The following is a 240,918-nucleotide window of genomic DNA, read 5'->3' as shown; positions in this document are numbered from 1 at the left end:
TGTCAAGCATTCAAACTATGCTTCAGAGAATGCAACTCTGATGAGCTGGTCATGATATTCGAATGCAAAATGTACACTTGTCAAAAAGACTATTTTATGGAGAACTTGTATGGGGCAAGCGATCACATGGTGGTCAGAAGACTCATGTGATACAAGGACACTCTCAAGGTCTCTCTCAAGAACTTGGGATTTGACTGTGTAACATGGGAGACAATGGCACAAGACCATTCAACATGACGTGCCCACATCAGAAAGGGTGCTGTACTCTTTGAGCAAAGCAGAATTGAAACAGCACAAAGGAAGCACAGGATGCACAAATGTGGGATATCTACCCCAAATATTCACACGGATTATCTGTGCCCAACCTGTGGTAGAGAATTCTGAGCTCATATTGGTCTGATCAGCCACAGTTGGACACACTGAAATTTCACTTTCTCATGATGCCATTTTGGTCCTCTTTGAAGACGAAGGACAATAACCAACCAAGAAATGAGAAATGGAATGCTCAGAAAATAAATTCCATTTCATCTTTAAACCTAGGGGAAATTCTTTTTTAAAATTCTGTTAAAAGCACCCCAATGTTACTTTTCTGGAAACTTAAATTAAAAGGAAGTTATATTCTGGGTATAACTTCCTTTGTAAAATGAGGTTAAATTAAATAATCCTAGAGTTAGAATGAATGAATGAATCAATGAATGAATCAATGAATGAATGAATGAAAAAGTATTTATTGCACGCCTACTATGTCAGGTACTGTCATCCATACTGACAATCCAAATCCAAAGGAAAGACAGTCCTTGATCTCAAAGAGCTTTCATTGCAACAAGGAAAGCCAGCAACACAGACAAAAGTAGTGTGACCAAGGAAGAATGGAGTTTTTGTCTGGAAGGGTTGAATAAATCCCAGGGGAGAATTCATTGCCATGTTCTTTTCAAAAGTAATGGTCATATGGAGTTGGTGTTGTTGTAGAATAATCTTTCAGTCATGCCTGACTCTTTATGACCCTATCTGAGACTTCTCAAAGATACTGGAATGGTTTGCCATTTCCTTCTCCAGTTCATTTTATAGAGGAAGAAACTGAGATTAAACAGGGTTAAGTGACTTGCCCAAGGTCATAGAGCTAGTAAATGTCTGAGGCTGGATTTGAATTCAGGTCTTCCTCTCTCCAAGACCTGCACTCTATCCACTGTATGAATGTAGTTGTCCTTAAATAGTTTGCCATTTCTTCCATTTTCTCTGGCTCTCCCTTATGCATGAAATACTCTCCTCTCTCTGCTCCACCTCTAGATCTCTTTAGCTTTCTTTTAAGTCCAACTAAAATCACTTCTTTTACTGGAAACCTTACTCAGTCCATCTTAATAGCTAGCACCTTCCTTCTGTTAATTAATCCCTACTTAACCTACATATAGCTTGCTTTATGTATGTTTGTTTGTATGTTTTCTTCTCCATTAGATTATAAACTCCTTGAGGACAGGGGACAGTCTTTTTGCTTTTTTTTTTTTGTATCCCTAGTGCTTAGCACCATGTCTGACACATAGTAGGCACTTAATAAATGTTTATGATTGATGGAATGAATAATTAGGAATGTTACTCTGAGTTTTTATTGAATGGTAGACTCTTCTTATGAAGATTGTCTTCATATTTTCTATCACAAAAACAGAAAACTTCATACTCAGGTTTTTTTTGTTATGACATATGTTGAATATCTTTCCTCTATAATATCTTGTAGCCTAGTTAAGGTCATATAGGTTTGATGTAGGCTTTTGACTTTTCTCCCACTCTCAGTGCCAGAATCTGCTGCTTCAGTAGCATACCAGAAACAAGATGGTGAAGGTCGGAGTCAACGGATTTGGCCTTATTGGGCGCCTGGTGACCAGGGGTGCATTCCCCTCAGGTTAAGTAGACATTGTGGCCATCAATGACCCCTTCATTTACCTTAACTACATGGTTTATACATTTCAATATGACTCCACCCATGGCAAGTTCAAGGGCACAGTCAAGGCTGAGAATGGGAAGCTGGTGATCAATGGAAAAGCCATTACCATCTTCCAGGAGAGGGATCCCACCAATATCAAATGGGGAGATGCTGGAGCCGAGTATGTTGTAGAGTCCACTGGAGTCTTTTCCACCATGGAAAAGTCTGGGGCTCACTTGAAGGGTGGAGCCAAGAGGGTCATCATCTGTGCCCCTTCTGCTGATGCCCCAATGGTCGTGATGAGAGTGAACCATGAGAAATATGATAATTCCCTTAAGATTGTCAGTAATGCTTCCTGCACTACCAATTGCTTGACTCCCTTGACCAAGGTCATTCATGATAACTTTGGCATTGTGGAAGGACTCATGACTACAGTCCATGCCATTACTGCTACCCACTAGACAGTAGATGACCCCTCTGATAAGCTGTGGAGTGATGGGCATGGTGCTGCCCAAAACATCATCCCTGCTTCCACTGGTGCTGCTAAGGCTGTAGGCAAGATCATACCTGAGCCGAATGGGAAGCTCACAGGCATGGCCTTCCATGTTCTTACTCCCAACGTATCTGTTGTGGATCTGACTTGCCACTTGGAGAAACCTGCCAAATATGAAGATATCAAGAAAGTGGTGAAGCAGGCATCAGAGGGACCCTTGAAGGGCATCTTGGGCTATGCAGAGGACCAGGTTGTATTCTGTGAGTAACAGCAATACCCACTCTTCCACCTTTGATGCTGGCACTGGTATTGCCCTCAATGACCACTCTGTCAAGCTCATTTCTTGGTATGACCATGAGTATGGTTACAGCACTGTGTAGTGGACCTCATGTTCTATATGACCTCCAAGGAGTAAAGTGGAAGGCCATGATTCTTCATCCCCAGTAAAAAAAGGAGTTCCATCACTGGGGAGCCTACATTCCTAATTTATGTTCCTGTACTGGGGATATCATGTCCCATTCATATCCTTGTCCCAATACACCCTATAGTAGGGGGGAGAAGCCTAGAATCCTGTATTGTGTACCATCAATAAAGTCAATACATTCAGTGCAAAAAAAAAAGTTTGATGTACAAGTTGGATATAATGGATAGAGAGCCAGTTAAGTAGTTAGAATGATCTGAGTTCAGATTCAGCCTCTGACACATATACTGCCTTTATGATCCTGGGCAAGTCAGTCAATATTTTAGTCCCCTTGTTAAGTTTGCTCTCTCAGACCATCTGCATTTGGAGACCTGCATTCATAGTGGGAATTTCTATATTAGGAATCCTCTGAACAGATCCAAATTCCTCCTCTCACCCTCCAAATAAAAAAGTTTTATTTATGCTTTATTAATTTCTAATTTAGATCAGTCTAACATTGTAGATATTATTCTTATCACCCAGAAAAATATTTTTTAAAAAAAATAGCATTTGAATGTACTTAATAATTACATATATTACAACAATTGAGTCTTTTCCTAAAATACAGAGTTATTTCACAAACAATTGCTAAATTCCAGTGACCAATCTTATGAACTCCCTTAGAGTTATTAAGTCAAGGACTTGTGGTGAGCTACAAGGGTGGAAGGAGCCCCCTTTGTGCCTGACATCATGGTACATGTGTTAGTGTTTATGAAGGAGGAGGTCCTCTTCCTTCTTTGATACAACCAGTTGTGTTTGCTGAGCAGGGCTTGAGTGTGTTCAGTTTAAGAAAGACTGGAAGTGATAGAATTTCAGGAGCAATGAAGTTCATGATGGACTGAATAACGTCAATGATTTTCAGATCTTTGTCCTTTGATGATTCTCTGTTTTCTCAAACAGAACAAAACATTATCCTAGCCTTATTGCCGCACTGAAGAAGGGAAGAGGGAGGGCAAATACAAGAGGGGAGCAATGAGGGGCACATTATGTTGGTGGTCACAGGAAAGAGAGCAGCAGAGCAGGGAGTGACAGCCATAGAAGAGGAAAGGAAGATTCAAGTCAACAGTACTTCTCACACTTCTGAAAACTCTTTGGGTTAACGACTTGACCATCTTTATCAGCATCGTCTATGATTTTCCCTTCTGAGAGACATACATTGTCATGATCGATCTTGAGTCAAAACATGATTCAGAATCTTACTAGTTGTAAGGAAGGGTCATCTTACAGGGTATTGAAAGAGACAGTAAATATGTCTGTGGTCTTCGTTGAAGTGTGGTGAAAAGGAGACAAGCTACAGGATTTCAGGCAAGCAAATCCTCTCCCCTCCTCCCCCCCTTTTTCTGTTAAGGAGGAGTATGAATACCAGAAACAACAGACCAATGAGACTGGAGTCATTGAAAGATAAAATTCTAGAATGGATTGCCAAACAATCTCCTTACGAGCAACAAGTGGAGATGATCATTATAAACGGTCCTGGGATCTTTAAGAATGTTGTGCTTTATAGGCTTGTGAGTGTATCAAAAATTAGGTATGCATGTATGTGTTTGTATACACACGCAGGCACACACACACAAAACCAAAGTTCAACGACATGAAGAAAAGGCTCACAGGACAAGGCCCATATATTCCTACCAGATGATCTTGCCAAAAATGGTGGTAGGGCTGGGGAGGTGGGGGCTGAGAGGGGCCATTGTGAGGTCTTGCACACGCACACTGTCCTTTTGTCCGCTAGTAGCGTTGAGAGCTTATAAAAGCCGGGTCCACAAGAGCATTACTGCCTTCGTGGAGACGGCTTTGACCGCGAGTGTTGGGAGCAGCGAGTTGGCTGTCAAACTTCGCACGTGTCCCAAGAACTTGGTCAACTTTTTTTGGAGGACTTAGTAGGATGATTGCTGTTGCGTTTTTGGCGCGCCCTTTGCAGTTACTGAAAGATAAAATGTTTCCTGAGACCCGTAAACCCAAGAAGAAACGTCCTGCTGTCGACGTCTTCGGGTCTGACATCGTTGAAGATTTGTTCGCGGAATTTTCCACTGCGCTAATGCACCACACTGTGCTAATGCACTTCATCCAGCTTGAGCCCTGCAGTTACAATGGTCTTTCTGAAAACCTGATGAAAGCAGAGGACACATCCCCCAATTTCCCTATGAAAATCTTCGTGGAAGTGACAACCCGTGACACGAGAGTCCTCACAGGGAGACCTCCTAAGGCTGATGGTCGGCTGGCCTGGGTGAAGCCCAGAGGCTATCTGAATGTTTTTGAGATGTGGGCAAGGCTCAGTCGGGAAAGAGGCCGCTATTGGGGGGGCTTTTATCCTTACCGTAGTGACCACCAGTATTATACTCAGTGGTACTCTGGTTCCAGCGTTCAACAAAACTCCAAACCCCAAGCCCAAGAGCTAAGCAGGTTCTGATTTCTTCTGTCATCATGGTAAAAAAAAGAAAAAAAGTTGCAGGAAATTTGGGAAGGCAGATACAAGATCAGAAGAGAAGTAGTGTTGAAGGGAATTTGGCATGAAAGTTTTGGGAGCCTCTGCGCTCGAGATTTGCAGCTGCCCCCTTCCGAACACCTTGATCGTTTTGCACCAAATGAGCAAGACCTACATGAAGCAGGGACTTCTGAGCAGCCTCAAGAGTCCCTGAGGACCAGGACGTTTCAAAAAACTGTGACAGGCGACGGATCCCTGGAAAAACATCCTCTGGATCTCTGCCTCCTTACCTCCCTTCATCTCTAGTGCCTTCTACTCTCCTACTCTCCCCTCTTCTATTCCCTTTAAAGCTCCCCTTTAAGAGTTGTCAAATTAAAATGTTTATGACTTTTTTCCTGCTTTTTGCTTGTTTTGTATTCCTAGTGCTTAGCACAATGCCTAGAAAATAGGAAAGCCTTGAAAATTACTTTATATATCTATGTGAAGAAGTTGTTTTTTCATTCATGTCTGACTCTCTGTCATCCTATTTGGGGTTATTTTGACAAAGATACTGGAATAGTTTGTCATTTCTTTCCGCAGCTCATTTTACAGAGGAGGAAACTGAGGTTAAACAGGGTTAAGTGACTTGCTCAGAGGCACAGAGTTTGTTAAAAGTGAGGCTGGATTTGAATTCAGATCTTCCTCTCTCTATGCCCTGCACTCTATTGATTGTAAGACGGCAGTTGTCCTTAAATAGGTTGCATTTCTTCCATTTTCTCTGGTCTCCTTTATGCATGAAATACTCTCCTCCCTCTGGTCCACCTACAGATCTCTTTAGCTTTCTTTTAAATCCAATTAAAATCACTTCTTACACTGAACACCTTACACAATTCTCCTGAATGCTAGCACCTCCCTTCTGTTAATTCCTATTTATCCTGCATATACCTTGCTTCATATAGGTATGTTTCTATGTTTTCTCCCCCATTCGATTATAGTATAGCTCTTGAGAAGGACAATCTTTTTGCCTTTTTTTTGGTCATCCCCAGTGCTTAGCACCCCGACACATAGTAGGCACTTAATAAATGTTTACTGATTGACTGAATAACTAAGAATGAGTTTTTATTGAATGATAGACTCTTCTTGTTAAGATTGTCTTCATATTTTATATCACAAAAAAAAGAAAACTTCTTTCATATTCAATTTCTGAGTATCTTTTCTCTATATTATCATGTAGCCTACTTAAGGTCCTATAAGTTGAATGTAGAAGTTGGATATAATGTGTAGAGAGTCAGCTAAGGGGTTGGAATGATCTGAGTTCAGATTCAGCCTCTGACACATATACTGCCTTTGTGATCCTGGGCAAGTCACTCCAAATGTTCATCCCTTTGTGTAGGTTGCTCTGTCAGATCATCTGCATTTGGAGGGTGGTATTGGTAGTGGGAATTTCTACATTGGGAAGCTGCTGAACAGATCCAAATCCTCCCTTTCCTCCCAAAGAGTAAAGATTTTTTTATGCTATATTAATTTTTACTTTGGATCATCCTAACATTATAGATATTATTCCTATCACCCAGTAAAATAATTTTTTTTAAAAAATAGCATTTCAATGCACTTAAAAGTTGGATTTACATATATTAAACCATTTAGTGTTTTCCTAAAATGCATAGAGTTATTTCACAAACAATTGCTAAATTCCAGTGACCAATCTTATGAACTCCCTTAGAGTTATTAAGTCAAGGACTTGTGGTGAGCTACAAGGGTGGAAGGAGCCCCCTTTGTGCCTGACATCATGGTACATGTGTTAGTGTTTATGAAGGAGGAGGTCCTCTTCCTTCTTTGATACCAGTTGTGTTTGCTGAGCAGGGCTTGAGTGTGTTCAGTTTAAGAAAGACTGGAAGTGATAGAATTTTAGGAGCAATGAAGTTCATGATGGACTGAATAACGTCAATGATTTTCAGATCTTTGTACTTTGATGATTCTCTGTTTTCTCAAACAGAACAAAACATTATCCTAGCCTGTATTGCCGCACTGAAGAAGGGAAGAGGGAGGGCAAATACAAGAGGGGAGCAATGAGGGGCACATTATCTTGGTGATCACAGGAAAGAGAGCAGCAGAGCAGGGAGTGACAGCCATAGAAGAGGAAAGGAAGATTCAAGTCAACAGTACTTCTCACACATCCGAAAGCAATCTGGTTAGTGGCTTTGCATCTTCATCAGCATCTTCTATGATATTCCCTTCTGACAGACGTACATTGTCATGATCGATCTTGAGTCAAAACATGATTCAGAAGCTTACTAGTTGTAAGGAAGGGTCATCTTACAGGGTATTGAAAGAGACAGTAAATATGTCTGTGGTCTTCGTTGAAGTGTGGTGAAAAGGAGACAAGCTACAGGATTTCAGGCAAGCAAATCCTCTCTCTCTCCCTCTCCCTCCCTCCCTCCCTCCCTCCCTCCCTCCCTCCCTCCCTCTCTCTCTCTCTCTCTCTCTCTCTCTCTCTCTCTCTCTCTCTCTCTCTCTCTCTCTCTCCCTTTCTCTCTCTGTCTCTCTCAAAAGAGCATGAATACTAGAAATAATAGACCAATCAGACTGGAGTCAATGAAAGATCAAATTCTAGATTGGATGGCCAAACTCCTTCTGAGCAACAAGTGGAAATGATCTTTGTAAATTGTCCTGGGATCATCAAGAATGTCATGCTATATACACTGTGTGTATCTACATTTATGTATGTGTGTATGTATGTATGTGTCTATGTATACACACAGACACACACAGAAAACATAATTTCAAAGACATAAAGAAATGTCTCACATGATAGTACCCATATATTCATACCAGATGCTCATGCCAACAGTGGTGGTAGGGCTTGGGAGGTAGGGCGTGGGAGGGGCCATTGTGAGGCCTTGCATCGCTCACAGTGTCCCTTTGTCCACGTGTAGCGCTAAGCACTTGTGAAAGCCGGGTCCAGGGGGCCATTACTGCCTTCGTGGAGATGGCTTTGACCCTGACTCTTGGGAGCATGGCTGTAAAATCCGACATTTCTCCTAAGAATTTGGTCAAGTTTTTGCCTGGAACTTGACTAAGATCATGGTTGCTACGTTGTTGGCGCAGTTTTTCAAAGTAGTGAAAAATGAACTGCAGCTGAAGAGGGAAGGAGCCGAGACTGGTGAATACAAGACGAACTTTCCTGATGTCCTCAACATCCTCAAGTCTGAGAGCGATCGAGGTTTGTTCGCGGGACCTTCTGCTGGATTCATGCACCAGGCCACCTTCAAACAACCTGAGTGCAGCACTTACAATGTTCTTTGCGTACAACCAATGAAAGAAGATGAGACATCCCTCTATTTCTTCATGAGAAGCCTCGTGGGTATGACAACCCGTGACAAGAGAGCCCTTGTAGGAACACCTCCTGCGGTTGATAGTCAGCTGGACTTGATGAAGAGCAGAGGCTACAAGTATATTTTTGATGTGTTCCCCAGGGTCACTGAGGAAAACTACATCCTCAACTTTTGGCGCAGTTATCACCACTATTGCAAACACCGCCATTATTCTCAAAGGTAAACAGCTTGCTTAGTTATTCCCAAGGTCTAAGCAGTGTCTTATAGACTGTACTTCTGGGACAACATTTTCTGCTATCATAGTGAAAGCGAGGTTGCAGAATATGCGGATCATTAAGGGGAAGACAGTATAAGAACAGAAGCATTGATGAAGGTGATTCCACAAGAAGTTTTTTGGAGCCTCTAGAAAGGGTTCAGCCCATAGTGCCTTCAAGATTTGCCCCCCCCCCTTTGTCTTTTTGCAGCAAATAATGAACTACATATGAACTTCTTCCTCACTGCTAAGCAGCCCCAAGGGTGCCTGAGGACCAGAGGGCATGATTTCCAAGAATGGTGACACGTGAAGGTATCCCTGCCTCCTCAGCACCTCTGCCTCAATCCTCCCAGCTCGGACCCTGCCCTCTCCTGTCCCCTTTAAAGCTCCCCTTTAAGAGTTGTCTTGTCTAATTAAAATGTTTATGACTTTTGTTTTTGCTTCCGGCTTGCTTTGTATTCTTAGTGCTTAGCACAGCGCCTAGAAAATAGGAGAGGCTTAGAAATTGATTTATCCATCTATGTGAAGAAATTGTTTTTGTTCAGTCATGTCTGAGTCTCCTTGACCCTATTTGGGGTTATTTTTGACAAAGATCCTGGAGTAGTTCGTCGTTTCCTTCTCCAGCTCATTTTATGGGTGAGGAAAGTTTGTCAAACCAAGTTTAAGTGACTTTTCCAGAATCACATAGCTAGTAAGTGTTTGAAGTTAGACTTGAACTCAGGTCCTCTTCACTCCAGGAGCTCTATCTACTTACTGCACACCACCTAGGTCTCCCCTAGGTGAGGAAATTTCATTACAAACAAAGCTTCATTACAAAAAAATCCCATTACAAACTAATGTGTATGATGCTTTTTTCTCCAAAACAAGCCTTTGAAATAGGAAGACCAGGTTATTGTTATCTTTACTTTACAGATGGTGACATAGCACAGAGAGGTGGAATGATTTGTCAAAGGTCATAAAGCCTGGTCTTGGATCAGATCTCTTGGCTCCTTGAGGAAGGAAGGGAGGGGGGGAGTATATAAGCTTTGTTCTAATAACTTATATTTGTGATTAAATATCCCACTACATGATATTATATAAACACCAATATAAGACATTCAAAGGAATCACTTTACAAAAGTCCTATGAGATACATCATGCAAGTACTAGCCCTCCCTCACTCAAAACAAAGTCATGTCATTATTTCTCCAATGGCATGGTCTTCTTCGGCAACAAAGGACAAACACACAAGGATCATTATCCCCATTTTATAGATGAAGAAACTGTGGTTCAGAAGATGGAGTTTCCAGATCACATGTATAACACATGAAAGAATCTGGGACTCTGACATATTTTCATTCTATCATGCTATATCTCATGAGTTTTATTTAGTGGACATGTTCCCTGATGAAATAAATAAGTTTAGCTACAAAGTGAAGAGAGACACCAGAAATGATTTGGATTAATCCAGACGTTCAGGTTCACTGGTTTATTCAGAAAAGGTCTGCTGTAAATTTCTGAATTGCCTCAATTCTCTACTTGCTAATTCTACTTCTCTCAAATGCTGGTTACTAGACATTTGCCTATGGTTAGCAAAAATGGTTGCTTTCCATAATGATTCTATTTATGGTTGATTTTCTCACCTTATTTAAAATAATACTTATTTGCAACAAATCCTATAGAAATTACTACATAATCCTTAAGTGTATGTTGTAAATCTAAGACTCCTGGACAAATTTGCAAAACTGCAGTAAATAATCTCATTTTACCCCCATCCACCCTTTACTGGTGTAGCAGTGACAATGTATTTAGAAATGAAAAGTGACAAAGATGAAGAAAAGCTAAGTCTATGAAGAAGGGAGCATCTCCTGGAAGACCCAATCTGCTTTACATACAGCTTTCATTATTTTTAAACTAGCAATGGAAAGAAACCCCATGGTCCCCTTATTACTACTGTAGAATAAATCCAAGCAACGTGCACTAAAAATTCATGAAACTGAATTTAAAAGGTCAAAATATAGTTTCAGTTCCACTCAAGAAGTGCTGCTAAATGAAAAACGAGAACTCCACAGGATTTACCAGCAGGATAGTTCATCCACCTCTAAGAAGGCAACATTTAATTCCATCAAAAGGAAAGTACAAACAAAGCTTAGAGAGATGCAGGATTCCTGGTTCAGTAAGAAGGCAGATGAAATTCAGTTTTATGCTGATAGTAACAATCCAAAGTGCTTTTATGATTCCCTGAAAGCTATTTATGGACCAAAAGCCTATAGTGCATCACAACTACTCAGTGTGGATGGAGCCACACTTATTAGTGATAAGGACATGATCCCAGAGAGATGGGTTGAACTCTTCCATAGCGTTCTCAACAGACCATCATCAATCAACGCTGAGGCCATTGACCATTTACCTCAGGTTGAAGTCAATCCCTCCTTAACTGAACTTCCAACTGAAGAACAGGTTTTGAGGGCCATTAGGTTCCTTTCATGTGGCAAAGCACCTACTGCTGATTCTATTCCAGCTGAGATTTACAAGGCATTTTGCTCACATAAAAGCTGACTAAAATTTTCCAGATTATATGGCAAGAGGAGGTTATCCCCCAGGAGTTCAAGGATGTTTCCACTGCCCAGCTCTATAAAGGGAATACATTATTCTGCAACAATCTCTTGCTTACTCGTTGCTGGCAAAATTCTTGCTAGAGACCTCTTTAGTAGACTGATCCTTCACCCAAAAGATGGTCATATACCTGAGAGTCCGTGTGGCTTCAGAAAGGGTTGAGGAACAGTCAATATGGTCTTTGCTCCCCAACAACTCCAGGAGAAATGCCAGGGCAGTAACAGAGGTTTGTACACAATGTTTGTAGATCTGACCAAGGCCTTTGACACTGTTAGTTGGGAGGGCTTATGGAAAATTATGACAAAATTTGGTTGCCTGGAGAAGTTCATCAATATTGTATGTCAATTTCACGACGGCATGTTTGCCTGGGTTCTGGATAATGGACAATGCTCTCGTGCCTTCCCAGTCACTAATGGAGTGAAACAGGGCTGTGTGCTTGCTCCCATGCTTTTTAGAATGATGTTTTCAGCCATGTTGTCAAATGCTTTCAATGAGGATGAACACGGATGGCATCAAGGTCAACTACCATACTGATGGTAAGTTCTTCAATTTGAAAAGGCTACAAGCCAAGACCAAAGTGGAGGGAGTGGTGGTGCATGACTTTCTGTTTGCAGATGATTGTGCACTCAGCTCAGCCTCTGCAGCTGAGATGTAACAAAGTATGGATCAATTCTCTGCTGCCTGTGCTTATTTTGGCCTAATAATTAACACCAAGAAAACACAGGTGTTCCATCAGCTACCACCACACCATCCATACATAGAACCATCAGTTACAACAAATGGAGGAGTTTTGAATGCTCTGGAAATATTCACATGGACTATCTGGGCCCAATCTGTGATAGAGTATTCCGAGCTCATATTGGTCTGATCAGCCACAGTCAGACACACTGAAACTTGACTTGATTATCATGATGATGTCATTTTGGTCCTCTTCAAAAAGAAGGACAACCACCAGCTGCATGAACCTGGTCAAGTCACTTAAACTCTGTTTCCCTCAGTTTCCTCATCTGTAAAATGGAGAAAATAATAGCACCTCTCTTTCAGATGTGAGGATAAAATGGGATAATGTTGGTAAAGGTTTTTTAAACCTTCAAGCTCTGTTTAACCACGCTGACTTAAGAGTGTGCATTTTCTGGTGAAAGGATATGAACAGGAATTCTCAGAAATTAAAGTTATCTGTAGTCATAAAAAAAAGTTCTACTTGTGATTAATAAAGATGCAAATCAAAGCATCCCCTAGGTACCAAATCACACCTATCAGATTGGCTAACATGACAAAACAGGAAAATGATAAATGCTGAAGAAGATGTGGGAGAGTTGGAACACTAATTCATTGCTAGTGGGGCTGTGAACTGATTCAACCATTCTGGAGAGCAATTTGGAACTATGCCAAAAGGGCTATAAAAATGTGCATGCCCTTTGACTCAGCAATATCGCTTCTAGGACCGTATCCAAAAGAGATCATAAAAATGAGGCAAGGACCTACATGTACAAAAATATAGCAGCTCTTTTTGTGGTGGCCAAGAACTAGAAATTGAGGGGATGCCCATCAACTGGGGAATGGCTAAACAAGCTGCGGTGTATGAATGTAATGAAATACTATTTTGTTATAAGAAATGATGAACAGGAGGACTTCACGGAAGTCTAGAAAGACTTATATGAACTGATGCTGAGTGAAGTGAACAGAACCAGGAAACATGATACACAACAGTCACAGCATGTGAGGACTGTTTTTGATAGACTTAGCCCTTCACAGCAATGCAAGGACCTAAAACATTCTCTGTGGACTCATGATGGAAAATGCCATCCACATCCAGAGAAAGAACTATGGAGTCAGTATGCAAAATGAATCAGATGAGTTTCTCTTTTGTTATATTTTGTTTTGTTTTTGTCATGGTTTCTCCCGTTCATTTTAATGCTTCTATGCAACATGACTAATGTGAAAACATATTTAAAAGGAATGTATGGGTAGAGCCCATATAAATTTGCATGCCATCTTGGGGAGAGAGGGGAGAAGGAGGAGGTGAAAATGTGAAACTTATTGTTGAAAACTGGAAACAGATGCTTTAATAAATTTGAGGGCAGAAGAGCATGCAGTTTCTTAAGTGATGTTGATTTAAGGGGTGGAAGATTAAGATTCTCTCACCCTTTAGTCCCCCATTTGTCCCTCACTTTCCTCTAAAAAATATAAGGAAAACTTTTTTTAGCATTTTCTTTCCATTTAAAACCCTCTCCTTGTAACTTCTAGTATGCACTGGACAATTCTTCAGGAGGATTCAACTGACACATAGGACTTTCAGGGCTAGGTATGATTTTCTTTTCTTTTTTTAAACTTTAATAATAGTTTATTTTCCCCAATTACATGGAAAAACAATTTTTAACATTGATTTGTAAATATTTTAAGTTGATATTTTCATGTAAGTGAGACACTGATTCCAGTAATATGATATTGTATAGTATCAAGAACAGCTGCGAAAACAGCTTGGGGACAAGAGGATTGCACCTGTGATTTCACTGATATAAGACTCCTTCCACCAAAATAAATTGATACCTCCTCTACTATCTAAAGTCTTAGAGAGATATTAGGATACTGGGAGGTTAAAGGACTTGCCCAGAATCACCTAGCCAGAATGTGTCAGTGCCAGGATTCAAATCCAACCCTTCTTGACTCCAAGGCCGACTCTCATATACTCACATCATGAAGCTTCTGAATAAAGGATTGTAAGTTCCTTGAGGTAAGGGACTGTCTTTTGCTTCTTTTTGCATCCCTGGAGCTTAGCACAGTACCCAGAACATAGTATGTGCTTAAGAATTGTTTATCAGGAGGTGGCACCATGATGGCCAAGTAACAGCACAGACTTGCTAGAGCTCTGCCTCCAAGCCCAGCCAAATATCTGTAAAAAATTACTCTGAACAAATTTTGGAGCTGCAGAACCCACAAAATGATGGAGTGAAGCAAATCTCCAGCACAAGACAGCCTGGAAGGTTGATGGGAAACATCTATTGTGCCATGCTGGGAGCAGAGTGCAGTCCAGTGTATGCCACATTGGCACAGACAGGACCTAAGCAGGCCATGATGGGAATGAATCTCTGGCACCTGTGGTGGTTTGCAGACTTCATGACCTCAAAATGCCAAGGACAAATTGGAAGATCAGTGGAAAAAAAAGTGTAGGACTTTTGTGAGAGAGTAGAATCGTCCGGCCCTAGCTCCAGAGTGGCAGAGGGGGCAGGGAGTGAAGGAACCTGCTACAGCCACAGCAGCAGCAAGGGCAATGGCAGCTACTGTTTCTGGAGTTCTAGGACCACAGATTATGGGTGGATCAAGTGACTGACAGTACACCCACCACCCCTACTGAAATCAGAGAACTACCTTTACAAAGAGCTCAAGTCAAGTAAATAGCTGGGGAAATGAGAAAAAACCAGAAAAATATTCAGACTATAGGATCTTACTTTGGTTACAAGGAAAACCAAAATATACAAACAGAAGGAGACAACAAAGTCAAAGCTCCTACATCCAAAGCCTCCAAGAAAAATATGAATTGATTATAGGTCATGGAAGAGCTCAAGAAGGATTTTGAAAATCATGTAAGAGAAATAGAGCAAAAACTGGAAAGAGAAATGAGAGTGATACAAGAAAATCATGAAAAACGAGTCAACTACTTGCTAAAGGAGACTCAAGAAATGCTAAAGAAAATAACACTTTGAAAAATAGACTAGCCCAAATGGCAAGAGGGATCCAAAAAGCCAATGAGGAGAAGAAGGCCTTAAGAAGCAGAATTGACCAGATGGAAAAGGATTTCCAAAAGCTCACTGAAGAAAATAATTCCTTAAAGATTACAATGGAACAGATGGGAGTTAATGACTTTATGAAAAATCAAGGAATTATAAAACAAAACCAAAGGAATGAAAAAATAGCAGACAATGTGAAATAACTCATTGGAAAAACAACTGACCTGGAAAATAGATCCAGGAGAGACAATTTAAAAATTGTGGGACTACCTGAAAGCCATGATCAAAAAAAGAGCCTAGACATGATCTTTCAAGAAATTATCAAGGAAAGTTGTTCTGATATTGTAAAACTAGAGGGCAAAAGAGATATTGAAAGAATCCACTCATAACCTTGTGAAAAAGACCCCAAAAAGAAAATTCCTAGGAATATTGTAGCAAAATTCTGGAGCTCCCAGGTTAAGGAGAAAATATTGCAAGCAGCCAGAAAGAAACAATTCGAGTATTATGGAAATACAATCAGCATAACACAAGATCTAGCAACTTCATCATTAAGGGATCACAGGGCTTGGAACATGATATTCCAGAGGTCAAAGGAACTAGGATTTCCAAGAATCACCTACTCAGCAAAACTGAGTACAATACTTCAAGGCAAAAAAGTGGTCTTTCAGTGAAATAGAGGAATTTCAAGCATTCTTGATGAAAAGACCAGAGCTGAATAGAAAATATGATGTTCAAATATAAGAAGCAAGAGAAGCTTGAAAAGGTAAACAGAAAAGAGAAATCCTAAGATACTTATTAAAGTTGAACTGTTTACATTCCCACATGTACAGATGATATTTGGAACTCATGAGACCTTTCTCAGCATTATCGTAGTTGGAGGGAACATGCACACATATACACACATATATGTATACATATGTATATATATTTGCAGAGAGAGAATCACAGCATGAGTTGAATATGAAGGGATGATATCTAAAAAAAATAAGGGATGAGAAAGGAATGTACTGAGAGAAGGAAGAATTTATCTCATATAAAAGTGGCAAGAAAAAGCTTTTACAATGGAAGGGAAGAGGGGGAGGTGAGAGGGAATGAGTGAACTGTACTCTCATTGGATTTGACTTAAGGAGGGAATAATATATACCCAATTGGGTATGACAATCTATCTTACACTTCAGGAAAGTAGGGGGAAGGGAATAAGAGGAGGGTGATGATAGAAGGGAGGGCAAATGGGAGGGGGGCATAATCATAAGCAAACACTTTTGAGGAGGGACAGGGTCAAAGGAGAGAACAGAATAAACAGGGGTGGAATAGGATGGCTGAAAATAAAGTTAGTCTTCTATAACAAGACTGTTATAGAAGTGTTGCGCACAACTACACATGTATAACCTATATCAAATTCCTTGCCTTCTCAATGAGGATGGGTGAGGAGGGAATGTGGAACTCAAAAGTCTTAAAAACAAATGTTAAAATTTGTTTTTACATGCAACTGGGAAATAAGATATACAGTCAATATGGTATAGAAATTTATCTTGCCCTACAGGAAAATAGAAAGAAAAGGGATAAGAGAAGAGAGGGGTGTGATAGAAGTGAGGGCAGATTGGGGAAGGCATAAGCAAATGCACACTCTCTTGGAACAGAGGGAGAGGAGAGATGGGGAGAAAATTTGTAACTCAAAATCTTGTGGAAGTGAATGTTGAAAACTAAAAATAAATTAATGAATGAATGCAAAAAAGAATGGTTAGTCAACTGATTGATTTTAATAATAATAATTTTAACTGACACATATATATCTTACTTTAAAGTCTGTAAAACACTCTGCATACATTATTTCGCTTGTGCTTCACAAGAATCCTGTGAGGTTTATACTACAGGTATTATTTTTTCAGTTTTTTACAGATGAAGAACTTGTGACTCAAAGAGGTTAAGGGACTTTCCCATGTTCACATTTTCACAAGAGTAATAAGTGAGATTTGAACCTAAACCTTCCTGAGTTGGAGTCCAATATTCTATCCACTGAACTTGCATCACAATTTTTGACAGATTCTCCTACACAATCACAAACTTCACTGGAACGTACAAATCTAGATTTAAAGCTACAAGTGACCTTAGAGTCCCTCTAATACAACTTCATTTTACAACATGATTTGTCTGAACTCCTGGACGTATGGAAGGCAGAATTGGCATGTTGCCTATCCATGAGGGTGATGTTTCTGACTCACTCTATGAGTATTGTTTTGAACTGGTTTTTTCCATCAGGTTGAAGACTTTGCATTGTTTTGTCTAGACAATCTGTCCAGGGAGACAGTTGGAGAAATAACAGCCTGTGGCTAGAAAGCAGAGCAAATATAATTAATGCACAAAAAGATGAAATCTATAACCTTAGTTTTATTCATACTCTGCCTAGCCTAGTGGCCACAAATTTAAAACACACACACACACACACACGCACACACATACACACTCCTTTGAAGAAGTTATTGGAAACAAATTATATTATCAACAAAGTACTCCCTTCAGGTAAACAAAAGAAAAACTAATTTTCTGCACAGACCACTAGGAATTATTGGGTATTTATTCTGAACCTAGAACTTCAGTATTTACAGGGTGAATAAGCACGGTTTTGTAGGGGTGATGACAAGACAAGGAAGTTTAAAAGGGATATGTTTAAAAAGTGTGGGTTTGTAAGGTAAACAACTTTCTCACACCTAATTCATCAGACTTTTACATGGAGGGTTTTGAGGAAACATTAGACCATAAAATTTAGAGTGGGGAGGGACCTTCGAGCCTTATTTTAGAAGTGAGGAAACTGAGGACCAGAGAAGTTGTCACTTGCCCACAGTCACATAAGTCAAAAGTTGAAAGGCCCAGGGACAAATTCTTCTGATTCTAAGGACAATGCTCTTTCTATTAAATTGTACTAGTAACCCAAGTGGAGCGGCTAGGTGGTGCAGTGGATAGAGTGCTGGGCCTGGAGTCAGACAGACTCATTTTACTAAGTTTAAATCTGGCCTCACACTAGCTGTGTGACCTTGGCAAGTCACTTAATTCTGTTTGCCTCAGTTTCTTCATCTGTAGATTGAGCTGGAGAATGGCAAACTACTCCAGCATCTTTGCCAAGAAAACCCCAAACAGGGTCCTGGAGATGACTGGAAAATGACTGAATAACAACAACAAAAAAACACAAAACAAAGGATCTCTCCAGGTCAGTCCAATCTAATATAGTTAATATTTTGCACACAGGATACACTTTAGAAGATGTTGAAGACACAAAGACTAACCAAACAACCTTTCCTGTCACCAAGAATCTTACACTCTGCTGGGGGGATGTGACACATTTTCAGATAATTATATACATGACAATTTCAGGTGGAGGAAAGAGATAACTCTGACAACTGAAGTTAAGGTCAAGGAAAGTTTTTCCAGTGGGTATCTCATGAACTGCTTCTTGAATGAAGGTAGAGATCCCAAGAATGAAAGCCAAGGAGGGAGCATACTCCAGGCTTGTGAGGTGGTAGATGAAATGTCAAGTTTGAGGAAACAGCAAATAGTTGAGTTTTGTTGGGTACAGATTTGGTGGTGGAGTTGGAGGAGAGGAAGGAGGTAAAATAAGCCAGGAAAAGTGGGTTATAGCCTGATGCCCAGTTAAAGAGTTATTATTTTACCTGAGAGGCTGTAAGAAATCTCTAAAGATTCTTGTACAGAGAAAGAATGTGGTCACATGTACGTAGAACTATGCTGAACAATATTTGGAAAAACAAAGGAGTGTAAGGTATGGTCATAGCAATCATATTCAACAAGTTTTTCGTAAGTGCACAAGACTGCATGCTAAGTGCAGGTGATTAAAAGACAAAGATTAAATGGCTGACATCCTCAGAAACTTATATTCTATTAGGAGATTAGAACATGTCCAAAAATACTTGTACTACAAAGAAAATTGAGGAAAGAGAATGCTAACTAAGGTATCAGGGAAGACTTCTCAGAGGAAATATCACTAGAGCTGAGAGCCTTGAAAGAAGGTAAGGAATTAGAAAAGAAGAGGTCAAGAAAGGCTGTATTTCAAGCTTATGAATGGTTTATATGAATTCAGCAAGGTGTGATGTGGAATGTTAAGCTAAGCAATCAGTTCTTAGTCCTCCTTGGTTGGCAGGTAGAGTTCATCGTGGGGAACAGTGTGGAAAAAGGGCAAGGAAGGAGGTGGAAAATTGCAGAAGACATCAAGTGCTAGCCTATGGAGTTGGTATTTTATCCTACAAACCATAAAGAGTCACTGAAGGGTTTTTAGTAAGGAAGTGAAATGGTCAGTTCTATGCCTGAGAGTGATTATTTTGGCAGAGGGTAGGAAGGAAAGAAGAGACTGGAAGACAGAACAACTAGGAGGCCTTTACAGTAATTTGGGTCAGCCATTCTCAAACTTTTTGGTCTTGGATCCCTTCACAATCTTAAAAATTATTTAAGACCCCTAAACTAAAGGGCTTTAGTTTATTCGGGTTATATCTATTAATATTTATTGTAGTTGAAATTAAAATATGGTCAAAGTTAAAAAGTTAAATTTATTACTAAAGCAGTTTTGACTTCAGAGACCCCTTGAAAGGGGCTCAGGAACCTCCCAGATGACCTTGGACCATCTTTTGAAAATTAGGGAAAGGTCTAGGAAAAACTTGATAAGGACTTGACTACAGAACAGCATGGATGCAAGAGATCTTATAGGGGGACACCAGAAACATATTATTCAGTCACTAATCATAGAATTAGAAGGTAACTTAGAGATGACCTCATCCAAATCTCTCCTTCTTACAGTATACCATTAATATGTTCTATACTTAGCTAAATTGGCCTTCAGAATACAGACTTGTTTCGTGGCTCAGGCCATAACCAAACCTTTTTCAGCTTAGTAGAACATTCAGGAGCTATGGATGTTCCATCTTAGTACCCTCAAATCTAATCTGAATAATTTTCTCATGACTTGGAATCCTGAATATAGAATGCAGGGATACTATCACATCCAGACATTGTGAAGACAGCCAATGAAATCAGGCCAGCTCCTCAGTTCTCCTGCCAAAGCACCACAGATTTAGAGCTGCAAGACACCATAAAGTTCATCTAACTTTTTTGGTAAATAGTATTTTATTTTTTCCAGTTCCATGTAAAAATAGTATCCAACATTCCTTTTTATAAGATTTTGTGCTCCAAATTTTTTTCTCAACCTCCCTTCCTCTCCATCCCCCTCCTCAAGATGGCAAGCAATCTGATATAGGTTATACATGTACAATATTTCCACCTTAGTCATGTTGTGAAAGAAGAAACAGAACAAAAGGGAAAAACACACACACAAAAGTGAAAATAGTATGCTTCAATCTGCATCCAGGCCCCATTGTGCTTTATCTGGAGGTGGATGGCATTTTCTATCATGAGTCTTTCGGAATTGTCTTGGATCACTGAATTACCGAGCAGAGCCTAGTCCTTCACAGTTGATCATTGTACAATGTTACTGTTATTTGTTGTGTATAATGTTCTCCTGGTTCTGTTCACCTGACATAGGTTCATATAAGTCATTCCAGGCTTTTCTGAAATCTGCCTGCTCATCATTTCTTATAGCACAATAATATTCCATGGTATTTATATGCTTCACGGACCTTTACAACATGTTCAGTCATTCTCCAATGGATGGGCACTCACTCAATTTCGAATTCTTTGCCGCTACAAAAAGAGCTGCTCTAAATATTTTTGTATATGTAGGTCCTTTACCCTTTCTTAAGGGTCTTCTAATTTTAACCCCACCATTTTACAGTTGAGGAAACACAGGTCCAGAGACATAAGCGATGGATGCCCAAAGAAATGGAAAACCTCCGCAGCCAGGTGAATAAGCAGATAGAGCACTAGGCCTGGATTCAGGAAGACCTCAAAGCCCTATATAAAAGCTTATTATACTATTAATATTATTATTACCTCATTTCAAATCTAACATTCCTTGCATTGCACCACTCTGCCTTCTGTCTGACTCCACGGTTACATTGAGATGTGGTATAAGTAGTAAATGGTCAATGAAGCTGTCCCAGCCCTTGGAACTGCTTATGCTGTTTCAAGCCAGCACACACTTGGTATGTCAGGGCGGAGAAGGGCTGATTGAGCTGGTTTAAAGACAATCTTTCAGCTATAGGTAAAATACAGTCTTCTGTCAACAACATTTGCATTTCCCTAAATAAATATAGAACCACAAATAAACCCTCTGTGACATTATAGTCCAAATACTCCAATGGATCCATGGTCACATTAATTAGGGAATTCCTTCCAATATTGCAGATTGCAACCCCTCCAAATTTGCCCCTCCTGTGTAATTCTTGAACATGTCCTCGTATAAGTTCTCCACAAAGAGTCAGCTCAACATGCCGGAGATCTTCCTCATTTTCCTCTGACACCTTGAGGATTCTCCTATAACATTACAACATTATTACTTCATCTGTTCTTTCTATTACATAATTCTTGGATGACATATTTCCCTCCCATTCTTTTTTTTGAAGTTCCTCATTGGTAATATGTTGCGTCCTGTCCATATCTATCAAGAACTTTTTCATCACACTCTGTGATAACCATTTTAAATTATTCTTATACTGTTAGAGTCTACATTTTGCAACACAAATAGAATGTTGGTATTTTTAAGTACTTAAGTTTTTATGGAAAGCTAAGGGTCTTTAAAGGAGCTATGCCATTTCCTAAAGGCAACCTAACCTACTCTCCTCCTCCTGTCCAATTCTTATTTCAACTCACATCCAATTTATAGTCTGTGCCTTAGCTATTTGTTCTGATGGACAAGTTCAACAGGTTGTCATCCAATTGCATCTTTTAACCTGGGTAATAGATATTCTTTATTTATTTAGTCTTTCCTAAGTAGATGATTGGGCTAAATACCGTTGAGTGCTCACAAATCTCTTCCAGGAGGCTCCACAGTATTGGGGCATGATACAAACAGTGTAATGCCATCTTCAAAAAGGAGCATCTAAAGCACCTCACAATCCACATGGAATCCCTCTTCACCTTGGACTCTCTCCTGGTTTTCTGAACCATTACATTGCTGAAAACTTTTGAAAACATTTTTGTTCAGTTGTTTCAGTCATGTCTGACTCGTTGTGACCCCATTTAGTGTTCTCCTGGCAAAGATACTGGAGTGATTTTCCATTTCCTTCTCCAACTCATTACACAGATGAGGAAACTGAGGCAAACAGGGTTAAGTGACTTGCCTAAGGTCACATGGCTAGAGGCCAGATTTGAGCTTAGGAAAATGAATCTTCCTAAAACCAAGCCTGGCCCTCAGATTCACTGCATCACCCAGCTGTATAATAAACACACATCACCCCTTTTTATGCCTCATCCAATGCCTATGATCAGATGGTCATTTTTGTCATTATAGCTTTCAAAGACTCTGGAATGATTTTAATGTATAGATTTGTTGAAAAAGAGTCTAGAAGTCAATCTTTTGCTCCAAGTATCAAAAGCTTTTTCATAGTCAATAAATAGTAAGCACAAGACAATCTTATATTCTCTAAATTTAGTGACTAACTGTGAAATGACAGACATGGTCACCTGATGAATAGCCTTTATGAGGATCTATTTGTTTCAGAGCAGTACCCTTATTGAGGAAGTCCTTGATTTGTAAAATCATAGAGATTTTATATATATAGGAGAGTAGTTATTGAAATTCTCCTGGTATGAAATCTTTTTTGGTTTTTCATGTTCCCAATTGGGCTGGGCATTAGGTAGGAGCAAGATAAGGCAGATCCTGGCTAATTAAAATAAAATATATGTTTTAAAGAGGAAAAGAAAATCTGGGAACTCTGATAAGCACTATAAATGCCAGTTTCTGATGACTCATGATGAAATATGGCACCCACATCCTGAAAGAGTTGAGTGCAGACTCAGAATGCAGAATGAGACAAATTTTTAAACATGGTCAATGAGAAATTTTGCTTTGCTTAATTATACATGTTTATAACCAGAATTTTATTTTTCTCACTTTCTCAGTAGCAAGGGAGCAGGACAGTGATAGGAAGGAAAGGTTGATATTTGTTTGAAAATAAAATAAAATTTAATTTTAAAATTCTCTTGACTACCTTTTTGAGGTATTAATAAGTTCTGAGATTTCCTCCCCCCATATTTTTGGTATTTTTCTCCTCCTTCAGATACCTTATATTTATCTCTCAAAGCTCTCAACAACTATATCAGGTCCAGAATAGATCTCCTTTATGTATTATTGGTCTAATCCAACCTATTTTCTTATTTTTTCTCTCTTTAGTGTGATTCCTACCTCCCTACAACTGTGTCCAGAACTGTGATTACATGTAGTGACTTCCATTGTCTTTGACAGAGACAAGAGTTTGTTAAAATTTTTATAATTTTTTCCCAGTTTTCTTTCTTTTGTTATCCTTCCATTTTCATCCTTAAATGCCCTTGGGATGACTTTGCTTAGTTGGATGCCTTGGCAAACTTTTTTTAAACTGGCTTTACTCTGCTTTACACTGTTTCTCTCTGCTTTATGGGACAATGCTGCTCATAATCATCTATCATCTTTCTCATAAGATTTTACAAACAAGTTTATATTCTAGCCAGGTGCTGTCTTTGGCAGCCATCTCTCCCTGTTTGGCAAGTGAGTCAGACGTTTGCTGAGTAAAGTGCTTTCTGGGCTCGTTCAGTCTCTTTGTGGCAAATATTTTACACTCGTTGAACTTCTGTAGAAAATCACTATGATCATTTTCAGTGTCATTTCTGCTGTTGTCCTTTTACCATTTTCAATTGTCAGGGTTTTTTTTGTTTAAATAGGTGAGTATTGACTTGTTTCACTGTACACCATCTCTTTCTGCTCAATAATTTCTTCTTCTCATTTTTTACTAGTTCTGATCTTAGCTCTGAGAAGTTGATGGTCTGACTGTACACAGAGAACTCTGGTAGGGATAACTCCTCCATCAATAACAAGTCTTCACTTGTCTGCTTGCTTTTTTTGTGATGTTTTTCTCCCCCCTTCCCCACAAAGTACTCATTATATGAAGGTGTGAGGCTTCTACGTAATCTAGAAGTCTTTTGACTCCTTCATTCCTTGTTCCTGTACCATGTGATATATATAGATATATATAATTATACATATATGTTTGTGTGTGTATACATACAGACATTCACATAAATAATACAAAGAGAGAGACAGAAACAGAGGCACAGGGAAAGTTCTTCCTATCCTTTCTTTCCTCCTTTTTAAAAATAGTTGGGTGATGCAATGGTTAGAACACTGAGCCTGGAGGCAGAAAGACTCGAGTTCAAATCTATCCTCATATACTTATTAGTTGTATGACCCTGGGCAAGTCACTTAACCTCTCTGTGCCTCAGTTTACTCAGCTATAAGATGGAGATGATAGTAGCATCTACCTCCCAGGTTTTTCTGAGGATCAAATAAGTTAGGAGGAGTTTAGCACACTTCCTCCTATGTAGCAGACACTTAATAAATGCTTGCATCCTTCTTTCCTTTTGCATTGAAGTCACCAAACAGCAAGTGTATAATGACTTAATTCAATTTAATTAAGATCCTATCCTGTGCTCCCTTCTCTTCTGTTTCTACATCCTTGGCAACTTCATCAGCTGCCATGGGTTTAATTATCATTTCTACGCAGGTGACTTGTAGAAATGAGTGTGCTGAGTGACTTGTCCACTCACCGATCACTGGACAAGGATCAAACCAATTTATAGACAGTCTATCAGAACTCCCTAACTTCTTTCCTTCCTCTTTGCCACACTTCCTGCAGAAGAAAAAGAGAGCTAAGGCCATTCTGAAGACCAAACATAAAATTATCACCAGCGAGTCAGACTCCTATTGCTGTGCTCTGTGCTCAACAAGGTTGGCCTTCAGAATATAGACTCATTCTGCGTGTGGGGCCATACCCAAAGCCTTTCTGGAATAGCAGAACCTTTCGGAACTTGTGTTTTACTGTCATAACTAATGAGAACCCAGAGTCCCTACCATGCCACCATAAGGCATCAGAGCAGGATTCTTAGAAGGTCGGACGGATTATCTCTTTTAGCGGAAGAGAGAGCCCCTGGTATTCCTGTGGTTCTCTATTTTGGACTAGTTTCTCCTACATTCAGAGATCATTTGCTCCTGATTCAATATAACAGTACAGAGTAGAAACTGTAAAAATGGTCTAAAAGTCCCAGAGTGCCATGACTGACTAAAATTGATGGTAGATTATCGCATTGTCTCTCTGGAAATTAGCCTTCCCCTGAAACTATGCAAATTCCACAGCAGGGAACCAGACTTCACTGGGACTCACATTAAAGCAGCTGCACAAAGTCATTTATAGCTCATCACACAGAAGATTGTACGATGGGGAATCAGCATCTGGGCTCAATGCACTCCAGGCCCAGAGCTAGACTAATGACTAAATGAAACTCGTGGTTTATAGATGGGCTCTGCTGTCTGGTCAGTCTCTGGCTTATCTCAGATAGAGAACACATTCTGTGCCTGCACAACCCTTCCTTAGGCTGGCTTTATAGCTGGTACTATTAAGCCATGGAAAGAAAAAAGAAAAAAAATAGAGAGAAAGGGGAAGATTTTTAAACCACTCTGATAAATCACTCCACAAAGGCAGACTTATTCTCTTACACAATAGTAATGACATGTGTTATTGGCAATAAAAAAATAAAGCTGTTTGAATCTTTAAAAGGAAATCCAGGTAACTTTGTCTCTATAATAGCCAAGTGCTGGGAATCCCAAGGGTAAAGTCTTAAATTTAAGGATATTCTTCCCTAACTGAACAAAGAATTGAAGGGCTGATATGTCTTAAAGAGTTGGTAGAGATCTCAGAGGCAATCTAGTCCAGTCCCCCCATTTTACAGATGAGGAAATTGAGGCACAGAGGTTAAGTGATTTACTCAAGGTCATATACAAGTAGTAAATGGCAGAAAGGGAACTCAAACTCTGGTTCTGTGGCTCCAATTTCAATTCCATTTTCACTACACTGTATTGCCTTCCCAAGATTACTAGGCAATAGAATCTAAGGTGTCAACTTCAACAATGAAAATCAAAGGAGTATAGATGAAAGAAGGCTAATGTCTAAAGATCCTCTAAGTCACTTCATACGGTATCACACAATTTTTTCTACTTTCTGACCTCAGACACAATTTTTTAAAAGTCTTCTTCTTTTCTATAGTTTGGCCAATTGCATATCTTTACCCAAGAGAAAAAAAAATAAAGGACATATAAGTAGCAAGGGGAAGGATCATGAAATCTGCCTGTGAGATTTTTTTCTCTTAAATCTAATTTCCTCTGCAAGTGTGCTGATTTTTAACAAAGAATATCTTAAATGTATAAAATAAGGGAATGATGTGTAGTGGACAGAGAGCCAGTCTTGGAATCAGGAACACTTGAGTTCAAGTCTCATCTCTGAACAAACTGGCTAAATAACCCTGAAAAAAAATCATATCATTTCCATGTGCCAAGCAACTGTGAGATGCCAAGTAAGTACCAATTTATGCAAGTGGATAGCTAGGTGGTCTAGAGGATAGAATGATGGATTCTGGCATAAGGGAGCCATGAATTTGAATTGTGTCTGAAACATTTTTTTTCTTTCTTCCTTCCTTCCTTCCTTCCTTCCTTTCTTTCTTTCTTTATTTAACTTTTAACATTCATTTTCACAAAATTTTGGGTGCCAAATTTTCTCCCCATTTGTCCCCTCACCCCACCCCAAAACACTGAGCATTCTAATTGCCCCTATCACCAATCTGCCCTCTCTTCTATCATCCCTCCCTTCTCTTGTCCCCATCTTCTCTTTTGTCCTGTAGGGCCAGATAACTTTCTATACCCCTTTACCTGTATTTCTTATTTCCTAGTAGCAAGAACAGAACTCGACAGTTGTTCCTACTACTTTGAGTTCCAACTTCTCTTCTTCCCTGCCTCCCCACCTATTCCCTTTGGGAAGGCAAGCAATTCAATATAGGCCATATCTGTGTAGTTTTGCAAATGACTTCCATGATAGTCATGTTGTGTAAGACTAACTATATTTCCCTCCATCCTATCCTGCCCCCCATTGTTTCTGTTCTCTCTTTGGATCCTGTCCCTCCCCAAGAGTGTTGACTTCAAATTGCTCCCTCCTCCCACTGCCCTCCCTTCCATCATCCCCCCCACCCTGCTTATCCCCTTCTCCCCCACTTTCCTGTATTGTAAGATAGGTTTTCATACCAAAATGAGTGTGCATTTTATTCCTTCCTTTAGTCGACTGTGATGACAGTGAGCTTCATGTTTTTATCTCACCTCCCCTCTTTTTCCCTCCACTGAAAAGTCTTGTGCTTGCCTCTTTTATGAGAGATAATTTGCTGCATTCCATTTCTTCCTTTCTCCACCCAATATATTTCTCTCTCAACACTTAATTTCATTTTTTTAAGATATGATCCCATCCTATTCAATTCACTCTGTGCTCTCTGTCTCTGTGTGTGTACGTGTGTCTGTGTGTGAGTGTGTAATCCCACCCACTACCCAGATACTGAAAAGTTTCAAGAGTTACAAATATTGTCTTTCCATGTAGGAATGTAAACAGTTCAACTTTAGTAAGTCCCTTATGACTTCTCTTTGCTGTTTGCCTTTTCATGCTTCTCTTCATTCTTGTGTTTGAAAGTCAAATTTTCTTTTCAGCTCTGGTCTTTTCATCAAGAATGCTTGAAAGTCCTCTATTTCATTGAAAGACCATTTTTTCCCCTGAAGTAGTATACTCAGTTTTGCTGGATAGGTGATTCTTGGTTTTAGTCCTACTTCCTTTGACTTCTGGAATATCATAGTCCACACCCTTCAATCCCTTAATGTAGAAGCTGCTAGATCTTGTGTTATCCTGATTGTATTTCCACAATACTTGAATTGTTTCTTTCTAGCTGCTTGCAATATTTTCTCCTTGACCAGGGAACTCTGGAATTTGGCCACAATGTTCCTAGGAGTTTCTCTTTTTGGATCTCTTTCAGGTGGTGATCAGTGGATTCCTTGGATACTTATTTTGCCCTCTGGTTCTAGAATCTCAGGGCAGTTTTCCTTGATAATTTCATGAAAGATGATGTCTAGGCTCTTTTTTTGATCATGGCTTTCAGGTAGTCCCATAATTTTTAAATTGTCTCTCCTGGATCTATTTTCCAGGTCAGTTGTTTTCCCAATGAGATATTTCACATTATCTTCCATCTTTTCATTCTTTTGGTTTTGTTTTGTGATTTCTTGGTTTCTCATAAAGTCATTAATCTCCATCTGTTCCATTCTAATTTTGAAAGAACTATTTTCTTCAGTGAGCTTTTGGACCTCCTTTTCCATTTGGCTAATTCTGCTTTTGAAAGCATTCTTCTCCTCAGTGGCTTTTTGAACCTCTTTTGCCAATTGAGCTAGTCTATTTTTCAAGGTGTTATTTTCTTTAGCATTTTTTGGGGTCTCCTTTAGCAAGGTGTTGACCTGCTTTTCATGCTTTTCTTGCATCTCTCTCATTTCTCTTCCCAGTTTTTCCTCCACCTCTCTAACTTGATTTTCAAAATCCTTTTTGAGCTCTTCCATGGCCTGAGCTTATTGGATATTTATTTTGGATGTTTGGGATACAGAAGCCTTGACTTTTATGTCTTTCCCTGATGATAAGCATTGTTCTTCCTCATCTGCAAGGATGGGAGGAGATATCTTTTCACCAAGAAAGTAACCTTCTGTGGTCTTATTTTTTTTCCCCTTTCTTTGGGCATTTTCCCAACCAGTTACTTGACTTTTGGATCCTTTGTCAAGAGTAGGGTCTACTCTGGGAATCTGTGAGATCTCAGTTCCTCCAAGGTGGCAAAATCAAGTGTGTACTGGTCTGGATGCAGAGACGGATTTTTGTGCCCAAAATCTTAGCAGATACCTCTCCATAGCCACTTGGCCTCCAGTTCCCAAGTCAGCACTGGGGGCTGATTTTCAGATAAGCTGGATGGGCAGGGCCACCATTCAGTGTGAGACAAAGACCAGTTCTCCCAGGGCCTCTACCCAGGGCTGAGGTAAGACTCAGCTTTTCAATGCCCCCAGGGGTTTTTATGCTCCAACAAGGGAGCTTCCATATGGGCTGCTGTGCAGGCTCTGTGGCTGCTGCCTGCTGCTGGAGCTATGGGAAGGCCCTTCTCCCTTCCTGGCCTGCTGATAAAACCTCGTCACTGACCTTTGGCGTGTGTGGGCCAAGGGATCTGAGGACCCACTACTGCTACTGGAGATTCCACCCCTGAGGTGTCCTCTTCCCAGAGTCTCGTCTGCGCCCCACCGCAGTTGGGCCAAGGCTGGGCTGGGCTCTGTGCTCAGCTCCACGTCCAGCACAACCAACATTTCCGTGGGCCTTTCAGGTCACCGTGGGCTGGAAATCTCCTCCACTCTGTTGTTCTCCATTTCTGCTGCTCCAAAATTTGTTGAGAGTCCCTCTTTACAGGTATTTTATGGGCTGTGGTGGGGAGACCCTATGTAAGTGTGTCTTTCTAGTCTGCCATCTTGGCTCTGCCCCTGTGTCTGAAACATTTACTAGACCCATGACCATGGACATGGCAAATAACTAACCTCTCTGTACCTCACTTTCTCATCTATAAAATGTGGACAAAAAACCCACCTACCTCACAGGGTTATCATGAAGCTCAAATGAGATAAAAGATTTTTGCATTACTTTTTTTAAAACTACATAAATATTTCTATTTTCTACTATTACTTCTAGGGGAAATTTCCTCACAAAGAGTTAGATTTTGTCCCCACACCCTCTAAAAAACAACCACAAACCACAAAAAATACCTTACGTATGTATTTTCCAAAGGGCTTCTGTAATGAATCAACACTATTGCAGTTCCTAGGTCTTGTTTCTGGAGCTGGGGTCATTGGATATATGTGTTCTGAGATTCAGATCTGAGATTTCTTAACCACAACATCCTTCTGTCTCAGAAGACACAAATCTAATGTCCTCAGCCTCAGTCTTCCCTAGTTTGGAATCAGGAAAACCTGTATTCATGACAATCCTAGAACAATGATTAGCTGTGCCATGATGGGAAAATCCCTTAATTTCTTTCAGCCTCTGTTAATGCTATAATATCATAAGTTATATAGAGCAGTTGAATTTCCATCAGAAAATTCCCATTCTGGTGAAATCACAGATCACTGACATCCTTAACAGAGAGAGTTTTCTTTTCTGAAAAAAAATTATGAATTGTGTAACTTATGTAGTATAACTCTGGTGCTGTAATTAGTGATACTAAAAATCTCAGTCAGTATTTCTAAGCCTTATTATTCTAAGATACCCCATCAGGTGTCCTGACACTGTGTTCCTTCCCCTCCCTGGCATCCTTGTCCCTCTACCTGGCATTCAGATCCTTCACTCACTCTAAGGAATTAATGACATCTTGAAGCCACCAATGCCCTTCCCAGAGCTAGTTTTTAAAAGGATTAAAGCTTTAAAGTTAAAGCAATGAATTTGTAATGCTAAAATTTCAATCAATTAGCAAATAGGAGAACATTAGGGTTTTGGAAATATACCTTCCCAAAACCTCTGAACTTACATGCAGAAAAACAGCACAGAATGGAGGAACAGAAGTCAAAAAACCTACGTTTATATCCTCAATCCTTCATCCACACACCACTGTGTGATTGTGAACAAGCTATCTCACCTCTCTGAGTTTATTTCCTTCATACATTAATAATATTGATAATAATAGCTAACATTTAGCACAGGCACTGTGCTAACCTCACTAAGATGGGACAAAAGCTTATTCTTTGTGAGGAAATTTCTTCTACCATTAATAGTAGAAAATGTCATCTGCTAAGGGCTTCATGGTTACTAGTACATTTGATCCTCACAATAACCCTGGGAGGGAAATATTATCATTATGTCCATTTTACAGGTGAGGAAACTGAGACAAATACAGGTTAATTGACTTGTCCATGGTCACAAAACTAGTAAATGTGTGGGGTCACATTTGAACTCAAGTCTTCCTGAGGCCCAGAACTCTGTGCACTATTACCAGCAAGCTGCCCTCATCTGTCAAATGGGAACAATCTTTGTGCTATTTTGTAAGATTATTTTAAGAAAAATTCTTTTTTTTAATGCAAAGGCAATCACACTCACCTGTATGACCCTGGACAAGGCACTTAACCTCTGTCTGCCCCAATTTCCTTATTTATAAAATGAGGATTATAATAGCACGTACCACCCAGGGTTGTTGTGAGGATAAAATGAGTTGATATTTGTAAAGGTCTGTGTAAACTTAAAAGTATGATATAAATTCTAGCTATAGCTTATAAATGTAAGTTATTATGTAGTTATTACATATTCTGTCTATGTAAAAGGCTAAACCTGCAACTATTTCCTGTAGAAATGTCAAGGATGAATCTGCAGTCTTCTTTTTCTTATTACTTGCCTAGTATCTAAAAATACGGCAAAGGAGAATAACATAGCAGAAAGCCAAAGTCTCAAATTCTTGAAGAAAATAGAAATCAGCTGTTATTAAAGACAGCTCTGTTTATTTACATAAGAGCAGAGAAATATAAGCAAACAGAAAGCAGAACCATAGTCAAAAATGATCTCATTTGTGTGTGAGACTCCTGTCAGGAAATGGTTCCATGAATGAATAAGGAAATAGGAAATTCCACTTAGGATTCCACTTAGACCTGATTCCTGCAACTATCTACTTTCTTATATACAAAGATTCATTGTTGTTGTTATTGCCTAAGCAGGAATCCTAGAATGTTAGAAGAGAAAAGGAACCATATTTCAATGTCTTCATTTTACAGAGGAAGAAACTAAGAGAGGACAATGACTGAGCATATAGTAAATAAGACAGCTCCAAGGTGCTGACACAAGGGATCATAGGTTCATGGATTTAGAGCTATGGATCTCAGAAGGATCTCAGAAGCCATCTAGTCCAAACCTTTCATTTTACAATTGAGGAAATGGAGGCCTGAAGAGGTGATGTGTCTAAAGTCACAAAAGATGTAGATGGTGGATCACAATTTGAACCCAGGTTCTCTGACTCCAGATTGAACATTTTTCCTTCTGTATCACACTGCTTGGGAGAGGGAGGTGGGAGAATGAGGAGAACAACACTTCCTCCCTAGGTAGGACTGCCTCCTTTCTCACAACCTTGACTATCCCTGACCATCATCTGACCAAGTCATGAGTTGAAACTGTACATAACCATACATAACCACTACACCCCAGAGTCCTATCACCACAGAGCCCCTCTCCCAGGACCTTTTCCTAACCCTCATGGTAACAGAGACTGGGACTCTCTGGGGAATGGTTTGGCTGCTTCCTGCTTAATTGCACCTGTGGTGGGATGGTCCTCTGAAACACACTTGTCCTTCACAAACTCACATTGATCAGTTGCAGCTCTAAAACTGAGGTTGAATGACTTAAACCAGGTCACACAGTTATGTCTCATTCCTGGCTGAGTGCTCTTCACCCTATCACACCAATTCTTGCCTAAGAAGCCACTTTTCTTTACCTAATTTTTTCTAGAAATTGCCTTCTTTCAGAAGTCTAGCCAGAATTATTGGGAATTTATCTAATAATAGCAACTAGAAGACCATTATAAAGACAAGAAACTTTGAAATACTTAAGAATTCTCATCAACACGATGGTCAACCATAATTCTAGAAGACTCATGATGAAACGTCCTTGACAGTGAGATGATGTATTTAGGGTGGAGAGAGAGACAGAGACAGAGAGAGAGAGACAGAGAGAAAGAGACAGAGAGAAAGAGACAGAGAGAAAGAGAGAGGGAGAGACAGAGACTGAGAGAGACAGAGAGACAGAGACAGAGAGACGAGAGAGAGAGAGAGAGAGAGAGAGAGAGAGAGAGAGAGAGAGAGAGAGAGAGAGAGAGAGAGAAGGGGAGGAAAAGTAATGTGCTTCACTCTGCACTCTGACTCCATCAGGTGTCTATCGAGAGGTGGATAATGTGTTTAACCATGAGTCCTCTGGAATTGTGGTGGGTCATTGTGTTAATCAGAGTTGCCAAGTTTTTCAAAGTCTTTCAGTATCTTTTCAATATCATTGTAATTGTCTAAATTGTTCTCCTTGTTCTGTATACTTCACTCTGCATCAGTTCATACAAGTCTTCCCAAGTTTTTCTGAAGTCATCTGTATCAGTAGGCAGCCCAACATACACAGGGGGGCCTGCTATCCCAGGTTCTTAGATCTGCATTCATAAAAGGAATGCAAGCACTTTAGGCTTATTTAAACATTTATGATGTTTTGTTCATATTTACCTTTATATGTTTCCCTTCACTCCTGTGTTTGAACTTCGATGTTTCTATGCAGCTATGGTCTTTTTATTAAGAATGTTTGGAAGTTCTCTATTTTATTAAAAATCCATATTTTTTCTCCTCTAGGATTATATTCAATCTTTCTGGGTAAGTATTCTTGGTTGGAAGTCTATAGCTCTTGCCTCCTGGGATATTATATTTCATCCCCTTCACTCCTTTTAATTGGCTACTCAGTACGTGACTTCTTCCTGGCTGCTGGCAGTATTTATTTTTCTTTGACCTGGAAGCTCAGAATTTTGGCTAGAATGTCACTGTCAGTTTTCATTTGGGGATTTCTTTCAGTAAATGACCATTAGATTCTTCCTGCTTCCACTTTGCCTGCTACTTCTAAGATTTGTCTTTCATAATTTTTTATAATACACGATGTCATGGTTTTCAGATAGTCTAATGATTCTCAATTTTTTTCTCCTTAATCTGCTTTCCAGACCAGTTGTTTTTGCTATGAAATATCTTGGATTTTATTTTTCTTTCAGGTTTTTAACTTTATTTTCATATTTCTTGTTGTCTTAGAGGGTCATTAGCTTTGGTCCACTCTAATTTTCAGGGAGTTTGCTGTTTGGGCAAGGTTTTACACTTTTTGTGCCAAGCAGTTAATACTCTTTACAACTCTTTCTTTCAATTCTTTTCCATTTTTTTCTCTAGTCCTCTCATTTCATTGACAGAAACATTTTGAAATTATTTTAATTTTTTTTAGCTCTTGCTTCATCTGTTCCAGGAATTCAAGTTGAATTTATGCTCAGTGTTTTCCTTTGAGGTTTTACTTATATATATTTTAGAGTCATTCTTCTGAATTTGTGTCTTAAATGTCTCTGTCCCCATTATAGATTTTATGGTGAGTTTTTAAAAAAATTTGCTCATTCTTCCAGCCTCTTTTCTGACTTTGAACCTGATGCTAGAGTCAGATTCTACACAACTCTGGAGGCAAGGACTGGGCTGATGCTACTGCTGTTTTCTTGGGGATTTAGTTTTCTGTTATTTCATGGTTTTTTTTTCTTTCTTCAGTGGAAGGGATGAGAAATAAAAAATAAAATTTTGCTAATTAAAAAATAAAGTAATTTGTTTTTGATTTAAAAAAAAACAGAATTATTACTAACCTTTTTTTTTTTTTGCAAAAATTCCCTCTCCAATATTTCTAGGTGATTTGGGGAATAATTGATCTTATCTTTAAAGCAATCAGATTATAATCAAGTTGTAAGGATTCCACATTGTAGCATCTTAATAAAGATGAACCTGGATTCAAATCTAGACCCTCTATTAACTACCTGTTTGACCTTTGATAAGTGACTTAGTTTTCTAGCCTTGTGTTCCCTCAATTTTCTCAACTATAAAATGAATGAATTGTATTAGAAGATCTTGAAGGTCCTTTTCATCCCTAAACCCATGATCCTGAGATCCTACTGAGTAGAGAGACAATAAGTGAGAGACTATTTGTGGAATAAATGGCACCAATAAGATATGGGGACTCAGAATAGGGAAACAGAAGCCATGAGATGGTGACATTGGTGATACTTTGATGGTTTCAGAAAAATTAAAATGGCAGGAGGAAAATAAAAAATGCAAAAAGTAAGGCACTTTTAGGAAGTTGCTTGAGTAGAAGTGGCTTAAGGGAATTGATCACCAACCTTCAACAAGCATTTTTAAAATATTGATTATATGTCAGGAGCTGGTGAAACAAAGGTGATATTAAAACTAGTTTCCTCCCTCAAAGAGCTTACATTCTACTGGATGGTGAACCCAGGGAAACACAAAGCCTATTTCAGGGTTATTCTATGAGCAGATTCCAAGGACCACTTTTAAACAAAGAACAAAGCTAGATTTGAGTTCAGAGAGAAAGGATTTTATTTCATGGCAACCAAAGAAACTAGGGTGAGCAGGGCAAAAAGCTTGGATTTCTACTGGAAAAGGAAGGTAAAACATGAACTCAAAAAGAGAATTGGAATAAATATATGTGTACCAGGCAAAGTGAGGTACACAACATCACTGCCATTTACCTAATGTGCACGTGGTTTGTGCCTCCAAGATCCCCTTGCACATGAATTGTAGTGAATTTGATGATGCTGGGTTGGATGTAGGAGGGAAGCAATATCAAGCGAGGTACAGAAGCTGGAGTGGAGGTCCATGATCCTGGGAATGATCACGATTCTGGGGCTCATCATAATTTCTACAAACATAAATAAATAAAATCACCATATTGCCCATGTAGTTACAGCTCAAAGGTACCCAAACAATGACAATCACACTGGAAGCCTCTTGGGGAGGTTTCCCTGTAGTTATCACACCCTATAAATAAGCAGACATTTTTGAGAGTCCAAGGCAGTGCAAGGGAAGGAATCTATCTCTGTCATTAGCTAGATGAATAGCCTGGGTAAATCACTTAACTCCTGCTCATTACTTTCCTCAGTTGTAATATGAGGCATGCCGATCTCTTTCAGATCTAAAAATCCCAGCAATTATTTATGGACTCCCTCACAGGGAGGATTGTGAATCCAGTAACCATGCTGGTTCCTCTGTTCATGATGCTCCCAGTTCTATCTCAGGTCCTTGGGAATGTGGCAGAGTATTTTTCTTCCTCTTTTCCTTCTTTCATTTGCTTTGTTACACTTTAAGAAAGCACAGGTAAGCTAGAGGAATCTCTGTGCAGTTTTCTCCCATGGATTCCCACCTACTACCTCTGTTCCCATGGTTGCCAGATTTGAAGGGGGCTAAAAATGATCCTGACCATTCAAACTCCTTCTCTAATAATTCCTAAATATATCCTCCCCATTGCTTCACTCCCCCCAAGACTTTCCCCTCCAAATCTGGATGAAATGACACCCTTACTAAAGTAGCACCCTTAACACTTCTAATTTCCTTACGCTGGATCCACAGCTAAGGCAGGAAAATGGGTATGGAAAAAAAAAATTTGAGTGTTTTTGTGTGTTAAAAATAATCATCATCATCCCATTTGACCTTTTCACAAATGTGTGTCATTGGGCCAGGATGCATGTCTCAATGTTGTAGGTTTTTAACCCAGGCGTCCATGAACTTGGATGGAAAAAAAATTTAATCTTTATTTTCACTAACCTTTCACTTCTTTTGTAATTCCGTGTATTTCATTTTTTTTTTTTTTTGAATTTAAGCATTATTCTGAGAAGTTGTCCACAGCCTTCACCAGATGGCTAGGTTCCTGACTCAAAAAAAGTGTATGAACATCTCACTGATGAAAAAATGACACATCGATCCATCAACAAATATTTACTGAGTACCTGTGATGTGACTAAACACTGTTATTTTTATCCATTGATAAATGGATAAACACACATTGTTTTCATAAGTGCTTAAAGGTGGCGCTGTTAATGGTGATATATGATCAAGGGTTCCCAAAACAAAAAACTGTTGATGTAGCTAGCAGTCCTGTCCATAACAGTCCTAAAAGTAGCAGCTGTAGTCCTAACATTGTGGTTTGATCATTGGGTTTTTAGGGCTGTCCAATAAATATCTGCACAAAATGAGCCTTCCTCTTTCTCCTGAAGCATGACAAGTTAGCCTGCCCAATATTGATTTGTTTATTTTTTCCCAAGGATTTGACCCTAGGGAAGAGGAGTGTACTAGCATAAAATTGGTCCAGGGTGTCCAATTTGTACAAACAAATTGTGATAAGCATTGCCCTGATGCTAAAAAACAGACCAGCTCCTTCCTAAGATCTCATTGTGAGTGATCTTTGCCATGCCATTTAACTGTCAAGTCTTCTCACATAGGTATGTTGAAGAAAAGAAGGTTTCAGAGATTCTATCAAGGACACAGCCTTCACTGACCTAATGATACAGAATCATTTACCAGTTCTTATGTGTTTCTCTGTGTCAAAGACCTCAGGCAGCTTGAACCTCAGCCTGGCACAAAAGGTTTTTCATGGCACCACACCCAATACGAGGAAAACGACCCAAGTAATCAGACTCCCTCGAGCTACATTGCCCTACTATGAAGAGGATTCACCTGGCTTTCTTGCTTTCCTTCCCTCTTTCTAACACACACACACACACACACACACACACATTATGCAACTGCAAATTGGCCAACACAAACACCAGTCTAAGGGCTGGCTTCTCCTGCTCTTATATGCTGCCTACAGGCAATCTTTTAGGGTTATTGTCAGCAGCTGCAGCCTTCTCACTTCCAAATGAGTGCAGGATACAGAGCATTTCTGATCTGTGGACTTCATTATTGTTATAAAGAACCAGATTCATTTTTCTGAGTCCTCTTACAAAATTTTAAATTAAGAGAGTTCTCCTCTCCACCCTGACTCCTATCCTCATCCTGGGAATCTTTAAAGGACATATTGGTGTTCTAATATCCTATCTTCCCAATTCTAAGACCTTCCTCCACCCCACCTTAGCTACACACAAGGATAGTCTCACTCACAAGTATTCTACTGTTATATTCACAAACTCTGGAATTCCTTCATCTGCCCATTATCCTTTATTATTCCCTCTGTTCCTCTTAATGCCTTCACTATGACTTCTAGTCTCTTCCCTTTAGTAGTTTCCCAAACCATCAGACCCTGCTCTATCTACATTCTTCACTTTTCCCAATCTTCTCCCCCTCACCCCTTGATGAATTAATTCAACTCCACACTATCCTGTATTCTCTAATTCCTTGCCCCCTTGTCATATCATCCATTCCACCTGGTCAGACCCCAGTCCTGGACTCCCACTATCTCAGTCCTTTGTGCTGCTAAATGGAACTAGAGGAAATCACAAAACTGGGCTGACTTGGTCTGCCACAAATTTGTTATTTAAACTCAACTGGGTCCTCACTACAAGACAATCTTTCTACTTCTCCCTAATCAAGTCTATATCCTACACCCCACAGCAGATTTTCCAAACCTTGTCTTCTCTCCTCAAGCTTTTCAGGGTATCCTTTCCCCTCACACTCTCAGCTAAGAACTTTGCATCATACTTAACTGAAAAAAATAAAGCCATTGGCCAAGAACTTGTTTCCTTCTCCCCATCTTACATCTCCCTGAGAATTCCCATATAACCTTTTTCATTCCAGTTTCTGAGGAAGAGGAAGCCCTTCTCCTTTCCAAAGCCTTGTCAAACCTTCTGTGCATATCCTTGATCCCATCCCCTTCTGTCTTCTCCAGCAGATTATCCTTGCTTTCATCTTCTCTCTCTCTCTCTCTCTCTCTCTCTCTCTCTCTCTCTCTCTCTCTCTCTCTCTCTCTCTCTCTCTCATTGAAAATGAAACACACGGGAGTGTGTGTGTGTGTGTCTTTCATTTTCAATATCTCCCCAGCTACTGGTTCTTTTCCCTACCTATTAAACACTCCTGTAACTTTACTATCCTTTAAACAAACAAAAAGACAAAACCCTCACTAGAGAGGAAGGAAAAAAAACAATTTTTAAGAGCCTACTGTGTGTCCAGAACTGCTAAGCACTTTATAATAGTATCTCAACAATTCTGGGAGGCAGATGCAATTGTTATCTCCATTTTACAGTTGAGGAAACTGAGGTAAACAAAAGTTAAGCAACTTGCCTAGAATCACACAACTTAAGTTTCTGCAGCCAGATTGGAATGCAATTCTTTCTATGTGCTATCCACCTGTCTCACTAGAAGCTACCATCCCCACAACTGTCCTTTACTTCTCCTCTTTTCAGCTAAGCTTGAAGAAGCTTTCTGCATTAGGTGCCTGTATCTCTTTGCCTCTCCTTCTTTTTAGTCTAGCTTCCAACCTCATCAATCAGCCCAAACTGCCCTTTCCAAAGCTGCCAACTATCTCTTCACTGCCGAATTCAATGGCCTTTTCTCAATTCTTCTTTCTTTTGACCTCAGCAACATCTCGGATGATCAGTTACCTTCTCCTAAATACTTATTCCTCTCTGGGTTTTCCCAAAATTTTTTTTGTTCTCCTACCTCTAACGCTACCTTGTAGAGAAAGGGAGGGGGACCTTTCCTGATGCCACCAGTTGCTAGTGCCTTCCTTTTTAAGATTACTTTCCATCTACTCTGTATGAATTTTATATATACCTATGGATATAACTGTTTTCTCCTTCTGTTGGAATATAAACTCCTTGAGGCAAGGGATTTTTAAATTTTTCTTTATCTCCCCAATACTTAGCACAGTGACTGATGCATAGAAAACACTTAAATAATTACTGATTGACTGAAATGCCAAGTAAAGTCTGCTGAAAATAAAAATATGTAGTGAAATTACTCAGAATATTTTTTAAAGTTCATGAGATTTAAAAGGACTCTTTTCTCTTCCAGGTTTTTCCATGTTGAATGACTCTTGGGTGCAAAGCCGATTCTGTAATGCAGGCCATACTACTTGGGTTGGCCCTGGCATGCAACTTTCCAAATCTAGTGAGTCATGGATGTGACTCTAAGAAAGAAGAATAAATGTATCAGTGCAAAAGTGCTTAAGAAAAAAGGCAAATCATTACATTGCCCACTTCATGCAAAGAGAAGATGCATAGTTTTAGAGTTAGAGGAGATGCATTGTTTCACATATCCAAAAGTAACTGACTTCTAACTTATTTAGTCTGAAAATGATCCCAGTTTAGGCTCTAAAGAGAATTTGGTTCAAACTCAGGAGCAACACCTACACTCCACTACAAACGATTATATGCCAACTATCTGTACATGGATAGGGTAAAGAGAGAGTTCTAAGATACCCACACCCATTTGCATACACACACATCTGTTCCAAACGAAATTAACATGGGAAAGGGGGAAATTAAAATTTTATGACTTCCAAAATAGAACTAGTGGGTGGGTTTTTGCTATTCAAATCAGTTTTAAAATGTTTTGGGGTTTTTTTTTCTTTGTTGCAGTCTGAATGCTGAAATAAAAGGTGATATATTTGTGATAGACTTCAGTCTGTTATGGTGCTCCGAGGTCATTGAATTCAATCAGCTAACCAATAGGTACAATTTATAGCATGTCCTTTTATCCACACATACACACACACACACACACACACATCACATTTTCAGTAGATAAGAAATCACAACAATTAAGTAATCTACTCTTATAATATTGCTGATCAGGAACATATGACACTTCAAGGAACTTTACAATCAATAACAGAAGTTTGGAACTGAGACTATAGTCATTCTACTTGCTTTATTTATTTTCAAAGGAATATAAAAAGACATAAGAGAAGCTATATGGTAGAATAGTTAGAGAAGGTAGCTTTGGAATCAGGGAAGACATAGGTTCAACCTCCCTTTCCAATATATTCTGGTTGTATGACTATAGGAGAGTGGCTTAACTTTTCCCTAAAACCAGGGTTCAGTCCATTTCTGACATCTACTGGTTCTGAGGCCATGGGAAATTAATTTAACCCCTCAATATCTCCACAAGGTAGAGACACTTTCCACACCAAGAGTTCTGTATTGTATCACCAAGGCAATATTCACAGCACTGGTGGTGACTATGAATATGCCAGTGTAGTTCTCAGTTACAAAGTATCATAGACTGTCCACACACAAGGCAGAAGAAAAACATTTATTCAGACACCAGAAAGATGAATCCCAACACAAGAAAGTCAAATCCACCATAGTAGACAAGAAGTCAATACACATTAGTGCTGTAGGGGACAAAGCCACTCCCAAACCTCCCCCATCTTGATGGGGCCTTTCTGCAAACACTCTGGAGCCTAGCTGTCTGCTTGCCTGTGCCCTCTCTCTCTCAGCCCTAGCTGTTCTCACTTCCTCTCAGTTTCCACCCTTCCTGTTCCACCCTTTCAGCAAGCTCCTGCCAACCGCATGTGACTTAGGCTTTTATGTGATTTAAGCAGATCATAAGGACCTATGGATGGAAAACATCTTCCCATTTAAGTTACCATTACACCTATACTAATTAAATCACATCCGTTCCCCTAACTTTATCTTCCCTACCTCAAAAAAATCTGTCAAAAATCTGTTTCTTTTCCTTTTTGATGCATATGTGTATATGTGTGCTACATTTTATCTGTGTGTATGTGTATGTATATGTATGTGAATTTAAATGTACATAAGTATGTATATATGCATACATGCATGTGTGTGTACATATATATTAGATATATAAGTATATATCTGGTCTATATAGTATATATGAAATTTTAAATGTAAAAAGATAGCATGGCATAGTAGAGAAAACTGGGCTTATAGTCAGGAAAACTTGAGTGAAAGGCCTATCTCAGACACTTAGAAGAATGCCCTCAACTTACCACTTAACCTCTGCCTGCCTTAGGCAATCTTCCTTGGTTGAGGGTGTTCCCCCTAATAATAAAATCATTACTCCTTTGTATATTCTCATACTAAATATATAAACCTTTGCTTAGCAAGAAGCTGGTTTCCTTTTGCTCTGGATGATGCAAAGAATATAGTAAATCTTAGATAACATGCAATTGCTGCTGGTTTTTTTTCCTTTTTGGAAAATGTTTTACTATAGGTAGAACATTCTAAATCCACAAACCAGGGCTTCCAAATTGAAAGTATTAAGACTTTTCTGTGGATAAAATGATTCAAAGGACTAGGAAAATTGCTTTGCCAAACCCTCTTCCATTAGATAAGTAATATCAGCTAATTAACACTCATAATCAGCTAAGCTCCAGAAGTTAACTTGATATTCAAGGATATTCTCATCAGAGCCCCTGGTCCAACAATTCCTGCTGATTCTGTCCCTTTCAGATTTCATAAAGTCTTTGCTTTTCTAATGGCTTACTGCCTCTGGAGAGCACTTGTCTGCTTATTTGGAAGTGTTGGGATTTAATCTAGTTTCACCTACATTATACCACAATGATCTATTAGCCAAATGCAAAGGCCTTTACTCCATCTTCATTAATGTTAATTAACATTTTTGACCCCTAATTTCAATAGTAAGGAGAATTCCTGGTGTGGAAATTATTTTCACTGTAGCATATGGACAACTATTTTTAATTTATAGTTTCAGAGTTGCCTGGGGCAATGAGAAATTGAATGACTCAACCTATGGCCACACAGCTAATATGTGAAAGAGGCACACCTGGGTCTTCCTGACTGTAGAAAACTGAAAACAAATAAATTAATAATAATAGAAGGGAAAAAAAGACATACGTTGCAGAGAAGGTGCTGACTTGCACTGGTAGGAGTTTCCTTGCCTGAGAATTCCCTATAACAGTGAAATCACAGATATGAGGCCCTAATACTATCTACACAGCATTTTAAGGTTTACAAAGTGTTTTGCAAATGTTATTTCATTTGCTCTTCCATCTTTCTATGTCATTTGACACTGTTAATCAACCCTTGCTTCTGTCTTTGACTTCTGTTATGCTCTGTTTTCATCACTTGGAACTTTGGAATCAATTGCATGATTGATTCTGACAAAGGACCACCCAGTATGGTGCACCTAAATCCAAGAAGGTACTATTCTCTATGAGCAAAGCAGAATTACACTAGCTCAAAAGAAACATGAGATGGGCAAATTTAGAGACATCTCCACTCCAAATGTTCAGGTGGACTAATTGTGCCGGACCTGTGGTAGAGCCTTCTGAGCTTATATTGGTCCGATCAGCCACAGTTTGACACACGTGTACCTTGACTCCAACATGGTGATGTGATGAGAATAAAGGACAACAACTAACCAACCAACCAACCAAGCAGTTCTTATCACCCTCTTTCTACTTCTCTGATCATTCTATTTCTCTGTCTTTTTCTAGTACAACTTTTTTCCTTGACTATCTCCTTTGTCTAGATTTCCAGAAAGCCTCGCAAGGGATCCTGACGTTATTCACCTGCCTTTTCTTCTGTATACTATTCTTCAGAAATCCCACTCATTTCTATGAGTTTAGCTAAAACCTCCATTTTGATAATATCCAAATCTCTGTGGCTCCTGACACTTTGTTTGGTCCAACATGTTCAGTTGCCTGTAGGACATTTCCATTTGGATGTTCTGCAGTGTAGTTAAACCTGGTGTGGCCCTGACATTCTATCTTCATAACCACCTGGACTGATACACATCCCAACTTTCCCATTCTTGCCATGGCACTATCATTCTAGTCTCCCAAGCTAGACATCTTTTATTTCTGTTCACTTCCTCTGTGAAATCTATCACTAAGATTCCCACTAGCATAATTCTCATGTTTAGATCTCCAGAAATTCTCCCAATTGGTCTCTTTCTTCCAATCTTTTCCACTTCCTATCTGACTAGTACAATAACATCAGGATAATCCTGATGAATATCCTAATTAAGAATCAGAATATTTTAATTATGTCACTCCCCTGCTCTAAAAACCTACAATGTCTCCCTATTCCCTTTTCTCAAGTTAAATTCCTTTGTCTGATTTTCAAAGGCCTCCATAATCTTCTCCAACCCTCCATTCTCCCAACTTCCTAGCAGTGACCCTCCACTTTAGACAGACTAGTCTTTCTTCTCTTTTAATATGCCATACTTATTCTCACTCCCCAGCCTTTTCTTCCATGCTGTTCTCTCCTGGTAGCAAAGTCGATCAAGTGCTAGGTCTAGGGTCTAGAAGACCTGAGGTCAAATTCAACTTCAGAAACATACTAGCTCTGTGACCATGGACAAATCATTTAACCCTTATTTGCCGCAGTTTCCTCATTGGCAAAATGAGGATAATAATGGCACCTCCTTTCTAGGGTTGTTGTGAGAATCAAAAGAAATGATAATTGAAAAGCTCTTAGCACTTAGTAAGCACTGTATAAGTGGTATTATCATTAATGTCTTTTCTGCTTATGCAGAGCCTATCCAAGCTTCAAAGCCCTAACTGGGCATTACCTTTTCCCTAAATCCCACACTTATCTGCCCCTTCTTTGATTGCCTATTACATTTATAATCATTAACACAGCTTAATACTTTATCATCATCTGTTACTTGCCTGTGAGATTTGCCTTCTCAGATTCTAAACTCCTTGAAGGCATCTGATGAATCTTTTTTCTTTCTCAAAATATGTGATTTATCACCAATTAGGCTAATCGAAAGTCTAGAGTAGATGTAATGGAATATTCTAATGTAATAAAGACCAAATGAGTACTAAGAATAGGACAAAATCTGCAAAGATCTTTATGAACAAATGCAAAGAGAAAAAAATCAGAATCAGAAAACCAAATTGCCAGTATAAAAGAAAAAAAAAAGTAAAAATAGACAAAAAAAAGAATCTGACAGAATGTAATTCCTTGAGGGCAGGTACTGCTTCATTTTTGTCTTGTATTCCCAGACTACTCCAGTGTCTCACTCACAATAGGCACTTAATTAATATTTGCTGATGGATATCTGAATGGATGGATGGATGGATGGATGGATGGATGGATGGATGGATGGATGAAGACTTGGGGTGAATGGTGAGGGAACTTGGGATATTTTATGAGTTGAAATTGATTTCTTTAAATGTATATAGTTATAATGCAATGGAATATAAGTTCCTTGAGAACAGAAGTTGTGTTCATTTTTGTCTTTGTATTTCTAGCCCTTAGCATAGGACCTGGCACACAGTATCTAACTATGCAGATACAGTACAGGACTTGGAATCAGGAAGACCTGATTTTAAATCCTGCCTCAGATAGTTACTATCTGTGTGACCCTGGGGAAGTCATTTAACCCCTCCACACTGCAGTAAAACAGAGATAGCATGAGGGTTGTTATATACATATAATATACAGGGTTGTTATGAGAATTTTGAGTTAACATGTAAATGGATCAACATATGTAAAGTACTTTATAAATGTTAGCTATTATTATTATCATCATTAATAAATGCCTGTGGAATTAAGTTGAGAGGAAGTTTAACTAATGTGTATTAATGTCAATTTTTTTATAATAAATTATTTTAAAAGTTTTATTAGTGATTTTTATTTCTCCATCAGTGATTTTTGAATTTAGCATCCTGCCTCCCCCTTCACCAAGAACTGAACCTTCTCTTAAAACAAAAAAAGAGGCAAATAAAAATATTACTGTGACTTAAGTCTAATAATACACATAATAGTCTATAGGCAAAGTCTTTCAAATCCGCGTGACTATGAGTCAGTCACTTAACCTCTGTTTGCCATGATTTCCTCATTCAGTAAAATGGAGGTATAATAACAATGCCTATTTGCAGGGTTGCTGGTAAGGATCAAATGAGATGGTATTTATGAAGTGTTTAGCCCAGCGCCTGGTATATGTTAGGCACTATATAACTGCTATTGTTATTACTGTTGTAATGGTTTATAAATACTTGTTGACTTCACTTAACCTGAAGTACCGCCCAGTGGTTAGGACCTATTTCAAATACTCCCTCTTTTAAGAAACCTTCTTCCAATCCTCCTAGCTTCAACTGATCTCTCCTCAAAACTCTCACGAAAATTTGTTGGAACCTCTTGTATACACCAATCACGCCATTTTCATGACAGCTTTGTGAATCTCTTTCTTATTTCCACAACTAGTCTCTAAGCTGTCTAAAGTCAGGGAAGGTGTTTCATTTATCTTTGTCTCCCCCCATAACTAGCACCATGCCTTGCACATAGTAGGTGTCAGATCACTGAATCCCAAAAGATCAGAACTAGTAAAAGTTACCTTCTTCAACACTCTCATTTTGTAAGAAAACTAAATAAAGCTCATGGAAGTCAAATAACTTGTCCAAAGTTTTGAAGTTAATTAGTACCAGAATGGAAGGTAAAACCCAGCTCCCTGATTCAGTGCTCATTTCATGATATCACACAAGTATTGAATTGTGTTACTTAAAAATGCAGTGGGTAGAGGTTAGAGACTATGGGGATGTATAACATCAAACTTGCATTAGTTTTACCAAATTGGTTTTTTTTTATCCTTGTTTCATTCTTTCTTATAAAGGCTAGTTCTCTGGGAAAGGAGGGATACAATGCGAAATGGAGTCTGTGTAATAAAAACAAAAGATATAAATAACATTACTTTTTAAAGAGTATGGGGGCATGAAGGTGATATTTTTCTATACATGTTATATGTGTATACATGTTTATACATATATGTATAAATATTTATGTATATATACTTATACATGTATATATGTGTATATATATACATATATATATATTGTCCAAAAATAAAAACATGATTTTTGAAATAAGAAAGCAACTATCAAATTTAATAGTCATGATCTGTTAAGACCTGGCCAAATTATTAAACTAAAATAGGTAAACTGTATATATGAGAGGTCTCAACAAATTTCTAAAGAATGTGATCTGAGACATTTATAGGTGATCGATGCAAACTTACCCATGAATTATTGTTCTGAGCATCCCTCTTAAGTGTGTCCACAGTCTTACTCTGTATTTGCTTTGACATCTAAAATGAATTAACAAAGAGTAATCGTTTCAAATGTTTATTATTAAACAATAGTGCCTAGAACTGGAACCCAAAATAGCAAAAACCAAAATACTTTAAATAAAATGGTCAGAGGACTCCAGATGAAATTGGACAAAGTAGTACACATCTTTGGAGCCTCATTAAACAACACTAAGGAGTCATGGCTAAAAAACAAAAAGGAAAAATTGAAAAATTCTGGGTAAGAGTGTGACTATTTGTAGCTGTAGGAGACAGCCATATGGAGTGGAGAAGTTGAAGGTAATGGACATTGGAGAGAGGGCAGAATTATTCAATTCTCATTTTGCTTCTGTTTTCTCTATCAAGAATAATGTAACTTGGAAAAATGAAAAGGGAAAAAGAGAAAGGGGAAGGAGGAAAAAGAGAGGAGGAGAAAGAAGAAGAGAAAGAAAAGAGACTGATGAAAGAGAAAATAGAGGAAGAAAAGAAAGAAAGTGAAAGAGATTTAAAAAGGAAAAGGAAGGAGAGAAAGAAAGGGAAGAGAGAGGGAGGAATAGGAAAAAGAAAAAGAGAGAGGGAAGGAAGAAAGAAAAAGGGAAGAGAAAGGAGAGGTAGAGAAAGAGGAGAAAATGGGGTAGAAAAAGAGAGAAAGGAGAGAGACAGACAGACAGACAGAAGCAGAAACAGAGAGCATTTTATTAAGCCCTTTTGATGTGCTAGACACTGTGCCAAGTGCTGGGATACATATACAAGAAAGGTATTCCCTGCACTTAGAAAGGAAGAGGGAAGAGTGATTTGGTCTCTAAAATCCCTGGGATAGTGAGTAGAGCCACAGGACAACTGATTGAATTGTCTTTCCCAGGAGTAATAGTATGGATCTGATTTTGGCTATAATAGCTAGAGGTGGAAACGGGTGTAGCATGGATTCAAGATGACTGGAAACCAACAAGTAGTGTGATAATGGAGAACTCCCCCAAGTCAAGAGCAAGCAGAGCTCCAGGCATGAAAGGGAGAGCGCTGTCCCAGATACAAAAAGGGCAGTGGTTAACTGAAAGTTGCAACTCAAGATAAAAAAGTCTGAGATAATTGAGATGATAAGTAGCCAATCTCATTTGCTCGAATGAATTCAAATCATTAGGCAGCTAGCTGGTGTGGCAGAAAGAGCTCTGGACCTGGAATCAGGAAAATCTGAGTTCAAATGCAACCTCGGATGCTAGTTATGTGAACCTGGGCAAGTCATTTAAACTCTGTCTGCCTCAATTTCCTCATCTGTAAAATAGGGATAATAATAGCACCTTCCTCCCAGGGTTGTTTTCTAGATCAAATGAAATAATGCTTGCAAAATGTTTAGCACAGTGTCTGGAATGTAGTGTATGTGCTTAATTGTTTTCAGCCATGTCTGAGTCTGTGACCCCATTTACGGTTTTCTTGGCAAAGATACTGGAGTGGTTTGCCATTTCCTTCTCCAGCTCATTTTATAGTTGAGGAACTGAAGTAAACGTAATGTAAGCGCCTTACCCAGGGTCACCAAGCCAGTAAGTATCTGAGGTTGGATTTGAACTCATGAAGATAAAGCTCTGTGATTCTAACTCCAGTGCTCTAACCACTGCACTACCTAGCTGCCCCAAAACACAGTAAACACTATGTAAATGTTAACTATTATTATCATTATTTGGGAAACATTACATCCTAAGATTGGGGGAAAAAACTACAGTAATGATTGATAAGCCTGAGCTGTTTGGGATGATATTAGAAAGAAAACAGAGAATGAAGAAGGATAAATATCATCCCAATGTTCAAGAAAGGAAAGAGGCTAGAATCTTCAAACTGTAAGCCAATGAGTTTAGTTTACATTCTTGGCAAAATGTAATATGTGTTATTAGAAGAAATAATTAGAGGAGTAATTTGTGAGAATTTAGAAAAAGCAATCATTAAAAGCCCAAATGGCTTCATTAAGAACAGGCCAGAGTAGCCTAACCTTATTTCTGTTTTTGACAGGGCTATCAGCATGGATATTACAGCTGTATTTCAGCACAGAGTTTGACAAAGTTTCTCTCACTCTCCTTGGAGGCATGATGGATACATACGTATCAACCAGATGACAGCCTGGTCAGGTGACTTTGAATGGCTGGAACTGACGAAGTGTCATTAGTGGATTGACAGCGGCTCGGAGAGAGGTCTCTCCGAAATGTTCCAAGGGATTGTCCTTGGTGCTAGTGAAGCTTATCAGATTTGCAGATGACGTAAAGTTGGGAAAGATGACTGACTCATTGGATAACGGAATTAGGATAGAAAGCAATTGTGACAGTTTAGAGCGTGAGCCCTAATCTATAGGGATAACTATAAATAGGGATAACTCTAAAACCCTACTACTTGAGCTGAAAGAAAGCAACTGAAGATATAAAGCATAGATTGAGGGAAGGATGGGTGGAAAACTTGCAGAAAAAGATTTGTGGGATTTAATAATGATAGTGATAACATTAATATAGCAGTTACTTCATGTTCGGTACTGTACCAAGCACTTTATAATTACTATCTCATTTGATCCTCACAACATCCCTAAGAGATAGGTGCCATTATTGTCCCATTTTACAGCTGAGGAAACTGAGGCAAACAGGTTAAGTGACTTGTCCAGGATCATACAACTAGTAAGTGCCTAATGCTGGATTTGAATTCAGGTCTTCATCACTCCTGGACCAGGACTCTATACAAGCAAAGTGTATAACATAACCCGCAAATGATAATGTAACCAGAGATCACACTAAGTGAAACAGTATGACATAATGAATAAAGAGAGGCTTTGGAATCAGAAAGAATTAGTTCAAATACCACCTTTCCCACATACCAGCTAAGGGACCCTAGACAAGTCATTGAAACTTTTAGTGTCCCACCCACTGAAACAACTTGAATGTAAGACTACATTGTGGAGAAAGTGCTTAACTGTATTGCTGGAGGAAGTTCCTCACTGGTAGTTTCCAACACAAGTGAAATCAAGTGTTTCAGCTTTAAAAAAGGGGGGTGGGAAGAACCAGGTCATTGAAACTTTTTTGCCTTCTATTCTGCCTCAGTCACACTGTATCTGGGGTATTTTGTCTAGCTCTGACCACTACATTTTATGAAAGACATTAAAAAGCTGATGAGTACTCAGAAAAGGTTTATTAGCATGGTGATATGACTGGAGGTTCATTGGAAGAACTTGGGATGTTTAGGTTGGAAGAGAGAAAACCTGGAAAACAGTGAGGGTTTAAGTCACATCCAACCCTATTTGGGATTTTCTTGATAGATACTGCAGAAGTGTGCCATTTCCTTCTCAAGTTCCTTTCATGGAGGAAGAAACTAAGGCAAACAGTGTGAAATTACTTGCCCAGAGTCACACGGATAGTAAATCCCAGAGGTCAGATATGAACTCAGGAAGATGAGTCTTCCTGACTCCAGGCCTGGCTCTCTCCATTCAACATGCCACCTAGCTGCCCTGGGGTGCATAATAAGATTTTTAAAATATTATAAGGTTTCTCACGTAGAAGAGTCATTAGACTCTTTGTGCTTGGTTCCAGAGAGAAATTGTAGGAGAAACCAATCTAGAAACATTAACGAAAGCTTATTATATAATAATAATTAACATAATAATATATTATAATATATAATAAGTGCTTATTATATACTAGGCCATATAGTAAGTGCTAGGGATACAAAGAAAGGCAGAAACAGAGCCCCATCTTTGAAGGACTGACATCTAAAGGGAGAGACAATATTCAAACAAGTGCCACCATACAAGCTGTATATAGTATAAATGGAGAGTAATCTCAGAGGGGATTTACTAACACTTGGGGGAATGGGAAAAGTCTCTGTAGAAGGTGGGATCTGAGTTCAGTATGAAGGAGCACAAGGAAGCCAGAAGGTGTTCAAGGAGAGCTGAACATGCATGGGGGACAGACAGTGGAAAAGGCATGGAGCTGAAGAGAAATAGATTTAAGCTCAAATATGGGTTGCCAGGGGAAGCAATGGCTTTCTCTTTTTCTGGGAGTCATTGAAAAGAAGTTCTTAGTGGTTTGGGGATGTCATAGAGAAGATTTCTATTCAAATATGAGTTGGACAAGATGACCTCTGAGATGCCTTCAGACTCTGGGATTCTGAAACCGTCTTTGTTCTCTGTACAACACAGCACTCACTATGAATGTGAGGAATTATGTATTTGATGTTTTTAAGACTGTATCCATGGTACCAGCTGCCTCAAAACTGAGTATGTCAGCGTCAGATTTCTAAATGGGTCATTCTCAAATCTTACTGGCTAAATGGCTGCTTTAGAAAAGAATTATTTTGAAGGCAGCCAGCAGGGACAACAAGTGAGTCCAAAACTTCATAACCATATTTCAGATACAGCTTACAGACAGACAATGCTAATCACACTTCAGAGGCAACATGAACCTGGAAATGTAGCCAGAGGAAAACTGAAGTGTAGTCTTTAGCCAAAAATATACAACCAAGAAGAACCAGCCACCTGCACCAGCCCTAAGGTAGGGAGCCCTAAGATTTACCCTCTCTGCCTCTCAGTCCATAAGAATGGGCATCAGAAAGAGAGATAAGCAACATTTGTTGCTCCCAAAGGGAGCTACCAACTTTTCTATTCACCAACCAACCCTCACTGCTCAACTGCCAACTTCTTACTAGGAAAATATTGCTCACTGTCAAAAGGATGCTGACCTCCCAGCCTCAGATCCCTGCCTCTGATACAGATATCCCAAAGTCTCTAAATAACACACTATGAATAATATTCCACTCAATACTGGAATTCCACTGAACCTAGAGTCAGGAAAACCTGAGTTCAAATCCAGCCTCTGACATTTACTAGCTGGATGACCTTGTGCAAGTTACTTAACTCTCTGTCTGCCTTAGTTTCTCCATCTAGAAAATGAGGACAGTAATAGCGTGTACCTCCCAGGATTGTTAAGAGGATAAAATTAGATTTCTAATGTACGTTTCAAATTTTAAAGTGCTATTATAAAGGCTAGTTGTTATAATTAGTTATTACTTAACTCTGATCCACTGTCTTCTAAGGACCATCTGCCCTGCCATTACTCCCCAAGGTCCTCTAGGCTTTGCTGGCTACCCTTCTACACTCCCTTCCTAAGTTCTACCTGGATTTTCCATCTGCTATCAATTTGAACATAAACTTGAACTCTCCTCTGCTTATTGTCTCTCCTAATTAGATGTGAACTTCTTAAGAGCAGGGACTGTCTTGATTTTATATTTGTATCACCAGCTCTTAGCATGAGGCTTAGTACATAGCAAGCACTTAATAAATGCTTTTCCACTCCATTCTATTTTATAATAGGAATCCCCCAAATGAGGTTGAGATCCTTTTTAAAAATTATATTTATTTTTAGACTGGACTAGTGATTTGATTCTATTGGAAGCTCCCAGCGTGGAAACTCCCTTCATCTTTGTCTGACAGTTCCTCTGTAACTTAAAGACTTAGGAAGTTTCATAGGGGTTATTTGCTCATCATCACACAATTAGTATGTGTCTAAGGCAGAACTTCCTCTCTTGAAGGTTTTCCTGATTCCAAGGCCAACCTTATCTGTACTACACCATAGGGCTTTTCAAGGACAAATGAATAAATGAACAAAAAAATACTTACTAAGGGTCAGACCCTGTTCTAAGCTTCACAAGTAAAGCAGAGAAGATGCTCTTCTAAAAGAGAACCTATTGGGGGGAATGGTGGAGGGGAAAGCATGGAAGGATAGGGAAGTCAGAAAAATGAAGATCATGGATCGATTGACTGACACACCCTCCAGTGTATATAGCACAGTGCCTGGCACATCGCAAACCCTTAATAATTATTTTGGTTATTGATTAATTATTGATTTTCTTGGGCAGCTATATGGCATAATAGATAGAGTGCCTGGCCTGGAGTCAGGAAGATTTATCTTTCTGAATTCAAATCTGGCTTCAGATACTTACTAGCAGTGTGATACTGTGCAAATCACTTAACCCTGTTTGCCTCACTTTCCTCATCTCTAAAATGAGCCGGAGAAGAAAATGGCAAATCGCTCCATTATCTTTTATAAGAAAATCCCAAACAGGATCAGGAAGAGTTGGACATACTGAGAATGACTGAACAACGAATTGATTTGATTAGTTGGGAGGTGATGGTATGGGCCAAAAGTAGCACAGTGCTGACTAGAAGTGGACAAGATAAAGCAAATGTTCACCAATCAGAAGCCCAGGACCCAGCATGGGAGCTTAAGCTCTGGGTCAGAAGTAGAGGGAGAGAGCAGGAGCATGGCAGTTTCCAGGAAATCACTACAGTGGGTGTGTGTGTGTGTGTGTGTGTGTGTGTGTGTGTGTGTGTGTGTGTGTGTGTGTGTGTTTCCCATTTGAAATTTCTGGAGATGGGGATTGGTATAGTCAGTGGAAAAAATAATCAATCAGTCATGAGTCAGAGGACCTGGTTGGATTCTTGCTACCTACTTCCTATAGAACATTTTCCAAATGACTTAACTTTGGTTCAAACCAACAAACATTTATCACTACGTGCCAGCCACTGTACTAGACTCTAGGGATAAAAAAAATGAAACAGGTCCCGCTTTTGATGAGCTTATTTTCTACTGAGAGCTTATTTTTTTCTATTGATAAGCTTATTTTCTAGTGTACCTAGATAAGTAAATACAAAATTGTACCTAGATAAATAAATACAAAATATATGCAAAACACAGTCATTTTAGGGGGTGGGACTATTAAACTCTGGAAAGACCTTTTATAGGAGGTAGAAGAAAAAAGGAGAGTATTCAATATGACTAATGTGAAAATATATTTAATATGAATGTGTATGTGGAGCCTGTATCAGATTGCATGCTGTCTAGGGTAGGGGAGTAGAGAAAGGAGGGGGAGAAAATTTAAAACTCAAAATCTTATGGAAGTGAATGTTGAAAGTTAAAAAGAAATTTTTTTTTCAAAGAAAAAGAGAGCATTTCCATGCATGTATTAAGGTAAAAAATCAAATGGTGATTTATGTATAGTTATAGTGGTTTGGAGCCAATGTGGCTGGTTTTGGAAAGCTGAAATTTTCAGTGTGAACATTTAGACATTACAAATCAAGGCTTGGTTCATGATTTGGTTGATTGTCTAGACTTCAGAGAGTTAGGAGAAAATGTTGATAATGCAGATTAAATTTAAATTTGTCCCTTCAAACATGGTAGGGTTTTGTTGCAATGGTGGCTGTTCTTGAAGAGTATGTGTGTCCTTGAGCATGGGAAACTTCAGGTAGTCCAGTTTGGTTGCAATATAGGGTACTAGAAGGGGAGTAAAGTGTAAGAAGACTGGAAAGGTAGGCTGGAGTCAGATCTAAGGGGCTTTAAATGACAAAAAAAAAAAGAAATTTGTATTTTGTTCTAGAGGCAATAGGGAATTCTGGAAAGTTCTTATTGCAGTAGAGTGAGTAATATCCTCAAACCTGTGCTTTAGCAATTTGAGAGTCATGCAGCAGCTGGATCAGAAAGGGGAGAGGCTGGAGGCAGGAAGCCACTGCAAAGCCCAGGGGAGAGAGGTGATGAGAGCCAGGAAAATGTAATTGTGGGTGTGAGAGGAGAGGAGGATATACTTGCAAAAGGCATTGTGAACATTAAACCAAAAATACTTGATAATTGATTAGATATGAAGAGTCTGTGACAGTGAAGAGTCTAAGACAAGGGTGGGAATTCTTTCCTTTGGCTGCACTCGACGACCTAGAGGAGTACAAGTTCCCCAACCGTAGTCTAGGAGGATTACTATATTGTGGACTTAAAGTCAGTTGAGTTAACCTTTCTGGGTCTCGTTTTCCTCTTCCATAAAATGGGGTATTGGAGTACACGATCCCTGAAGTCTCTTCCAGCTTTGAATCTATGATATTGTTATTCTAATATATATGTTAGCATCAAATGTAGGATATTGTCACTATTTGTCTAAGAAATAAGATAGAGAACTTCTCTGTTCAGAGACTTACCTGCACCAATTTTTTTTTCTTCTATTAGCGGAATTAAATTATATGAAAGAAGGACAATCTCCTTCAGCAAGTAAACTAGCTTTACCACATCTGATGGTGTTAATCAGATTTGCCAATGAATACCTCCTTCAGCTGTATTTGTCACAGGTAAATCAAATGAAATTAGGTAAGCAGAGGAGAATCAATGGCCTAGACTTGCCAATGGTCATTTAAGGCATAGTGGAAAGAGATTTCTGCTACTTACTGGCTATGTTATCTTAGGCAAGTCACCTTATCTCTCGGAGTCTCAGTTTCCCCATGTCTAAAATGGTGACAATAATAATATCAAAGAGAAGCTAGGTGATGCGGTGGGTAGGGTGGCAGAACTGGAGTTCAGAAGATTCATCTTTGTGAGTTCAAATCTGGCCTCAGACTAGATGTGGGACTCTGAACAAGTCACTTAATCCTGTTTGCCTCAGTTTCCTCATTTATAAAAAATGATCTGGAGAAGGAAATGGCAAACCACTACAGTATCTTCACTAAGAAAACCCCGACTAGGATCACAAAGAATGAAACAACTGAATATCCCAAAAATGTCAAATTAGGTAATTCCGAAAAAGTTATAAAATCTAACATACTATATCAATTTCATTATAAGTCAGCATAGTGCAGAAGAAAGGGCAAAACATTTTTCCTCCCTGTGCCTTAGTTTCCTCATCTGTAAAATGGGATAAAAATATGTACACTGACTACCCAACAAGTTAATTGTGAGGACCAGTATTATTAAGTGCTTACTACTACTATACTAAGCTCTAAAGACACAGGTATAAACAAAAAGCCTCAGGGATATTACATTCTAGTGGCGAAAACCAAGAAATAAAAGGGAGCTGCAAAGGAGGGGGAAAGTGGGACATGGTGGCAAAGTTAAGAGAGTGAATGATACCTGGCCTGACTCCTTTCTCAAGACAGAGGTTACAAGAGGAACTCAGCAATGGAAGAGGAAGACCACAGGGTCAGAGGCTAAATTAGAAAGCGATAGGCTGTTAAACTACTTGTTTACCTAGAGAGAAGACCAGATAAAAAGACCACAGAGAGGCTGACAGATGACAGAAGAAAGATTCTGATGCTTTAAAGCTCGATGGCAGTATCTGATACTCTGCTGACTCACAGTTTCCACAGCTGATCCCACACCCTTAATGGCACCAGTGTAGAATGTGTCTCTTGATCCCACTGGAAAATCCTAGGATCCCACCTTATTGCTCAGCCACATAATGAGTTGCATATTGGTCCTTGCCAAGTCCCTGCCAGTGCTCAGAAAATTCCACAGTTTATCCTGAAAGCACCCTTCTTTCTTCATTAATGTCATACTAAATTTACGAATCACATAGGTAAACTTTTTTTTATTAATGAGATTATAGTAAGGAAGGGGGAGGAAGAAGGATAAAAATATCAGAACTCTCCTGCTCTCACCAACTACACTCCAAACCCCACATAGGACAAAGTACTCTCTTCTACCAATAAGGAGAGAGTCCCACATTGATGGGCTTTGGGACTGGGGTTAATTAAATACATAGCAATGCACATACATGCTCCCTAGAGAGCCTGGACTCAGCAACCTTAGGCTCCTGGATGTTTCTTCTGTTATGTGTTTCCTTTCCTGAACATTGGTGACCAAATAGTAATTCTGCCATGAATGTTTCCAACCTAGTAGGTAAGTTTGAGGGGTCAAGAATACCCCACCAGTACTACATTATTTCTTTGAAAAGACCATTTACAAAAGGATGAGCCTAAACCCTGTCCTGAATTACCAGAAGATATAGTCTTTAAAGGAATTATTAAGACCATGCAATGCTAAGGTGAAGGTAAAATGTCTATTCAATAGTCCCACTAAAAGTTTCACATTCTGTATTCTCAAAAGAGGATACAAAAGAAGTTATAGATTACGGTGTCATATTTTAAGTATTTTTAAATGAGTGCTTATGAATAGTTTATGCTGTAAGCATTTCTTTTTGTGGATTAAGTGAATTGCTGTCCTGCACCCTTTTCCACATTGTACAATGAGTATCTTTCTAAGTCACCTTGAGGAAAGCATAGACATTAGCTAAACCTAAAGTGACTTTCCCTAGGACTCCAGGGGGAATGATGTAGAATCAGAGAGCATGAGAAAAAAAAGGACCTGACCCTTGCTATGAGGCCGGCCTCCTCTCAGGATTCAATTCAGTCCACACATGAACCCAGAATCTGAGAAGAAGAGCACCCCAGTCCAACCTAAGCCAGCAGTTTGATTTGTTACCACAAATGCTTGGGTTTGGTTTGGTTTGGTTTTGTTGCTTTATTATGTTTTTGAAATATGTGTCTGTGTACTTGACACTCACTAGCTGTGTGACCTTGGGCAAGTCACTTAACCCCAATTGCCTCATCCTGGGCCATCTCCAGTCATCCAGATGAATATCTGGTACTGGATTCAGATGGCTCTGGAGGAGAAGTGAAGCTGGTGACCTGCACAGCCCTCCCTCACTCAAAACAAAGTTAAGTGCAAGTCATGTCATCATTTTTCTGAGGGCATGGTCTTCTTTGGCAACAAAGGAGGAACACACATACATACATGTGTATATATGTAATATATGTGTGTATATTACATATATATATGATTGTCTGGAATAAATATATAGGAAATAAATTCAAAGTTGATCAATACAAAGCACTTATGGAGGGAGGGCAGTAGCAGCTGGGGGCATCAGTAAAAGCTTTGTGTAGAAGATGGTGCTTGAGCCATGCCTTAGGGGAAGAGAATTCTTTTGAGGTGGGAGTGAAAGGGACGTGCGTTACTGCTATGGGAGATGGACAATACAAAGAGAGGAGAAGAGAAATGAGTGCCATGATTAACGGGTACAACGCCAGTTTGGCTGGATCCTAGAATGTAGGAAGGAGAGTAAGATAAAACGGAGTTGGAATGATAGTTTGGGATCACATTGTGAAGGGGTTCAAAAGCTAAACAGAGATGTTATTTGATTCTAGAGGCAATAGGGAGCTATTATAGTTTATTGAATAAGGGAGTGACAAGATCAGATCTGACCTAAAGGAAAATTACTTTGGTAACTGTGTGGAGGGCAGACTTAAATGAGAAAAGACTTGGGGCAGGGAATTCTGACAAAGAGCAAAAAATCAGTGAAAACGTCCAATACGGTAACTGTAGTCAACGTATTCAACATTCTCTTGTAGTACTCACTGTCTTTCCTACCATGAAAAAAGGAGATATTATCTATTATCTACTGCCTGGAATATTCACTGATTTTTCAGACACTCAAAGTTCACCTTGTTTTATTTTTTTCCCTTCTGTTTATTTTTTAAGCTGAATTTTATTTTTTACAATTACAAATGAAAATTTCAACATTCATTTTTTATAAGATTTTGAGTTCCAAATTTTTCTCCCTCCTTCCCTCCCTTTCTCCCTCTCCAAGACAGAAAACAATCTTATATAGGTTATACATGTGCAATCATGTTAAATGTATTTCCTGTTGGGAGACAAGAAAGCGAACAAAAGAATAAAACCATGAATAAAAAAATTAAAAAAAATGAAAACAGTATGATTCAATCTACATTCAGATCCCATAGTTCTTTCTCTGGATGTGGATAGCATTTTCCCATTATGAGTCTTTTGGAATTGTCTTGGGTCACTGTAGTGCTGAGAAGAGCTAAGTCTATCATAGTTGATCATCACACAATTTCAAGTTGCTTTAAAAAAAAATTTTTGGTTTCATTGTTGTGATTATTGTGTGTATTGTTCTTTTGGTTCTGGTAATTTTGCTATTCATCAGTTTATACAAATCTCCTGTTTCTCTGAATTTCTCATATGCTTCATTACAAAATATTCCACTATATCCATATGCCATAATTTTTCTCCCTATTCCTCAATTGATAGATAGATGCTGCTCTTTTCCACTAATCATACTGAATATTTTGACACGTTATTTGTCTCTTTGTCATCTTAGGCAGTGAAGCGTTATAGTGGATAGGGTGCTGGTCTTTGAGTCAAGAAGTCCCCAACTCACATGCTACCTCAGAGACTTACAAACTGTATGATTCTGGGTCCTCTGCTTAACCTCTTTCAGACTCACTTTCCTTATCTGTAAATTGAGGGATCTGGACTGGAACCTGCTCTAAGGTATCTTCTAAAAATCTGATCTTATTTTTCCTTGGGGTAAAAGCCCAGTAGAGAGATCATTATACCAAAGGGTTTGGGTAGCTCAATCATTTTCCTTGCATATTTCCAAACTGATACCCCAAAAGGCAGAATCAATTCATAATTATAACTATTTATTAGTTTACATGTCTTCCCATTGCCTCTTCTCCATTATTCCTATTTTTTGTCATCTTTGTTAAATAACGTGGTGTGAGGCGAGAACTCAGTTACTTGCCCTGCTTTTGGTCATTTTGACCATGTTTTTGTGTGGGCATTTATGGCTTACAATTCTTTTGAAACTTTTGTTCATATCCTTTGACCTTTTATAGTCAATGAAGAATGTACCTTGGTGTTATATATTTGTATGAATTCTCTATGTAACTTGGATAACAAAACATTTATCCATAGAATTTTGTGTAAATGTTCTCTCTATAGTTTCTTAATCAATCTTTAATTTCATTCATGTAAAAGTTTTTTTATTTAATGTATCAAAAGTATTCATTTTATCTTTAATCATCTCCTCTCTTGGTTAAGAATTCTCCAGCTAAGCAAGGTTTTGAACCATACCTGACCTTGTCCTCTTAGCTTGTTTTTTAAAATGTGACTTTTTATATAATTTAGGTCATGTTACCATTTTTAGTGCATATTCTATATGATATAAGGCTTTAAGTCTAATTCCTGCCAAACCACTTTCCAATTTTCCCAGAAGATTTGTCAAAAAGGGAGAATTTCCCTGAGTAATTTAGTCTCTTGAGACTATCAACACAATTAACTATTTTTGATTGCTCTTCTGCTCTTGCTTATCCAGTCTACTCCACTGATTACTTTTCTGTTTTTGAACTAGTATTACATAGTTCTAAAGGTTCTCTATTCTTCCTTCCTCCTTCTCTATAAATATAGATGTCAATAAAGATATCCATATGTCTATATATATAAATATGTGCATATATACATAAGTATTGCCACATATGCATATGTATGCATAAGTATTGCTATGCAAATATGTATATATACAGAGAAAGACTTCTAGTGAATCTAATACAACTATCCATTCAGTCATACTTTTAAAAAAATTTTATATTCTTGAATTTTTTTCTTTCGGACAAATACTCATTTTATTACATAGTTCAAAAAATATTCTCTCAGTTCATTTGATTGGCATATCACTAAGACTTTAAATTAATTTAGATAGTATCATCATATTGCCACAGCTAATCACAATCACCTACTATGTGTCCAATTATTTAAAGTATGCTATAAGAAATGACAAGCAGGATGCTTTCAAAAAATCTGGAAAGACTTACATGAACTGATGCAAAGTGAAATCAGTAGAACCAGGAAAACATGGTACATAGTAATAGCAATATTGTATGATGATCAGCTGTGAATGGCTTAGCTATTCTCAGCAATACAATAATACAAGACATTTCCAAAGGATTTGTGATGAAAAGTTTTCCTGACTCCAAGGTCAGTACTCTACCCACTATGCCACCTAGCAGCTATATTCTCTTTCGCAACATGGCTAACATGGAAATATGTTTTGCATGACTTCACATGTATAATCTATATCAAAATACTAGCTTTCTCATTGAGTGAGGAGGGAAGAAGAGAATGAGGAAATTGATTCATTGAAGACCCCTACTCTATTCCAATCAGTATCAACCAATTTGATGTATTCAATTTGATATGATTATAAGTTCTATATATTTGGCCCTAAAGCTGTGAGTTGCAGGTGGTAAGATCATGTGTATAATCATGGGAAGCTGGCTGGAGGCCCTTTACCCTTGTTTTTCTTTGTTGGGGTGGCCAACCCTAGTGTGGCGAAGGTGACACAACTACATGGAAAGTCCCACAAAATTATTTTTGTACCTCTGGACCATTCTCTCTTGTCCAACATGAGCAGGTGTCCCTCTTATGACCACTCAGTCAGTGGAGATGCCCTATGCTTTACCCATTTTATGACGACTTAAGTCAGTGTAGATATCCCTTGCTTTGTCTAATTTGTATCTTTGCAGATATATTGTTTCCTTTATTTTAGTCTATATGTCATAGATCAACCAATGGAATTATTCTGTATCTGATATAGCTATTGTTGAACAACCAATCCTATAAAAATAGGGTCCTAGAAGGAGGGGACATCTCATATTGTGAGAAAGATCTGAGTTCCACTACATTAGAGGAGATCATAGACCCTTTAATAAAGTGCTATTGGCTCAGAGCTTTGCCTCAGTCTCTTTTATTGTAGGTTGGATAATTTTTATCCTCACAGGAAGAAATTTGGAACTCAAAATTTATTTTTAAATGAATGTTAAAAATAGCTTTGATATGTAATTGAGGAAAAAATAAAAACATTCTTTTAAAAGATAGATTATCTGTAATTTAACATGTATCTCTACGTTATTGGGAATAGCTATATAATTCATAAGGTATGCAGAACCCTAATTAGAAATTTTGGTGCCCAGGGTCAGATTCATGTAACTTACCCAGGAAAAGAAGCACAGAACACTGAACTGACAAAACTGTTAAGACAAATTCTACTGGAGGAAGTGAAGAAGTTCTTACACACAAGGTCCCATGGAAGGATAGAACCCAGAAAACTCTATTATTGAAGAGATGGAGACCCATAATCTATAGGCAGAAACCACAGGGTACCTTAAAACCATTTAACTGATATTACTGAAGAAGTATAAGCATGACAGTATACTCTAAATTTTGGATCACCAGGACAAAGCCCTGGTTTACCCACCCTAATTATGGCTTTGCTCTCACAAATGAGGGCATATTTTTTCCCCATATTTCCAACATATAGTCATTATCATTAATTTATGTCTCAGATGAAACTATTGGTCATTTTGGCTCTTTATTAACATGCTATGTTAATTTAATTATTTTTCTCTTTCAAATGTCATCATTTATACCAAATCCATTTTAGAAAAGCCCAAGTATATTTATTGTCCAACAAAACCCTAAGAAGACAATGAAAAGATTTTTAAAAGCAATTTGAGGCATTTTTTTTGGAGGCAGAGTTCAACAGTCCTAACACAAAATTGTCTAAAATTAGTAGTCTTGTAAATTTTTATTCATTGTTTAGAACAAAACTAAATCCATTTCCTTCTCTGGTTGAAAGAAAAAAATCTGATGTAATTTGATTAACTATGTTGATGATTCCAAGATCAGGGTACAAAAAAGGGAAGTAAAATGTGGAACAAAGTAAGAAAACAATGGTTTCGGAGGTTAGAAGAATGTAACATATTATTCTTGGTGCAATAAAAGTACAAAATGCAATATTTGAGGAAACATTCATCTATAATTGTATTTTTAAGAGTTATGTCAGCATAAACACCTAGTAACCATAGCAACTCTGACAAATTATGTTGCTTCCACTCTCTATCCAACAAAAAGGCTGAGATTATGTCTAAACTCAGTTTGCCCTCATCACCTCAAAAAGAGCAAGAACCATGAGAAATAAAAGAACAATAAGTATAGGAGATAAAAAAGAAAAGAAATGCTTGAATGGAAAACTAGCAAAGATGTGGAAGAACTAAGCAAGGAAATAAAAACTCCTAACACTACAAAGAAATACTATACTGTAAAATATTATAACTAGTACCAAGAAAAGAGCATTGAATGGCCAAGAGTGGTTACAACCCAAAAAATAAATTGACAAAAAGAAATGAGGAAATTTAGAACTCAATGAGAACTCCAAAGAAGAACCAATGATTTAAGATTGCTTAAAATATTTAATTGTATCTTATTTTTTTACTAATGTCTTTTCAATTTACATCAATTCATTTTTAAATATATCTCCTTCTCCCATCCAGTATGCAATTCCTTATAACAAAGATTTAACATGAAAGAGGAAGAAAAGCAGTTCAACAAAACCAACCAGTTCATCAACTGACAGTACATCTAATATTCCACACCCCTGGTCTGCCAACTCTACCATATAAAGAGGAAAGTACATTGGCCAAAATTGGTCATTGTGATTACAAAACAGACAATAAAGATCTTTTTTCCATTTGTTATAGTCATTGCATATTCCCCCGCAACTCCAGTTCTGTTTATTTCACACTGAATCAATTTATGTGTCTCTCCATGCTTCTCTAAATTCCTTATGATTGGTCATTTCTTATGGCACAGTAAAATGCCATATTCATGTACCACAAGTTGTTTAGTCATTTTCATTGGATGAGGACCTAATTTGTTTGTTCTTCCACTTTTTTTTCTATCAAAAATGAATTATTATGAATATTATGGTGTATAAGGGACCATTGTTTCTGTTTTTTAATCTCCTTAGGACAAGGTCTGACAATGAGACCTCTTGGTTAAAAATATTTTTAAATATGGAGAAAGCAGTGGATATGGAGTCAGAGGTCATGGATTCAAATTTCACCTCTTTCTTCTATCACTTCCACAAAAGTTTTTGTATTTTGGGAAAAGCCACTTTGGGAAAGTCATTTAATTTCTCTAGGCCTCATCTATAAAATCAGGGAGTCAGACTAAATAGCCTCTAAGATTCCTCCTAGGTCTAAATCTGATGATCCCATGGTACAGACATTTTAGTCACTTTAAAAAGCATTTTTCCAAATTACTCTGCAGAATGGTTGGATTAATTCATGTCTCTATATTAATGTACAAATTTTCCTGTAGCCTTTCCAACATCTTTCCTTATCTTTGCTCCATTGTAAAAGCTCTTTCTTGCCTCTTTTATGTGAGATGATTAACTGCATTCTGCCTCTCCCTTTCTCTTTCTCCTAGTATATTCCTCTCAACATTTAATTTTCATTTTTAGATATCATTCCTTCATATTCTGCTCACCTTGTGCTCTCTCTTTTTCTCTCTCTCTTTCTCTCTCTAATATATATATGTGTGTGTGTATGTATATATACACACATACACACACATACATATATACATACATATATATATATATGTGTATATATATATATATGTATATATATATATATATACACACCTATATATTCCCTCCAACTATCCTAATGCTAAGAATGATCTCATGAGTTAAAATATCATTTTTCCATGTAGGAATGAAACAGTTCAACTTTAATAAGTCCTTTATGGTTTTTCTTTCCTGTTTATCTTTTTATACTTATCTTGATTCTTGTATTTGAAAGTCAAATTTTCTATTCATCTCTGGTCTTTTCAACAAGAATGTTCAGAAATTCCCTATTTCATTGAAGTTCCATTTTTTCCCTTGAAGTATTAAACTCAGTGTTGCTGGGTAGGTGATTCTTGGTTTTAATCCTATCTCCTTTGACCTCTGGAATATCATATTCCAAGCCCTCCTATCCCTTAATGTAGAAGCTGCTAAATCTTGTGTTATTCTGATTGTGTTTACACAAAACTTGAATTGTTTCTTTCTGGCTGCTTGCAATATTTTCTCCTTGACATGGAAACTCTGGAATTTGGCTACAATATTCCTAGGAGTTTTCCTTTTGGAGTCTCTTTCAGGAGGTGATCAGTGGATTCTTTCCATTTCTATTTTACCCTCTGATTCTAGAATATCATGGCACTTTTCCTTGATAATTTCTTGAAAAATTATGTCTAGGCTCTTTTTTTTGATCATGAATTTCAGGTAGTCCAATAATTTTAAATGATCTCTCCTGGATCCATTTTGCAAATCAGTTGTTTTTCCAATGAAATACTTCATATTGTCTTCTATATTTTCATTCTTTTGCTTTTGTTTTATAATTTCTTGATTTCTCATAAAGTCATTAGGTTCCATTTGCTCCATTTTAATTTTTTAAGCAATTATTTTCTTCAGTGAGCTTTTGTACCTCTTTTTCCATTTGGCCCATTCTGCTTTTTAAGACATTCTTCTCCTCCTTGGCTTTTTGGACCTCTTTTGCCATTTGGGTTAGTCTAATTGTAAAGCTATTATTTTCTTCGGAATTTTGGGGGGGTTTAACTCATTTTTCATGATTTTCTTTTATCACTCTCTTTTGTCTTCCCAATTTTTCCTCTACTTCTCTTACTTGATTTTCACAATCCTTTTTGAGCTCTTTCATGGCCTGAGACCAATTCATATTTTTCTTGGAAACTTTGGATGCAAGAGTTTTGGCTTTGTTGTCTTCTTCTGGCTGTATATTTTGTTCTTCCTCATCACCAATGACATAAGAAAGTATCTCTTCACTGAGAAAAGCAAGAATCTATAGTCTGTTTCTTTTCCCCCTCATTTGCTCATTTTCCCAGTCAGTCACTTGCCTTTTGAGTTCTTTGTTAAGTGAGGGGCTCCAGAAGCAGCCTCTGTTTCAGCAGTGGCTTTTGCCACCCTGGACCTGGGGCAGAGGCTGGGGCTGGGGTCAGACCACACTCCCCTCTCAGCCAGCTAAGATTCCCTTCCCACAGATCTTTTGAAGCTGTCTGGTGCTTATGGGTTGAGAAGTTTGGAAACTGCAGCTGCTGACAGTGATTTAGTCTCTAAAGCTTGCTCCAGCTCTGTCCATGCTGGCATGGCCCAAGTCAAACTGTGTTCTGCTCCCTCTTGCACTGGAAATTTGCTTCAATCTGTCATTTTGCAGCTGCTGCTGCTCTAGAATTTGTTTAGTCATTTTTACAGTTTTTTGAGGGGGTTGGGTGGAGAGCTCTTGGAGGTCCCTTCACCATCTTGGCTCTACCTAGCCCTGAAATTTTTTTTTTAAAAATTCTTGTCTTAAGAGATAACTCCCCACCCAACCCCTAGCCCTGATACCTGATTTTGGTAGGAGAAGGATAAATTGGCAAATGTAATATAAAAATATCAATGACGTTTTTAGTTTTAAATTTTAAAAAGAAGGAACTGGATATTCAGTTCTTAATAATTACTAGGATGATAATTTTACTTGGTATTGTGATATAGGGCATGTATGGCACAATGGATATATGACACAATGAATAGAGTGCCAGTCCTGAAGTAAAGAGTACCTGGGTTCACATCCAGCCTCAGACATTTACTAGCTGTATGACCCTGAAACAAGTCACTTAACCTTGGCTTTTTCATAATAAAATGAGGGATAATAATAGCACTTACGTTGTTGTGAGGATAAATAAATTACTATTTTAAAGCATTTTGCAAACTTTTAATTACTATATAAATGTTAGCTATTGTTATATCACAATTATTAATTTTTATAAGAAAGAACTGGACATAGTTTCTAATTATCAATTAGATTAGCAATCTTCCTTGGAATTGTGATATCTTAAATGGAGTTTGAGATTAAGAAGTACTAATATACTTGGTTTTCATATCAGAGTTTAAAATATTACAATAGGAGAAGAATACATCTGGTAATGCAGCCTGTATCTAGGAAGGGAAGCACAACACATAAATGGAAATAAAATACCTTTTTTTTAGAGGTTTACTCATTGTGAGCTGTCTTCCACCTACAGACATAACTCTGTCCAAAGCAATTATCATGCTGCATAACAACTTAACAACCAAAACCTATAGGCTTTCTGGATCTGTTTGAACCTAGGGAATAAGAAAGGTTCTCTCTAAGGATGGCCAGCTAAAACATTCTTAAAGCATTTGGAATTGTTCTACTCCATTCAGTTGTGATAATGTTTAATATAAAATTTTGCAATAATCTCTTTGTTCTCTCTGAAGCAAACTCAGAGAATGCCTCTTTCTATGTCAGCAAAAGCCAGCCAAAGCTGACTCTGCACTCCTTGGGAGACCTTTAACCTATGACATATCTTGAATAATGGGACTTTCCTTTGTATCTTATTATCTATAGACACATACTATGTTATGACATATCTTGAATAATGGACACATACTATGTTATGGGATATTAATGGTAAAGAAAAATAGGCATCCTGGGTTTCTATTGAACATTGTTTGCCCTTTCCTGCATCAGTTATCTGTTTGGGACAGGAAGCCTGCCACTTACTAGTGGTGGGATTTCCGAGACATATGTTTACCCAGCTTGGAATCTCAAGACCTGACTGACATTGCTTTGTTAATTGTCCTGTCTTACTGAATTTATGATTTGCTTAATTAAGAGAGTTTCTTTCTCATGCCAAAATGTACTTAAGACAGATAATTTCTGTACTAGGTAGTCAGAGTCACCTCTGACTCCATAGCGCTATGTAACTGTTTTCTTTATGGGGAATTGATCAATTAATTAATTAAATCATAAAATGTATGCATTTAGCCATGTTGCCTTTTCTTAACAAAGTTTTCAGGTCAACAGTTGCAAATGGAAGCCTTTTAGTGGATGAATAATTCTGTTTTAGCCAGAAACCCTAAGGGTCTTCCCCTCCCAGACTGATTTTGGTTTTTTTTGGACTAGGTAAAAGATGTCATTCTTAGCCTCATTTTCTACCTAGCTTTAATCACTGAATGGGCCTTATCTCAGTCAAACTGAGACCTGGAAAAGACCTTAGTTTAAAAAGTTTAAGGTCTTTCACTGCTTCAAGGGCCATCTCCAGTCATCCTGATTTATGTGTTGCCACTGAACCCAGATGACTACAGAGGAGAAAGTGAGACTGGTGACTTTGCATGGCTTCACTTAAATCTAATTCACTTATAAGTCAGGACATCACCTTCCTTCTGTCACTGGATTTCTTTGAGAATGAAGGACAAATAACAACAATCTATGAGAGTCACTCAAATCCATGTTCTATATCAAAAGGCAAGTTCAGAGTGGAAGAAAAGGAGATAGACATTGAGTTGCACCTACATGGCAAAACATTTTTTTTTTACTTTAAAGAAAGGAAATCAGTTCAAAAGGCTAGAGATCTAAAAATGGCATCTGAATTCCCTGCATAACAAACAGGTTTTCAAATACTTAGTGCATTTTTGAATTTACAATGAAGATATTTGCCTCAATAAGCAGTCACAGGTTTGTTTCCCTCTTTGTAGCATGAGGATCTGTAGGCCTGTTTGAATTCTCAGGGCTGACAAGAGTTCTAAATGAAATGTCAATAGAACATTTATTATTCCTCGGAAGAAGGAAGCCCCTTAAATACAACGAAACGCCACAGACTGCGTCTGAGGTCTCCATGTCTTGAGATTATAGAATCTTCTATGGAACATTTACCGTTTTCAATGTGACCTCCAGAAGACCATAAAAATGGAATAAATCGTTGGTTCTAATACCAATTCCTCTGGTAATAACCCACCTCCTAAAGAAACAAGCGGCAATGGCCACATTGGGAATTTTCTCCCCAAAATTCCACTTCTGCATTCATGACCATGTTTTATTCCTATGCTCCTCTCCCTTTCAGCAACACTTTATTTTAAATGGCACATTAAATATTACTCAACTGCATCCAAATGGTTTCACTGTGTATGCCATCCATTCATTAATACCAAATGAGATCACTACAATTAGTGGTACAGTACAAAATCTCAGCTTAATTAATAATGATAGGATGTCTACCATGAGGCTCCTGCTCCCCTGGGGTGAGTGTATAGTCGATAAACGAAAAAAGAACACATATGGGGAAAGCTTGCTGGTAATCCAAAGACAATGTAGAGTAACACAAATGATTAAACATTGAGAATTCAAAGTGTCTAGCAGAAGCTGCAAACAATTAGTCTTTTTCTCTTTCAGAAGCAGTCTGGGAAGCAGGATCTTAATGCAAGCTCTGCACGATTCCTGAGCAGTGCCAAATAAGGAACGATAGAGTTGCAGAGGATGCAAAATGGGAAATGGGTGATTAAGCCTCATTTGAGATTTAAAATTGAGATCCTTGGAAGAGCTCCAGTAATTGACAATAATCACATTTACATGTACCTAGATGAAAATTAGGAACATTATTGAATCTCTGTCTGGTGTGGAACACTTTAGAAAAAAATTCTCAGCTCCCAAATAGACTTCATGTGGTCTGATGTCTTCAGCAAGACCCTGAAATAGAGCACCTGCTGCTACTCTGAATATTAATGGCATGGAGTCTCTTACTTTTCCTTTTGTTGCATCATCGGAAACCAAGAAAACAAGAAGTACACTACCATGTTTGCATTAGAAAGTTGACCTTTTCTAAGGGCAGAGAAAAATAGTCTCATTTGGTTTCTAGAACTCAGATTAATACTGCTGGATTTTTTTTCTAAGTTAATTTGATTAATGCTACCACACATTACAAGTTGTTTATGGGAGTCAGGATTCAGAGCTGCCAGAAGTGCTCCAGGTAGATAAATGATAATAATAGTCTGAATTGGTTTTAAAGACATTGACAAGACAGGCCTGAATCAGAAAGTACTAGGACAAAGGTACATTTATTTATAGACATTTCTGCTTCCTGAGTTCTGACTTTTAGATCTCATAGGAACTACAACATTTCTCTTCCTAAATAGCCTTATATTAGAATATTAGAATAGTAGCTAACTTTTATATAATGCTTTCCAGTTTGCAAAATGCCTTACAAACATTATATATTTTAGTCTCACAAAAAACTTGAGAAATAAGAACTTGTTATTCCCATTTAAGGAAACTGAGGCAGACAGTGGTTAAGCTATTTGCCTAGGGTGACGCACCTAGTGAGTGGCTAAGGCTGAATTTGTACTCCTGATTCCAGGGTCAGTTCTCCATCCACTGTTTTGCCCAGAGATTTCATCCTCAAGCCTAAGTGGGGTTTCCACAAGAGTTAGAATACATTTTAGGGAAATGTTTTTCTCATGAGTATGCTATAATCCATTCAATATACATTTGACAATAGTAATTTCCTAGAGTACAAGGTTCTGAGAGAGGTAATATAGCATAATGGAAAAAAGCCAGTCTAAGAGTTCAAATATCTTTCATGACCATGCTTGACACCCCAGGTGTGGCCTTTAGAGGGTTGGATGGAGTAAGGAAGATACTAAGCAATGGTGTAGGCAGCTACTGGAGGCTATTGGTCTAGGGCTATTTCCTAAGTATTCATATGTTCCTTTGATGATAGAACATGTCTGTTGATTTGTGATGGAGCTTACTACTGATACAAAGAGATTCAGGGATGTTTTCAGAAGTGGACTTGTATGTGAGAATGAGGGTGAAGATGAGTTCTCTTGGCACCCACCAGTAAGGGAACACTGAGATGGAAGTCTTACACAGTGGGACACTGAGGCTGGCATGCTCTGCTGGTATTTTGAATCCTGAGACTGAGTGGCTCTGGGTTAGGGAATATTCCTGTGTAGCAATATCAGCATTGGGGGAATAATGAGGCAAGAGTCCTAACAAATATCATATCTATTTGGAAGATTTCTTATGTATATTTTTTTAAATTATGTATTTAATCATCAAATAACAAAATATTTCAACATACAAAAAATAACAAAAAGAAAAATTATCTATGAAACTGTGAGCTTCTGTTGGTATAGTGTTTTAGTATATGCTAAATTTAATATTGTGGTATCAAAATCATCCTGTCTATATTCCCTTCAGAACTTGTTTTCTTCGATGTGTTTTTAAATGGTTTACTAATGCTCATTTCTTTCTTTTTTTTCTATTTCATCTATTTCATCCATTCCCTAGTTGGGGGGTACCCACTTTGTTTTACCTAAAATAGTTCTGAGCATCCAGCAATCTCTGCACTGGAAAAGAACTCACCCAACAGAGTTTGGAAATTATGTGAGAGTGAGGGTGTGGTAAGATTATCTGAGGGTGAACAAGAAGGGCAAGAACAGTGTCTTATCCATTTTTCTTTCCCATAAAGCACCAAGTCCACCAAGCACAGTCCCTTGAACATCTAAGTGCTCCATAAATACTTGTTCATCTGATAACAGTGATAAAAAATTAGTTCTATAGGGATAGAGAACCAACTTCAGAGCCAAGAAACTTGGGTTCTAGTCTTGCCTCTGATGTATAGGGGTTCTATCATCTTGGACAAGTTACTTAATCTAGGTACTGTAGGCAGGGCTTACATTCTCCAAAATGATTGAGGATAGCCCCTATATTTTGTTTATATGGGATATATCTATTAATACTTATCATATTAGAAATTAAAATATCTTAATACTATTATACAAACAGTTCCTACCTCACAGACACCTCTCCCCCAGAACTAGCAGTCTCAAAGACCTCTAGGAATCAGGGACCACACTTTGAGAAACACTGTCCTAGACAACTCTCTAAAAATATTAGTTGTAGAGAAAGTGCTGACCTGAAAAGGGATTTTTTTTGCTATTATTAACCTTATTTTATAGATAGGGAAACTGAGGCTGAAAGGTTAAGTAATTTGCCTAAGGTCACACAGCAAGCAAGTATCTGAGGTGGGCCTCCATCCCAGGTCTTCCAGACTTCAAGTCCAACACTCAATGCTAAGAGCCAGTATCTACTTGTCATTACTTATTTTTCTCTTTCTGATGAATGAACTGTCAACTCTTGCCAATCCCCCATGACTTTTTCCAGACTAGAATATTTGCTAGTCCCTGCCTCTCTACACCCTTGAATGGAAGAGGTAGCTTTCACCAAGCATTTATATTTACCCTCTGTAAAATACTCATCCACCTGCCTCTACTATTGGGCATGACTTAACTTGTCACTGAACCTCACCACCTCCTCACCAAAAAACAAAAAAACACAACTTGCTCCTATCTCTGGACTTCCACACCGTATCTCCGCTACCATTTCACCCTGGAATTTCCCTCATTTCTCCATTCCCAACATTTCTCCACCATGGTGACTCCCTTCTTCCATTAGTGAGCTCCTCTGGGCCCCCCATTTGAGGAGGGTCCCACCGTGTCCAACCTTCCTTCCCTGGCTCTGCTTCTCACTTCCTCTTCCCCTCATCTCCTTTTCATCTCCCTTTTAAGTTTGTTTTCCCCCATAAGAATGAAAACTCCTCCAAGGCAGGGACTTTCGTTTTGCTTGTATTTATATCCTTAGTCCTCAGCATAGTGCTTGACGCGTAGTAAATGCCTAATAAACTCTTGTTCTCTTGCCTCCTTTTTCTGACTTGAAAGTTTTTGTTAATGGCATCATTTCCCTTTGTTGTTATTTTTTAATTATTTCACTCGCATCCCACTCTTTGTGAGTCCATTTGGGGTTTTCTTGGCAAAGACACTGGCATAATTTGCTACGTCCTTCTCCAGCTTATTTTACAAATGAGGAAACTGAGGCAAACAGGGATTAAGTGACTTGCGCAGGGTCATGAAGCTAGTAAGTGTCTGAAGCCACATTTGAACTCAGGTCTTCCTGACTCCAGATCCAGCTCTTTATCCACTGTACCACCTAAATGCCCCATAATTTCCCCAGTCATCAGGTTTGTAACCTTGGAGTCATATTTGACTGCTTCCTTTCCTTTCCCTCAAACCTCCTTCTAATTCATTGTCTTATCACACTTCTTCCACTTGGTACCCCCTTTACATTCACTGCTACCAATCCAGTGTTTTCTTTCATTACTTCTTGTCTGGACAGGAAGCGAGACATTCCATTCTCACTCCAGTTCGTTCTACATAGGCTGCATGGAGTCATTGACCTAATGTACTTCTCTGCTGACATCACTCACTTGCTTTAACTTCTCAGAAGCTCTTTCTAGCTCACAGAGCTAAATCTAGACTCCTTAGCTTAGCATTCAAGATCCTATCTGCTCTGAGGACAACCTGCATTTCCAAAGTTATTTCCACAGGAGTGTTGATAAATGTTTAAAGGGAGGTGCAAGTATTCATGACACAATATTAAGTTTAATCTGCAAAGTTAACATTTTCTCCATCACAAATCTACAATATCAATAAAAGTAATAAATGAAGCCCTGATTTGTAGAGTCTACTGATTTCTGAGGTATAAATATACACACTGAAAATTTAACAACCATCTCTTGGGAATCATGGTTATCTCTCATTATTCCTCTATAGATAACTCAAAGGACTTCCAAAGTGTAGTGTTAAATGAGATATTTATAAAGCACTTAGCACAGTTCCTGGCACACGATAGACACTTAAAGTTTATTCCATTCCCTTCCTCTTATCTGTACTTTCTGGTTTCTGTGCCTTTACCAGTACTGCTCCTACGCCAGGACTGTCCTCCCCCACTCTATCTATCTCTGCCTTGAAGAAAAGGTAGAATTTTAACAAGAATAAATGAGGTGAAGTCGGTCATTTCAAGGGTAAAGATGGTATAATTTTTAAAGGGAAGCATTTGACAGAGGGTAAAGGGAGTAACTCCCATACACCTGCCTCACTGGCAGCATTTTAAAGACCAACCCATCCATATTTGAACTTATCATGTTCCTCCCACACCCAATTCCTTTTCCTAAGTTCCCTATTTCCAAATGAATAAGACATTTCTTTGCCTGATTTCTGCAAAGTGAGACACATTTTATTCCAGATCCCAACCTCCAATGACCTCATCTGCCTTGATGTCATTCTGCATACTGAGTCTTTTTGTTGCCTAGTTCCTATACTACTGTGATTTCAGTGAATGTGGATTTTTAAGAATTCTCTTGGATGGCCACCATCCTAGAGTTAGTTATTCAATAAAATACAGGAATACCAACTGCCTCTTTTCAATTCCACTGCATTATGAAGAGACTTTGTGCACACTCCACTGGCTTTCATACTATTTGTTTTTATATATAATTTATTTATTTTCAGTTTACAACATTCACTTCCACAAGATTCAGAATTCCCAATTTTTCCCCATCTCTCTCTGTCCCCTACCCCAGGACAACATGTACCCAATCCACCCCTTCCCTCAATCTCTCTTCCCCTCTATTACCCACCTTCTTCCATTCTCCTCTCCTCCATTTTCCTGTATGGAAAGATAGATTTCTATACCCATTGCCTGTACATCTTACTTCCCAGTTGCATGCAAAACAAATGTTTAAAGCTTTGAGTTTCACATTCTCTCTCTCCCTCTCTCACCACCAACTGTCATTGAGAAAGCAAGCAGTCAATGTAGGTCATACATGTGTAGCCATGCAAAACACTTCCATAACAGACATGTTGCAAAAGACTAACCACATCTCTGTCTATCCTGTCCTGCTCTCCATTTATTCCATTCACTCCCTTGACCTGTCCCCCCACAATAGTGTTTGCTTCTGATTACCCCTTCCCCCAATATGTTCTCCCTGCTTTAATCCTTCCTCTCCTATACACTTCCCCCTGCCTTCTTGCATGATGAGATAGATTTTCATACCAAATTGAGTATGTGTTATTCCCTCCTTAAGCCAAATATGATGAGAGTAAGGCTCACTTATTCCCTTTCATTTCCCCCCTCTTCTCCTCCATTGTAAAAGCTCTTTCTTGCCTCTTTTATGTGAGATGATTTACTACATTCTACCTCTCCCCTTCTCTCTCTCCCAGTACATTTCTCTCAATAGTTTTATTTTATTTTTTAGGTATTCTCCCTTCATATTCAACTTACCCTGTGCCCTCTGTCCAGATATATACACACACACGTAAGTATATGTACATGTATGTGTGTACATGTACATATAGTATATACATGTATATACATGTGTGTATATATCTATATCTACATGCATATATACTTACACACATAAATACACATACATGTCTACATATATACATGCAAATATAATATACACGTATATATACATGCATGCATGCATGCACATACACATACACACACATATACATATATATATACATACATGCATATATGTATTCCCTCTAACTACTCTAATAACGAGAAAGGTCTCATGAGTTACAAATATCATCTTTCCATGTAGGAATGTAAAAAGTTCAACTTTAATGAGTCCCTTATGACTTCTCCTTCCTGTTTACCTTTTCATATTTCTCTTGATTCTTGTATTTGAAAGTCAAATTTTCTATTCTGTTCTGGTCTTTTCAACAAGAAAGTTTAGAAGTCCTCTATTTCATTGAAATTACATTTTTTCCCCTGAAGTATTACACTCAGTTTTGCTGGGTAGGTAATTCTTGGTTTTAATTCTAGCTCCTTTGACCTCTGGAATATCATATTCCAAGTCCTCCAATTCTTTAGTGTAGAAGCTGCTAAATCCTGTGTTACCCTGATTGAGTTTCCACAATACTTGAATTGTTTCCTTCTGCTACTTGAAATATTTTCTCCTTGATCTGGGAACTCTGGAATTTGGCTATAATATTCCTAGGAGGTTTCCTTTTGGGTCCTCATTCAGGAGATGATCAGTGGATTCTCTCCATTTCTATTTTATCTTCTGATTCTAGAACATCAGGGCAGTTTTCCTTGATAATTTCTTGAAATTATGTCTAGGCTATTTTTTGATCATGGTTTTCAGGTATTCTAATAATTTTTAAATGATCTCTCCTGGATTCATTTTCCAGGTCAGTTTCTTCCAAGGAGATACATAATATTGTCTTCTATTTTTCCATGCTTTTGCTTTTGTTTTTATAATTTCTTGATTTCTCACAAATTCATTAGCTTCCATTTGCTCCATTCTAATGTTGAAGGAATTACTTTCTTCAATGAGCTTTTGTACCTCTTTTTCCATTTGGTCCATTCTGCTTTTTAAGACATTCTTCTCCTCACTGGCTTTTTGGACCTCTTTTGCCATTTGAGTTAGTCTAATTGTAAAGCTATTATTTTCTTCAGCATTTTGGGGGAGGTCTGCTTTAGCAAGCTGTTAACTTGTTTTTCATGATTTTCTTGCATTGCTCTCATTTCTCTTCCCATTTTTTCCTCTACTTCTCTTATTGATTTTCAAAATCCTTTTTGAGCTCTTTCATATTTTTTGGAGGCTTTGGATATAGTAGTCTTCCTCCTGTTGTATGCTTTGACCTTCCTCATTAGAAAGGTCGGAAGAAAATACCTTTTCATCGAGAAAGTATCCATCTATAGTCTTATTTTTCCCCTTTTTGCACATTTTCCCAGCTAATTATTTAACTTTTGAGCTCTTTGGTAAGTGGTGGGCACACTATCCCAAGTTTCAGAGGTTTTGTGCAGCTGTTTTCAGAGATATCTCTAGGGACCTGTAAGTTCTCAGTTCCTCCAAAGTGGTATAATAAAGGGAGAGGTGTTTACTATTCTCATGGCCTGCACTCTGGTCTGTGAGCAACAAGCATTCTTTTTTGCTCTGAAACTGTGAATAGGATTCTCTCTCCAGAGCTGCCACCAGCTCCACCATGCTGGTGCTCCTCTTCACTCCAGGACCACCACTCAAGACTACAACTGAGATCAGCTCCTAGATTCCTCCACTGTCTGTAGTCTGTGAGCTACAGAAGTAGCAGCTGCTGCAGTAGTGGCTGCCACTGCCCTGGGTCTATGGCTGGGACCTGACCATGCTCCCCTCTCACCCAGGTGAGAGAACTTTCTCACTGACCTTTGAAGCTGTCTTTATTGTATGTGGGTTGAGAAGTCTGGAAACCTGAGCAGCTGCCAGCGAATCAGTGCCTTAAGGCCTGTTTCAGTACCATCTGTGCCATTTAGTGTGGGCCAAGCTCTCCAAGCCTGGTGCAATCGACTTTTCCTATTGGCTTTCCAGATTGTCTGGGGATGGAAATCTAATTTACTCTGTCATTTTGTGGGTCCTGCTGCTCTAGAATTTGTTTAGGGTCATTTTTTTACAGGAATTTTGAAGGGTTTGGAAGGAGACCACAAGCAGGTTCCTGCTTCTACTCCATCACCTTGGCTCTAACCCCCATGCCATTTATTTTGAAAAAAAGATACCACCTTAAAAAGAAATCCCTTTGACCTTAAAATTTTTCCTTGTTCTTTTCCTTGCCTGGACTTTATGGAAAGAACTTTTTAGAATTTTTTTCTTAAGACCTGCTGGTATAATTTCTTTACTTGATGTCCTAGGACTTTGTACAAAGCTTCAACAGTGAGTTTATTTTTTCAGGCACTGAATAAATATTTCCCTATGACAAATCATCTCACCTAATAAAAAACTGTGCACTTAGTTTCAGCTTTTTAGTTGTAGCTAACATAAGCTATCTATTCAATATCTTACTTGAAGGCTAATGATTTTGATTCCAGATATATTTGTGCCTGTTCTTAGCCCTAGATTGTCCTTACCAACTTTATCTCTTCCTCTTAATTTAACCCTTCCTTAAAGAAAGAGATGGAATGGAGGATGCAATTCTGGCATGGGAATCACCTGAGCAAAATTTCAGAGGTCAGAAAGTACAGGGCATGTTTGGGAAACTCTGTAGAAGCCTCATTTGAGTTATCTGTAGAGGAATAGTGGAAGATAGCCTTGAAAAGGTAGGCTTTGGCTAGAGCTGACAAAATCTTAAATGCCAGACTAAGCAATTTGAATTTAATTCAGTATGCAAGAGAGCACCACTGAGGATTTTCATCAGGTAAATGAGTAGTAAGATGACTCAGGCAGAGAGAGAGAGAGAAAAAGAGAAAGAGAGAGAGAAAGAGAAGAGAGAGAGAGAATGTACATTATAAGCCAGAATCTTTATACATACAAACAGTATAAAATACTCCAATTTTAAAACACTTCTTCTCTTCATATCTTTCATTTGCCCCTCAAAAGTTTTCCAAATTGGCATTTGATTTTCCTTTTAACTTTGCTTTCCTATTAACTTTCTTTTTCCAATTGCCAATTGAACATCCATGAGGGAAGTAATCAGCAACTGTTTCAGATGAAATTAATTAAGTTGCATTTTTTTTAAAGAGAGTAGATTATATACTATATATAATAAAATATTATATACTTGACCCTTTTAATTTCTTAGTCAGTAAAGCTTCCATTAGCATCAAAGAATATTTATTATATACCTTTATGTAGTGCTATAACTTAGGAAAACTGAGATAATACAAAAAGTAAGCATCCAGTCTTCTTATACCTTGCTCCCAACTCTTTAATCCAGTGACAGTGGCCTCCTGGCTGTTCCACAAACAAGACACTCAATCTCTAGACTCAGGGCATTCTCTCCGGCTGTCTCCCCTGCCTGGAATTGTCTTCTTCCTCAACGCCTCCCATTGATTAATTTAAACCCAACTAAAATCTTACCTTGTACAAGAAGCCTTCCCCAACCTCTTTTAATTCCAGTGCATTCCCTCTGTTAATTATCTCCTATTTATCCTATCATTAACTTGTTTATATGTTGTCAGTTCATTAAATTGTTTGCTCCTTGAGGGCAAGAGCTATCTTTTGCCTAATTTTGTATTTCCAGTGCTTAGCACAGAACCTGGCTCAAAATAGGCATTTAATAAATGTTTGTTGATTAATCCTGGGACATACCTCTTTTTTGCTGCAATTCTGTGTACTTTGAGACTCATAATCCTCCAACAACTTGTCATCGCAAGAGGAGAGGCCATGTGGAAAAGTTCCAACAGTGTTAGTACATAATGCAAAAGCCCATGGCCCTGAAATTATTGTTGGGAGAAAACAGGCCTTGAAAAGTGGAATGAGGATGGTTCTAGATTAGATTGGCAGTTAGATATCAAAATCGATAGAGCCTGCGACTTGGAGCAAGGATCACACCAAGGAGTTCAAATATTGCCTCAGACACTTACTAGCTATTTACACAACCCTCGACAAGTCACTTAAATTCTCTGCATCTCAGTTTTCTCATCTATAAAATAGGAAAAATGGCAGACCAGACCAGTGTGACAAGCACAGACCAGACCAGCACAATGAGTGCAGACCAGAACAGCTTGGAGCACAGACCAGTACAGAGTGCAGATCAGTGCAGAGCAGCAGGGGTAGGACCCAGAACAGGATTCAGGGTGCCACTGGAAGCAGTTCCCAGATTCTTCAACCCACAAATGCCATAGACAGCTTCAAAGGTCAGTGTGAGGGCTCCAGCAGCTGCCATATTCAGAGCCCTCCACCTAGAGCTCCTGGGGATTGAAGAGCTGATCTAATGTAAGCCCTGACTGGCAGCCCTGGGAGACCTCCCCCTAAAGCCACTGGGGGAATTGAGCCACTGATTTGATTATAAGGCCTGAGCTCCACCCCGGGGTGAGGAGGAACACTGGCTGTGGAACTGGTGGAGGCTCTGGAGAGGGAATTCAATTGCAGATTCTGGGCAGAAAAGTTTTTGGTTGCTTCCAGAACAGTTTGCAGGTCAGGGGAGGAGTAAACACCTCTCCCTTGATTGTGCCACCTTAGAGGAACTGAGAACTTACAGGTCCCAGAATATACCCTCCCCTTGACAAAGGTCTCAAAAGTCAAGTAACTGGCTGGGAAAATGCCCAAAAAAGGGAGAAAAAATAAGACAATAGAAGGTTATTTTCTTGGTGAACAGGTATTTTCTTCCATCCTTTCAGATGAGGAAGAACAATGCATACAATCAGAGGAAGTCAAGGCTTCTGCATCCAAAACCTCCAAAATAAATATGCAATGATCTCAGGCCATGGAAGAGCTGAAAAAGGATTTTGAAAATCAAGTGAGAGAGGTGGAGGAAAAATTGGAAAGAGAAATGAGAGAGATGCAAGAAAATCATGAAAAGCAAGTCAATAGCTTGCTAAAGGAGACCCAAAAAAATGTCGAAGAAAATAATACCTTTAAAAATAGGCTAACTCAATTGGCAAGAGAGGTCCAAAAAGCCAATGAAGAGAAGAATGCTTGAAAAAGGAGAATTAGTCAAATGGAAAACAAGGTTCAAAAGCTCACTGAAGAATATAATTCTTTAAAAATTAGAATGGAACAGATGGAAGCTAATGACTTTATTAGAAACCAAGAAATTACCAAACAAAACCAAAAGAATAATAAAATAGAAGATAATGTGAAATATCTCATTTTAAAAACAACTGACCTAGAAAATAATTCTAGGAGAGATAATTTAAAAATTATAGGACTACCTGAAAGCCATGATAAAAAAAAAAAGAGCCTAGACATCATGTTTCATGAAATTAGGAAGGAAAACTGCACTGATATTCTAGAACCAGAGGGAAAAATAAATATTGAAAGAACCCACAGATTCCTGAAAGAGATCTGAAAAGAGAAACCCCTAAGAATATTGTAGCCAAATTCCAGAGTCCCCAGGTCAAGGAGAAAGTATTGCAAGCAGCTAGAAAGAAACAGTTTGAGTATTGTGAAAATGCAATCAGGATAACACAAGATCTGGCAGTTTCTACATTAAGGGATCAAAGGGCTTGGAATATGACGTTCCAAAAGTCCAAGGAACTGGAATTAAAACCAAGAATCAGCTACCCAGGAAAACTGAGTATAACACTTCAAGGGAAAAAGTGCTCATTCAGTGATATAGAGGACTTTCAAGCATTCATGATGCTTGACCAGAACTGAATAGAAAATTTGACTTTCAAGCACACGAATCAAGAGAAGCATGAAAAGATAAACAGGAAAGGAAAAACATAAAGGAGTTTCTAAAATTGAACTGTTTACATTCCTACATGGAAAGATAATATTTGTAACTCTTGAGACTTTTTTCAGTATTTGGGTAGTTGGAGGGATTACATACAGAGAGAGAGAGAGAGAGAGAGAGAGAGAGAGAGAGAGAACACAGGATGAGTTGAATAAGAAGGGATGATACCTAAAAAAATAAAATAAAATTGAAGGGTAAGAGAGGAATATATTGGGAGAAGAAAAGGAGAAATGGAATAGGATAAATTATCATGCATCAAGGAGGCAAAAAAAGCTTCTTCAGTGGAGAAGAAAAGGGAGTATGTGAGAGAGGAAAAGGGAAGCTTATTCTTCACATTTGACATGAGGAAATGACATGCTCACTCAGTTTGGTATGAAAGTATATCTTGCACTACAGGAGGGTAGGGGAGAAGGAAACAAACGGGGTGAGGGGAATGATAGAAAGGAGGGCAAATGGGAGAAGGGAGTAATCAGAAGTAAACACTTTTAGGGAGGGACAAGGTTAAAAGAGAGAATAGAATAGATGGGGGGAAGGATAGGATGGAGGGAAATATAGTTAGTCTTACACAACATGACTGTTATGGAAGCCTTTTGCAAAACTATACTTATACAGCATATATAGAACTGCCTGCCTTCTCAGTGGGGATGGGTGGGGAGAGATGAAGGGAGAGAAGTTGGAATTCAAAGTATTAGGAATGAATGTTGAGAATTGTTTTTGCATACAACTGGGAAATAAGAAATATAGGTAATGGGGTATAAAAACCTATCTTGTTGTACAAGAAAAGAGAGAAGGAGATAAGGAAAGGGAGAGGTGTGATAGAAAGGAGGGCATATTGAGGGAAAGGGTAATCAGAAAGCAAGGCATTATGAGGTGGGGGGAGAGGAGAGACAGGGAGAAAATTTGGAACTCAAAACTTTGTGAAAATTAATATTGAAAGCTAAAAATAAATAAATAAACATGAAAAAAGAACAGAACAAAAGAGGAAAAACTATGAAAAATAAAGTGAAAATTAAAATAAATAAATAAATAAAATGAGAATGATGATAACGCCTACCTCACAGAATTATTGTGAGGATAAAGTGAATTAATATGTGTGAAGTATTTTTGGGGGTTCATTAAATTTATTTTTAAAATCTTAAAACATTTCTTACAAATGCTCATTACATTCTGTATTCTACATTCTACTCTGAATGGATGCCAGGGAGATATGAAATATTGATACTCTTTCTCCCTTTTTCCTCTCTCCTCAGTTGCCCGCAAAAATTACAGTTACCACAAAGCAAAGTGTACACAACAGTTACAGAAGTGTTTTTTTAACCACTAACAATAAACAAAAATAAAATGCAAAATGCACTCTCTCTGGAGCTATTTCAAAATTTCAGTGTTAGTTTTGCACCTCCCTTCCCCTTAACCTGTTTAGAAGGATCTAATACATTGCATCTGGTGAGTAGAAAAGATTTCACTACACCTCAAATGCAGAATACCTATGAAGCAGAGGAATGTTGCCTTTTTAAACAGATGCAGATTTTTAAAAGATGAAAAAGTCACTCAGTTATTCACTTGTCTGAGAAAAATTTCCCAGAATTCTACTTTGTAATTTTGTGGTAAATATTGTGCATTCTGTATCTGGTCCTGTGTTTTTGTAATAATTTGATCCTCAGATCCTTCCAACAACTCATCAGTTATGACTAATGCACCATATTCTTAACACATTTGTTTGATTTGCTAACCATCTAAGCTAGTAATAGATTCAGCCAAATCTTTGGGAATAGTTTCTTGCATTGTAACAAAAGGGCCACCAAGACCATAGTATGAATCACAGCTTCTTGCATAGGAACAATCACATCCAGAATCACCTTATGGTACCTAAGTCATCTGACATTCAGAAGGACTCTATGTATCTATTTCAGAGTCCCCAGTCTCATCCACACAAAAACCACGCCAGCCTAACCATTACCAAGTCTTCCTCTTCTATCATGATCGATAGGAGCTCTTCCTCTAGAATGATGGTGGAAGTTTTCAAGCTCTGAGTCACCCTAGCCATCACATCCAAGAGGAGGTGGGGGTAGGGTTCTTGACAGGGATTCATTTCATCATATTCTCTTCTAGATGGGGTCATAAGATGTCCACCAAGACCAAAGGGGTATTTCATCAAAGCCTCCTCTTTCCCTCAATGGAAATCCTACCGAACATCTTCATCAATCATCATGCATCATTGTGAAACTACCATACACAAAGGCTTCACCATAAAAATTGGGATCATAGGGCTATATATAGCCTTTGAGGGAAGACTCAGATATATCATCTAGTATGACCTTTATGCACTCCATAACCCTATCAGACTTTCCACCAATAGGAAAAATTCTATCAGTGAAACGAAGAAAGCCTTCCCAGACAAGTTTGATAGCTGTCCAAGGATTCTCTTAAAGTTCTTTGATTTTAGCCCCTGTGACCTCAATAATTTATCCTGCCAGGCTCTGGTGGATCAGTAGTCTTAACTCACAGTTAAAAGTTACTTCTTTTATAATAATAAAACTCTTCCAAGGTAGGGATGGTTTTCTTCAGAATTTCTCCAATTGTTTCAGTATCTATCTACATTGACACTCAGTATGTGCTCAGAGCTGTTGCTGTCCAGGGCTGAAGAAACACTGGCATTGTAGTCTGTTGCTGTTCAGTTAGTTCAGTTGTTTCTGACTCCTTGTGACCCCATTTTAGGTTTTCCTTGGCAAAGATACTGGAGTGATTTGCCATTTCTTTCTCTCACCTCATTTTACAGAAGAGGAAACAGAGACAAACAGGATTAAGTGACTTGATTAAGAGACACAGTTAGTAAGTGTCTGAAGCCAGATTTGAGTTTAGGAAGAAGTCTTTTAGACTCCAGACCCAGTACTCTCTCTATCCACATTGTTGTCTATATAAATTGATTTACATTACCTCCTTTATCAATTGCTCCAACATCCTTATTTCGAGGCAAAATGCATAGTTCAACCATCCTTCAGTGTTTTTAGATCTTTTAAAGGCCTTCATCTCTCCCATATCTTCAGCAGGGCACTCAACAAATTTGCCATTGGTGTTGGTATTTGGCAAGGTTTCTTCTGACTGTTCAGTCTCCATTTTCTCAGATTATAAGGGTAGACAAATCAGATACAATGGGAAATAGTCTCTAAAGAGTTTTACCAACCTTAATGTACTAAATACCTGCTAGCTATTATTGTTATGCTAGCTATAAAAATATAAGATCCTGTCCAACTATAGCATGGAGCCAAGATTTCTGAGTGGCATAGCAAAATGGGAATATTTAGAAGTTTAAGGAGATTCTAGAAATCCAAGTTGCAGAGCAAGAACAGCTGCATAGTGGTGACAGGGGGCAACTATGTTAATGGCTCAACCACTTCCACTTAGTATAGGTCATGATCATGGCTCCTCTCTCTTAATATCTAAAATCTGCTGCTAAAAAAATCATGAGGAGCAGCTGCAAGTGAGTAGCAGAACCCATAAAGTGAATTACATCATCTTTGTAGAGTGAGTAATGTTGGGCATGGGAAGAGAGGATGGGAAATATCAAATGCTATCTGTGCATGCTAAAATCTCCAAAGAATGTAGAATTCTCTTGGAGGCATCATGATAGAATGGAAAGAGCATTGGATTTAGAGTCAAAAGATGTGGGTCCAAATTCCAGCTTTGCCACTTAAAACATGGGTGATTTAGGGCAAATCACTTCATATCCCTTTGGACTTACTTGTAGAAAATTTATCAGTGAAGTGGAAAAAGTCAGAGTCAGGAGATCTGGGTTTAAATCACAGTTCTAAAACTTACTAGCTCTTTGAGAGTAAGTCCTTCCAGCTTTGTGGCTTTGTATAAAACATAGACAGACACTTAGACTAACTCACAGATCTATTGTGAGGATCAATGTTGCTATTTGTAAAGCTCAAATTGGTGCATAAATGGTTCCACCAAGAATAACCAACAGGCTAAGAATTTACTCAGTGTCATTTTAACCTCTCTGAACCTCAGTTTCTTCAACTATAAAATGGGTGTTACTGACCCTTCTGACTTCATAGGGTTATTATGAGGAAAGCCTGTAAACCATAAAGTCTATAGTTACTATTTATTTCAAGAACATTAGAAAATATTCTACCTGAGAACCTATGGTGCTCCTCCTACAAGAGGCAGTCATCTTATTTTCTTTATAGTGCGCACTCTGAAAGGAATTTGCAGAAAATACCCTAATCAAGGGATTTTTCATCCTTCATTTTAGAAGAACACCAATGACACCATGACATCACAGTGTGATGTCTTGACTTGCTCATGAATTGGATTTAAATAAGGCAGAGTTGCCCAGAGTCTCCATTCAGCCTCACTCTCTCCTTCAGAGTCACTGAAGTCCAGTAGCAGGACAAAAGTCAAGATGACTGGTGATGGCCCAGGATGCAATGAATGACCTTGGCGTCTTTGATGTCTGACCAAGTTTTAAGTGCTCCATGGTGCCTGCTTCAGCTGTCTTTATGGCTATTGGAACAAATTGTTCTCATCTGCCCATTCTTCCAGGAGAAGTCTTTAACATGCTTGGGGCAGGCATTCACCCTAACTCACTGGTGGTTACCCTCAGCCAGTGTGCCAAGATGGTTTTACTGGGGTGGGGCTACTGGACATGTAGCAGTTTCTTGGAAAATGAATATAGAAAGTAAGTGATGTCAGCCTCTTACATTTGTTAGCACAAACAAATCCTTGGGCTTAGGAATCCAAAGCACAGGTGCCCAGCAGGACATTAATAAACTCTCAACAGATGAGTTACCACAACCACCACTCAATCATGGACAACAACTCTCACAGCAGAGAAGCCAAGGGAGAATGGGGACCCACACTCCACAGGAAAGCTACAACAGCTGGGTTTGTGTTCTCAGCAACTGAATCTCCCACTGGAACAATCAGCATGGAATTGTAGCTACTAGCCTAATGGGCTCCTCTGAGACTGCTAATCAGATCAGCTACCTTTCTCAGTTTTCCAATTGCTTTAGGACTTTGGGAATTTTTATTATGACTATTTTTTTTTTTATCTAGACCTATGATTTCATTAACGCAAAGAACCCTCAAAAGTGGAAACTCCTTCCATCAATACAAATAGTGATCTGTTATTTATAGTCTGAGAGAGAGAGCTGTCTGAGGTACCAAGAAGTTAAATTAGTCAGTCAGTTAACAAATATTTCTCAAGCACTTATTATGCACTGTACTAAGTGCTGGCATAAAAAGAAAGGCATACAAAAAAAAAAAAGAAAGAAAGAAAACAACCCCAGAGTCCCTGCCCTCAAGCTCCTCATACTCTAAAGAAGAAGAAAACCTACAACTATGTTGATATTCATTGTGTAAATAAAAGATAATCTCTGAGGGAAAGCACTGCCAGTACTAAGGCAAGGACTCTCTAGTCAACAGTAATTTATGAGAAAACTGAACATCAATCTGGAAGAAAATGAACATGGAGCTATATTTCTCAAGATAAATTCCAAATGAGTATGTCATATATAAAAGGTAATATCATAGACAAATTAGAGTCTCATAATCTAGATTATAAGAAATGAACTTAAATTTAAAGATAAAAATGTTTACTAATTGATCATTGTCAAAGGATATTAACAGGTACTTTTCAAATGAAAAAATCCAAGCTATTAACAACTATATGATAAAAATGTTCCAAATCACTAGTAATTAAAAAAATGCAAATTAAAGCAACTCTGAGGTTCTACTCCACACTGATCAGATAGATGAAATTGACAAAAAAGGAAAATTTCAGGTTTATCTTTTTTTTAATTTATTTATTTAACTTTAAACATTTATTTTCACAAAATTTTGGGTTCCAAATTTTCTCCCCATTTGTCCCCTCCCCCCACCCCAAAACACTGAGCGTTCTAATTGCCCCTATCACCAATCTGCCCTCTCTTCTAACATCCCTCCCTTCTCTTGTCCCCATCTTCTCTTTTCTCTTGTAAGGCCAGATAACTTTCTATACCCTTTTACCTGTATTTCTTATTTCCTAGTAGCAAGAACAGTACTCCAACAGTTGTTCCTAAAACTTTGAGTTCCAGTGTCTCTTCATCCTTCCCTCCCCACCCATTCCCTTTGGAAGGCAAGCAATTCAATATAGGCCATATCTGTGTAGTTTTGCAAATGACTTCCATAATAGTCATGTTGTGTAAGACTAACTATATTTCCCTCCATCCTATCCTGCCCCCCATTGCTTCTGTTCTCTCTTTTGATCTGGTCCCTCCCCAAGAGTGTTGACTTCAAATTGCTCCCTCCTCCCATTGCCCTCCCTTCCATCATCTCCCCCACCCTCCTTATCCCCTTCTCCCCCACTTTCCTGTACTGTAAGATAGGTTTTCATACCAAACTGAGTGTGCATTTTATTCCTTTCTTTAGTGGAATGTGATGAGAGTAAACTTCATGTTTTTCTCTCACCTCCCCTCTTTATCCCTCCACTAAAAAGTTTTTTGCTTACCTCTTTTATGAGAGATAATTTGCCCCATTCCATTTCTCTCTTTCTCCTCCCAATATATTTCTCTCTCACTGCTTAATTTCATTTTTTCATGATATGATCCCATCCTATTCAATTCACTCTGTGCTCTCTATCTCTGTGTGTGTGTGCATGTATGTGTGTGTAATCTCACCCACTACCCAGATACTGAAAGTTTCAAGAGTTACAAATATTGTCTTTCCATGTAGGAATGTGAACAGTTCAACTTTAGTAAGTCCCTTATGACTTCTATTTGCTGTTTACCTTTTCATGCTTCTCTTCATTCTTGTGTTGAAAGTCAAATTTTCTTTTCAGCTCTGGTCTTTTCATCAAGAATGCTTGAAAGTCCTCGATTTCATTGAAAGACCAATTTTTCCCCTGAAGTAGTATACTCAGTTTTGCTGGGTAGGTGATTCTTGGTTTTAGTCCTACTTCCTTTGACTTCTGGAATATCATAGTCCACACCCTTCAATCCCTTAATGTAGAAGCTGCTAGATCTTGTGTTATCCTGATTGTATTTCCACAATACTTGAATTCTTTCTTTCTAGCTGCTTGCAATATTTTCTCCTTGACCTGGGAACTCTGGAATTTGGCCACAATGTTCCTAGGAGTTTCTCTTTTTGGATCTCTTTCAGGAGGTGACCGGGGGATTTCTTGAATACTTATTTTGCCTTCTGGTTCTAGAATCTCAGGGCAGTTTTCCTTGATAATTTCATGAAAGATGATGTCTAGGCTCTTTTTTTGATCATGGCTTTCAGATAGTCCCATAATTTTTAAATTGTCTCTCCTGGATCTATTTTCCAGGTCAGTTATTTTTCCAATGAGATATTTCACATTATCTTCCATTTTTTCATTCTTTTGGTTTTGTTTTGTGATTTCTTGGTTTCTCATAAAGTCATTAGCCTCCATCTGCTCCATTCTAATTTTGAAAGAACTATTTTCTTCAGTGAGCTTTTGAACCTCCTTTTCCATTTGGCTAATTCTGCTTTTGAAAGCATTCTTCTCCTCATTGGCTTTTTGAACCTCTTTTGCCAATTGAGTTAGGCTAGTTTTCAAGGTGTTATTTTCTTCAGCATTTTTTTGGGTCTCCTTTAGCAAGGTGTTGACCTGCTTTTCATGCTTTTCTTGCATCTCTCTCATTTCTCTTCCCAGTTTTTCCTCCACCTCTCTAACTTGATTTTCAAAATCCTTTTTGGACTCTTCCATGGCCTGATCCCACTGAATATTTATTTTGGATGTTTGGGATACTGAAGCCTTGACTTTTATATCTTTCCCTGATGATAAACATTGTTCTTCCTCATCTGAAAGGATGGGAGGAGATATCTGTTCACCAAGAAAGTAACCTTCTATGGTCTTATTTTTTTTCCCTTTTCTGGGTATTTTCCCAGCCAGTTACTTGACTTCTGAGGTTCTTCTCCACACCCACCTCACCTCCAGATCTGCCCAGCCAGAGCTTGGGGTCTGAGATTCAAATGCTGCTTCCCAGTCTCAGGGCTTTGGGCAGGGGTGGGGCTGCTATTCAGTGTGAGATTAAGTTCAGGTGCTCAGGTGGGGGCAGGGCCACCACATGGGACTCAGTTCCCTCAGGGGGTTTATGCTGAGACCTTCAACAATGGATCCGAGCTCTTGCCTGCTTTGGGAGCCCCCTTCTGCTGCCGCCTCCACTGCTGCCTCCTGGGGGGGCCCGAGCTATGGGGACACCCCACTCCCCTCTTGGCGAGCCCAAAAGACCCTCTCACTGACCTTTGGCACCTGTGGGTGGAGGGACCCGTGTGGCCCCTAGAGATTCTGTCCCTGAAGCCTGCTCGGATCTGCTCCTCTCAGTGCCACTTGGCCAAGGCAGAGCTGGGCTCTGCTCTGGGTCCAGGGTGCAATGGACCTTTCACGTCAGTTTTTCAGGTCTCTCTGGAACAGAAATCTCCTCCACTCCATTGTTCTGTGGCTCCTACTGCTCCCAAATTTGTTGGGAGTTCTTCTTTACAGGTATTTTATGGGCTGTGGGTTCAGAGCTAGCATATGTGTATCTTTCTACTCCACCATCTTGGCTCCTCCCAAAATTTCAGATATTTCAAGGGGCTTGGGGAAAACAAGTACATCAATACATCATTAGTGCAAGCATTCTTAAAAGCAATTTAGAACTATGTCCCCAAAGTTACTAAATAACATATACCTTTTGACCAAGAAACACCTCTTCTAGGTCTATACCTGTAAAAAGATCAAAGGAAAAGGAAAGGACCCCTATAAACAAAACTATGTCAGTAGTTTTCATAGTAGCAAGAAACTAGAAATTAAAGAGACAGCCACCTATTGTGGAACAGACAAATTATGACATATGAATCCAATGACATACTATTGTGCTGTAAGAAATGAAAAGACATATAGGTGGTTTCAGAAAAAAATATAAGACCTTGTCCTATGTTCCTTTAATGGTAATAATATCTAGCTTGTCTTGCTTCTGCCATAAGTTTACTCATTCATTAGCCTCACCTTATTCAGAAGTTCTCCATGTTTGCCTTTCCCAAAACATCAGGTTTATGACAGCTCCTAGTCCTTTCCCCACATCCAACTTTCCTATCAGAGGCTGCCAAAGACAGCAACCACATCAGTGAAGTGAAAAGAGTTTGAAATGAGTAGCAAATATGACATTTAGGAATATTCTTTGGAATTAAATTACTTACGGTGTCCTTTATCACCTTGAATTCATTTCATTCCAGCAGCTATTCGGTAAGGAATACAACAGATCCTGTAGGAACTCATGCAGAGTGAGGTGAGCAAAAGAGAATAATTTATTCAGTGACAACATTAAAAAGAAAAATAACGTTGAAAGACTTTAGAACTCTCTAATGAATGCAATAACAAACTATATTTTCAGAGGATTCAAGATGATGTAAACTACCCACCTCCAGAACATAAGTTGATGAACTTCAAAATGCAGAATGAGATAAATATTTTTGGACAGGGCAAGTGGAGGAATTTGCTTCATTTGACTATATGTATACTGATTAGTTAGGAGGGGTTTTTTTTTTTTAAATTCACTTGGGGGAAGGAATTGGAAAGGGGAAGACATAATTGCTTGTTAATTGAAAAAATTAAATTTTTTTAAAAGAATTTTTTTTTTGTCTTCATGAATGGGATCCTTTCTTTAATTTGGTCTTTTATAGAACATGTGTGGAATACATGTTAGCAATCTCTGTAGAACTGGCATGAAAGAGACAGATCCTGTCCTATATTTCTAGGAGATGTGGGGTGGAAATATGGGGAAAGGAGAATCATAACTAGTGATTTTAGCACCTAAAGCAGCTTTTGCCTGTAGTAAATGTCACAAAATGCATTCAAATCAACTTTGTATTTCATGATGTCAAAAATAATATTGAAACAACTAAGATAAATTCCGTTCATTTGGACTTAGTTACTAACTATATATAGTGGCTTAAGGGATAGAATCTCAGAGTTTCAGAGGTTATCTTGTCTAACTCGTGGCATTTGGAAAACCATGATTTTTATGTTCCTCCAAAGAAACTTCAGCAAAGTTCCCTCCCACACAACAAGAAGAAGGAAAATAGCACTGGCATCACTGCAAAGGGAGGGAGAGAGAGAGGCTAGTCTTCTTAATGTAGGAAGGAGAGCCTCTTCTGGAAAGGAGATGGAGATGGGACAGATTAGGAGCTTTCTTTATGGGCGAGAGGAAATAAAGAAAGCTAGTGTTCTCCATCAGCCATAACCACTGAGAATCTGAACTCTTCTTCCTTATTCCTCCACCAGCATCTGAGTTTGCCATCTCCCTCTTTTGTGTTGAAGCAATAGAAGCAAAGCCTGAGTGGACTCTGTAACCACTTTAGTAACCACTCTGGAGGCAGAATATTATATAATCTATGGCATCTGTGTTTATTTGAAGGCAGTAAATTGTTATCTAGATTCAGCCTGAGCTACTCAGATAACTGGAGTGAAGACCAGGGATGAAAACTGGGCCCAGGGAAGACTAACCTATACTGTCTTTCTCTCCCTCTCACTAGAAAAGGAAGATATTTGGCAAAGAAAATAATATTCCTCTGATAAAAAATATTTTATCTTTAATTTATCCTAGTAGTTTTAGCAATTTAATTTATCCTACTAATAGTGTTAAATATATCAAAGTAATAAATGAAACCACTTTATCTTTAGAATCTTCAGAAGTGACTCCATTTATTATCCCTTTTATATACACAAATCTATCCCTTGGATTTTTGCAGATCCAGGTTCTAAGCCTCCTTTCTTCTCTCATTATATACAGACTGAGTTATTTTCAAGTGTCAGAAATGAATGACCCTGTCAACCTGTTATTTAAAATAACTGAGTGGCTCTAGCAATTCAAACCAAATCATCAAAAATGAATATGAAAGAACAAATTGGCAATTTTAATCAAAAGACCTGAGTTGGATTACCAACATAGATACTTAGTAGTATGACTTGGACAAGTAACCTCACTTCTTAGAGCCTCTGTTTTCTCTTCTGTAAAATGGGGATAATCATAGCTGTGTGTTTGCCCTTCATTGCCGAACAAGAGCATGCCATCAGAGAAATCATGACACGACTTGCACTTGACTTTGTTTTGAGTGAGGGAGGGCTGTGCAGGTTACCAGCCTCACTTCTCCTCCAGAGCCATCTGAATCCAGTGACCAGATATTCATCAGGATGACTGGAGGTGACCCAGGATGAGGCAATTTGGGTTAAGTGACTTGCCCAAGGTCCCATAGCTAGTGAGTGTCATGTCTGAGGTGAGATTTGAACTCAGGTCCTCCTGACTCCTGCACTGGTGCTCTATCCACTGCATCACCTAGCTGCCCCAATCATAGTTGTATTATTTCATAGAATTGTAAGAATTAAATGATATGATATACGTAAATTGCTTTGTGAACTGCTTGACTCTATATCAAAGTAAACTGATATTATTCTATATACAATAGCTGCTAGAATGAAATAAATTCATAGTGATAAGGGACACCACAGATCATTTAAATCCAAAGAATGTTCCCAAACATCAAATTTGCTACTCAATTCAGACTTTTTCTCACTTTATTGATGGAGTTACTATCTTTGGTAGCCTCTGATAGGAAAGTTGAATGGGGAGAAAGGACAAGGAGCTGTCATAAGCCTGCTGCTTAGTGAGAGGCAAACATCAAGAACATTTGGATAAGCTGAGGTTAACAAATGAGCAAACCATGGTGTTCTAAGACTGTGATGTAGAGAAATTTAATCAGGTCCTACAAGGCTGAGAAGGTTTTCAGTTTAGAATTGGTAATAATGTTTTCTGACTAAAGACTAGCTTAGCTAAGTTAGGAAGGATGATTAATTTTCCAACCAAGGCAATCTGCAAATACCTATCTATTAAGATATAGAGGGGTTATAATCTATTTCTAATTCAGCAAACATTTAATAAGTCCCTATTATATTCAAGGCATTGAGTTGATGAAGGGAATATTTATACTTTGGAAATTATACTTCCTTAAAATATTGAAGAAAAAGAGTAAGACTATGCCCAGATAATTGCCCCTACGCTACCTCTTGCAGCCTCCATACTCCCACCTAGTTAGGAGGATTCCGCAGATAGTTGAACAAGGTCCAATGGATCCTTTTTCCCTTCTATAGCACTAACCTAATAAATGTAACCTATCAACTCAGAAGAGCAGTCAGATGACCAGAGTTTAACACTCCTAGTCTTTGCCTCAAAACAGAAACTGGTATTTGACTATGAGCAACAAATCCAGTTAAGATAACAATATGAAGGTATGTAAAAGAGCCCAGCTCTTTCAGACAAACCAGGGGGGAAAAGCACCCTAGAATAGAAAAGTGAAAAAAAAAGAACACAAAAAAATCTGAAACACCTTCAGATCTAACTCATAATTGCAAAAAAGTCAACCAGGAGACAGCAGTGTCTGGAATTGGGGTCACACAAGGAAAGACAGCCCAAATCATGGTAAATGGACCTGAGCCCTAAAAGTTTGGGTTGAGGGATTGCACCAGGAAAAAATATGACTAATGGGGGAAAGTGCCAACCAAAATGAAAAAATATTCTAATTTAATAAAAACTCAAGGAGTAAACCCAGACAGAGAGAATGGATCAGCAAGTACTCAGTAGAGCCACAGAGGGGAAAAAATTGGCTTGGCCACAAGGACTACAAATACAGGTAGAAGAAATGAAGCAAAACAATGAAATTGAAATTAACATAAGAGCTCCAAAATGGGAGTGGGGGAGGGAATGAAGAAGAATAGTTTAGAAAAGAAAACAGAATACCTTGCCCAAGTAATAGAAAAGAGAATGGAGCAATTTGAACTAAATTACTCTATAAAACAACAAATATTCAAATAAAAGGGAATAATTGAAAACAAAAACACAAGAAAAAGTATCTACTATCAAAAACTGACCCAGAAAACAGTTCCAGAAGATACAATTTAAGAACTGATGTAATTTAAGAGTACCTCAAAACCATTACCAAACTAATTTCTCACATGACTGCACTCTGATTTCTCCATGATGACCTAGGAAATTCATTACTAGAAGTTCATTATTGAGATAACCTCATCATCCTGTATGATTTCATTAGCCTTGGTTCCTCCAACTTATCACTATCCTTTGATTGGAGAGTGCAGTTATGAACTATAAATCTCCATTTAAGGAGAAAGCTCAGCACAGATGTCTCAGTATCAGATATCGTCTCTCCCCCCAAATTGGGTACTTTCCCCTGACCTGCTTTTTAGCTTCATATTGTGTGCTGTCTTCCCCAGTTAGACCGTAAGCTCCTTGAGGGCAAAGACTATTAGCAAACCCAGTACTCAGCACAGTGCCTGACACATAAATGCTTATTGATTATTGAAAAAATCTGGTTGCCATATGCTAAGAAATCACAAAAGAAAACTGTCCAAATCTGTTAGAGCTAGAGGGAAAAAGAAAATGGAGTCTACATCCTAAAAGACACTCCAAACTGAAAACATGCAAAGATGTCATGATCAAAATTCAGATATTCTGAGTCAATTTAAAAAATCCTGGAAGCAGCCAGAAAGAAAGAGTTCAAGGGCCAAGGATCTATAGTCAGAATCACACAAGACTATGCTTCAATGAGAGAAGGGAGAGAAAAATCTGCAAATATGATATTCAAAAACACAAAAAATAAGGGAATACAACCAACTTACCCTGAAAAACTGAGTATGATACTATGTGGGGAGGGGGAGAAATAGTGAATCATAAATAGATTAGATGACCCTCAAACATTCCTGCTGAACAGTCCAAAGCTGAAAAAACTTTGAAATGCAAACACAGACGTCAAACCCAAACATATGAACAACTAGAAGAGGGCTAAATAATGACAGAATGTTTAAATTTGAATATGAGGAAAAGAGACAAATTCCCGTGGGAGTTTTCACTGTCTCCAGAGGTCACAGAGAGAATTAAGTAACATACAAACACAGGCACTGGGAGAAAAATATTGTTTTGTATAATTTGGATATTGTAATGCTAATGAGATTAAAGATCTTACCCATCCATTAATGGGTCTGCCCATTAAGGGGAATTTGATTAGGAGAGAGTTGTAGGAAGGCCTACTTCTTTTGTTAATGAGGCACTGGTTCTCAAAGGTTGTGATGTCCTCTGGTTCTGAAAAGTATATAAATACTCTGAGGTGAGGTTTTGCTTTGGGGCTTACTCGTTGGAAGTGTTTGTTTGGTCAAATGAGACTCTGGGAAGCCACTAAGGAGACCCTCGCTTTGAAAACCTGGATGTTGGTGTTTCTCTCTCTCTGGTAACTATGTATGTATGGTTAGACAGTGTTGATGTGTGATGTATGTGTTGCTTACTGGCTGTTAGATTACTATTTCTTTGTATTTTCTTTGAAGTTCAGGGTGCTGAATTTTTCCCCTGAACTAAGTGAATGATATATGTGCTTGATTAAAGTGATTGTTGACCCCTCAAAAGTTGTCTTTCCTTTTGGAAAAGCAGATCAAAGAGTCTGTGATAGCAGGTCATCCTGGATGTGTTGGAGTGCTTGCTTTTATAGGTACTTGGAGGAGGCATCATTGGACTCTAGGTCAGATATGGAATTTGGCAACCCTAAGGTCTATAGGAAAGATCTGAATGGTAAAGGTGCTGGGATTGTTAAGACTCTGATGTTCATGCAGCAGAATTAGTGGGCCAGAAGGTCCATAGTTGAGGGCTGGATTACCTGTAGCCTTGAGATCACATGTGGCCCTCTAGATCCTCAAGTGCGGCCCTTTGACTGACTCCAAGCTTCACAGAATAAATCCCCTTAATAAAAGGATTTGTTTTGTGAAACTTAGTCAAGACTCAGTCAAAGGGCCACACCCAAAGACCTAGAGGGCCACATTTGGCCTCCAGGCCTCAGGTTCTCCATCCTTGGTCCATACAGTTTTTCAAGCTGTTTCTATCTGTGACATTTAATGATTTAGCATGTTCATTTTAAACACTATGTGTTTAAAGCAATGTAGAAGCTCATTAAATTTCTGGACCATCTAGATTTCTTTTAATGCAGCTTTTCTTTTAGAAGCCTTAGGATCATAAATTTAGAGCTACAACTCCTTATATGACATTTCATCTGTCTCTTGTCCTTGCATAGGTGGTAGGGGGTTCTCTGAGTTTGCAATACACCTTCACATCTTCCTCATAATCCCCTCTTTTATAGTAATCTCTAGTATCTTCCTAACCACAGCTTAGGTACTGTTTCCCACAGGAGGCCTTTTCTGAGTCTTCTAGTTGCTAGCACTTTCTCACTCTTTTGGAATTAATTTGTCGAGATTCTGTACTATATATTTTTATTATCTGTGTATATATTACCTTCCCTGCTTTTTCTGGAAAGGAGTAATTTTTTTCTTTGTTATCGCTAGCATCTTATAGTACTCTGAACCTTGTGGCACTTAATAACCTATTTGTTGGACTGAATTTGGGCTTATAAAGGTTAAGTGAACTGCCTGAAGTCACATTGATGAGAAGTAGCAGAGTTAAGGCTTTCTTGACTCCAGTTCTAGGGCACTTGGTATTTCATTACACTGCACCTTCTTAAACTACTTATCACTATGTTAAAGAGCAGCTAGGTGGTGCAGTGGATAGAGCACCAGTGCAGGAGTCAGGAAGACCTGAGTTCAAATCTCACCTCAGACATTTGACACTCACTAGCTGTGTGACCTTGGGCAAGTCACTTAGCCCCAATTGTCTCATCCTGGGTCATCTCCAGTCATCCTGATGAATATCTGGTCACTGAATTCAGATGGCTCTGAAGGAGAAGTGAGGCTTGATGACCTACACAGCCCTCCCTCACTCAAAAACAAAAGTCAAGTGCAAGCCATGTCATCATTTCTCTGATGGTTTGGTCTTCTTCGGCAATGAAGAACAAACACACCCACATGAAAAGAATAGAGAAACAGAGAAAATCATAGGCAAGACAGACATTTCATGAACCTCTCATATTTGAACCAAAGAAGAGCTATCACACACACACACACACACACACACACACACACACAAAACTGTGTTTTAGAAACTGATCCAACTCTTCTCGAAAGAAATTTGAAACTATACCCCCAAATTCACTAAACTTAAATCTTTTGACATAGCAATATCACTTCTAGGTACATAAACCCCAAAGATCAAAGAGATAGAGGATCCAAATGAAGACATTTTATAAAGGCATTTTTTGTTGTAGCAAATGACTAAAATTAGGATGTCCATCAATTTGGGATTGGCTGAACAAATTACAGTATAGGATAGGATATTATTATACTGTAAAAAATTATGAAAGAGCCTTCTCCACAAGATCAGGGGTGAAGCAAGGATGTACATTATCACCACTATTATTCAACACTGTAGTAAGAAATGCTGCCTACAGCAATAAGAAAAAGAAATTGAAGAAATTATAATAGGCAATGAGGACCTTATGGGAGAACCATAGCAAATCAACTAAAATGCTACTTGAAAGAATAACTTCAGTAAAGTTGCAAGATATAAAATAAATCCACATAAATCATAAACATTTCTATATATTACCAACATAGTCCAGCTAGAAGAGATAGAAAGAGAAATATCATTTAAAATTACTACAGAAAATATAAAATACTCCGGAGTCTGCTTGTCAAGACAAACCCAGGAACTATATGAACACAATTACAAAATACTTTTCACACAAATAAAGACAGATCTAAACAACTGGAAAAATGCTAATTCCTCCTGGGTGGGCTGAGCCAATATAATAAACATGACAATTCTGTCTAAATTAATTTACTTATTCATTGTCATACTAATTAGACTACAAAAATTATGTTATAGAACTACAAAAAATAATAACAAAATTCATCTGGAAGAACAAAGCTCCAGAATATCAAAGGAATCAATAAAAAAAATTTCATAGAAGTAGCCTAGCACTACCAGATTTCAAACAATAATACAATTACAAAACAATCTGGTATAGAGTGGTAGATCAGTAGAATGGATTGGGTACACAATACACAGTATTAAATGACCCTAATTTGATAAACCCAAATACCTAAGCTTTTGGGACAAGAACTCATTATTTGTCAGTTACTGCTAGGAAAACTAGAAACCAGTTTGGTAGATACTAGGTATAGATCAATGTCTCACACCACATATCAAGATAAGGTCAAATGGGTACATGATTTAGACATAGTGGGTGATATCATAAGCCAATTAGGAGAACATGGAAAAATTTACCCATCAAATCTATGGATAAGGGAAGAATTTATAAAGAAATAAGAGATAGAAAGGAACACAAGAAATAAAATGGATAATTTTTATTACATTTTATTTAAAAGTTTTGCACAAACAAAACCAAAACAGCCAAATCTAGCAGGAAAGCATGAAACTGGGGGAAATTTTTTACAAGTTTCTCTGATAAAGGCCACATTCCTCAAATATATAAAGTGTTGAGTCAAATTTATAAGAATACAAATCATTTCCGAATTGAGAAATGATCAAAGGATATAAACAAACAGTTTTCAGAAGGAAAAAAATCAAAGCTACCAATAGTCATGTATAAATCTTTAAATCACTTTTGATGGAGAAAGTGAAATTAAAACAAGTCTGAGGTACCCCCTCACACCTATCTGATTGACTAACACAACAGAAAAGGGAAAGGACAAATGATGGAAGGTATATGGAAAAATTGGGACATTAATGCACTATTGGTGGAGTTGTGAAGAGATCTAATCATTCTGCAGAGTAATTTGGAACTATGACCAAAGAACTATACAACTGTGCATACTCTTTAACAATGCCATTACTGAGTCTGTATCCCAAAGAGATCAAAAGAAAAGGAAAAGCACCTATATGTACAAAAATATTTCTAGCAACAAGTTTTATGGTGGCAAAGAATTGGAGGGATGTCCATAAATTAGAGTATGGCCAAATTATGGTATATGATTTTGATGAAATACTACCATAAGAAATGATAAGCAGGATGGTTTCAGAAAAACCGGGGAAGACTTGTATGAACTACTGCAAAGTGAAATCAGCAGATCCAGGAGAACACTGTACATGATAACAGCAATTTTGTACTATGAGCAATTATGAGTTACTTGATTATTCTAATCAATGCAATGATTCAACACAATTCCAAAGGATTTAGGATGAAAAATGCTATCCATGTCCACAGAGAATTGATGAAATCTAAGTGCAGACTGAAGCATTTTTCCACTTTGTTTTTCTTGGTTTTTTTTTTTACAACATGGCTAATTTGAAAATATGATTTGCATTATTTCACATATATAATTGATATCACATTTCTTGCCTTCCCAGTGGGTGAAGGAGGAATAGGAAGGTGGGAGAGAATTCAGAACTCGCAATTTTTTAAAAGTTAATAATAAACAAATTTATTTTTTTAATTATGAAAGATGGACTCAGAAAAATCTCATATTAATGTGAATTGACCTCCTTCAGAAGACCTAGTCTACTTCAGAAGACCATGGATAATTTGTGTTTTCTATCTCTGGGCAGTAAGGTGATAGACCAGAAACAAAAAATGAGATTTTTTTTTTGTCATGGTCAATGTATAGATTTGTTTTGGTTTTCAGAATTTGTTTGAAAGACTTTTTTTTTTATTGGCAAAGGGGATTTATGGGTTAGAGTAGGGTGCAGATAATGACAAAATTAAAAAGAAGGAAAGAAATAAATGTATCAATATAACATTAAAATATATAGAAAAGAGTAAAAGTTCAACTATCTTGCAAACACTATACTAAATTCAATATATACTTCAAAATGCAAACTGTTCATAACAGAGATTCATAGTGTCAAATTCTACTCTGCTTTTCTTTTTGCATGGGAAAATGTTTATATTTCTTCACGGTTGTCAAGTTAAAAATAAAAGTAAAAGAAAACTTTTAAACAGTGAAAGGAGTATCATTTATTACAGGTAAAGACCCATGAGGGTCCACAGACAGGTTTGTTCTTTCTGAGCTTTCTCAGGCTCAGACCTGAAATATGAGTCTCAGTTTAATCCTCGGCTCAACTATGGTCTGTGAAGTTGGAGTTTGATAAAATAAACAAAAAACCAAGTCAAAACAATATTTTTTATCCAAATATTTAGAGAACACAGGCAAAAGTTGGAGGTTTTTATAGTCTGATATTTACTACTTCCAGGAAGTATTTTTCAATTTTCTCTTTTGTGAATTTAAATGTCAACATACACAAAATTGCAATACATAAAGAACAGAAAGAGAATTGTCTATGAAATTGTGAAATATACTATGTGCAGTTTTTAAGTGCATATTAAAGAAGATAGTGATAAACCTGCATTTTCTGTATTCATTTCTGCACTTACTTCTATATTTTATATTTAATACTACTATTTAATATTCTTTACTAATTTTAATTAATTGATAAATATTAATACCTAATATTAATATTTAATAATAGAATATAGAGCTATGTTCTATGTAAAATTTGTTTATTTTTTTAAAAAATATTTCATTAGCAGTCTTTTTCCCCCTTTTTTTGGCATCACTGTCCTTATCCAACCTACTCCTCCACATCCCACCCCCCAAATAAAAGTCCTCCCTTTGACAAATAAATATAGTCAAGTGAATCAACATATCATCTATGAAGTCTCATTTTGTACCCCTAGTTTATCATCACCTCAGCCAAGAGGCAGGTAACATGCTTCTTCTTAGGGTGTTCCAAAACCAGCACTCTGGACACCAAATTACAGTGTCAGTAAACTTTTCTTAAGTAATTGGCATGAGAAGCTAAGTGGTGCAGTTGATAGAGCTCCGAACCAGGAGTCAGGAAGACTCATCTTCCTGAGTCCAAATCTGGCCTCAGGCATGTACTAGCTGTGTGACCCTGGGAAAGTAATTTAACCCAATTTGCTTCAGTTTTCTCATCTGTAAAGTGAAATGAGAGAAATGGTAAGCCACCCCAGTATCTTTGCTAAGAAAACCCCAAATGGAGTCATAAAGAGTTGGACACAACTGAAAACAACTGAACAGCAACAGCAGGTAAGTGGCATGGTGAAAAACTATATTGATACTATCAATTCTTCATTTCACTTAGCTAGGGAAGATTTAGTCTCAGATATTTCATTCTCTCAATATTTCCTAAACTAAGTTCCAAGTTCAGTCCCTTTATGACAAATGAAAGAACATTTGTTTAATGTGTGGTGCTTAGGCAAATTATTTTTTATTTTCTTAAGTAATGCTATATTATTAAAATAGAGTGTAGCTCAAAGGGAGCCGTAAGTTTTATCTATTGCAGGCCCACCCCAATGTTGTCCATCTTCCCACTACAAGGCATTTTCAAATACTCAACAGTTTATAGGTTACCTCTCTCTTAGACATATATTCTTGATTCCAGGTATTTAGCATTTGAACTTTAAAGAGTATAAAATCAAGGCAAAGTCTTTCTCTGTTAGTGTGTATGTTTAGCAAATTCAAGTATATCATTTTTTTTTGACCATTTCTTCTAGGGGGGGTCAAATTTTCTTTTCAGCTCTGGTCTTTTCATCAAGAATGCTTGAAAGTCCTCGATTTCATTGAAAGACCAATTTTTCCCCTGAAGTAGTATACTCAGTTTTGCTGGGTAGGTAATTCTTGGTTTTAGTCCTAGTTCCTTTGACTTCTGGAATATCCTATTCCATGCCCTTCGATCCCTTAATGTAGAAGCTGCTAGATCTTGTCTTATCCTGATTGTATTTCCACAATACTGGAATTGTTTCTTTCTAGCTGCTTGCAATATTTTCTCCTTGACCAGGGAACTCTGGAATTTGGCCACAATGTTCCTAGGAGTTTCTCTTTTTGGATCGCTTTCAGGAGATGATCAGTGGATTCTTTCAATATTTATTTTGCCCTCTGGTTCTAGAATATCAGGGCAGTTTTCCTTGATAATTTCATGAAAGATGATGTCTAGGCTCGTTCTTTGATCATGGCTTTCAGGTAGTCCCATAATTTTTAAATTGTCTCTCCTGGATCTATTATCCAGGTCAGTTGTTTTTCCAATGAGATATTTCACATTATCTTCCATCTTTTCATTCTTTTGGTTTTGTTTTGTGATTTCTTGGTTTCTCATAAAGTTATTAGCCTCCATCTGTTCCATTCTAATTTGGAAAGAACTATTTTCTTCAGTGAGCTTTTGGACCTCCTTTTCCATTTGGCTAATTCTGCTTTTGAAAGCATTCTTCTCCTCAGTGGCTTTTTGAACCTCTTTTGCCAATTGAGTTAGTCTATTTTTCAAGGTGTTATTTTCTTCAGCATTTTTTTGGGTCTCCTTTAGCAAGGTGTTGACCTGCTTTTCATGATTTTCTTGCATCTCTCTCATTTCTCTTTCCAGTTTTTCCTCTACCTCTCTAACTTGATTTTCAAAATCCTTTTTGAGCTCTTCCATGGCCTGAGCCCACTGAATATTTATTTTGGGTATTTGGGATACAGAAGCCTGGACTTTTATGCCTTTCCCTGATGATAAGCATTGTTCTTCCTCATCTGAAAGGATGGGAGGATATATCTGTTCACCAAGAAAGTAACTTTCTGTGGTCTTACTTTTTTTCCCTTTTTTGGGCATTTTCCCAACCAGTTACTTGACTTTTGGGTCCTTTGTCAAGAGTAAGGTCTACTCTGAGAATCTGAGATCTCAGTTCCTCCAAGGTGGCACAATCAAGTGTGTACTGGTCTGGATGCAAAGACGGATTTTTGTGCCCAGAATCTTAGCAGATACCTCTCCACAGTCACTTGGCCTCCAGTTTCCAAGTCAGCACTGGGGGCTGATTTTCAGATAAGCTGGATGGGCAGGGCCACCATTCAGTGTGAGACAAAGACCAGTTCTCCCAGGGCTTCCACCCAGGGCTGAGGTAAGATTCAGCTTTTCAATGCCCCCAGGGGTTTTTACGCTCCAACAAGGGAGCTTCCATATGGGCTGCCGTGCAGGCTCTGTGGCTGCTGCCTGCTGCTGGAGCTATGGGAAGGCCCTTCTCCCTTCCTGGTCTGCTGATAAAACCTCGTCACTGACCTTTGGCGTGTGTGGGCCAAGGGATCTGAGGACCCACTACTGCTACTGGAGATTCTGCCCCTGAAGTGTCCTCCTCCCAGAGTCTCGTAGTCTAGTTGCATGGCGCTGCAGCTCAGCCAAGGCTGGGCTGGGCTCCGCATTCGTCTCTGCGTCCAGCACAACCAATGTTTCCGTGGGCCTTTCAGGTCACTATGGGCTGGAAATCTCCTCCACTCTGTTGTTCTCCATTTCTCTTGCTCCAAAATTTGTTAAGAGTCCCTCTCTACAGGTATTTTATGAGCTGTGGGGAGGACCCTGCCTAAGTGTGTCTTTCTAGTCCGCCATCTTGGCTCTGCCCTTGAGCATTTCTTCTAAAGCATACCCCAAATATATGAAAGATTTAATACTCCAAATCTTCCATATTCACTGAAATTTCAATCTCCTACTTTGCCCTACTGGGCTTCATCATTATAATCTGAATCATCTGCTTCATCTTCTTCATCCAAATTTCTGGTTGTTTGGATGCAGGTATTTCAGTCTTGTAGCTGATGTTAGATTTGGTGGTATTTTAAACTTAGAGGTAATCCCTAATACATTTGTTAACCAATCAGTAAGCATCTCCTATGTGCTACAAGGATATAAATACAAAGAATGAAACAAGCTCTGTCCTCAAAAAGATTATATTCTAATGGAAGAGACAAGTATATACATAAATTAAGCAAATATAACAAATAAAATAGAGTGGTCATTTTGCTCTTTCCAAATCCCTGTTTACTGAAAGTAGCACATTATAAGATCTAGACATCTCACTAGTCAGTTAGTATCCTAACACATAGATGACACGGAAAATAGAGTGCCGGGTCTAGAGTCAGGAGGATTCCTCTTCCTGAGTCTTAGACACTTACTAGCTGTGTGACCCTGGGAAAGTCACTTCACCCTTTTTGCCTCAGTTTCCTCATCTATAAAATGAGCTGGAGAAGGAAACCACTCCAGTATCTCTGCCAAAAAACCCCACAAATTTGATCACAAAGAGTCATACACAACTGAAGAACAATTGAACTCAACTGAGTTTAACATAAGTGAAACAACACAAGAGTGGGGTGTAAGCCTTACCCTGATCACATATTTTAGAACCAGAATAGAATATATGTGCTTCCTTAACTAGAAGAATAAAGTTTCATCTCAGATTTTAAAATTAGATGATCACATACCTTGCAAAAACAATACAGAGGATTGATATTTTTTTCTACAGAAGTACTTTCTTGTTATACTATACTTAATAAAGAGTCTCTATAATTATATTTATTTCAAAATTCTAATCATTTGTAATGAGATCTTTTAATGAACTAAGTGCCTGAACCAAACACAATATTTTGTAGTAGGAGGACTGACAAAAAAAAAAAAAGGCCAAGGTCTCCCATTGCATCCTGGGCATCTTCAGTCATCCTGATCTATATCTGGCCACTGTACGCAGATGACTCTGGAGCAGAAAGTGAGGCTGGTGATTTTGCAAAGCCATCCCTCATTTAAATCCAATTGAATTGCAAGTCATGTCATTATCTCCCTGATACCATGGTCCTCTTCAAGAACAAAGGAGAAGAAGTACAACCACAACCTATTACCATTGGGCATAGACCAAATGACCCTGGACAAGCCACGTAACCTCCTTCTGCCTCAGTTTCCTCATCTGCAAGATAAAGAAAATAGCACCAACCTCTCAAGGTGGTCTAAGGACTGAATGAAAAAATGCATGTGAACTCATAATTCATAGTCAAATAGCATCACTAGGGGGAAAAGGGAGGTTTTCATTGCAACAAGTAGCTTTGGACCAATAAAACACTTTGCAGTTTCTTCCTTCTAAATCCTATTCAATTCTGATCCCAGCTACCTGCATATATGTCATATGTACACAGATATACATATACTTGTAAATATGAGAGGCTCCTAGCTCCAAACACAACAGATGCAGGTATGTTTTTGTGGAGGTCTCTCTGGATTGAAGTCCCACCCAAATAGATTGGGCAATGATTGCTGCTGGTTAGGTTTATTCTCCCAGAAAGGGTCTTCTGCTCCCCTGAAAGTACTAAGGGTAAACTATAGGAAAGATTTTATTTAACCTCAAAAAAATGGGCTAATGCACAAATCCTTTGACCATCAGGAAAACTATCTTCCATTTACCAGAGTGTGTCAAAGAAACCTCTCTTCTAGTATGTCCCAGATAATCAGAGAATCTCAGTGTTTCATGAGATTTCAGAAGTCACCTAGTCTAACTGATACCTGAAGAAAAATTCCTTCTACAAAACTCAATGGGGTCATCAGACCTCTACTTGAAGACTTCTAGCGAGGCAAAAGAGGAAATCCACTACGTTCAACTCAGCCTATAACACTATTGGATGCCTATTATTGTTATGAAGCTTTCCCCTCAATATAATGATAATATACCTCTCTGAATCTTTAGTTTTGCCTTCTGAGTTTAAACTGAACAAATCTTTTCCCTCTTCCATACGATGCCCCTTCAAATTCTTAAAGATAGTTGTCACCATCTCCACCTAAATCTTTTCTCTAGGCTAAAAACCTTCAGCATTTTCATCTGATTCTCATACATTTTGACCTCAAAACCCTTCAATACCTTGGTCTCCCGCTTATGGACACTGTCCAGCTCATCACCACTCTTCTTAAAATGCGGTATAAGGATCTGAGTGCAGAACTCCAGATGTGGTCTGAATAAAGCAGAGTACAGTGTTGCTATTACTTCCTAGTCCTAGGCACAATGCAGTTCTTCTAGTTAGTCTAACATTACATTAGGGTTTTTTTGTTTTATTTTTTTGTGTGTGTATAGTTGCATTGTTATTGGGATTTTTTTCTGGATGCCATATAATACTGTTTGCTCATATTGAGTTGCCTGTCTGTAGCACCAATGTAATATTCACAGTGTCTATGGTGGTCATAGATATGCTGGCATAATTCTGAATTGCAAAATGCAAGACATTCACCACATAGAAGACAGAACCAAAACATTTATTCAGATACCAGAAAGCCACATCCATCATAATAACAAAGAAATCTATACATAATAACAACACAGAGGGCAACATCACCCCCAAGCCTTCCCTCTTTTAGGCATCCCACAAACCAGCTCTCTTAATCAAAATCACTAACAAGCTCTTTCACATGCTAGCCAGCTGCCTGCTTTTCTCTCTTTCCCTCAGTTCTGACTGCTCTGATCAAATTTCCTCTCAGCTCTGTTCTAGTTCTGCCTCTTCCTGTTCCACCCTTCCTAATCCACCCCTTCCTGTTCTATTTGACTTGACTCATGTGACTCAGGCTTCCATGTGACTTAAGTAAATCACATGGGCCTATTAATGTATGGGAAAGATATTCCCAGTAAGAAGAAAAATTACATTAACAATAAGCAAAAATGTATTATCAATACTCTCAGCCCCAAGATCTTTCCTTTCCATTACATAGGTCAATGGGGCAATTGGTATCAACAGAACTTTAACAGGGGTAACAGAAATAAGTATATAAAACAATATATTAGGGAACTAGTATCAATAGAACTTTCCAAATATAACAGAGGTTACACAAAATAAGCGCATAAAACAATATCTTAGGGTGGGGCTTAAGCACAAGCCCCCCCCATTATGCCCCCTCAAATGAATGGGGCCCAAAATCTTGGAGTAAGGGGCAAAGGTCTCTTCTTCCAGTTACTTCCTGCTGAGATTGGATGTAGAGTAGACCCTGCCCCAAGAGGTCCCATTGGAGAGGTCAGTTCTTTAGCTGGCATCCAGAGCTTGGTCAACGCCAGGGTCAGGGGTTACACACCACAATTGTGGGGGTGACATCTGGCTTAAGTGATCAGGTATCTGCAGATGGATGATACTAAGTCTGCAGAAAATAAATCTGACAAACAAGGTGAACAGACAAAAAGCTAAAAAGAAACAAAGAGACAATACCCAGAAGCAGGGTTGATATAGGGTCAGCCCCGCTTGTGGAGTCCATGTACCCATTATCATGGCCTCATTCACGCTGTTTACTGTTTTCTAATTTGCAGTTTTGGGGTCATCATTCTTGTTAGAGGCATACTTTCTGTAATCTGAGCTGGGGCCTGGCCAATTTCCTATTCTCCCTGCAGGTGTGATGAACTTGGATACAATGTTTCAGGAGGATGTTTAGGGACAGTTCTTATTTCTCTGCTCAATGTAATATCAAGCCCCTTTTCTTGATACATTTTGTATAGTTCATTAGTTGGAATGCATTCTATTCTTCCAAAACCTACCCCTGCACAGCAATGAACCATTCTTTTCTTGTCAATCTATTCTGACTTTGAATGCACTGGCTATTTACTCTTCTCTCTCAAGGAAATTTATCTTTTTCACTGATTCTCACCATCCAAGGTACCAACAATTCTGCCATTCTTTGCATGAATCAACTCAAAATATCTGTGACCTTCTGCTGAGTAAAATCCTCAATTACCTCCTCAAACACTGTGTGCTCCCCCCCAAATCTCCTGCTATATTGGGTAAACTTTAGCCTCATTTAGCTTTGTTTCATTCTCCTCCCATGCATCCTGCTGACAGGTGTTTGGACCCCAATCAAACCCAGCCTGTGCAAGGGCTGCATTCACCTTTTGCTTCTTTTTGTGAGCTAAACTAACTAAACTAACAACAGCTTTTTCTTCTACCACCTGAGACTTTCTAGCTTGCTCTTCTAAAGGAGAAGATGAATGTTGCAGCATAAAAAGCTTTTCATGCAAACCAGACAATTCCCTTTACATCTGACCTTTCTCTTCCAGCAGCTTGCCTCTGCTTTTGCAGATAAGGTGATAGCTTGTTAGCAAGGCCCAGCCTCTCCTACATACCCCTGCCAGTTCTTTCCATGGTTCTATTGGTATTCTTGCAAATATCTTTCTAAATCTCTGGGTCTTCCTTTCTGTAGCCTCAGTTCCCAGTTTTCTTCCCCCAGGGAGGAATAATGTAAATCCTCCCATCCTGGGATATTCATTTCTTCCTCTAAAACCTTTCTGCCTCCAAATAGAGGTCTGATATTTCACAATCCCATCCTCATCACCATTTGTAGTGCCAATGAAATATCCACAGTGCCTATAGTAGCCATGAATATGCTGACACAATTCTGAATCATGAAATACACAGTGTAATTTGGTGTCCAGAGTGCTAAATGAAGCATGTTACCTGCCTTTTGGCAGAGGTGATGATACACTTGGGGTGTAAAATGAAACAAATGCTTTTAGAGATAATCAATATGCTGATTTACTTTACTTATTTTGCACTATGTATACTATGTCACCTAGCTGCTCTTGGGTGCTCTATAATCCACATTATTTGCAATATCAGGGAAGTGCTTGTATCACTCAGGCAATATTCACAGCACTGAGGATGGCTATGAATATACTGGTGAAGTTCTGAATCGTAAAGTATAAAACACTCTCTACATAAAAGGCAGAAGAAAAACATTAATTCAGACACCAGAAAGTCAGATCCATCATAGTAGCCAACAAGTCAATACACATTAGCACTGCTAGGGACAAAGGCATACCCAAGCCTTTCTCCACCCTGCTGGGGCCTTCTCACAAGCAAACACTCATGAACCTTGCTGTGCCTGACAACCTGCATCCTCTCTCCTCTGCCCCAACCACTCTCACTAACTTCCTCTCAGTTCTCCTCTACCCTTTCTTTTCCACACGTTCAGCAAGCTCTTCTCACCACATGACTTAGACTTCCAGGTGATTTAAGCAGGTCACACAGGCCTATTAATGAATGGGAAAGATCTTCCTATTTAAATTGGCATTACAGTGCTAGGTTTGGGTTGCCCCCCAGTGTATGTAGTTCCTTGACGTGTTGATCTCTCTTCTATGGTATGATTTCAGCATCTCCACTTTATCAGTTTTTTAGAGCAGATTCTTCTCCATAGGCCTCTGTGAATTTTTAGGTCTCTTTCTAGGTCCCATGTGTAGCTCAGTATATGTTTTTACTCCTTGTCCAATAAGTGTTCCCTCTAAACACAGAAGCAGATTCTTTCTTGGGCTTACCCAAACAAGGAGGAGAAGCTCACTCAAACAGGCAGGAGGAGCTTCCCTGGATGCCAGAAAGATAGAATATCACATAATCAAGCTTGGATTCGAGATCTAGCTCAGCTCTGTACTGCCTAAGTGCTTCCAGGCAAGTAGATTAGGGTAGATTAGGATATGATTCAGTATCCTTATATATACTGACAAAACTGGACCAAATCAGGGCTTCTAAATACTTTTTGTGACCTATACTCCTCTTAGCAATCTACTGAAACCTAATGGTTTCTAAAAATAAAGTTTTTCAATGTATAAAATAAAATATGCATGATTGCAAAGGAAACCAATTCTGTTGAAATATAGCCATCACAATATTTAAAAAACACATTCATGCACACCAGAAACCTCACACTAGAAAAGTCTCCAAGGTTCCTAACATCTTCAACATTTGGTGATTTCTATAATTTCTACAATGATTTCTTCAAATGAGTTGGCATTTTAAATTCCTATGTACAAATTAGTAATGACGATGATGGTATTCTCATCTATCTTTAAAAAAAAGGTTGCATGCTAGAAGAAAAACCCTACTATGTAAGTAAGCATTTCAGTTATATTTATTAGAACACATAATAAACCATTAACTGTTTATTGCTCTTTCATCAGAAAGGGAACTAAACAAGTACCTTTTGTACAGTGCATTATTTCAGAATAGGGAAGATAGGATTAACTGATGGGAAGACCATTTGTCTTATATGTGCATTGGAATAAATCCCACTCTCATCTTGCCATGAATTGATACCTATTCTTTTAGAACCTTCAACATCAGTGAACTGAGAGCAGCATTTTCTGTGAACTATCGAGTAAAAATCCTGGAGGGGTTGAATCTATGGGAATAAGAGAAACATTTTGAAGTGAACATAGGTCATTTGACACATTAATACGATTCAACATATTGGTGTTATAGACAAAAGTTTATTTCCAAATAATTAATGCTCCAAATCAATCTAGCCAGCACATTCACTAACACTTTGTTCACAGTTAGGGATATTATGCAAAGATAAAGTGTTTTTTTCATGTAGAATCTTCTTAAACAATTTTAGAGTAAAGAATAACTTTATTTAAAATTTATGGCTAAACCTACTGGGGAAGTTGTATGTTGATTCAACCATTCTGTCGAGCAATTTAGAACTATGCCTATAGGGCTATAAAACTGACGTAGCAATACTACTACTAGGTTTGTATCCCAAAGAGATCAAAGAAAAAGGAAAAGAACCCACGTATATAAAAATATTTCTAGTACCTCTTTTTGTGGTGGCAAAGAATTGGAAATTGAGGAGATGTCCATCAGTTGGGGAATGGCTGAACAAGGTGTGATATATGATTATGATGGAATATTTTTGTGCTATAAGAAATGACAAGCAAGTTTTCTGGAAAAACTTGGAAAGACATACCTGAATTGATGCAAAGTAAAATAAGCAGAACAGAACATTATACACAGTAACTGCAATACTGCTCATTGATCAACTGTGCATGACTTAGCTATTCTCAGTAATAAAATGATCCAAGATGATTCTGAAGGACTCATGATGAAAAATGCTATCCACCTCCAGAGAAAGAACCGAAAGCATTTAAATGCAAATGGAAGCATACTTTTTTTTTGCTTTCTTTACTTTCCTTGATTTGGGGGCTATGTCTTCTTTCACAACATGGCTATTATGGAAATATGTTTTGCATAGCTGCTCACGTATAGTCTATATCAAATTGCCTGCCTTCTCAGAGAGCAGGGAAGGAATGGGGAGAAGAGATAATTTGGAACTCAGAATTTTAAAAAACATGTTAAAAATGGTTTTTACATGTAATTGGGGGTAAAACTAATTGAATAAATAAAAATCATGGCTCTAAAAATCAGCTCAGGATATATTACTATTTAGCCACTGCTCAGCATTGTTATCCAGACACGTTGTGCACATTCCCCAGAGCCATATTTCTGGTCTACCTTTATTCCTTGGAGCAATGAAATCATGTTTCCCAGGACAATGATAAATTCCAAGCCCCAGAGAAAAAGCAACATTGCTATTTCTCCTGGGAATTTGTCTTAGCAAAACAAAGACTGTTGTCTGGATAATTCCCCACAGCCTATACTACATCTAAGATTTTATTTGTCAAGACACCATATGATTGACCCAATTCCAAAGGAAACATCAATGGTATAGAAGTTACTCATAACACTGCTGCTGACAGCAACCTGGATTATACTAGATCTGTTGAGTGTTTCATTTACAACTAATTTTAAACTAAAAAGAGGATCCTAAAAGTAAACAGCTAAATCTCAACCTGTGAAACAAAGCAAAAGACCATCAAAAAATGACTTCTCTTCCATGAAGTGAATCACTGGATTGGCTAGCTGCTTTTCCCCTAGCATCAAGAAAAAGAGAAGTCACTCTCTAAGTGAAAAGCCACACATCTTTCCAAATTTTATTTAGTTCCTGGATTCTCTTGCACTATATAAATTAATTGAAAAGTTGTGTTTTTTTCAAATTACAAAGACCATTTGGCCTTGGCCGTCTTCATAAGGCCAGCTCAATCATGCCTGCTTTATTCTTTCTTGTACAATAAATAATCCTTGGGTTGGAGATCTGTCATCCAAAAAACACTAGATCTTCATTTTAGGCAAAAGAAATCTCTTGAGAAGTTTAGCAATCTGAATTATAGGCTCATTTTTAAATTTCAGTTCACTACCTTATCTACTCACTTGACTGCTTTTTTATAGCATCATGAGAGATGGTGTAAGAAGGGTCTTTAAAATAGCATCTAGTCTAGACCCCTTTCCTACAGTGATCTTATAGTGAGTTAAATGTCTAGAGAATCTGGATTAATTGGATGCCTACTTTCTTATTACTTAGAGTACAGAGTTCTATGTGGGGGAGAGAGTAGGGAGACAGAGAGATGGAGAAAGAGAGAGAGAAAGCAGTACAAAATGTGTATATACTGGGGGCTAGGGAAGAGAAGGTACCTCTTTCCCTGCTCTGGGGTTGACTGCACTGGCATTTACATGAGAATAGTGATTTAGAAAGTAAGAAAACCTTTCATATGTGGGGAGTTTTTGTAGTAAGCAGAGACCAGCCCAAATGTAATAAGAAAAAAAATCTATAGATAAGTATTTAGGGAGTGAACAGTAGAAACTAAGAGGCATAGGAGTAATGACAGCTAAAACTCATTCCCTTGTGACATCATTGTGGTATTGGGGTGAGTAGGACAAAGTCTGGGGCTCCTGGCCTCCTGCCCTCCTGCCCTGAGATGCTGTGGAAGCAAGTGACGAGAAGAATTGTGGTCAGCTCTAATCTCAACACCTACCTCACAGCCTCATCTAAATGTAAATTGTTGGATTTTCATCATCTTCATTATCATCTTAATTTTACTAACTGCACTTGCTTCTAGTTTTCCATCCAGATAGAAGGGAGAGCTTGGCAATTCTACAGTTACTTACTTACTCCCTTCCTTGATTTCTGTCAAAATGTGTTCACCAGGCTAACCCCTTGTGCCTCCAGGATGTCACTTTAACTGCCTATGAATTAAATAAATTATAACTGTACCTGAAACCTCTCCGTTACAGGTATCCTCAGATCTGATAACTGACTTGTAGTACGATGCACATAATTTGTACCACACCTGACTCTCCACTGCCCCCTAGTGGCCAATTATACCACAACCCTGCCTGATCAGCAGGTTAAAATTTTGGTCTATTAGCAACATATGTGTTGACTAAAATAACGACGATAACTCCTTGAGGTCATGGAGTGTTTTTGCTTTTCCTTTGTGTCCCAAAATCAGTTGCTTTTCAGTTGTGTCTAACTTTTTGTCACCCATCTGGGATTTCTTAGCAAAGACACTAGAATGGTTTGCCATTTACTTCTCCAGCTCATTTTCCAGATGAGGAAACTGAGGCAAACAGGGTAAATATAGGGTAAATATCGAGATCATATAACTAGTAAATATCTGAGGCTAGATTTGAACTCAGGATCAGTCTTCCTGACTCCAGGCCCTGCACCATCTAGTGAGTAGCCAAAGCAAAGTTGGACTTCTGTAATCAGGTAAGTAGACAAGAATTCAAGTAGTAAAGGTCAGGAAGAGGTAGGCAAGCTGGAATAAGGGTATGCAGCAGGTCAAATACTACCTAATGAATAAAAACAAGGTGAGGGGGGCAGAGTAGCAGACTTCAAAATAAGATAAGTGGCAAGAAGACCAAATTTACAATAAAAAATCTAAAGGGTAGGAGCACCGGTGGACAGAACAATGCTAGTGGTCAAAGTCTAAAGTAAGAGTCAAAATTCTGAAGGACTCATGAAAAAGGTTATCTGCCTGTTGAAAAAGAACCGATAGAGTCTGAACGTAGATTGAATCCTACTTTTCTATCATTTTTATTATTCTTTATAATTATAATTATAAATTATTATAATAAAATAATAATTTTATTATTCTTTTTTATTATTCTTATAAGAATAATAATTCTTATTATTCTTTTTTGGTGGGTAGTGTATTTTGTTTGTTTCTTTTTTGCAATGGCTAATATGAAAGTATGTTTTGCATGATTGCACATGTATAATGTAAATCAAATTGCTTTCCTTCTCAAGGAGAAGGGAGAATTTGGAACTCAAATTTTTCAAAAATGAATGTTAATAATTTTTGTTTACATGCAATTGAGAAAAATAAAATAAAAATTAAATGTAAATTTTAAAATTTCAAATGCAATAGTCAACATATATGTTAACAGAAGACATATATGTATGTATCTCAACATATATATGAAGGCACAAACAAGACAGACTGTGGTAACTGAGGTAGCTTCCTTTCTTGGACTATAGATCTAGATTTCTGTCAGTTATACATCTGACTTCAATCCCAGTAGAGCTAACCTGAGTCCTAAAGGCAGAAACAAATAATAGAATACATATGAATGTGGTAAAGGGCTGTTTTCAGTTTTCTGTACTCTACTAATATCTAGAATGCCTTAAGGTACTAGTTTATTTGATAGCTACATTAGGAACTTAGCAAGAAGGTTACCAACAAATGAATATGATAGTAAATGTGAGAGCCTTCTGGTTGACCTCCTTGCCGCAAGTCTCTCCCAACTCTAGACTATCCTCCACTCAGCTGCCAAAATGATTTTCCCAAAGTGTAGGACTGACCATGTCATGCCCCTACTCAATAAACTCCAGGGGTTTCTTATCATCTCCAGGCCAAAATATAAAAATCCTCCAGCATGCAAACCATTTCACAACGTGGTCCCCACCTTTCCAGTCTTTCCCCTTTACTCTGCTTCACATATATACAGCAATACAGAGAACTGAAGCCTTCTTGCTATTCCAAGAACATGATACCATCTCCCAACTCTTCACTCTATGGCTTGTACTAGTTGTCCTATCAGTCTTGGAATGCTGTCCCTCATTCCCACCTCTTGACTTTCCTGAATTCTGTCAACAGAGCTCAAATCCAACCTCCTACCAGTTTTCCCTACTTGTTAGTGTTTCCCTTTAGAGAATACCTTCCATTTACACTATACGTTTCTTGTATGCACATAGGTACTTGCATGTTGTCTTCCCGGTTAGAATTCAGGTTCAGTAAGAGCAAAGATTGCTTTTTCCTTGCTCTGTATACCTGGCACACAGTAAGTATTTAACAAAAGCTTGTTGACTGTATGATTGATAACAACATAATCCTCTATTCTAGACTTCTTAAACTTTTCCATTCAAGACCCATTTTTGCATTTCAGCAGCATTCATTGGTGTTGTGTAGCCTGAGGGTATGCACAGTGCAAAGTGCTAATGCTGTATATATGTTCAGAACTAAGGCTGCTGTGAAGTTGCATGATGCAACACAGATAAGCGCTGTCAGAAACACATCAGATTCATTATGTATTTGATTTTTAATTAGTTTTTGGTCATTGTGAGTTCAGAAATCTTTTACTATTGCCAAATTTTTCAGGACCCCACATAGGGTCACAACCTACAGTTAAAGAAGCGTTGCAAGATATCCCTCAATTTGTATATATATCAAGTGCTAGGTCACTGATATTTGTATCCAAGCTTCAAGTCAACTTTTCTCTGCCTACCAGCATAGTGAAGGTCAAGCTTTCCTATTTTGTCAACATGCTTTTTCCTAGGGCTAGGGCTAGGACTCATTATAGGTTGAGACTGAATCAATTTCACGAAACAATGTTGAAGTAAAGTTCTCATGCAATTTGGGGCCAGAAGCATTGTGCTATAAGCCACAGTTGGTAACTAACCTATAGAATGGTGAACTGAAAAGGCCAGGAGAAGAGCAGGCTGCTGGGAGTTAAAGCAATGGAAAAAGAGGTGAGCAAAAAGACATGTTCCAAGGTGAGTGAGATGAAAAGTCTTGGATACCAAGACAAACCACTGAAGTATAAGCTAGAATCAGATGTTGCTCAATTGACTATGTTCAATTTTCTTTGGACATGCTAATGTTTTGGGGTTTGGTTTTTTTGCTCCTTGATGAGTGAAACTGGCACTGACCACTAGTTCCCATGCTTGCCAGAATGTGGCAAGGTCTCCACAACACAGATCTTCTCCTTTATTTCCTGGATGGTAGTTCTTCTGATTTTTGAACACTTAACATCTATACGTCACTGTATAAGTGTACAGCATCTACAATGATCTTTTGTACATCTTGCTTATATAGAAAAACAATGTTTGTGAGGCTAAGGTGGTGTGGTTGTTGTTGTGTTTGTCCTTCATTCTTGAAGAGGACCATGACATCAAGATGATGACATGACTTACAGTTGACTTTGATTTGAGTGAGGGAGGGCTGTGCAAGGTCACCAACCTCAGTTTCTCCTCCTGAGCCATCTGGGTCCAGTGGCCAGATATTCATCAGGAGGACTGGAGATGGTCCAGGATGCAATGGGAGACCCTGGCCCTTTCAGGCTAAAGTCTTATCACATTTTCACTTTGAGTGAGATACACCCAGTCAATGAATAGGCTTCTTTAAGTTACTCAAGGGATAGCCCCTTTAATCAAAAAAAAAAAAATTGAAATGGAAGGGGAAGACCCTCAGGGTTCCTGGGTAAAAGAGAAACAATTACTATTAGTAGCTATGGAAGACAAAGAACATTGCTATACAATCCAATCGTAGGAAAGAATGGAGAACCAAAAATATCCACGTATTTTGATAGTTTGAAAAATGCACATGATAGGGGTGACTTTGTGGGGTTTTTTGGTCTGGCTGGAGAACACTATAGAGGTCATTTGTTCTCTCTCCCCTTCCCTACTCTCTACAATTCTTATTCTTTCTGAGTGCTAGGAGCTTCAAAGCTTCTTTCATTTCTTCTGCCTAAGATACTTCAAGGTTGTGCAGTAAGAATTGCCCAAAAGGACCCCAGAAAGGTATGTTTAGGGCTCTACTCTATTTTATCAGAGGTCATTTCTGAACCTGGTGACCTCTCTTCCTAGGCAACAAGAATTTATTAAGCACCTACTACATAAGGGGAGATTTAGCAAAAGGCAAACTGTCCTTGTCCTCAGGGAACTTACAAAGTAATGAGGGAGATTTCCATTCTCAATATCATACTTGTGCACATATATCTTCTCCTACTCATGAACCTTAACCCTGTTTTTTCTCCTTTCTGGGTCCTGAGTCACTGTCAGAAGTTGTTAAAGCTAAGCTCCCTATGCAAAGTAGTTCTGTAATTGAACTAATTGTTATTTTGATGAACAATGATTTGCGTATTTGTCTTTGAGCTAAAATTTCCCTTATGTGATTAATGTATGATTTAATTCTGTATGCTTAATAAATTACCCTCTTGCTTTCAGCAGACCCATAAGACTGTGAACTTCTGGGTCTGATCTGCCAAGATAAAACCACCGCTAAAAATAAAAGATGCTAAGTTCACGAGACTCTTAGAACATAAGTAAAAGATGGGAGGAGGCTCTTTGTTAAATAATGGAAATATAAAATTTAAAAAGTCTTCTTAATAGATCCCAGTGAGCTTACTGCTTCAACAAAGGGCAGAAGAAAAATGTTGCCCTCTTATCCTCAGAAGATTGTTCTTTCTCCATAATCCACTTTCTTACCCCAGAGCAGGGGTTGTAATAGAAGAGACTCTGACACTTGGACTCCTTTTTATCTGCCAAAAAGACAGGCAGAGCCTAGAAAAGGGATGAATAACCCTTCAGAAGAGGCAATGACATGCAACTGATACCTAGTCTTTTCCCCACCGGGCAGGAACAAAGGAGAGAAAAGATAAAAGAACCTAAGATCCTTGAGGGCAATCCTTGAGCACTGTCTCATTTCTTTTTCTTGGTATCCAAGCAGTAAGCACAGTGCCTGATACACAGTAGGCACTTTATATCTGTTAATTGATATGAATTGAATAATATTGCTGAATCTCACGAGGCAGGAAAGAAAATAGTTTTTGTGAGAGATGGTGTGGTGGTGGCATTCAGAAATCACGCTGGACTAATTCGGTTGACATCACAATCTGTCATAAAGATGCCTACTGCCCTGATAATTGCCCTTATAACAAGGACTAAGCTCAATTTTGATGAATTAGATAGACTTATCTAAGGCTGTATCTGCATTGTACCTCATTCCCCCTTCCCAGATGCATCCTGCATCCTGGTTCCCAAGCAGTATCAGGCTTAACCATGAAAATGTACAAAATATTGGGATTGGAGGGGGATAGGGAGAGTCAATTCTCTTGTGTCATTTCTGTCTGTCTTCTATGGGTGTACAACAGCTAGCTCAACCCAACATCACTGAGGAAAGAATAGGATTATCACAAATGAGCTATAGCAAGCTTCCCTGAGACTTACTTAATATCTGCCTACTATTGCACCCCCACACACACAACTGTAATTCTAACAAGGTGGAAATGACTTGACAAGGGTACCCCAACAATTTTAAATGCAGCATTAGAAGACAGACATAAATAACTGTTATCTTCCTACTAGGAATGGACAGAAACCTTGACATACATCTTTGATGTGCAATCCTAGCCCACAGATCTTTTTCTCATGCTCCATTGCTAACAACTAAGACTACTGGTATTAAAAACTCTAAGAAAAAGATTGGTTTCTAGTAGTCTATGTACTATGTAGAGAACCCTCAGAGTAGAACTGGGCAAGTAGATGAAAGGAAAGGATAGGCTCATTTTCCCATACATATTCATGTCTACATAATTAGTGTGCTACTCTAAATTACTTTACATACTACATTTGTTGATGCAGGCTAAAAAAAGAATTAGCAAATCTGTGCTCACAGGTTATCTATCTCAGAGGTGGACTTCATTTCAATAGGCATTTATTAAGTTTCTACTATGTGCTAGATGCTGTCCTAGGTGTTGAGAATATAAAAACAAGAATGAAATGGCACCTGTTTCCCAGGATTTTACATTCTGGGGGGAAAGAATTCCTTCATTTTCAACCCAGCATCCAGTTCATCTTTGCTGGTCAGAATTGGATCCCAAATAATGATTCCTCCATGGCCTCCTCCACTTTCTGAAAGATGAAGTTATCACTAAAATAGGCCACAAGCTGTGAACTAGTCCAACCATTCTGGAAAGTAATTTGGAACTGTGCCCCCAAAGCTATCAAACCGTGTACACCCAAAAACACTGCTTTTAGGTTTGTACATGAAAGAGATTCAAGAAAGAGGAAAAGGACCCATATGTGCAAAAACATTTATAAATATAAAGTGATTTCATGGAGGAGTATTGACAAATGGGAGAGGGAGAATAGGCCTCATGTGGTGGCATTTGAAGGGAACTAGGGATTTGGAGTCAGGGATGAAAAAACCAGCATTCTAAGCACGAGAAGCAAAGGACCAAATGTGTGAGATGGAACACTGTATACAGTGAATATAGTGAGTCAGCTGATTTGGCTAGAACTTAGCATGCATAATGGAGAGTAGCACGAATTCAGTATGGAAAAACAGGTTGGAACCAGATTGTGAGGGACTTTATCCTAAAAGAAATTGTAAGCTGGTTGTTACCCTTCGTTCTCAAAGAGGACCAAAATTATGTTAGGTTCAAGTTATAGTGTGTCCAGCTGTGGCTGTTCAGACCAGTATGAGCTGAGAATGCTATACCACAGGTTGGACACAAATAGTCCATAGGAACATTTGCAGTAGATTCTGTAAATCTGCACATCATGTTGCTTCTGTGCTACTTCAATTTGGAAGCTACTGAAAAGAGGCATGGTGAGACCTGTGTTCTTTAGGAATATTAATCTGGCCGCCTGGAAGAGGGGAAAGACTGAAGGCAGAGACACCAATTTGAAGGCATTAGCCCAGATCAGAGGTGATGAGGGAGTGAGGTGAACTAGGAGAGTTCAGAGATTGTTTAGTCCAACCCATATCTTAAAAAGAATACTCTCTAAAATTTTCCAGAAAAAAAATAGTCATTCACTTGGCAGAGAAAATAGCTAAAGTAAGAGCTGAATAGTTCTGCCTCCTCTCCATCATCCATTATCCTCATCCCATCTACCTATTCTTTTTTATTCTATTTTCCTCAATATTGCTTTGAAAATACCCATAAAAGCCTTTTCTGGTTATTTTACTTAGCATTTCCCATTATCCTCAGCTCATTCTGAGCACTCCTGACACATTATTATATTATTATAAGCATTTATACATTCACATATTATGAAAGAAGGAAAAGAGAAAAGGAAAAAAAATTACATGATAAATTTATTATATATTTAAAAAGAATAGTAAGTTGTACATAATAGATTTGCAGTTTCATGGATAATCATCTTTTTTTCTATTCTACTGTGTTATGGAAATGCTAGTTTTATTTCTTAAGTTCAGAAAAAAATAAATATAATTTTTAAAATATGTTTTAAAAAGTCACTAAACTCCAGGTCTGAATCCTGCTTCTGATCATTGCTGTATAACCCTAGGCAAGTAATTTAACCTTTATAAATCTCAGTTTCCTCATCTATAAGATGATGATAGTAATAGAAATAACTTCAAAAGGTTGATGTGAGGCTCAAAGGCACTAATATCTATATAATACATATATATAGTGTTTTGTAAATTAAGTTGTCTCTCTGTCTCTGTATTTCTGTCTCTCTCTGTCTTTGTCTCTCTCTTTTACTCCTCTCAGAGTTCTGAAATTGAGTTGCCACTTTCCCTCATTTTCAACCCAGCATCCAGTTCATCTTTGCTGGTCAGAATTGGATCCCAAATAATGATTCCCCCATGGCCTCCTCCACTTTCTGAAAGATGAAGTTATCACTAAAATAGGCCACAAGCTGTGAACTAGTCCAACCATTCTGGAAAGTAATTTGGAACTGTGCCCCCAAAGCTATCAAACCGTGTACACCCAAAAACACTGCTTTTAGGTTTGTACATGAAAGAGATTCAAGAAAGAGGAAAAGGACCCATATGTGTAAAAACATTTATGACAGCTCTTTTTGTAGTGGCAAAGAACTGGAAACTGAGGGGATGCCCATCAGTTTGAGGAATGGTTGAGCAAGTTATGGTACATGAATATGATGGAATACTATTGTGCTATAAGAAATTATAAAGGAGATTATTTCAGAAAAACCTAGGAAGACTTGGATGAACCAATGCAAAGTGAAGTGAGCAGAACCAGGAGAACAATTTATACAGTAAAAGCAATATTTTAAAGATAATCAACTTTGAAAGATGTAGTAATTCTTACCAAATACAATTCCAAAGGACTCATGGTGTAACATGCTATCCACCTCCAGACTCAGTGTAGACTAAAGTATATATTTTGTTCTTTTTCTCTTCCTTTTTCTTGTTTTTTTTAATGTGGCTAACGCGGAAATTTGTTTTTCATGATGATACATATTTGTAATGGGTTTTGTTTTTCTCGCTTTCTTAATGAGGGGGGAAGAGAAGGGAGATAATTTGGAACTGAAAATAAAACTAAATTTAAAGAAAGAGACAGGTCACAAAATCATTAGCTGTTCCTTTTAGAAGACAGAACTCCAGCAGCTTATACTTCTATTTTTTTTACTGTTAAATGGAACCAGTGCAAATTTATATTATCTATCTTCAAGTGGACCCCCACTTCAGCAACACAATTCTTTTACTCCCTATCCCACTCCCCGTAGAGACTCTTCCAAAACTTCCCCATTCAAACTTTCTATACCTCCTCCTCTCAGCCAAGGAAGTAGACCTTAGGGCTTCCCTAAGGACCCGGTATTTTCATGGTCTATATGGTTTATTTTCAGGGACATGATCAGTTTGAAAAGAATGCCAGGGATGAAAGAGCAGCAGACGCGTTTATGCCCTGTTAGAGCAACAAACTCACTGGGAGCTCCCTCTGGTGCTCATGTATCCCTGGATGAACTCTCTCTTGTCTGAGCAATGTGTCTGAATTTTTGCCCATCAGAACAAATCCTGCCTGAGTCCTCAATACAACTGTGACCTGTCTAAATCCTAAGCTGCCTAACCAAACTTTGGACTTCCATACTACTTTGTGCATTCTCCATTTACCAACTGGATTTGCTGCACTCCAATCATTACATGGTAGCTAATATGATTCAGGGAGATAAGGTGGCTGGGGATGAGTTTAACTTACAATAAAATAAACTTTACTTCATAGACAAGTCAAATACCTTAAAGATCAAGAGAATAAACAGCCTCATTGCTCATATTGCAGGTTGAAATAACAAATACTGAAACTCCCTTTCCAAAAATATGTATTTTCAAAAATACAAAGTACACAAAGTTTTCAAGTGTTGATAGCCTTTAAAATCCATATTTCCCCAAACTACATATAGCAATTTTCCTTTTTATGCAGTACAGATTATAGAAGCAAAAACATTAAGAAAGCTAAAAAAGGATCTTATTTTCCAAGGAAAGAAGGAAGGAAGGAAAAGAGAAAGAAAGAAAGAAAGAGAGAGAGAGAGAAAGGAAGGAAGGAAGGAAGGAAGGAAGGAAGGAAGGAAGGAAGGAAGGAAGGAAGGAAGGAAGGAAGGAAGGAAGGAAGGAAGGAAGGAAGGAAGGAAGAAAGGAAGACAGGAAGAAAGACAGGAAGAAAGACAGGGAGAAAGACAGGGAGAAAGACAGGGAGAAAGACAGGGAGAAAGACAGGAAGAGTGGCTGGTACATTTAAGGCACTGACATCTTTTCCTCCTTGCAGTCTGTAAACTACTCAAAATTATTAATAACTTCCATAGACATGTTGCTGATAGCACTATGTAAATATAGCATTTCTAGCAGTTTATTCTTACTTTCAACACTTGATTATTTAGTCTCGATAGGAATATGTATTTTAAATATATTTTTAAAGCCCACTTAATGGAGCTCTTTTTTCTCATACTTACAACTTTCCTGTAATCATAGGGAGGAACATAGTCTTCACGATATGTTGACATATATTCCCTACAAAGGATAAACCAATATTTGTGAAAAAGATGCAATAAACAAAAAATGGATTTTTTTCCTGTTTGTTTTAAGGTCACTTTGGGATAAGTCCATTAAACTATGACTGTTCCAGATCTCTCTAAGATTGTTAAGTCAAAGAATGATAGTTGATCTGCGTTGGTTGAGAGAATTTTCTCAGTATGAGTTTCCTAACCACAGCAGTATCACCAAAGGTTCACATTGTATCTCACCAGCAGTAGCAGCATCAGCATCACCAAAGGCTGACACTGAACAAAACTGTGAAATAGGCAAAAATTGATCTCCATTTCCATCTCCCCAATAATATCCCCCTATGGTACAGAATTTAACCTACCTCTGTAAGAAAGCCCTTATTATCATTCAACCAAACAGGAACTTAATAAATACCCACTATATTTCTTACACCATTCTCATGCTATCCCTTGCTGCCTCAAAAGTTTAAATGCCATTCATCTCCAGGTTTTGACACTTTTTCCTCCATTAAAACTTATCTATCCCATATCTCACTCATTCAGGATTCACTCTCTAATACTTGACAGTTAATTGGTTTAATAAATTATCTGTACCCATGTGATACTTCAATACTTTTGATAAAAGGAGCTGGTATCTGTATCTGTGCCTCAGTTTCTTTATATGTTAACATGAGGAAAATAGCATCTGCTTTATTTCCCTTTTACAATTGTGAGGATGAGAAAAGAATGCACATGGAAGAACTCTGAATAATCTGAATTGTTCTGCAAATGTAAACTCATACTGATGTCTGTACCCAGTAGCTAACATCTATGGAAAATAGTGCTCTCCGTATATGATCTCATGGGATCCTTATGACAGCCTTGTGAGGTAGTTATTACAAATAATATTACTGCCATTTTAAAGAAAAGAAAACTGAGACTCAGGAGGGTTGTGATTTACCTATGTCCACATAACTAGTTACAGGTTGAGTTGAGATTTAAACAGAGATTTCACCAAGTCAATTCTAGTGTTCTTTTCACTCCTAAGCAGTCGCTGCAGTACAGTAACAGGGTAAGAAATAACAAAAGTGTGGGGGCCAAATGAACCTTCATCATGGTTAATGATCTCTTCAAACTATTGGAAAGATTGATTGATGGGAAGCATAGGTGCTTTGGTGATATTTGAGCTATAAATGCCAAATAGATATACTCTATGATATTAAAAAGGCAATGACATAAAAATTTTCAGTTCTGGAAAATTCTTATCCTTATAAAAATAGTCCCCTCAATATCATAAGCACATTATCATAAGTATTTTCTGATGCAATTCATGACATAAAATGTATGGGGGATTTCATCCCAAGAGAGATGGGAAGCTCTTAAGAATGACATTCTAAAATTACAAACATCAATGATAGCAACGAGGAAGAGAACAGGATACCATCTAAACAGATGAATATGAATATATAAGGAACTCAAAGACCAACTTAAACTTTAATGAGGTAACAAATTCTTCATCAGATGTTTACTATCTGTGTGACTATGGGCAGGTTCCTTAACCCCCCAGAACCTCAGTCTATTCATCTATAATATGAAAATAATAAAACCTGCATTATTTATCTTCAGAGAAATGTGAGGAATGCCATCGGAAAACCTTAAAGTGTTCCGTGTGTCATTTTGTCTATCATCATCATCACTGAAGATGGAAGAAAGGGTAAATATTTGCAGATAAAGGTAATAAAGCTCAGAATCCACTTAAGCTGGTGATAAATCTTCACCAAAAGGAGATTCTGGAGAGGAGGGGCTACGTTGCAGCAAAGAAGGCTTTAAAAAAAAAGGTAATAGGACTGGTGTCTTTGAGGTCCTTTCTAGCTTTTAGGTTCTATGATTCCCCTGATCTGGATAGAGAAATGATAAAAACAGATTATGGTGAGGAGGCAGAACTACTCAACTTTTATTTTTGTTTTTTTGTAATTTCCTAAAGAAAATTATCTGTAGATTAGAAAAGATAGAATAAAAATTATTGTCAGGAAGCTGTAAAAAAGTAAGTGAAGAGGTCACAAGAGAGAATCTAGCTGCCCAAGGCAAATTCAAGGTACTGCTCCAGGAAGCATTACATCCCAGGTTACTAAAGTAATTGATTGATGAGCCACTTTCAGTGATCCTTGAAAAATTATGGCAAAGTTAGAAATGGGAAAACATCTTAGTTTTCAAGAAAGGTAAAAAATACATAAAGGTCTAAGCCACTGAGCTTGACTTAAAATTCTGATAAAGTTCTAGAATATATTATTAGAGGAAAGCTACACAAGCTTTTAGAGAGCAAAGCAAAGGGTCACTGGGAGTCAGCATGGTTTCTTCCAAATTAAGCTAGTTTCCTTTGTGAACAAAACAACTAGACTTAGAGACAGAGGAAATGCAAACACATAAGCTACAATTTTAGCATTTACCAGTGTTTCATGCTATCTTTATGGAGATGGCAAGATGTAGGCTGGATAATATTAGAGTTAGTGCTATTCAGAACCAGTTAAATGAAGAAACCTAAAGATAAAGTCATGTTACTCTTACTTATAGATACATATTAAACTTAGAGGTAAGTCTCAGATGGGGTGTCTGAAGTTTTCAACGAAATTCTGAAAAGTGAGTAACTCAATTTCTTCCTCTCCTGATTTTAATGTTGAGCTTCAGCCTTGACTAGAAACTCAGTGTATCGCTACACTCAAACCATATGTTTGAGGAAATAGTAATGGGAATAATAATGGCATTTTTTTTATTTCTTGGCATCCATTTCTTTGAAATGGAAAAGGTGCCATTGTTTACAAAACATTTCTGGAATTGGTTCAGTATTTTTTTCATGACTCAACAGAGGTATTATAAATGCATATTTGGATGAAGGCAAAAATGATATAAATTTCAGATATGCAAATGACCCAAAGGCAAAATGCTGGATGAGAAGGCAGTGTACAAAAAGTTCTCAACAGACTAGAATAATGAGCCAAATCTAATAGAATGAAATTTAATGTAATGTCCTATTCTTGAGTTCTTGCATACTTCCTGTACAAGTACAGCATGGAATAAATATACTTGGATTAGGGTTATTTGAAAAAGATCCAGACTGTCGGCTCAATGAGTCAATAGCGTAACAGAGTGTTGAAGGATTATATGATCATAGTCTGTATAGCATGTAGGCTGCACAGTGACTGTCCTCTATATTCCGTCCTGGTTGGATCACATCTGAAGTAGTGTGTTCCCACAACTGGGCTGTGTCCAGAGAAAAGAGAGCAAGACAGGCAGTATATCATATAAGGATCAGTTCTAGATAAACAGTCATTTATTATAACAATTCAGGTGAATTCTTCCGACTATAGAATGAACTAAAGGCGTCTGTGAAAGCTGTCTGTAAAACTGTAAAAAGCTCTAGGTATCAAACTATTTCTCTTTCAGATAAGTGACAAGAATTACCACTTTAAAGTGAATCATGAATGCGTGGCTCAAATGCAGCCAACAAACCCAGGTCTCTGATTACAAAAGTTTTTCATTAAGATTTTTTTCCCTCTATGAATTTTTGAAACCTATTTATAAGGAAAAGAAGCACTGTCTTCATAGAAATAGTCCAAAATTGAGTAGGTCCAAGGTTATATAGTACAGAGAAAATGAAACAAATTACCAAATGTAATTATAATTAATTAGATGGATCTTGAAATTTAAGTTAAATATCCTCTGATAAAGGTCTCCATTATGACAAAGTTATAAATTTATATTGTTGCATCAAAAAAGTTCACATGAGGATTATGGTCACATTATAATTATAATTTTCCAGCCCAACTGGAAACACATCATTCTGGTCTATTGAACAAATTCATTTTTATTCATTGCCTTTTTCCTGGTGACATTTAGTTTTAGCTGCTGTACAGTTGGTAAGAGGCAAAAGAATAGTTGATATTGAAGAGAGAACATTCAAAAATAGCATATTTCAGTTTTCCAAAAAACATGCTTATATATATATTCCGACTAAAACAGAGTGTTTATGTCTTTAATATCTTGTTTACATGCATGAATCAAATTAAATAAACAAATGGTTCTAACCCACCACGTAAATTAATGAAGTCTTATTTCCTAATGGACCATATATTCTTACGTTCATCCAACAAGGTAGAATTAGGAACGACTTTTATAACTATGTGCTTTCAATGGTTATGTCAAATATAAAAATTAACCACACCAATCACCCACTACCTGTGAAGTATTTTTGCACTAGAGTCACAGCCAGAATCACAGAATTTCAGAGATGAAAAGGACTTCATAGGCCATCTAGTTCAACCTATACTCACTGTAATATCCCTAAGAAGTAGTCATTTTGATTCTTCTTAGAAACGGTCCATTCTACCTTTAAGGATCTCCCATGTTTAGGAGGTTATTTTCCCTCCTTGACATGAAACATCAATTTGCCATTTGACAATGTCTACTCTTTTCTCCTGGTCCTCCCCTCTGAGGTCAAACAGAACAAAGTTAATCCTAAGCCATAAGCCTTCAAATATTTGAAGACAGCCAACCTTTCTCTAGAAAGATTCTTATTCTCCTTAATAAACACCCCCAATTCATTCAATTAATCCTCTTCTGCCTATAGGATATCAAATGGAGGAATGAAATAATCCTAGATCATCTGTGGTCTATAGAATATTAACTAGAGATAAATTGGTATGGTTTTAGCTCATATCTGCAGGCATCAATTGTCTGTTGGTGATTGGATTTGGTTTATTTGGGCTATGAATGCCACAATCAAAACTGTACCTAAAAATAGATTAATTTAGTCAATGTATCATTATGTAATAAGTCATGTAATATTAACTATATTAAGATAGGTATATTTATGGAAGGGCAGCTAGGTGGTGTAATGGATAGAGCATTGGACTTGGAATCAGATAGACTCATCTTCAAGAGTTCAAATCCTGCCTCAGACACTTACTAGTTGTGTGACCCTGGGCAAGACACTTAACCCTGTTTGCTTTAGTTTCCTCATCTGTAAATTGAGTTAGAGAAGGAAATGACAAACTGTTCCAGTATCTTTGCCAAGAAAATCCCAAATGGAGTCATGAAGAGTCAAATGCAGCTGAAATAACTGAACAACAATGACAACATACTTATGGAGACTGTACCAGGGCCTCAACAGACCTAATGAGGCTATAATCCCTACTATCCACATCCCCAGCATTGGATTATAATATATCTAACAAGGCTGAGGAACTTGCAGCCTCAAGACCACATGTGGCCTTCTAGGTCCTTGAGTGCAGCCTTTTGGCTGAGTCTAAATTTTACAGAACAAATCCTATACAGTACTTAAAAAAATGTTTTAATCACAACAGCCTTGTGAGTCAGCACAGGTCATTGCTACCTTCCTTTTACAGATAAAGAAACTAAGCAGAGATTAAGTGACTTGTTACTGATAACTCAGTATTATCAGATAAGGTCTCAGTCAGATCAAGTCTATATTATTGCATAGCTCACAGAACCCTACTGCCCTTGAAGTAAAATCTTTAGCTTAATAATGCATGTTTATGAAGTTCCTTCATAATGCACTGGCTGCTCTGGGTGCCTTAGTTTTTGATGTCCTTCATTTTCTTCTACATCACTGATATCATTGTGGATTTTTTTTTAAACTTCATTTGGGATTACACTCACTAAATCAGATTGCCTCGAAACACCTTTAGTTACCAAAGATACATGATTTTCACAATTTTTTTCCTTCAAGAAACAGGGAAAAGCATATTAATTTAATCAATGTAATATTATATAGTAATTGTCATGTAATATTAACTACATTGGAATGTGTCATACTTATTAATGGGCAAAATAACCTTATATTAAAGAACATAAGACTGGCAAGTATAACAAAGGGTACTAGAGAATCTTTTTCATTCTCTGATCCATTGTACTTACTTCAGGAAATCAAATTTCCCTGATTCATTATATGATATTATTGGTGATATTACTGACATTTTTAGTAAATTACTAACATTTTATCATGATCTGGTGGGTGTCGAGAAAAGGCAGCTCCAAAACCTCTGCTGGGCAATCCAGTGTCCCTAAAAACAAGAGGACAATTTCCAGAAAACAAGTTAGACTGCCACTTTTAAAATATCAAAACATAAAAATCTCATTTGAAAGAGAATTTAATAATTGTTTTTTAAATGACTATATTGAAGAAAATGGCATACCTTTCTAGAAAGGAAAATGGGGCAACTACATGGCATAGTGGATAGAGAATAGGGTTCGGAGTTGGGATGACCTGAGTTCAAATCTGACCTCAGACACTTACTATCTCTGTGACTTTGGACAAGTCACTTAACCTCTTTTGCCTCAGTTCCTTCTCTGTAAAATGAGCTGGAGAGGAAAAAGGCAAACCCCACTAGTGTCTTTACCAAGAAAACCCCACTAGTGTCTTTACCAAGAAAACCCTAAATGGAGTCACAAAGAGTCAGACATGACTGAAATGACTGAATAACAACAGAGAAGAAAATACTTTCCTACCCAAAAAGTTTACTAAGTTCTATTGATTCTGACTGCATAACACTTCACATATCCATCCCCTCGTCTAGAATATGCTTGTTATACGTTATTGTGTATTATAATTATTTGTGTGCTGTGTCTGCCTAGTAAACTATGAAGTGCATGAAGGAGAAGTTCTTATCTTCACTAAATATATTTTCCCTCTACAAACATATAATGCTCTATACCCAGTAGACACTCAATATATGCTTGATCCTTTTATTGTTCTTATTAAGATATCATGCAATTTAGTGCGATATTTACATATTATATGGCAAGAACATAATTTTCATATTTTTCAATATTTCCTGTTTCATTTTCACTCAAAAATACTCTTCTGATGTTTCATTATGGTTGGGACATAACTCCAAGGTCTTGAAAACCATGCCAACACAGCAGGCCTCAAGGGTTAAAGATTACGGGCTGGTTATGAATTGAACCTGTTGTCCAAGGACTGACTAGTCAAGCTAAATTGACAAAGATTCATCACCAGGTTAAAGTGAGGGCGAGTAGTTAGTTGTTCAATCACAGCGAGTCTTAGGGGATATTATTATTTAAGGCCTACCAGAAGCAACTCCATGAAACTATAAACTGCTGATCCTCATTTATGGAGGAATTTTCACACAGGAAGTTCCTTACACTACTGAAATCACAGGTGTGTACAAAAGAAAAAGACCTGAGCACAACTTTACTAACCCCGTGAACAAGTCCTACTTTTAAGGTTCAGGCTTAAATACAAATAAATACAAATATTAAGAATACCGTTCAATAATTCCTGAGTCAAATGTGTCATTATTCAGCATGGGTAAACTACGTCTTTCCACAAATTCTTTGTTTACATAAGGTTTCTCCATCTGTTCATGTGCTTCTGATTTCCAAGGCTGGAAAAATAGGAGGACACAGCGAAAAGGTCAGTAAACATTTCTATTAAAGTATACACTACACTGATTTCTTTATAACGATTAGCAAATATCCTCTGACACCCCCCCCCCAAATTACTTAATTTAGATCCAATGTGTGGCTGAAAAAAAGGGAAAACTAAATTTATTTTTAATAACAATGAAAAAAACAATCATTTCTTTTGCCTGTTTTGTTTCCCTTTTTCTTTTCTCAAGGGGAAAGTAAATTCCATTCATTCATTTTTATCTCATTTCTCTATGAAATAGCAATGTTGAAACAGATGACCTTTAGAGCTCCACATTGGCCCCCATAAGAGATCCTAGAAGACTGTGATCCTGAGGTACACATGTATGGAATGGAGAGCCTTCCCCTCCATCTCCAAGGGCAAATCATCTACCCCAATCTAAGAATGAGATAGAGTCCTGAGTCCTGAACCATTGGATGAATACCTGTATGCCTAGTATTGTCCATGTTTCTAACTAAAAATGGAAAATATCCACTTATTTAAGTGCTTGGAGCCCCAAACCATAGGAAAAGGTGGAGACAGCATTCACAGTTGAATTATAAAAGCCTCCCATTTACTCAAAGCCAGGCAACACACAGCATTTATGCCTCTACCGCCCAAGGCATTCTTTTGGATTCTGCCCTTGGTTCTATGGCACCATTCTCTTGCATCCTGGTTCTTTGTATTCAGTTCTGGAGATTGGAACCATGAGGTTCCTTTGAACTTTGGCTCCCATAGGTCTGAGACTTCCTGAAGTCTAGACTTTCTGATCCTTCCTCTCAGTCTCTTATCTGGCCACTTTTAACTCTAGTTGCCCAGACACTGACTATCTGAGCTTTTATCCTAGAATTAGGGGATATGATATTGGGCTGTTCATTGTCTTCTCAAATAAGAAAACACCCTCTTGAAAAAAATTTAGCAGCTAGCATTTTAAGATGGCAGACTGGTCCACAAATTAAAGTCAGGTTCATGTTGATACTCATCATTAACAAACTATTTGGTCAAGTTATGTTGAAAAGGAAGAAACAAACATAAACAAAATGCAGACAAGTCAAGATAAAATGGATTTCATTTTGGTCAATCACCATCAAATGGCAGCAATAGTAATAGATATCTTCTGATAAAAACACAGTATCTAAAAGTATTTGTCATCTATCATAGGAATCATATTTCAGAAAAATCCCATTCCTTTCTTGAAAAGTCCTCTTCAGTGAGGAGGAACCAGATGCCCTCAAACAAAATAAAAGAACAACCATATCCTATTTTTAAAAAATACTCACAAGGAAAATTATCTCAGAGAAAATAAGTCAGCCCGAAGAAATAATTAAGTCAAAAAAAATTTCCAACATGAGAAATAAACATTATGTTGTAAAGAAATGAAGTGTGGTCCTCAGAAAGAATAAAAATCCCTTAATTGAAAATGGATCCATTTCAAGACTCTCCAGAGTGACTTAATAAGATACAGAATATATGACAGCTCTAGAACTGTAATTGGAAAGCATTAAAAAAAAAAAAAAAAAAGAGGAAAGACAGGCAGAGACAAGACACTAAAGAAAATTCAGAAGAGATAAGGGAAGTTCCACAGTCCAGGAGTAGAGGGCTAAGACCTAACCTGTGACCCAAACCTGCATTCCTTGGTGATATGAAGAGACTCAAGCCATTCTTTATTTGGTTCCATCCCAGTCCATTCTCTATATCCTAAAAAAAAAACCTACCTCCCCAGTAATGTCTAGAGACATCTAGGTGAAACAGTAGATATGGGATTGGATCTAAAATTAGGCAGACCTGAGTTCAAATACAACTTCAGACACTTACTAGTATTACCCTGGACAAACCACATAACCTCTGTCATCTTCAGGTGTAAAGAGGAGATAATAGCAGCACCTACTTCCCAGGGTTGTTGTAAGGATCAAATGAGAATTAATATTTGCAAAGTGCTTTGCAAATCTTAAAGTGATATATAAATGTGATACATTAGCTGCTATTATTTTTATTGACCCCAAAAGATGAAGAGAAATAATCAAAACACTGACAAAAATATATATGCTAAGAGCCATCTTTAGGGAAACAGTCCAAATTCTCAAAAGAATTCCAAACTATAAAGGACCCCATGAAAACACACTCCAAATTGTTAACTGTAAGGCAAATACAAATAAAACATGTTTGAGGTTTTGTCTTACACCATAATAATTAACAGTGATAACACAAGATAACAATCAATGGAAGTACTGTAGTTAAGATAACCACAATGCTGAAAGAGCTGTGAAATGACCCAGAATTTCTGGATTTTCAGTTTCAAATTATGTGACAAAAGTGATTGAATCATTCATATTCTTTGATTCAGAAATCTTACTATGAATATTCCCCACAGAAGTAAAAGATAGAAACAAAGATTGAAGCAGCACTTTGTGATAGCAAAGAACTGGAGACAAAGTAGGGGCTCATGAATTGAGGAATGATCTTTAAATACTGTTATACATCCAGAGACAAATAGGATCATAGATCTAGAGCTGCAAGGGACCTCAGAGGTCCCCTAGTTCAAAGTTTTCAATTTACATATGAGGAAACTGAGGTCAAAGGTGGTTAAGTGTCCTGTCTAGGGTTCGATAAACAAGAAGCACCAGAGCCAGGTCCCTTGACTCCCTAAAGCCAATGATCTTTCTACTGTGATGATGAATGTAAAGAAATATTATTGTGCAAAAGCAATGACAAATATGAAAAATTCAGAGAAACATGGGAAGATTTATGTGAACTGATTGTGAAACAAATAAATAGAACCAAGAAGAAAATATACATAATGCAACATAGTAAATGAAAAAGTCACAAAGAGGAATTCAAACTCTGAGTAAAAGTAAAACCAATAAAGATCCAAGAGAACAAAAATTAAATATATCTCTCCTCTCTCATGATAGAAAATTGGGAGAAAACTGTAGCAAAATAGTGCCTATCTTGTCAAATGCAGAAAACATCTTGAATATTTTTGCTCATATGTTTTTCTTTATCATAGGAGAGAGTTCAATTTATGGGTAAATTTACTTGAAATGACTAAAAAGCATTGACAATTCTTTTCCAAAAATGTCTGAGATTCCCTATGCTCCCTCCTCCCTTTCCTAGTTAGTACCAGACCATACAGAAAGTATATCCTGTCCCTCATTCCTGAATCAGACAAAAGATTTCCTCCTAGAAGAGCATCTTCAGCTCACTCTAAGGCAATTTTCACTGTTTCTATCCCAGAATAGAAAAATGAGGAGAAAAAAAGAAAATCTACAACTCAATAAAGAACTTCTGCAGTAAAACCCAAACTGAACAATTAATGGTCAGGTTGGAAGAACTTTCCATGGAGAAATCAAAGCACATTAAATAAATTAAAGCAGGACTTGAAAGCAGTTTTTTTTAAATACCAAAAGACAAGCAATAACTAATCTGCATAACACCCTCCAAGGTCTAAAAACACCTATGAAAGTGGTAAATAATAAAACCAAGAAAACTGGTGAAAGGTCAACAGAAAATAAAAATCAAATTGAAGAGCAAACCAAGTGGTATACTTGAAAAAAACAACTAAGAGATATACAGTGCAAAAGAACATATTTGGAAGACATAGCAAGAAGGATAAATATGGGATAAGTTTGAACCTCAAAAAGTACTGAAAAGAAAAAAATCTAGGCATTTGGGAATTGATGGGATGAGGAACTGATAGGAGAAATTTTTCCATAGAACAGACAAACCTCTACAACCAGAGAAAATACATAGGATGCCAGTAAGGAGAAATCTGAACTTGATTCACTAAGCTACATAAATATAAACTGGCACAAAGCGTCTTTTTAACAAGGTGACATTTTTAAAATAATGAATAAATAGGAAACTTGAAGAATTTACATTCTGTATGGAGCAAAATTGTCTTTTCTCTTAAGAGATAAAGAAAAACAGTGATTAGGAGTTTTTGTGCAAAACCCAATAAAGGAAATCAAAATGAAGCAAATAACTTTGGGAGGGGCAGTGGGTGGGGAAGAGTGAGTAAGAAGGAAAAGGGAGAGATTATTTTATCTTGCATGTAGGCACTGATGAAGGCTAAGTGGATAAAAACCTGGGAAGGATGGGGTACTCCTTAAACAAATCACTGTGGAAGGGGCAGGAAGGCTTTAAAAAGTTTGACTCAGTAAAACTAAGTAGAGGGATCTTTGATAGAGGGAAAAGAGAAGGGACATATTGTTTTAGGCTTTGATTATATTCTCCTAGGGCAGCTAGGTGGTGCAGTGGTCAGAAAACTAATCTTCCTGAGTACACATCTGACCTCAGACATTTACTAGATGTGTGAACCTGAGCAAGTCACTTGACCCTGTTTGTCTCAATTTAATCATCTGTAAAATAAGCTAGAGAAAGAAATGGCAAACCACTCCAGCATCTTTGCCAAGAAAATTCCAAATGGGTTGGACACAAATTAAATGACTCAACAACAAAAATATCTTCCTATGAAGTGTGGACAAGCCCATTGGCACTTTGACGAGAAGATTAAAAAATATTTTCTGGGTCTAGAAGACTTGTCAACCCAGTCAAATCAAAAGAAATATGGTTTGGGAGAACATTGCCAAGACTGAACTTGTTCCATGTAAACTCAATCCTTGGAGTCATGGGTATTTAAGGAATAAAAGGGGAAATTGTGTGTATGTGTGTGTGCATGTGTGTGTGTGTGTGCTTGTGTGTGTACATGCATACATGTGCATGTGCACATCAGTGGAAAAAGTTTCCATTCTGGGAGTTCCCAATATCAGTGAAATAACAAGTACAGATTAAAAAACAAATCTCTCAAAAAATTTTTTTGAATTAAATTGCTTTTTAAATTCACAAGGCTACTGATTTTTTTTCTTTTAGATCACTTCTGCTTTAAATAACAAACTTATATAATGCATTTAAGATCATCTTATACTGGAAGATATACAGGTTTGGGATTACAGTGGTCAAAGTGGTATTTTGCAATTATGGAAAACTATACCTATTAAAATAAATATTTATTCATTGTAGATCACAGTCATGGAAGGGACCTTAGATGCCATCGAGGCAATTTTACAGATGAGGAAACATGCATATAAAAGTTAACTAACTTATTCTTCTAGTATATGTCTTATAACAACCCTAGACTACAGTAGCTACAATTATCTCCTTTTTACAAATGAGGACACTGAGGTTGACAGAAGCTAAATGACTTGTCTAAGGTCATAAACTAATGTCTGAGACAAGATTCAAACTCAGGTCATCCTAACTCTGTGTCTAACACTATCTATGAGATTTCTTTTCCCAGAGCAATCAAGGCCATGGCAGAGGTTATCAATCTAACTTCCTGTAGTTGGAGGCTAGACAGGAGGTTGGGAGGTATTAAATGGAAGGAGGACAGAGAATACAGAAGGAGGGAAAGACACCAAAGGCATGGAAAAAATTTTGGACTCTCTTAATAATTTTTCATCAGCATCCAAGAAAATATCAACAGCTACTGACCTATATGCCTACTCTCTTATCTATACAAAATTTTCATGAGACTCATCTATAGACACATTAAGAGTATCCTTGATAAGGGCATTAGTAGAGAAGAGAAAGAATGTCTTAAGTGATATCCTATCATGGACCACCACATCTTTACTATCTTTCAGCTGACTGAAAGTTGCAGAAGACATGTGGGTCCTATGATGCTTATTCTTTGTGGATTATGAAAAACTATTTGATTCAGTGGAGCAAAATGTTTCCTTAGAGTTTTTCTTCCAACAAAGTTTTTGCCATCCATACCTCAAAATAATTCAAACTTTCTTGAAAGACAATAACGAGATAGCCTTTTTCAATAATCTTTTGATCATAAGCATCAAGCAAGACATATGATATATAGACATGCTATACAAAAGTGGAAGAAACCCAGCACAAAGTTCAAGTTGGATTCCCTGTAAAGGGTGAGAGGCTCCGGAGACTCTTGTTTGGGGATTACCTTATACAAGTTACATGAAGTACCAAAATACTACAGAGTCTCCTAGAAGAAATCTGGGAAGAGAAGATGGGCTGGTCACATGGCAAAAGTGAGAGATGACAAGTGGTATCCTTATGATATCAGGAGAAAATGAAGAAGGCTGCCAGCACATCGTTCCTGTAAGGGGAACCTAAAGACAAGAGACATAGAGGGTAGGCAGGCATAATTAGATTGCCAACTACATCATTGGAGGAAACATCCAAGCCAATATTACCCCAGATCTCGTCTGAACATTCAATTAAGATTCTGTTGTTTCCCTCTATAAGAAAAGGCAAATCCTAAGAAATAATTTAATATCAGGAACTTATCTCACATAACCTCCTACTCAAAAATCCTTAGCTGCCCTTCATTACCTATAGAATAAAATCACAGAATCATAGAGTGTCAGGGCTGGACAAGACCTAAAGGTCCATCTCATTCAACTCACACCTAAAGAGGAACCACTTCTTCTATGGTATGATCTACGGGTCCTTCACCATTCTGGTCCTCCACCTTCAGGTATTCTTTACCTTATTAATGTCCTTCCTAAAATGTGGTGCCCAAATATGGTCTAACCAGGACAGAATATAGAAAAGTCATCATTTCCCAAATCCCCAACAGTATTACTATGGTAATGTCACCAAAGACTGCATTCATAATGATTTGTTGTGAATTACAGCCATTTTTGTATTTGCCCTAGAAATAAGAGAAATTTCTATTGTTGGCACTGTTGTTGCTCCTCTATTGAATGAATGAATGGAAGTTGAACAAGCAAATAAATAAGTGAAGTACAAACTTCCAAATATGTCTTAGAAGAATTATACATCCTCTCCCAGCTCCTATATTTCTTTTTTATTAATTTATTTCTTTTTAGTTTTCAACATTCACTTCCATAAAATTATCACTTCTAAATTTTCTCCCCCTGTCTTCCTTCCCCCCTCACCAAGACAGAGCACAATCTGATATAGGCTCTGGACACACATTCACATTAAACATATTTTTATTAATTTATTTTGGTTTTCAGCCTCTAGCTCTTATATTTCTACACTAATTCTGCATTTCTTTATTCCTCCACCATGAAATTTAATCACCCAAGAAACATTACTTTCTATATACTCTTACTAAAAGGGGAATGTCAGCTATCCATTTTTATCAGAATGCTCAACAACCACAAAATCAGAACAAAACTTTCTCATTAAGTAGGCACTAAAGATATTCTAAGATATATGTCAGGTTCTAGACTTCTTGTGGGGTTCTTGGATCACATGGCTTTTTGGTCCCATTAGGGTTCTGAGTTCGTAAGAAAATTAAATTCACCAGAATATCCCATTTCTCTAGCATTTCAGTTAACAAAGGCTTTCCTCCATAAGACATCTCTTTTATGTGGTAATTCTGCTTGAGGATACCATTATTTGATCCCCAATGTGTATAGATGCATGAATAATAAATTGTGATATAATAAGATTCTTACTTCTTATTTCTACACTGAAGATTCTCAAAACAAATTTTTAAAAATTAATTCTTTGCCTATGAATATTTCTTCAATTTTTTTCTTGCCTTATTGATTTAGCTAGAATTTCTAGGACTATGGCAAATAGTAGTAATAACAATGATGAAGAATGTTGCTCACCTCATGGTATAGAAATAATGAATTAACATACAAAATGAGACAACTTTTTTGGATATGGCCAATGTGGGAGTTTGTTTTGGTTAACAACACTTATTTGTTACAAGGGTTTTATATTTCTGTTGTTGTTTTCAGAAGGGATAAAAAATAAATGCTTGATAATTAAATATTTACAAAATTAAAAAAAAATACAAATTACTTACCATGCCATCCTTTGTTCCAAACCTCCAATAACTTGAATTACACAGTTTTCTTGAGCCCACAGGAAGTTTATCCAAATCATAATCTTTGGGATATCCTTCTCTGTCTACATGCCTTTAGAAAAAAGGATGAATATGTTAAGAGACAAATCCTGTTTACCACTCTTTCTTCTGAAGTGTCTTAAAGTTACTCAAAATATTGAATACTGTAGCTCTATTATTTTAATTTTAAAAAATGCCTTTTTTCATTAAATAAGAACTTAATATTTTTGAAAAATTAATCAATGGAAGGTACTTCTGCCACCGATGTATATCATAATCCTATGGCTTAACAGATGTAATTCATAATTTTCTATGGCCAAAAAAATTAATTACTCCATTCCAACCTGGTGATGAGCTTCTACAAAGTTATTTAGGCTGATCCTTAGATGAAAGTCACATAGCTCATCCCCGTATTTAGACTTCCCACTATAGAGGAACTGCCAGCATTTTATACTCTTCTAGCAGAGCCTACAAGAACCCAAGGTCAGAGTGACATGATGTGGTGGAGGGGTAAGACTTTGGTAAAGGAAGGAGAAGAAAATATACTTCATATTTATATAATTCTTTAATGTTTAAAAAGTACTTTCCTCGCTGGGTGGAGCAATTGGGAGGAGGGCAGGGAAGGAAAGCTTTTAGGACCAGAGCAGGACTGGAAACTGGAACCAGCAGTGAATGGAACAACGGAGATGTTCAGTGTTTATGTGGTGAACAATGCCAGCAGCCTAATCTACCAGCTGGACAATTATGCATCTCAAGTCAAAGCTGAGAAAACCTTCAGCTACCCACTGGACCCGTTACTCAAGGTACAGACAAGCAGGTTCTCATTGTCTTTGGCCAGCAAGATGGCATCCAGGTGGGCCATGTGGCTCTCTTCATCAGTGATGTGGACGTGACTGGCAAGTACACTGCGGATGAGAAGGAGGTGCCCTGTGTCCATTCACTTCAGATGACCCCATCTCACGACCAGTGAGAAGCTGATGCTGGCCTGCATGTTCCACTGGCTGTTTGCCATCAGCTCCCAGCTGTCTCCTGAGCTGGGGAGTTCTGGCATTGAGATGCTTGAGACAGACACCTTCAAACTCCACTGCTTCTAGACACTGACATCTATCAAATTTGTGACTCTAGGACTAACTAGTTGCTTGACTGTAACTTAACTTCTTAACTTCCCTTAACTTCTGGATAACTGAGTTTCTTCATAGGTTCTTTTAGCATTGTAAGGGAACTAGGACATCTGATCCAGCATCCATTATAACATTCAGGTAGAGGCCAGGTTGGGTATAGATGGACTGGAGGCTGAGGAAGTCCCTTCTAAATCATGCTCCATATGATATTTGTGATATACCTAGCCTTCCCCTAAAGACCTCCACGAATAAGGAACTTCCCACTTTGGTAAGGCCACCCATTGCACACTGGAACAGCTCTAAGGGTTTGCATTTAACTGAAATCTGGACTTTACAACCGAGTGGAACATGTAAATGTTCCCATGTCACATATCTGACACCTAGAACTTTCACCCCCAAAACGCTAAGGTTGATAGGATTCTCAATTTGTTCCCTCTTGTCAATGTCCTCCCCAGAAATGTGATGCAATCATAATTCCAGATGAGTGGTCTGATCAGGAAAAAAGAAAGTGGGCTGATCACCTTCATTCTGGCCACTCTACATTATTAAGGGTAAACAACGCAAGGAGACAAGTTGTTCCAAAAACTAACACAACTAAACAGAACAATTTTCTGAACAAAGCTGTTTTACCTATCTCATGGGGAAGTTGGGATAATATTTGTCCTAGAGGTCATAGTGGAGTTATGGTTATTAAGTGAGGTAACAAATGTTAAGGTATTCTGAAAAGTTCTAAAAGCTCTAGAACATCTTACATGTAGGAGGACAAACTGAACACCGCACTGAACGTGGAGCTGGCAGGCAATAGCTTCCCTTCTCTAGTGGTGCGAAAAATCCCTCCCCATTTTGACAAGGGAAGAAAACACAACTGGGTCAAGATTCTTCCACCCCTTTTTAAATAAATTACTGATAACAACAACAAAAAAGTACTTTCCTCAAAATAGCTCCATGATGTAAGTAGTATAAGGAGTAATCTCATTTTACACATTTTACAGATGAGGAAACTGAGACTGAGAGGTTCAATGATTTGTCTTAGGCCATACAACTAGTAGTATTGGAACATTTAAACTCTCTCTTCCCAATTCCAAATCCAGAGCCTTTTTCATACCATGCAGCTGCAATATGGTAATTGAGCCATTATAATTACATTTCTGGAATGCAATTTTAATTACTAAGTAATATAGATTGGACCCTGGAACTAAATTCTGAAAGCAGAAAAATGAAGCAAGATTGGCAATTTAAACAAAAAAGAGCTTTCCTCTATTAAGTTCAATGATAAAAATAAATTCAGAGGTAGAAATGCATCAAAGTTCTCTCTCCTCTTTCTCTCTACATATATGTATGTATGTATGTATATACATATACATATACATATATGAGTGTATGATTCTTAATAGCAAAAAGATGAATTCATCAGAATAATAGATTGTCCTAAAAAATTCCCACAAAGCTTTCCCCAACCACTATCTCTCAGTCTCGACAGTAACAGGAAACCATATACCAAAAAGAAATCAGATGCGTTTTTTGCTGTGGTTGCTGTTTCTCCGGTAAGGAAAAATCAGTTTAATAAATCAAGCTACCTCAACTTTACTAAAAAAATTACCAAAAGTCCATCTCAGAGCTCTAAAAGTGTCATTCAGAATCTGGCTAAGTACACAGGGATCTGTGTCATCAGAAATTAAGACAGCAACATCTGTATGAAGTGATTAAGAAACTAAGAGTTATAAGGCCGAGAACTTCACAAAATACTTGAGATTTCTAGGTCATATCCATCATTATGCAACTAACATTTCCTGCCCTTTCTATTTACTGTTCTCTCTCCTTCCTGGTCTAGCACTAGCATGAAATGATCAGATAGACCTAAATCAGTTCTTTACAAGAGAACTCCTAAAAGACAAAGTTTATTTCAAGAGCTCATTGGAACCTCAGGTTATTTCTGTAAACCAAATCTGTAGGTACTGACTGGAGCACATAGGAACACTAGACTAACTCCAGAACCAAGTCAAGTCTTCTAAGGATCCTCAAGATCAGTGTCTTCCAATATAAATCATATTGTGGACTGATTATAAAAATCTAATTTCTGTTCTTCTAGGCCCTCCATAACTTCAAAACAGATTTAAAAGAAGAGGTAACAACCAAGGTAACAAACTTCTTATCAAGAGTTTACTAGGTGCCTGGAATTGTGCAAAGGAGGAACAGGAATAGGAAGAGCAGGACATTTGGCACAGACAGAGATGAGAAGGAAGTAGATCTGAGTTTGTGATTCTCATGAGCTTCCCCAAGGAGAATGGCCATTTCTCTAACTTTCCTGACCTCCTGATATAATACAGCTCTTGCCATTAAAGGGAACCAGTAGGTTCTTCCCAAGGAAGGTTTTAGAGGGACACATTCCAAAACATCAACTAACTCTATTTCAAATTTTGTGGCAGAGTAACTGCTAGCAGTGATACCAAACCAATTCACCTCCTACTGTATCAAGTCTCCAAACCCAATCAAATGCTTCTTGGCCAATAAGGCCATACTATCTCCTCACAAGGTTTCATTCCTATACTGATCATCTCTACTTCAACTGGTTAATCCATCTCTAGTCTATTCTACTGTATCCTCTGAAATTTCCTGTTATCACAAACTTGTCCATCTTAAACTGAAAAAAAAAATTTTCCCAAGAAAATATCCATCTTCTATCCTTATCACCTCCCCGGATATTAAGAAAAAAAATCCCAGTTACAAACATGAATAGTCAAATAAAACAAATTCCCATATTGACCATGTTTGAAGAATTCTACATCCATCAGCTCTCCATCAGGATATAGGTAGCAAGCTTCATCATGAATCCTCTGGAGTCATGGCTGATCATTGATCACAGTTTTTAGGTCTTACAAAGTTGTTTGTCTTTACAATAATATTGTTGTATACATGGTTCCCCTGATTCTTCTTACTTCACTCTCCATTATTTATGCAAGTCTTCCCAGGTTTCCCTGAAATCATCCTGTTGATCCTTTTTTAGAACACAGTAAGTTATCTTTAAGAGTTACCAATGATCTGCTAGTTCCTAGATCTAAGGGCCTTTTCTCTTTATTCATCTTCCTTGACCTCTCTATAATTTTTGATACTGCCAACCACCAAATCTTCTCTCCTTTCCTTTCTTCTGTGAAACCCTTTCCTCTCCTGAAAAATTTATCTTGGAGTCATGTATAAAGGAAATCCATGGAGAAAAGAGTGTGACTTGACAGCCCAGTTTACCAAACAGAGAGTCATGGAGATTTTTAGCTCCTAGGAGAGAAGACCCAAATCCATGCTTGCTGCACTTGGGGACATTTAAGAAGATAAATTAATATCAAAAAGATTCTTTCTCATACAGGTCTTGAAATCCTAGCCATAGTGGGGTATGGGAGTGGGGGACAACTCCTTCCATCCTGGTAATTCAATCTGTTCTCTCTTTCATGCATCACATGTCAGTCATATTTCTCACGCTTTTAGAACTCCCCAATCCCAAATAATGAAATGCTCAGACCAAGGCAACTGTGATCAAGATATCTTTTTCCAAAGCAGTCACGGTATTAATAAAAACAGAAAATATAAACTGTGAGAAATGAACCCAACAAGCCCCCAACTGTGAGAAACATGTTGACCTTAAACAAAGAACAATACTTGTGAAATCAGGAAAGCTTTTATTAATTTTTATGTTCATTCCCCCTCCCAAGGAAAGTTAAGCCCTTTATATGGTTCCAAGTTTGAACTTCCCGCCACACCATCTAATGGCCAGGTGAGGCCTCCTGACCACATGACTTCATGTTCTCCTCTCTGACAAGCTTTCCCTCAAATAGCTCATCAAGACTGTCTACAAGTTTCTGACTTTTTACCTGACCATGCTAGGTCACAACTCTGATAAACTGCTATCACTTAGAGCTGGGAGGAGTTTTAACCCTGTGGAAACAGAACTCCTTCTTTTTGTTTCCCACAAAACAAACTTTAAAGAAAAGGAAAACTTGGGAATCAATCTCTACTCTCTTTGACAAAAAGAGGGAGAGAACAACCACTCTGCCATCCCCCTACATTCTCTTGCCTCTGATCTAAGCACCAGGTATGTTCCATATAATTACAGTGGGAGAATGTGACTCCCCAGAGCCTTAGCAGCCACCTCTACATCTCACTCCCATAATTTCAAAGTCTTTCAACCCATCATCACTCAAATCAGTGGGCATCTCCCCCGCTCAATTCACAAACCAAACTCCCACTTGACCAGTTTGCCTCTACCTCACCAGCACTCAGCACACCAGGTAACTGCTCACCTGCTTACTTCTGCTCTTTTTCCTGAAGTGCTCCCTCTCCCCTTCCTTCAGGACAAGGGAAGGGCAGCCTGTCTTTTCCTGAGGCAATGACAATCTCACATTTTCCAGAGGCTTGCTCACAGAGACAGGTGCTGAAGATCTTATGATTTCTGCCTGCAGAAACTCATCTCCAAATGCCCTGCCACACTAAGATTTTTAAAATCCACAGAAGAGAGCGGAAACAAGTTCAGAAGGGAACATAGACATGCTGACAGTTCTGATATCGCTGTAGTAAATTTAAAATTTGCTTAAAAAAATAAAAATAAGCAATGTGTAACACAAATTCAGTTTCATTTTTAAAAAGTCCCAGACCTTAATTGTTAAATAAAAATGACAACCAAGAAAAATCAGTAACTACCAACCCAACTGTTTATTTTCCTATATCTACAAAATCTTTATGAAAATAATTTATACACACACTGAGAGCATCCTTCATAAAGATACAATAAGGGAAAAGGCAGACATTCACAAATAACATTCTGCAGAAGAGCATATCTTTAGTCGCACAAACTACCGAAAAGGGCAAAATTAAAAGCTGCAGCTGTGCTTATCTATTGTTGACTATAAAAAAAAGCATAGGAATGGTAGGGCCAAATGTCGTCTGAAGGGTAATTTTCCAACAAGATATCTTCTGTGCTTATGTCCAGATTATACAATATTCCTTCAAAGATGTGATCATGTTGGTCAGCCCTCAGATTTTTAGCATCAATCAAGAAATAAAGCAAGCAGCCACATGCTTGCAGAAAGCGTTAGCCACTGTCATAAACATGATCCAGAGCAAGGTCCAAACGGAAGATGGATTCCCTGGTGGTGGGCAAAATACTCCAGACATTCCTGTTTGTGGATATGATCGTAATGATTATGCCAACTCTGCAGCGCAGGAAGGTCTGCTACGTTAGATCTGTAATTATCCAAAAGATTCCAGGCCACCTATGTACACAGGAACGACTAACCGAATATAAGATCAGATGTCTACTGTCATTACTATTATCAGATAGAGTTACAGAGATGCTAGCTATAACAGCAAGAAAAGAAAAGGAAAGTGAAAGAATAAGCACAGACAAAAAGTCCACCAAATTTTCAATATTTGCAGATGATGTGACGCTTTACTTAGAGACCTCCACAGAGATGCAACTACAAAATTAACTGAAATAAACCAGTATAGTAGCAGGATATAAAATTAACCCACAAAAATCAGCAGCAGCCTTTCTGCATATAGCTGACAATCTCCTGTAGGAGGATATGGGTGGAAATCCCCTTAAAATAACTAAAATATATCAAGGAAATGGGAAGTAACTTATCAACCAACAATACTTAGGATATATGAATACCACTACAAAACACTCCTTACCCAAATAACGGAAGGCAAATAAGTGAAGAGCTCTTAATTGTTCATGGTTGGGTCATGCTAATATAATATAAAGTTTATTACCTAAATTAATTTACAGTTAGTGTCATATCAATCAAATTACCAATGAGGTTATTTTATAGAACCCCATAAAGAAATAATAAAAATTCTATGGAGGAGCATAAGGTCAAGGGTCTCAAGGGAGATAAATGAAATATCCTAGCACTAATATAGTATAAAGCAGTAATAATCAAAATTATATGTTACTGGATAAAATCATAAGAGTGTATCAGGGGAACAGTTTAGGTAATTAAGAACAGAAATAGTAGCATGGGAGGAACCAAAGAGAATTAGGCTAAAAAGAAGCATGCTATAGTGCTGGACTTGGAGTTGGGAAGAACCAGATTCAAATCTTGCCTCAGATTTTTACCAGCCACTCAATTTTGGACAAGTCATTTAACCTTTCGGTCTTAGTTCCTGTATCTATCAATGGAGAAAACAGTAGTATGTATGAATGAATGAATGCATTTATTGTTTATTATAAAAGTATTTATTAAGTGTTTACTATGTGCAAAGAGGACTATGCTAAGTGTGGCACATAGTACACATAGTACACATAGAAAAAAAACCAGTCCTTGCACTTAAATTATTCACATTCTAATGGGGTTGACAACACACATGGAAGGTTTCAGCTTCCAATTACATGGAAAATGTCCCCTGGTCTTTAGGGTATAGTGACAAAGCAGAGGGTAACGCCTTTTTTAATGTAATTTCCAGCAATAGAAAATGAGGATTTGGTACATGCCCAGACTGCCTAAAATCAAGGCACCTCTGTAGGAGACATTAGGGACCTACTTCTGGGAAAAGACACTCTGTGCAGACCAACAATGTGGGTGGAAAAAACCTCTTTCCACTGGCTGTGTAGTCAGAACAGACTGTCTTTAAATCTACCCAAATAAGTCACAATGTGACTTAGAAAGTCAGACTTCATAAAATATAATTTGAAAAGAAAATAAGCAGTTCAGAAATTAACCAAGTCTGACAGTCATATGTAACGTTCCACACCAATAGTTCTTCCACCCAGCAAAGAAGGCGGGGATGTGCATTCTGTCCAGCTCTTCTCTGAGATCACCCTTCTCAATTGTCATAATTGCATAACCTTCATTTTTTGGTTTTTCTTTCCATTCACATAATTGAACTGATTGTATAGATTGTTTTCCTAGTTCTAATCAAGTTCTTTAAAAAAAAACAAAAAACATCAAGTTTCTCTCACAAAAGCCCATCTTTTTATTATTTATACTTTTCAAATAATATTGTATAACTATGAGTAATACAATAGTACCATTTTCAAAGAATTAAAGTTACAGGTCAACCAAAGAGAGATGGAAAGGAGCTTGGGGAGTATGAGTAGGCTGCAAAAAAATCAGCAAAACTTATGCAGGAGAAAACGCATAAAGGATATCATCAGAGATGTATCTGTGTATCAGAGATATATCAGAGTAGAAAAGAAAGTTGCTCTGTACCACGGGAGGAACAGTATGAATTGTCAAGCACAAAAACTCAGGCCAATAAAATGATCATAAATAATAATGGGGCGTCTTATTCAGGGTCAAGGAATTGCAATCCAGCATACCAGCTTTTCAGACAGGGGTTCACCGGGAGGGGAGTTACAACAGGGGTTATATACTCTCAGGAGTGGCAGCTAGGTAGATAGATGGAACAGCAGGTGGCTCATAAGTTATTTATTGCAGAGTGATAGCAGCTTCCTGGAAAGACCACAGGCTCAGTTTAAGGTACTTCTAGCCAACAGAGGCGGGCGATTGACTGGGCCCCAAGCTGGGATCACCTGTAGGATCAACAGATTAGCTAAACTTCAGGGAGGAAAGGTTTGCAGAGGTTTTCTTGGAACTGTCTCTCCCAGGGAACAGGGGCAGCTAGAAACTGCCAGTATTAGCAGAGATTCCCAGGAGTTTACCTTGGGAGTAGGAGTGAAGGGGGACTGAATGAAAACTGCCAGTCAGGACAGGGTAGGGCCCAGATCTTCCCAGGTATTGAGAAAATAGATAGACAGATAGACAGACAGATAGATGTGTAAGTTCATCCTTTGTTGCCGAAGAAGACCATGCCATCAGAGAAATAATGACATGACTTGCACTTGACTTTGTTTTTTTGAGTGAAGGAGTGCTGTGCAGGCCACCAGCCTCACTTCTCCTTCAGAGCCATATGAATCCAGTGACCAGACATTCATCAAGATGACTGGAGATGACCCAAGATGAGGCAATTGGGGTTGTGACTTGCCCAAGGTCACACAACTAGTGAGTGTCAAGTGTCTGAGGTGAGATTTGAACTCAGGTCCTCCTGACTCGTACACTGGTGCTCTATCCACTGCACTACCTAGCTGCCCCATAGATAGATAGATAGATAGATAGATAGATAGATAGATAGATAGATAGATAGATAGATAGATGGATGGATGGATGGATGGATGGATGGATGGATGGATGGATGGAAAGGAAGAAATGGACAGATGGATGGGTGGATAGATAGATAGACAGACAGATATCCCAGATTCAGAAGTCATCCATGGTATGTATACATGCATATTTGTGTATGTCTGTATGAATATAAACAATATACATATGTGTGTTTATGTTTGTGTGTGTAGCTTTTCTATATACAGCTCAGCTTCTGGAGCCATTAAAGATTTTTGAGGAGAAGAGAATGATACAGATTTGTATTTTAAGATAATTAGTTTGGCAGATTTATGGAGTATATATATATATTAGAGATGGAAGATACTGAGATAAGAACACTAATTAGGAGGCTACTGCAATTGTCCAAGTTAGAGGTGATGAGAGTCTGAATTAGGGTAAAGCAGATGAGAGAAATGCAATTTGGCAACTAATTGGACATGAAGACTGTGAAGGATACCTCCAAGGTTATGAATGTGAATGACTTGGATGATAGAGGTGCTGTCAAAATAAAAAAGTAATTTAGGAGATATGGGTTTTGAGTGAAATATAACAGTCCCTAGGGGCTCCCCTTCTTGTTAAGTAGGTTCCCCAGAAAAGCTGCTCCAAATTTAAGGTACCCTGTGAATCAGTACATGCTCAAAATCTTATTCACAGACCTCCGTTAACATGTTTGCTTTTATCAGTCTGCCAGAGGAAACCTTAGCTTGGGACAAAATAATCAAATAGTGTGATGTATATATATATATATATATATATATATATATATATATATATATATATATATATATGCATAATCATAGCAAATTATAACTAAATAATATATCAAGTTTTATATTAATATGTATACATATAATTATATAAAAAGTATATAAAATTATATGTACTGTAAGTATATAGAAATAAAAAACAATATGTGATAATCAAATATATCAAATTGTATATACATATATGTATATATAACAAATTTTATATGCATATATGATTTGTGAAATAAATATTTTAATTTGTTATAGTACTTTTATTATATGAACATAGAATTTTCTGTGGTTAGTTTGAGCCAATTTGTATGCATATATGTGGGTATATTTATAATATATATAATGTTATACTGTTTGATGATCGTGTGCTACACATATGTATGGGGGACATATATGCATGTGTATATAAGTACAGATACGCATGTATATATAGATATACACATATACATAAGAAACTTTTTATAATGAGAACATATTTCTAAAGCATTTAGCACAATGAATGGTTGACAAATGCTTTTTCCCTTTCAATCCTTCCCATAATGTTGTTTGTCTTTTGTTTTTGAAGAGAATCAGTGACATCACAAACTGATGTCTTGACTTGCCTGTGAATTGGATTTATAGGAGACATAATGGCACAAAGTCATCAGCCTCACTCTCTCTTCCAGAGTCATCAAAGTCAAGAGAAAAGTCAGGACAGTTGGTAATGACCTGGGATGCAGTGGATGAGTTGGCATCTTTGATGTCCAACTAAGGTCTAAGAGCTCCCCAGCACCTGCTTCAGCCAACTTTGTGGCTGTTGGAACAAATTATTCTCATCCACCCATTCTACCATGGGAAGCCTTCACATGCTTGGGACAGATATTCTCTAACTCACCTACCTGTTTGAGGCTGGTCTGTTAACCTGGTTTAGCCTGTCTGCCAAGATGGTTTTACTGGGATATGGCTGCCATACATGCCACAGTTTCCTGAAGCCTGAGAGTTGGGTGGCAGATGGACACCAAAGACGGATGACCAGAAGTGCTGGTCTTCTTGAACACGTAAGTGTTCCCCGTAACCATCTTCTGTACAGATGTCCTTCTGATTCTCCCCAAACCCAACTTGTTCATCTTCTCTCTCTTGAAATTATTTTGCATTACAATGAATGGACTTGGTATTTACTTACTTGTGCACATGTTACAATACCTACTTGAATCTAAGTTCCTTAAAAGCAAAGACTATTTAATTTTTACCCTTGTATCCCTAGCACCTAGGAGAATGCCTAATAAATATTAATAAATATTTCTTGACTTGAATTTGACCTGAAATGAGTGTTTCACAATTAAACAACAGTGAATAATAAGACTGTCTTGGCATTCTCCCAGAGGATAGGTCTTATTCTTGCCTTCACAATGTCCTTGTCCCAAAGCGATTCACAGAATGCAAACTGATGTATATATATATATATATATATATATATATATATATATATCACCATTCAAATGCTGAAAACAGAAGCTTTCAAATTTACCTATAAACTTAAAAAGTAACTGTGCTCACTGTCAAAGAAGGCAGAAACAAGGAAGAATTTATGAATATTTATATCCTAGTTCTTTATAATACAGGCTTTTTTTCCTTAAGAAGAATTTAAATCTTTCTGATGAATGGAGAAACTTTCAGCATAAATATGCATAACTCTGATGTTCTAAACAAGATCTTTGATATTTGATCTAATTTTGAAATTAGAAGAATGAAAATTGAGCATTAGAATCTCTAGTTCTTCTGAGCAGCCTTTTTTTAGATGCATTACAATTTATAGTCTAACACCACAGTATCTGTGATTTCACATTTTAGAATTATTAATTGAGATTAAGACTTATCTATATTTCACTTTCTGTTCTAAACTGCCTCCAAATGAGATGAGAATGATGCTTTTTTATTAAGCTCTGGTAGGCATCTGCTATCCAAGGCTTCAGAAAAATTACTCTGGAGAGTGAACAATTCCCAAACATATTAGAAATCCCAAACAAATACAAACCAAAGAAATAGAATCCACTTTTGACTGTCATCTTTAAAAGATATCACAAAGAAATGAAGCAGATGTCAGGATTTTTATCTCAATGACAGATTCATCAAGTCAACAAAGGCTCTGCCAAAAAAAACATTTAAACTATGTATGGGGAAGGGGAAGGCTTCTCATTTTCAAACTTTTTTAAAGGCTTTATTTTTCTATGTATCCCATGTGATAAATGTGAATTACATCCTGTGAATAAACCAAAGTCACAAAAATAAGCCAGAAAAGGCAGTATCAAAATGCCTAAACTAAGCTCAAATAACAAAAGCAGATTAGGTCAAACTGAAAAGAAAAATCCATCTGACTTCCAGGTTGGTAAAAAGAAGTAGTATATGCTAGACACAGAATTCAAACCCATATCTTCCTGACTCCAAATCAGCCCTCTAATTCGCTATGTCATGCCATAGAAAAGAGATTGAAAGCCAGTTAATTGTGTACAAATAAAAAGCTTGTATTTCAACTTCAAGTAATATATTTTCCTTCTTTCCAAAGGAAGTTATTATAACATGAAAACTGTTCAAGTCAAATGTTAGCAGGGCAATTATGCTAGAAAAGGTAGCTCTGCTTCATTTTAGAGTTGGTTCAAAATCAAGTAGAGTCTCATGAATTAAATGCTATAAAATTCAATCTTATAGAGATTCAACATGCCATTTTCTGGTCAAGGCATCCATTTGAAATATTCTTAAATCTTCAAATATTGGAAACTTGATATGGCATGGTATTTTAGGGTAATGTTAATTCCAGTTGATTCCATGTGTTTGGAAGCCCTGAACCTTCCGCCCTTTTCCATCAAAAGTTTTAGCCTTTCTCCAAGCTAATTGAATACCTATATAATATATGGAATGACTATTAAATAACAAATATCAGTAAGTATGTTACTGCTTGGAGAGACCCTGGCCAACCTATTAATGTTTCATATAAAGAGCCATTATCATTTCCCTACAAATGGTGCTGCTGCCATCAACGTCTTCATGCTTTCTCTTGCTGAAACAATCAACTCTTCATTCTTAGCATTTAATTTGTTAATTACTCACTTCATTGCTTCTCAGCCTTTATTAGCTTTAGATGATATTGTACTTTCCATCAGTCCTTCTAGATAACTGCTAAGGTTCACTCCTTTCACAGTGATTATGGTCTTTCCTAGTTCATGAGGATGTGGTTTATACATGTCTCTCATCTACCAAAACCATACTTGTATGTGAAATATTAATGAATTTAAGCTCCATTGTTTTCTCTATAGGATCAACTGCAGAATATTCTTGCACATTTGTGTTGGTTCTTGTTGCACTGATAAACTATTTTACAATAGAAGTCTGTACTGATAACGTTCTGTGCTGAGAAGGCTATGGCTATGCAATTTTTCAGGGATATATAGATATAGATATAGATATGTCTGTCTAACACCTCAACTCCAACCACTCTTGGATTCATAGGATTTGGATATTTATGCATAGCAGCTGTTGGAACTATTTCTCCCAGATGTTTGAAAATGTGCTCCGATGTCCAATCTTCATGGTGCCAGCAACCAGCACAATGTCTGGGTGGTACAAAAGGGCACTAGGAGAAAGGAAGCAACATCACCCTCCTACATGCCAGCAACAGAATGCATAGGTACTGAAAGGCTGGAAAGGATATTCAAAATGAGGCCTGGGGTAGGGTCCTAGAAGACAGAGGAGGAGGGATCACTGATACAAGTGCCAAGATTAACCTTGGCAAGAAGGGCTATTTATCCTCTGAGATTGGAGAGAAGAAGGAAAGAATGGGTGAAGGCACAGAGAAGTTTTGAGTTGACAAGGAGATGGAACACTGCAGCAGAAATGGTCTCAGCTGTTCTGTCTCACTTTTTCAGGTGGGTGATTTTCCACAATCATTTCAATTCAGCCCTCTCCCCACTGTGATTTGTTCACACTTGTGATTTTTTTTATTTAAATTTTCAGAATTCCAAAATTTGACTTCTATTTACTATAAAAGTGGAAGTTTGTTCTACCCACCTCATAAGGCGATTATGGGGTCAATATTTAAAGCTCTACCTAAATTAGAGTTACCATAATGCAGTCACAGAATGTTTAAGATCAGTATGTTAATTGCTTGAATTGTTTCCCTCAAAATGTTCACCTAAGGTGCAAGAAGTTATTAGTTATCTGTAAAATTAACATGAAATTCAACTTATATGCTTACCCATCTGCATTTTTCATTAAAAGAGATTTTACTTTCAGTTTCTATTCCTATAGAGAAAAATTTGTATTTTTTCTGAAAGCAAATTATACTGATTATGAAAGTTACTGATTGCTTAGGAACTCAAGGTCATTTCTTATTTAATAAATTTGCAGAGCTCATGGAACTGGAAAAGTAAGATTAAAGGAGACCATAAAATCATCTGATCTCTATTTCATTATTTCCAAGGATCAATAATTTCATCAATGAAGGTATTCCCTCCATTAATAGAAATCATAAACTATCTACACCTCCTCATCTTGTGTGACTCTTCCCCATGTCTCCCCAGAGACTGTCCCAAAAGGATCAATGTATTAGAAGCTTTCATCTAGGACTCTTCCCATTTTGTGAATATCACTGAAGCATATTTTCTCTAAGAAAGAGGGATAACATCTGGTGTATTCTCCTGACATGTTAGAAATATTAAGATGATTTAAACAAGTAATTTCCAAACTCCATGAAAGTACCAGCGAGTTTCTGGGGCTGACAGATCTCCATGTTTATTATAGATGCTATTAGGATCATACTGAGTAGCCATTCTGGACATGTATGTGCATCAGGGAAGGGGCAGTTTTTTGGGGGGGGAAGACAACAGATATCTAGTATGATCAGAGCAGTTACAGGATCTGCCCACTCTTTCTCAGTGTCCTTTGCTGGAATTACGTGGATGTTCCATAAGGTTCTGTCCTGGGCTTCTTTTCTCCCTCTACACTGTTTGATCTCAAGAATTCAATTGTCATCTCTACGCTGATTTACCCAGCCCTGAATTCTCTGCTGACCTTTAGTCTCACATCTCCAACTGCCTATTTGACATATAGAATAGGACGTCCTGTAGATATCTTAAACTCAACTTGTCCAGAACCGAACACATTATCTTTCCTTCCCCAAATGCTCCTTTCTTCCTAACTTCTCTGTTACTATCAGAGGCAACATTCCCTCTCAGTTACCTAGGCAGACAATCCTCACTCTCTCTCATCACCCCCATAGACAACAGAATTCCAAGCCTGTCTTTTTTTCTCCTCTGATACAGTCACCACCCTAGTGCAGGCCCTCCTTACCTCAAACTTGGACTACTGTAACAGCCTGCTGGTTGATCTCCCCACCTCAAATCTCTCCCCAATGCAGTCTATCCACCATTCACAGTTGTCTTCCTAAAGCACCAGTCTAAGTCATCCTCCTGTTCAATGAACTCTAGTGGCTCCCTATTTTATGGAGAACTCGCATGGGACAGGAGATCACATGGTGGTCAGAAGAAGTGATACAAGGACAGTCTCAAGGTGTGTCTCAAAAACTTTGGAATTGATTATGTGACATGGGAGACAGTGACACAGAACCTCTCAGCATGGCGTGCGCACATCAGAGAAAGTGTTGTGCTCTATGAACAAAGTAGAATTGAAACAGCTCAAAGGAAACGTAGAGTGTGCAGATTTAGAGTATGCACCCCAAATGTTCACATGGACTATCTGTGCCCAACCTGTGGTAGAACATTCCAAGCTCGTATTGGTCTGATCAGCCACATTCGGACACATTGAAACTTGATTTTATCATAATGATGTCATTTTTGTCCTCTTCCAGAATGAAGAACAACCATCAGTGGTTCCCAATCATCACCAAAATCAAATATAAAATCCTCTGGCATTCAAAGTCCTCCATAACCTTACTGATTTTCTCACACCTTCCATCCCACCACTTACGCTTTAATCCATTGACACTGGCCTTCTTACTGTTCCTGACTCAAAGCATTTTCACTGTTTGTGCCCCATGCCTGGAATTCTCTCCCTCCTCATCTGTGCCTCCTGACGTCTCTGGCTTCTTTCACGTCCCAGATAAAATTCTACTTTCCATAGGAAGCCTTTTCTGATTCCCCTTAATTCTTGTGCCTTCACTCAGTTGATTATCTCTAATTCTTCTTGTTTGTACATAGTTGTTTACATGTTGTCTCCCTCTAATACTAGACTGGGAGCTCCTTGATAGGAGGGATTGTCTTTTACCTTTCTTTTCTTTGGATTCCCAACATAGAGTTTAGCGTATTATAAGAGTTTAATAAATGTTTAATGACTGATTTCTTGAGGTTACCTTTAACTCTTTCCTCACCCTTACCTATCATATCCAATCCATTAAATTGTCATATAAATGACATCTCTGCAATATCTCTCATATCTGTTGCCTCTTCTTTGGTCCAATTGTCATTATCCTACAGGGGACCTTCAAAACCTTCTAACTGTATTCTTGTCAAAGCCTCCTAGTCTTCCCATCAATATCCTCTTCCCATTTCAATCCATCTTTCATACTGATGCCAAGAGAATTCTGCTTATACAAAGCATAAGATCTCCTCAAAAATCTTTAGCAAATGAGTCTTGAGCAAAAATCAAACTTCCATCTCTGGTATTCAAGATCGACACTACCCTACTCACTCAAAGCAAAGTCAAGTGCAACTTATGTCATTATTTCTCTGATGGCATAGTCTTCTTCGGCACTGAAGGATGAACACACTATTACTACTACCTTAGTACCTTACTTTTCCAGCTGTATCTCAAATTATACCCCTGCCTATCCCCTCTCACACTTCACATTTGCTAAGCACCCTCTCACTTCTTTGCTTTCCTTAGGCTATTACCTATGTTCACAAGTCTTTTCTCTTTTCTCTTCACCTAATTCCCACTCATCCTTCAAAATCACTTTGCATTAATTCAATATGAAAAGATAATTTTCTCTGAGACATAAATGCACATACTGCTTATGACAAACAGATTAATGTTCTCAGAGTTAGGAAAGACCTCAGAGACTGTTTATTCTAAACTATGGAATCTCCCCTAAAGTAACTAAGACAATTTCCATTCAAATGCCATTGGAAATGAGAACTCCACTGCCCATTCCACTTTTGGACACCTCTGATAATTCAGATTTCTTTTTCCCTGTATTAAGCTGAAATCTGCCTTTGTACAACTTTTACACCTTGTCTTAGGTCTTTTCAACAATGATCCCTCTTTCCTTTTTTCATAATCTTTCTTTATAATAACTCCTTAAACATGTGAAGACAGCTATCATGCCCCACTCTACATCTTTTCTTCCTCAGGTTGAACACCAATAGTTTGTTCAACCAGTCCTTGTGATAGGGTTATGGTGATGGGGTTATGGGATTCACACTGGACCCCTAAAAGGAAAAGACCATTTCTTTAGGACTTGGACTCCTAAAAACCCATACATTTCCATAGCCCAGATCCCTGCTCCCATAACCTCATCACTTGTATGTCACAATCTTCAGTACCCTCATCATCCCTGGAGCCCTTATCTGCATGACAGAAATGATTATCTCTCTCTTATATTAATAACCATTTGCTATTGGGGAGATCCAGGCTTTTTTCCTTTCTTATTTCATTATTCTCTAACATTCTCCTCAATCTTGTTCAGACCCCACCCAACCAGGAAAACCAGGTTAGGTGACCTGGTGCATTCTAGTCCATTGTTTTATTTGGACATCTCTGAATAGAAGCGAATTTCCCCTTTTGTCTAGATTGCCCTAAAATGGGGTGGTCTGGGAAAAGGTAAGTCTCTTTGATCAAGATTAGTGATCAAAGTCCCCTCCTCTAATGAGATCCTCATTAGAATAAATCCACTTCTCATTATAATATTCATTCTCTCATTGTTAACCAATCAGAGTTGATTTCTACCCTCTGGAACACTCACTCTTCCAAGGGCATATAAGTGTTGAGTGGGTTCCATGACAGATCTCTGACATTCAAGAGTACCACTTTTATTAATTACCTGTTAGCAACAATTAATAAAATTATTAATCACTCAGAAACTGTCTCTCAAGCTTTTTAAGTCACATGCACACACTCTTAGCTGGTCAGTATCCTTCACAAAATTTGGCTCCTACAACTGAAAAACTCTAAATGTGGTTTATACCAAAATTCACTGCTCTGATTTCAGGTATTTGCCTGTCATTATGCACTGAGGTACTATTGAAAGAGCCCTGACTAGAATCAGAGGACCCCAGTTCAAATCCTGTCTTCTCCAATAATTAGTATCTATGTGATAAAATCTCATTTCAACTCCCTGGGTCTCAGTTTCCTCACCAGTAAAACCAAACAACTGGACAAATGTGGCATTCGAGATCCCTTCCATGTCTAGCTCTATTATGTAATTTCAAATCACATTAATATCTTTGGCAAACACATAACACCATTGGCCCCCCTTCAGCTTGCAGCCCAGTAAAGCCCTAAATTTTTTTTCCCAAGAACATTTGGCTAGATTAATCTTGGCTATTCTGGATTAGAGACAGAAGACCAATTAGAAAGTGCAATAGTCCAGGGGAGCTGTGATACGGCCCTTAAGTAAGAATTAAAATAATAAAAATATTCAGGATTTCACATCACTCAATGTATTTCACTATTAGCATTCTTTTTTATCTGTGACAGCTTGAAGCACGTTTTCTTCTCATTACAATATTACAGTTTAACTGTAATATGTTGAGAACTGTTCAATCTTAGATTCATCTGTCTTTATCAGGGGATTCTATTTGTATATCATAGCTTGATTTAGCTATGTCTGAGAAATTTTCTTGGCCAATTTTCTAGAATGTTGCATTCTGAGAAATTTTCTTGGCCAATTTTCTAGAATGTTGAATTAAAATCTTTTGCTATTGTTATTTTTTTTCCTGTTTGGAGGATGAAGACAATACTATAATTGTTGAGTTGTAACCTATTCTCCAAACCACTATTGGATTCCAGTTTGGAAGATAATAATTTTCAGGGCCTACATTTCCTCTAATGGATCTATGTTGGTTACAATTCTGTTTTGTATAGTATTAAGTGTGCTGTTGGTTGACTCCTCTTTCAGGTTTTCTACTATATTCTCTCCAAGTTGGTCATTCTCTGCGATATTTCTTCTTGATCTTTTTAAACATCTTTAAATTCTAGCTTGATTTTTTTGCATGATTTTTATTTTCTTCAAAGTTTTTTTTTAATTTTACTTGATTGTTTTCTTGTGTTAGGGGCAGTTTTCACCCTCCCCATCCCCAGTAATTGCCTCCTGGCCTATCTTATAGATTCAAGAAACCTCAAAATGTAAAAGACTTAAGTCCTGAATGAATCTTAACCTATGGACTGCACCTACAGCATGCTTTAGAGCAGTAATTTTGAACCTTTTTTGCTTTGTAGGTCCTTTCTCAGAACTATGTTTTAAAATAATGAGAAAAATTGCTAAATTTCAGTTAGAGCTTAGTGAAAATAAAGATGCAATTTTTTTTCCAGAAAAATTCAGGCCATGAACAAACTTGATGGGACTTCTGTTCTTTGTTTTGCCATCAGGGCCATCAGGGAAGAAGCCTGGGCTCTGGGGAACTTTACAGATTCATCTTTCAGAGTCCAGCCAAGACTATGAAAGCTAGCCCTTATTGTTTTGAAAACAGTTCCAATAAGATTACAAGGACACTCATGGGATAAAGTTCTCTCCCCCCTCCCCTTTTCCCCCTCCTTCAGTCCTCCAACAATTATAATGCTCAAAGATCACAAAACACAGACATAGGAAGGGAAGTAACAAATTCTATCTTTGTTTCTCCACCAATCTCTGATGGGGGACCCCTGAGAAGCCAGGGAAACTGGTAAAACTTCACTGACTGAGTAAAGGTTTGTGGAATAAATGAATTGCTCAGCTTTATATGCAAGTCCACAAAAGCTTATTTATAATACTTTTCTAATCCCAAAGGGGCACTGCATTTGGAACAAGGGATGGAGTTGCAGTGTTGGCTCTGATGGAGGCATCAAAGGGATGAGAGAAGTAGATGGGCAAGGTTTCCACTGACCACCACAGCAATGGAGATAAAAGTTTTGCAGAAAAGAAGAGGGTCAACAGAGAGTAAAGGTATGTCATAGGATCTATGTTAGCCTATGTCATAATTAAAAGACAATATCCACCGTAGGAAAAGGCTCTCAAAATAGGAGATTGAAGTGAAAGGAGCTATTCAAATGTATGGTTTGATTTGAAATCACTGACTTTTATAGTACATTCTCATCTTTAAGGATCTCAGTTCTCAAATAAAAATCTGAGAATTTTACTTCAGTTCATTTCATTTAAATTAAGTAAATGTTCATATAAAGATCAAAGAGCTAGGGATCCTTTCGTCATTGGTTTTCAGAAAAGCTTTTGATGTGTATATCTTAAAAGAAAACCACATGGAGAGGGAAACATTGTCATGGAAGAACGATCATAAAGTCTTGTATTTGTTTATGAAACATTAAAGGACCTTAAAATAAAATTACTGCAATTAACAGCATTTGTGAGGATATGTGTGACAAAGAATAAGAAAATAAGGTTAGATTTTAAAAAAAAATCAGACTAGCATTCTATACTGAAGAATATAGCCAAGAGGAAAATGAACATCCCAGATTCAATCTTAGGAGCTGCTAAGTGGCACAGTGAAAGCTGAGCCTGGAATATGGAAAACTTGAGTTCAAATCTGGCATCAGATGTAACTTTGGGCAAGTTGTTTGCCTCCCTTTACTCAAATGCAAAATAAGGATAAGAAGAGTATCTACCTCCCAGGGTTGTAGAATCAAATGAGGTTTGTTAAGTGTTTGGCACACAGTTGGCACTTAATAAATACTTGTTTCCTTCCTTCCTTCTTTCTTTCCTTCCTTCCTTCTTGCCTGCCTTCTTTCCTTCCTTCCTTCCTTCATCTTTGGACAATAGGTATAAACTGTCACTGGGCCCATATTTAAAGGTTTTCCATCTTGGTAGAATCTTCCAGGTCTCTACTAGGCTTTGAGAAAACAGCCACACTGAGATGAAACATCCAAATAGTGCTTCAGTGGAGGATGCTTCAATTTTGGGGAATCAGTTGTTCCGAATAGTTGAGGATTAAGCACTAAAAAATTTTTAACTGTCTTGAAATATTTCCCCAAAAACATATTCTATGGTTCTCTGCCTTCATAAATAGAATATACAGAATAAATTAGCCATTTCTTGATGATTTCAGAGTCATACTTATTGTTATTATCTGTACCTAATTCTTCTCCCCCAATCTATATATAAACTCCATTAAGTACAGAAATTATATCTAATCTGAAGCTTATATTTCTCCCAGCACCTCATATAGAGCTCTGTATACAGTAGGTGCTTAACAACTTTTAAAATTTCAGTTAATCCATTCTGAGGTTATATACACAGAGTCTACTGAGCTATGTAGAAAATGATCCCAGGCTACTCTGATTTTCGATTCTTGTATCTGCTTTTTGTAGGTTTTCTGTCCCTTCTCTTACTATAGGACTATTAACTCAATATTAATTGAGACTTAGGTTTTTCTGTTTTTGTTTGTGTGGTGTGTGTGTGTGTGTGTGTGTGTGTTCATGTGTGTGGTTACTCCTTCCTCTCACTGTGTTGCTTCTAATATACTGTTATGGGCATGGAAATCAGATAGTCAAGCTTGTTAGAACTATTTTTGTGAACATAAGGAGACACAGGTTCTGAGGTTCTGGCCTATGTACAAAATATGTGAGTGTATGAATTTTCTCATACCAAATTTGATCATATAAAGGCCTTTTCATTTAAGGTCTGAGTTTCAGTTAGGCATACAAATATCTGAGTTCTAAGTAAGTTAGGTGTTACTATACCATATGCTACCTCTCCTCCTCTACAACAATTGCCTTATGACCTGGAGAATTTTCTGCCCTTATGGGCCCAATCTCCTGACTGGTATCACATAATTTCCAGGAGGGCACTAGCCATGGTTCCTCTTTTATGGTAGGGACTCTCTTGCTTACTTGCATTTGTATCTCTAACTCTAAGCATAGTGCCTGACACATGCAAGTTTTTTAGCTATCTATCTTGTGACCCAAAAGAGTCAAAATATTTCCATTTAATACTAGAGATCATAATCTCTGGAGAAAACTTGGGCTTAATATAGACAAAATGAAGTTACACATATAAAAATGCAAGGTCCTGCAGAGCAGTAAATGGTACCCTCATGGTCTGAGTCACTGGCATCTTGGATATATTCCACACATCTTTGATTTCACTATGAGTGTAATGTAACAATAAATGAGTATGACTTATAATAAGGTACAACAGAAGTCTAGAAGCAACATAAAATGTGACCTTTCTCTTTTGAATCTAATCCACTACCACCTTACAGATAATTTCATGTGAAAAAACTAGAAAAAATAAAAGGCATGATATAATTATCACTATACTTTATTTCTTTTCCTCCTTCCCCTTTACCTTTCCATTTCCTATATGTTATAGAAAATATTATGATACTCAGGCTGTTAAACTAGGCTTAGGTAGGAAAAACAAAATCATATGAAATCTCAAATACATAAAATTAAATTTGGTCTGTAAGATGCTATAAATGTCATCATGGAGACTAGGGTATGAATTGTCTCCATGGAGATCCACATGAGATCTTTCTACTTAAAATTATCATCACACATAATCAAGTATAGGTTTAACCATGGAAAGGAACAGGAAGAATATGGACATGTGATCCTTCAAGAGATAAAACCCAAACACTCCTGAATGTTATCATTCCATTATCAGAATGAATAGGAAGAAACCCTTTAGGAAAGGTTCTTCCTCACTCAAGGCTACAAAAAGAAGAAGAAACACAGTGATGATTATATTTACGACAACAACAGTTTGCGAGCAAGATGCTTAATAAAGGCATCAGATATTGGAAGAGGAGTAAGGTATTTATATAGCACCTACAGATGTGCCTGGTACCGTGCTAAGTGCTTTTTCATAAATATCTCATCTGACCCTCACAACAACTTTGCAACATAGAGTCTATTAGCGTGAGAATCAGTAGACCAATTCTGATGAGATGGCATCCTCTTCTCTATGTTAGTGATCAGTCAGATAGCTCTCCAGAAAAGCCTTCTCATTTACTTAAAGTCAATCTAAACAGTCATCCTGGCATAACAACCCGGTAGTTGATCTACATAAGTCAGTTATGTGTGTTCACATGTCTTTTCTTTAAATATACTTAATGAATGCAGAGGAATAACATTTTATTAGATTCAATAAACATTCATGAATTCCTACTATGCTCAATGTTGTCTTCGTCTTTCATACTTGAAGAAGACCATGTCAACAGAGAAATGATGACATGATTTGCACTTGACTTCAAGTGAGGGAACACTGTGTAAGGTCACCAGCCTCACTTTCTCCTCCTGAGCCATCTGGCTCCAGTGACCAGATATTCATCTGGATGATTGGAGATAATCCAGGACGTCAATGTACGATATGAGGCATTGAGAAAACAAAAATGAAATGTCACAGCTCTTGATCTAGTGAAGAGTACAGGAATCAAGGTCCATAGTTTGAATCCTGACTTTGCCAGCTATGCAACCACGAACAAATTGCTGAACCTATGTATACCACAGTTTTCTAAATAGGAATATTAATACGTATGATGCTTATCTCACCAGGTTGTTTTGAAGAAGGAATTTTATGTCTCAAAGAGCTACATAAGTAAGAATTACTAAGAAGAAGGCAAATATTTCAACACCACAAATACAAATCTGCCTCTAAATCAATGATCCCCAGTGGCCTGAAGAAAGTCAAACAGAATGGTAGAAGAGATGCAAAAAACAAGTCATGCATCCATTAACAAGCATTTATTATGCTTCTATTATGTGCTGATAATATGCCTTGTATAAAAGAAAAGAAGCAACAGCTGCTAAAAAAAATAACATTAATATGAAAAAAATATCTTTACTCTCAGCTCTCTGTTCATGTGTATACTTACAAAGACAAAAGTGAAATATTCCCTGCCCTCAAGGAATGTGTGTTCTATTAGGTGATGCAATGGGTAAATGTATAAGTAAAGACAAAATAAAGGTGAGGTAATTTGGTGGGCAGGACTCTTATACTTCGAGGGAATCAATACAACCTCATGTAGGAAGAAATAATTTGTAACTGAACAGATAAGGCCTCATGAAAACAGTTGGGCAGCTAGGTGGTGCAGTCAATACAAACTAAGTCAGGAAGACTCATCTTTCTGAGTTCAAATCTACCCTCATATATTTGTGCAAGTCACTTCATCCTGTTCGCCTCAGTTTCTTCATCTGTAAGACAAACTGGAGAAGGAAATAACAAACCACTCCAGTATCATTGCCAAGAAAACCCCAAATGGTGTCATAAAGAATCAAGATGCCTAAAAATAACATACAAGATTAAGCTCATGAGGTGAGCATTGAGAGAGGGGCAAATTTCAATACGGAGAGATATTAAAAATAAGACAATCTAGTCAAGGGAAGCAGCACACATAAATACACAAAATCAGAAAAGGGCAGTAGTACAAGATCAGGAAAGAACAAACAACTGGATTGATTAGAATTCAAGAATATATGAATGAATGAATGAAGGAATGAATGAATGAATGAAAAAGATTTTATTAAGCACTTACTATGTGCTAAGCATTATGTGACTGGTTTTTGAGAAAGCTAGAAAGGTAGACTAGAGAAAGACAGGGAAGGTCCTTCAATGCCAGGCTAAGAAGTATTTTATTTGGTAAGTAGTGGGGATCTAATAAAGGTTTTTGAGCAGTGAAGCAATGAGAGTAAGAGTTAGGAAGATTACTCTAGCTGCACGGTAAAGGACTTGACAGTCCGGGGGCATGTATTACTATTGCCCTGCATTAAACTCAGAATAAAATTTGTTCATGTACTTAGGTTAGTGGAATTTTTTTTCCTGATTAGGAATATCTAATAAAAAGATAAAACCTGTACATGGGTAATTAAAGTTAGAGAATAAAGGGGGCACTGGAAAGAACAGATATGGAAAATAAAGAATCTTAAAATAGGGAAATGACAGATCAAAGAACACAAAGGATGTCTCAAAAGTCTTAGCGTGGTTTTAACCTTTAATGACTTCATATGTGTTTTAAATGCTACAAACATAAAAAAAGATAATTTGAAAGTTAGTTAAATTTCCATACAATCATTTAGCTTTGGAATTTTTTTCCTGGTAAACTTCTAGAATGTATAGATTTTGTTTATTTATTGGCATTTATTTTTTAAAATTTTGACTTCCAAATTCTCTCCTTCCATTTTTCCCCACCCATTGTGAAGGCAAGAAATATGATCTCAATTATACATCTGAAATCATGCAAAAAGTTTTTTCATATTTGTCATGTTGCCAAAAAAAAATAAAGTGAAAAAATTATGCTTCAATCTGCATACAGATTCCATCAGATCTTCCTCTGGAACTGGATAGCATTTTTCATCAGAAGCCCTTTGGAATTGTCTTGCATCATTGTATTGATGAGAATAATTAAGTCATTCACAGCTGATCATCATATAATATTGCTCTTACTATGTACTCCTGGTTCTGCTCACTTTGCTTTGCATGAATTCATACGTCTTACCAGATTTTTCTGAAATCATCCTGTCATTTCTTATAGCACAATAGTATTCAATCACAATCATAAAGCACAACTTCTTCAACCATTCCCCAACTGATGATATCCCCTCAATTTCCAATTCTTTGTCACCACAAAAAGAACTGCTATAAATATTTTGTATATATAGCTCCTTTTCTTTTTTCTCTGATCTCTTTAGGATACAGTAGCATTGCTGGGTCAAAGGTTTATAGCCCTTTGGGCATTTCCAAATGGCTTTCCAGAATGTTTGGATCAATTCACAACTTCACCAACAGTGCATTAGTGTCCCAATTTTTCCACACCCTTTCCAACATTTGTCATCTTCCTTTTCTGTTATGTTAGCCAGTCTGATAGTTGTTTCCTCAAAGTTGTTTTAATTTGCATTTCTATAATCAACAGTGATTTGTAGATAGCTTTGATTTCATCTTCTGGAAACTGTCTGTTCGTATCCTTTACCATTTATCAATTGAGGAATGACTTGTATACTTACAAATTTGACTCAGTTCTCTATATACTTAAAAAATGAAGACTTTCTCAAAGAAACTTGCTGAATTCCTTTTTCTTTCCAACATGGTTGCATTAGTTTTGTTTGTGTAAAAAAACCTTTTTAATTTGATGCAATCAAACTATTTTATATCCCCTAACCAATTCCATTTCTTGTTTGGTCATGAATTCTTCCATTATTCACAAATATGACAGGTAGAATTATTCATGTTCCCCTAAATTTAGACCTTTTGTTCTAAATCATGTACTCATTCTGACCTCATCTTGATATATGGCATGATATGATTTCCCATTTTTGTCAAATAGCAAGTTCTTGTCCCAAAATCTTGGATCTTTAGGTTTATCAAACACTAGATTACTATGATTATTTACTAATGTGTATCGTAAACCTAATCTATTCCACTGATCTACCACTCTATTTCTTAGCCAATATCAGATTATTTTGATATTTACTGCTTTGAAACACAGTTTGAAATCTGTTATTGCTAGTCCACTTTCCTTCACATTTTTTCATTGATTCCCTTGATATTCTTGACCCTTTGTTTTTCTAGATGAATTTTTTTCTAGCTCTGTAAAATAATTTTTGTATCTTGATTGCTATGGCACTGAACAAATAAATTCAGTTAGGAAGAACTGTCATTTTTATTATATTGGCTCAGCCTATCCATGAGTAACTAATTTTTCTCCAGTTGTTTAGATCTCCTTTCATTTGTGTGAAAAGTGTTTTGTAATTGTATTCATATGGTTTCTGGGTTTATCTTGGCACATAAACTTCCAAAGTATTTTATATTGTCTGCAGTTAGTTTTAAAAGGAATTTCTCCTTCTACATCTTCCTACTGGACTTTGTTGGTAATATATAGAAATGCTGATGACATATAGATTTATTTTATATCCTGTAACTTCATTGAAGTCGTTCGTTGTTTCAACTAGCTTTTAGCTGATTCTCTAGGGTTTGCTTAGTATACCATCATATCATCTTCAAAGAGTCTTGGTTTTGTTTCCTCTTTACCTATTCTAATTCCTTCAATTTCTTTTTCTTATCTTACTACTATAGCTAGCATTTCTAGTACAACATTAAATAATAGTGATAATAGATATCCTTGCTCATTCCTGACCCTGTTGAGAACGTATATACAGATAATGCTTGCTGACGTTTTTAAATAGGTACTACTCATCATGTTAAGGAAAGTTCCATTTCTTTCCATGTTTTTCAGTGTTTTTAATAGGAATGAGTATTGTATTTTGTCAAAAGTTTTTTCTGCTTCCATTGACATAATCATATAATTTTTGTTAGTCAATTATGCTGATAGTTTCCCAATATTCAGCCAGCCCTGCATTCCTAGTATAAATACTACCTTGTTAGAATGAATGATCTCTGTGGTTTGTTGCTGTCATATCCTTGCTAGTATTTTATTTTAAAATTTTTATCAATATTCATTATGGAAATTGGTCTATATTTTTCTTTATATCTGTATCATTAAAAAAATTGGTGGGACTTCTTTGCCTATTTTTCCAAATAGTTTATATAATACCAGAATTAATTGTTCTTTAAATGTTTGTTAGTATTCACTTGTGAATCCATCTGGTCCTGGAAATTTTTTCTTAGGGAACTCACTGATGGTTTGTTCAATTTCTTTTTCTAAAAAAGGATTATTTAAGTATTCTATTTCCTCTTCTGTTGATCTCAGCAATTCATATTTTTGTAAATATTCACCTATTTCACTTTGAGTGTGAGATTTTTTGGCACATAATTAGGCAAAATAGCTTCCAATAATTGATTTAATTTCATCTTCATTGATAGTGTATTCATCCCTTTCATTTTGGATAGTGGTAATTTGGATTTTTTCATTCTTTTTTTAAAAATCAAATTAACTAATGGTTTGTCTATTTTATTGGAATTTTTTTCACAAAATTAGCTCCTACTTTTATTTATTAGTTTGATGCCTTTCTTAACTTCAATTTTATTAATCTCTCCTTTGATTTTTAGGATTTCCAATTTGGTGTATATTTTCCTCCATCCTATCTTTTCTCTATCCTTCTATCTCTCTTCTTTTATCCTATTCCTACTCAAAAGTCTATTTTGTTCTGACCACTACCTCCTACAATCTGTTCTCCCTTCTATCAGTCCCACCCCCTTATCCCCTTCTTCTCCTACTTCTCTGCTGAGTAAAGTTCTAAATCCAATTGTGTATATATGTTCTTCTCTCTCTGAGCCAAATCTGATGCGAGTAAGGTTCAAACATTGCCCCTGCCATTTTTTCCTTCTGTGTAAAATCTCTTCCTTTTGTACCTCTTTCATGTAAGATAATTTTCCCCATTCTTGATCTCCCTTACCCCTTCTCCTAGTGCATCCCTCTTTTACCCCTTAATTTTATTTTTTAAAAATCATCCCATCATAGTCAATTCACATCCATGCCCTATATGTATATTCCCTTTAACTTCTCTAATAATGATACAGTTCTTAGGAGTTACAAGTAGCATCTTCCCACATAAGAATGTAAACAGTTTAACTTTATGATTTCTTTTTCATGTTTACCATTTTATATTTCTTTTGAATCTATTTGTAAGTCAAATTTTTTATTCAGCTCTGATCTTTTCATCAGGAATGCTTGAAAGTCCTCTATGAAATTTATGTTAAATTTCTTTTTTTCTCCGGAAGGATTATACTCAGTTCTTCTGGGTATATTATTCTTGTTTGTAATCCTAGCTCCTTTGCTCTCTGGAATATCATATTTCAAGTGCTATGCTCCTTTAATATGGAAGCTGCTAAATCTTATGTGATCCTGACTGTGGTTCCATGATATTTAAATTGTTTATTTCTGGCTACTTGCAATATTTTCTCCTTGACCTGGGATCTATGGAATTTCCCTATAATATTCCTGGAATTTTCATTCTCTTTCAGGAGGTGACTGGTGGATTCTGTGAGCTTTTGTGCCTCTTTTTCCATTAGACCACTTCTACTTTGTAAGGAGTCCTTTTCTGCAGTGGATTTTATACCTCTTTTTCCATTTGGTCAATCCTGCTTTTGAAGGAATTCTCTTCAGTGCATTTTTGTGCCTCTTCTATCATTTGGCCAATTCTGTTTTTTAAGGTTTTATTTTCTTCAGTACTTTTTATGTCTCTTTTGCCAAGCTATTGACTCTCTTTTTATAATTTTCTTGTATTATTCTCATTTCTCTTTCCAATTTTTTCTATACCTCTCTCATTTGATTTTTAAAACCCTTTTTGAGCTCCTAGGAGCTCTTGCTAGGCTTTATCTAACTCACATGTTCTTCTCTCTGACACATTGCCTGTAGCTGTTTTGTTGTTGTCTTGTGAGTTTGTGTCATGTTTTCCCCTGTCACCATAGTAGTTTTTTAGGGTCAGGTTCTGTTTCTGTTGTTTGCTCATTTTTTTCCAGACTATTTCTTGACTTTCAACTCTTTGTTAAATTGGGCCTCTGCTTCCAGGGCAAAGTAGACACTGCCCCAAGCTTTAGGTTTTTCTCCTGTTATTTTCAAAGCTAGTTTTGGGGTTCTACAAGTTTTCAGTGCTTCCAAGGTGGCATGATCAGGAAAGAGGTGTGGTCACTGTTTCCTTAGTCATAAGAAGTGACCTTGTTCCACTGTAGCTGCAAGTGCTAGTGCTCTTCTTGGCCCTGGAACTGCTCTCCTTCAATTGCAGGCACTACTCCCTTGTGAGTGACCACAAACACTCTTCTTCACTCTGGAATTGTGGCCAGGACCCCTGATCATCTCTAGCCACAAACACTGGTGTACCTATTCACCAGGAAACTATAGCTCAGAACAGCTTATGGGCAATGCAACAGGGTCCTGAACGCAGCATCAGCAAAGGGTCTCCTATAATCTCTTTCTAACCAGTTATCTGACATTGTTACTATCTGTGGGCTGAGAGCTCCCAAGTGGCCTCTGTTGCAGCTTCCTCCAAGGCTTGCTCCTCATATTGTAGCAGTGTACATTGTACTCTGGGCCAACCACCATCCCAGTGTCACAGACCTTTCCTGCTGACCACCTAAGTTGTCCCAAGCTGGGAAAATGTCTCTTCCTCCAATCTCCAGCCTTTCATTGGATATGCTGCTCGAGAATTTGAAGTGAGAGACTATTTTAAAGTTTTTCAGAGAAGAATGTTGGGAAACTTCAGCTGAGTTCCTACTGCTATTCTGCCACTTTGGTCAGCTTTTAGAATTTTCAGTAAAAAATTTTTAATTTTAAGAAGACAAGACACCTTATTATGTATTGCATGTGTGACAGTTTCTGGATAGACAGGTAGATCAGTAGAGAAGGTTCTCTTGCTTGCCACCTTAGTCATCAGATCTAGATTTTTAGCCAAAACTTCATTCTTTGGATGATTTTAAGGCTATGGTTACAAATACAATCCTTTCAGTCACTGAGCAGCAGCTAATAAAAGTTTTAACAAAGGAAGAATATCAACTAAGTATATCAGCATTTTTAAATTTTAAATAATTTACTGCTTAGATGTTGTGTTTTTTCTAAGCTTGTAACATTTATACTTTTTAATAAAAGATCAAAATTAAGACTTTTTGGATACCCTGTATAAAAAGAAACCATGCTTATTACTAGGGGAAAAAAAAGAAAAGCAGTAACAGTTAGTGAATCACAGCATTAGTATGATAGAGCGTCTTCTTTCTCTGCTCTCTAATTTTCCATGAGCATATCTGGACTATTTGTATTATTTATGTTCAGTTTCCTAGTAGCTCTTAACAAATTCTAAATAGGGATAATATTCCATTTTGCCAACATAAAAATAACCAATTCTACTGAGAAGGATATACCCATATTATTGGCTCTATCTTATTGCCAAAATGACATCTTGCCACCAGCTGCTTAGAAACAGATTTCCTCATTTTTTCCCAATGCAACTGCTGTATTACTGTTCTATTATCTCACCAAATTTATAACTTTGCAGATATGGAGGTCTGTGTTGGTGGAGAGACTGAGATGGTGGGCCTAGAATCTATTTGTGAAAACCAGATATGAGAGATGTCATATAGTCTTATGGATTAAATAGAGAGGACCCATAACTTAAATTACTTAAATTAAATTCACATTCAGCCATAGTTATGTCTGCAGAATCAGTCACCTGACCTTTCTAACTCAGTCTTCTCCTTTATACAGAAACATAAATTTACTAATTTTATAGAAATATTAAATTTATACAGAAATATAAAATTGTTGTGATCTTCTTTTATGTGATACTGAAGGAAAACAATATTGTAAAACACTTGAAATGTCTAAAAGTCTAAAAGAATCAGAAGATTCTTGGGAAGGATGATGAGTTTACTGTTGGGGAGATGAATAAAAAGAAACAGACAAGTCTATGCCAATTACACACTTTCGTTAATGCTGTACGGTAATAAGATGCAAGGGGTGGGGGATGGGGGCCGAAAAAGAGCTGACGGAACAGCAGAATGGGAAGACAGAAGCTATTTCTACCATTCTGCTCATTTTCCCTTTTCTTGCTTTTCTCCATCATTCTGAAGCCATCCCAAATGGATGGCTACCTTCATGAAACATCTGGGGGACCATATGGCTTTGGAAAGGTCCACATGAAAAAGAGGGATTTTAAGTGTTATATTTACACACATAAGACTTTTATAACCTAATGTCTTTATAAAATTCTCTTAATACTAACACTTCTTTCCCTACCCCTGGGAATCCCAAATGTTGAAGTCTCATGACTCTCTCTGTCTCTCTCTTTCTCTCTTTCCCTCTCTTTTTTTCTCTCTCTCTCACCTAATCATCTAATCACATTTTTCCTTGAGGATTTTCCATTCACATTGAGTGTTCTGTAACATACTTGATTCAATAAATGTTCATCAAGTATCCACAGTACCTTAGCACAGTACCCTAGCAATACACTAGGAGCTGTGAGAAATACAAAGTTTAGATAAAACACAGCCTCTGCCCTCATGAAATTTAGAGTCTAGTAGGGAGATTGGATACATAAAATCACCACAGTACAAAATAATACATGATGAAAGGTATTAAAATCTATGAAGAATTTATTCACAAAGAAAAGTCTTCATTAACCAAGAAGATAAAGATATCCTATAAGACTTTTTGGGGTCATAAACCACTTTGGCAGTCTAGTGAAGCCTATGGATCCCTTATCAGTATAATGTTTTTAAATATAAAACACATAATATTAATAAAGTAAACCAATTCTGATGAAATACAGTTATCAAAATACAAGAGGGGAAAAAAACAAATTCATGGCCTCCAGGTGAAGAACTTCTGCTCATCAAGAAAGTGGCTTTAAAGAATAACTAGGAATTCTATTGGTACAGAGAATAGCATTAGCAAATGCATGGAGGTGGGATAACATGGGGTATGTCCAGGTAAGGAATAACATGAAATAAGTTTGGAAAGGTTGAATGGTACCAGATTACAGAAGCCAATGTAAACTATACTTGTTTCACAAATGGGAGCCACTGAAAATTTTGACCAGAAGAGAGGCATGCATAAGGAAGATTACTCTGGCATCTATATAAAAGATGTTTGGGTGATAGGCTAGACTGGAGGCTTAATGCTTTGTTAGAAAGCTACTCATTGCCAAAGACCAAGAGACTGGTAACAAAGGGTTGAACAAAGGAGGTAACAGTGGAGATATAAGAGGGACATATATGAAAGATACTGTGGAGGGAGAATGAATAAGCTTGTTAATTGATTGGCTATCAGAAGTAACTGAGAGGTAAGAGGCACAGATAGCACCAAAATTTGAACATAGAAGACAAAAGAAAATAAGGATAACCTATAAATGAGGTTAATGGTAATAATAATGATGAAATAGGTAGAAAGACACATATACTCTAGTGCTTCCCCCACAGCCCACAAAATACCTATAAAAATGACTCTCAACAAAGTCCAGAGCAGCAGAAGCCACAGTACAACAGAGTAAAAGAAGTTTCCAGCCAAAGGTAACCTGGAAGGCCAACAGAAAAGGTCTATCTCATGGGATGCTGAGTCGAGCTGAGCACAGCCCTGACCACATGGCACTGGGAGGAACAGGACCTGAACAGACCTTCCAGGAGAGTTCCTAGTAGGAAAAGTCCCAGATACCTCAACCCACAAGTGACAAAGAAAGCTCCAAAGGTCAGTGGGGGAGGGCTTTCCCAGCTGGGCGAGAGGGAACAAGGTTTCTCCAATAGTAGTCCCAGGGGATGACAGAGGCCAGGAAACAACTTGGATCCATTGTTCAGGCAGCTTAGCTTAAAGCCTCTGGCAGTAGGGAGCAGCTGAGCTTAACCCCAGCCCTGAGTGACGGCCCCGCCCGCACCTAAAGCCCTGAGGAACCAAGCAGCTGAGTCTAATCTCTTGACATAGGATTCAGAAGTCAAGTAACTGGCTGGGAAAATGCCCCAAAAATGGAAAAAAATAAGACCACAGAAGGTTACTTTCTTGGTGAACAGGTGTCTCCTCCCATCCTTTCAGATGAGGAAGAACAAGGTTTACTGTCACAGGAAGTTACTGTCACAAGCCCTGCCTCCAGGGCCTCCAAAGGGAACTTAAATTGGGCTCAGGCAATAGAAGAGCTTGGAAAGCGAGCTAGCAGCTTGCTAAAGAAGAACCAAAAAATGCTGTGGAAAATAACACCGTTAAAAGGAGGCTAACTCAATTAGAAAAAGAGGTCCAAAAAGCCAATGAGGAAAAGGAGGCATTAAAAAGCAGAATTAGCCAAATGGAGGAGAAGGTTCAAAAGTTCACTGAACAAAATAGTTCTCTGAAAGAGAGAACTGAGTTCAGGTAAATGAATGACCATGAGATAAACCAAGCAGTTGGAAAACAAAACCAAAAGTTTGAAAAAATAGAAGATAATGTGAAACATCTCATTGGAAAAACAACTGACCTGGAAAATAGACCCAGGAGAAACGATTTAAAACTTATGGGACTACCTGAAAGCCATGATCAAAAAAAGAGCCTAGACATTACCTTCCAAGAAATTATCAAGGAAAACTGTCCTGATATTCTAGAACCAGAGGGCAAAATAAATATTGAAAGAATCCACCAATCACCTCCTGAAAGAGACCCAAAAAGAGAAACTCCTAGAAATATTGTGGCCAAATTTCAGAGTTTCAGGGTCAAGGAGAAAATACTGCAAGCAGCTACAAAGAAACAATTCGAGTATTGTGAAAATACAATCAGGATAACAGGATCTGGCAACTTCAACATTAAGGGATTGAAGGACTTGGAACAGGATATTCTAGAAGTCAAAGGAATTGAGATTAAAACCAAAAATCACCTACCCAGCAAAACTTCAAGGGAATAAATAGTCATTCAATGATATGGATGACTTTCAAGCACTCAAGACCAGAACTGTATAGAAAATTTGACTTTCAAACACAAGAATCAAGAGAAGATTGAAAATGTAAACAGGAAAGAGAAATCATAAAAGACTTTCTAAAGCTGAACTGTTTACATTCCTACATGGAAAGAAAATATTTATAACTCTTGAGACTCTTCTCAGTATTTAGGTAGGTGGAGGGATTGTACATACATACACACACATACACCTGTAGACAGAGAGTACAGGCTATGTTGAATCAGAAGAGATGATATCCACAAAAAAAATATATAAAATAAAAATTAAGGGGGAAGGAAGGAAAATACTGGGAGGAGAAAGGGAGAAATGGAATGGGGCAGGCTATAACTCATAAAAGAGATAAATAAAAATCTTGTTAAATGGAGGAGAAAAGGGAGAAGGGCAGAGGGAAAAAGTGAAGCTACTCTCTCCATATATGGCTTAGGGAGGGAATAACATGCTCACTAAATTTGGTGTGAAAATCTATCTTATATTACAGGAAAGTAGGGGAGGAGGTGACAAGTGGGGTGAGGGGAATGATAGAAGGGAGGGCAAATGGGAGAAGGGAGTAACTAGAAATAAACGCTTTTGGGAAGGGACAAGGTCAAAAGAGAGAATACAATAAATGGGGGGCAGGATAGGATGGAGGGAAATATAGTTAGTCTTATACAACATGACTATTGTGGAAGTCTTTTGCAAAACAATGCATAGACAGCCTGTATTGAATTGCTTGCCTTCTCAGTGGGGATGGGTAGGGAGGGAGGAAGGGAAAGAAGGTGGAATTCAAAGTATTAGAAAAAAATGTTGAGAATTATTATTGCATATAACTGGGAAATAAGAAACACAGGCAATGGGGTATAGAAATTTATCTTGCCCTACAAGAAAAGAGAGAAGATGGGGATAAGGGAAGGGTGAGGTGTGATAGAAGGGAGGGCTCATTGAGGGAAAGGGTAATCAGAATGCAAGGTATTAGGGGGTGGGGGGAGGGGAGAGATGGGGAGAAAAATTGGACATGTCACAAAGTGATAAAAAAGCAATTAGTATTAAAACAATTGACTGAATTAATTACTGAGACTAAATCAGAGACATCTTTAGTTTGGGGAAATGAATTTTAGTCCAAGTCTCCTAGAGGCAGGTAGCTTTGGGTAAAATTTGGCATTGATGAAAAAGTTAAGGTTTTAATGGTTTTAATGATTTTATGATTATTATTTAAGCAAGAACTAGACCAGGTATAGGAAGGCATGTAAGCCACTTAAGACTTGCCTCAAAAGATGTTCCTTAGCCAATGGGAAATTATAGTCATATCTGAAACCTGGTTATTGGAATTTGCTATTTTATGATGCTATGGGACTATTAAGTGATTGTTCTTCTGAGTCTAACTCCAGGTATGGATAGCAACAAAGGTGGTCTGAGCCTCCAATCCATGATGCCAGTTAGCCTGTGAGATGCTGGTATGAACTGAAAAAGGTGATCTCACAGGAAGGGTGGGAAAGCTGCTGTTCAGCCTGGGCTGAGGTAGGATTCTCCTGACTCCATTTCTCCACTGACACCTGGCAGACTCTAAGCCTCTCTGAATGCAAGTTGATAATCTACTCCTGCGTGGAACTGACATGAGGTTGGGGTGATATTGTCTCCCTGCAATGTACCTACTCTTAGTGGCCATTTCCTATAGTCAAAAGGTTTGTAAACTTAATACCAGATCTGTTAAATTATAGACTGTTGGTGGGGAACATCCGAGGCTAAGTCTAAAATTAAGGTATTAGGCTTAGGACTTTAGACCAACAACAATAAGTTAGGGTCCTTTAATTCTTAGTAATAATGTGGAGACAATCAGGTCAAGGGCTTATGACGTTAACATACATAGTTATTATTTGTGTCTCAGCTGGTTAATGTTAAAAAAAAAAAAATCCGTTTGTGGTGTATATTGTAAATGCTTTAAAAGAAATATCACCTGACCAAAAGTTGGAATTGTAATATGTAATATGAACTGTGTTAAAAATGAAAAATAAAAAAATAATGTCAAAATAGAACCATGCCATAATTTTATTTCCCCCAGTAAGTTTTGATTATATGGCCCAACAGTAATATTTCTATTACCTCAATTTATTGGAAATAAATGAGTCACCAAAAGACTTTGAATAACTTGCTTGAGGTCATGTAGTGAGTCACTCTTGGTACTTACAATAAGACATGTTCTTTCTCCTATTACTGTACTGTATTCAAAATCCACATAGCCTCTTTTCTTTTAATTCCCAACCAGAGAAGGGTCAGTAGCAAGGACTGAGAAAAGACTACTTCTGAATACTTATGAACTTTTCTTCTAAAACAAAAATAACCTTTTCAATCATTTCACTTCCTAAACTATTTAGTAGTAGTAGTACCTATATGCACAATGAGACTCGGAGAAATCGAGATAAAACACGTTTTCAATTAAAATTTCCAGATAATGAAACTAAAAAACGTTTTGTTATGACGTAAACAATCTAGACAACTACTTCAGTGGACCACCTCACTTCTCATCTATTTATGTAATCTAAGTAATATGGAATAATACAATGGAAAGTGGTAGCAATGTTCCTGCTATAAAAACAGAGGTGTTTTATTTTATATTATCAAACTAGAAATGAGGATTTGGAGGCAGGAGGTAAGTAGAATTAGATGGAGAGTTCAGAAAAATTTTTAAACTAAATCAATTTTTAAAAGGTGAGCAGGACCTAGGGCTATAGTTATAAAACAGATGAAATAGATCCTTTTTGCCTTCTCACCTTCCCTTTCTTCACTATTTTTCTTTTTTCCTTCTCCCAGAGACTTAGGATGTCTCAAGCTGGGTTTCCTTATTTCTCCTTCTACTCCCCCCCTCACATTTGATATTAATACTAACACCCTCCTTTTCAATGGTTTTGACACTTTAACAGGGAACACCAGAAATGGTCCACTCCTCTGATGGATTTAATGTGCCTATGAGTTTTAATGGGAGGAACTCCCTTCAAAGACAAGTCCAATCAGTCTTAAAGAAGATTATTTTATCTATAGGAGGGCACTTAATCACAAAAGAAAGTTTCTCCTTGTGCTCTGGACTGTCTGAGCTGCTTTTACTTTCATATACTTTTACTAGATATAATGCACCAAAGAGAAAAAAATCTATTTTAAAGTAGCAGCAATTTTATTGCTAAAGGTATCATTAAACCAAAGAAAGAAATTTCTAATGGAGCTTCTTCAAGTATTGTAATCTCATCAGTGAAGGAAGTAGTTTGAGTTATATCTTTCCCACCTGTACCCAAAGGCAACTACATAATCTACCTCAAGGTAATGGTCACCCTGAAAGTTGAGTTGACCTCTACTTCCTCCTCAAAATAATTACATTTCCAACCTCTTATCAAGGGCTAATTTTATGAAGAGTCAATACCCTACAAAGTATGAGTTGAGGGATCTAGGGTTGCGAGGTGGATTATTGAGCAGCACGCTGGGCTGAAATCAGGAAGATTCAACTTCCTGGGTTCAAATCCGGCCTCAGACACTTACTAGCTGAAAGAAACTGGGCAAGTCACTTGATCCATTTGACTCAGTTTCCTCATCTGTAAAATGATGTAGAAAATGAAATGGCAAACCACACCAGTACCTTTGTCAAGAAAACCCCAAAAGAGGGTCATTAAAAGTCAGACACAGATGAAAATGACTGAATAACAACAAATTAATTGCCCCCCAAAAAAATACTATGCCACATAACTCCTGATGCCTGAAATTCCAAATCTTGAGATTAATTTCTTTGTCCTCTACTAAAATATAAATGCCCCAGGAATATGTAACACATTAAACATGTATAGCTATGTAACACATATGTAATACATAACTGCTTGTCATTAACCTCCTTGTAAATCAATTTAAACATGCTTTTATGAGTACAGATTTGGAAAGGGGAAAGAAAGCTCCATCTCGAAAATGAGCATAAAGTGAAGCAGGGGAAAGAGGATAAGAAACAGACAAGATAGAAGTCAAAGCACTTAGGATAAATAAACTATGTCTGAGCTTTGCTTCAGTACAAGGAGCAAAGAAAACAGTGACTTTTTTATTTTTTTTCTTATCTTTAGAATTATTTGTTTTTATAGGGAGAAGAGTAAGAAGGGGAAAGTGGTAAATAGCCTACAAGATAAAAGAGGATGGTAGCTTCATTTTTTGCTTATCTTTAGAATCGTTTGTTTCTATAGGGAGAAGAGTAAGAAGGGGAAAGTGGTAAATAGCCTACAAGATAAAACAGGATGGTAGCATTGGGAAAAGATTTAAGATTCAACAGATTCAGTTCTGATAAACCTCAAATACCTACTACATGCAAAAGGTTTTGCTAAATGCTGGAGATGCAAAGATAAAAAACTAACACAGTCCTTGCCTTCAAGATAATAACAATCTAAATATCTAGATATAAATATAGATATATACCACTTTTATTTATACACACATATGTGGAAACATGTATAAACACATTTATACATATGTAGCATATAAATGTATGTATGTCTGTACATGTATATCCTCACTCAAAACAAAGTCAAGTGCAAGTCATGTCATTATTTCTCTGATGGCCTGGTCTTCTTCGGCAATGAAGGAAGAACACACACACAAACCTTGTATAAATGTGTATGCATACACACACACACACAAATAATGATACAAAGCAAAATAAAAAGAACTGGATTTAGATCAGAGGTCCTGGACTCAAATCCTAGTTCTGTATGACTTTAGCTCACAATTCACTGGCCTTGATGAATTAAACAGGTTGGACCAGATGATCCCTAACGTCCAAGTCACAAATCAAAGATGATCTTTAAAGTCTTGAATGATAAATCCTATCATCCTAAAGGCAGAAGAAAGATCTAATCAAAGTATTTTAAGAAAACTGGAGATGGAGAGAAATCACTTTCACTTGGAGCATCAGGAAAGGCTTTGTGAAGGAGTTAATATCTGAATTGAACCTTAAGGGTCAAGAAAGACTTCACATATTGAAAGACAAACAGAGAGAGTGTCTAGTTCAACAAAGATTTGTTTAATAGAGCCCTATAGGCAAGACACTGTTCAAGATGCTGAAAATACAAACTAAATGCAATAGTTAGAAAATACAAGCTAAAAAAAAAATCCTTCAAAGAATTTACATTCAATTGGGGGATACCACAGGCAAAATAGTACATAAGATACTCTGAGGAAGGAGAAAGCCCTAACAACTAGGGGGATGAACAAAGGTCTCCCAGCAACTAGCCTGGGCATTGTGTTTAAGACAATAGGGCAGTGGGATACAGGAAAGGCACGACACGATCAGGAAATAATTAGTAGTCCAGTTTGACTGAAATACAGAATACAAAAAGGAGAGTTGAAAAGTTCACCGGTGTAGGTCTGTGGTTCCAGTCTAAGGAGTTTATATTTTATTAAGCAAGTAAAAGTAGGGTGGAGGGGGAAAGAATTGAAGGTTTGGGAGCAGGGTGGTGGGGTGAAGCAGTTACATCTGGATGGTAGGTAGATTAACTTTGGTAGCCATGTCATAATAAGTTGAAAGACTACTGGATTTCGAGTCTGAGGTTCTGGGTTCAGACTCTATTTTGTATGGACCTTAGGCAGTCATTTCACTTTGGTCTTCTCGATTTCCTCTTCTGCAAAAAGTGAAAAGATTGGACTAGGATCTCTAAGTTATCTCCCAATTCTAAATCTATGATCTGATTATCCTAAGGAGGCCAACAAGCCTCTGGAAATATGGGCCTGATGACCTTGGGGCAGATCAACACAAGAGTATTCTATGGAAAATGTTTGAGGTTTCTGCCTGGTCTCTCACATGGCACCTATCCATTCAAGATTGTGATCATCTGTCATTCATCTTATTCTCACCTGCTCCATATTAATATCTTGAGGTAGTGAAAAATATATGGTTCAGGGAAACAGTCACCTTGTTCTGAGACTAATCACACAGCCTTGGGTCATTTAAACAGTAGGGGCTTTAGTTCCATCATCTGCAAAATTAGGGTGCTAAATTCAATGATGTTGGAGATCATTTATTTCAAGCAACCTTAAAAGTCCTTATTCCTTTCGCTAGTGACTATTTGCTTATCAGAAGCCCTTCTTCATATTTATCCATTTAAGACACTCTCCCTTGCAAGCATCATAGTTATTTGTACATGTCTTTTTTCCATTGTATTAGATTGTAAACTCTGAAAATAGAGACTACAATCTGGCTCAAATCTATCTTTCCAGTCTCATTCCACTCTGTTCTCCTTCACGTATGCTATATTCCAAGCAAACTAGACTACATATCTAACAGCCTCCTATATCTGTTTACTAATATGTCCATAACTGGAATCTATTTCCTTCTGCATTTTTGTCTGTTGACATCCTTTCTGCTAAAGCTTACCTCAGTCACTAGCTAGGTAGCTCAGTAGCAGAAATTGATCTGGAATCAGAGAGACCCAATTGGTGTGATGGTTTATTTTGCTGGACTGCTTTTTCCACCTCTTTATTTTTTTAAAAAATCATTTTTGTAGGAAATAGTTCACTCAAATCAAGTCAACAAGCATTTATTAAGCATCTAATACGGGTCAGGTACTGGGTGAAGCTCTATGGATACAAGGAAAGGCAAAAAACAGTCCCTCCTCCCAAGGAACTTACAGTAACTGAAACAGGCAAAAAACTATGTACAAAAAGTTGTACAAAATAAAGTGGAGATAATCATAGAGGAAAGCATTAGGGTTAAGGCAGTATGATGTAGCTGGAGACAGGCGGACCTGAGTTCAAATCCAACCTGAGATACCAGCTGTGTGATCTGGACAAGTCAACTTAATCTTTTGTCTGTCTCAGTTTCCTTATCTTTAAATTGGATAGTATCCCAAAAGAGATTTAACAAAAAAAATGAAGAACCTATATGTACAAAAATACTAATAGCAGCTCTTTTCTGAGGGTAAAGAATTAGAAACTGGGGGATGCACATCCATTGGGGAGTAACTGAGTAAGTTGTGGTATGTAATTATGATGGGATACCATTGTAGTATAGGAAATGATGAGCAGGATGGCCTCAGAAAAACCTAGAAAGACTTAGATGGGTTGATGCAAAATGAAATACGTACTGGGTACAAAGTAACAGCAATAGTGTAAGTGAATGACCTAACTATTCTCAATAATACAGCGATCCATGACAACTCTGAAGGACTTGGGAGGAAAAATGCTCTCCATCCCTACAGAAAGCATTGATAGTGTCTGAACACCGATTGAAGCAAATATTGGAGGCTTTTTCTTCATTTTTCTTGAATTTTTTTGTCTATGTTTTCTTTCACAACATGGCTATTATGGATGTGTTATACCTGACTACACATATATAACATATATGGAATTGCTTGCCTTCTCAGTGGGGGGTGAGGAGGTGGGGAGGGAGGAAGGGAGAGAATTTGGAACTCAAAAGTTTTAAAAAGAAATGTTAAAAAAAATTGTTTTTGCATATAACAGGGAGAAAATAAAATATTAAATAAATACCCCCAAAATGGAGACAGTAATAGCACCTACTTGTCAGGGTTCTTGTGAGGATGAAATGAGATATTTGTAGAGCTCTTTGCAGACCTTAAAATACTGAGTAAACACTAGCTATTTGATTCGTTACATTCTCCTGACACCTTCCCTGATCCCTCTGCCTCTCCTCCATCCCCATCTGAAAGGACCACTCCTTTCCTGTATTTTTTGGGTCACTTTGGATCATTCCTTTGACCTCATCTCATTTTGTCTTTTTTCATGCTTTGTTTTATCTCTGAACTCTCACCCCAGGCTGTAAACTTCTTGAGACCAGGAACTATGTCAATAGTGCTGGACGTAGAGTCCAGAAACCCAGATTCAGATCCCAGAAATGTCACTTACTAGATGTATAAGCTTCAGCAAATGACTCATATTTCTCTTCCAGTCAAACAAAGATAATACTGGCACCATTCCCTTCTTGACTCTTGCTATGAGGAATGGATTGGGCATAAAACTGGATCAGTGATTTTACTGATACAAGGGAATTCCCTAAGAGAAAACTGTCTCTTTTAAAGGTCAAGTCAGTTGCCTAGAGAGGGTTGCTATGAGTAATGAATAGGGCATAGGCTTTAGACCTGTGATTTCACTGGCACAGGGAAATTCCTGGGTGAGGAAACCCCTTCTACCAACGCAAGTGTGCATCTTCTTGAAATTCATGGTCTTAGAGAACTGCCCTAAAGTACTGAGAAGTTAAGGAACATACCTTGGGACACAAGGATGTGAAGAAAGGGCTCACAGGAATTTGTCCTATATCCTCAAAGGGCTATAAAATGTGCTATTATTATTGTACTTGGCTCATGTAAGGAGCTTAATATACGCTTGTTGAGTGCAACCACTGAAGGAATATGCATGAAGGTTTCCTTCAACCCTGAAAGTCTCTGAAACCAATTAGGATGAGAACTGGAAGGGACCTAAGAGGCGACCTTGCCCAACTCCACCTCATTTTACAGATGAGACCGAAAAAGAGATTGAGTTGCCCAAAGTCGCAAAGGTAATAAGGAGAACCTGCGAATCGCAACTTAAGTTCTTCGACACCAAATCTAAACTCCTTCCACTGTTCTATCCTACCTGTCCTTTGGAGCTCTCAATAGGAAAGGGGAAAAGAGGGAAAGGAAAAGAGGAAGGTCCGGGGGAGTGGAGGAGGTAAAACTGAATCAAACTGACCCTAGAAGTCCCTTTCAATTCTGAGGTTCTGTGATTCTACAAACGCCCTGCAGAGGGTGCGAGGCGACTACAGGTGGGGCGTCCATCCAGGCTGAGGAAAGGGGGAGCAGCTCCCTCTCGGACTGCCTTTGTCCCCATCTTCCGAGACCAGCGGGTTAGGGCCAAGGGGTCCTTACCAGCGATACACCAAGACCGGCTTCGAGTACTTCTTGTGGTGGGAGCGGAGAGTGAGGGAGCCTGTGCGCTCCAGGATATCTGTGGGTCCCAGCTCCAAGTACCCGCAGCTGCTGGGGGACGCCATGGCTTGTGTCTGGTCGGGAGTGGGGGCCCTGACTAGGGTGTTCTTTCTTTGCCTTCCTCCCCTCTTCTTAGATTGGCTAGGGAACCCCTTGGTCTCCGCGCAGCGTCTTTTCGTCTCCACGGCAACTGGGGGTGGGGTGGGGAAGTGGGCTGTTGTGCGCTCGCCTGCGTGTGAGCCGCGATGCCCAGAACTGCCAGTCCCCAAGGGCCAGCAGCGGCTCGGCCACTGGGGGAAAGGTTAGAGGAGGCGTCGTGCACCTTGGCATCTGCAGTGCCATGCACACCCAAGAGGCTGGCAGAAGGAGATGAGAAAATGTACTTTGAGAATGGCCCGGTCAAGGAAGAAATGGAAAGCATTCCGTGTGTGTAGAACCTGCCTCGGACATACAGTAACTGTGCGGTCATAGGCAAAACCCTTAGTCACCGTTAGACCGTAAGCTCCTTGAGGGCAGCAACCGTCCTTTGCCTCCTTTTGTAATGCCGGTGTTTCGCACTTTGCCAGGCTCATAGTTGACTGTGGATAAATATCCATTAAATTGAACTAAACTTTAGCAATAATAATAGCAAACATTCACATAGCACTTGGACTGTGCTAAGTGCTGTACCACTATTATTTCATTTGATCTTCACAACAACCCTGGGAGGTGGCTACTATTATCCCCATTTTACAGATTTGAAAACCATGGCAAATGACTTGTCCGGGGTCACATAGCTATTAAGTATCTGGGTGGAATTTGAACTGGTTTTCCATACTCCCACCAGGTTTTGGCCTGTATCCTCTGTGCCACCAAGCCACTCTCAAGACTATGGAAGAGATGAGAAAATGCACCTCTCTCTCTTCATTTCAGAGGTGGGGAGCCATGGATGTGGAACATTGCATTGCTTTCAGGCTCATTTGATGGGTCCCTCTTTTTTTTCATTTTTTGCTACAAAAGATGGCTCACTTAAGTCAACTAGTATTTATTAAGTGTTTGATATATAGTAGGCATTGTACTAAGTCTGGGGATATAAAGGTAAATAATAACAGTATCTGTTCTTAGGAAATTCATAATCATTGGAAGAGACAATAAGCAAACAATCATGTACAAACAACACATATGCAGGATAAATTGGATGTAATCTCAGAGGCAGGACACTAAGATTAAGAAGTTTTGGGAACTTCTTGAAGAAGGTGAGATTTTATCTGAGATTTGAAAGAAGCCAGAGAAACCAGGAAGTTGAAATACTACTCAAGGGCAAAGGAGGATATATAAACAAATTCATGGACCATTGATTAAGAACCGCTGCATTGGAAGATTTCTAAGCACCCAGCTCTAAATCCTACAACCTATGTGAACTGATCCAACCATTCTGGAGAGCTATTTGGAACTATGCCCAAAGGGCTATAAAACTTGTACATACCCTTTGACCCAACAATACTACTTCTAGGTCTATATCCCAAAGAAAACATAAAAATGGGAGAAGGACCCACATGTACAAAAATATTTATAGCAGCTCTTTTTGTGGAGTCCAAGAATTGGAAATTGATGGGATGCCCATTAATTGGGGAATGGCTGAACACATTGTGGTATGTGAATATTATGGAATACTATTGTGCTGTAAGAAATGATTAGCTGGCAGACCAGAAAAACCTGGAAAGACTTATATGAACTGATGCTGAGCGAAGTGAACAGAACCAGGAGAACATTGTACACGGTTACAGCCACATTGTTCGGTGGCTAACTTTGATGGACTTAGCTCTTCTCAGCAACGAAAGGTTCTAAGGCAACCCCAAAAGCCCCACAATGGAAAATGCTGTCCATATCCAGAGAAGAACTTTTGAGTCTGAATGCAGAAGGAACCATACTGCTTGCTCTTCTTTTCATCTGTTGCATTGTTTTACTTCTTTCTTGTGGTTCCTCCCCTTAGTTCTCATTCTTCTTTATATCATGACAAATATGGAAATAAGTTTGATATGAATGTATAAATAGAGCCCATATCAGAGGAAAGTGAAGAAAAATTAAAATTCAAAATCTTATGGAAGTGAATGTTGAAAACTAAAATTAATTATATTAAAATAAATCCTACAACCTAAAAAAAAATGAGAGAATTAGTTTTATGAGCTCTAAAACCAAGCATTATGATTGATTGTATGATTGTCCTCTAATATCCTACAAGATATTGTGAGAAATACAAAGGAACCTGAAGACATAATCCTTCCTGAGAAGTAGTTCGTAATTTATTTGATCTCTTTACCAGTGTTCACAGGACACCAAATTTACCATTAGGGAAAATAAATGGATCAAGAGTGAGTACTGCTCCTCCTCTTCTCCCCACCTCTCAGAAATGTCTGTAAGAAGAATGTGGAAATGCCCACCAACTACTGCAGAATGCTGTAGAACAGCTGCTGAACACTCCCTTAGACTACATGCAAACTGTTTGGCCAAAGCACCTGTGTGGCTTCTAGGTGATTTTTAGCATTCTACTATAGTAAGAAAAGCACTGGACTTGGATTCAGAGAGCACGCGTTCAGATTCAGGCTCAGGTATCTGTTAGTTGTGTAACCCTGAGTGTCATACCACTCAGCCTCAGCTTCAGAGAGCTGCTACAAATCAATCTGTAAACCTTGAAGCGTTGTACAAATGTGTTTTATAAATGCCAAGTGTTGTCTCGATTATTATTCTTCAGTACAAAACAGAATTTGTGATTTCACTGATTATGAATGCTCCCTCCAGAAGTGCATATCACAACCTATCCATACTTTCTCATGCATTTCCACAAATCCTACAAAGTGTGGGGGGCCTTCCTGTGGGATTTTTATGTGAATGCCAGCAAGGCACATAGGTCCCCCATTTGTTATGCCATGCTTTTATTACATGACACCTCCACTACCTTTTCTGATCATGAATCTCTTAAATGATATTTTATGCCATTTCTTACATATAAGTAAGTCATCACTGGCAAATGTGCTTCAGGCCATCTCTCTGTTGCCTTATGGGCCACCTTCAATTCTGGATTGTTGGAAGCTGTGGTATTCCAGTATTCAAAGCCAAATAACATCCCTAGAATAATACTGGTGCTAAAAAGATGAATTTTTGTTTAAGGGAGAAGTTTGGGGTTATTAAAAGTACTGCATAACTTCCCAGATGTAATTCAGCCTACTGTCCCTCTCCCCCCATTCAGTTCGTTATTATTATTATAAATTTTAAAACATTATCCAATTAGCTAGCTATTGGATATGAACCAGTAAGCTATAAAGGCCTAAACGCCTGAATGGAATTTCTGACTTTGTGTTCAAACACTAGGCAATGCGTTGCAAACTGGTTCACATCTCCCCAGTTCTGTGAAAAGTAGGTTCTCTTTCATTAAACTGCTCAAATGGAAGGTGAGAATCATCTGTGAGCTTGTTGAACTAGAACCAGGAGTCCCAGTTGTGATGTTCCATGATAAAATAAACCCCATAATTCTTAAGAATTCCATCTTTAATAATGGAATTCTTATTGGCTTAATAAACCATAATTGATCAATAACTAGTACTAGATCTACAGCCATGCACTTTTGTACAAGTTGACTAAGCTGCTCATGAGACTGCTTTTGAGTAGCCAACAGATTCTGAATAAGCAACAGGTTATACTTCATTCATATCCGTTAAATTGATGTCATTGACACAGTAGGAATTTCTGACTGTCTGTTGAACAAACATTGTCCCATAAGCTGTGTGGACCGTAGTCCAAGCAAGCTACTCGAAAGATGGGGCTCAGAGACTTAAATCAGTAGCGTGCTGAAGCCACTTCAATACCTGGGAGAGCCAACTGTCAAATTTTCATTGTAATTTTATTTACACCTTGTAACCAGTGCTACAAATTGGGGCTTGATTTATTTGGCTAATTGTATAGACTTGAGAAAGTGATGGAGAAAATGTTAATAATGAAGATTTAACTTAAAAGTGTGTCATGTGTATATTGTGTTTTCTACACACACACATCCATGGTTGTTAAACATTTACCTATACACTGCTGCATTTAATTCTACCTGCTATTGTGAAGGGTAACCATATGCTCCGTATATTTCACCTTTCTGCAATCTCATTATGTCCATACAGTAAATAAATAAGGAAGGAATGCCAAAGGGACCATATATGGCATGACCTTGACAGACATCAGTGGAGAAAATATGTTCTCGCTCCTTTTATTTCTCAGAAGCCTTCTTCCCACTTCCTTACTTAAAAATAAATAAATAAATCACGAAGTTATTTGGTGTTCTCTTTCCTCATTTGATTCATCTTGAAAATTAAGGTTGGCTGAAGGTGGAAGCGTTGGGTTCTCTTAATTTGCTATATACTACATACTCCATTTTAAGAAAAGCCATCATATTTTTTAATCCTAATATAAAATGATAAGTAGATACTTTTTCACTTTAAGAAGAGTCTTTACCAGCTACAATTCCAGTGACCGCATGATGAAGCATGGTAGGCATCTCCCTCCTGACAAAGAATTGATGGACCCTAGGTACAGATTGAAATGTATATTTTTTTGGACAGTCAATGAGGGAATTTTTTTTCTTGACTACATGTGCTTTTTTTTTTTTTGTAAAAATTCTCCCCCTCCCCACCTGAACTCCTGTAATCAGAAAGATGCAAAAAAGAGAGAAAAAAATGAGTTTTGTTAATTGAAAAAAATAAGTTTAACAAAAGGAGTCCAATTTTCACAGAAGATTCACCATAGAATTCTTTTAAGTAATGGAATGCTCTAATGCACTTAAAATGATTCAATTTTCAAAAATTGAATTACACACAACTATTTAAGAGCCCATCTACCCTATAAAGGGATGTATGCTAGTATTTACATTTAGCGATAATGCTTCCTTGATAGTCACATGCAGGACATATTATTTGAAAGCATTAACATGGTACACTGCTATCCATAACAGAAAATTACAGAGCTGCTCGCAATTCTTTTTTCTTGTAGTAATGAATAGGGAGACATAAGGTATCATTAAAAGAATAAAGTTGTATTTAGCAAGAGTATACATATTTTGTCATATAAAATATTGGCAGTACTCAATAATGGTCAATTCCTATCACACACACATGTCCACATGTGATTTTTTTTTCCTATATTTAAAATGATGCAAAAATAATACATAATCTGCTTAGTCCTTTCCCAGATACCAAGGAGGATATGGCATACACTATCCACAATATACAAACTAGGGAAAACAACAAAATACACTTGAATTCCTCTTAAACTAAACTGAAGTTATTATGCTGTCAATGTCCTTTTTTGTTACCCACTTTCCTTTTAATTTCAGTTATGTTCTCAGTGTCTCCCAAATGCCTTGGTAATAGCTTTGAGCCCAGATAGAGGACATTAAATCTCTAAAACCCTGGAGCTTTGATGGAGAAGATGAAGCATAACTGTGCTTTACATTCTTCTTTTGCCAAGCATCGTTTACTTCGTTAGTGATTTTTTTATCTGGTTCCAGTATCCTATCTTTATTCTTTCCTTTAAAAAAGTTTTTTAGACTGGACCTGTGACATCTTTGGCAATGAGAACTCCTGGAGAGTAAATTCCTCTCCCCATGCAAATTGGTACCACCTCTGCAATTTCAGTGTGTTAGAGACGTGCCCAGGTCAATAGGGGCAGCCAGGTAGCACAATGGATGGAGCACAGGGCCTCAAGTCAGGAAGACTCGTGTTTGTGAGTTCCAATCCAGCCTCAGACACCTACTAGTTGGTTGACCCTGGGCAAATCACTTAACCCTGCTTGCCTCAGTTTCCTCATCTGCAAAATGAACTGGAGAAGGAGATGGCAAACCTCTTCAGTATCTTTGCCAGGAAAACCCCCAAAAGGGTCCATGAATAGTTAGACATCATAGAAATGGCTGAACAGCAACTGAGTCAAGAAGAAGTTATGTGATTTCCCTAGTATTACACAGATACGAGAGGCAAAACTTGAACCCAGGTCTTCCTGACTCCCAGAACAACCTTCCAGTACATGCTGCCTCTCAGTGTTATCTCTGAACTCATTAATAGAAAAATCAAGGTAACAACAAACAGTTCATTTTTCTGGGTTATCCTAAAAAAACCAAACAAACAAAAAAAATAAAACCCAGTCATTGTACTTCAGGTTCTATATTTCATTATACTTTTGTGAAGATTAAGCTTATTTTCCAAATGAAATTTCACTGTTTCAGAACTATATTGTCAGAGCATTTGTTTATACATTATTAGATATAGAGATGTTTTGCATTCATACAGAGTCTTTCCATGAGAGCAGTAATACGCTTTTTTAACATGTATTTATCTTGAATGAAGACAAACGTCAGAACTGGAGAGGCCTTCAAGGCCTTCCAACCAGCACCACAGCCAAGCAGGCTGTCGGTATTGCAGTAAATGGAACACCTTGGCCTGGGGTCAGGCTGGAGTTCAAATGCTTACCACTTACTAGCTGGGCAAGCCACTTAACCCTGTTTGCCTCAGTTCTTGATCTATCAAATGAGTTGCAGAACGACATGGCAAACCTTTGCCAAGAAAACCCCAAATGGGGCAAAAAGATTGGGACAATAAATTAAAGACCTCTCTCTGGGGATGATCTGTTGAAAAGCCCATTCCACTTTTGTACATCTCCAGTTGTTGGGAATGTTTTCCAGAATCAAATCAAAGCTTGTTCCTCTGTAACTTAAACCTTTCCCTCCAAGTTCTTTAATCAGTGGCCAAGCAAAATAATTTTAATCCTCCTTCCACATGAAAGGTCTTTCAGATCTCTCCAGGTTAACCCCAGTTCCTTCAGGCAGGCCTTATAGGGTGTGATTTTGTGCCCCCTCAACATTCTGGTCACCCTCCTCTGGAGGTGCATACAGCTTGTCCATGTTCTCACTAAAATGTGGGACTCTTGCTGTGGTCTCTTTTTTTATTAGTTTGCAACGTTCACTTTTATAAGATTTTGCTTTCCAAATTTTTCTTTCTCCCTCTCTCCTGCCCCTTCTCAAGATGGCACGCAATCTAATATAGGTTACACATGTACAATAATATTAATCATATTTCTACATTAGTCATATTGTAAAAAAGGAATAAGAACGAACAGGAAAAACCACAAGAAAAAAAAACAAAAAAAGTGAAAATAATATTCTAGCCATGGTCTTACCAAGGAATGTCTCATACAGTATAATTTCCCACTTCTTAGATATTAATAACTTGTATTTTTAAAGTGCTTTAAGGCAAATAAACAAGTTCACTGACCCAAGGTTAAGAGCCTCTGCTAAGGTTGTCAAGGCATTTTTAAGAAACACTTAGCTGGCACAGTGGGTAGAATATTTCATGTAGAATAAAGATCTGAGTTCAAATCTAGCCTCAAACACTTCCCAGCTGTGTAATTGCAGGTAAGTCACTTAACCTCTGTCTACCTCAGTTTTCTCAACTATACAAAAGTGGATAACAATATTATCTACGTCCCAGAGTTGTTGGGAGGATCATTTGTAAAGTACTTAGCATAAGGCCTGGTATTCTGTTGGTGCTTAATAAATGCTGGCTTCCTTTTCTACTTCATGTTTTTATTAATGTAACCTATGAGAGCATTAGCGTTCTTGGCTGTCACATCACACTTTGGATTCATACTGAATTTCTTATCCACTAAAACTCTCAGATCTATTTCGTACGAATTATTTGTTGTCTCGTCCAACCCAACAGCTGCACAGTCAATTTGCTTAACCCAAGTTGAGCCATTGTACATTTATACCTATAACATTGCACACTATTAGATTCAGCCCTTCTTTCTGGTGTGTCCCAATCTTTTGGGAGGCTGACTGTCATCCAGGGATCCCTCCCAGCTTTGTACCATCTGCAAATTTAATGGGAATGCCACTTCTATTTTCATTCAAGTCATTGATTAAAATATTGAATGTAATAAGCCTTACAATATTTCATACATCTGTCTTCAGAATTCATCAGACTTTAAAATAATGTCTTGTGTTTATATAGCAGTTTTATGGGCTTGACATTTTTCACGATGACAATTTTCCAGAGGAGAATGAGGCACTGACTAAGGTGATTCCCTCAAAGTTACAAAAAAAGTCAGGACCCTCATATAGTAACTAAAGTCTTCCAATTACAACAGATTAACATTTCCCTGTAGAGATTTGTCCATCAGCACATGTTGGCTAGAGAGTACAAATGGACAATGAGCTGAGCCCAGAACTGAATAGAAGGAAGAGGGCCTGGCTAGATTTCCTTTGGGAAATTATGCAGTACAAACTCCTTCCTGAAAAAGGTCACTCTGCATAACAAATGTTCACCTTTTGATGCTACCTGGTTGTAAATTATGAAATACACTAGCCTAATCTCAGAAGGATCAAATTGCAGGTCACACAAAGGAAAATGGTGGGAGTTGTATGGGAGTAGGTTATAAACATATTACTAACAAACAATCAAACACAAAAAGTGGCTTAAAAGGTATCACCAAAGTGATGTGTGACCAGAAAAGTGGGTGAGCTAGTCCCATAATGGAAACCAGGAATAACAGATCCATTATCCAGCTGGGTAGAGTACTTCACGTAGAGGCTACCTGATTATCCAAGACCTTGAGGGAGGCTTTCTGGGGAGGATATGGCTAGTCACACAAGATGACCAGGCATCCATGAGATGTAAGTACTGGATGTCATTGCCACATGGATGAGATCACAAATCCACTGAAGCTTGAATCCATGGAATCTGGTGATTCTATGTGGTTATGAATCATGGAAAATGGCATCATAACAAATATTTGGATGTTAACTTATCAACATACACAGAAAATGTATAAAAAGGTATCTATGAACATTTTAAAAGAAACAAAATAATAATTATTAAATCCTGCCAAAATAAATTGGTAGAATGAACATTTATTGAGTGACTACTGTGTGCCAGGTACTTTACAAATATCTCAGTTGATTCTCACAACAACCCTGGAAGGCTGATACTACTATTATCCCCATTTTATAGATATGGAAACTGAAGTAGAGATTCAGTGTCTTGCGCACCCTCACACAGCTAGCATCTGACACAGACTTGAACTCCAGTCTCACTGGCACCAGGACCAGCATTCTATCCACTGGGTCACTTAGCTACCTCAATGAATTTATCAAACCAATATAGTAAAGATGTCAATACTACTCAAGCTAATTTATAGATTTAACATAATGCCATGCAAAATGCCAAAGGCTAGCTTCAAAAAAAATAAAGTATTGACAAATTCTTATAGAAGAAAAATATCATTATGGGGAAAGGAGAAAGGAGAATTTGCATTTATAATATTGCTTTATATTATAGAGTGGGAATTGTCAAAAGTGTTTGGTAGTAAATAAAGAATAGGAAAAAAATCAATGGAACAGACTAGATGATTCAGAATTGGTAAATAATAGAATATGGTTCAGTAAATCCAAGATAATAAAACATTTGGAAAGGAATCATTATTCAACAAAAATTATTTAGAAAATTAGATTGCAAAAAAAGGTTTGGATCCATATTTTACATCATACACTATAACAAATTCTGATTTAATTATTAATCTAAACATAAAATATAATAGAAATTTAAGAAAATGGAGTTTTATACAATAATAGCTAACATTTATGTAGCAAAACGCTTTATAAATATTATCTCATTTTATCCTGACAACAACCCTAGGGGATAGGTGCCATTATCGTCTTCATACTAAAGATGAGGAAACTGAAGTAGACAAAAATTATGTCACTTGCCCAAGATCACACACCTCTATTAAATATCTGTGGACGAATTTAAATTCAGGTGCCACTGACTTCAGGTTTAACATTTTATTTACTCTGCCACCTTGCTGCTTCTGATATATATCCTACAACTATGAAGAGAAGGAAAATGCTTATCAAATTATAAATAACCAGAGAAGCAAAAGTAGATGAACCTTATGCTTTTTAAAAAGTTTTTAAACAACAATGAAATGTATCCAGAATAAAAAAAAATCAGGGGGAAAATCTTTGCCATTAACATTTCTAATAAAAATCTGCCAATCCAAACCTCTGCCAAATGAAACTGGCACAGATACATAAGAAAAAAAAATCCATTCCCTAAAAGTGATCAACTGCTATGTTTAAGCAGTTGTGTGTTGTTGTTTTTTTTTAAATAACCAGCAGAAAACTCAATTCATTGCTGCCAGGGTTTTGTAGAAATGGGTATATTCACATTCATTGTTGGCAGAATTGCAAACTTGTAGAATCTTTTTGGAATACAATCTGCTAGTCCAGATTAAAGTTTGAAAAGTAATTAAGCCTAATCATTCCATTGTTGGTAATATTCCCTATGAGTGTTATTTAAAAAGAAAAAAACTATTTAAAGATTCATATATCAATATTATTTGTAATTTTTTTAAAATACTGGAAACAACTTAAATTTCCAAAAGTTGGGGAATGGTTAAATTGTCATACATTTTTGTAAGGAAATACTACGATGCAGTTGAGTTAGATAAAAATAAGGAATATAAATAAAAAAGTAAAACAGGAAGAATTAGACCCCATCATTGCTAAGTGAGATCATGGAAGGAAAGAGGGAAACAAGCATTTATTAAGCATTCGAACTCAGGTCTCCCTGAGCAGCGCTCTATGGAGCTTCATTGCAGGATAGGTTTGAGGAGCACATACTTTAGCCATAGGAGTATAAACATTTTTAAATTAATGCTAAGGAAACACAGCCAAATATTTTATTATAGTTATTTCCTTTTGGGAGCTAACAAAGTGCTGTGCGTGTTTAAATCAATGTATAAAATTCAATACCCTATACACCAATCAATCTCTCTTCTCTGTCCAAACATAACCCAAAAGAGATTAATATTTTATTTTAGGATCACCTCTGCTTTTCTCCAATCCAAACCTCTTCCCAGTAGACACAATTGAGCAGTAACACACCTGGTGCTCTCTAGAACATCCCAGGAGACAGACTTGGCAGAGGACCTGTGCTTCCCTGTGGGTGTGTGTAATATAATTGCTGACTATGGCAGCTGGACTAACAGAGCCCTGCATCAATAGTCAAACATGCTACCATGAGCTCACAAGCAATTTTTGTCCAACTCACATAGCCATGAATGCTCTGATACCAGAAAGGACTTGTGGAAGATGGTTTGACAGGTATGATAGTCAAAAAATGGTGCGAGTAGAAAAAAGCTTTAGTGGAATATTACACAGTCTTTCTTCCTAACCTTTTAACTATTGACATAGGTTTCCACCCAAATTATGTTTATCATATCATATAGCTATGTTTGGGATCTAAGCATCCAAGGAATCAGGGGAACAGAGTGAATATGGTTATGTCACCACTAGATGTTGCTGTAGAGCAAAGTTAGCTTCACTCTGTCCTTTCCCTTATGGCTGGGTCACCCTGTTACCCCTCTTACACCATAACCCCTAAAGGGACATCTTCGATTCCTATACCTTCTCTTCCACTGGGGGCTACCATTTGGTCTGAGAACCCCTGAAGTTTGAGCAACCACCCTGACTGAACAATGAGCTAAATATCCAGCCACATAGTCCAAGTGGATTTCTTTGTTTCATCTCTTATGGATCTTAGAAATACAAGTTATTAATTGAAATAACATAGCAGAATAAAAGTCCAATCACTAAAACAGGGTTTGGTCCCCGACCTGTTACTGCTGTTTTTCATTCTTTATATCCCCCCTAGTTACCATCTTCCTCCACTTCCTCCCCTTCCTAGACATGCAATAATTATAAGTAACCATTGACTAAAATGTTTACTTGCACAAGACTCTCCTCATTGGTGGAGATTAGTTATTCAATGCTCCCTGCCTATGCGAAGAGTTAAGTTGATGAGAGTTAGAGAAAAGAGCCATTCTGGTCCCCTCAGGCAGGCCAGTAGTAACGAGTAACCCAATCTCCACCAATGAGGAAAGTCTTATGTAAATGACCCTGATACAAACATGCAGCATCTCTTCATGTCTCTCAGCCTCAGTATTCTCATCCTGCAAAATGAAGATAATAACAGCACCAACCCTACAGAACTGTTGTGAGGATCAAATAAATTACTCTCGGCTAAGCACTTTGCAAAACCTAAAGCCTATGTAAATACTAGTTATTATCAGCTGTCCCTCCTAACTTTGTGTCAGCTGCAAGTCTGAGAAGGTTCTGTTGTTTTGACTCCAATTCAGGGTCCTTTCAGTCTGAAAGACTTTGAGTTAAGACTCTGTAATGGTCCCTTGTTAAAGTTCAATTGGACCTGATATAAGTAATACTTTAAGTTTTGTGCAGATAAATTGATTCCTAACTGAGAGAAAGGATAGTAAGTTAATTAATTTGCTCATTCATCAGGTATTCATTTAGCACCTTCTATGCTTGGCACGGGGAAGGGGTGCAAAGATAAATAAGGCAAGACCCCTCTCTCCAATAGATGTCTAGTGTCCCCAGAAGAGATGAAAGGAAGGGCTGGGATGGACTCCAACAGATTAGTGAACAATTTTGCCTATATCCAGCTATGAATACATGCATCTGCAAAAATCTGCCTAATTCTGTTTGTATCTTCAAATTAGAACAAGGAAGGGGAAATTAACTTGGCTAGGACTAATCTTTGACAGGCAGCCTCTAAGCCTTCACAAGAACTTGCCATCAAGCTCTAACTAAAGTACTAGGTCTAGAGCTGCATGGCACTTGTTAACTGATCTTCTAGTACTTGAGTACAAGTCATGTCATCATCTTGATGTCATGGTCCTCTCTGAGAACGAAGGACAACACAACAACAGCCCACGAGGGAGAGCTCTGAGGCAGGCATAGCTGTTGGAAAAGAGCCTACATTTTGTCTGGGGGCTTAGATTTTAACCTTAAGCCAAAGCCAAAGGAACAGTGGATAGAGAGCCTGGCCCGGAGTCAGGAAGATTCATCTTCCTGAGTTCAAATCTTGCCTCAGACACTTGCTAGCTACGTGACCCTGGGCAAGTCATTTAACCCTGATTAATTCAGTTTCCTTCTCTGTAAAATGAGCTGGAGAAGAAAATGGCAAATAACTCCAGGATTTTTGCCAATAAAATTCCAAATGGGATCATGCAAAACAACTGAACAACAACAAAGCCAATTGCTGTCCAACTGCTATTTAAATTAGATTGATTATTTTATCAATGTTCATTATTCAATCAATAAGCATGAAGTACTCACTATGTGCTAAGTACTGTGGTAGTAGTGGGACTGCAAGGACAAAAAGGAAACAGTTCATCCTCTCAAAAAGTCGTATTGGGGAATTCTGAAGTCAGCCCACAAGAATTTATCATGTGATTACTATGGGTCTTGAACTGTGCTAAATGAAGTGGATATAAAAAAGGTTACAACAATCACTTCCCTCTTCAACGTACTAATGGGGAGATAACATGTAAAGAAGTAGATCCATACAAGATAGAAGGTAATTTCAGAGGTTCTGGTGACCAGAGGGCAGTGGAACACAAAGAGGTACAACAGAACAAATGTGAGCCGCCTCCTCCTCAAATCGAAGCTTCTTGAGGTCAAGAATTCTGCTGTTTTCTCATCATGGTATCTCCAGCACCTAGAATCCATGGACATGGCAGGCACAAAATAAATGTCTTGAGTTACACAGAAAGCATTCCATCCATTTGAATCTTATTTATAAGCCATCAGATGTTACTATGCAGATGCTCTGTCCAAGATTTATTCTCAATAAATTGGCACTCAACGCACCATGAGAAGTTGTTGGAGGGGATCTGCGGCACAAGAGCGGTTTCTCAAATGTAAATACCAACGTCTGCTTTCCTCGCTGCTTCCTCCATCTCTTTTTCATGTAATAGTTCCATGTCATCATCTTCCATCATGCTGCCAACTCCGCCAGTTCTTGAAATATCATTTATGAAGGTGCAATTCCTTTTTGGTTGAGATATAAAGAAGGAATTGCTGAAATAAACATTTGTCATTTTATGGGTCTGGTGTGAATAATTGGTCATTTAGAACATTTTGGGACAATGTTTTCTCAATTTATTATTGATTATTTGCTATTTGTAAGAATTTTACATGAAAGGCAGCAATGAAAAAGCTTTTTATCTTTATAGTAAAAGATGGTCTCTCTTTGTATGAACATTCATGTGTCTAGCTAATGCACAGCATGCTCTAAGTGTAATGAATGAGTGGTAGCAATGCATTATACATTGAGCTATACCTACATAAAGATGGAATTTATATGTATTTTCTCATGTTAACTACTAAAATGGTTTCTAACAATTTTTCCTGTAAGAATTATTTCTTATACTTGTTACTAGTCAAATGTCACATGAGAGTTCATGCAGGGGTAAGTTAGCTGAGCTCAGTATTATAAGCTTGATAAAGAGAAAAGAACATTGGTCTTGTAATCAGAAGACCAGAGTGGGAATCCTGGTTCTGTTGCTTATTAGCTATGTGACTAAGCAAGCAACATAATCTCTGAGACTAAGTTTGCTCATCTTCATTGGATCGTAGACGTAGGGCTGGAAGCAACATCAGAGGACTTTTAGTCCAATCCTTTCTTTCATCTTGCAGATGAAGAAATTTGCTCTTCCTCCCCCATGACACTCCATCTCCCATTTCTCTGCTGACCTCCATGCCTGGAATTCTCTCCTTCCTCGTGTCTACCTCTAAGTTTCCCTGGCTTCCTTCAAGACTCAGTTCAAACCCCACATTATGCAAGAGACTTTCTTGGTCCCACCAGCTTCTACTTCTACTTCCCCTCTAAGAGTACCATTAACTCTGGATATATCTCATATGTACTTAGTCATCTAAGTATTGGCTTCTTCAGAGTAGAAACTGTCTTTTGCCTTTCTCAGTATCTCCAGCACAAAGTCTGGCACATAGTTAGCCTTTAACAAATGCTTGCTGACTGACTGACTGAGCAACCCATGTTAGTGTCAGAGGCAGAATGTGGGACCCAGATACTACTGTACTGCACTGCTGCCTGACTTATGCTATTCACTTCAAAGGGCTTTTGTGAGGCTCATGTGGAAAGCACTTAGCAAAACTTAAAGTGCTATGGAAATATCAATACTTCAGTGATCTGAGATTTTAGTGTGTGAACTGGGAAAGATCATTAGCTACTATGATTTAGTAGATAAAGTCTTAATTTTGAGGTATTGCATGGTTCACCAGCCTGGAGTCAAAAAGTTCAAGTTCAAATCAGGTCTCAGACACTACCTGTAATGACTGTAATGCAAGTCATTTAACTTCTGTTTGACTTAGTTTTCTCATCTGTAAAATGGGGATTAAAAATAGCACCTACCTCCCAGGGTTGTTGTGATGATAAAATAAGATAATATTTGTAAAGTGTTTTGCAAAATTTAAAGTGCTGTGTAAATGCTAGATATTGTTATTATATTGAAGCATGGAAATAGGACTATAATTTCCTGTGTGCTTTTTTTGCCATCCAGAAGACTTAGGTTTATATCTCTGTTCCTGCACCTTATTTATACTGTGTGGATTAAAATCAGTTAAGAATGTAAAAGAGTTTGATGGTGGAAGGAAGAGGATAGGGAGGAAACTCATAAAATTTTAGAGCTAGAAAATATTCCAAGCCCTTCATTTTATACTACCTACCTCACAGTGTTATTGGGAGGAAATCATTTTATAGACCATAAAGCACTCTGTGAATGAAAGCAATTACTATTTCATAGTTGAAGAAACTGAAACCCAAAATGGGTGAGTGACCTGCCCATGGTCATGCAGGTAGTAAACATGTAATTCAGAAACTGAACCCACATCTTTTGACTCCATGTTATTGTGAAGTTATACACAAATGGAGAAGGGTACCTAGGTGGCACAGTGGAGAGAGTTCTAGGACTGGAGTCAGGAAGACATCTTCCTGAGTTTAAATCGGGGCAAGTCACTTCACACTGTTTGCCTCAGTTTCCTTATCTATAAAATGAGTTGGAGAAGGAAATGGCAAACCACTCTAGTATGTTTTCCAAGAAAACTCCAAATGGGGTCACAAAGAGTTGGACATGATTGAAACGACTAAGCAAATACAGAAATAGAAGATGTTTATAATTTTGAGAGGCAGAATAATGTAATAGAAAGAACACGAGATCAGGAGTTGAGAAACCTGGGTTCAAATCATGACACTAACTAGTTTTTTAACAATAAGCATGTCAATTCACCTCTTGCTCATTTTTCTTATTTGTATATTGAGGACAATAATCCTACTACACTGAGGTAGATTAGTAGGTCTCAATAAAGTTCTTTTGAGGAAAGTACTTCAAAAATAGTAATGAGTATGATTATTAAATAATTTTATGTATAATTCAATAATAATATGATAGTAGTATTTATACAGCATTTTAGCATTTGTAGAGCACTCTCCTCACCACAACCCGGTGAGGTAGAGAGTACAAATACTATCCCCAAAATTTCAAAGACCTGTCAAATATATTATAAATAATTCTAACCTACTTCATCATGAGTCTAAATGCCCTGGTTAAAAAATTAAAATTGATAGATGACAGATAGATAGATAGATAGACAGATTGATTGATTGATAGACTCTAAATTTCATACATCTGGTGATTTTGCATAATTTTCACTAGGTAGCATCAGCTCAGGAAAACATCCATAGTGCCATACATAAGATCCTTGCTTTGGCATCAGGCATCAAAGACATAGGACCACAGAGGAGGAACTGAAAAAGACCTTAGAAATCATCAAGTCTAATCCTCTCATTTTAAAGATGAGGAAAAAGAGAGTGGGAGAAATTAAGTGACTTGCCCAGGTCATCCAGCTAATGAGTATCGGAGGCAGGAATCAAACCCAGGTCTTCCTAATTCCAAATATAGCACTCTATCCAAGGTGCCATCCTGGCTTCTCAAAAGTCATCAGTTATACATACAATTGGGAAAGTTAGTAGACTGATTAGAACAGAAGATGGAAGGATATGAGATTGACAGTCCTACTGTATTTTTTTATTTAAAGAAAACCTCAGTTTTAATAAACTATAAACAATGTACAGGATGTAAAGTTTCCTGCAATAAACAGTTCAAGTTATAATTGTATTATAAAACTAATTTATTATACTATTAACCTTATGCATTATTATACTATGAAGTAGTCAGTTTAAAATACTGTCTACCAAGGGTGGGGAACCTGCGGCCCCGACGTCATGTGGCATTCCAGGTCCTGACTGAGTCCAAATTTTACAGAACAAATCCTTTCATTAAGGCCACACTTGAGGACCTAGAGGGCCACATGTGGCCTTGAGGCTGCAGATTCCCCACCCCTGCAGTAAACCTAACAAATGAATGACAATCCTTCAAAATTATGTGTCAAAAATCATAACCTCATCATGAATCCCTGGTTAAAAAAAAGGGGGTAGTCTTTAAATATCACACATTTAATAATTTTGCATATTTTTGGTTAGGAAGTATCAGCTTAGGAAAATAGCTCATTCTGATTATAAACAATTTGCAAACTATTCAAAAGAAATCAGTGAGGCTATTGTTTAGAATACAGCATGAGATGGAATTCATCTGAATTGTGAACTGTACCCCCAGCAACTCTCTTGCAGAGATAGTTTCTTAATGAGGTTACATATTACAAAGAAATTGACAACGGCAGTATAAGTCATTCCACCAGTGACATTTGAGTCAGTCATTAAGGTTTAAATCTTCAAAACATGTTTAGTTCTTAATACTGGTACTCAAGTTTAATGTCAGGGTGTAAAGGTCAGCTATCAAAAACTTTATAAAAGGCATTAACAGTGATGCCATTAAACTGAATTAGTTTTAGCTATCAAAACTTTATAAAGGTTGCAAAGAAGTATCTCCTCATTGATTAATTTTCTGCACCTTTTTCTGGAAAGGATTTCTTCCCCCTCGTTTTCTTCATTCCTTTTCTTCCCTTTCTATCTCAGACTTTTATTTTTTGATTCATAGCCATTCTACTCCTTTAGTCCTTTATTCTCTGTTTTTCTCACAGAACTAAAATTTTTAAGGTTCCTATTCTGGCTTCTCTCTTCTGTTAGTTGCTATTATTGTCCTGTTAAGCTTGCCTGTGGTTGTTCTTCACTCTTAGAAATATTGATTCCTGCAGGCGATAGGGTATTGCCTCCATGGATTCTTCCTATGTCCCTCTATGATTGTGCAGTGGATTATTTTTTTTTCTGGTTAGACTAGTTTTTCTTTCTTTTTTTTTTAAATTTATTTATTTAACTTTTAACATTCATTTTCACAAAATTTTGGGTTCCAAATTTTCTCCCCATTTGTCCTCTCCCCCCACCCCAAAACACCAAGCACTCTAATTGCCCCTATCACCAATCTGCCCTCTCTTCTATCATCCCTCCCTTCCCTTGTCCCCATCTTCTCTTTTGTCCTGTAGGGCCAGATAACTTTCCATACCCCATTACCTGTATTTCTTATTTCCTAGTAGCAAGAACAATACTCAGCAGTTGTTCCTAAAACTTTGAGTTCCAACTTCTCTTCATCCCTCCCACCCCACCCATTCCCTTTAGGAAGCAAGCGATTCAATATAGGCCATATCTGTGTAGTTTTGCAAATGATTTCCATAATAGTCGTGTTATGTAAGACTAACTATGTTTCCCTCCATCCCATCCTGCCCCCCCATTGCTTCTGTTCTCTCTTTGGATGCTGTCCCTCCCCAAGAGTGTTGACTTCAAATTGCTCCCTCCTCCCATTGCCCTCCCTTCCATCATCCCCCCCCACCCTCCTTATCCCCTTCTCCCCCACTTTCCTGTATTGTAAGATAAGTTTTCATACCAAAATGAGTGTGCATTTTATTCCTTCCTTTAGTGGAATGTGATGAGAGTAAACTTCATGTTTTTCTCTCACCTCCCCTCTTTTTCCCTCCACTAAAAAGTCTTTTGCTTGCCTCTTTTATGAGACATAATTTGCCCCATTCCATTTCTCCCTTTCTCCTCCCAATATATTTCTCTCTCACCACTTAATTTCATTTTTTAAAGATATGATCCCATCCTCTTCAATTCACTCTGTGCTCTCTGTCTGTGTGTGTATGTATGTGTGTAATCCCACCCACTACCCAGATACTGAAAAGTTTCAAGAGTTACAAATATTGTCTTTCCATGTAGGAATGTAAACAGTTCAACTTTAGTAAGTCCCTTATGACTTCTCTTTGCTGTTTACCTTTTCATGCTTCTCTTCATTCTTGTGTTTAAAAGTCAAATTTTCTTTTCAGTTCTGGTCTTTTCATCAAGAATGCTTGAAAGTCCTCTATTTCATTAGAAGACCATTTTTTTCCCCTGAAGTAGTATACTCAGTTTTGCTGGGTAGGTGATTCTTGGTTTTAGTCCTAGTTCCTTTGACTTCTGGAATATATTCCACACCCTTCGATCCCTTAATGTAGAAGCTGCTAGATCTTGTGTTATCCTGATTGTATTTCCACAATACTTGAATTGTTTCTTTCTAGCTGCTTGCAATATTTTCTCCTTGACCTGGGAACTCTGGAACTTGGCCACAATGTTCCTAGGAGTTTCTCTTTTTGGATCTCTTTCAGGAGGTGATCAGCGGATTCCTTGAATACTTATTTTGCCCTGTAGTTCTAGAATACCAGGGCAGCTTTCCTTGATAATTTCATGAAAGATGATGTCTAGGCTCTTTTTTTGATCATGGCTTTCAGGTAGGCCAATAATTTTTAAATTGTCTCTCCTGGATCTATTTTCCAGGTCAGTTGTTTTTCCAATGAGATATTTCACATTACCTTCCATTTTTTCATTCTTTTGGTTTTGTTTTGTGATTTCTTGGTTTCTCATAAAGTCATTAGCCTCCATCTGCTCCATTCTAATTTTGAAAGAACTGTTTTCTTTAGTGAGCTTTTGAACCTCCTTTTCCATTTGGCTCACTCTGCTTTTTAAAGCATTCTTCTCCTCATTGGCTTTTTGAACCTCTTTTGCCAATTGAGTTAGCCTATTTTTAAAGGTGTTATTTTCTTCAGCATTTTTTGGGCTCTCCTTTTGCAAGGTGTTGATCTGCTTTTCATGCTTTTCTTGCATCTCTCTCATTTCTCTTCCCAGTTTTTCCTCCACCTCTCTAACTTGATTTTCAAAATCCTTTTTGAGCTCTTCCATGGCCTGAGCCCTTTGAATCTTTATTTTGGATGTTTGGGATACAGAAGCCTTGACTTCTATGTTTTTCCCTGATGGTAAGCATTGTTCTTCCTCATCTGAAAGGATGAGGAGATATCTGTTCACCAAGAAAGTAACCTTCTATGGTCTTATTTTTTTTCCCTTTTCTGGGCATTTTCCCAGTCAGTTACTAGACTTCTGAATTTCCTCTCCATCCCCACCTTGCCTCCAGATCTGCCCAGCTAGTGCTTGGGGGCTGAGATTCAAATGCTGCTTCCCAGCCTCAGGGCTTTAGGCAGGGGAGGGGCTGCTATTCAGTGTGAGATTAAGTTCAGGTGCTCAGGTGAAGGCAGGGCCACCACATGGGGCTTAATTCCCTCAAGGGGTTTATGCAGAGACCTTCAACAATGGATCCAGAGTCCAGCCTGCTTTGGGAGCCCTTGTCTGCTGCTGCCTCTGCTGCTGCCTCCTGAGGGGGCCTGAGTTATGGAGACACCCCACTCCCCTCTTGGCAAGCTGAAAAGACCCTCTCACTGACCTTTGGCACCTGTGGGTAGAGGGACCTGCACTGCTGCTGGAAATTCTGTCCCTGAAGCCTGCTCGGATCTGCTCCTCTCGGTGCCATGTGGCCAAGGTAGGGCTGGGCCCTGCTCTGGGTCCAGTGTGTGACGGACCTTTCGTGTCAGTTTTTTAGGTCTCTCTGGAACAGAAATCTCCTCCACTTCGTTGTTCTGTGGTTTCTGCTGCTCCAGAATTTGTTGGGAGTTCTTCTTTACAGGTATTTTATGAGCTGTGGGTTGGGAGCTAGCATATGTTTATCTTTCTACTCCACCATCTTGGTTCCTCCCCCTGTGCAGTGGATTATTGTCCTTTGAGCTCCCTCCTTGGTCATTTTTTTTTTTTACAATTGCCTCAAAATACCTTCCCTGGGTTCATGCACTCCCACTTTTCTGGGTGTCAGTAGCCCCCAGGAGCTCTAATTCTCCTCTTTAGGCAGAATGAGTGGCCTCTCTTAGCACCAGCTCTCTGAAGATCATAATGAACATTAGGTCCCTATTTCTCTTTATAGACTATCTCTTTTCTCTGCTCTCACAGAAGTATTCATCAGTATTCATCTCACTACTGAAACAAAGTTTTTCTCTTTCCTTCATTTTTAATCCCTTTGTCTCATTGTCCATTTTCCTGCCAACTTCCTTCTTCCACAGAAAATACAAGTTATTTTCTCTTCATTATTTGCCTTTAACTTGATTAGGGTACATTACACATTGCCTTCTACCTTTTTTCTCCCCTTCCCCTTTCTATGCATCCTCTTATTCTCTGAGTCCCACAAAAAACACTGAGTCATCTGCAGGTAGCATGTGTGAGGTTGAGTCTGTGATGTTTCAGTCTGTTTTCACTGAGTCCCCTCATGTACATTAATATGTCAATGTATTAATTGTTACTTTGTATTCTTTCATGCATTAGTGGTTTCTCTGTTGCTCTTTTGTGGTTGCAATCCTTGCTTTCTGTATTTACTTATTTATTCCTCTTGTATTTCTGTTGTCTGGGGTGTCTGAGACACAAACAATCTCTTCATGTCCGGTTTTCTTTCTAAAAATGTTTCAAATACTTCTTTATTATTTAACATTCAGATTTTTCAATTATTATTAGGCTCAGATTTGCACAGTAAGTTACCTTGGGCTGCATTTTGAGCTCCATAGCTCTTCAGAACACATTATAACATTCCTTCTGGGGTTTTCTGGTAGATGCAGAATAGTCTTGTATTATTTGAATTTCCTTGCTTTTTTTATTTGAAGATCTTGGCCTGAGCAAATTTCTGTGGTATGGAATTTGGATCTCCTCAGCACTGCGGAGCATGGGGGATGGGGAAGGGAAATGTATAATGATGCAAAGTTAAATTCTATTAGAAGCATTTCTGCCATTAGGAGTTTGAATCTCTGTGGCACTGGAGGAGACAAGAGGCAGGGGGTAGGTTTTGGAGGTCAATTCTGATGTAAACCTGTAGGTCAACTTGTGAAGTCCAGGAAGGTGGGTAGTGGGGACAGGGGAGCTGGAAAAGCACTCATTGGGAATTAGGGAATAAATTAATTTTTTCTACTGCTCATCAAGTTGTTTTTTTTTTTTTATTTTCTGTCCTAGGACATGAAGAGAATTGAAATTTCTTTATCACTGATAGATAATTCCTATTTTGGAAAGATTTGAAAGGTCATGAAGATTGGAGAAAATATCTAGTCCTCCAGCTTTTTAGTCACTGACCTGTCCTTCATAACCCTAGTCTTTCATATTAAAAAACCCAGAGAAAGATCTGCATCACATTGGCTAGATCCTTTATGGAAGATAAATTAGGAAAAGATATAGACAAAGATCAGACACAGATATAGACAAACATATAGACAAGAAGATATAGACAGGAAGAGAAAGCATGGCTAGGCTGCAGTTTGCCTGAAAGGAGGTCACATTAATGAGATCATAGATTCCAATTCAATTCTCCCAGACACATTATAGCTAAACTCCAACAATAAGAAGACAAGGGCAAAAAAATCTGTAAGGTGGGGAAAAACTCACAAAAATAACTTACCAAAATGCATGAATCAAGGTGAAAATTAACTTCTCAAAGAAGACAAGGAACAACTGAAAGAACTGGAAAATAACATACATAATTAAGAAGCACGGGGGGTGAGAACAGAATTCTCAACCTATCAATCAATCAACAAGAAACACTTAATATGTGCCAGGCACTGTGCTAAGCAATGATACAAAGAGAGGTGAAAACAATCCTGCCCTCAAGGGCAGATATCTGAATAAGACAGTTTACATGTAAATAAATAAGTGCATTAAAGAAACATACAGAATAGAAAGGTAATTTTAAAGGAGAAGATTCAAGTAGCTGGAAGGACTTGGCAAGACCTCTTCCAGAAAACAGAATTTGAGCTGTATGAAGGCCAGAATAGATAGATGAACAATCAGACTTTGAGGCTCTGTCTGATTTAAAGTTTGCAGAGAGACATATGCACTTCGATGAAGTATTTAAAAAAACAATAAAGCCCCCAAGGGGAAAAAAATACATATATGTATATGTATAAACGCCTCACACTTCTCAAGCAAGAAAAAGCAGTACCCAACAAAATCTGATAACTCTCAGAATATTATATTGGCTAAAACACTGTTATGTTTTAGAGAAGGATTAAGATAAACAAAGAAAAGCAAAGATATGCAGGGAATAAGAACAAGGTAATTCAAAATCAAAGTACCTATCTTTGACAAAAGATAAATCCAATTTAGGGAAGCTAGGTGGTACAGTAGACAGAGCTCTAGGTCTGGAGTCAGGAAGACCTGAATTCAAATCTGACTTTAGACACTTACTAGCTGTGTGACCCTGGGCAAGTCACTTACCCCTGTTTACCTCAGTTTCTTCATCTGTGAAATGAGATGGAGAAAGAAACAGAAAATCCCTCCAGTATCTTTGCCAAGAAAACCCCAAATTGGTTCATAAAGGGTCAGACATGACTGAATAACAAGAAATCAAAATTAAAAGAAAATTTAAAGAAATCTACACACTTACTAGTATTAGAAGAATTTTAAGAGTAGTTTTTCAGTTCAGATTAATAATACAAGTAGTAAGAATAAAAAAATTATGTTCCTTGATAATAAACTGAATAAAAATTTGAAAGAAATTCTAGAAGAAAAGATAAGTCAATACATTTATAGCTAAATATAAATAAACTTAATTCCTCAATTTAAAAAAAGTTGCAGAATGCATTTTTATTAAATTCAAGTCTATAATAGCTAGAAGAAACACAAAGAAACAAAAGAATTCAAACAGATTTATACAAAAAAGTGTTCTCAAATTTACCATGCAACTGCCAAATCATGACAAGTGATAGCTACATGAATTATATCAGACAAAGTCAAGGTGAAACCAGAAAGCATCAAAGTATATAAATTCATGAGAACAAATCCATCTTAAATGCATAGACATGTAATTCTGCAATAAAATTCCTGAAGGAAAGGCTTATAAGCTTTCTATAGGAAACAGTGAAAAAATAACAATTTTAATACCACACTATCAGAATGTGATAAATCAAAAAAGAGATAAATTAAAATTATAGAAATAAATATACTATGAAAGAAACTAGATCTCATAATTTTATGTAGAGTCCAACTGAAACAAGGGAATGTACACAAAATGATATAGTTTAATATATAAAAGTAGAGTTTTATTCATTATGTTTGCAAATCATAACCTAATACTCTAAGACAAGCATTTAGGAGGTACCTACTTTGCACCCTTGCATTGTGCAAGGATGCAATATACTTAACACCAAAGGATACAAAGAGGTCTGATACAACCTGTAAATCGACCAATAGGTATTTGAACATTTGAAGAGGAGGAGGAGAGGTATCAAGAAAGACTTCTCCTAGGAGCCAGCGTTTGGGCTGAGTCTTGGAGGAAGTCAAGGATTCTCTGCCTTTTAGAACAAGGGGCACATTCTAGGCATGGAAGGCTGATGACTTGTACAAATGCACACCAACAGAGATGGAGGGCAAGGAGGCTGATTTGACTGAAATGTAAGAATGAATGAAGGTAAACACTGCACAATAATACTAAAAAATGTAGACTTATACCAGACCATGAAAGGCCTTCAATGCCAAGCTGAGGAGCATGTGTTTTTGCCCAAGAAGCAGGTGGAAGGTCAGACCTGTGTTTTAGGAAGATTATTTTGATGACTTCATTTAAGATAGGTCCACTTTGAGGCTTCTTGCACTAGGGTCTGATCTAGAGAAGCAGTTATATGAGTGGAGAAAAGGGGATGGATTCAAAGTGGAACTCTGAATATTGAATTAACAATAATGGAGTGAGATTGCCTGTAAATAATGAGACTGAATAAAAGGCATATATGGAATCTAAAAATGAAATATTTAATAATACCTAGATGAGATGAAATGATAAAAACAATGGAAGATTGAATAAAATATAATAACAAAAGAGATATGACCTATCAAAATCTAGGACATGTAGCCAAAGAATGTTCAGAGGGAAATTTATAACACTAAATGTCTATATCAATAAAAAAGCAAGAGAGAAACTTAATGAATTCAATCTTACTCTAAAAACCTAGAAAAAGAACAAAGCACACACCAAAAGAATGTGGAAAGTCGAGTCAACAATCATTTTATTGAGCATCTACTATGTGCCAAACACTGGGGATACAAAGAAAGGCGGAAAACAGTTTCTATTCTCAAGGTGCTAACAGTATAATGAAAGAGATAACACACAATTACGTGCAAACAAGAAACACACAGAATTAATAGCAGATGATCTCAGAGGAGAGGCTCTAAGATTAAGAGGCACTGAGGCTGAGGACTGGCAAAGGCTTCTTGCGAAAGTTGGAGTATTAGCTGAGTCTTGCAAGAAGTCAAGGAAGCCAGGAAGCCGATATGAAGAGGTAGAGTTCCAGGTGTAGGGGACAACAGTGAAAATGCCTAGAACTGGAACTCTGACTACCTTTTTGCAAGGAATAGAAAGAAGGTCGGTATCTGTGGATCCCAGAGTATGGTGGAAGGGAATAAGGTGAGAAAGACCTCAGTTATGAAAACTTTGAAAGCCCAACAGAGGACTTTCTATCTGATGCTCATAGTTACTGAATGGGGAGGGGATAAGGATGCACGGAAGGTGACACGGTCAAACCTTCACTTTAGGAAGATCAATTTGAAATCTATATGGAAGATGGACTACAGGATAGAGACCAACCAACATGCTATTGCTAACATAGGTATAAGATGATGAGGGACAGATAACCTGGAACAATGCCTAGATTAATATTATTGAAAAGAAATTTGAAATTTTTTAAATCCACAGGGTATTTTTAAAGACAAACATTAATAAATAATTAGGAAATCTAACAAATAAAAATGAAAGCAAATCCAAATCATCAGAATGAGAAAGACGAAAGAATAATAAGAGTATAACAAAGGCAAAGTAAATCAAGAATAATGTCAAAAGTGAATGACCTCAGACATTGCTATGGTGATAAATTTGAGACAATTTTTCCAAAAGTGAAGAATACTCAAAGTAACAAATCAAGAATGGCTTAACCTAAATGGATCCATTTCAGAAGGAGAAATCAAAAAGACTATCCTGCTACCCCTCAAAAAAACATTGGGGTCTGTCAGATCCACAAGCAATTTTACCAAGCTTGTAAAGAACGCATTATTCCTATGCTATGAAGATTGATTCAAAACAGAGAGAAGGATATGGATTCTGATCTGGTTGAATAAACAATCCAACCACAGGTCTGTTAATGGTATGATGTCAATTTAAAAGTCTAGCACAGTGCCTCAGGGATCAATTGCTGCTTGGATTCTGGCATAAATGACATCAGATTTTCAAATGACATGAATCAAAATGGATCACTAAAATGCAGGATAATATCTAAGGGGATTTCAACAAGCTAGAACTTTGGGCCAGATTTAATAACATTGATAGATGTGAAATCACTTGGGTTTAAAAAATCAATTTCACAAGTAAAAAAATGAGGAAAGTATGGCTAGACAGCAATTTATCTGAAAAGAATCTAGTGGGTAAAGGTAGTATAGGCAGAGTATAGGAGATTACTGCAAACTCCAGAAGATTCAAATTGTCCATATTCAGAGCATCATATGGAAGCCATTATGACAGGCATAATGTTCAGGACCAGGCAGGTGATAGTACTACGATATTCTCTGACCTGCATATTCTACATCTGTACTGTTATTTTCATTTCTGGGCCCCACATTTCAGGAATCATATTGATAAATTGGAGAGAAGCCAGGATGTCAGAATGGAGAAAGAAGATCCTCAAGATCATATGATAGTCAGTGGAACTGGAGATGGTTAGCTTAAATAAGAGAACACTTAAAGGAGATATGCTGGGTGTTTTTGGTACAGTGGAAAGGGTATTCGTTCTGGAGGCAGAGGTCTTGGATTCAAACCTCACTTCTGACATTTTTTGTATGAACCCTGGGCAAGTCCCTTAACCACCTGAATTCTCAGTTTCCTTAGCCATAAAATGAAGAGGTTGGACAAGACCATCTGTAAGGATTCTTGATGTCATGCAGAGTAGGGATTTATTCTTCTTGGCTCTAAAAAAGCAGAACTAAGAACCGCTGGTGGATGTTAAAGAGAGACAGATTTTATATTTATGGAAGAAAAAACTCCCTAAAAATTTGAGCTCTCCAAAAAGAAGAAAGGTTTACTATAGAAGATTCCTCTTAACATCCTCTCCCTCTCCTTCTTCACTAGGGGCTTCAAGAAAAGCCTGGGTCACTACTTGCTGGGTGTGATGTACAAGGAATTCTTATTCAGATACAGCTTAGGCTATAACACCTTTGAGGTCATTCCCAATTCCTGAGATTCTATAATTCTGTGACTCTGATACAGGAAAGACTATCAAGAAGAATTCTAAAAACAGAACTGGCTAAGGAAGATTTATTTGCTGTTTCAGATTTCAAATTATATTATGGAAGAATAATTACTTATTGAGACAGAGAGCACAGTATACATAATGGGTAGAAATCCAGTCTTGAAAACAGGAAGACCTGTGCTTAAGCCTTTCTCTGACACCTATTGGCTTATGACCCTAAGCAGGTGATTTAACCTTTCAGGGCTCTAGGCATCTAAGACTGTGTAGAAGGTGCCATCTTATCTTGGTAGTGACTATCTCCTCATCCAAGATTTTCCTAAACCAATGAATTCATAAGACCAGTTCCTCTCTCTGGCCTTACCACTTAACAAATGTTTGTTGAATGAATGAATGAATACTGTCTGCTAGTAAATAAATCAGCGAAATCCAGAAATAGAATCCAGAGTGTAGGAGAGGTTTGTATTTGATAACCTGGAATAAGATCCAGGTGGCTTAAAAAAGATGATAGGAGAGGAAACAGGAGAGAATAATGTCATGGAAACTACAGAAGAGAGAGTATCCAGAACAGGGTGATGAACAATGTCAAATGTTGCAGAGAAAGAACGAAGGAGAAAAAGCCACTAGATTTGGCAATTTCAAGATCATTGATAACTTTGGAGAACAGTTTCAGTTGAGTAATAAGGTTGGAAGACAGATATGAATAAAAAAAGGAAATGGAAGAAACAAGTGCGAATATTTTTCTAGAAACTGGCTGTGAAAGAGAGGAGAGATGTAGGATCACAACTTGAGGGGATCGCAAGCTGAAGTAAAGGTTTTGTTTTTAAGGAATTGAAGACCTGGGATTATTTATAGCTAGTAGAGAATGAACCAGTAAATAAGAAAAGACTAAAGATGAGAGAGAAGATGACTGTGGGAGCAAACTGCTAGAGGATATGGGAGGGGATGAGATCAAAGGGTTTACAAGTAAAAGGGTTAGATTTGTCAGTTCACATTCTGCCTCTTGACACATAATGACTTTGTGACCCTGGATAAGTCACTTAAAACCCTCCCACCTGTACATCTTGGACATTGCCTCTGGCATTCTGGAATGTGATAGGTGACTTCTCACATTATTTTGCCCAGAATCCCATTTCACTTCCTAACCACTTTCAGATCACACTCCACTGTCCTTTCTAGTTTCCTCTTTCCTGAGTGGTCCCCCACCGTTAGAATGTAAGCATTTTGAGAATAACAACTGTGTTGCTCTCTTATATTTGTGTCTCTAACACTTGGCAGTAACTAACTCCTAGAAAATACTTGATAAATCTTTTCATTCATTTATTCACATATTCACTCATTCATTCATTAATTCATACTTAACCTCTTAGTTGGTATCAAACTCAGAAACATCTGCTTGCCACATAATGACTTAGAAAACCACATATTAATACTATTTACATTGTACAAGTGTTTTTATTTATTTTGTTATGTATTTTCCCAATTATATTTTTATCTGGTTCTAGTGGCACTTGGGAGACTTTTTTTTTTTTTTAGTTTAATACTTCTGCTCTAGGCAATTCTCCAGGTTTCTGAGAAGGTGCCAAACCCTTATCGGTAGAGAAAGGTCCTTATCAGGAACAACTTTTCCCATTAAAATAACAGGGCAGTCCCATCGCTATTGCCTAACTTCAGGTGGCTTCCTAGAATGGTTCCACCAGTTTAGAATTTTAGTAAAAGTGTGTTGGTATGCCTGTCTTTCTGTGGCCTCTCTAATATTGACCACTCTCATCTTTTGTCATTGTTGCTAATTTGCCTTGGAATTGCTTTGATTTGCATTTCTTTTATTATTAGTGATTTGGAGCTATCTTTCCTATGGCTATTAATAGTTTGAAATTCTTTTGAAAATTTTATTCATATTCTTTGATTACTTACGAATTGGGGAATGGCTCTTTAAAACACCAATAAAATTGGTAAGACATTAGGCAATTTAATCAAAAAGAAGGGAGAAAAATTCAATTTACCAAAACTATAAATGGTGTGGTGTAATCAAAAGACCATGAAATTTGAAGTTAGAGAACTGACTCTTGGCAAGTGATTCTATGGCAGCCAGGTGGCACAGTGGGTGGAGTGCTGGACTTGAAATTAAGGTAAGACCTGAGTTCAACTCTCTACCTTGGATGCTGACTTAGGTATCTGATCCTGGGCAAGTTACTTTGCTTTTCTTGGATTCAGTTTTCTCATCTATAAAGTAGGGACAATAATTGCCTCACAGGATTGTTTTGAGGATAAAATGAGGTCATATATGAAAAGGGCTTTGTAAACCTTAAAGTGCCATACAAATGCTACCTATTATTAAATCATATAACCTCTCTGGGTCTCACTTTCATCACCTATGAATTAATAATCCTATACTAGAGGTCCTCTAAGCTTCCTTCTGATTCCAAATTTATAAAAGATCACAATGAATGCAAAAGATATAAAGCTATCAAAGATATAGCATGAATAGCTACAGAAAAACAAAACCAAGTCTATAAAAATGAACTATTATCACCATTACATATCATTGAACCAAAAAAAAGCTATTAACAATGGTCAAAAGATTCAGGCTTATAAGCATGTAATTACAAAAATAAAAGATACTCCAAATTCACAAAACAGGAAATAGATAAGCTAAATAACCCAATCTCAGAAGGTGAAATTAAACAGACAATTAATGATTTAACACCAGATTCATAAATATTCAAAGAACAAATTATCCCTCTTCATATAATAAACTATTTTTAAATGTATAATACTGTCTATTTTTTCTCTCTAAAAGAGATATAGTTCTCATATCCAAACCTGATAAACATAAGGCAAGAAAAAACAATGGATATAATTAATGAATGTTCTGACACTTGGATGGATCTGCAATATCATCCCTATGGGTTCTCCTGACAATGATGCAGATTTCAACCCATTCATGCTTTCACATCCTGAAAGATTCTCATCCATTTCCTCCCATAATCCTCCATAGGGAACTACTTACATTCTGGGGGTATTGAACTGATTCTTCTGGTGTGTGAATAGTAGCTAGGTGTGAGGGCTGGCCACGGGTTATCTGAGCGCAGTACTTTGTACATGATAATCACTTAATGCTCAGACATCCTTTCATTCAGCCTTTCACCCCTTTCTGGCTCTAGCTACATGATGAGCTCATCTTTTTTCCAGGCACACCATTTTCCTGTGGCATTCTTTCTCTTCTCCAATGCAATTTTACTAATAGTAATAGTGAGGTAGTAAGGTAGAATTCATAGGATGCTTTAAGATTTGCAAAGTACTTTACATATATTATTTCATTTTACCCTAACAAGAGTCCTGTGGGGTAAATGCTACTATTATCCCCTAAGGAAACTGAGGCCAACATAATTGTATTGATTTACCTTCTTGTAGATCTCTGTATATCTAGCTGCTTCATTAAGTGGTTCATGTTCCATAGTTTAAAATCTGGTATAGCAAATAAGTTCCCTTTGGGAAGTTCTGTTTTTAGAGTCCTTCCTGATATTATTTCCCATAGCAGAATCACAAAATCATAGAATCCTAAGAGAAAAAACCAACTGGTTAAAGAACAGTTATTGTACAAAGTGCAATATGCAACTGAATGGACAACCCATAGAACTGGTCCACTGGCATAGATTTTGGGAATAACAAATGGATGAGTTAGGTCCAGTGCTGAACAACAGGACAGTGGTTTGTCTTTGGGAATCTGTTCAATGATTTTAACGACCTCCAGCTTCTCCCAGAAACAAAGATCATTCTTTTTATTCTTCGGATGATGGCATATACCTGAAATAATAGGCCTCAGAAGTGTTATAGCCCCACCTATATCTGCCTAAAAATTACCCATACAATAGCCTAGGGGGCAGTCCTTCAGACTTTGCTTGAAATCCTCCAGTGAAGAGTTGATGAACCACATACCCTAGAATAATGAGGCAAGTTGGGGAAAGAGGTAGTATATGGTGGAACCAGATAGATGGTGATAATGTTTAATATAAAATTTTAGAATAATCTCTTTGTTCTCTCTGAAGTAAACTCAGAGAGTGCCTCTTCCTATGTCAGCAAAAGCCAGCCAAGGCCGACTCTACACTCCTTAAGGAGACCTTTAACCTAAGACACTATATCTTGAATAATAAGACTTTCCTTTGATGAATAATGAGACTTTCCTTTGATGAATCTTATTATCTATAGACACATACTATGTTATGAATAATGGGACTTTCCTTTGATCTATAGACATATACTATGTTATGGCGTATTAATGATAAAGAAAATATAGACATCTTAGATCATAATTTCTATTGAACATTGTTTACGCTTTCCTATGTCAATTATCTGTTTAAGGGAGGAAGCCTACCACTTACTAGTGGTGGGGTTTCTTTCCTTATCACCGAGACATATGCTTACCCAGCTGGAATCCCAAGGCCTGACCAACATTACTTTGTTAATTGTCTTGTCTTACTAAATTTATGATTTGTTCAACTAGGAGAGTTCCTTTCTCACGGCAAATGTATATAAGCCAGAAGATTTCTGCACTGGGTAGCCAGAACATTTCTGGCTCCATAATGCATTATGTTACCGTTTTCTTTAATAGGGAATTGATCAATTAATTAATTAAATCATAAAATGTATGCACTTAGCATGTTGCCTTTTCTTAACCAAGTTTTCAGGTCAACAATGGATAGATAGACAAATAGATATGTATGTATGTGTATGTGTGTATGTGTATGTGTATATGTGTATTTATGTGTCTATATATCTACATATATGTCTATATTTATATGTGTGTTTTTCTTCCAAAGGGAATGTACAACTTCAAAGTGAGCATAGAATTGCCAGCCTGCGGGTCCTCGTCATTAAAAAAGATTAAGGTAACTGAGTAAAACTTTTCCTGTGTGGAGCCCACTAAACTTTGACTGCTACAATTCATTGCATAATGTGGTAGCCCTGACCATTCCTACACGGTTATGAAGGCAGCTTTGCCTTTTGGAGTTTTTCACTGCATATGCCATCCTTCCCATAGGAATTCAAATGAATTGCTATTGCTTGCTAGAGAAAGTAGACGCACAAACATTTACACATAGATATATTAATAATTCTCTATATAGATATGTTAATAATTTCTCAATTAGAGGCTTCTTTCCTCTCAAAGAACCTAGGCTAGAATTCACAAACAGAATCCAGAGGAAAAGCTGTAAACCCTCTATCAAAGAGCCTTTGTCCTCCTATTTGAGAAAATAGCTCAAGGCCATTCTCAGAGTACTGGCCTAGCAATTTAGAGATAGAGAGCTTCCAGGGAATGCTGTGCCTATTTGTTATCCAGAATACTTATTTAGTCTTAATTGTTTTTCTTTAGCTCTTTTATTTAAGCCTCTAAAACCATCAGAGAAGGTCCCCTCCAGCCTCTACAATCTTCATAGATAAGTGTCCAACTGGGTCCTAAGGCTTCATAGCACCTGGGATGATAGATAATACTTATCCCCTGCTAAATGTCCTTGAAGAGTGGGGGAAGTTAAATTCCATTTGTATGCCAATTTCAATTTTTCACCAATTACAGCGTTCAAAGATCCCAAAGAATAGATCTGGGTACAACAGTAACAGATAATGCTTTGCTTCTCCATCAATCACTGCTCTGAGGAAACAAGGTAATAACTTTAATACCTCAGAGACAGAACTTTATCTGCACAAAAGGGGAAAACTGGGAAGCCATTTTAGGCGAACTGCTATTCCTGATCCCTGATGAATTTCATTATTTCATTAGGTGAAGACTTGGAGACTTGCAGCAACCCTCTCATACCCATCTCCTCTCCTCCTGAGGCCTCAGTCAGCTGACAAAATATCTTTCAATAAATCTCATAGATATGCGAGTTTTATTTGTTTTTTACAAATTTGTTTTTACCCTTCCTCATGGGAATTTGATCAGAATTAATCATTTGGAGGGGCATTTGCTGCCAGGTGCCAAACTTAAAATGGGTGGGAAGATTTGGTCAATTTTCCTTTTTATTATAAGAAAAAAATTTGCAAATTCAAAGAAATATTACCAATTCAAAACTGGTGTCATTTTAGTTGGGTTAATTTTCCTCTTGGCGGAATAAAGAGAGATGATTTCTCAAGGGAGGATACCATCCTTTTGGGAAAAAATCTCAGACATTATGATTTTTAAAAGATGACTAAAAATATTGACAGCCATAAAACTATAAAATTCCAACCTCTATGAAATATTTATAAAAACTGTATACACTCCCATCTTTGAGGAAAGTATGAGAGAGCAACAGGCAGTTTTTCACAGATTATATCCTACAATATCCAACATCTTTACAGATATACAATTGACTGCAAGGTGGAAAGAATCTAGGATCCCAGTGTGCTTACTATTTGTAGACTATAAAAACAATTAAGTCAGTTAAACAAAATTCTACCTTAAAAGGCTCCCCTCCTTTATGAAATACCCCAAATGACAGAACAGACGTAGATATGTTTGATGACTCTTTGAACATTAATATCAAACAAAGCAAGAAGTAAGAAAACATATGCTCACGAAAGGTATAAGCTGCCCTCTCTGAGAATACCCAGCACAAAGTCCAAATGGAAAAGGATTTTTTATAAATGCAAGGTCCTCCAAATGTTCATTTGCAGATGACATTGTGCTGTTTCCAGCAAGCCCTAGACACTACAGAGCCTCTTAAAATGTCATCTGTAATTGCTCAGGAATGTTCAGCCTAGATATTCCTAAAGAAAAACCAACTGGTTAAAGAACAGTTATTGTACAAAGTGCAATATGCAACTGAATGGACAACCCATAGAACTGGTCCACTGGCATAGATTTTGGGAATAACAAATGGATGAGTTAGGTCCAGTGCTGAACAACAGGACAGTGGTTTGTCTTTGGGAATCTGTTCAATGATTTTAACGACCTCCAGCTTCTCCCAGAAACAAAGGTCATTCTTTTTATTCTTTGGATGATGGCATATACCTGAAATAATAGCCATGGAACAATACAATCTCCAGAAAACTAAAGTTGAGGGTCAAGCGAGAATAAGAGAGAGTTACACAGTGAATATGTGCAGGCTGCAGAATCAAGGGACAGATAAAAGGATCAAGTAGAATCTGTACCATGGATGCAATGATGCTTCAATAGAAGGAAAATAAGCCATGCAATATATTAACAGCAAAAACCATAAAAATTAAACCACATCCATGTCATGCAAGCAGTCTTGGAGAAAAGTATAACATCAAATTATCATTTAGTAAATTATCATGTAGCAAAAGGTGAGATTGATCAGGGGAAATCTGTCATTTGAATTTTCCTACCTCCCCTTCCACTTGATGAAATTAAGGAATGTGGAGAACAGGTAATAAAGACAATGAGACAGAAGCATGTGCCCCTTTTAGACTTTGAGCAAAGCTTGGTATTTATTATGTACCTTTTAAAAAAATAAGTGGTATGGAAAAGTTCACCATTTTATACACAATCCTGTTTTTGTGTTTTGCTGTATATGAAATATTCATTGTTTGAGAAACAACGAATAAGAAGACTTCAGAGAAGTTTAGAAAGCGTGACAGGCAAAATCTGAAATAACTGAAGAAACAAAGGTTTGAACTTCTGAACATATCAATTTATTAAGCAATGCATACCAATTGTGTAACAAGTAGGGACCAAGCCTCCTCAGCTTGGCACTGGACCCCAAATCTAGGGGGAGGCAAGTTTTTATTCACTAAAAAAAAAAAAATTACCAGGATATAAACTAGGATGAAAGATTAGGTCATATGATTTCTGACTGGAGGAAAGATTAGGGACTTTCCCAGTTGGGAGAAGAAGAGAGAACTGGTGTAATTTCCTGAAATGAGAAAAAAAATGTCCCACTCTCCTTCTGTCCAAGTATCTATATTTGACCAAAGGGACAAGGGTATAATAACTGATTGACCAGTACTGGGTCAGTTTTCAGATAAGACATATGAGTTGCTTGTGATATAAAACTGTGAGAAAATTCCTTACATCAATCTTTTTAAGAGTTTCAGTCAAGTTGGGAGGGAGTGAGTAGGTTTCAAGGTCTTTTCTTTCCCAGAATTGTGAGGTGATGATTAATTGCATCCACTTATATTTTACAAAATATAGATGGTTTATATCATCTATTTTCCTTTGAATGATTTGCTGAAAAACAACAAGATAGAGAATAATACGTGAGGCAGCATAAAATGGAGTCAGTGCTGATGGAATGGAATCCATTTGGTTTTCTCAATTCTCACATCAAACCAGCTCCATTTTGTAAATGGCCCTCACTTGATTTCTTCATAAGAAATATGTTTGGAAATAAAGCTGCAAAAAGCAGGATGAGGGGAACAACATATACAGTAACTCTAAAAGTATAAATTAAAATAACAAACAAAAAATGAAACAGCACTATATAATTATAATAATCAATCTTACCCACAATGAAGAGATGAAAAATGCACTTCCTTCCTTTCACTGGACAGGTGACTATAAATGCTGAATATTGCACATCCTGTCAAACTCAGCTGACATGTTGGTTAGTTTTGTTAAATTAATTTTTTTCTTGTCTTTAATAAATAAGTTTTTGTTATAAGGAATGGCTTGTTATATAGGGCAGGGACTAGGGATAGACTGAGAAATAAAGGTGATATAAAAATAAAAGATATCAGTAAAAATTGAAAAATTTTTAAGAAGTTAGGCTACATCATTTGTATTTTATCCAGGAAATAATCAGGAATCACTAAAAGACTTTGATCAGTGAGTGACATGGTTAGCCCTATGCCTTAGGAAGAATACTTTGGCAGCTATAAGGAAGACAGAATAGATAGGAGAGAGACTGGAATCAGGGAAACTATTGCAACATCCCCGCTAAGACAGCCTATAGTGTTTAGGAATAATAAGAAAGGTATGAATGTAAGAGATTCATTGCAAAGAGGGAAAGGAGGAACGAAAGGAATAAGTGTTCTTATAGCACCTATTATGTGCCAGGAACTGTGCTAAGCACTTTGTACAGAAATATTATCTCATTTGATTGTCAAAACAATATTGCAAAGCAGATGACATTATTATTTCCATTTTATAGTTAAGGATACTAAGACAGACAGAAAGATTATGTGATTCAGCCAGGTCTCACAACTAGTCAGTTTTAGAGGCCACCTTTGAATTCAACTCTAAATGACTCCAGTTTCAGAGTACATTACACCATTAGGTGCCTTAAAGAAAGCTGGATTTAGAATCAAAAGACCTACATTCAGATGGCCAGCACTGTTGCTTATTACCTGAATGACCTTGGCCAAATCATTTTACTTCCCTGGGCCTCAATTTCTACAGCTAAAAAGAAGACGGAGTTTCACTGGGATCGTAGGATCTTAACGTTAGAGTTGGATGGGAATTTTGAGGCCATAAAGACCAACAACCTTATTTTACATATGAGGAAACTGAGGCTCAGAAAGGCTAAATGATTTTCCCAGAATCACATAGCTTTTGAGTATTTGAGGCAGGATTTGAACACAGTTCTTCTTGTCAATAATCCTAGCACACTATCCTCTAGCTGATCTCTACAATCATTTTTAACACTAAATCTATGTCCCTAAAAGATAACATAAAGACATAATAGGCATGGCTTGGTAAATGATTAAATATATGGGAAATATAGGGAGGAGTCAAAGATGACTCCATGTTACATAATTACACCAGTTACTAATGCTAGGATCTATCTTCCCTGTGTTGCTTAAACAATCTTCCTTTCCACTAGTCATTTGGCTAAAATAAACTTTCTTCCTTGAGACATTTCTTATTTTATGTGGTTTTGCCTTACCTAGTACAATCCTCCTTTCTACTATTTTCCTTGATATGCTGCATTGCCCAGGCAATATTCACAGCACCGAGGGCAACTATGAATATGCCTGTGAATTTCAGAATCCCAAAGTATAACAGATTCTCCATATAGAAAGCAGAAGAAAAACATTTATTCAGACACCAGAAAGCCAAATCCCAACACCAGAAAGCCAAATCTGTCACAGTAACCAAGAAGTCAATACACATTATCACTGCAGGAGACAAAGCCATTCCCAAGCCTCCTCTCTCCACCCCCCCCACCCCTAAGCCTTCCCATATCCAAACACTCATAAGTCTAACTGTGCCTGCTAGCCTGTGTCCTCTCTCTCCCTCTGCCCTAACTGCTCTTACTTCCTCTCAGGTCTGTTCTACCCTTCCTGTTCCACCCATTCAGCAACCTCCTCCTACCACATGTGACTTAGGCTTCCAAGTGATTTAAGTAGGTCATATGGGCCCATTAATGAATGGGAAAGATCTTATTATTTAAATTACCATTATACATACCTTCCTTGTCTTTTTTCATACCAAGTGGTAAGTATATCTTGAAACCTGGTAGGAACACAGAATGGGGGAAAAAATGTGTAAATCAGAGACAATATACATTTATTGTAAGTTCAAGACTCTGATGTTGGATTTCTACCACAGAATGATATGCACTAAGAATTACCCAGAGGGTGGAGGGGTGGGAGGGGAAAGGCCAGTAAGTTAAAAAGAAAGCTAGAGGTAGCTCTGCAGAGAAGAAGCTAACTTTGAAATTACTTAGAATGGGGTTAGGAGGACTTCATAGATAAGTTAGATAGATAGAGCTATAAAGATACATAGAAATGAATGTATTTAGATATATCTATATATTTTAATGGCAATCATCACAGCTTCTGGTATGATGTGATTTCTAATTTCCTATATTCTTAAGTGTGATATTTTCCACATGGGAATATGAGAATGAAAATGATCATTTATAGAAACATGATTTACATATCACAGTGCAGAAACTCATTTCCTCTATAAAGGTGAGATACAAGTACAGTATTCATCTATTTTAATGGTTTCCAGTGTAGAGCAAATAGTTCCACTGTATAGCAAATGATCATCAAAAATGAATACAAAAATGAAAAGTTATTGGAAAAAAAAATTGGTCAGATACATGATTTTCTCTTCTTACTCATGAGGAAGAAAACAATAATAAGTTTTAAAATCTGTTTCTGATCACTGAAATATGTATTCAGAGTACAAAATAAAGTACAGATGTAGAAATACAAAAAGTAGTATGGTATAATGGATAGATTGCTGGCTTAGGGGGTGGGAGATTGGAACAAGTCCGGGTTGGGAGAATCACACAGTTTTTAGTTTCTAAATGCCTCAGGAAATTTTTTAAGGCAATAAATACCAGAGGAGGTGCATTTACATTGGTAGAGAGAGTTCTCTCTTTATAAGCATCTTATAACAATGAAACCATAAGTCTGTCTAGTCCAAAATAAAATCATACATATACACATGTAAACATAGCAAATCAATGAGCTCAAGAAGAAATATGTTATCCTAGAAAAGAACACTGAATTCAGAGTCTGAGGACTTAACGTCAAGCCTTTGTTTGTTCTCTTTGAACGAGCCACCTCCTCACTGAGAATTCATTGAGTCTCTTAGTACAGAAAGGAACTTGCAGGACTTTGCACCAGAACAAATGGCTTGTGCATAGATTTCATATTGAATTGGTAACAAGATAAGTTATCCCCTGGGAATGCTGTAGAGATGCTTGGTTAGCTGTGGACTGAACCCCAAGGTTCCCTCCAACTCTAAGATTCTGTGATTCTGATTTGGTAACTTGCCCAAGGTCACATGTGTGACCTAATACATGTCAGAAGCAAAGTTTTAAAATCAGATCATCTGACTTTGGCCTATGCTATACCATACTGTTCCTGAATGTGACTGAATTATACAAAAATTTATATAGAGCCTTTCAGGTAAGACATATCTACATTTGTACAGTTGTTAATTTGCAAATTACAACATGAATAATGGAATCTAACTTTTTTTTCCTGGTTACTTTGACAGCTGTCCTAATGACTATTTCTCAACCTGAAAGACCAGAAGGGATGTTTTGAGATCATCCAGTCCTTTCTCCTTCACAAACAAAATTTGGGGTCAAGATCTTTTAGGCAAAATATTTAAGAGTCCTCTGTCTTTATTATTTGATAACTGATATCGTTTTTGCAAAACTTTTCTTTTTGCATCACTGATATCCTAGGTAATGAGGTACTCTTCATGAATTATCATCCATATGGCAACAAGAAAGTATGTACAAGAGTCAGGATTACGCCGTCTGTCCTTGTTTTGTTGTGTGTATTTTGTGTTTTTTTTGCTCAGTGCTTTTCATGGTGAATCATTAAAATAAACACATTATACCCTCTTTGAAAGGACTGGCCATAAACAAAGCTGTACGGGTCTCACATGGGACATTATTTTTTGAATTTTTGCTGAAGGAAAACATTTCTTCATTCAGATGGGATGAGATGTTAGAATGAGAGTGAAGCTACATGCATATAGCTTGTTGAAACTGAGGTTAAAATACAATGGGACCTCTGAAAGCAGTTTCTCCTCCCCTAGGTTTCTGCTAAGAGGTAGTGTAATGCAGTGGACAGACTACAAACCCCAGAGTAAGGAAGATCTGGGTTCAAGTCCTGCCCTTGACACGTACTAGTTATGTCACCATGAACAAATCATTCCACCTCTCACTGCCCTCTATGCCCTACAAACTATGAATTAGAGAGGAGTGGCCCATATGAATCAGTGAAAGGTTGTCATAAAGAAGAGGAATTATTGGGTTTGTTTGGTTTGGCCTCAAAGGGCAGAAGCAGGAACAAGGAACGGAAGTAGCAATAAGGCAAACGAAAACTGTCCCAGCGTGAAAGGGGCTGCCTGTGGGCATGATATGCTCCCTTTTATTGGCTTGAACTAGATGGTCATTGAAGTTTCTTCCAACTTTAAAATTCTGTTATTCTGGAGCTATTTTTTACCAGGGGAGTTCCTAACATGAATAAAATCACAGATCCAGACCAAAAAAAATTGGTTATAGAAAAACTAAAATTAGATATCAAGAGACTGCATTTATAATTCATCCATTTAGCATTGTGGCAAAGTAGATAAGCAATGACTGTTACTACCATCAGCAGTATGGCATAGGGAAAAGACCAACTGAATTAGCATCACAGGACCTAAATCTGGGGGTCTCCACTTAATGGCAGGCTGATGTTGGGCAAGTTACTTAATCTCACTAAACTTCAGTTTCCTCATCTGTAAAATGGGGTAATAGCATGTTTATCACCTAATTCGTAGTCCTACGATATTGTTAGCATTTCATGAGTGTAAGAAGCTTAAACAGTAGTAATTGTTTACATGCATACAACACGCTAACATTCTGCAAAATGTTTTACATTTATTACCTCACACCAGTACTGTGAGATGAGTGCTCTTGTTATCCCTAACTTATACCCTTTGGAGAGGTTAAGATACTTCCTGCTATCCACATAGCTAACGAGTGTGAGACAGGGTTCAGCCTCAAGTCTTCCAGACTCCCAGTCTGGTACTCTAATCTTTACACTACAGGAGGGTATATCACTAAAAGCCATGTTCCAAATTATCCCTTTCCAGAAAACTAAAGGGAAAAAAAGCCTGCATTACTTTCCCTCAGTCACTGAAATTCCTAGTTGATTTCTGTAGCTTCAGTCTGCTTTTCACTCTTAGATCTTAACTGTTTTAAGAAAAGAAATTGAGAAACAAGCTTAGAATAGATATACTATATGCACAACATATTTAATATATGTATATGTGTATGTATGCATATATGCATATATATACATACACATATACATGCACAGAAATCTATTTATCTATACACACATAAATGAGGTAGCCACGCAGCGCAGTGCACAGAGCACCAGACTTGGAATCAGGAAGGCTCATTTTCAAGAGTCCAAATCCAGCTTCACACCATTGCCAGCTGTGCGACCCAGGGCAAGTTGCTTGACCTTGTTTGTCTCAATCTCCCCCTCTGCAAAATGAACTGGAAAAGGAAATGACAAACCATTGCAGTATCTCTGCCAAGAAAATCCCAAATGGGGTCACAAAGGGTGAGACACAACTGAAACAGCTAAACAACAATAGACAGACAGATAGATGGACAGACAGACAGATAGCTAGATAGATGGATGGATGGATGGACAGATGGATAGATAGATAGTTAGATGGACAGACAGATAGATGAATTTGTTCTGCCATTTCTACTGTTGCTATCAAGGTACTGAAATTTACCCCAGAACTTCCTTTGAGTATCAAACACTGGGTTAAAAATTATTTATCTTACTTAAGCTCTTGCCAAAAGTCTGCATTTATTCTGTTTTTATTCAGAATTTATGCAATCTGAAAGACCAAATCTCCCTATGATGAGACAAGATGGGATGTATAGCAAAATATATGCAATTGTTGTATAGTTTTGTACTAGCTTTTGAATAATCACAAAATTGGATGAATGAAAGGATTTAAAAATATTGGCCAAAGAATCAAATCTGATTTTAACCATTAGATTTAACCATTAGCTGTGGTAGATATAAAGTACCAGATTTGGTGCCAGAAAGACCTGAGTTTAGAGTGTACCTCTGATGTTATGTATTAACTGTGTGAATATAGGCACATCACTCTAACTATTTTAGCCTCAGTTCCCTCTTCTGTAAAAACAGAAACTGCATTACCTACTGTATAGGACAGTTGTAAGGAATATAACCCCTGCAGTACACAGGGTTGTTCTAAGGCCCAGATGAGATACTGGAGCTTCTTGTAAATCTTAGAGTGCTATGTAAATATCAATTATTTTAATAGTATTATAATTCATAGTTGAAAAAATTTTAATTTACTTACCTAATTTTATCAGAATCTTGCATTATTTAACAATAACCATAAAAATACATAGTGTTACATATTAATGATATAATAGCATTTATATAACACTAAGATTTGCAAAGTGCTTTACAGGTATTACCTCATTTTATCCCCACAAGGACCCTGGGAGGTAGGGGCTATTAAACCCTACTTTATAGAGGAGGACACTGAAGGTGAGAGAGGTCAAGTGACTCGGTCAGAGCCACACAACTACCTTCAGAGGCAGAATTTGAATTCAGGCCTTTTTGATTCCAAGTCCAACACTATTAGAAAGGAAGATGTATATGAGTTCAGTCACTGTTACATTCTTGTAACCTATGTACCCTCCTGTTAAAACTCAAAAATTGATTAGTTTAAGTGACTTACATTAGTTGATTCTGTTGAATGCTCATGGTTTTTCCATTGAAATGCGTACTGTAATCAATGGCAGAAGGTACTATGTATTATATGATGGAAGTGTATTCAGTTCTTTCAGAAACATAAAATACACATGCTTTATAAAAGCTCCAAGTAAAAAGCAGAGCTTGAAAAAAATAATAATTTATAAAGTTCCATATGCACTAGTCTGTATTAACTCAAATGAATTTATTTTACTTTATTTGCTCCCAAAAGGGACATGTTCATTAGTGTAGAATTAATTTTGTTCTAATTATAAGTCATTTTAACTGTAGTTTATGAAATATAAGAAGTCTTTCAAGCAAGTAATATTTGTAGGCATCAGACATATCTGTTAGCATTCATTAAAGTTGTGTTTATTATTATATTTTAAAAACTGGTTTGGAGCCAGCTGTATAATTTTGCTTAAAGACATAATGAGAGAATCTGAATAAAACAATTTAGCCTTTTTTGGCAGTCTTCATTCTTTTGCTTTTAGAAAGCAAAGGTTTTTGGAAAGGCAAAGAATTTTGTAAAACTACAAAACTTTGCATCTCTATGTTCATCGTACTTAAACTATAAGAAATAGAAGATATTCCTAAGAAATATTTTTCTTATTAAAACTTGTATTCATTCATACATGGGTTTCCTTTCCTTTTTTCTTTTACTTATTAAAGGATCTGTTTATGAGTGATATCATTTCTTACCAGCCCACTGATGTTCCTTGAGTATAAGGATAAACTAAGGATAACTATTTCCCCTATTGTACAATTATAATAATAACAGTTACATAGCATTTTAAGGTTTGAAAACAGCTTCATATTTATCTAATTTAATCCTTACAACAACCTTTCAGGTAAATGCTATTATTATCCACATTTCAGAGATGAAGAGATTGAGGTAGAAAGTACTTAAATGACTTGCCTTGGATCACATAACTATTAATCTGAGACAAGATTTCAATCAATCAATTAATTAAGTCTTTCTGACTCCAAGTCCACTACTCTATCCACTACATCACATAACTGTCCAATAATAAGAAGCTATTCATAGAGTCACAGAGTCAGAACTGGAAGGAATCTCTTATCCCAGAAGAAGAAATAGAAGCCCCAGTCGTCCAAAGGCACAGTTACTAAATGACAAAGGAAGGATTTGAGATCCGGTACTTTGACTAAAAATTCAGTATTCAGTTAACTATCCTCTACTTCCTCTCTCCTTAGTTCATTTCAATAAACACAATTCCCTATGCTGCACACCAAGCACTGGGAATCATGTAACAGGATCATGGGCCTAAAACTGGGAGGAACTTTAGAGACCCTCTAGTCCAGGGGTGGGGAACCTGTGACCTCCAGGTCACATGTGGCCTTCTAGGTCCTTGGGTGCAGTCTTTTAACTGAGTCCAAGTTTTACAGTACAAATACTTTTATTAAGAAGATTTGTTCTGTGAAGTTTGGACTCACTCAAAGTGCAAACAATTGAGAGCCTAGAGGACCACATGTGGCTGTGAAACTGCAGGCTCCCTATCCCTGATAGTCTAACCACTTCATTTAAAAATGAAGAAAATTAAGTCCAGGGATGATAAGTGATAAACCCAGCATCACGCAAGAAATTCGAACTACAGCTGAGATTTAAACCCAGGTCTTCTGATTCCAGAGCCAGTTTTCTTTCTGCTTTCTACTCTACCATTCCTTCTGTTAATTTGCTTTGCAGGCTTTGGACAAGTTACAATGGAAAATTCCTTTTCTGTAAATAAAGCATCCTGTCATAATGTAAGTCTTCATTAAGGGATGACATCAAAAGGAACCCAGAGTAGGGACTCTTCTTACTTCATCCTGGATCTAGCCAATTACTCAGCACAAAGTAGGTACTCAGTAAATGCTTGTTAAGTGTCTGACTGATCATGGCACCTGACATGCACCATTTCAGTATGACAAAGTCCCTTTATGAATCTGGAAAAACAGACTCAAAAGCACTGCCTTTTTAGTCTCACATTGGGCTTCACCTGTGACTTTTTGCCCTAAGATGTACTTCACGTGTACTTTCAATGAGCCAACCCATAAGATAACAAGATAATTTTTTAAAAACCCATAAACATATAGTATGAGACTACATAAGGCCATTGGTTAGCGATGACAGTGAATACTCAAGATATTTTGAAAACCCAAAATAGCAAGTGAATTTACCTTCTAAAAATACCTTCCTTTTAAAATAACATTTTAAAACCTTCATCATACATGCTGTTGAATCACCTAAAATAATCCATAATTTGATTTTCAGACGTCTTCAAACAGCAGAATGAAAACATAATTAGAGAAAATAATTATGCAATCATCAGCAGACAGCTTAGAAGTAGTGTCACAGTATCTTGAGGTTTTTTTTAAAGGAAAACATGGGCTGTATTTCCTATATATATTTCAGCTAATCACAAAAGGCAGTTTTAATTAAAAGTAACAACTGAAATTTCAGAAACACCTTTCTGATTCATTTAAAAAATCTAACAAGGTGTTTTCACCACTCCAGGCTACGCTTCTTTGATTGTTGTGATTATATATGTGTGTGTGTGTGTGTGTGTGTGTGTGTGTGTGTGTGTATGTATGTATAATGTGTGTGTATATATAAATATAAATATAGGTATACACATATAGATGTATGTACATTCAAGTCATTAAGTATTTACTAAGCACCTCCTATGTACGAGGAGCCTTGTTAATCACAATGGAAACAAAGAAAGGCAAAAACCCAGTTCTTGCTCTCAGAGAGCTCACAATCTAGTGGGGGAATCAGTATGAAAATAACTACATACAAACCAGAGGATAAATTAGAGGTAATCTCTGAGGAAAGGCACCAAGATGAAGGAAGGCTGGCAGAGACCTCCTGAAGAAGGTGAAACTTCGACTGAGACACAAAGGAGGAAGCCAGGTGACCAGGTTCAGGATGGATGGAGTTTAGAGCATGAGGCATAACCAGAGAAGATGCACAGTTAAGAGACAGAGAGTTTATGTTTGATTATATGGGGGATGGGGGGCAGGGAAGGAGAGGAGGATTGAGAAAGGTACAAGAAGATTAGGAAAATAGGAAGGGGATATTAAAGCCTTTCATAAGGAGGTACAGTGGATAGATATCCTCAGACAAAACTTAGCTGTGTGACCCTGAATAAGTCACTTAGCCTCTGTATGCCTCAGTACCTAAGCTGTAAAATGGGGATGACAACAGCACCTACGTTCCATGGTTGTTTTGAGGATCAAATGTAAAAAACCACTTAGCACTGTGCCTGGCACATAGTAAGTTAGCTTAACTTAAATGTTTGCTGTTATCATCATCATTGTTAATCCTGGAAGATTACTAGAGAGTCACTAGAGTTTTTTATTGACTTAGGGTGGGGGTGGGGGTTGCCATAGTCAAATCTTCCTTTTGGAAGGTCAATTTGAAAGCCAGCTAGAATGGGGAGAGACTTAGGCAAAGACCAGCCAGAAGGTTATTGCAATAGTCCAGGAATAAGGCAATGAGGGTGGCAGCTATGTTTAAGGAGAAAGGATGTTACAAATGACAGGGCTTAGCAACTAATTGGATGGGGGGGTGGGGAGTCAAGGAGTCAAGGGAGACATGGATGACTGGGAAGTGCCTTTCTAGCAGTAATAGCAGCAGAAGTTAGGCAGAGAGAAGGGTTTGGGGCTAAAATGGTTGCTCATAAGACTAAAATAACCACCCACAGCCCCATAAATGTGAGACATATTCTCTTACAGCTTCACACAGCATCAAAAGGAAGACTAGGCATATAGAGTATAATGGTCTGTATAGGATCTGTAAGGATCTGATCTGTAAGGAGCACAAGGCCAAGATCTCCTTGTGCCCTCATGGTTCTTCTCCTGGGTCTGATTTCTTTGACAGGCAAGATGCTTAGTTGGTCAGTCCAGGCCTGCTCCTTACTACAACTTGATCCCTGACTATCAGTTTATTTTTTCCAATTCATAATTGGGTTGGCTCTTTTTCTGCTACTCTTCTTGGAGACGCCTCTTCTGAATGTCTCCTGAACTCCCTGGGCCTTTTCACTATTGTGTGGTATGTTCTAGAGGAAACTCCACTGTTGTATACTATGCCTGGGAGAGGGAGAGAAATTGGCTCTCCTCCAGCTCTGTTGCCTTCTGATAGAGCTGCAAATAAAAGGCAAAAAGCAAAAACCTCTGAAGAGCTGGGTTTTTCCCTATAATTGGCTCTCCTCTAGACTGTCAGGGATCACACATACAACTTTCTCCTTCCCCAACTGCCAGCTCCCAATCAGCTTTTCCAAGTCTGTTGTTGTTTATTTGTTCAGTTACATCCAATTCTTCATGACTCCATGAACCATTGCATACCTTCTATCCTCTACCACCTCTGTCTGTCCAAGTCTGTCCTAGCTCATGCTTGTGGCTTCCACAGTGCTATCCACCCAACCCATCCTCTGCTTTCCCCTTTTCCTTTAGTATTCAATCTTTCCGATCAGGGTCTTTTCCAATGAGTCTTGTCTTCTCAGTATGTAGTAAAAACATTTATGCTTCAGCTTCAGTATTTAACTTTCCAGTGAATAGTCTGAATTAATTTCTTTTAAGAATTGACTGATTTGATCTCCTTACTGTCCAAGGGATTCTCTGAAGTCTTCTCCAACACCACAGTTTGAAAGTATTGATTCTGTAGCACTCAGCTCTCCTTATAGTACAATTCTCACAGCCATACATAACTCCTGGAAAATCCATAGCTTTGACTGTATGGACTTTTGTTGGCAAGGTGATGTCTCTGCTTTTTAATATGCTATCCAGATTTGTCTTAGGTTTTATATTTGTCATAGTGTTTGGTTAGGAACTGTGATTTTATTGACAAAGAGAAACTCCTTTTAGTGATCCAGGTCAGGTAGTTATCTATAACAAAGTCTTAGAGAATTACCTAGGGCACTAAGAGGTCAAGAGTCTTCCCCATGGTTCCAAAGATAGTATTTGTCAAAGGTAGGACTTAAAGGCTTTTTCACCCCAAGACTGACTCTCTATCCAGTACTCATGACACTGCTTATCAAAACGTATCATAGAAAATGAAAATTAAGTACATTTGTTAAATTAAAAATAATAAATACTTTTCCTCCACCAAAGTCATTCTCTGATGTCTCATGGTGACTGTGACAGTTGAACAAATGCTTTGACAGGTCCTACTAGGCTGGAAAGGCTTCAAATATGAGACTAGTAATGAACTGTATACCTGTTATCCAATGAACAACTTGGCTAAATTTAAAGACAATTATCTTCAGGCTGGTCACAGGACGATTTTTTTGCCACAGTTCCCTCAGTATCTACTAGGTCCTACCTGCACTGGTGGAAGCAATATCCAAATTGATAGTCATGGTTAAAGTACCAGAATAATCATAATATCTTCTGATATTATCGATCACTTCTCTTGTATACTCTTTCCTCTCAAGGTTTTCATCCACAGCTCTCTCCTGGGTTTTCTTCAACCTATCTGACTGTACTGCCACATTCTCCTCTGTTAATTCTTCATACATGTCATGTCTACTCATCATGAGTATCCCTCAGGACTCTGTTCTGAGCCCTCTTCTCTTTTCCTTCTATACTATTTCACTTTATCATCTCCATGTAGATAATCCCTCTATGTCAATATATCTATCTAGATAAGTCTATATCAGTCTGATCTAGATGCATTGATACAATAGATCAGATAGATAAATAGACAGATAGACAAAAAGATAAACAGCCCTAATCCCTCTCCTACTCTCTGGTCTCTATCACCAGCTGCCGTTAGGACATGCTGACCTGAATCATCTCAAACTCAATATATCTAAAACAACTCTCATAATGTTGATCCCAACCTGCCCTCTTCTACCCCCCAAAAAACCCTCCTCTCTTTCAAAAGTCCCTATTATTGTGAAGGGCACTATCATCCTTAGAGTCATCTGCATTGGCAGCAATGGTATCCTCCTTGACTCCTTACTCTTGTTCATTCCACACATTCAATCCATTGCCAGATCTTTACAACATTTCTGGTATGTGTCCCCACCTCCCTGCTCTCACACACACACCACCCTAGTTTGGGCCCTCATTGCCTCTCACCTAACTACTGCAATAGGCTTCCAAACGGTCTCCCGGCTTCCAGCCTCTCTCCTTCCACTTTATCTTCCATTTAGCTGTCAGAGTGCTCTGCTTTCCTAGAGCAAAGGGTCTGACCCTATGTTCAAACTCTAGGTATTCCCTGCCTTTTTTCAGGATAAAATATAAATGTTTATGTCTAGCATTTAAAACTCTTCATAACCTTACCCATTCCTACCTTTCCAGGCTTAAATTTCACTCCTTTCTACATACTCTACAATCAGTACTGGCCATCTTAATATTCCTCACACATGATATCGCATCTATTGTCTGTCCATGTTTGTTTTTACTAGCTATTTCCTATTCAGAGAGAGAGAGACAGAGACAGAGAGAAGAAGGAGGAGGAGGAGAAAGGAAGAAAAGGAGAAAAAGGAAAGAAGGAAAGGAAGGAAGGAAGGAAGGAAGAAGGAAAGAAAATGGTAAACAAATGTTAATGAAGTTTTACAAATATATGGAAAAGAACAGAATGAATGAAGTTCAAGGATAGCTTTTCAAACTGAGGGTCTGAATTTAATAATATATATTAAAAGCTATATGTAATGAGATTCCCAGTTTTATGTGCAACATTCATTTTCTGTTCTCCTTGGTATATAGAGATGCTAATATTTATTAGTATTTTCTACTTCAAAATAATAAAAACTGAAAAAATCAAGGAGTGTTGAAAGTTATTACTACTTTGTTCGATTTATATACATATATGTACATGTACACATATGTATATATACATATGTATGTTTCTTTTAAGAAATTCCATGTACCAGAAGTTAACAGTTTCTCATACAGTGCTCCCTCTTGTTCTTGTTCGTAACTGAAATGTTTTCATTGATGACTAAGTTCATAAAGAAAACAAAATACAAAACAAAAAGATAAAAGTATAATTTCATGACAAATTTGTAGAATTTAATAATTTGCTCACAAAATGAGACCACAGGAAAACAAAGGAAAACATTTTTCAAATTTTTCAGCAATTGTTGAAGAAGTCTCTGATACAACCTTTTCTGTACATAATATTGAGTTTCTATCACTTCCCTGCACATTTAGCTGTAAGTTTTGCATCTAAGTTCACAGTCTTCATAATTGTCACATCTTTTCTGTTTATCAAACAGAAGCAGGTTTTAAGAAGATTCTCATCCAGGCATTTATTTCCATGAGTTAAGATATAGACAATACAGGATGACTCACAAGTTCAGCAAAAATCTGTTAACATTGCCATGTGAGATAACATCTACAATTCTCTGAAAAGATTTCCATCCTCCTCTCTCTTTTTTTTAATACAGAGCCTAGATTGGGCTCTTTTTCTTCAGACCTTTTCTCTTTGTTCCTTCTGAAGGAGAGCCTGGGTACATTAAATTCTAGAACAATTAAATACCAAACACAATTAAAAATTATAACATATAACAAGTTGAAGACTTTAAAACCAGCATCTTCCCTCCCACAACTTCACAGGATGCTATAGTCAGGCTTAAACAGTCATTGATATATAGCTCTCCAAAAAAAATGTACTTATACTTTTAAGTTTAATTTTCAATATTAATATTTTCTCCATCACTTTCCTGAATCTAAACAATCAACAAAACAATAAATCAAGCCCTGATTTGTAGCATTTGATAATTTTCAAGGTGCAAATGCTCACACTGAAATTTTAACAATCTGCCAGTCTTACAAATGGGCTCTAGCACACCCCTAGATATAACTGACATCTGTGTGTTGGTACATTAAAATATCCTCTTTTGTCAAGTTTTCTTGTTAGTCCTTTATCCAGCTAATTGACTATATACAAAATGTGATGATTTTCTTTTGAAATAACAAGTGAAATGAAACCAAGAATTTTACTTTAGAAGTTAGTACTTACTTTAAAGTATAAACATTGTATGGGCTTGATTTAGCTATAATCATATTTTCTCTAATGAAACCTATGGAAAAAAAGAGATGACAGGACAAATTAACAACTATTTATTGAACTTAGTTGATCTGCAATTGATTCCTTCAATTCCTTTTCTCTTACTCTTTTCTTAACTCTGTAGTCTGGCTTCCAACTCCAACATTCAACTGAAACTGGTCTCTCCAAAGTTACTAATGAACTCCTAATCACCAAATATAATGGTCTTTTCATTCTTTTTTACCTCCCTGAAGCCTTTGACACCGCTGACCACCTTCTTTTTGATACTGTCTTTTCTCTAGGTTTTCATGACACTGTTGTCTTCTGACCAATTGTTCTGTCACTCTTGTTAGAAATTTATCCAGGTCATAGGGGTCCCCCAGTGATCTGTCCTAAGCCCTCTTTTCTTCTCCTTCTATACTGTTTTTCTTGGTCATCTCATGAGTTCCCATGGATTCAATTATCATCTCTATGCTGATGATTCTCAGATCTCTCTATTTAGCCTTAACATACCTGTTAACCTTTAGTCTTACATTTCCAACAGCCTAATGGACATTTCAAACTGACTGTTCCATACATATCTTAAATTTAACTTTTAGAAATTTATTAAAAGATACATGAAGAAACTCTGGCTTCTTTGCAACAGTATTACTATGATTGTGTTCCCATGTCTTACAACTGATTTCCCATGTCATTAAGATTGCGTTTTTAACTCTAGTGTGTTAGAACCCTGATATGGTCATAGATATAAAACTGGAAGGAACCATCTTTTTCAATCCATTCATCTTACAGATGAAATAACTAAGTCCTAGAGACGTTAAGTGACTTGTCCTAGGTCACAGGTAGCAAGGGGCAGAGACACAGTTCAAACTCAAGTTCTCTGGATCTAATTCCATTGCACCATAATGTCTCTAATAAAGCTTAGAGATGTCTTAAATAACATGCTATAAAAAGATCCCAATAACAATATTATAAAACCCTAAACAATTGTGAATTTCATTATTTTTCACTTAGAGTGGAAGTAAGTCTATTGTTTCTGCAATAAAATTGCCCCAAGGTAAAACAGATACTCCACACTGCTTGCATGATATCTTGCAGGACACTAAAATAAAATGGACAAAAAATATACAGTAGCTAACTCCATAGGGATACGCCACAATTTACCTTCCTTGCCTATATTCCTCTGAATTTCTAGCCAAATAGCACCAATTACTGTTCATTGAACATGTCCTGTGCTTTCCCCCATACTATTCTCTATGCCTGGTAGGCCTTGTTCCTTACCATTTCTATTTGCTAAAGGATCACCCTCCTTTCAGGAACCAGATTAAATGCTACTTTCTCCCCAAAGCCTTTACTCTTCCTCCCCAGTGGGGAGATTTTCACTCCCCTGAATCCCATAGCATTTAAAAAATTTCTCTATTGTGGACTGGATGAACTTTATTTTGTATTTTATTTGTGCACACACCATTTTCCCCTTGTATATTTAGTTAAAGTGGGTGCTAAAGGTTCTCTTCAGGCTTTCAGCCCTAAGGGATTAGGCTATATGGCTTGTATAAATCCAAGGTGATTGTGCTGCCCCACTTGTAATTATATAACAGGTACCAAGAATTGAGATATAGGTAGTACTATGATAGAGCTGTATAGTTTAGAGATACATAACATGCTCAAAGTCTAAATTAAGCCATAGAAACCTATCTGCTTCACTGATTGGCCAAATGCAAGAAGACCTGCTTTTGTTGACCCAAGTAATTCCATATATGCACAATTGAGATGGAGGTTAACTCTTCAGGCCTGAAAAATTCCTCAGTCCCTGGAAGTCTGCTAATGCTACTGCACTGGGCACATTCGGATGAGGAAATGGGGACCTACACAGCTACTTTCCTCAATGTACTAGATATTCTTCGTTACCTAGTAAAAAGAGGGCTGATTTTTCGTTTTTTCTTTTTGTCATCTCCCTCAAATCCAACTTACCAAATCCCAAACCTGAACTTATAACCACCGTTCCTGTTCCAGAACAGACAGAGTATCTTATTCACTATTGTAGACATCTGTCTAAAATGTCTCAGGTAGTCCTTTACATATAGCAGGAGGTAAACCTGTTTGTTTGGAAAGAGGGACTGATGGGTAGAGAATGAAACAGACTCAAAGACTCAGACTACATGAAGTTCTACTCTTATCAGTACATACCAATTGATTACTTGGAAAGCAATATACTCTAGACAAGGACCCTTAACTTGGAATCTGGGAACATTTTTTATACTTTGCTAATTGTGTTTCAATATAATTATTCTATGTATTTAATTCAACACATTTAAAAACACTACTCTGAGGAATCCACAGCTTCAAAAATTGACAGAGGGGGTTCAGGACTCCTCAAAAGTTAAGAACTCCTGATCTTTTGAAACATCATTCCTCTCAGTGAAACAGCATCTTCTGCTCCACATCTGTCTCTCGCAGTGAGGTGGTGCTTCTTGCTAAGGCAAGCATTTCTGCATTGCACAAGTGATTCCATTTCATCCCATCTTCTCTAGCAGGTTGGCTCCTCTTTCATTCCTACTTTCTTATATATCTTCAATTTCTCCCCATCTACTCACTGCTCTCTACTGCTTACAAACCTGCCCATGTCATCCCCACCTTCAAAAAATCCTCCTTTGATCCATTCATCTATCTGTCCAGCTGTCACCCCATACCTCTCCCTTTCCTGGCTAAACTTCTGGAGATGGCTATCTACAATACATAATTTCAATTCTTCTCAACTCCTTAACTTTTTACAGTCTAGCTTCTTACCACATCATCCAAGTGAAACTGCTCTGAATAAGCTCTTAACTGCCAAATCTAATGGCCTTTCCTCAATCTTTGACACTGTCAGTCACTGTCTTCTCCTTAATGTTTTCATTACACCATTATCTCTGAATTATCTGAGGGAATAGTAGACACTCAATAAACTTCAGACTAATGGATTTGTGGGCAGCTAAGTGTCAACATGGTTAGAGTACTAGGTCTCAAATCAGGAAAACTCATCTTCCTGAGTTCAAATCTGGCCTCAGACACTTATTAGCTAAGTGACCCTGAGCAAGTCACTTCACCCTGTTTGCCTCAGTTTCTTTTTCATCTGTAAAATGAGTTGGAGAAGAAAATGACAAATGATCCATTATCTCTTCCAGAAAATCCACAACGGGCTCATGAAGAATTAGACATGATTGAAAACACAACAAAAAAATTGATTGATAGTGGTAAACAGAATGGCCTGAGAGTCAGAGACCTAAGTTTTAATTTTTACTTTCTGAAACTGTGTGATATTATGTAAAGGTCACTTAAACAATCTGAGCATCAATTTCCTTATATATAAAATGAAGGGTTAAGATTGGAAGACATCTAAGGTCCTTTCCTGTACTAGCCGTCATTGAGTATAAATTATTAGATACAGAAAATTATCAAAAATGAATGAATGTAAGAGCTGAGAAAATTCTGGAGAGAAGTGTGTATATGCTTAATGAAAGGAAGGTAGTCAGACAATTCAAATCAAATAAAGGCTGTCACCAGGCTAATGTCAAAAGCAAGTAACATAATACTGGGGCTGTTCTTGGCTTTGGCATGTAAATACAAAATTCACCTTCATTTCATTACTTTACGCAATAACTAACCCATCAATGGTAGCTTACAATAAATAACAGCTTATATAGAGAGAGAATTCTAAGTTTTAGAAATAAATTACTTCAGAACAATCCTGTGATATATGTGGTAAGGATATTTTTAATCACTATTTTACAGAACAGAAATAGGCTTTAGGTTAGGTGAACAGAGATATCATGTTAGTTATCTCAGGAAAATTAATGTTTTTTTACTACAATAACATAGAATTTTACATTTAATTTATGATTTGAATCCCTAATTCAAATACTAATTCAAATAATCCATCCTAGTACAGTCAAAATATGATGAGACTCATAAAAATTCAATTTACATACAAAAATATTCAGGGATATTTTTACTGCATATATGTGTGTGTATATACATATATGCATATATATATACGTACACATAAAACAGTAAAATTGGTCACACAGGAAAAAGCTGACATTCTGTAACAAGAGTGAAAAGGCAAGGTAAGATGTGGTTACTTTAATGTGATACTTAACAAACTACATTCACTAAAAATGCGACAGAAACTCCTATCTGTGTGAGCCATATCAAAGTATAATTAAATATATTTGATGTATGACGTTTTAAAAATGTCTGACTTTGGACCAGTCTCTTTACATCTCTAGATCTTAGTTTTCTAATCTGTAAATTGACAGCAGATCAATGATCTCAGATCTGCTTAGGCTGGGGTGCTGGAATGTATTTCACCTCCACCCTCTTACTCCCCCAAGTATACTATGTAGTCCTTTGTCCCTTTTTTTAGATTAATGTATAAGTAGATCAACACATCATTATGAAGAGAAACAAAGATTTAGACACTAAAGATACTAAAAAGTAAATGCTATAAATGCTATAAAATATTAAAACAAACATAAGATTTATGTTTGAGGCTAACAATTTAGATGACTTGAAAGACAGAGGTCACTCTGTGTATATAAGGAATCAATCAACAAGCATTTATCAAACATCTGTTATGCACAAAGAAAAGAATTAAACAGTCCTTGTCTTCAAAGAGAGTATGTTTAGTCAAGGGAGATGGGAGAGTTTGGGGCTTGGAATGAGAAGACCTGTGGGTGTGAATCTCAGATCTCTAGAATTTCTTTTCTCCAGATGTCTATTTTCTCTTGTAGAACTGGAAGGTGTTGGACTAGTTGGTCTCTAAGGCTCCTTCTAACTTTTAACATATGATTTTCTTCCCCTTCAAAATGAATGTTCTATAAGACTAATGCCCACTTGAACCACCTAGATTTTAGATTCATGATAAGCAGCCTCTAGTGCTTCCAACTACAGAACACAGTACGTGGGAATAGATTACAATTAATTTCATTACAATGTTCTCTTGCACCTCAGGTCTGACTTACCACCTGGCACATTGTTCACTGTAGTTGAGGTGTATAATTAGAGATGAAGCAACACTGTGAAGCACACGAAGGACTCAAGAAAGAGAATATTTATATTTTACAATGGGAATATCTTCCTACGGATCATAATTCCTACCATATTTTCTTTTGGTTTACATTAGATTCTAGTCCTTGTTAGAATTCCAATTTATAAGGTGCAAGGAATTTCTGGTCACTAACAATAGTCAAGAGAGAAGATCTATGAACTATTTTATAGTTATCAAATGAATGTGCTATCCTAGTAGAGCAAAAAATATGATGAGACTCATGAAATGCCATTTACATATAAAAATATTCAGAGACATTTCTACTGTGTATATACATGTATAGACAAAACAGTGAAATAATCACAGAGGTAAAAAGCAGACATCCTATATCAAGAGTGGAAAGACAAGGTAAGATATAGTCAGTTTAATGCCATACTGACAAATCAGACTCACTAACAATATCAGTGATAGAAGTGTCTATTGTTATGAGCCATATCAAAGTGTGGACTACTTAAGGAATCCAAGGGATTCCTATTTGATGAGCATCAAATCAAAGATAGTTATCAATCACAGAAAAAGAGGAAAAGGACAGTCTAGTCCTAGGTTCCCAAAGTGGGTTATAACAGGCCCTTTGGGGAGGGGCAGTAGTAGCCTTGAGTGCAATTGGGGGGGGGGGTGCTAATAAAAATAAGGGGGTGGTGAAAGCATAAGGAAAGGGAATTTGGAAAAACATCTGTACAAGTTTCATCTGTTGTGCAATAAAGTCATAGTGATTACATAATTTTTCCAAATAGACACACAAAACGCAAGTTAAAACCAATCAGTGGTCAAGTCCTCCAACAGTTCTCAACAAGCAAGTATTAGCAAGCAAGTGAGTCTGGAATTGTCAGGAAGTCCAGCATGCATCAGCAGGAATATATGGGTGTGATGACTTGTTTACAGTATGATACTAGATGGTTACATGACACAATATTGCATCATCAAAATTTCAATGCAGGAAAACCCCCACAAATTTACAATAAATTATTAAATTTAAGATGCATCATTTAAAAAATTATATTTTCTTGAAATGACACCAATTAAAAAAAAACTCCAAAACTGTTAAAGGGTTAAAGAAAGCAGATTTTGGGGGGAGAGTGCTAAGTAATTTTTTTTTTTTTAAGGAGGCAATTGGTCAAATAAGTTTGGGAACCTTCTGTGTATTATAAAAGGCTGAGGTCAGTCTTCCTTTTTCAAGCCCTTCCTCATTCCATGGAGGAATTTACGACCAAACAGGAGATAGAGAACATCATGAAATGCAAAATGGATAACTTTGATTACATCAAATTGAAAAGTTTTACACAAACAAAGCCAATGCAACCAAGATTAGGAGGGAAGCACAAAACTGGGAAAGAATTTTTGCAACTAGTGTCTGTGATAAAGGTCTCATTTCCAAAACACATAGAGAACTGAGTCAAATGTATAAGAATATAAGCCATTCCTCAATTGATAAATGGTCAAAGGATATAAACAGGTAGTTTTCAGAGGAAGAAATTAAAGCTATCTATAGTTACATGAAAAAAATGCTCTAAATCACTATTGATTAGAGAGATGCAAATCAAAACAACTCTGAGTTACCATATCACACCTATCAGACTGGTTAACATGACAAAACAAGAAAATGATAAATGTTGGAGAAGCTGTGGGAGAGTTGGAACACTAATTCATTATTGTTGGAACTGTGAGTTGATCAAATCATTCTGGAGAGCAATTTGGAAATATGCCCAAAGGCTTATAAAACTGTGCATATCCTTTGACCCTGCAATACCTCTTTTAGGGCTATATCCCAAAGAGATCTTAAAAATGGGAAAAGGACCCACATGTACAAAAATATTTATAGCAGCTCTTTTTGTGGTGACTAAGAACTGGAAATTGAGGGGATGCCCATTAATTGCGGAATGGCTGAACAAGTTGTGATATGAACGTAATGGAAAACTATCGTGCTATAAGAAATGATGAACAGGGAGACTTCAGAAAAACCTGTAAAGACTTATATGAACTGAAGCTGAGTGAAACGAGCAAAGCCAGGAGAACACAGTAATAGCCACAGTGTTAGAGGACTGTTTTTGATAGACTTAGCCCTTCACAGCAATGTAAGGATCTAAAACATTTCCAAAGGACTCATGATGCAAAATGCCATCAACATCCAGAGAAAGAACTATGGAGTTGGAATAAAGAATGAAGCATACTGTTTTCTCCTTGGTTATGTTTTGTTTTCTTTCTCATAGTTTCTCTCATTCATTTTAATTCTTCTATGTGACAAGACTAATGTGAAAGTGTGTTTAATAGGAATGCATGTGTAGAACCTATATAAGATTGCATGGGGAGGGGGAGAAAATTTGGAACTTGTGGAAATGATTTTTGAAAACAGAAAACAAATTAATAAGCATGGAAAAAATGTCTTTCCCCATTCTGGTACATTTTCCACAAACTGATCTTTTGAAAGCACAGGTGGCTTCCTACCTCCAGTATCAAATACAAAATACTCTGGTTTTAAAGTGATTTATAACTTGGTCCTCTCTTGCCTTTCCAGTCTTCTTAAACTTTACTTGCCCCACAAACTCAGCAATCCAGTGACACTGGACACTTGACTGCATTTTTACTGACCTAGAACTGTCCTTCCTCGTTTCTGCCTCCTGCCTACCTTCAAGTCTTAGCTAAAGACCCGTCTTCAAAAAGCTTTTCACAGTCCTTAATCTTAGTACTTTCTCTCTGAGATTATCTCCAATTAATCCTGTCTATATCTTATTTGTAAAGAGTTGATTCCACGTTGTCTTCCTCATTAGACTATGAACATCTTAAGAGCAGGAACTGGTGGGGTTTGGGGGGTTTTTTGGTTGCCTTCCTTTGTCTCCTCAGTGCAAGGCAGATTGTAGGCACGTCTTGCTTACTGATAGACCTGGTAAAGGGAGAGAAAGGACTGACATATAAAATTTAGAGTTGGAAGAGAACTTGGATGTCATGTGCCACCACTTATTACACATGAGGAAACTGAGGTCCAAAGAGAGGCCTAAAGTTACTTGTCCAAAATCACTGATATTAAGTGGTAGAAATGGGTTTGGAAGTCAGGATTTGTTACTCTACACCCAGCATTTTTTCTACTGTATCATACTGTCTCTCTCAAGAGTGAACCTAATTGACAATACCTGCTTCATCAGATAGCAGGATGAAAATATTAATAATAATATGCCTGATTGAAAACAAACTTGTGACACGAAAGTCTACACGTTACTTTTCTTTAGGGCACTCTATGTTCTGAGCACGATATCTTACTTTGTTATTACTCTAACTTGGAATTCCATTTCCAGTCTTTGTCCCTTTGCTTAGGCTGTTCCCCTCCATACCTGGGATAACACCCTCTTTACCTGCCTCTTAGAATCCCTAGTCTAGCTCATGTGCCACCTCCTAGGGAAAATCTTTTCTAATTTCCTTAGTTTTCATAATAAAATAAATATAAAAGCCTCAACCTACATCTCAATTATCACTCATATAGGTGTCAAATTCCCAGTAGAACAAAATCCCTTTAAGGGAATGGGCTATTTTTTCTTTTTTTCTAGCACTTAGCACAGGTCCTTGGAAGATAGCAGACACTTAATGTTTGTTGGGTTTGACCGAGAAACATTTTAGAATGTTAGATTATTTGCCTATATCAAATTATAGGTAGAGTGGCTTTTTTTCCTCCCTCTTTCAATGTAGAAGCGAGAAAACAACTTCTAAGATATGCTATATGATTTTTCTTCTGCATTTGGAATATGAATCTGCTCACAAAAATTCACTTCAAACTTGAACCTCATGGATATTTTCATTGTGCAGAAGGCATTTCTAAAGTTGGGTTTCCATAACTCAGTAATCAATCAATCGATATTATTCAATAAGCATTTATTAAGCACCTATTCTGTGTCAGGTGCTGTGCAAAGCACTGGGACACTAATGTCTTTTTAACTGGGCACCATCTGATTCCAAATTATTCATCTCAATAAGGTGAATGAAGTTATCACTGTCAGCCCCTCAAAAAAGACTGCCACAACGTACAGTGAAGCCACAAAATAACGTCACCAACCACAGCTAAAAAAGAAACTCAACCACAGCCCTGGTTACCTTACCTCCTTTCCTTCCCAAAGTAGGGAAAAGGAGCAAAATATTTTCAACATCTTAGGGACCAACTCTTCAACTTTGTGATTGCTTGTAAACATTTCCCCTTTATCCTTGCACGGATAAGGATGCTAAGCTTTAGGGGTAAAGACAACACTTCAATAAGTACAAAGGTGATTAGGATTCCACATGGAGGAAGCCACAGGGGAGGGCTAAAAGCATCTATAGATTATCTGAACCTCAAATTCCCCAGTGAAAGGTGGCCCTGAAATCAAACAAGCACACAAGGAGTTGATAAACAAACGTTTATTAAACCCCTAAAATAACAGTATCATTTATACAGTGCTTTAAAAGTTTCTAGTACCCTAAATTGAGACCCAATCATGTTTTATCTCATTTTATCCTCAAATCAACCCTGGGGTAGTGTGTGTATAGGTGCTATCATTACCCCCAAACTTACCTGAAAGAAAACCGGAGGCACACAGACCCTTAAGTGATTTGCCCAGGGTCACAGAGCTATTAATGTTTCTCTTTTACTCAGGAACTCTGGGTCTTTCCCTCCCAGTTTACTGGCTACATTTGTTGCTCAAAGATCAAACCTTAAACCCAGTTCACTCTAGAGCTCCTAGACTGGACAAGTCCCCACCACCTAGCACAGAGTGAATGTAATTACTAAATAGTAATTGTTTCTCTTTTACCCAGGAACCCGAGGGTCTTCCCCTGCTAGTTTGATTTTTTTTTTTTTAAATTACAGCGCCATCCTTTGAGTCATTTAAAGAAGCCTATTCATTGAATGGGTCACTCAAAGGGTCTCCCAGCGCATCCTGGGTCATCTCCAGTCCTCCTGATGAATTTGGGCCGTTGGACCCAAATGGCTGTGGAGGAGAAGTGAGGCTGGTGCCCTGCACAGCCCTCCCTCCCTCCAATCAAAGTCAACTGCAAGTCAAGTCATCATCCTGACA

The 240,918-nt window shown here is 37.6% G+C and overlaps 2 protein-coding genes and 3 pseudogenes across 6 annotated transcripts; 2 read left to right on the top strand and 3 right to left on the bottom strand.

Annotated features, from left to right (window-relative positions):
* Nucleotides 1–1,929: 1,929 nt before the first annotated feature.
* On the top strand, nucleotides 1,930–2,823 carry LOC140505403 (glyceraldehyde-3-phosphate dehydrogenase pseudogene; annotated as a pseudogene).
* Nucleotides 2,824–8,245: 5,422 nt separating this feature from the next.
* On the top strand, nucleotides 8,246–9,293 carry LOC140523556 (mitochondrial 2-oxoglutarate/malate carrier protein-like). Of its 2 annotated transcripts, XM_072638382.1 has the most exons (3): nucleotides 8,246–8,636; nucleotides 8,749–8,826; nucleotides 9,072–9,293. In XM_072638382.1, the coding sequence occupies exons 1-3, from the start codon at nucleotides 8,357–8,359 to the stop codon at nucleotides 9,161–9,163; spliced, it is 450 nt and encodes a 149-aa protein (XP_072494483.1). In that variant the 5' UTR covers nucleotides 8,246–8,356; the 3' UTR covers nucleotides 9,164–9,293. The 2 variants fall into 2 exon arrangements, with proteins under 2 accessions (XP_072494483.1, XP_072494479.1); XM_072638378.1 differs by having other exon boundaries at nucleotides 8,246–8,826.
* Nucleotides 9,294–35,314: 26,021 nt separating this feature from the next.
* On the bottom strand, nucleotides 35,315–180,386 carry CFAP95 (cilia and flagella associated protein 95). 4 transcript variants are annotated; one of them, XM_072611315.1, is made up of 7 exons: nucleotides 180,077–180,386; nucleotides 136,665–136,776; nucleotides 128,707–128,825; nucleotides 127,413–127,481; nucleotides 121,372–121,429; nucleotides 46,694–46,762; nucleotides 35,315–35,660 (listed from the first exon to the last, which is right to left on the bottom strand). In XM_072611315.1, the coding sequence occupies exons 1-7, from the start codon at nucleotides 180,199–180,201 to the stop codon at nucleotides 35,652–35,654; spliced, it is 561 nt and encodes a 186-aa protein (XP_072467416.1). In that variant the 5' UTR covers nucleotides 180,202–180,386; the 3' UTR covers nucleotides 35,315–35,651. The 4 variants fall into 4 exon arrangements, 3 of the variants coding, with proteins under 3 accessions (XP_072467416.1, XP_072467405.1, XP_072467423.1); XR_011967485.1 differs by lacking the exons at nucleotides 35,315–35,660; nucleotides 46,694–46,762 and adding exons at nucleotides 108,867–108,936; nucleotides 119,736–119,916; XM_072611304.1 differs by lacking the exons at nucleotides 35,315–35,660; nucleotides 46,694–46,762 and adding an exon at nucleotides 108,685–108,936 and having other exon boundaries at nucleotides 180,077–180,329.
* LOC140529042 (heterogeneous nuclear ribonucleoprotein K-like) lies at nucleotides 81,923–83,042 on the bottom strand (annotated as a pseudogene).
* Nucleotides 149,714–180,038, bottom strand: LOC140529033 (PRELI domain containing protein 3B-like; annotated as a pseudogene).
* Nucleotides 180,387–240,918: the final 60,532 nt, after the last annotated feature.

The sequence above is a fragment of the Notamacropus eugenii genome, chromosome 1 (genome assembly GCF_028372415.1).
Source record: "Notamacropus eugenii isolate mMacEug1 chromosome 1, mMacEug1.pri_v2, whole genome shotgun sequence".
Lineage (NCBI taxonomy): Eukaryota > Metazoa > Chordata > Mammalia > Diprotodontia > Macropodidae > Notamacropus > Notamacropus eugenii.
Note: the sequence above shows the minus strand (reverse complement) of the source record. Positions and strands in the feature narration are given on the sequence as shown.

Bases quoted from the DNA above. Each gene is read 5' to 3' on its own strand.
- LOC140523556 (XM_072638378.1), top strand. From the start codon at position 8,357: ATGGTTGCTACGTTGTTGGCGCAGTTTTTCAAAGTAGTGAAAAATGAA.
- CFAP95 (XM_072611304.1), bottom strand. From the start codon at position 180,201: ATGGCGTCCCCCAGCAGCTGCGGGTACTTGGAGCTGGGACCCACAGAT. The intron at 127,482-128,706 runs GTATTCTTAATA...TCTTGTTTTTAG, and splicing joins GACTCAGGAATTATTGAACG to GGACACTGGATTGCCCAGCA. The intron at 121,430-127,412 runs GTTAGTAATTTA...TATCCTTTGTAG, and splicing joins CCACCAGATCATGATAAAAT to GGAATATATGTCAACATATC.